This window comes from Pseudomyrmex gracilis, unplaced genomic scaffold (assembly GCF_002006095.1).
Source record: "Pseudomyrmex gracilis isolate BER0280 unplaced genomic scaffold, ASM200609v1 scaffold_77, whole genome shotgun sequence".
Taxonomy (NCBI): domain Eukaryota; kingdom Metazoa; phylum Arthropoda; class Insecta; order Hymenoptera; family Formicidae; genus Pseudomyrmex; species Pseudomyrmex gracilis.
Genome location: NW_018020661.1, coordinates 158142 through 446499, shown reverse-complemented (window position 1 = coordinate 446499; position 288358 = coordinate 158142). Strand labels below are relative to the sequence as shown.

General features: G+C 37.3%; 16 protein-coding genes across 38 annotated transcripts; 7 read left to right on the top strand and 9 right to left on the bottom strand.

Annotated features, from left to right (window-relative positions):
• Window positions 1-44017: 44017 nt before the first annotated feature.
• On the bottom strand, window positions 44018-45985 carry LOC109854978 (putative protein TPRXL). The gene is made up of 2 exons (XM_020428684.1): window positions 45799-45985; window positions 44018-45223 (listed from the first exon to the last, which is right to left on the bottom strand). Exons 1-2 carry the CDS (start codon window positions 45919-45921, stop codon window positions 44096-44098), a joined length of 1251 nt encoding a protein of 416 aa, XP_020284273.1. The 5' UTR covers window positions 45922-45985; the 3' UTR covers window positions 44018-44095.
• Window positions 45986-60687: 14702 nt separating this feature from the next.
• On the top strand, window positions 60688-104605 carry LOC109854986. Of its 3 annotated transcripts, none has more exons than XM_020428696.1 (5): window positions 60688-61103; window positions 102186-102394; window positions 103111-103224; window positions 103411-103563; window positions 104272-104588. In XM_020428696.1, exons 2-5 carry the CDS (start codon window positions 102251-102253, stop codon window positions 104383-104385), a joined length of 525 nt encoding a protein of 174 aa, XP_020284285.1. In that variant the 5' UTR covers window positions 60688-61103; window positions 102186-102250; the 3' UTR covers window positions 104386-104588. The 3 variants fall into 3 exon arrangements, with proteins under 3 accessions (XP_020284285.1, XP_020284284.1, XP_020284286.1); XM_020428695.1 differs by lacking the exon at window positions 60688-61103 and adding an exon at window positions 101908-101991; XM_020428697.1 differs by lacking the exons at window positions 60688-61103; window positions 103111-103224 and adding an exon at window positions 101908-101991 and having other exon boundaries at window positions 104272-104605.
• A 30672-nt stretch (window positions 104606-135277) lies between these two features.
• LOC109854971 (solute carrier family 22 member 5-like) lies at window positions 135278-146916 on the bottom strand. 2 transcript variants are annotated; one of them, XM_020428674.1, is made up of 11 exons: window positions 146662-146916; window positions 142121-142197; window positions 141239-141386; window positions 140898-141117; window positions 140705-140811; window positions 140036-140190; window positions 139244-139433; window positions 139031-139160; window positions 138426-138738; window positions 137649-137833; window positions 135278-137169 (listed from the first exon to the last, which is right to left on the bottom strand). In XM_020428674.1, exons 1-11 carry the CDS (start codon window positions 146673-146675, stop codon window positions 136984-136986), a joined length of 1725 nt encoding a protein of 574 aa, XP_020284263.1. In that variant the 5' UTR covers window positions 146676-146916; the 3' UTR covers window positions 135278-136983. The 2 variants fall into 2 exon arrangements, with proteins under 2 accessions (XP_020284263.1, XP_020284264.1); XM_020428675.1 differs by lacking the exon at window positions 146662-146916 and adding an exon at window positions 144123-144211.
• Window positions 144411-153381, top strand: LOC109854970. Of its 5 annotated transcripts, none has more exons than XM_020428671.1 (8): window positions 144411-144491; window positions 149615-149698; window positions 149789-149837; window positions 149919-150003; window positions 150179-150310; window positions 150410-150592; window positions 150735-150925; window positions 151030-153381. In XM_020428671.1, exons 1-8 carry the CDS (start codon window positions 144435-144437, stop codon window positions 153162-153164), a joined length of 2916 nt encoding a protein of 971 aa, XP_020284260.1. In that variant the 5' UTR covers window positions 144411-144434; the 3' UTR covers window positions 153165-153381. The 5 variants fall into 5 exon arrangements, with proteins under 5 accessions (XP_020284260.1, XP_020284259.1, XP_020284258.1 ...); XM_020428670.1 differs by lacking the exon at window positions 144411-144491 and adding an exon at window positions 146935-147006; XM_020428669.1 differs by lacking the exon at window positions 144411-144491 and adding an exon at window positions 148471-148715 and having other exon boundaries at window positions 149789-149819.
• Window positions 153382-155016: 1635 nt separating this feature from the next.
• LOC109854984 lies at window positions 155017-164205 on the bottom strand. 2 transcript variants are annotated; one of them, XM_020428690.1, is made up of 4 exons: window positions 161151-164205; window positions 159180-161044; window positions 156949-157109; window positions 155017-155147 (listed from the first exon to the last, which is right to left on the bottom strand). In XM_020428690.1, exons 2-4 carry the CDS (start codon window positions 160120-160122, stop codon window positions 155088-155090), a joined length of 1164 nt encoding a protein of 387 aa, XP_020284279.1. In that variant the 5' UTR covers window positions 160123-161044; window positions 161151-164205; the 3' UTR covers window positions 155017-155087. The 2 variants fall into 2 exon arrangements, 1 of the variants encoding a protein (XP_020284279.1); XR_002250254.1 differs by adding an exon at window positions 156183-156304 and having other exon boundaries at window positions 155064-155147; window positions 159180-164205.
• Window positions 164206-170514: 6309 nt separating this feature from the next.
• On the top strand, window positions 170515-193438 carry LOC109854991 (apolipophorins). The gene is made up of 26 exons (XM_020428704.1): window positions 170515-170701; window positions 175394-175420; window positions 175617-175801; window positions 176331-176513; window positions 176640-181211; window positions 181302-181811; window positions 182074-182260; window positions 182499-182715; window positions 183675-183967; window positions 185564-185758; window positions 185912-186138; window positions 186554-187046; window positions 187269-187453; window positions 187535-187755; window positions 188110-188683; window positions 188810-189054; window positions 189247-189487; window positions 189901-190146; window positions 190492-190631; window positions 190912-191066; window positions 191346-191529; window positions 191690-191828; window positions 191912-192094; window positions 192264-192509; window positions 192737-192943; window positions 193120-193438. Exons 1-26 carry the CDS (start codon window positions 170632-170634, stop codon window positions 193147-193149), a joined length of 10155 nt encoding a protein of 3384 aa, XP_020284293.1. The 5' UTR covers window positions 170515-170631; the 3' UTR covers window positions 193150-193438.
• A 1905-nt stretch (window positions 193439-195343) lies between these two features.
• Window positions 195344-213106, bottom strand: LOC109854995 (BTB/POZ domain-containing protein 7). 4 transcript variants are annotated; one of them, XM_020428709.1, is made up of 12 exons: window positions 212909-213106; window positions 211823-212077; window positions 211200-211582; window positions 210462-211012; window positions 210230-210393; window positions 209756-210140; window positions 209516-209668; window positions 209282-209438; window positions 208879-209057; window positions 198611-198826; window positions 197895-198181; window positions 195344-197009 (listed from the first exon to the last, which is right to left on the bottom strand). In XM_020428709.1, exons 2-12 carry the CDS (start codon window positions 212056-212058, stop codon window positions 196979-196981), a joined length of 2742 nt encoding a protein of 913 aa, XP_020284298.1. In that variant the 5' UTR covers window positions 212059-212077; window positions 212909-213106; the 3' UTR covers window positions 195344-196978. The 4 variants fall into 4 exon arrangements, with proteins under 4 accessions (XP_020284298.1, XP_020284299.1, XP_020284301.1 ...); XM_020428710.1 differs by having other exon boundaries at window positions 211200-211564; XM_020428712.1 differs by lacking the exon at window positions 212909-213106 and having other exon boundaries at window positions 211200-211564; window positions 211828-211921.
• On the top strand, window positions 202186-208538 carry LOC109854997. Of its 3 annotated transcripts, none has more exons than XM_020428714.1 (3): window positions 202186-202408; window positions 206860-206914; window positions 207069-208538. In XM_020428714.1, exon 3 carries the CDS (start codon window positions 207124-207126, stop codon window positions 208303-208305), a length of 1182 nt encoding a protein of 393 aa, XP_020284303.1. In that variant the 5' UTR covers window positions 202186-202408; window positions 206860-206914; window positions 207069-207123; the 3' UTR covers window positions 208306-208538. The 3 variants fall into 3 exon arrangements, with proteins under 3 accessions (XP_020284303.1, XP_020284302.1, XP_020284304.1); XM_020428713.1 differs by lacking the exon at window positions 202186-202408 and adding an exon at window positions 205452-205639 and having other exon boundaries at window positions 206860-206968; XM_020428715.1 differs by lacking the exon at window positions 202186-202408 and adding an exon at window positions 205453-205639.
• A 757-nt stretch (window positions 213107-213863) lies between the features above and the next one.
• On the bottom strand, window positions 213864-215632 carry LOC109854976 (dehydrogenase/reductase SDR family member 4). Its single transcript, XM_020428682.1, has 5 exons — window positions 215421-215632; window positions 215059-215236; window positions 214762-214986; window positions 214209-214343; window positions 213864-214128 (listed from the first exon to the last, which is right to left on the bottom strand). The coding sequence occupies exons 1-5, from the start codon at window positions 215528-215530 to the stop codon at window positions 213958-213960; spliced, it is 819 nt and encodes a 272-aa protein (XP_020284271.1). The 5' UTR covers window positions 215531-215632; the 3' UTR covers window positions 213864-213957.
• A 192-nt stretch (window positions 215633-215824) lies between these two features.
• On the bottom strand, window positions 215825-217366 carry LOC109854975 (peptidyl-prolyl cis-trans isomerase E). Its single transcript, XM_020428680.1, has 4 exons — window positions 217284-217366; window positions 216916-217085; window positions 216278-216631; window positions 215825-216210 (listed from the first exon to the last, which is right to left on the bottom strand). The coding sequence occupies exons 1-4, from the start codon at window positions 217315-217317 to the stop codon at window positions 215893-215895; spliced, it is 876 nt and encodes a 291-aa protein (XP_020284269.1). The 5' UTR covers window positions 217318-217366; the 3' UTR covers window positions 215825-215892.
• Window positions 217367-217551: 185 nt separating this feature from the next.
• Window positions 217552-219973, top strand: LOC109854973 (succinate-semialdehyde dehydrogenase, mitochondrial). 2 transcript variants are annotated; one of them, XM_020428677.1, is made up of 2 exons: window positions 217552-217639; window positions 218077-219973. In XM_020428677.1, the coding sequence occupies exon 2, from the start codon at window positions 218092-218094 to the stop codon at window positions 219616-219618; it is 1527 nt and encodes a 508-aa protein (XP_020284266.1). In that variant the 5' UTR covers window positions 217552-217639; window positions 218077-218091; the 3' UTR covers window positions 219619-219973. The 2 variants fall into 2 exon arrangements, with proteins under 2 accessions (XP_020284266.1, XP_020284267.1); XM_020428678.1 differs by having other exon boundaries at window positions 217553-217639; window positions 218160-219973.
• Window positions 219974-220357: 384 nt separating this feature from the next.
• On the bottom strand, window positions 220358-222399 carry LOC109854974 (ancient ubiquitous protein 1-like). Its single transcript, XM_020428679.1, has 3 exons — window positions 222155-222399; window positions 220938-221845; window positions 220358-220854 (listed from the first exon to the last, which is right to left on the bottom strand). Exons 1-3 carry the CDS (start codon window positions 222193-222195, stop codon window positions 220622-220624), a joined length of 1182 nt encoding a protein of 393 aa, XP_020284268.1. The 5' UTR covers window positions 222196-222399; the 3' UTR covers window positions 220358-220621.
• A 676-nt stretch (window positions 222400-223075) lies between these two features.
• Window positions 223076-225379, bottom strand: LOC109854987 (type 1 phosphatidylinositol 4,5-bisphosphate 4-phosphatase). Its single transcript, XM_020428698.1, has 6 exons — window positions 225067-225379; window positions 224735-224919; window positions 224429-224638; window positions 224170-224310; window positions 223945-223999; window positions 223076-223859 (listed from the first exon to the last, which is right to left on the bottom strand). Exons 1-6 carry the CDS (start codon window positions 225155-225157, stop codon window positions 223774-223776), a joined length of 768 nt encoding a protein of 255 aa, XP_020284287.1. The 5' UTR covers window positions 225158-225379; the 3' UTR covers window positions 223076-223773.
• Window positions 225380-225938: 559 nt separating this feature from the next.
• Window positions 225939-227513, top strand: LOC109854988. Of its 2 annotated transcripts, XM_020428700.1 has the most exons (3): window positions 225939-226212; window positions 226380-226578; window positions 226648-227513. In XM_020428700.1, exons 2-3 carry the CDS (start codon window positions 226490-226492, stop codon window positions 227306-227308), a joined length of 750 nt encoding a protein of 249 aa, XP_020284289.1. In that variant the 5' UTR covers window positions 225939-226212; window positions 226380-226489; the 3' UTR covers window positions 227309-227513. The 2 variants fall into 2 exon arrangements, with proteins under 2 accessions (XP_020284289.1, XP_020284288.1); XM_020428699.1 differs by lacking the exon at window positions 225939-226212 and having other exon boundaries at window positions 226257-226578.
• Window positions 227514-227663: 150 nt separating this feature from the next.
• LOC109854998 lies at window positions 227664-248516 on the bottom strand. 8 transcript variants are annotated; one of them, XM_020428723.1, is made up of 22 exons: window positions 248440-248516; window positions 246062-246151; window positions 245568-245975; window positions 244188-244382; window positions 243789-244016; window positions 242853-243313; window positions 241514-242757; window positions 240398-240666; window positions 240219-240314; window positions 239889-240053; window positions 239114-239482; window positions 238840-239023; window positions 236468-238450; window positions 232566-233815; window positions 231475-231672; window positions 230978-231256; window positions 230816-230905; window positions 230564-230720; window positions 229976-230306; window positions 229302-229427; window positions 229032-229200; window positions 227664-228106 (listed from the first exon to the last, which is right to left on the bottom strand). In XM_020428723.1, exons 1-22 carry the CDS (start codon window positions 248443-248445, stop codon window positions 228077-228079), a joined length of 8328 nt encoding a protein of 2775 aa, XP_020284312.1. In that variant the 5' UTR covers window positions 248446-248516; the 3' UTR covers window positions 227664-228076. The 8 variants fall into 8 exon arrangements, with proteins under 8 accessions (XP_020284312.1, XP_020284306.1, XP_020284307.1 ...); XM_020428717.1 differs by having other exon boundaries at window positions 232566-238450; XM_020428718.1 differs by having other exon boundaries at window positions 232566-238450; window positions 239889-240035.
• A 1506-nt stretch (window positions 248517-250022) lies between these two features.
• On the top strand, window positions 250023-268503 carry LOC109854972 (hillarin). Its single transcript, XM_020428676.1, has 12 exons — window positions 250023-250692; window positions 255549-256038; window positions 259097-259358; window positions 262902-263018; window positions 263147-263319; window positions 263975-264218; window positions 264671-264897; window positions 265206-265427; window positions 265542-265691; window positions 266074-266263; window positions 266631-266888; window positions 267180-268503. The coding sequence occupies exons 2-12, from the start codon at window positions 255695-255697 to the stop codon at window positions 267489-267491; spliced, it is 2499 nt and encodes an 832-aa protein (XP_020284265.1). The 5' UTR covers window positions 250023-250692; window positions 255549-255694; the 3' UTR covers window positions 267492-268503.
• The last annotated feature ends 19855 nt before the right edge of the window (window positions 268504-288358 follow it).

The window sequence follows — 288358 nt, the reverse complement described above, 5'->3', positions numbered from 1 at the left end:
CCCTCCTAGCTAAAAGTTGCAGTCACGTACATGAATACAAAAAGTCCTGCTCGGTTTTATGAGGCTCTGCATATATACGAGCGCGTAGATACAGTACGAGACGACGACGACGGCGGCGGCGGCAACGATAGCGATGAGAGGAAAAGGAAGTTTGCGCATCGAAACTTTTATAATACACAGTGCGGGACCATAGATTTGAATTAATTCGGCGGCGAAGTTTTTTGCCAGGCAAATAAAAATAATTTACTACATCACTTTAATATCGATTTTGTCGGTTCGTTCTCTATTAGTGGCAGATTTCAATATAGAAACGCTTTAGATTCTCATTTGACAAAAGCTGTATATGTAAATTGATAAAAAATTATTGATCAAATGACGACGTCTAACTATTCAGTGCAATAAACTTTTTTTATTCGTTAAAAACATATCTCGTATGTGTTTACTTTGCTATATTTGCAAGGGCGATATTATAAAAGAAGAGGGTCACTAGATAAGAAGTTTTAGGTTCAAAACCAAGTTCTTTCACATTATTACTTCAGTCCGTCGCTCAAGAATTGGTCAAACAGAAACGGCCGGAATTACTCGTCTCCTAAAATAGACCGAGTGAAATCGCAAGCCGACCGCGCGCAAACAGAACATTATTAAAGCTGCCTTTATTACGGTCATTGCGCAATTCAAACTTCGCGAATTACACTGCGAAATTGATAATAATCCACCTAACACTTATGAAGTATGAACTGTGCGCGGGACGCGCGGATTCCGTTATTAAAACGTTCGCTAAACTTGAAATTTAAACCATTCATTTAACGATGATTAAAACAGTCGATTAAACTTATCATATACCGCTCAAAGCACAAGTTTTGTTACATTCAATATGTGTACGCGCGTAATTTGTTTTTATTTATTTAACAAATTCTTCGTGCCGTTTCTGCTATTCGATATTCGTTACAAGCTACGGACGTCCAGGTACACACTATGTACATATTGTACGTCGAAAAAGGATCAACATCAAACGCCGGGAACAACTTAACCGGAAATGTCGGACCTAACGCAAACAACGAGACAATTTTCCCCGTGCACTCTCCACCGACGACGACATTGCGGCCGTCCGACCGTAATTCGTTTACGCTTAATTCCTCATTGAGCAGGACGAACGTATTATTTCGTCGCACCCTCGTAGACGCGAGGATTCCGCGTTTTGCCTCCGCCTTGCAACGCGTGTTTAGAACGGTGCTGCGAGCCCTGCTACATTTTACGGCTGGCTAGTCAGTAATGCGGTAATTAACGTTTCTTTCATGTACTCTTTCGCTTTCGTCGCAGCTTTAACCAGCTGTGCTCTCGCGTGCGTGTATGTGCGTCGGGCACCCCCCGCGTCGACGCCACGTAAACAGGTACGCGCGTATGACCGGCTACATATACATACACACGATCGCGTATTCACACACGTTCGCCATTCGTCCGACCAATGCGGAGATCCCTCTCGAACTACCGACCTTCTCTTTCCCCGCCACGATTAAAAAAATAATTGCCTACCATCTCCAAACAGAGAATCGGATTCTCTGGCGCAATCTTACCATCTACTTTTTCGCGTCAAATAAAGAGACGCCGCTCGAAAACAGAGCTTAGTACAATCAAGGTGTTGTTTAGTACTGTATTCAACTTTCTAAATCTATTAAATATACATATCTTTTTTTCTTTAGTATTAACTAACCAAATAATATATTTTATTTTATATTTTATTTTATATTGATTATACGTACATATATACATATATAACTGGATAGATCGGAAGTCGGTAACTTCGCTTTTCGGAATCATGGATTTTAATTTCTGCACAGCGTTTGTGCATTCGGCCGCGCGCGGCTTTGATAAACAATTTTAAAATCCATTCGGCGCGTCAGCAAAATCGATTGCCGGCGAAACGGGAATCGCGCACATGTCGACGCACAGGATATTAAAAAATCGTTTACGCGATACGGAGAGGTTTATTTCAATATCAACGAATAGCGGCTCCGACGGTCGATGTGAGACATAACGAACGCGACCCGATTACAATTCGCTTCACATTACTTTGAAATATAGATCGTATATACGCTCCGCTTATTGCGTCAGATATTAATTTCATTTCGACAGTTTTAGTCCATGACATGATGAGCTGTAACGAAATTTTATTACTCGCATTTTGCGTTCGCACAACATACAATGTATATACCTCTCTCTTGTTCTGTTGTGATAGACGATCTGTTGTAGCGACGATAATGTGTTCACTCAGTGATTAACTCATTTGTTCACAAAGTTACAATATCAAAATATTGTTAGGACATTATTGGCACTGCTACTGCAATATTGTGCTATAAACTTGATCATTTTAGCAATATTTTTCAAAACCAATTTTTATTTCAAAAAAAAATCGAGACATGACGGAGACAAGAACATTTTGCATTCACTGCTGCATTAAAAAAAAAACTGTCATCGATCTCTAAAGCTATCTGACGGGAAAAAGTATCGTAAAAACGAATAAAAATATCGCGATAGAATAAAAAAGTTTTCCTTGTTTGCATCCCAGAAGTGTACGAGATTAATATCTGTCTGTTAAGTGAAGAAGATGAAAGTCTCCGATGCGTTATTCTTTTTGCCATTCCGACATGTTTTTCACACTTTAGCGAAATTTTTAGCTCATACACGCGCATGTATTTACGTAAAATGCACACTTCCAGGCAAGATCGTACTCCCCACTTATTTCCGCGTGTGTGCCGTGTTAAACGCACGCGAAACGGCAAATTCCGGCGGATCCTGTTGCGAGTTGCCGTAACGATTATGACCCCGACCGTGTACCGAAGCATGGTTTACTTACGGCACGAATTTGCCCCGCGTATTTGCTGCGTGCGCGGCATGTGCACGTGTACACACGTATGCATTGGCCGGCTGTATATGCCCACGTACGTGCGACCGTACTGTACGAGAAGATATCGCGTATTCTAGACGCGCGGTGTAATGCACTTTCGCGATGCAGCGGCCGTTTCCGCGCGGCGATGCGCTCGGCAAACGGCGGCATGCCGAGCTTTCGTGCTCGCGTCGCGGGAAACGTGCGATCGCAAAGAAATGCGAGTGCCGCGCGTGTCCTACGCGCCACTCTACGATTACGCGTCCCCCGGAATGATCAAACGATTTCTCGAGAAACGGCGGGAGTGTGTGCGAGTACGTGTCCTCCGTTCACACACATTTCAATTATAAAATAATGGAAGTTTCGAAAGAAATCATAATTTCGCAAAGCTTTATTTTACAAAAAAAATTAAAGCTAAATGTTTTAAGTGAGCTCTGAGTATATTAATATAAATGTGTATTTAATTACTTTCTTTCGTCATTTCGCTTCTGGTTAAGAAAGCGCGTTTATTACACGAGAATAAGTCAACAAAGCCACGCTCTTCGAGCGTGAGAATTGACGCGCTTTTATGACACGTGCAAGTGAAGGTGACGTAAACCAAGTCGGCCGGACTTTATTACCACACGTTATAGTTCGTTTTACGTTTCTTCCCATAGTCAAAAGTCAGCGATATCCGGCGGTAGCAGCGGCATCCACCGGACATGTAAGCGCGCCACCGTGTTACATCCAATGGAGCAATACTTCAATCGGGCGCAATACCGGAAGGAAGGACGTTTTTATAGCATCCAATGTATCGCGATTCTGCCGGTTTCTTTTTTTTCGTGTCCCTTGGGAAATTTAAAAAATCCCGGGATACCTTATGTAGAGACGCGTACATGGCCATTCGTCTTTCTAGTCTGCCATCACTTCCGGAGCAACGACTCGCAACACATGGATCGCTAAATTTCTCGGGGGAAGACAACGCGTAGCAAGATCACCGCCTGCGCGCTTCCAAGGTAGATATGTATACATACATATATACATATATTGACATGATACCACAAGTTTACAACAAACAGCAAATGTCAGTAATAAATCTTTTATTTCGCGAATAAGAAACAATACTTCACGCGGGTTCGAAGTCAATTTTTTTACGTTGCGAGCTGATAAGAAAATCAGATGATTTTGACGTTATTATCATTAAAAACATCGAAAGAGATAATTATCTCTTCTTACGTATGTACGCTGACGTAAATAAACACAAGAGACTACATTACGACGAGAAAGGAGCTGACAACGGAACGATCGGTACGTGTGGGTGTCGTTTACACATGCTACTTTGTACCAAGCTCTCGTAAACCGTCGAAATACAAACTTCCGGTAGATAACAAATGTGCCCAGCCGTAAAACGTAAAAGGCGAGACATTGTACTACTGTGGTTTGCGGTGATAATCACCGAAAGAGACAGGAGCGAACACGCTGTCACGTAGAAGCATATATTTTGACAAGATTGAAAAAAATAGGACGCGAGAAAGTTGCGTTCAGCTAAATTTAGACTTGGTGCCAGTGTTCACAGTTTTGGCTTCCTTACAGCAAGCTAAAGCGGTGGAAGGGATGCGCACAACAGCAGCGAGTTTATGCAATTAGAACTCGCTACTGTGTTGTGCGCATCCTCTCCACCACTTTAGCATGCTGTAAGGAAGCCAAAACTGTGAACACTGCTCGGTGCATCAGTTTTGACGAAGGTTGACTGACGGAAGGTGTAACAAAGGAAAAAGAGTGTCAGAAAATAAGATAAACATCGGTCAAGTGTAAGCTCAAATAAACAGGTGCATAAACAAATTTATATTCGAAATATTAAATATGTCACTCGTCAAAATATGAATAAAATAAACATGATTACGCGAGATGTAAAACATTTTATGTATTTATTCGAATTATTAAACTATATGTGAATATCAAAATAGAATATATATAATAAGAGTAAAACGGTTATAATTGGTAGAGATTAATACCTGGGAAATTAAAATCTTTAAGCTCTCTTTCATTTTCCAATTAATATTTTAATTATTTCTTTACAATCTTTACGCGTTCTTATATCACGCTATTAAAAAGATTTATATTGAGAAAAAAAATCAAAATATTAATTAAAAAATAGATGCGCGCAATGAAGTATAAATAATGCATTCTGTTTAATGATTGTGCCGTATTTAAATTGAATATTGGAATTCATGTAGATAGTAAGACTTTCTTTTAAAGAGATCAATTTTCTTTTCACGAAAAAAACGATTAAAAAAACAAGCATTTCTTTCGATGGAACTCTATTAAATTTGTGAACATTATATTGTTCCATAATGTACATGCATGTGTTCGTTGTATGTTCGTTGTTAAAGAGGTTAATATACCTTACACAATCGTACGTCACGTACGCCACGGCGTTTAGCGGTTTTGCGTTGTAGCCGTATCGCGCAAATAAACGTGATTACGTGCGTACTTGAATATGTTACGGTAACCGAAATGGATAAATCAATTCCTATATATACGCGTGAATGCGAATACAACAATGCAACAGTCAGAAACGGATGGCAAATCAACAATTCTCAATTGCTCTCTAAATCTTTGTTAAATATTTTCTACTATAAAAATATAAAGAATCATTTGTATAATATTTGTTAAGTTTGTGATATTGTAATAGAAAAACATATCGAGACGAGACTTTTCACACACACGTACTTGCAAGAAGATGAAAAGTTCACTCACAAACCGATCAGTTCTCTCGCAATAATGTTGATTCCTTGATGCTTCTCGATTTTACACTTTTTTTAGGCACTCATACAAACACTCACATACGCGTTTTTATTACACTCGATGTAATATAAAATATAACGCGCGTATGTCATCGATAGCTCAACAAATATTATTCGACAGATGGTGATCGGTATCGATCGCTTGCAAATGACGTCGGATCACAATCGAACAGATTGACGCATCGAAATGATCGCCCGCAGATATATTTGACACTTTCAATAGTAGATCACACACCGGGGAATATGCGAAACGCGAGCATTTGCAGTCGACAAAATTTTTCGCCGACAATCTAACAAAATGCAATCAACGTCGCTTATTCACGGACATTGGAAACAGCGTTTGGTCGCGAATGGATTAACATTCCGAGCCTTCTCTCTCGTCGCAAAGTGTACATGTTTCATCGTATAATATATCTACTATTGACATGTGTAATAAGACTTTTTGGAACGCGATCCTAAAGACGCCAGCAATATGCCAACGCGTCGCCGTAGAAAACATTAACACACACGCGTACGAAGGAAACGACTGTTCCGTTTGACTGCTCGTAAAACGACATCGGGATGTATACACATTTGATAAACAACGCATTTGCACTACTAAAACGTAGAAGTCACGACGGCGGTTATGGCCGCCGTAAAGTACTGCTCGCGGAACGTAATGAGTACAAACGCGCTGTGTGTGATCTCTGCCGTGGCAAGGATTTTATCAGGAATACGTAGATTGCGATGTGTTCGCGCGTTGTAACGATCGCTCTAATGAAAATCTACGATAGCAAATCCGCGGCAGCATCGATATTCATCGTTCATTATTTTCGCGAAAGTATTCAAAATAAGCGAACTAGTCGGAGAATAAGTCATAAATAATAAGAGCGTTAAAAGCTATAAATAATATTAGTGATACGACATTAGCAACAACAAGAAACTTCGATTACATTTGAAAATCTAGTTTTCACAAAAGGAAGTTCGCGTTTTGTCTCGAAAACTTAAAGACTGTAACAATTTAAATATATTTGAAAAACTTATAAGTAGAAGAATACTAAAATATAAAGGGGAAGTTTTGTGTGATGAACACAATTATTTCTATTTTAATGACTGAGAGGTAAGGTAAAAGCAATGTAAAAAATAATTCGGGCTTACTACTTATTATTTATGTTTATGTTATGCCAACACAAAGTGGACAATCAAACGGAAAAATTCCTTGAAAAAAACAGCGTTTGTAAGTGGAACATTGTATAAATTGTAAATAATTCTAGCAGATTTTTACCTCACAAATGGCGATAAAAGCCCATTGACGTATGATCTACAACAATTCATATTACTTGAATAGACTGGCACGTTTATGGAACAATAATCATACATAAATGACGCGCTCGACAGTAAGTATCAATGTCAAACAAGAAATAAAAAAAAAAAAAAAAAATATCGTGGAAAGCATGGAAACGCGAAATAAAATGCGTATTACACGCATGTATTGGATGAAAAAGTGAGTTAGCAACGCACTCAACGGAAACATCGTAACAGCTCGTGATAACATACGCAATAGAATGATGGATGGTAATCGATAGTGTCATATAGATGGATAATCGATTGTTACCAAATACGCAATACCTAGTATCTTAACGAATGCGTCGGTAAAGTTCGCGCATATTTTGAGTTTACATTGCTTTTAAATACGTTGAAGTTTATTGTGCAATGTTTTTTTTTTTTTTTTTTGAAATCCGTAATGTTTAATTCACAAATTTAACTTCTTAAGCACATAGTACTTGTGCGTATCAAGAGGCACGGTATGCCTCGCGCCAAGTTTACGCGCAATAAAGTCGCGCTCGAACGGCGCGATCTATATATATATATATAGAATATTATATATATAATATATATAATATATATAATATTCTCTGTTTTACTCTTTTTTCTGTTACGTGACTCTAATCGCGTGTTGTTTTTTTAATCCTTCTTCTCACTGATTTTGACTTTGATTTTTATGCGTTAGTTCTGACACTTTTTATATGTGTATTATATGGATTTTTTCTCACAGTTTACGATATGACAGAGTTTAGTGGAAACCTCAAAAAACCATCTTGATTTAGATTGTGCACTACTCTCAAGTCACACATACTATTTCTTGCACGAGACAGTTTATTTAGTTAATTAGAACCTCGGAGATACATTGGTCATTACGGTATTTACAGTAAGCAGCAAATTGTCGGACGTGAGCTATTAATAAAAGTGTTTAATTGCTCGATGGGTCTCTCCTGCCAGATAGGCGGCGATTAGAAGGGCGAAGGTAAGTATATTCTCAGCGGACAACTGACGAAAATACGAGCGTGCGAAAACGCGTTGTCCATCTGTTAAGCGGACTCGCTGATAAACGCCTCCGTCCGCTTATCATCTCGCCCAGCTTCTTCCCGCTGCGACTCTCGAGTTACTTAATGCGCGAGGATATATATTTGCCGCGGACTTTTTGCTAGACGACGAAATTTATCGCGGGAGAGTATATTAAATGGCGAAACTCCAACTCGTGGACGACGCCGCGCGAGGATACGCCAGGCGGGTGATACATGTCGGCGGCGCGGCGTGCAGTTTATGTAAGCAACATCTACCGCCCCACCATCGTCGTCGTTGTCCTTGCCGAGAAGATAATTTCATTTTCGATATCGTATATTTAAAAAAAAAACAGAATTAAAAAAGGCGAGAGAAAAATATTACTCACGTAAGTAACAACAAAATTTCCGCGAAGTGCACGCACGTCTGATAACACGACGCACTTGTGGCAAACAAACAAATATGTTTGTCTAGCGATATCCAGATAATCCGCCGATTGTGCAATTATTTGCCGTGATTGCCCCACAAGGCATGTTTACTGGCAGATAATGTAGGCTTAGAAAAGAAAGGGAGAGAGTGAGAGAGAGGAGGAATCTGAGAGAAGCAACAAAGAGATCTTAAGAGACACGTAACGCGTATATCTTTTTTAATTAAAATCGAACAAAGAACAGAACGAGGACAAAGCCGATAGGGAGATTGGAAAGAAAGTTATTATTGTGCGCCACAGGAAATTGGAGGGGAAAAGTACAGATATTTGAGAGAGGAATTTTAAATAGGAATATTATGTGTATTTTTCTCTTATAAAATATCAGGACGTGTATAAAGTTTTTTATACACGTAAGATTTAAATATTTTTTAAAATTTATTACTCACGTCATTAAATGAATCAATAAAGATCGAAAGTTGATGTGATCAACGAGCACTTGTAGAAAAAGGCATTTCCGAAAGTGGCACAGTAGTCAGACTTCTCGAGAAATCTCATATATGGAGTACGTTCTATGGAGTCATTCGATTCTAAGGTTCAGGCATATCTAAGCTTCGCACGTACGTGCGATTGCACACGTGTGTAAGTCGACGAGTTCAAATGAGGTACTCGAGAACACGTGGAGCCAATCGGCCAGTTACGCCAGCACTTCTACGTTCATGCATTCTCGGCAATAATGTGCGACAGAACGGCGGTCACCAGAAGCGATCATTGCTCTTTCGATTTTTCATTGATTCGCAAAAATACCGCTCTGATTACCGTGATATTTCCAAATTCCGTACGCGTGCAAGCGCGCGAACGTTTTTAACCGGCTCCGCCAGCTGTCGCTTGCTTTTATTACCCTCCTTTCTGACATTTTTTTCCACCATCGAGCTAATTGTCGTCGATTATATACTGTGACAGGATCGACATTTTGTTGAAGAAATTTTGTAAAACGAACACACTGCGCGGGCACATACTTAAAAGTGCCGCGCTGAATGTTAAAAATGTTATTGCGGAATATAAATTAACTTTATTGTTATTCGTGCAGCGATGCTTTTTTTTCCATACGAGATGTTCAATTCGCAAATTTATTTGTATTATGTTGTCGCACGTGTGGTGAACACTAACGAGGGATTGTTGTTGCGCGTTGCGAAATTCTAAACTCTTTATTTAATTATCTCTATGTAACTTTATAAACTAGTTGGTCAATAAAGCGAGAACGTTGTTAAGCTAATATAAATACGTTTGGATTTAATATGTGCTTACGTCGTACACTAAGACGTAAATCTTGGCGCAAAATCGCCATTTCCAGCAGCAACATGACTCCAATTGCAATTTTCCTTCAGCTCAACGAATATTTTTTTTTTTACGTCGGTTATATCTACCGCGTCTCTCGCGCAAGATGAAAAGTTAAAAAATATTTGAAAGAGTTCTAAAGCCGAGAGAGAAATTCCTGCCGTAGATAGTTACAAAATCCTCCACAATAATTTCAGACTTAAGAAAGTTAAACAGGATCTACATCGGCTCGCGAAGCGTTCCGTAGGACGTGAAGGAACTTGCGAGAGAAGCGAGATCTAAGTACTCTTAAGAACCGTGCTGGTGTTTACCTTGCCGCAAAGAGCACCTGCAAAAATATCGGGAATATCGCAGGCAAGTATTGTCCTACTACGATAGACGTGTATCGGTCTTTCATCGAAATTCACAAGTGGACTAATCCGCTTAGGCGCATTTAGCGGGATATGCGTCTCGCTAAACGATAATGACATCTGTACGAGCGCACATTGCGTAGGTGCGTTTACATTGCCGTTTATTTATTTATCACGTATGAACGATGGGCAAAAAAATATTGATGTTGTTTAACACACATAAAAGAATTTAGCACAAATCTGTTTAGTTATATTTTAAAAACAAACAGTATAATGAAAGTTGCTAGTTTTATCATCTAACCATTCTACATCAATATTTTGCTATTATTTATTTTGCTTTCATTTATTTTGATTGCTTTGTGGGATTACCGCAGTTTCATATACAGGTATCTGTAAATATAAAATATCTATTGATTGCGCGCAGGTTAATAAATGTATAGACAATTTTTTTTAAAGATTGGTTGACGAATATAAAAATGGAATATAATACGTTTAATTATAGTAAAAAAGGATAAAAGAGGGAAATTGAAGTGTTGCTTAATACAAAAATAGAGAAAATTATTCCGCAAACTTCGTATTTTGCGTACACAATAGCTTATTTCCCGTTTCCTATCCCCTTTCTAATCTGAAAGCTGTAAATATCAGTAATCGCACGGTAATTATCTCCTACTCGCAAGTTGAGCCAAAACTTGCGGATAACACGCTTTAGAACTGTATGGTCTTCTGGTCTACATTCTACTAGCGCAAATTATCTAGCAAATACCGGGGTAGCCTTAAACACGGACTTTCCGGAAATCAGCCTGACTGTTATTAAATTTTCGTATGCACGCTATGGCAATATCTACGATATCTATACTGAAAAGAGACAGAGCGAAGGGAAGAAAGGGAGGGAGAGAGAGAGAGAGAGAGAGAGGGGTTAAAACGGCCAGGTGGGTAATATTGCCGAGTTGTTCATACAGTTACCAACACATGGCGCTGTTAATCACATCGAATTACAACACATGCAAGCAATGCATTTTGAGATATGCGAATCTAGTTAGTCCACCGCTGGTGTTAATGCACAGCGGTGGAAGTAGGAAAATTGGGATATATCGTTTGGTCGCGAATTGAACATTGTGCATCTCTATCGTTTACGACCGAAAGTATTACGTTTCGTTCGCATGCCACACGCAAAAACAGTGACAAATGACCACTACTGGTGGGTTTTGGAATATTTTGTATAGACCGGTATGATATATCTCCATCGAAATTTTACTAGCGGGAATGAATATCTGCGGTCAAAGTTAATCTTTTACGGTTGACCTAAATAACATCAAATTTTATGTTTTTCACATATGTGCTATAAATAAATGCGTTATCAACAAGAATATTCAAATTGTGGTTTGCGTAATTTATTACAGAAAAAAACAGAAGATTTTATTAATTCTATTACTAATTTATGTGTTTTTCAAGTCAAGTTATAATTGTGCGCAAAACAATATCTCTCTTTAAATTTGAATTTAGTAATATTTGCGCGCGTACTAATTTAAACAGAAATGTACATTTATTTTCTCTATTTGGAGAAATATCATATTACGGCATACATATATAATATTAACCTTTTCGGTACCGCAGAGACATGGAATGCGAAGTGGTTACAGCTGGTTACAGTGCGCCAATCTGCCAGAGTGTCAATAACACCCGATGGAATTTAATATATGTATAGATACCACATTTCATATTACCATATAACAATATATTATGTGGACTAAATGTTCCCAAGAGTCATGAATTTATTATACTTTTACTCACATTTTTTACATTTGTATTAAAAATTGAATTTTTCAATAATAAAAAAATTCTTTTAAGAAAAGATTCTTTTAACTTGGGACGAAAGGATTTCTTTCTAGTTGGATCTTGTCACTCTGAATACGCGCGTACAATCGTTTAAACGATTAAAGGCACAGTTCTATAAATCGGTATATTTTCTATTGTTGTTCGCACTGTTCCCAGACAATAAACATTCGCTACCTGGCCAGTTATCTTCATCGATTCGCGGACTCATGGAAACGAACGCGCGCGCGCACATCCCTTAAGCCCTCTATGTACTACTACAGGACTAATCAGATGAGATCTAATCGTTGATCCGCTCGGGCGATATTTGTGCTCCGTAAGGAGAATGTCGCCGGCAGAATTGAAAAGGGCGGTTAATAGACGACGGAACGGGAAGGCGCGGCAAGGATGAAAAAAAAAAGAGAGAGAGAAGAAAAAGATAGGGTGGAGAGGTGGGATTAGGTCTTAACTCGCCAACGTTGTCGCATCGCGCAGGGGGAACGTTTGCGGGAACGAGAGGTACGTCTCAAGATTTCCTCAGCTTGTTTAAAAGGCCGTGGGACGCTGAATCGCCATTGTTCGCGCACATACAGATCCACGTACACACACACGTGCGTGCGCGTGCGTAGCTTCGAGGAAAATACAAAAACCGCGCCGCCACGTAGATAGGTAGGTAGAATCTCTCTGTCGCGGACCCCTTTGGCAGAAGAATGCCGGAGATAAAATCGCGCAACCCCTGCACTGGCGCAACCCTTCGTTGAGGGTTGACGCAGAACCCTCATTGTACGCTCACAAAGCTGTGTCGGTGCACACGAGTGCGCGCGCGTTTTCCTTTCCGCTATAACGACCGAAAGCCGAGGTACCAACACCAAGATGCCAGCGCCAATAAGTATATGCGCTTCTAACGCTCACATGCGACGAGTCCCTTGGTATCCGAAACTGTCTTCGAGTCTCTTTTCTCTTCCTGCTTGTCGTTCCCGTTTCCTACCTCGTCTCTCCCCGTGACCCATTCCCTCCCACTCTGATCGTCCTCGTTCCCGGAGTTTTTTTCCCTATTTTGCCGGCACGGGTTAGTTCCTTGCTATTTTTGAAGCTTATCCCATACGGAAAATATGTGACAGTTTGGCTAGAAGTGGAGTGTGGTGTGAGAGAAATCCGATTCTTCGCGGCCTGCTGACACAGCCGACGCGTTCCTTCGCGCCATTGTGCGCGACACCCGCGTGGAGTTTTGAAAGTTTAATAGAGTTGTACTCTCAGCGACAGGGGAGCGTCGATGGATATGACGATCACGACCGCGTTCTACTGCACAATCTTAGGCGGAGAAGAGGAGATAGAGGATAGCTTGAAGAAATTGATAGTTTTCTTATCGAGAAGGAGTTTCCTCCGTGCGATACTTTTATGACCGAGTTAGTCCTTTCAGCACTTTCCTTAGATACAATTAATGACTTAAACTTGTTTACAATGTTTGATTTAAAAGTTGAAGGCAACTTTGAAGGCGAGAACGTTGGTTAAAATTAGTTTTTTATTGCATATCTTTGATGTGATTTCAACGTTATTTTTATTTCTTTAGTTTAAAGAGAGATTTTTATAGTTAAAACTATAAATTGTAATATTATAAATTGAAATAGATTGTATTTACTTTTGATAGTCAAAATCGTTACAATAGTTTATTAAACTGAAACTTTACTCGGTTAAGTTTTCATTAAACTTGTGTATAACAATTAGATTTTACCTATGCGCAACACAGCGACACAATTACTGCAACAATAGCATTCGAGATACTATAATTGAAAGTGAGAAAAGTTACAGTACGCTGTAACGTGAAGAACTAATTGACGAGAACTACATTTCGATTTCCTGAGAAATTACATTTTCGCGTTCGTGATTTGCCGCAGTTCTTTTAATTGTCCCGTGAACATTCCGCAAATTACACATCGCACGTTAATTGATATTTCTCGCTTGCCTCTTTACTATTTTAACGTTTAAATGATGGTGTGTATGTGTATTTATTATCCGAACGTACCTACATTTGATACAAAAACACGGATTTTGTGATTTGCATGTCTTATACGAAATGCATGTGTCATGATGGGTTGAAAATCGAGTGACCACACACTCGATGCTAAATACGGACTATCAATACGGTTTTTAGAGGAGCATGAAGTTGTACGCGATATGGGACACACACACGTGATGAAGTGCACTGACTGCATATTCCAGTATTTTTTTCCCGCGTTGCACGTATCTTTAACAATTCCAGATTTATACGATGCCTCCAAAAAAGTTTGTTGCAGCTCTGTGCAAACTTTTACTCGAAAAGCGCATAGCGTCATATAAAAAAATACTGCATCCGTGGAATATTCGTGTTTTTTTATGAAACATATGTCCGTGTAAAAGAGAGAAAAAAATTTCGTTTCGAAGGCGCATCATGCGCGTCTGCTCGCTCGCTCTCTCGCTTCCATCCACCCTCTCTCGCCTGTCAGGATACCATCATGAAAGATCCTAACAATCACGGTAAAAGTTTTCCGTGCGATAGTCTTAACGTGTAGGCGAGAGTAAAGTTTGTCTCTCCGAGGAGCGATGCGATCGAATAAAAGTGATGCTCTACCCGCAGTCACTGTCCGCAGACGGACATATATGTACGTATGTGTATATCGCGACGGATGCCGGCTCTGAACTTTCGCGTACGAAAACTTTTTTATCCACTCTAAGGGTCGTCAGACTTCAATTTTTTTTACGAGCGCGATCGTCGCGGACTATCGTAAAAGTTGCCGGGCCATCGAACTTCCACCGCGGCGACGACGACGACGAAGAAGCCACTTCGAGCATCGGCCTGCGGGCCACGACGTAAATAATTTCTGGCTTGGGAGAGCGCGGGGGACAAATCAGTGAAAACCAGCCGCACACTTTCATGACTCTTCTCACCCTTCTTCTTCTCCACTTATATTATCTGTTGAGGAAAAGAGAGAGAAATAAAGGGAAGGGGAGTTGGTGGCGACGGTAGTAAGAGGATCTGAATAATGTATGAAGTGCGTTTCATTTTTCTATACCAGCCGGCCGATACAAAGTTCTCGTCCCCGAGGATCTAAAAACAAGCTGCAATCTCCGGCAGTCGATGCTTTGTAATCCCTGTGATTTGTGGCGTGAGATTTCGACTGAAAGGAGTATCGGCGACGTGGCGGGGGACAATGTGGATAAACGTGGGGCAAGGAGTCTCACGACGATATCGCGAACGATAAGAATCGAATCCGGCGCAGCAAGCGTCCTGTTGTCGTCGTAATCGCGTCGATGTATCTGGGAAGAGACTCCTGAACGTCGCGTCGCGATTAGCATCGAAAGTTTCAGGCGGAGCGACGCCCTTCTGCAGTTGGAAGAACCGAGAAAGCCCCGACTTGGATGGACACGCGTGACTCCGCTCCGACGTTTCCAGTCCGGGACGAGTAAATCCTCTTTGGAGAAACAGCGAAACGAATTACGGTGCCGGCCGTAATAATACGGTTACAGATAAACGCTTTCAAGTTAAGCGCATTTAGAATTACGTGACTGCTCGGCCCTGCTAAGAGTGTATGTATGCACTGTCGGAGCGCAATGTGTATACGCGCTTAGACCGCGCTGTGAAATATTGCGTGCGGGGATGCGAGTATAATTTCGCGCCGTGTTAACAACCGCCCTCGCGTTTTCCCGGGGCTGTTTCGGTTTAATGTTTTGTTAGTCGAAGGGTGCCCGGCGTGACGCGAATATACACAACATTGCGACTTTGCGATGCAATCTATAAATATCAAGATTGACTGTACAAATGCACAGAGGAAAAAATCTAATTACAATTTCACTTCTCTTGCGGCGAAACAGGAATAAAGAAAGACAGTAAAATAAAAATAATGAGACGGCAAAAAAAATTGAAGTCTAATTGGAAATTGATCAATATTTACTAAGTTTTTCTTTTCATCAGTTTTATATGTGCGTGCGCGACATTTCACGAGATCGCAATTCACAACTAGTGACAATGAACGAAAGAGAAGTCAACCCGGTCATCGGCTAATTGTAAGTTGTAATAATTTCAAATTGCAATAACGCGCGCGCGCGCGCTTCCAATTACACAGTTCTCCCATCTGGCGCGCCGCACGCGAGTGCAGCGAATTGAAATTACGACGATGACGTTAATTCGGCGTTTAATAAAAGGAAAGTTTCGCTTTAATCCATCCGCGATGAAGGCCACTTTGTACAGAGTAAAGTAAAGCCGACGGTAATAAACGGATTAGAGAGTATTCGTATAATAGCGGTGGATAAACGGCAGCAATTAAGTGCATGCCGGTGGAAGCCATTAAAAACATATTATTAGAAAAGTGATATAAATGCGTCGTCGTCTGATGTAAAGAAAACATTTACGTTTTACTTATGGTTTATTTATTTATGCCATTGTATGAAGCACAGCTGGATGAGAAAAAATGGTCATTTCTATCATAATCTTGGTTATTGTCGTATGATTACATCCGTTATAAATCTGCAAGTTGCGAATATGTCGCACAGATGAAAGAAATACAGTTAATACATGATATTTTTAAAAATTTTAAAATTTTGAAAAGATATATATTTCTCATTCGCGTTTTTGTATAGTTTGGAGCGAAGATCAAAGATGTTTCATCATTTTGACAAAGATGTTTTAACATTTCAGTGATGAAAGATAAGTTCCGAACTTGTGCTTTTGTAATGAAGAAATGAAGACGTTATAATAAGAGGATCACAGAACTATACGTCATTCCGCGCAGCTTTTTTCGTCTCTCGATCTTTACTTTTTATCTTCCCGCCGAGTAATAAATTTGGCAACAAATTGCGAGAACACAGCTTGGCCTCGGAGGGTCTTCCAACAGCGGTGTGGGATGAGACGAGCCAGTGTTGCCGCGCTTTAACCGGCTCGTAACCCGGACTTCAGCTTACCCACGATTAATGGCCGAACCCGCACAGGTGACGGCATTAATGGTGGTAAGTGTTCCAAACTTGCTCGATTTTTGTGATTAAATCCCGACGAGCGATACATAACGAATATGTTCGATACATTAATTTCAGGCTTGGCACGTCGTGAAATTCTCTGACACATATTTGCGCTTGATTTCAACCCTTTGGTCGTGTGCTGCGTCAAGGGACGCGTAGGCGAACGGCTGCATTAATCATGCGCATGCATACAAACAAACGTTCAGAAGTCGAAACACTAAATGATACGTTCGCGATGCTCACAACGAGGTGCAAACTACAAAAAAAAAAAAAAAAAAATATCAATCGACCAGGGATTTTGATTTTCAATTCCGAGCGGATCAAGGAAGATTTAATTCAATATGTGCTAGGATTGTACGGGCGCTGCGGTTGACAATAAAAATATATCTGTGCTCTGTTTGGAACAAGCGAGAAAAATTTATGTGTTCTTTGGTGAGATGAAATTTGTTTTTTTTTTTGTAATAACAATATTAGATGCACAAAGTACAAAGTTGCTTAAGATATTTGAATACGTAAAGTATCACGCGACTGACAATATTAAAAAAATTATATAGTAAAAGTCCCGATTTTTTTTCCAATAAATAATCCATTACAAATATATTTTTTTAATTCCACAGAGATAACATTCGAATGTATGACGTGGCTGTATGCCGTACATCGACCCGCACTTTGAAGGTGCTCGAGATATCAAATTAAATTAAATGCATTTACCGGGACTTCTCAGCGACGCGTGCACACAGTTTGGCAGACATTAATCATCGCCACTGTCAAAGTAAACAATGAAACGTGCGGGCGAGCTGGGGGCGCAGTCGCGTCGCTAATTACAACGTAAAACGATATCCAAAAGAACAATGGGGCGGGGATGCAACGGGTAGAGTTTATTGCAATTCGGCGCACAGTCGACGTGAGCGCGCGATTTCGGTCTGTAATTGTATATCCAGTTGGAGCTGTGATGATGAATCTTGGCTTTAATGCTATTTGCGTTAAATTGATTGCCGATAATTTAATAAACTCCACGTCAATTAGACAGCAATTCGGCTCACGACAATAAGAGACTTAATTTCGAGCGTTAAAGCGTAAAAGCGTTACGCCGGTGAAATATTCACCGAATGCAGTTTCGGTTTTATCTGAAAACGCAATCGATGGGGAAAAATGAGTAGCCACGAATCGCAATCGCGATGTGCTCGCGTACCTATATGCCGTTACGCAATCGCGTTTACGTAATTCAACTCTAAATCCGAGCGGGATTAATTGGCAATGTGTAATTAATTTCTCTCTACTGCCTAAACGCGCAACTTCAACCCCGATGCTCTTACCTATCAGTATTACCGATCTATCTGTCACACAAGCGGTGCTTTATTTATTTATTGCCAATTAGATCCAACGTTGCTCCAATTTTTTTGCCGTCTTACGTAATGACCGAAACTCAATATCCATGAAGATTGGATTCTTCGCGGGCGGCGTACAAAAGAAACGAGCAAACGAGATCGATTAGGACGTAAGACAGTTCGACAAAATGGAGTATTCTTATAATCGACGATACTTTGCTTAATCGCTTAATCAATATTGCGCCCAAGTATTTTATTCTCAACCGCTCGAGATTTCTTATTAAGAATAAATCCCACTCGTGTCTGGTTTTTTCTATTTAATAATGCGAACAAGTATTACGCGCTCGAATTTCTTGAATTGATCACAAATGTATTAATCATCTCCGCAAAACTTATCCACTCGCAACTAATAAATTTCGTTCGTCGACAGTTATTTTAGCTCGCTTACGATCTCTTGCGTGTTATGAAGGGAGAAATTATATAAAGTTGAGAGAAAGTCGGGAAGTAAGAACGAGACTGTGTGCGCAAACTCTCATGTCTTCGTTCTTCTCCTTTTCCTTCTCCCTTCTTCTTTCCGCCGGGAACTTCGAAAGTCTATAAAATGAACGCCCGTAATACGAACGGGATTTACTGTACGAGGATACACAACAACGCGCGCGCGGAGTACGCGCGAGATAATGCACATTGAGCGCAAATAACGCAAACGGAAAATCGAACAAGTCTTTGGAGGACGGTGACGCTCTAATTTCACTTCTGATTGGCAGTAACTTTCTCTCGTTTCCTTGTGAAAGAGTAAATGGAACGGAAGATTGAAAGAAGTAAGTAATAAGAAAAGTGTGTCGCGCGTAACGCGTAAAATGATATCAGGACTGCGATGTAACGAGACACCGCATGATTCGGAGGAAGTAGGTATCGCTGCGCGTCGCTTCAGTAGATTTAAGGCTTCGGCAATTAGCTAAAAGAAATATTATTTAGAGATTCTATAGAGTTTTAATTAAAGTGACTTTTTCTCGTTAAACATGTAATTCAAATTGAAAAAGATTGAAATTGAAAAATCCCAATATTCCAACTTTTATGTTGGATTAATTTCCGTATTTTTCAAACTTCAAGTTTTTTTGTTTTTTACTAATCTCTCTTTCTCTCTTTTATTCTAAATTTTAATTATATTTTATAAAAGCTTCAAAATTAATATAATATTATAATTATTTTAATGAAAGTATTATTTATGTTCTGATTTTTTCTCACACATCACTCCCATCTCGTGATGATCCGTTTTTTTCCGCGCGAAGATCGCGATAAGAGATACACGTCGCTATCGGATCGCGTCTCGTCAGCAATTAGGAAGCGTAATTAATAAATCAAGAGAGCAAACCCCAAGAGGAACGGGAGGAACAGAGAAAGGGAGAACGTTAGAGTTCGTCACCCGCGCAATTTTCTCGTTAGCCGCCAGGGAAGGAACGAGGAGTTACGACGGAGTTAAGCGGACCGGGATCGATCGGCGATTACGATCGCGATCCGCAGAAGATAGCCCCGTCGGCGCAATGGCGACGGCATTATGGACGCGCGTTTTGCAGCTTTACGAGCCCGGGCACTTTGTCATCGGCCGCGCGGCATTGACGTTTCGCGAAACAAGCCCGTAATAATTTATAAAGGAAGCTACGGAGCGCGCCGTAATCTATGAGAGGAGAGAGAGCAGCAGAAACGTTTACCAATAGCATGTTTCTCGGGGCGGTAATGACACCATGAATATGTATATACGCATCGAGGTAGAGATGGGGAGACCGGAGAGACAGAGAGCAAAACGGAGCGGTTTGCCGCGCTCGTATACGGGGTGCTCCTTGCGCGCTGGCGCGCCCAAGGAGTGCAAATGAGAAGAGATACGGTCGACGTGCCTGTAACGACTAGAATACCAAAAATACCGTTGAAAATACCGAGATACGTTTCGTAACTCGGAGTCTCGCTTTTCCCGAGAAAATCGCTAGTCTAGGAGCGTAATATTGCAAAATCGGTGGTTTAATGAGCGATGCCATTAATCTCGTTACGTCACGAATATAGTTCGTGATAAACGCCGATCAATCACGATTTCTATATGCACGGAGTTGTAACCACGCGGGAGTGATGTCAGATCGAACGACGCGTTTTTATATTATCTTCGTCTTTGGTTTCACGAAGAGAACAAACGCGATCGATTAACACGTGTCGGACGAAATGGGACACCGTTTGTATGAGGAACGGCGGTGGATCAAGAGAGGGCACCGCTCAGACCTTGGCTCCGAAGGACTTAAGCGGGATGACGAGGAAATGGGCGTGTCCTTTCTACACTGTAAAACAAACAAGACCCGTTAATGATGCGAGCTGCTAGTTAGACGGGATCAACGCAGGATCTTTCCACCTTCCTTCATCCCGCCTCTTCCCCTTCCTTTCCTCGCACTTTGCATAAGAATTCGTTTCACGTCATTCACGTTGCATTCTTAATACAACGCCGCGGGCGCGGAGTTTCATCGAAGCTGCCGCCTCCGCCGTCACCGCGCCACAGCCGCCGCCATCACACGCCGCAACGCACCGCACCACAGCCTCCTCCTTCGGACCAAGACTCATTTGTTATAGGGATAGGGTTTCGAAACTAGACTAGCAAACTAATCGTCTCGTCAGAAATAGCTGCCTGTCGCGGCCACCGCCGTATGTGCTGCTGTTATCAGGCTGCGAATCGTGCTGAAAGCCCGAAGCGATGCCGCAATGATTGAAATTCTGATAGCGCCGATTAGGACGTTTGTACGATTGTCTCTTGTGAATTATAGAGATTGTCGCAAACGCCACGAGCAACAGTGTGCAATTCGGCATAAATTAGAACAAAATAATACGCACATGTAATCGGAGAGAAAAGGAAATTGCTTAAGATATTCAAATTTCATCCGAAGCTAATCTAATTCTTACTGTTTTCTATCTACTGACTCGTGCGTGCGCGAACTCTTTATTTAGATACTGCGTCAGAATTAGTTGAAAACAAAAATAACAGATATTAACAATAAGTTAGTTTTTTTTTTTTTTTCATTCGTCAAAACTCATCGACGTGCAACATAACGCGAGCAACCTACAGGCACTCTAGATCAATACAAGCTAATGAACGCGGCTTACAATTCGGAAATAATAGAAACCGAGGTTATACTAAAATAACAGAAATTGGAGTAACGAGACCGTTCGATATTACACGGTCTGGCTGTTGCATTGGAATACGCTAATCGTCTTATTTGTAACGGGCGAACGGTTGCTCCCAGACACAAATAGAAACTGTGCAGTTTCCTGTAAAATCCCGCCTAAGCGAGCTACAATTTTCCGATCGTCCGGCGCAGCAGCGGTGTAGTTGATCAAGATTTCCATAGTTCCGCGGCGTGGAAATGTAATTACCGCCGCGGCGGCGTGATGCTGAAAGCGGAGCGCGCAATTGTTGTTCAATATATGCTAAGTGGATAACTTGAAACGAGCACGAATCAAAGACTCGTTACGCGAGGCGCGAGGAAAAGAAGCTAAATTTGCGTAAATTGATCGTCACGTCTCAGAACTAGTCTGCCCGGTTAATCCTTCGATCGAACAGGGTGTGCCAGACCTGATCCTTGGGAACCATCTTGCGTCCGAGGTACGGTCGAATTTGCAGCATTAATTTGCAAACGCGATTATTCCATTAGATCCTCCTCAGTAATTACATATCTAGCGGTGAAACCGCCATGTTCTGCATTAGTAATTAGCATTTGATTCAATACATTCCAAAGGAAGACACGCAGCTGGGCGAGACAATCTTCATAAACGAAACACAGAAAATTTGTCGCGTATATATCGAATTAACATGTCGGGCAATCGCAATAGCGCAAGTATTGTACAGTGGTGGTTCTTTGATCATTTTCTCGCGTATGCAATTTTAATGTCGAGAGAGACACAGTCGCGGCGAATGTGCGCGCGGGATAATAATTATTACCGCGGATACGCGGTGGCTCTACCGACGACATTTTACGCGCGCGGACGGAAGAATTATAATTATAACGCGAATAACAATATATAAACGGGAGTATGACTCTCTCGAATCGAAACTCGTTAGTTACAGATTTGCGAAATTAGATTAGCAGACTAATTGTCTTGGCAGAAATCTCCGGTTTTGCCGCTACATCCGCCGAGAGTATGCGTGGTGTTTGACCTTCCCGGCGAATTTACGGAACAAAGGCCGTAGAGGCGATCGTAATAATCTAAACTATGCGTTTCATTGGCCCCTGTCTTGTAAATTCAGCGTTTCATGCCGGTCCCGCGTCGGTTCTAATTACGAGAACGAACGTAGACTGTATAACCGTAATAGACCCCCGCGCAAGTTGATAAGAGAAAATCGCGGAAAAATGTTTTTATATGCGTTCTGTGCATCGTTCGCCGAAATTAATTCTAAGATTCTCGACTTTAATAGACCCGGCTACAAAATTAAAATTTATAATAGAAGTTTCTTTGTTAAAAAAACACACACACAGAGGAAGCGCAAGATAATTATAATTATTTTCCGCAGAATTCTCAGTTATTTTAATTTTTATTATTTTAATAGTTCCATATTCTCGATCTTTTTCCTCACGCGTATACCTCGCTGTTCGCATATTTTTCCAAGCGAAAATCTGCGTCCGATCTATCTATAATTCAACGTATATCCGAACTACGAGAGCACACACAGCGACGGAAGTGCAGTCGGTATCGCGAGCGAATAAATAAAACAGGCGTCACAGTTGAGAAAGTAGCACAGGTGAAGCGTTAATATTTGAAACGCAGTATCAGTGCTACCAGTCTCTTCCTCGCGAATGCGGACTCATTTGTTACGGGGGCTGGAGGCTGATCGCGATAGCTACCGCCGGGTAGACTAATCGTCCTGTCGGAAATTCTAGACCGTTGGATTCCTCGACGGGCGAAAATAAAAGTGAGCCCCAACGAATTCGCGGAGATCGACTGGACGTGGAGAATTCGCCTGAGCGCGCAGTAAACCCCTTGCCTTGTAAATTTATCTTTCGGCCCGGACTTCTCCGCGACGTTTCGTGATTAGAAGCTAGGGCTTATTTAATGAGGCCTGCTGTAGGTCGAGACGAGGAGCGTCACCCTTACTTATCCCCGCTGCGCTCTATCTTGACTTCGCTGCTTTATGCGTGGCCTCTTTTATTATTATGAGAACCCGTGTCAACACTGACAAATTGCCGGACTCGAACGCGCATTCTCAGAAGCGATATCCGTGAGATACGCACGCTGTGGAGCACAGAGAAACTCACTCGATGCACGTTGAATTTTGAATCCGTTTGTCTGCCGAGTGTCCAAAGATGGAATGATCGAGATCCTGAGTTTCCTGCTATCTCTCTCTTCCTTTCCCTTTCTCCGCCTCTCTGTGACGTAATTTAACTCTCTATTAGCAAAAAGCATTCTTATAATGTTATTAACTTTTACTTATCTTCATTAATCTCGATTAATAAACAATAAACTAGTGGTTTCTCGTGATTCGAAATTGCGCGTGCGCACTCCAACGCAAGGTTCGAGGATCAATGTTGATGTGTATGTATCCCGTGACGAGAAAGCGTTCTGCGCGAGCTTGCGGATCATTGATTGTTCGAAGGATCATCGGCCGATACAAAACACGCGGTAGCTCACAACTCGATGAGTATGCGTTACATATCGGTTTAAATTGGATTTGCAAATGTTGAGAGAGATACAAGTGTGGTATCGAACAGACAGTTAATATGAATCAATATTATTTGTATTGGAAACATATAATACGTAATAAGGCCAAGTGGCAGACACTAATTAATAACTATCTTTGATTTACAGCTATGTGTTTTAATATATTGCAACGCGTTTGGAATTATTCAATGTCGCGAAATGTGCGCAAAATCATGTACGTTCGCAACGATATGAATATGCCTAAGCAAGTTTTGGTACATAACGTATTGCCGACACTGCCTGTGTGCGTATAATTCATAGCGGGCTATAATGACGCAGTCGTGGTTGAGGTTTGAAGATGTCGAAACGCCTGGCGTTGATTGAAAGGACGAAGGATGACTCGAATTTGTAATCAAACGCACTAGAGAGACGTGGGGTCGGGCGCGTACATGTCGAGCCTTGCGTGTATATTCGCCGTTGATTCGAATTCTCCGGAGGAACTGTGAGCCACCGGAATTGCCGCTGCATGTAGGCCAAAGTTAGGCGCGACACCTGATTATTTAGATCGCATTATCTCTTATCTCTTGTGCTGGATTCTGCAAAATTAACTACCGCTTTGCTCTCGTCGAGAATGAGACAGAGAAAGAGAAAGAGAGAGAGAGAGAGAGAGAGAGAAAGGGAGTTATAATGCCAGGCGCTTCGGCGCGCCTCACTTCTCGAAGTACCGATGATCACGCTGAAAATCCGCTCATTTGAAAGACATTAAGGTAATAGCTATTTCGTAATACAGCCCATTCTCGCTACTTGGCATTCATTTCAAAGTCGAGTCGTTCTCTCGGGGCGAGAGTGATAGAAATTTAAGAGAAACAAAGAAAGGGGTTTATTCGTTCCGCGTTAAGAGAGAAATATGTGATTTTTAATTTGAGTTTTTTTGTTTTATTTGCACGTATAGAACGACGAACATCGGAATTTATAATAAACTTTCGAAATACCTGGTTGTCAGTTTGAGAGAAGCCAATAATTATCCGAACGTGTAAAGAGTTAATTAATTAAAATGCCAATTTTTCAATGTGCCTCTTGTGTCACTGTTCGCATAATTACAATATTTCTCTCGTACGACGCACTGATTATTATTTCATCGCGTGATAAAACATCAGCTCACGCATGTGCATTTCAGTAGCGTCGAATATGTACCAAAATTCGTAATCAGCATGCAGCGAAGCGTAGGTATTACCGTAAATTGAATATAGCCGAATTGATTGTTGCGTGTAAAAAGTTGATTAATTAATAATTAAAATTGCTGTTACCAAATTTATACTCCTATCAAATTATTCCGCTGTATTTTTCAAGGTATTTCGCGAAACATACGTGTTAAAATCTGTATTTAAATTAAAAGAGCCGTAAAGAGTATTAGTAATTTTACACCACAATATACATCGCACATTGGTCAATGTTTTATAATCACCGTAACTTGTATAACGAGACAAGTGTCTCTCGTCCGCCATACTTTTTGCCTTTATGCCCGAGGATATCCATAATGAACCGCTAAATGGCTTGGCGCGTTGCGAAATGCGAGGTCCGATCCCTTTTATTCGAGAGAGAGATGCGTCGCGCTGAGATGCGGAGATTCGCAGTCGCGACGGAACGACTTCTAACAGGTGCCGAACGATAATTACCGTAGTGTCGGACGAGGGAGATGAGCGCGGGAGATATACGACCCAGATGTTTTGATACTCCGTGCGGACTGTTCCCTCGCGAGGACTCGCGAGAACGACGCCGTTCTCGGAACAATAGCGCGAGAGACAGAGAAACAGATATTTCCCCCCCTCCGGGCGAGAGCAGGAAAGAGAAGAGAGAAGTCAGATTGAAAAAAAAAAATAGGAAAAAAGAAAAAAGAAAGGGAGACGGAAAGGAACGGACGATGGACGACGAAGGGCCGTGCGTGGTTAGAAAGGCGAGATGATGGCGCAGGTAAAGAGAAGAAGAAAAAAGACACACCGACGATAAGGAGAGACGGTCGAGAGAGAAACGGAGAGGGAAGTGAGGGAGGTAGAGAGGAAGCGCCGCGGTTCAGTCGACCTAATGAGCTCTCCGGCTCCGGGACGAAAATAATTATAGAAATTTCCTGCCGATGAACGAAGCACCTTAAGAAAGATTGCCTCCCATTAATAAGCCACAGACGTATTTGCCTCCAGAATTATAATCAGGCTACGAGGCCGAGAGAGCACTCGAGTTTCCGTGAAATTCGTGCGCCGTTCGGAGCACTCCGGAACAGTTTGATCTATAATAGATTAATATGCTTTGCCCGCATTCACATCGAGACGATGAATCACGTCAGCCATAATCTTATTGAATTTTCCTCTTTGGGTCGCCGTGCGAGAAAGATACACACACCAAGAATTTCTTAATGTACAACGAGTAACATGTATTATACACGTCAAGAACTATGCCAACTGTACTGTGCTAAATATATTAGGAGTTTGTATCATCTTTCGATTCAGTCCTGCATAATAATCAATTACGGTAACTCGAATAGTCTACGTCACGATAGATAGTAATATTGACGATTGTAATATTTGGATAGATTATGTCACTAAAATTGATTTATTGAACGAATCTGTTATCGGAATTGATTTGCTATTACTAATGGACTGTGAATTGCTACAATATGGAGACTGATTGATGGTAACAACTCACCATTACGAATCAGATAGCGAAAACGAAAGTCTTTCGCTTTATATATACCCACACGATTTCTATGATCATTAATTACTCCGCTGTGTAGTTTCGTGGATAATTATATAGCACGAAGCAATCTTTGTTGGAAACTTTATTTCTCGATTGCACTTTGATCAAAGTTACGACAAAATGACATTTTTTTAATGCTTTCACAGCGCGATTCGCGATCAATACTTCGTCAGAGATTCCTGTTGTAATCAATTTTAAAATTATATATCGCATATTTTGTATTCGCCAGAAATCTTCCAATTACTAAACTATTTAATAATTTTGACAATCTGTGTTGACATTCTATTTTGAAAATATTTTACGAAGAATTTCATATTCCCTGTGAATTTCGTGATTCGTGTATATATTCTTTAACTGTTTATTGTCAACTATTTTCTTGTAACGTTTGAAATCTTTTACACACAGTAATTTAATTCTGTTTTTTGTTAGAATAATATGTATACCTATTCAATGCCGCGTAAGTAATTAACGAATTTTAGTTTTGACATATCACAAAGTTCTCTTCTCGCTTGTTGATTACTCACTTAAATACCGGCTGTTTTCGAGATACCTTTTTTTCTTTCCACCGGTGAGACGTTAAACCGCTAACGCAATCGCACATTCTGACTCACGGACACTTACTCAGACCAACTCACCAGACAAAGCTATCGATCGATCAAGACAAAGCGATCGATCAAGAAAGGGCGCAAATGGCGCTCTGCCTGACGCCTCGGCAAACCGCTGTATCGATTGTCAGTGAGATCATTTTTCACTCGAAACACACGACGGGGCGGGTTTTCGCGCCCGAAACGAAGACGAGCTTCGAAGAACCCGCGAGACTTACGACGCGTAAGTATTTTGCATATGAAAGGCCACCCTTGCTTTCTGCCAATACATAAGCCGCTAAGTTTGTTGTCACGCGGCAAGCGACGTGAGTGGCAGCTCGTGTTGCCGCACGAGTGCATTTCGCGTCTTTCCCTCGATATCGGGAGAGAGGAGAAAGGGAGAAATAGGGAGAGAAAGAAACCACCTCGACGCGGTGATGCATTCCGACGCTCGACGCGGGTGTACGTTTCGCGGATCGGTTTCTCGCAAGGCGCGAGAGCGAGATTCGCGATCGATTCACGTCGGTGTGTGCGCGCGTACTCACTCGCGCGGCATGCAACGTCAGAGCGTGTTATGCGAGGAGCGACACGAAACGCACTGTAATTTGATCGATCGTGAGTCTTGATCGTCGCATCGCTTGCGTCGTGCTAATTCGGGCTGTGACTGTCGTGATCGAACATTCCTCGCATCCGATTGAAGATTGACTCTAACTGGCGCGGATTAACCAAATAGAAGAGATTTTTAATTATATAGAAAGCGAACTTTTTCCGCGTTAAATTATATCAATGAATATAATTAAATATAAAAATTAATTCAAATTGATCTCAAAGCTATTCGGCAGTGATGTTTAGATGTTTAATATCACGATGATCAAAGTCACGCCTGTAGAATTATGAACGTTACGTAAATCTTGAAAATTACTTGAACAAGACCGTAAGTACGTTTAAAAGAAAACGCGATCACAAAACGCTTGGTAATAAAAAGTCACCGCGCGCGTTTCAGCTGATTTGTGGCGCACATTCTACGGCTACGTCACGTAGCCTTCGTTGCAATCAATAGCACAATAGATTCTCTTTTATCGTGCGAGTTTCCGCGAAAGAAGACGAAAAAGAAGACGGTCGGGTTAACGCGTCGCGCTTTGAATCTCGCTAAAGCGAAACCAAACTTCCTCGTTTCTTCATCGCCAACTCATTTCGTCTCCCTCGGCACGAGCGCTACTTTTATTACGCGCGTTTTGGGATTCTAATTTCAAATTTTCGTGGTGAACAAACGTTTCTCGCGGCGACGACGCGGGCGAAAACCGGGCGCCTCGGCGTCGGCAGATTCGCTGCAAAATTACTTCGTCTCGGTTTATGGAGATTAAAATCGGCGTGTTCCTTGCGTCTGCGTATGCACGCGCGCACACAGCTACAAAGCTAAGTGAGCGCACATGTACTTCCACACGCGCGTCTCTCTCCTTGAAATGTAAGACGAGGTGAGCTTCAGAGGCAAAGGACGCGACGCAACGTCGACGTGAACGTGATTTAATAGTGATATATAACACGTTTTATACGCTCGGTACCTGGAATCGCGATCGATCGTCTCCGAGGACTCCGCCGGCTCGTTTGTATCGACGTTGCAACGCCGAGTGATTTCTTGTAATAGAGTAAGGCCAGAAGCGAGGAGCGTTAAGATGCGAATCTCGTGCTTGTCAGTATGTTCCATCTCGCAAGAAGGTTTATTTGTTCGTTCGTAAAGCTGGAGTGCTCCACCATGAACTAACTTCCATACGTTAAGAACAAAGAAAATACAGGGATAAGATGTATAACAATTGTTTCAGTAAACGATAAGATCGACATTTGCGCATCTTCCTCTCAGGTTGAATTTTCTCTTATATAAAAACATAAATTTTATATAATGAAAATTATACTTATCTGTAAGATTTACAAACTTGTTTCGTACTGTTTCACATGAGAACAAGGTGAATTCTGTTATTTCAAATAAGCGAAGTGAATCTTCTGTATGTATAGAATTGAGTGCGCAGTTTGGCTCGCTTCGTAGGTACATGATGCTTTAGCTGTGGCTAATGCGGCATTCACGCCAAATTTCGCGCATTCGAGTTCTTTTGTCCCATTCAATGGCCGACTTCTCACGTGCCCGCACTTAACTCGCGCGTTCTGACGGGGGAACATTGTCTCCGTCGCGACGTTCAACGACCGGCAGTAAAAAAAAAAAAAGAGAAAACGACGGAGACTTTAATGAAGACATGAGAATATAAGAAATAGCGCAAAAGCTAATTCGTTCAATTGCTTAATCTGACAAAAGAGAGAAGAAATTTATTATAAAGCGTCACACTTGAAATGAAGCATATAAAAGATAAATGGCAAGATTTAATTCATTTTACGATAATAATTATGAAATGAAAAGTATTTCAACATATCGCTCTTCTCGCCAATATATTTGACACGAAGCGAATCGATACGGATATAACATTGATGTATCTAACGAGGTTTTATCTGTATTATTTTTAAGCACAAGTAGTCCATTACGCGAAATATATAGTACGTTACCGCGCATTATCAATATTTTATTAACCGACACCACGAAAATTTCATCGAATCGAAGGTAATGCGAATTTCGTGTCCGGCCGATTTTTTCTTATAAATTCGTAATTCACACTTCACAGACACCGCCGCTATTATTGTTCTATAATAAAGTTGCATTTCGTAAAAGTCCGCGGGCTGTCAGCGCCATGAAATCCCAACATTATCAAGGTCAAAGCGGAGAGAGCGTGACGTTTTAGCGAAGCTGTTACCCGTGTCACGCACGAGCGACTGTGATAACCGACGACAATGGATGCTTCTTCGAAGCATCAGTCTCGGTCTGGTCAGTGACTCCCGCTTCCTTTTCCAGATCGAACGATTGGCAAAAAATGATTAAGGATACCTATCGACATTCTGGAACGCGGAGCGACCTTACGGCAGATATCGTTCGATATCGTAAAATAAATCGAGCTTAAACGATATTGATGGTTCCAGTTCTAGTCTCTATAGCTAGCGGATACTTGACGTGAGATGCGAAAACTCTTTTATATATATATACGTATTGAGCGTAAGAATCGTCCTCAATGAAAAACACTGTGAAGAGAGACATTATTGAGAAATATAACCTTGGCGGAATATACTGGATAACTATTCTTGATTAACCGAGAAGCGCTGTTGGGCAGATTCGTCTGAATTTGTCAAGTTACAAATATGATGCTCGCGTATAAACAAAATATTGAATAAATTTATTACATGACTGTTTATCACACACACGTGATACTTTGTTTTTAAATATAGAAGTATAAATAACAATCAAGCAATGATAAAATCTTAGATTAATTCGAGGTACGTTATTTCATAACGTATGTTACGCGAGACTCGAAAATTAATCTATGCGCGCTGTTTGAAAGGAATGATATCACAAAGAGGACATCTACCGTTTTCACGAAAGCGTGAACGATAGCTGGTAGAGATAAACGACGCGGAGCTCCGTGTTACAAAAGACTATTTCCTGTTCCGAATGAATGGCGCGGAATGGGGGCACATAAAGCACAGATAGCGGACGTTAAACACCGATTTGCGCGCGACGACTTTCCTCTCTTCCCGCAAGTCCTGAGAAAACCGAGCAATCGGCATTAGTCCGGTCAGGAAATTGTGAAAAAGTTAAGCTGATTGTATCGGGGGCGCGTTCTACTCCGCATTTACACACAAAATATCGCACAATCGCTTTGGGGAGAGCTCTGTGTTGCGACGCCTAAAAAGAAAGTAGTTTCCGCCCGAGCGTGGTGTATGGAAACGTATTACGTGATAAAATATGTATTGCGTGCGGTCGCAAGTGAGCGGGAATTCTGAACGCATGACCTACGGAAATAAAGTAGATATTGCGTAGGTGAGGCAAATTAAAGCCGTAAATCGAGTCCGATGCGCCAAACTGTTTTGCCGGCGAGAGAAAGATAAGGTACCGGTCTCGGGTTACCGCAACGAAATCGAAGCGCGCGCGTTTGCGCTTGCACGTTGCGCTTTATTGCGCGTTCGTCAGCTTGTCGCTTGTTGGACCGACCGGCTGCGCAAAAGCATGTTAAATGCGTATCAATCCCGTTTAGAGCGTACCGGATTCGCTTCGTCATCGAATATCGAATCTCGCTGAGGAAGATAATTACGAACATGTTCTTAGGGACGGGGCGGCTCCAATTATATTCTCGCAACAACGTTAGATCTTTACCGCTCGTTTTTTTCACCCCGATAACCAATTATTTTGGGTAGTCAGGATGAAACAACGTTGGTATTTATTCTGAACCACAAAAATCAACTGATCTGACAATAATGGATTAATTATTTTATACTCAAATATCATGGTTTAAGAAGCGATTAATTATTGTCCAGTTTGTTGTGTACTATCATAATATCTACGGACCAGAAAATGTGCAATAAATCCTTATATGTGCATGATAAAGAGACTATAGTTTTGAGGAAGTGCGAACAAATTACGGTAAAAAACGCGCGAGTGAGAAATTGTTAGATGCACCGCTCTTTTTGTACCTGTAAGATATATCATAATTTCGCTATTTTCGCGGCTGTTAGCAATTTTTCCCCCCTTCGAGATTCCCGCGGAATCGTTACGATCTGTGGCTCGGATCCCTCGCAAATATGAATTATTAAATTTGGACAAAGGTTCACGCCTTGGCGATGTACTCGCGCGAATATATACTCGCCCTGCAATAAGACAACCGAATGCAGGCGGACTCCCTGTAATCAAGTGCAATCTCGGCGACTGCTTATTTACACCTCGGGACTCGTGAAAGCCGTACAACGAGGCACCACAATGAGGCCCCGTCTGCAAAAATCATAAACACCGTGTACGGGTTCTGCTCATAAGTTCTCGCCGCAGTCTCAAGTTAGCCGCCGCGAAGAAATTACTTCTATCCGCGATTTATACGCGTCGTTTGTTGTTGCAAACACGAGTCTTAAAATACAAGAATATATGAGCGCTTGATGTCGAAAACACTTTATTAACGATGCACTTGCTAATTTGATATTGCACTGTCATTCGATTGTAAGCAACTGAAAATAAGTAATGTGAGACATAGATTTTAAATATTAAATATCTCGTTATCAACACGCTTGAAATAGGGGAGAATAGATAGATATTAAATCGATTTACATATATTAATAGCTACATTACAGTATATTTCATAATTTATATATGTATATCGTTAATATATTATACATTACAATAATATATGCGAAAAGCTGTAATATAGAAGGTTTCGAGTACTTACGCAATTAACACCAATTAGTTTATTTTGAACAAAGTTTATTGTTAAACATAGTGTGATTGAAAACTATTGAAGTAGCTGACATAAAGTGTAGATTTAAACATAAGTCATAACATAACACAAATTAATGGATAATCTTTTGCGCTTATATGTTTTACATAAATTTTATTCACTCATTGCAAATTGATATAAATACAAATCAGATGCAAAACTCATACATATTACGTACAGGGGATTTCTTTTATTTATTTCTACTCTGCTTTGAAATGAAGTTGAAAGATTTTATTTATCTTCTTTTATACTTATACTCTTTCTTGCTAGCAGCAGCATTTGCTACTATAAAATACATTACGAGGAAGAGAGAAAAGTTCGTGATTTCCGTTGTATTTAAAAATTAAACTGGACGGAAGCAAGGCGAAGCAGTTGTATCTGTAAACTTTTAAATTATCAGACCGAAACGACATACAATTCGAACTTGTCCATGTAATCTGCTCGGCCTGTCGGAGGTTGGTTAGTTGTTGGATGAGAAAAGGGCAAAAAGTTCAGAAAAAGTTGCTCCGTGTGTAGGGACCAGTCAGACCAAGTACTCGGCCAATCTGTCTATCGAGAGACCAGCCTATTTTTTTCTCTCTTTAACCTACTGTTTCTTTGCTAGACTCAAGTTTCGGATCGATCGTCTCACCGCGTGTCCCACAATATTTCCGATTATCTTTCTCTTTTACGCTCTCTATCTCCGCACACAATAAATACATTAAGTTAGAAAAGTAATGTTTTATCTTTTTAACAAAATATATGTAAGCAAAAATATAAATATTACTAATTGTATTATAACTACAATCAAATAATTATTACTACATATTTCTTCGTCACTATAGAACTTCGAAAATTGAAACAATTTCACAGTTTACTTTACGTTGTTTTTGCGAAATTTTAACATTGCAATTATTTTGTACAGAAATTCGTAATTCTACTTTTACAAACTCATAATTCAGAAACAGTCGAATTGTTAACCTTGAATAAGAGTCATGTCGTAGGCCAAGAAAGTTGTATATATCTCTGGCTTTTCGAAGTTCTATCAAGTGACGTTCGTGCCTGAGTAAACCGGGAAACTTGCTCCACCTGGTAACGTGTTTGCCAAAGACGTTTACGGCATACAGTTGATCCATTTCTCTGCAAATACCGGTGCGATAAGAGGAAATCCGACGCACTTCGTACACCTAATAGCGGATTTCGAGTCTCAACGACGACGACATTCGGGAAGATTATTTTTGTTGCCGTATCTCTCCCCCAACGTTGTGCGGAATCCAATCATACGCAAACAGACGTTCGCGACCACTTTAATAAACTCCCCGTTAAACTGCCGGAAGCTATTTGCATTTCTTCTAATGTTTGTGTTTACTGACGAATAAAAAATCGTGGTTTCTACGATTGGTTTGGTCTTCAATCATATTCGTCAATAGATTTCTCGAGGGAACGGGAAATGCAGCAAACGTCAAAAGCTGCAATTATTGAGAAAATAGAAATTGTTTCAGAATACAAAAGACATTTTTTTTTTTTATAATTGTACTCCAAGCGTAGTCAATTAAAAGCAAAGAAAATAATTTGCGCAAAATCATATAATAAGTACATTTTGCTCTCTTTTTGTGATAATTCGAGATAATGGCTGACGTCCAGGTGTCCTTTTACGCAAAATCTCTCTTGAGCGCACCTGCGCGTGTCAATGTGCGTTTTCTTCGAAACGTGAAATCGGCGAGCAACTTTGAAGGCGCGTTCTCCGACCGGCGTATCGAACAAATTATAACGAAGCTTTTTTCCCAAATATCCGCTGCCAACCGATCTTGCTGTCGCGTAGGAGGGATAATGGTCGGCGTCATCGTCAAAACACGTTCCTTGTCGTGCCGCGCGTAGAAAATCGATTCCGCACAGAGAACGGCGCAGCGGCGGCGGCGCGTCGCTTCTTGTCGTCTTCGGTTCTCGACTCGGCAAACCGATTCTGGTTCGCGTCCGTGGGGAACCGTTAATCGTGTACCTACCCACGGGGGAGGATCAGATTGTCGAATGACTTCGCAACCGATGCGCCTCTGTATGCATCTATGCAATTCGCTCTTCCTCTCTTGGCGCGCCGACGTTTCTTTCGTTCCTATTACAGCCTCCCGCGAGGATAGTCACCGTTGAATGGGATATTCTCGTCAATGGCTGTGACACATGGCGCACGGATGCAACATAAAACTCGAATCGTTCGTGCGATATGCAGAGCGCGATGTATCACGCCGGAAACAATGTCGCACGCGATTAAATAGATACGCTCAACGAATGAGAAATTATATATATTCTCTCGCGTTGCAGACAATTTTTTCATGTTTTTTCGTTATTTTCTGAGACCCTGTCATTGAGTTGTTCTTCACAGGTACTTGTCTAAAACAAGTCTCGTAATTTGTCACAATAATTTGTTAACGAAGAAGAGTACGAAGAAAAAAATAATTATCGCGCGCACGGAGAAATTCAAAGTTCAAAGACCGAGATGTAAAACCGGCGTTCTTGACCTGACGCGTGGTGTGTAAAAAAGTTCACGTTATTTGATATTTCTCGTTTCTGACGTCATAATCCTATATGGCTGTAGTGACAACTCTTGGATCCAAGTGACGCGAAACTTTTCATAACGAGAAGAGACGCGGACTCGCTCTCGTGCTGCAGATATGAACATATATCCGATATAAAGACGGTGCTTAAGAAGAATATTGTATTAAAGCAGCATATGAGAGAAACGCACCAAGTGCACCGACTTTCATTGAAATTCTGAATTCCTTTCTGTGTCGCTGTGAGCAAACGATACTTGGGTGTGCACTCATATTGCGCGCAACGTAGAACTTGCAATATATGCGCATGATTTTTGGAGTGAAGTACTTGCGTAATTTTCGGTGCGAGCTTATAACCGAAAACAAACGACGAGTTGTACGGGCGCGCGAGAAAATTGTTAGTCTTCGCGTAACATTCTGGCGCTGCGCGCTATTCAGATAATATTCTAATTCAGGATATGCGATCTTGAATGCTCTAAGTTGGAAACTGCGCGAAAATTACATCCACGAGAAAGAGAGGCCGCATAAATATTAACTCTTTTATTTTAAAACTTTCTATTTTCCGAACTTCTCTCCGATTACATTTTACGAGCAACGAAGAGATCATGCTTTAGTTATAATAAAATTTCATTAAAATCTAAAAGAGTCACGTGATAAAATCCTTAAAATAACGAAATGCAACACGTTTAGATTTGCAAAATAATATTGCGAAATGTAGCGATTCATTATAAATAAATGACAACGATTCAATTTCTCACTTGTTTAACAATATTGATTGAGATTTCGATTTTTTGTCGAAAATTTTACGAAAGTTTTCACAGTTTGCTCTAGTGATAAGCCATTTAATGAAAATGGCTAGCTGTATTTTTCTACATCAAATATTAGATTTTTATATTTCTCTAGGCGACAGGAATTGTGTTACATTGAGCAAAGAATTTTGCGGGATTTAATCTGTTAAAGGTCGTGTCATAAAAAGTCGTCATGCCGTAGGTCGCGTCTGAGCAAAACATCGTAATGCTTCCGCAAACTCGAGCCAAGTTCTTCGGCAAACGAAAGATACAGGCAGCTGACAAGGATGCAGGTAAATCTGGCAACTTAAAAAGGAAAATGCCTTGCAGCCAAGAGAAAATAAGATGAAAGATGTAATAAGATATATAAAGATGTATCATAAAATTATATAAAAGAAAAAGAAAAATTACGATACGTAAAAAGTATGAGAGACATATAATTGAAAATTCTGTTTTTGGTAAGTAATACGTCAAATAAAAAATGCTATAACAGATGATAATTTTTTCTATAATTAACTTTTGAGAAAATAACGTTTGTCTATTCCAAGTTGGATGTTTCCAACGCAATCAGACAAACATGCGTGAATCTCTCGTACTACCCCGTAACCAAAAGGCATCAATTCCGTGTGTATGTAAATCATTCAGGTATGCTCGCCGCGTGGAATCATCCATCTTCGGGAACTTTCTGTTTACTCGCGATGCAAAGAACAGCAAAAGAGAAAACTTGGAGAACAACATCAATCTGAGATCAAGATTCGAAGTTCAGCGAAAAAGTTGGATGGCAATACTCGCGAAATGAATTCGAACGGAATAACGTAGGCGTAACGCATTCTCGTTCGGGAAAAGCGATCGGAAAGTATCTTTATCCGAAGAACCTTCTCGCGCCGGTTTGAAAGGAAGCTGACGAGCGAGAAAACGATGCGGCATCGGGTGGGTAGAGATTCGCAATCATGCGAACGAAATAATTGCGCTTAGGAAATTAAGGTGCGTTTAGCATAGAGTCCGTATAATTGTCGGCGCTAATTAATTAATAGCTTCGGATTCGAATGATTAAACAAACAAATGAGCAAATAGAGCCCGAGAAAGGTCGCGGACGGAAATTCGCTTTTGTCGTATATTTTTCTTTCGCATTCACCTCGACCTGATGTAAAAACATGAGATACTATGAACAAATTATTACCAACTTGACCATAAAATTTTCAACAAAACTGTGTCTGCGTGAAGAGTGCAATATTTTCGCTTTTGCTCGTTCATGCTTGATGACATCAAAAGAGTATTGTTGGCTTTGTCAGTAAGCCGAACTTCACGTATGCTTATTGCAAAAACTAAAAAATTGGCTGCTAAAAATCTAAGGTAAATTGCACGCGCAATAACCGCGCACCCGCTATTTATGCTCTTGGGATCTGACGTGGGCATCAATACTTCGCAAATTGCTTCTCACCTTGTAAAAAAAAGTGTAACTTGCAAAAGAGAGATTTAATTTGATAAGTTTGCACGGTCTGATTGAAAGCGAATTTATTTTCACGGTCAGAACGGGCGCGCGAGCACGGCGCGCGGACATTAAATTATATACGCGGGTATTAGTTAACACTAGACCTTTTATTCTTATCACAACCCGTCGTCGTTCGGATCGTTAGGCCGTCGTCTTTACAAAAGCGGACCTTCGCAATAACAGGCAGGCTCTAGCTCAGCAAATTATTAACAATCAGGCAGGTGTTTGCGCGGTTCGCGAGATTTGCTAACAAGGCGGCATTTTCGAGGTGCGGACTTGAGGCATATAATTATATCCCTGCCTCCCTATGCGTATGCATGCTTCGATACCAGTCCCGTCTATATAGGGTGTGCCAATCACTTAACGAGCGAGACGTGACGGTTTTAAATCGCAAATATTTTTATGTTATAAAACGAAATAATAAATTCAAAAATGTAGAGATAAAAATTTTGCACACAAAAAGTAATATTTTTAATTCAGATTTATACAGGCGTGATAATGAGAAGAAGGACAATTGGTGTGTATTTGTAATTTTCTTCGATTTCGAAGAGTATAGACTCGTCGATGTTATATCAATTTCAATTTATATTTACAGAAAATCGATTGAGAGTATATAAATAATAGCGATGTATGGAACATTGGCCCGAGTGCAAGAAACGCGGCAGGAAAGTGTTCATTCCAGCACGAACTGATAGAAGAAGAGTCCTCGATGCCTTCGGCAATTCCGCAAATCAATTTGCGATACGCGGAACAGACACGCTCGGTGGCTAGGCGAGCCGAGAGGCTGCGCGTGGTCCAAGGAACGTTCGTCGGCTTCATAAATTCTTACTCGTTACGATTATCATTACGGTTACCCGGGGGAGAATCTGCACGAGTGTTTCTTCAGCCCGAAGTCGTGGTTCGTGAGTCGTTACGGTCGGACTCTACTTGAATTCCGCCGGAGAGATAGGGAAGACGTGAAGAGCTCCTAAGTGCAGAAGTGAAGTGTAATATGTTTCCGAAGCGAAAAGTGACGTATTAGCGTGCATACGCGCGAAGCGCGGAAAATTGGCACAGATATGTATTCAGAACTTCTCCAATTTGGCCACCCTGTACATCGTCCGTAGCAGCACCCGGTTGGCTGCGGCGTGAAACCGGTGGATATGATTACCCACTTTAGTTAACGATCTTCGTAGCCCCATGGCGATTCCGAAAGGTCAGAAAGAAAACCGCAAGGAGAAACTTGGTATGAGTGAGAGAAAGAGAGAGCGCGGTGTCGAGTCGCGCTGCCGTCATCAGTTATATCCGCCTTTTGCTTTTGTCCCGCGCAGGTTTTTTGCGCGTCTGCGGTGCGATTAACAACAAAGAGGTAACAATAAGCGCTGAAATATTCGCTGCAACTTGCTAGTTTCACGGCGAAATTGTTTCGTGAGAAAACACGAAACTCCGGGCGATTGTTATCTTTCGTTTCGCAGTTATGAAGTCAGTCAGTTACAAAATGGAACGCTGACAACTGAAACACCCTGAATTTCCTGCAGGCATCGGTGCTGTTTCAACAAAATAATCATCCTCACGAAACAAGGCAAAACAATAAACCACCGTATCCTTCTGCGGGTCTATTATTTTCTGTAAACTCTCCCGTATGTGTAAAGTTTTCTTCTGCGTTTAAAACTGACAGTCGAGATAACTGAAATTTACGTCATCGGCTGATTGCTTAGGCTATTTATTTCATAAAAAACATTTTAAAATATAGCCTGCATTTATCAGAAGGTAACCTGAACCAATATCCAGTTCGGTATACGTTACCCGTCAAATACGTGAGGAATATATTCCATATACCGTTAACCTACTCGAGGAGCATAATCCTATCAACATGCCGGCTGCTGCTGTTTAACACCCTTGAGACCACTAGTTTCTACGGTTAACCCTTTTGCTACGGCACGCTAAATTGCATCTTTGAGGTCTGGTTAGCAGCAACTCACAAATATGTTGTGATCATGACACACCGCATGCTTTTTCTATGTCTTTTTAATAAGATGCTTTGTATCATAAGACGACGACGGTGTCAAGTTGCGAAAAAATCAGTTAAATAAAGTACACTTGAAAGTTGTGACTCTCTACAGGTAGAAAAAAACTGTAATCTCTGCAAAAAGTCATTACATTTTGTAAACATGTCTATGTGTAAGACAACTCATTCAGTGTGTCAAGAAAATTGATTTTTAAGGAGAAAAAACGTTGTATAAAGCCGTCAAGTGGATCCGGCAACGTGATCGCCATGTAAAAATAATATTTTACAACGATCTTTCCCTTCCTCTCCTCCGATGACGTATTGTGGGCAACGCGTAAACACGGAAGTTGATACAATTCGCCCCTCGGCGCGCCGCACATGCGTGTGACATAACTACAGCAATCTCGACCGTATTTCACCGGATGTGCAGCCGTGTGACAGGCAGTATGCAAAACGCGTGCGTGTTCGCGAGCGTGAAATTACACGCCGCGTTCAAGTAAACCCCGAGTTACGTATATGTGTGCGCGTGTAACGCGAGCGATCAGCGCGGAGAATCGAGCCGCGCGGAGGGCGAAAACCCTTACTTCGGGATTTCGTAAATGGACGCGCGCTCTGCGCGCAATTAGTGTAATAAAGTGCTGGATGTGCACCTGGCGGTGGAATTGCGTATTCATGTGCGCGCTAATTCACGCGCCGGGTCTGACGCCTCCGCCGTTGACGTTGGCGTATAGCTAATACTGATTCGATAAAACAGAGATTGTGCATGACAAATGGAACGTGCGTGAACGTCGACGCTATCTTGCAAGCGCGCTTATGTAGACAAGCTATGCGATATATATTTTGAAACACGACTAAGCGGACTGTTGTGTGTTTTGTTTACAATCGCAACGATATATGTCAGACAAGATCGAAAGTATAAAATGCATCTTTTATTATTTAATAGTTTTAATAATCATTTAACCGACAAATTATTATTTCAAGATTTGTTATACGTACATTAGGGCTTTCATACGATCATGTGTTACACATTGTCATTTTTTAATTTAATTTTGTATTGATCTTTTGTAAAGAGATAAATAGATGAATTTTATCACGTAATAAAAGAACGTGCACAAGTAATTTGCAGGTATGATTTTCGGTTTTATAGGTCGAGAGCAATTTCACGAATATTTTGTATTATTTATGATAATTGAATGATCGTAATACAGACAACTACGTTATTAACCGCAAGTGCGTTCAGCTTAATGGAAATGCGTATGCGGTCTGATTCGTTCAATAAATGATGATGTTGTAGCGATCTTGCGTATGTAACGAATTCACGTTTAAATGGTGAATAACGAGACCGTTTCCCTTGCGAGTGTAGAAAGGTCGTACGTGCTGTTTGTACAATCATAATTAACCGGCGCGCGCGGCCCTTTCCTCTTCTCCGACAATTTTTTCCGCGCTCTCTTCCGTCGGGGTCAGTAATTAATCGCATAGCGCGAATGACGTTTTATTTAATTTCGTCATTATATCTGGCTTCAAGCGTACGAACGTGGATGAGAGCCGACGGTAATAATTAAAATCTTTCGGTTCGGCAACTCACGCGTCGAACCGTACGTCGAGATGGGAACGTGTTGTACGAGAGTGCAAAGGTTTCAACGACGGGGTTTGGTTTCATTAATATTTTCCGGCCGAGCAAAAAGTCACGCGATGTTTTTAGTTCAAGTAATTATTGATGGACAACTCTCTTTCGTTCAGCACATATCACTTTACATGTGTGTATATCCAATATTCGCGACGTATATGATTGTTTCTCCCGAGTTGTTTTAATACACAGGAATCTTAAGGATTGCAAACACAATCGTGCAAATCCTTTCGTATTACTAGTGATGTCAAAATATATTTTTACGTATAACTTGTTTTTGTAAATTCGTCGTATGTATTATATGCAAAATGAGTAAACAGAAAAAAGTGTGACAAAAAGTACGTTTCACGTGTGCGGCTATATCACTTCGGTTGCATTTAGGCGACATGCAAATGATATCCGGTGCGATTTAATTGAAAATGTAATAATCCGCCAGCTTGTCAGCGGAGACAAGATTAAAAAAACGCCCTCTAAAGTTTTCAGAGATTCTCACGAAGGAGACTCGCGGAGAGAGTTTACGAATTTAATATACATAAAATGTAGGTAGGTATAATCCGGAGTACACGTCTGTTCGGAGATCAGTTTGTTATAAAGAAAACTTGGCATGCATATCTACATAAAAATTATATAAATTATAAATATATAATTGCGATGCAAAACATATTTGCTTAAAATTCTCGCAAATATAACGTGGATTTAACTTATCTTTCTTTAAAAATAATACAGCACAAATACTGCGAAAGAAAGTTAAGTCTCGTACACACACGTGCAACAGCACTCATTCAATTAATTTGTCCTCTTGTTCCTGCCGATGGAACGTCGAGATATTGCATCATTATTTCAGAATATACGGAAAAGATGTAGAAAAGACGATACTGAATTGAAACGAGGTAGTTCTCGTTCATGTAACGTATCTGCGAGATACGTCTCAGGTTGGATATCATCAGATCAGATAAGTACGCTTCCGCCGTACAGAAGAATTATAGACCGCACTATGCCGGGCGTGAAAAAGATGAATCAAGCCGCGCAATGCCTTCTGTTTGGCATATAATACGGTTGAAGTACATCATTTGTGAAAATAATGCCTGCCGCGCGGCATTGGTAAGAAGTATCCTGCAAGGAATATTAATACGATGAAAAGTTACTTACAATGCGCACGGCGACCATGTTACATGGTATATTCGACGAAAGAACAAGCACAGAATAATGACACAGAGATGCCGCAGACACATAATTAATATTTAAAACTAATAAATACACACAAATATCTATTGTTTATAATTGAGAATTTTAATATCAAAAAACCAATTACTTAATCCGCTGACAAATCCGGAACTTCAATTGCGCGTATCTCTCTCTCAAAACTTGTTTATTATCTTTGTTATTTTTTTCCTTTCTTTGCAGATAAAGAAAGTCGTGGTTTATCGAGAAAATGCCGTCTTATCAGAGCGGCGGATCGAAAACGTTCGGTGCACATCGCGAAAATCTCCGAGTCGGAATTAATCGCATAATCTTGTTCCGCTGCCACGAGCTCCTCTAATTAGCGCGGCATTAAGCCCGGAGATTCGCGCCCTTATCTTCGGCCACATGTAGTAATGTCGTAACGTGTATGCGTGCAAATGTTGAGATGTCATGCTTGCGCGCGCGTGTGTGTATGCGTGCGCGTACATATGCGCACCTGTTTCGATACGGTCGGAGTTTAGGGCGATTATCAGGTGCGTATTTCGAGTAATATACGCAATCCGGAGGCTTGGTAGGTAAACTCTCTACGAGCCGTCTCATATATACGCACTCTCACTCGGCACGTTACGACACTCGGTTAAACGGCCGAAATTCCTGTAGCACGGCTGCTCAGCGACCATACGACCACACTTACTTCGAACATTATATTTACACTGATTATTTAAATAATCGCAAAATGCATTCCTTAAATATTTCGAACACGGAGTTTTTCTCAAGAAGTATTTTATGCATTATTTAAGAAAGCGATTTTGCAGTAAACTGTTTAACGTTTTGTTACATCAAGATTCAAGGATCTCTCGATTATGCCTAAAGGGAATGATTTTGTTTAATATCACAGAGATAATTTTGATGAGATATTGAGAACCGCGTCATATCTTTCGTTATATCAAATGCACAAGCTACTTCTTTCTAGATCATGAGAAGTTGACCGAAGATTTCATGTATTCTAATGAGCCATGATCTTCGTGATACGTGAAGACACGAAAGATCTCCGTCGCAAGATGTTAGAAGATGCTCCGACCGATGCAAGGCAAGCACTTATCTGCTTACACGTATAAAGAGCAGAACCCGCTCGAGGCAACGACGATGTATTAATCTTTCGAAAACGCGTCAAACATGCGCGGATGCGACGGACATGTATACTAGCTATCGCAATCGACGACATCAAAATTCCGCGGCGCTCTGCACTCGATACCCAGTCTGATATCTCGGGTGCAACCATCCATACAAATCGGATCTTACTAAATTGGAGTACAATTTTCACGAGCGGAGCTCTTCTCATGAGCTCGAGTCACGAAGGTGGGGTAAGAGAAAAAAAGGAGAGGGGGAGTAAGATAAAAGTCTCTATCCCTCTCTAAGCCGACCGTGGAAGATGAAGCGAATCAAGTAACAGCGGTGGCTTACGTGCAATGCACCCCTAAACCGTCGCTGAGGGAGCATCACGTGGAAACGCGTTACCCACAGAAGGTCTGTGCTTAGAATTCTCAAGCTCGATAAATTATATTTCAAGGCACGAAGTCGATGATTTCTGAAATACATAAGTCGCGATGATAATCTCATTCCGTTAGTTGCGTTGGGCAATGTCGTAACGATTCTTTTCGCGGGAATTTGAAATAGAGGGAGAAAAGATAGGAATTGATGATTGCTTATATGAGGAAATGTGTTTTGTCAAGAGATTTTTACAAATCAAAGAATATATAATTATAATCAAATTGCTTAAATCAGAATAACGCATTGTTGAATATTTAATGCAATTTATTTATATGTATATATACATGTGATAAATTTGCTATATATATTTAAAGTAATTGTTTATAATAGTCTCATTTTCAAACAATTATCCTACAATAGCTTTTAATCGTCACTTCTAGAGTCGTCGCTGTCATCGTCGTCACTGCTTGAGTTGTTCTTGTTGTTGTTACTCTTATCGGACTTATTGTTGCTTTCACTATTAGATGAGCTGTTGCTTTTACTATTAGATGAACTGCTGCTTCCACTGTCAGGCAAACTATTACTTTTATCGAATGAGTTATTTTTATCATCATCATCGGATGAGCTTTCATTACTATTATCGGACGAGCTATTGTTTCCATCATCACCGCCAGGAGTGCTCGGATTTTCATTGGGTGTGCTTGGGTCATCACTAGGAGTACTATTGCTTTCACTGGGAGTGGTGTTACTTCCCTCATTATCACCGGAAGTGCTGGCAGGTGTGCTACTATTTCCGTCATTATTACCTGGTGTAGTACTACTTCCTTCATCACCATTGGGAGTACTGCTGCTTTCATCATCACTACTTGAAGTGCTGGAACTTCCATCATTATCTCTTCCATCAGATGTGCTAGCATTTCCATCACCATTACTTGGAGTGTTACTAGTTCCGTCACTATTTCCTGGTGTAGTGTTACTTCCTTTATCATCATCGGCAGTACTACTGCTTCCGTCATCATTACCTGGAGTGCTAGAACTTCCATCATTATCTCTTCCGTCAGATGTGCTACCACTTCCGTCACCATTACTTGGAGTGCTACCAGTTCCGTCACTATTGCCTGGTGTGGTGTTACTTCCTTCATCATCACCGGCAGTACTACTGCTTCCGTCATTACCTGGAGTGCTGGAACTTTCACCATCAGATGTGCTACTACTACTTCCGTCATCACCTGGAGTGCTGTTATTTCCGTCACCATCATCGGGTGTGCTTCTATCACCAGGTGCATCACTGCTTGCAGTAGTTGGCTTCTCCGTTGTTGTTGCAGACAACTGACTTATGGCATGCGCTGTTATGTGTACGTGTAAGCCTTCTCCGCTTTTTCGTGCAACAGCGAGTATCACTATATTATTATTGCCGATGCCACCTTTGGTTACTGTAAAATCGGCAGTTTTGTTTCCCATGTTTGTCATCTCCACTCGGTTGATAACATCTTCTAAATTTTTACCGGACGCGCCGATTCGCGCCATCATTTGTTTTCCAGGGATAGGAGGCTGTAATATATAAATAAAAGCTAACCACTTATGTATCATTTGAGTTAAGAATAACAGTGAGAGTGTAAATATCAAAAAACATTTAAAAAATAGAGTAACAAAGAATAAATGCAGCAATGCATCAAATACGTCAGAAGCTAACGAAATAAAGCAAATTAAAATAAAAATAAATAAAATAAAATAAAAACTTTTTTTATATATATATAGAGTCTACATTTAGAAAAGTAAGAGTATAATTATAAGTAGATGCTATACAGAATGTTATCTTAAAACTTATTGGAACATCGATGAAATGGAAATGTTAACAAAGCTTTAGCCATAAATTACCACAAGTGATCATAAATTATGATATAAAGCACAAATAGAGAACGTAAAACGCATGCAATAAAGCTAAACATACTAAATATAATTCTTTTACTATCTTAATGACATAATCTATGTTTATATGTTTAAAAATTAAATGACATACTAATCTAATAAAAAAGTTAATTAAACTTTAAAAAGTACTAAAACTCTTATTATTTAACACATGTACAATATTATGATGGTAAAAATTTTATAAATGCCTTATTTACCTTAAAAATGGTTCTATTAGTCGCAACATAATCTCCTTCCTGACGTTGACCTAGAAAAAGATCTTCTGCTCTTATGCAGACAGCTACAGAAAGGCACAAAACCACAAAAAGTAAAGCGCGCATATTGCGAAATTGAGATTGTAAACTCGCATGTACCACCTAATATCGTACTGTTTGTGTGGCAGTTTAGAAACGCTTTTATATACTTTGTCTTATCACTTTTCACGCGTAATTCCACTAAAAAAAGCGTAGCATGAACTCAAAGATCTTTATCTCGACATTGATAACAATTTACGTAAGATTATTTGTTTTGTTTCTTGCTGCTCCCCTGCAGATTGTAAGAACTTATCATATTTTCTAACGTGACTCAAATATATATCTTATCTTAATTAACAATGCATTAATTGCATACGTCCAACTATTATTTGTAAGAAATATACACGCACACGTATAATAAATAATAATAATATAATAACAATATCTTTATTAAAAAGACGCAAAATAATTAAATACAAAAATTTTTTAACACAAAAATATCGCAAAGTATGCTTTTTAACAGGTGAGACAGCTTAGAACAAGGCTGTCTTTACTCTTTGAAATATGCATTCTAATAATTATAAAAGTATAAATCATAATAATTATAATAACGCACAGAATTTTAGTTGCGTTAAAAAAATTACAATTAAAAAAAAATGAATATCTCTTGCGCGTGTAGTAATCTTTTTGTAGTATATTTTCTTGATATAGCTTTGTTGTGTCTTTACTTTTTCTTATTGATCGCTTGCTGGTGGTCTGATATCAGTAGATATCAGTGATAATTGTAGAAGGTGATTAATTGAATAATACTCACAAAAGAGATTGAGCGGCATTAAACATTATCTGGAAAATGCCGTATCATGAATAACGAGTGTGACTTCGATGAAATGGAATATTTCAAAATCTTTTATCAGATCACGTTCTTTCTGTTAGATTCCAAGAAATGACAGAAATAAAACGGATGACTAATTATAGAAGTGTCACAATCACTGTAATTTTTTCTTGCATCTTAATACTTTTTTCATCATACGCAATTATACAATATTGATTTCTGCTTGTAGTAAATTTCTCAATAACAAACATTATTACGTAAATATATTCATTTTAATAATCATTTACGTATATCATAATGAATAACATATTTATCTTTGTTTGACAATATTTATTTATTTTTTTTTTTAATACCATTTTTATCCACATCGGTAATGTCTTGGCTTTTTAAGATTTTCATGTCCTTGCCGACCATATCGCGCAAATTAATTCCTTTTCATAAATTCAACGCAAAAGAGCGTTTCATATTCCATGCCATAACTCGAAACGTGTTCCTCGGTACGTGTGTAATCTCGAATCTCAGACTCATCATTTTCAGCTGCGTCAGCTTATGGTACGTGAGACCGTAAGAATTAGCTAAGTGAGTAGCTACGGTAGTAGCTTTGCGGCTTTTATAGATGCAGAGAGAGATCTTGTCTACGCGATGAACGAATCGATCATACAAAATTGACGAAAATATCTTTTATTATTACCGAGAAGATATATAGAAATATTTTATTATTCTCCAATAGTCGGTTGACGTTGGAAAAGCGATACGTCCGGTCTACTCGTTATATTAATATTGAATTTCCTAAACCTGTTGAAAGAATAAAGTCCTTTTTAAAATTCAGTTCTAATACCGAACTGAAAATTCGTATTCACGACGTTAAACATGTCTGTAAAATGCTTAGACAGGTCACTAATTTTCTTACGTTTGAGCACGTAATTTAAGAGTATAGATCCCTTTTTCTGTTAACAAACTAAGCGTAATTGTTAATTTGTCATGTTATATAAATATTTTATTTTATAAGATTGTCTTATAAGATATATTCAAATTTGTTCGAAATTGAGAACACAATATTCTTATTATTTTCGATTTAAGTAAAAATCTAAAATTAACACTGAAGTGAAAAAGAGAATGAATCAGAGTAAACAAGTGAAAGACGCACTGTTCGTGACGTCACGCAAATCATACTATCTTAGTGAACAGATTACGCACATGATTTTTTCGTGTTTTAAATGTTTGCCGTGCAGACGTCACAAAAACTCGGGACAAATTGTAAATATTTTCTTGGGGTAAGCATCTCCTTTTTTAATTACTTAGTTTTTTTTGTGTTACTTTACATTGCACAACTAATCGTCACAATCACGGTCTCAATACACACAAAAAATCTTTTTATTATGTAGTTAAAAAAACAAAAAACGAAACGTATTAATATCTTTTTCAATCTCACGCATTTGAACGTGAGGAAGAATATTGTAAATTTTTTATTGAAGTTTTTTTTCAGATTAATTTTGCACGACAAGGTTGCGATCTTGCATAATAGATATCTGACGGGGTGAATGGTTAACGATCGCCTTCGAAAAGTTTTTTTACGTACAAATATGTAGACGCGCGCTGCACCATCGTATCTCGACGTTGCGTATGTGTTCACGCGGCTGCTGATAATTACTCACGTCACGTAGCGTTGGTGCTGGCCACGGATGCCATTTTTTATACCATCAAGAGGTGCCAGCACGAACGCGCAGCTCGCCGCCATACAGTGGATAATATCGGCCAGTGCTTTTTATTAGCGCGGCGAAGAAGAGAGAAAGAGAGAAACACACCGGCGTATCGATCCAATAAACGCCGTCACGTCGGCTCGAGCGAGAACAATCGCAACAGAGGATAAAATTCTCCGCTTGATCTGACCGCGAGTGGAAATGGCACGTCACGTACGGACGATCTCTTCTTTCATTAACGTTACGAACGTTTCACGCATCGCTCCTAATCACTGCCCACGAGTACAAGCGATCACGAACATCGTGAAAAGAAACTACCCCATTTACACGTGCGAGTATGCTCGTGTTTCCACAATTCCCGTTGGACTAAATCTCAACTAGGTGTGGTATCAAATCAACTCTTTATTTTTAATTTTATTTTTAATAGTAATGTGTACATATAATAATATCGACTTGTTATATACCTTTCCAAAGAGGAAAATATAACGTTTCTATTTTTTATCTAATGCGACAGATTGCAAACGAAATAAACAACATCGAAATCACTTTCGTGTAATAATTGAAACTAATTTTATCGTACGCTAATATTATTATCTCTCGCATATATTGTTGCTGCTATTGCACGCGCGATAATAGAGAATCTCTGCTTCACATTGCTTCACATATTTTCGAAAACCCGCTGTCGATCAGAGAACATCGATTCGATAAATATTGAACTGGGTGGATATCAATCACCATCAATGCGTCTTGTTTTGAGCAAACATGCAAATGGCCGAGTGCGAACATGTTCCCTCCTTGCGGTGACATCGATATCGCATACGTATCACGCATCGTTTGTCATCATTATACGTGGCGTAATTAAAACTTTCCGACTTATGATGAAGGATTATACGCGACCTGATTTCTACGAAAATAAAAATCACGCGACGTGCAGGAAGCGTGATAGAAAAATATGTAGCTGTAGATTTAAAACGAACCAGCTGACGGGCAAAAATTGAATTACATATTTTCCTGATTCTGCGAGAATCTTTGCATTTATAAGTTCAATCGGCATGAGCGCGCATTTGGCTTCTTTCTTAGAGACGTCGACCAGTGACGTCGTTGGCAATCGACACATGTGAGTTGGAGTAATACCGTAGATTATGCATCAGCGTTTCTCGCTCAATGGTTCTATGTTCAATGATTCGTGAGTCGCTATCTGGTTCACGTGACCGCCGCTCGCCCAAACTTGCTTCTCGATAATAGTAGTTCTACCCGTTTAGACTGAATATACGTTTCCACACATACATACATACACATACATTTACTCACTAATATAATCTCTTTAGTATAAGCTTCTCTTAGATAATATTATTTAATTTGCGCGAAATTCAATTTATTAATATGGACATCTAAAAATAAAATCTCTCTATAAAACTCTCGCAATATCGAGATACGGTTTTTGAATTCGGCTCGATATCTGCTCAAATCACCGCGAATATCTGACAAACGACGTAAATGAGAAATAATCAAATTCGAAACGAGCTATTTGGCTTTATTTCATTATGTCGCATAATTTGCTCGTCATCTTATCTCTAGCCTGATAGAGAAGTGTCTTGTTTGCCTATCGAGATACAAATAGTAAGATCGATCATCCGGAGCTGCACGGATCCGGAACACCACCGTTCGGATAATGGATCGGATGTATCTGTGAATCCGATCCACGTGCGCGCGGATGTAGGGTTGAAACTCTCCGCGTTCGGAGCAGCCACATTCCCTGTAGAGACAAAACAATTTTATCGGTCGCGACGTTATGTTGCCACGATATACCGAGGGCCAAGTATTTTCGTGAATTATATACGACGGGCGGCCGCTCCCTTTCCCCTCTGGGACCTCGGACGGAAAATGTTTGAGGTCGTCTCGTCGCCGTCGCCTATCTCCGCCTCTCCGTCGTGCGTCCTTCTGCAACTCTCTTTCTTCCACAATGAAATCTCACGCTCGGTGTATCGCCTGAAAATTTTGAAAGGAACTGTCGGGTAATTTCCTCGAATATGATTCACTCGCGACAGAAAGGTAACTCTCTTGTCCGACGTCGACGACGATCGGCATGAGCTTTTCAAAGAACAAGCGAAAATCAAGCACGCGTGTATCAATCGCGAGTACCAATCTTCAGTCCAACGAGGAGAGAGTGATTTTTATTTCATTGCCTCTTTGATATTTTGGATGTCCGCTCGTCGTGCAACGCCTTTGCTTCTATGGGCTTTTATGTAGACATGCGTCGATCCGAATTCTTGAACTTAATATCTACGCGATGCAATATATACAGTTTTGTCGAGAAATTCTAGTTGTTTCCGATTGCAGACAAAGTGATCAACGAATTCTTTTTCAATCTTTTTCTTGCGTTCAATCTGTTGATAAAAATCGGAAGTACTTCTTTAAATATGTTGAAGAGATAATAAGTGTAATCGATAACAATACAACTTTATTGAAGAGGAATGTTTTTAGTAACGTAACGAAGAGATGCTGCAAACTGCAGTTGCGCTTGATTGAATTGTGTATATTCTTTTATTTTATTTTAGTTTTTATACAAACAATTGCAATTAGTTTCATCAAAAAGTTTTTTTACACAAATTTATTTAAATAAATTGTAAATATATTTATGGAGACCAAAATTTCAATAAAATGTAAAAGTATATTTTAGTAATACAATTATTTTTTCTTTTATGAAGAATAAAATGCAAAATATGTACCGAAAGTAAAACTTTATATTGAAGTATCATAAAAAACATGAGATGGCGAAGGATTAAAAACTGCGCGCGGTTTTTAATCCTTTGCCATCAAACAGTTCTCTTTTTTTCTACGAGATAGATGGGAAGCTTATTTTCTAACGGCCAAAAACGACACGCCCGCTTATCGACGCAGACATCACGTACACAAGTTCGCATATACATACATACGTATTTCTTACGTCTCCGTTTCCAGTCGGCGGCTAAGCCGGAAATAAGCAATCGTGAGGATGTCTTTGCGCAGTTCCGCTGGCGAAGGCTGCGCACAGAAACCGATTCGATAGACGCATTCGCCGCGCGCGTAAACGATGCAGAAAGAGATCGGAGAGACCCGCACTTCGCCGGAAGAATAAAAAATATCGCTCTTTCTTCCACGCTCAACTGTCTCCGTCCTTGTTCTCAAGTTAGCATAAAAATTCTATGTCCCGTGCTTCATTAGGAAAAACTATCCGCCATTGCCGGCTGGACTTTGGCGTTATCGGTGCGCACTTCACGACCCGTGAAATTACGACGAGGGCGTCCGGTGTGGTGCGCCGGCGCGCACCTTGTAATTTTACGACTCGCGGGCCATCGGGCCCGTATATCTTTCATAAAGCGGCTTCCTCGGACGTTCTTCGTCAGCGGTCGCGGAACGAAGACCGCGTGTTCTCACCTGAGGTAAGTTCCGCTCTCTTCTCCCTCCATATAAAGGGTATTCGAGCCACACGATTATCCGCGGTCCCAGTCTCTCGCGCGAACAAACGAGCCCGGTGCGAAGGAAGTTCACCGCCCAGTTAGTATCGCGCCTTACGAATCTGAGTGAGATGCGTCGGCCGCTTATTACGTCACGTGACGAAATGACAGTGCTCACGGCGAACACAAAGAGGCATTCGTCCCGGCCGTGTGAGTCGTGTAATCGCGTGCAAACGGTTCCACGCCCAGAAAGAGCAGAAAATTTCACGCGCACGGATGACGAAATGGTTTTTTTAACACTTTAAGTTCGTGTACGATGTGCGAACAGGATGTGTCGCATGCGCCGTACAATATCCAACGATAGATCGGGGTGGGTTAGTCGCTCGCGCAGCCGGCGTTCTCCACGCACATCATCGTATTAACGAGGGTAATGTATTCAACATATTTTCTATGCAATTAACATATATTTTAACTTGTAAGATTAAATTTTGTGATTTTTATACGGGTAAAAAAAAATTAATCATATATTCATGTTTGGGCAAACATAAAGAAAGTATACACATGTGCAAACTTTCTCTCTTGTAATTACTGTATTTTATAATTATATAATCTTTATAGAGGTAAAAAGAAGAAAAATGATTCTTTCACGGTAGCTTTTTACGCTATAAACCAGTATAAGCGGCATAAAATTATCGGCATTGCAGCGTGCAATGTGAGCGCAAGTAGACCCTTTTTATATTTCTATTTTTTTTTTTTTACTTCACCTGGTCAAGCACAACGGCAATTTTATTTTTAAACGACGCGCCTGTACATACGTAACATCTCATTGAAAAAGTCTTAAACGGCTCACACGTTACGCGCATTACACGCACAACAGAAAACCGTTCCGACCATTAAGAGAACGTTAAGGCTGATGTTATGAGTTCGGCTACGAAACTCGTGCACTGATATTCGGGATGATGGATCGACATGGTGCCAACTGCGGTAATTTCTCTGAGGAGAAGCTAAACGAGATATGAACGACACGATTAATTCTCCCGAACGATCTTTTTCGGTGCTGTTAACGGTTATCTGATTGGCTCACGCAGCACCCGATGCTACGGTGCAACGTAACGAGCTGCGGCGATCGCCTTTTTTCATCGGCGCAGCGCGGCGTGCATTCTTTTTGCGCGATGCGCGAACCCGACCGACAGGACTGGCCGATTATTACCACGGAAGAAGCGTGTTGAGCGCGAAATAATGTTTGCACGGAGCTGCAACACGTTCGTTTAATTAATAAACAGCACTCAATACACGTATCGATATCTCTGATATCGCAAAATTAAAAGTTTTTAAACCAAACTGTTCAAATCAAGGAAAATATCGTGAAGATTTATTGCACAGGTATTTTTTTTTTTTTGCATACAGAAATAACGCATATACATAGTCGTGTTAACCTTTACAAAGAAAAATAATTATTGCGCTCGTTGCGTTTTACAGATACGCCTGTTTGTAATTACAGACGCGTGTGTGACATTTGTAGGTTGCGCGAATGAAATATCGTGCGAGCGGTTTAGCACGTATGTCGCGTTCAAACATTTTTGTGCATTCATAACGACGCAAGCAATTACCTCCCAAATCGCCAGTGATAAGTGCCGAAAACATAAATCGTAACTCGTCGTGACACGCGCCGCGCTGCCCTTCTTCCACACGGCGTGACGCGAGTCATGTGGGTATCCATATAATATCAAAGTACGCGCGTACGACCGTGACAAATCCCAGATTACCTTTCGAGGATAACAATACGGGCGACGACGGTGAGCGGAGAAAGCGGAATCGCGGTGTTAATTTCCTGTTGCGGAACCAAACAAGCCGACGAAGGGAGAAACAAAGGCTCATGGGGGATCTTTGCTACGCCTGTTTGCTCCTAACCCTCGCGTCTTCCATCGTCGAAGACGAAATGGCTACCTATCGTTCGCGTGCGAAAAGCAATTGTAGCATCAGAAATTGCCTTATCTTTTCGTCATAACGTCTTAAATTAAGTGAAGTTTTTAACACACAAAGTGATATCTGCATATTAAAAAGCAACAAAAATTGATTTATAAAAAAGATAAAAGAAATATAGATGGAATAGATATATGATAAAACCAAAGATTTTAATTTTACTCCAAAAAGAGAACACAGAGTGAAGCCGTAAACGAGTTCCGTCTTTAATTAAGAAAATGTGACGAGCCACCAAGACATCAAAAGGAACAAATCCGTAATGATAGCGCACCTTCCTACTTCTGGCAGAGCAAACGCGTTATGTAGTCAGATCTTTTGGCTCCTCTCTCTGTTCTCTTTAGCTTCGAAGTTTAATTAACTTGTGAGGATTCGTGTTACGAAAAATTACGCTATTGTGCGCGTTGCAGGAAACTGCCGTTATACCGTCCAAATATAGTTGAATTTACAGTACAGGGTTAGATTTTAATACAACTTTGTAGAGAGAGCGTACATAAGAACGTCTAGTTGTAGTCTGAACAACACTCATTACTTTTAAAATTAAATCAATTAGGTGACCATTATTTTGAATTATAAAAGAATTGTTTTTTTTATTACTATTAGCACAACACAACCGCGCGCTACGCGCACTGTTATTGTTTTTATTTTAACGCGTTGTGCTAGTAAACACAACCTGTCACCGCGATGACAGCTAGTATACCTATACGTCTTACAAACCATATAATACGCATAATGTACATATGAGAGATGTCAGAAATAACGCACGAAAATCAAACTTGAAAAATAGAAAGAGAAAAGGGTGGAAAAACAACACGTGACTAAAGTAAAGTTACGTGACAAGCAAAAGAATAAAAAAGAGAATATTATATATATCGTAATTACGTGATCGAGATCAATGACATCGCCGTAGTCACGTGACCAAGGTTAGTGACCTCATTGTAGTCACGTGATCAAGGTCAGTGATCTTATCGTAATCACTACCGTGCGTCTTGATATGTACGACATGAATCGAGAAACACATCCTAGAAACATCCAATCAGCGTCGAGGTAAAAGGGGTAATAATATTGAAAGGATCGATATTCTCGATAATCGATTGTGATTATTTACACATGCTTTTTTGGTAGAACTCTTTAAACTATTATTTTTTAAACATAATATATATTCAAAAATATATAAATTTGTTAACAATGTACGTTTTCTCTACCGTAGGGAGTGAAAGTTAGAGTAGACTCTCCAACATTTCTGTTTTAGTGTCAAGAACTTGTGCACGATAGTACAGAATAACTTCTCCCGCATGTTACTATATGCACAGCTAACATAAGAAGCTTCTTCTACAAGCTGTGAGAAACAAGTTCTCCATCAAGATAAATCGACTTTATAGAGTCGTGAAGGACTTCACGATTTGACTTCCGTGAAATTTTGGATACTCCTATCGCAGGATTAAGGAAATGGAGCGCTCGGATTTTATTGTCAAGAACGTGGTTGCACAAGATGCACGAAATAGCTCGCCAAAGTGAACATTAAACAAATATCTTCCTTCGTGCTGTGGATACGTGCGAAGTAAAGTGGCAATAAGAAACGTCGACGAGTAAACTGAACCTATCTGCAGTGTTGCAACGAGTATAGCTACCTGGTGCAACGCGAAACGAATGCAATTGCGAGCATCGCGGGGATATAAGCGCGACGACCACGTCCGCGTCGTAGAGTCCGCGTCTAAAGGTTCTGTTATTGCTCACGTCTCCACGGCATGGCTGATATAAATCGGGAAGGAAGAAGGGAACGTATAGCACACCCTCTCCCTGCCGCGGTCTTCACGCTTTAATGCCTGGGAAAGTGTTGAGAGCGAACTCGGTCCGAAAAGTGGAACGGATTCGTATGACGTTGGCAATGAAAGCGTGAAAATACGGGGAGAATTTATATCGGGACTACTATTCCGCGAGAGAAACCATTCACAAAGTGGATAGTCGCGTGGAACACGCTATGAAAGTTTTTCTACGCGTTTTACCTTTGCAACATTATAAGATAACAGAGAAGTGTCGTTGTTATAATCTTTTTAAAAGTACGTATATACATACTTTACAACGTTCATTTTCTACTAACTAAACATCTAATTTGAAAGTTAATACATTCTAAAGGAACGTAAGATTTTTTTTTACTCGAAGACTTAATATTGTTTCTCAAAGGAACAACATGAATTAAATACATTTGCAAAGAGGAAAATGTACACAGTAACCTGTTTAGACAAGAAAGAGTCCTTCAAAGGATACCCTCGCATCCAAGTCTCTTTTACTTTATTCTCCTTTCTGTGCTCCCACAAAGTGATTGTATTGAACATTTCCTAAAGGAGTTTTGTTTCCAATTTTTTAATCGGTTTTTCTTATACGTATGTGCCTTAGAGTAACCGATATTGTATTCTAGAGAATAAAGACTCAACTGCGAAATTGCACTTTTAATATCGCTACGATAGAGAACTGAATAGGGGATATATCGAAGATGTACCGTATTATTAGACGTTCGATTATTCAGAATGTTGCCTCGGTAGCGAGATGTTTTCTTGGCACGGAAGAATATCGGTCGATCGAAAATTCTTCTCGAAGTTGTATGTGTTTGAGAGAAAAGATTTACATATCGAATAGTTACGTATCTGCAACGTCTAATTAATTTTATATTTCAATACATTTTCAATAATTAATATTTTTTATTGTATCAGTTTTCCAAATCCTTTATTATCAGGTAGATATCAGGTAGATACACACAGTGATTGACAATATTTTTAAATATTTATTAACAAATGTATACAAATTATTATAATTACGTGGAAAGAATTAATAATTGTTGAGAGATATCGGAGAGATAAAAAAATAAACAATACAAAACTGACGTCGTTAACGATTAACAGTTACACTTTTTGGAAGAAAGGATTAGGATATTGGCGATTTATATAAATCCGCTTCTGTAATCTTTTTCCGATAAAACGATATTCCTAGTAATATGTTTTTTTCAAAGTTGTTTTGTAGAATTATGTTTAATAACAAGGCATTAATAAATTCTGAAAATAAGATACGTAAGCAAATAATAGATTTTTTTATTATTTATTTAATACAATACATAAAAATAAAGTAACAATATATTAGTAGTTTACATGAATTACGCACAAGATTTTATAAAGTGCAATTAAAATAGCTTTCAATTTACTTATTCATTCTTAAGAGCTTACTCTTGAAAAAGCTGACTTTTATCGGAGAAATATCTATTTTTTCTTGTGTATATCTCGCGAATCAATATTTACGTAGAATACAAATTATCTTTGTTCAAATAACTTTTTTCATAAATTGACTTGAAACACATTAACAACAATTCACAATCAGATTTGTGCAAATCATTAAAAAATATTATTCTCGCGTATCACTGACGCAAGAGTTTGTCAATAGAATGTGTTGACTTATTTCAAATGAAAAGATGAGCGTCGCTTTATCTGCGAATATATTTATCAGCAAATATATCGGACTTTAGATACATATATACATCGAATCATACATCGCAGAGAGTCGTAATACAGATTGCGAAACCGGAAAGCCAAGTACTAACGCCTGTCGCCTGCCTGTAACTATTAAATTTCATTACACTTTGTAGGACCATTAATCGCCGGGAACTCCTTTATCGAACGCTTCGCGCACGAGTGAGTTGCTGCGTGTTCGGAAATCGCCAAGAAATCCCAACTCAACTTCCATCACCAGCGAATAGAACGTACAACCGCACACCAGTTCATGTCTGGCTGTTTGCCTGTGCGCAATGAGAGCAATATTGTCACGAGGTTTTCCCCGAGAAAAACTTTTTAATCTCTCGAGCGAGCAGAGATGAGCAGATGCTTTGCGCGCGGTGACGACACGCCACGTTAAAGCACCGCGACAGACACAATAGACACTATCTTCACATTTCCGTAGAATTTTCCCCGAGATTTCGGCGGTCGTCATTTGTTCGTTTTAAGCGAAGAGAGATAGTTGCAAGAGGCCAAAACACCATTCAAAATGTCACGTTGTTTGAAATGTCAAATAAGCACGCATTTTCGTGGTTTTACGACAGCTCGTATCGTCTCGTTGTCGAAAATCGCGTTGATATAAACGCGATCGGAACGGAAGTGACAAGTTACGAGGTGCAATCACACCGCGGAAAAGGACATGAATGTGACCTTTCGACGTCGCACTCGAAAAGACACGGATGGAAAGTCACGATACGAAAGTCTAAGCAAAGTCTTAGACGTGTCAGAAAAAAAAGAAAAAAAATAATGCAAGAATATCATCTTCTTTCTTTTCTTTTTTCCTCTCTTTCTCTTACTTTCACCGCTCTTCCTATCTTTCTCTTTCGGCGTTTTGCTGTAAGCGGGCGATGTTCGCGCGCTTTTCAAGGTTGAAACGATAGGGAACTTTTTTAATCTTCGGAGCGCGAACGAGCAGATGCTTTCACGACGACGGTTTCCCGACTTGACACACTGTGTTAAGAGCCGCCGTCGCATGTCGAGGGACGGATAAGAGAAATGCTCGTCTCTCTTTCTTCTACAGAACCCAAAGTCGGTTCTCTCGCCGCACTGCCGCTCGTTCTCGCCCTTCAAGACTCCGACGGTCCGTGGATGTCGGAGAATGACGTGTCGGTAGAGATTTCGTTCCGGATGCCGGAAAGCGCTGCAGAGAGAACGTTGAATAACTGGGGGAGACCGCGCGCATTACGCTCGCCAAGTATATAGCTCGCAAGATCGTAACTAGGGGTAGGTTATTCCGGAAAGAACCTATGTCGAGCATGAAAATATCATTTTTAATGCCCCGTCGGAGCCGCGTTTACAACCTCGACGTTTATTTATTTTCTCTCTTTTTAGCAAACTTGGCTACGTATTTGGTTGTCTGTATCTTAGACTACGATTCCGACCAATGATTCCGTTACATCTTAAATTACTGAATTAATACGTTCTATCTAAATTTTGATTTTGTTTTTTACTTAATTCGTATTTAATTAATCTGTACACATAAAACATGTTCTCAAAACGCAAATAAAAATTTGATCATTCAGGAAATTATACATATATTTGTATGAAATATAGAAACACGTTTTCGGTAAATTAAATGAAACGCTTGGATGACATTTATTAAGCGGCAGATACTCGATATTGCATTACTCAACCTTAAGTGGGCGATAGAGCAAGACCGCTTGTGGTAGTAACGAGAGAAATAATGTTAGCGACGCGATGGCGGTTGTTGCGCAGGGGATCACTTTACACAGTTACTTCTCGTGGCGACCTTCCCATGCGAGATCGCGACCGCCGACGCATAGTAATTCGAGATCATGCGCGGCGACGAGCGTTGGCGTCATGGTTTTATCGCGTTAACGCGTCCTTTCGTTGGCCTTGCCGTGCGATAACGTGTTATATACGACCCCCGGAGCGCGCTCGGTCTCGAGAAAAGCCTGGTCTAAAACAGACGACGGGATCAAGAATGACAGGCCGGTTGTAACGATTTCGTTCCGGATGTTAACGGACGTTTCACTTTCTCGCGAGTCTACCTGCATCCCGTATGAGCAAAATGATTCGTCACGGTGCAGTCACTTTAATGTTCCTCTCTTCCGCCACCCTCGTCAGAACCCCTTTCGATACTCTTTCTCATCGTATGCTTTTTCCTTTGTTTTCTCTCTTCCTCCTATTCTCTCTCTGCTTTTCCTGACGTCATCCTAAAGTTCCAGAGGGATACTAACGGGCCTATCCAACCGCATTACAGAGAACGGTCAGCCTGTTACCGTGGTAACGCGATACAGAAACTAAATTTCGTATGTATTCGCGACTAAGTGCGCTTCTAACTGAAATTTCACGGCCTAAGCAAACGTTACACCGACACGTATATAAACGAGATTTCATATTAATGCCATACTGTCCGCGGTTCGACCGTTGCGCGGAACATAATCTGTGAAAATCATTTGTGTTACTGTTTCAAGTGTTTAAATATCTATTTATAAATACTTTTAGAAACAAATTTTATTAAACAAATAAGTGGTACTTGAAGCACAAAATTGAAGAAATTAAAGAAATTAAATTCCTGCCTGTTTTTTGTTTAGAAATAAATAATAGAGTACATTGTTGATGCATGACTCGAGCGCAGAGATAAATTATCGCACATCTGCAAGGTGCGTGATCAATCTTCCCGTTCGACGATCAGCGGACATAAACATTTATTTTCGCGAAGTTGCTTCAAATATGTACTTTTCATTAAATCACGAAATTACAATCAGAAAATCGGATGTTCATTACATGATTTATTTCGAAAAGCCTGCTGTTGCTATAGATATATAGATAATTCCGCGTAAAAGAACATCGCGAGAAACGTATGTACTGAAAATCATGTAAATTCCACTATTGCCAAACACACGTGCGACAGCAGAAACTCACTCGTGTTCAGGGTTAAACGAGTTATCGGAATACGTCGCGACATCCGCGCATCTTCTTTTACGCGGAGTAAAAGCGGCGCATCACGAACCATTTCTGCATTTCCTAGCGCGAGAATGTCTCATAGCCTGCAAGTTGATCCACGGATTCGCAGGAGAGCCTGCGAACTGCATAGCGACAGGCATCCTCGACACCTAAGAGCCCGTGAATGTCTTGCGCGGATATATACTTATCCGATGCGTGTACACACTTTTTGCACACATACACACGTCTCCATATTTACATTAGATATCAAATCTCGGGTTTCGTATACCGATATCAAAACCCTTCTCGAGAATATCTGATCTCGCGCGCACACGTGAGAACGCATTCGATGGATTTTGCGTATCTCTTTGATAACGCCCGTCTAACGGGAGTGCCAATAAGCTCGACAATGAGGTAAAATCGCGATACGCGACATAGGTTTTTTCCGATCTCCAATACGTACGTGTGCTACGATGCATCGTTTGAACCGTCGCAGTCTTTAACTGTCGTTTGATATTGCGAAGCAAATGTGATACGCAAAGTTTATGCGTCGCATATACGAACTTGTGTCGATTTCTGTGTAACGGCTCCTGGCAATCTCCGCTAATGAAATTGCGTCTGAAAATGGCGCCGTTAGCTACTCGAGTATCGCGAGGCCAATTAGACGAACTGGATGTTAAAACTTACCTAAATAGGTGAATCATTATATGGGTGTGCGCACAGTTAAGTGAGGACTTCTAATTTTCAGGTGGTTCGCTCGTTCTGATCCAAGAGCGATGACGGTTTTTTTTTTACAACATTATGAAGGAAAAAAATGAGACGTGCTGCGCGAAGCTGCGAAACTTTCTGCAGCCGGCTGCTCATCTTCGGGGTAAGTGGTACTTTAAAAATTAACCGAGAATATTATATAGTTTTTATACAACCACGGCATCTTGGTCGTATTACGTTTTACGCTTTACGAACCGGCAAGCGAAGAGCTTTCCCCCATCTTGCATTTACGCCACGTACATTTGACTTCCTGAGGAAAAATAATAACATGTATCTAAGCAGGATTTATACACTAATTACATTCTAATGCTCAACAAACTAATGTTAATTTCAGTTTTTAACAATTTTATGATTTGTGTACGTGTAATTAAATTTTTATAATTTAATTATATTTGTTTAATACTGATTGTAGTATTTTAAACATTATAAATGATTACAATCAAATCAAAAACTATTCCGAATAGAAACTGTTATAAATCTCTGTCTAGATGCAAAAAGAGAGAGTACTATAACTGTGTAAATTACATTAAGAAATGAAAAGGGGAGTACATGTGTACGTGGCGGACACACGATATAAAAAATGTCATTATGTATTGACACAGGCAAACAAGTTTTATGCTCGTTTTTTCTGTTTTTTAGCACTGCCTACTATTTACCTCACGTTACTTGAGTTTTGCAAAAACAAAATACGTATCCTTTAATCAGGACGCACGTCACAATGTTTTTGAGATAATGAGTTACGCGTACAGCATCCGCTAGCGGGTGTTTTTATGCAAATTTGATGTACCGCAAAAATTACATGTTATTTATATCTATTTAAATTTTTTACACTCGCGCGGTCTGTAAACATTGTCTGCATCTTTTGCGGACTTAACCTGTGTTTTTATGAAATTGCATAGGATGTAACATTTCAACGAGACTTTCAAACAGACTATTTTATATTAATGCTGACAAAAGCTTAAAGAGAGAGAAAGAGAGAGAGAGAGAGAGAGAGAGAGAGAGAGAGAAGGCAAAGGGTTTGTTTTTTCTTTATATATTTTCCTCGGTGACAGACGGTTAATTTGTTTCAAACTATTGGAGATGAACTCAATAGAAATGTGCGATCCGAAGAACGGCAAAATTTATTTATTTTGCTGCACGCTGCAAAGGCTAAGAACGGCCGACTTGTGTGAAAATTGTAATGAAATATTTATTATATTTCCAGAAGATAATACTCTCTTCGTTGCGAAAAATGCTTGCATGGCTGAACTTCCGATGAATTTGTAGGCGCGCAAGCTGCGGCCAAATTGCATTGCAACGCTTAATTAGAGCAAAATAATTTTGTGAATCGTAACCCTGCACGTAATATGCATACAATAGTAATAATAATCTTTGCAAGTAAATCCATAATCATAATAATTCTCATAGAAAATAATTTCTATAGAACTTCTGACTCGTACGTGACTGAAAAATGCTAAAATATCTCATTTTAAATCGTTATTAAGAGCACGTAGCTCCTATTAATTATCGATAAATGAAACATTCCGAGTATTGTTCGATTTAAAGTTTGTTGATAAAGATTCATTAATTATACAGTTACTATTGTTTTATACTAATTCCGAATTAATGACATAAGTTGCCACAATAACCATTAAAGCTTTCTGAAACTTATTAAACTAGAAGGTGAATTAGTTTTTCTTTTAATTTCTCGTCACTCTTTGTTAAAAATTAATAATTTTTTTACACGAGTAAATAAATAAATGAAATGTATATTTATATTTGCGAGCTGCATGTAAAATTTATTATTTGTATGAAAATTCTTGAAAAAAATATAAAAATGTGACAATTTCTAAATCAACTTTGATTAAAACAACGAGTAAAGGTTACATTGTAACCTTATTGTATAAATATATTGTGCATATATTCGTGCAGTATTTCATCACGAATAAGAGCTTGTGAATTCGAGGATGTGCATTCATCCTTTCAATGGCCTAGATATCTATCTGCAGAGACAGGACACCGAGCTCCCGAGACTACGACATCCGGCACATTACGAACTTCCGCGAGTCAACTTCCACTAGGTCGGAACAACGGCACATAATTCCTCGGCAGCGAGTAATTACTTCGGCGGGAAATTTCCGTCTCTAACGATGAATTGATGATACCCGCACAATCTAATTAGCATTACTTCTTTCCCTTGGGTTTTCGCAGTAGACTTAACGCGTTAGCTTCCGAGCAAGAAAGGAATATGCATTGCGAAAAGACAGATGAGACCTTAAAACATTATTACAATCTCAAAATCAAATCGACGCAACGCGAGTAAAGGGAAAAGATAAATAAATGTAGACATTTAAAAAGAAAAAAACAATAGAAAAAGTTATAGGTGAATATTTTTTTCTCGCTTCTATATTTACTTGAATAATTGAGTATTTTAGTGTATACAAGTTTTAAAAACTTTGATATATAAAATATCGTTTATTGAAACGCATCTCTTAATAGTGTATTTGTACTTTCTGTTATGCTTTTCAAGCCGTCGACCATTGTCACTCGATCTTTTAATTAAACAGCTATTAATCGATGTTCGTGCGGACAATGCTACTGAGATCTTCACATGACAGTATCTAATTCGGTGGCCATTAATCTATCTGGCGCACAGAGAGAACAAAGCAAACTTTGGTCTGTGATTGCGCTCCGTTTAGTGTGCTCGCTCACCTTAACGTAGGCTGCGCAAACTCGGTGTTTAGAGTGCGAGAGCTAATTTGGCATTGACCAGTTACGCTTTGGTGCCGGCAAACTTACCAATGTTTATGTTGCCGTTGGTTCCGGACTGCTTACTGACAATACTGTATACCGTCCGGAAGTAGCAACATTAATTGTCCCTGAAATACTTTGTGTGTCTGTAAATTCCGTAACTTCACCTGACCTGCTTCTCTTGTATACAAGGGACGAGAAAGCCAACGCGCGCTGACATGTCTGCTTAAAAATCGTGTTTAAAATAGTAATAATAGTATAAAATAGTAATAGCAATAAAAGTACATTTTTGACTTTATTGATGTGTATTTTAAGTAGGATATAAACAATTATTTTAAAAGTAAATTTATTTTTATTACTTAATTATTTAATATGAAAATGGATATATCGTTTTTCTTTTTAAATGCTTGCGTCTTCTCTTTAAACAATATGTAATATTCACTTTCTTTTGGCAACTACAAAAAAAAATGTAAATTTAATGAAAAACTCTAAAAAGCACACATATCTCATAAAATGTAATAACTTGTAATTAAATTATTAAAGTAATGCGCAGCACCTCTTGAATCACAACCGTTTAATGTAGAAATATATGTTCGTGTTTTACACACAGAGTGAGATTATCATCAATTTGCGCATCTTCTAATGGAAAGAGAAATATAGTTATGTGATTCGAAATACGTGCCTCTAAATCTCGAATTTTGTACTAAATCGTGCGTCATTAATTATGAAAAGGTAATAATGAGTGGTCTAATAATTTCAATCATCAGGCAATATTACACAACAGTTAACATCCACAAGTTTCGTATATATATTATTCTGTTATTAATTACATTCCATCAATCAAATATATATGTCATTAATTAATGGATTTGAAACACATGTCTTCACTCCCAAATGTGAAATCCGCGAGAATAAAAATTGATCAAAGATGATTAATGGATGTACCGACAATCAAGACATGCCTATCTGCAATTAGTAAATAGCTTGCACATTAGTCTCATACGACTAAAGTCACGTGACAGGAAGGAGTGGAAAAACGTTTTTCTACTTTTCCCTGTCACGTGTCTTTATTTGTATACACCACCAGATCGTCTGTACTCAATTTACGCAAGGTCATCTTTTTTTTTAAACACACATTTATTTTATCAGACAATATAAAAAAGCTGTTGCACGCACGGTGCTACTTAAAATCGAGGTTTGCTCTTCTCTTATCTCGTAAGAGTACGTTGCTTTGTGACATGTCACATAATCATCTCCATCTTTGACACGGAGAAACCTTTTACACGGCACTCTCTTTTCCTCGTTACAACGATCTACATGTTAACTCGTTCGCGCGCTCTTTGTTTCGTTGAGTTATCTCGCTATTTTGTTCTTACGTTGTAAAAACTAAAATACAGCAGAGAGACGACGAAGGAAGAGATGTAATAGATAGAGAAAATACGCGCGCGCTACATGTCATTTCAGAGAGGAGGTGAAAGAGGATGTGCACGACTTTTGATGTTTTACAAGCAACTTGCTAATTCAGTAGTACGCTACCCATTTTTATAACGCGTTGTCGCCGATTCCCGCGCTTTTCACCTCCTGCCTCCCGAGGCGCGTGTAGTAATTAAACGGCGTACAGTCGACAAAGGAGCTCGGGAAAAGGGCTGGGGACCGTGATCCGTGCGACGGGCAAACCTACAAAGAGACCAGAAGCCGTTTGTCGGATCGTCCCGTTGTCCTTCGGCAATGGAGTCAGCCGACCTCAGAAGCAAGCACAAAAGAATGCGTTCGCGACCGTCCGGTTAACTTATCTTGTCTGTGTCGTTTCAACCCCGCCCGGTCTCACATGCCCATGACGATCAACCCGACCGAGTTTGATATGGAACCGGGACTGCCGCCGTGTGCGCACGCTACGTGTCATTCCCGTTCGCCCTATTGTTCCCGTCGATCGACAACGGCCGAATCCGTCCGTATCGCTACGGATCTGTCCCCTGACGCTGTTTTAACAGCCTTGTTCGAACACTACGCGCGGTTTCCCAGCCGCATCTGTCGGAGATCGATCTGTATGTGAATTTCGAGAAACAGTTGTGCACGGCTGATTTTTTTTGTCGAAATCCGATGTAGATCTGTTTTTCCAGGCGTTATCTGAACTTCGACATTTATGCTATCGACTGCAAAATCATATACGCGATCTACAGCTAAAACTAAAAATAACATTTATTGTTAAAGGCAATATTTTTTTTCTACCAAAAAAAAGTGAAACACACAAAGACCAGACAATCACGTTTACTATTAAATTCAAAGTAAAACTACAAATGACTTGAGATGTGAACTGCTATAACCTTCACTTTTCTCATAAATGCGATGTTCGAGTCTCTAATGGGAACCATAAACTCAACCACTCAGACGTCTAGTACGGTTTTGAATGGATATTACCTTGAGCAAACGATCTTCGTTCTCTTTTATCCTTCGAAAATTATCTTGTTATCTCTCTCAATGTCTCACGTTTGTCGAAATCAACTTCAAGATACATGTTCAGACAAATAAATCGATTTCCTTTAATAATTTCTATTTCCTAGCTTTCGTCATCGAGCAAGAAACAAGATCGAGCTGTATATATCTTGAAGGATTTACTTTCTGCTCTACTAAACTTCTTTCCTTAAAGTATAAAGTTTAGGACAAGGATTAACTTGAACGTAATTTTTAAAATGACTTTCGTCCTGATCTTTATGACGAGCTTAAAACACAAACTTGGAAGATGCTTTTGATTCGTCTCTGTATGTTTCCAATTTAAACTTACAACATCCTCTTCCAATTGAGATTCAAATGATGTTAGAAGAAGCTGCAGGTTAGTTAAAAGTTGTATGTCATATTGTAATTAACTTGCGATGAGTATTTAGAGCATTTGTCATTACATTCAAAGTACTTGATAAAACACTCGATATGTTTTAATAACATAAATAAGAGAGGTGCACAATTAAATATTTTTGTGTAATATCTAGATGCACTTAAAAAACTGCATTTTTCAAAATTAAAAAACACTCGTTTGCCTTGTAAAAACAATACGTAGTAAAATTTGCCAATTAATTAAAGTGCATAAGCATCGGTGAATTTTCCGACGACGACTTTTTAACAAAGTTTTAACAAGATCATAAATGTGTATTAGGTAAATAGCAGAACGGAGTTTATACGTCAGTTTTCAGTCCGGAATAAGTGGCATATTCTGTTTATCGTATCTCGGCTCTATTGTCTTTCGCGCCAAATCGGCAGGCTAAATCTGCACTGTCTACTCGGCGAGTTTCTCGCTGATATTGTTTGTCCTCGCATTATTTTCCGCGCACCGTCCCCGGGAGACAAAAAAGTTTATTATCGCGGCTAACTCCAGCAAATTCGTTCATTTGGCAGAGATAGGGAGCGCGGCCGCGCAGGTCCACTTCCTAACTTTGCGCGTTAAGGACGCCGATAGCGATGCGATGGTCGCTTGGCTTTGACGCGGTAATTCTTTGGCGAACGATATGACGCTCGCAGAAGAATAAACGAGATAAAAAACTTACGCAGAATTTCTCGATCAGAGGTTTTTCTAAAAGAACAATGCGAGAGCACGTTCCAAGAGAACGTACGCGCCTTTGTGTTACTATTGTTATCTCTGTTACTCGAAATGACATTATTGCTCCGCATTCACGTGTGAATATGTATCTTCAGATTATCAAAATTAAATGAGACTAAAATCTATAATGCGAATATGTAAGTTTTAATATTTCTGCTTTTTTCAAGTAACATAAAAGTGTCGTGTTAAATAAATCAATATAACGAAGTGACTGTGAAGTGGCACACTTCTATGGCACACATAAAGTTCAGTAGTTATATAATAATGTGGTAATCGTGATCATTCCACATGGATGACATTTAGGAGTTAAGAAGTTATGCATCTATGGCCGTAGAAACAATGACTTACTTCCGAGTTTCCGGGTCTCTGTGTCGAATTCATAAATCGATATCATCTATAGTTAAGTGGCGAAATTCTCACGAGAATGTTGGAAAATATCGATTGTGAGTTATTCAACAATAGGTTTAACGAGTAATAAGTCCTTTGATTTTTTATATTTTTATTATTATTATTTTTTTTTTTTTTTTAACGTAGAACGAATCACTCCGTTGCTTTCGTATAAGTGTAATCAATGTTGCTGTAATTTTTTTTATTCTTATTGTTGGATGTAACAGCTGTGTTAAACGTGACAGCAGTCCATTACCAAAAATGTAACTTCGCCGCTCGTAAATATAATATTTGCAATAACCACCTCGCGTGGTGCGCGCGCGTCACATATATCGACGAACCAAAAGTCGCAACAATTTCTCTCTAATTTTGGCGACAAACAACGTTGCAATAACAAACGGCAGTACGTGCGAATGCAGTTTGCGTTCTTATATATTGCATACGTGCTTTGCCAATCGAAAATACGGCGCGATGCCGATAAGCTGGCGAATAATGCGAAATAATCGCGATAAAGTTAACGGTCTCCGTGTCTAATTCATTGCCGCGCCGGCTGAATTTCTCGCTGAAACTTGGCTAATTCGATTAATACACCGACCGTGGAGACCAAGAATGTGAAACAATTTACAGACGCGACTTTCCCGGATGTTCGAAATAAATTTTTCCATTTAATAATGTGTGCGCTCTAATTGCAAAGTGTATATAGCATTTCGTATTGCTGGCAGACTTGGACTAGCAATGGCCAGTGCAAGCCTGCAGAAGGTATTTGCACGAAAAATAATGCTCCGCATTTATTGCAGCAATACGGACGCGGCAAATACCTTTTAACGTGTAAATGTATGACACAGCTTTAATTATGATTATTACCGTGACGGCAAGTTTAAATGTAAAGCACGCGATTCTGCACATTCAAATATCAATTTGTTCACTATCATTTCTATATATTCCCGAAAATAAATATTGCTTTTCTACATTAGTAATCATGATATTGTACGATAAAGTTTATCACTGCTGAAAATTATACAAATATATAAATTTTTAATAGAAATTTTTGATGTCACCCGAATGCGAAAACATATCTGCGGCAGAAAATGTATCTGCTAATTTACAAACGTGCTCGGAGGCGTGCCGACTTGCTAATTAATTAAATTCTCTTTCTCTTTCCCTCTTTTTCTTCTCGTTAAAACAAAATATATATATAAAGAATAAAATAGTATTACATACTGTGTGAATATATATTGTACTGCTGGCTATGAATTGAATAGGTACACAAAAGAAAATGACGATCGAATATGCGCTCTGTCGTCATCGACATTTGCTAATTACGTAGATGCGGCATTGATTGAGAGGCGGCATTAATTATTCTAATTTTACTCTCGCCAGATAGAACCTAATAGCAGATGCAGAAGAATGCTCGCGCATCGTACAAAAGAAGAATTGTCGCCCACCTGAGAATTTTTGGAATAAATTCAGTCTGTTATCGGATCATTAGGTTGTGTTCTTACAGCTGCTTTCGCAAACAAAAAAAATGAGATAATAATAATAAAACTATCATTTCACACATCAATGTATCGAATGTATTATTTACACACAAAACAAATTTGTCTTTATCTCTTTCTCTGATATGTAATTTCTTATATTCTGTGCACGTCTTCATTTGCGCCGAGAAAAAAGTATATATCTACGTTCTCGTTTTTTCGACTTTTTTGTATATGCGTTTAATTTTTTGGAGAAAAAATCCAATTGACCTGAGGCAAAGTGCTGAAAAAACTTCACCACCCCGAGAAGGGTCGCGCGTCCGTATTTCGCAAGGACAGTATAAACATTTGCTTTTTCCCGAGCGCGTGTTCATCACTCTCTCTATCGCAAAAATCTATATACATGCTAAAGTTTTATTCGTCAAAAAACTTTGTGTCGTGTTATTAATACTTTGAAAACACGAGCACGCATCTCGCGCGTGTTCGAATCGATATCCGCCGATACGGCGCTTACAGAACCGTGCCGAGGAAACAAATGACGTATCATTTCTCGTTGGTGTGCCGCGTTGCGAATAGAGGTAGTCTGCGAATGTATTCGAAGAGACGATCGGAATTGTTTTCTTAGCACAGGTCAGGGTCCTCTCGGTACGAAGCGATTCCATCGAATCCTTTTTGGATTTTTCTCTCTTTCCGAGCTAACGGGGAAAGCCGAGAAAGCGAACCAATAAGGAAAATGCCTGGTCGATACTGCCGCTCTGCTACGTGTACCATATAAGTGTCTGTCCCAGGGGTAAGAGACGGTCAGGGTACATCAGATAAGAAAACCCGGTTCTGGAATAGAGCGCTATTATGCTTCCTATGAGTGGGCAACCTTGGAAAAACTCGCGGGGTTATATACACACACATACATTATATAACGAGTATATATACAGCAAGATAAGAAAAATATCAGGCTGCACATAAGTTATAATTATACAGCAATGTTATTACTAAAGGAAGACTGCGGCGAGCTCTCTTCGGACGTGTCTGTCTCGAATTGCTCGCTCAACATACTTCTAAATCTGGTGGAGACTTATCTCTCGACAGAGAGATAAGACAGTAGCGCGTCCGCCGAAGCAAATGTTTATCGTTACCTTCAATTCATGGAAGTGACTTTTTACAAGGTCTTAATTAACTAGGACGTTCGTCCCGGTTTTTCTTTCCCTTCGGTAATGACAACTGGTACAGTCCGCACATATCTCGGGAGGAAAAAAGCGCCTTTGCCGAACGACAGTTCCAACACGGCAGTGCTTCGGGAAAGCTACGGTACTGTAGAAAAGACAGAGGCATGTAAGAAGAACTCGGCAATGAACACTTTCTCGTACTCAAAGCTCTCTACGTGAAATATTTGACGTACGCTTCTCTCTCCTTCTCCTTCCTACCCCGGCAAAACGTTTTCCCGGCGTTTTAATTAACAAAGAGTTGATAGCCTTGATCCTCATCTACGTTCCTGCCCGTCTTTTCGCGGCATTCTACCGTCAGGCATTTCGCAGTAATTGGAGTAATCCGCTTCCGAATTCTAAGCACGAGCCACGCGGGAAGAAAGAAGGCAGAAGACAGGGAAGAAGAGAAATAAATAAATGTCGAGTTAAATGATGCCGGAGAAGCGAGGTGGTAGCCGCCGAGTGTAGCAATTATACGGTGTACCGAAATGAACAGAGAAGCACGAAGAAGAAGTGCATTTGGTCAAAACAGTTTTCTCCGCCTGACCTCCGCTAAATCAGATTTGAAGATAACGTCGAGCGAGATAAGTAAGCAGTCACGAGACCGAGTATTTATTGCTATCTATGGCGCTCGGGAGGACACGCTCTGTGTTTTAATGAACAAACGTTTAATCAGCAGTTCCGCAAACAACCGGGCCCTTTATCAGCCGGTCAATCCCTCGGCCCTTTGGTCAACTACCTGCCGTCACTTCGCCTAATCGATTTCCCGATGTCTCGCAATTGCGCGTTTACTTACTCGCGCTTGAAAACGCGCGCAACGGATACGAACGAGATGTTTGACAGTCAATTTAACGTGACGCATTGGCAAATTGTTAAAACACAGTTAAACGTGTCTGATTACCAATAAAATAGTAACTACAGCGTTACGAATAGCGTTTGTAAGCCGTAACAATTGGAACAAAAGTTAATAGACCTGACTATTTTCATCAAACGTATAACGCAATCAAACACATTACCGCGTGCAATTCCGTGATGTTTAATCAACTACACGTGTAAACGTTGGTTCTATTTTAATTAGCAAAGTTACACCCCTCCGACGGCATATCGACAAAGTTCATCCCTAATATGCAGAGCGCCTTTGTGTAATACTAATTGGCAGAGTGGATCCCGCTGTTAACGGTTACGCGGCGCTTTGCGTAATCGCCTTGCAAATGCCGGTCACGAGTTCGGCTGTATAGATACACAATGCGCAACGCCGAACACGTGTACGTATGCACGTTGCTATATCAGCTATGAACGCATCGTCGTCGAGTGGAACGAACGCGCGGGACTTTAGTCAGGAAATGTGTCATTCCCCGCGGAGAGAGTCTTGCAAACACCGTCGTCGGACGTTGCTGCAGTTACCCCGCGGAGAGCCACACTTGCGGTGAATAGAACTCGTTCTATAAAACTATCTCGGACGTCCTGTAGCGTGTCCCGGAGCGTGTCGCCGTTGGACGTATCGGGGCATTCTCGGCTCGGACGAAATCGTATGCAGGAATTGTTTGCATCCCACTAGGGCTCAATGAAGCGTAGCCCACGACCGTGCCAAATTCACTTCTTTTTCTCTCGTGTCGTGAAAATTTTTCAATTTTTTAACTCTCTTTTCATCCTTCAACATGTTTCGTGCATGTAACGTTATTTCCGCGCTTTTGTTGAATCTAAAATCTCAGCAGCTTATTTTTCAAAGTTTATTTTCTATTTATTGGAGACACCGAATTGTTTTATAAGTCGATTTCGAACGTATATATAAATAATTCTGTGAATGTGATATTTTACTTTGATTAATTAGAAATTAATTTACACGAATATTTCTTTACACATAAAAAAAAAAGTGATTTTATTCGCATTCTAGTTGATTACAGATTGAGTCGAGCACGATTTTTGACAGATATAACAGCTACTTCGCATGACAACTTGTAGTTTTTTACATTTCGTATCCGTGAGAAAATAATTGCATTTGCTCGCGTCGCGACGCAATCAGTACTTCTTTTACTCCCGGATGTATTCTGTTGCGCTGGAATTCACTAAGTTGCGTCGGGCGCGAGGCGTCTCGTATAATGCATTTTGTATGCAACTTTCGTAGTATTCGTAGTGCGACACACTTCATCATTTTGCAGACACTACATGTAACTTCAGAGGCAACTGGAAGGACACATGGGCTAGGGAAGCACGCGGTATTAACATGAACGTAAGGCGAAGTGTGTGTCCGAGAGAGAGCGAAATAAAGCAAACTTCGTACAATATTCATTCGGTTAATCTCTTTGACAAGTTATTTAAATTGCGCCATTAACATATTGTTATATATTATTGTTATTTTTTATACTCACAAAAAACATTTTATATAATGTTTTTTGTTTATGCTTTAGTTGACTTATGAGAATATTTAAAACACCATTGACTTTTTTATGTGCGGTCATTAAAGATTCTAAAATACATCGTATTTTCCACACGCACAATCAAGCTTCTAATACCCTCTATCGTAATCATGACATCTAATTAAAGCCTCTCGACATTTACCCGCGTACACCCGAGGCATAATTTTATCGTAAATTAGTACCTTAAATATCTCGCAGATGCGTCATATATAACTCACGGCCGCCTCGTCGTATCTAATGGACTGTAGAAAATAACCCGTCTAGAATAAATTTACAGCGGGCACCTATTCGGGACGCGGCGGTGTAAATTCAACACAGTCCTCCCATTTAGGGCATAAAGTAAATTCGGCCCACACAGCCGATCTATAAATTTCACGGATGGTCCCGGCGATTACTCGTATATTTTCTCAACTAGCACGGAAGTAAGAACGATGGATCTTCAGTCGACACGTTCCATCGCTAAACTGTCGATCGTAAGACTTACAGTTCAACCAGCAGCACCCCGCGATGTTTTACCGACTATAAAATATTTTACGTCCTTGCGGCTCTCGTCCGCGCAGCTTGTGGCGGAACAACCTCGATATACCTGGTTAAAGCCTGGGGCTCGAAGAGAACAACAACGTGGCGCGCTTTGATTTAACGTCGGCGAATGCCACGATTTTCCTCATTACCACGCCTCGCCGGTCTCGTCAGTGACCTCAGAGAGCCCTCATCGGCCCTTGTCTAGCTTAGTTGACGGATAAGGATCTGGCTGAAAGAAGTCCCGATGTCCTCTCCGTAGAATCCTTCTCCGCGGGACACTCCGTCGCCGGGTCCAGAAATAAGATCTGTCCGAGTGATTATTAACCTTACAAAGGAGCACGAAAAGATGAGTTTCTTGCTCGATATACCTGTCGCTCAGGAATGTGTATCACACCGAAGTGAGCCACAAAATTCATCCAAAATAAGATCAAAATTTCCGACAACCCGGTCCACACCCAAAACATTCCCGCGGGACCGTGTCGCCGGCTTTATCGTCGCATCTACGCATAGTTAAACGTTTCTCGTCGTGTTTCGTTTCCAATCCAATTTTTGAAGATCCTTTCTCTTTCTGTCGACGAATATCGTACATATTGGCGTTGAAAAATATCGAGATAGCGAAAGTATCGATGAACACGTTGAGACACGAGGAAACATCGGTAAAAAAAATTACCTACTTTTTGAGCATCACCGTGTCAGGTGTATAGGACGACGCTTTCGATTGTATCCACCTGTACATGCAGAACGATCGAAACAGATTGGAGAAAGGAGAGTCGTGAAACGCGGGCGGCCAAAAATCGGCATCTCTCGGTCCCCGAAAGGCCACGAAGCCGCTTAAGACCGGCTAAGCTGCTTACTGAGCGAACTGCTGCGCGCTGCGACTCGATATATGTATGTATGTATATATGAAGCATTTGGAATACTAAAGCAAGCCGATGCTACTCTCACTGGCTAGTCCTATCCCGGCATCGTTAACACCGTGGCTTACTCCGAAAGCCACTTTACACTCGCGTGCGCGTTAACCCACCGCACAAGAGTCCACAAATTCGCGGCCTTGAGACCGGTGGATACTCCGTCGAACACCGCCGGCGAATTTATTCGAGATTATGCGGGAACGGGAGGAGCCATTAAAGCCGCGTTGCACCCCATCATTTTTCGCTACGTTCCCTCTTTGATCCCATGCGACTGCGCGACGTGGGAAAGGAGAATTTATACGAATCCACTTTTTGTTTCAGGCGGAATACATTTGGCAGAATATCTCTTTGGTGATATTGTGCAAACGTAGTATTTCTCAATTTAACAAATTCTTTTTTGCAAAAACAAAAAGCAAAATTATCGCGTCGAGAATTTTATGCGACTTGTAAGCGCATAATTTGCGCATTTGCTACATGTGTATTTGATTTTTATTCAAACTTTTATTCATATGCTTTTATTTACCATACACAAATCAATTGTTTATTTATCATGTTTAATTAATAAGAAACATCTTTTTAATGATGTGATAAAAAGCGATGTAATACTTTTCCGCGACGTCATTTATCGCACGGTAGATCAAGTTTAGTTAGGGTCATAAAAGCCGACACTTCCGCTTGCTCCGTTCGCTCACGAACTGGAGATGTCGACTTTTTCCTCCGGCGGTTGCTTGAAAGATATGAAAAGAGCAAGCATCAGTCATCCCCGGAGTCGCGCGAGGCCAAATTGTCGCATCTTTGGTTTTTCTGAGGGAAGCGCGCGGCGCGCATAATGGAAACGAAGGGGAGCTTGAGTGGCCACGAAAAAAAGGGCTCTCGCGGTTGTATCTCTTTAGCTTGGTCACCCCTCAACTGTCACTCAGAGTTACAGTCGGCCTCTCCACTCCATCGGAGCTCTTCTCTTTAGTTTTCTCTCTCTCTTTCTCCGGACCGCGTCGCGATACCAATCTGGCATGAAAAGATACGCTGGTCTCCGCTGACAATAACGTCCCTTAATCTCCGCGAACGGATTTAGTCACACTCGGGGATGCAGGTTCACGGAAAGAACTGAGTATGATTCATCTCGAGGCACCATCATACCGATGCGGATTGATCGTGATCCCGTGGCCGGGAATCCGTTACGACTAATCGAAGGTGACGCCTTCGACGTCGGCTAACACGATCACGTCATTACTCGCTTTATGCAACGTCCGCATCGTTCGCCCTAAAGCCACTCCTTACGATCGATATCGGAACATCGCTATAATATTATAACTGCGGCGAGAATAATCATGGGAGTCGAGGCTTCAGAATCAATCATTGGATTAATCTCAGGGATGAAGTAAATTTATTTGTATTTGTAAGAACGGGATTTTTTTCTTCGTAATAAAAGCGTGTAATGTTAGAAACTTCGCGAGTTTGAATGTATGTGTTTATCATAGCTTGTTTTATTTTTAAGATAAAATATCATATAAAAACTTACGTATTTTCCGATCACTCTAAAAGATCTATAATTTCTTAAACTTAGAGCATTTTTATAATTCTTTACGAATAAGATGCACGTAGCAACGTCAATTTACCAAGCAATTTGCAAAGTTTGCAAACCAATTATTCAGAACGATAAAGAACTCGAAATTTAAAGAAACTCGAGCTGGCTCACGTGCTCGCGAATTCGGCTGGAAATAAATTGCGCTGCGTCGTAAGCTAGAGACGATCGAAATTCCCATGAAGAAACGAATCGGAAATGGGAATGACGTATAAAGGAGCCCGAGCACGTAGGGTCAGTTTGCCAGGCAAGGCATATCCTGTACCGTGAAGAATCTCCGGCAAATCTTGTGTATGTCCAGCTCGTCACATGACCCTGCAGTCTCCACCTGAATACTGATCGTCGTTCTCCGGAGACTCGGGAACGCTTTGCGTCCCTTTGTAAAATCAGTAGCAAGCCTTTCAGACTCCTTTTACTCCGGACGCAAGAGCTCGTTCTCCGGGACCCTTTACAGTCGCATACCTTTCTGTCGTCTTACGGCCCACCATTCTATCCTCAAGTACGAACGCGGGGCTCGTTACGTTTTGCCGTTTCCGAGCGCTCGTTGTCGGCAGAAATAAGAAACACGCTTTTTGAATTAGCGCCTCGCGGGAGCAGCCGCGAACTTTTTGCGCGTAGACGCAGTAATAATAACGTCGCGTGTACTTACCCTTCTTCCATCTTGCTCGCGCCACCACTTTACGCAACCAGCAAAGATGGAGAGACATGAACTGCGAAAAGGATTCGATTATAACACGTTAAAAAAAAAAAAATTAAAGGCGGTTCTCCGTGTAATTCTACTATTTTGAAAGTAAAAGGAGTAAAAGTAAAAATATTTTAAGTCGCGATTTTTTGCAAGAGAGATTTCCTTTAATGCCATTAAAACAATGTACACGCGATTTTCAATTAAACATTTAATTTTATATATCACTTCTCGACGATACGGGCAAGAGAATGTTCTAAATTTGCCACATAAATTCAATTTACGAATCGCCATGATATCGCTGCATTTAAAAGCAGATCGAGAGTCTTGCGGTCCGCGCTGCAAGTTTTATCGTGGTAATGCACCAACCAATCGTTACACTTAAGAATTAAATCTAGTGGCGTCGTTAAACCCGAGGAGGATCGACGCTAGTCTCCGGCGATATAGCCGGCTTAATATCCTTGACGTAAATAGATTACCGTAGCAACCGTAGGTCGGGTTAGATGCGAGCTCTCTACTTGCGAGAGGACACGGAAATGCGAGAGAGCTAGTGAGCCTCGTGGGAGAATCTATGTGGCGAAGAGAGAAAACGACAGAGAGAAGGAAAGAGAGTGAGAGAGAGAGAGAGAGAGATGAAGAACGCTGTTCTCTTTCGGGAGAAAATGCAGAAAATTTGCCAGACTGTACGACGACGGCTAAGAGGGTAGCAGCACCATAGGGGTGAGCTGCTGATAAGAGAGCACTGTAGGAACTGGCATGCTTTGACAGCTAGTAAATTAAAGTATATTTCCACGACGCTGAAAGGCAGATGCAGTGTACGCGGTAATCTGAGAGACTCCCCGAGCATGAGATGAAAGGTAGACACGAAAAGAGAGAATTTTTTATGAACGGAATCGGCATGCCGTCGAGGCTCGGTATAGCCGAGGGGGAACTGAAAATCATGTCCACCTGGGCGTAGGAGCTATCAGCCGGGAGAAATGGAAGAGTAAAAGGAGTTGTCAGAATCAGATGAGAAGGGAAAGACGAGAGAGCCTTTTCTCACCTCTTGGCGCAGGTATCTGATGCGTCCGACTGCGCGAAGGAAAGAACGAAAGAAGGAGAACGATAAAGACGATGGAAGCTTTAAAAATATGAAATTCCGGCAGTCGACGAATGAGTCGATTGAGCGAAGGTGATTGGTTCAAGAGGGAAAAGTCTTATCCTAGTTTGTAATTAGGTAATTACGATGATACGAGCGTCGCGCAAATGCGCGGACGCCGATATCGATTGACGATTAAATATCTGTACCGTTCTTATCTTCCGAACTGTAGGTTTACGCGAATCTCGGCAAATAAGTTCGCACAATTATTTCTCCAATACGCAATACGCTCTTCCGCAAACTTCCGCAACTCGTCCCCGCGCATGTGAAATCGCTACCTTTGTTATAAATTAATTGGCGAATTCGAAGAGAACGATGCATTTTTCCGTAATAGCTCTCGCGAGCGGTTTATTCCTGCGCTCGTTGCTACAGTCACTTCTCTCGTTACTGTATTATATTTCGCATAATAAAGCGCGCGGTTAAGGAGTCAATCAAACGTTGTGCGCTACATTACAGTAATATATATAAGAATTCCGCGAGAGTGGGAACTTCTTACGTTCGTTTCCCACTCAAACTATATTCGACGTTGTTAGGAATTCTCGAACAACCGCTCTACGTTCCGCTCTCATCGAGAGTGGGCGACATTTCTCTCTCCAAAACACGTACTCACGTATATACCCGTCCCACCGCGTTTTCTCCCCTCATCATCGGAAGAATAGACGGGACGCATTCACGTGCGGCAACTGTGCACAGCCCTCTTACGATATGCACGTTCTCTCACCGCCGTCCCCGCCCGAGTTTCTCGCAGTTTGATACTTCCTTTTTCCCTCGAGTTTCACGCTTATTGCTGGAACGAACTAGCGCGACGGCTACATCGCCATCGTCGTCGTCGTCGACGGCGGCTGCAGTGGTGGCGGTTCGGGCCTCGGGCAATTTCTGAACTACGAATCTAGGATATTCCTCCGGCTATGCGCGCGCAAAATGGGAGGGTTTGTCTTATCTGTGCCTCTCACATTTCTCATCTTTACTGTGTCTTCTCGCGCGCTCATTCTATACCTTACTCTATATATTTTTCTCTCTGTCTATTTTTCCCGATGTGCGACTCCCACTCGCTTTCAGCGGTCTCTCTTTCTCACCTTTTTCGTTCTCTCGAACACTTCAAAGATTTCTGCCGGGCCATTGGCGCGAATAAACACTCGCTATAAACTGCTATTCGCGGCTTTGCGCGGAGAAAAGGAAAACGTCCATTGATGTGACGGCCGTGAGATTATCTCTTCGCGGTAAGATTCGTCGAAACGAGCCGCGAATGGTGTAAATAAAAGCACTTGCGGAATTGCGCGTTTACGCGGCGCGATAAAGTCGCGATTGCGATATATGAAAGTGGTTGCGCATTGTTTGCTTCTGACTCGGTAACGATTCTTAGAAGCAGAGATTAAGATCAGTCGTTGTGCTTATGTGCATTTTTGCTCATCGATTAACGCGACGCAATTAATGATTTCTTTTAATAGAATTATGAGAGAACATTTTGTTATATTTAACTATTGAGAAGCACTACAACATTATATTGCTCAGCAACTAATATTCAACGTTATTAATTATTTCTGATGTATACAGTTCACATGATTGTTCTGCATACATGTTCCCGTATATGTTAGATTTTGTAATGTTTATTACACTAAATGGGCAACACAATTATGCAATTTGTGTAGAGGAATGACCATTGTATCTATGTACGTACGTTTAAGGTATCTATATAATTTGAATTTCCTATACAACACAACTGCATATATGTAAACATTATTAATTAGCCCCCTGAAACTCTAGCCCGCAATTGCCCTGTAGTCCGGAACGAATAATACGCGATTAAATTATCTGATAATAAACGGTATCATAACGCTTTTAAAGCGACGAGTTCAACGCGGACCAAGCTTGGGATCCAGATGTAAATGGTACCTTATCGACCTAATTGCGATTCCAGGATTTATACCGAATGGAAATGAGTCCAGACTACTTGAGTCTCCTCGGGGGTATACTATCAGAAGTCTATAATTCGTTGTTCTTATCTGGCCGATGGTAATGAATGAACTTTTAGCATTATTTCTCGACGAGAATCGAACAAGGTCCGTTCGCTTCTCTCCCGGGAGGGAGAGGAAGGAGAGAATGCTGCAGCGATAACTGCACAAGCGAAATGATTTATTAGCCACTGCCCGTTTCGTATCGGATATCTCATACAGCGAGTCCATCTATATACAGCGCGAAATACACGCTAGATTATTACGGCTGGAAGTCATACGATCTATCAGACATAATTCTATTTATATTTTCCAGTTATTTTTGCGTTACTTTAATCTCTTATCTGTTCCATACAAAAAATGATGAAGTTTCATTCTATATAGGACACTGTACGTAAAATAAGATTAGTATCAGTGTAAAATTTTGACTTTACGTCACTATTAAACAAAAAATCGTTAAGCGCGAGTATCGGTGTGTGTGATATCCATATTTTTATTTTTATGAAATATTGGAAAGAATTATTGAGAAAAACTAAAATAAAAACTAATTACTTCACTACAATATTTGCACGAGAGCAAAACCTTAACGATAATTATTAGAATATACACATTTCGAATATATTGCTGTTGCAACGCTATAGTCCGGATTAACGCCTACTCCCGCGTACGCTATTTAACTTCGGTGCTGCATATTTCCCACAGGGCTCAGCACAGAACATTCCGCGGCGTGAGAAAATCGATAATGCCATACATAACGTATAAATCTGTCCGGTTGATACATAATCACGACCTGCCATAAAAGTATAATGTCGCGTGTTGTCACAGCGCGTATACCCGCGCTACCGCATATTTTTGCCGTTATCCTGCCGTCGACGCGCTTAACGAAAGCGGATGGCAGACGTAGCCTGCTGGATTTAGCGAACTCCATCACTTCTTCGCATGCAACTAATTATATGGGAAAAAATTGAGATCGCGCCATCTTGACGAGAAAATCGGAAATCGGACAAACCACAATATTATGAGAAAATGGTAGGATTTTTAAAATATACTTTACCTCGTTGTTTTAATAAAACCATAAATCTAGAGTTTGAATGTCAAAAAAATGAATATTAATTATCAGAAAATTTTTCCACATTTTAACAAGATGTGCAGTCAATTAAAATAAAGTGATATAATTGTGGAATTTTAAAATGTAGTTTTTTTCATATGTGTTATATTTTTTCATAGGTATAAAAAAACTTTTAATTAAAATGTTAAAAACCTGATTATAACAGATTAAAAATTAATAATAACGTTTTTCTTGAAATTGAAGACTGCATTATAATGAGAATCTTTACAAGAGATATTTTTAGATATTTTTAATTTTTGTAAAAAACAAAAAGAGTGAAAAGATAGGTATTCCTCTCTAATAAGCAGCGACTTAATAAGAACCTTTAGGTAAGAAACGCTTTCAATGAATTTAATAAAGCGGTGTCTATGGCAAAATAAATATAATGAGGCGCGGCGCGGTTCTATTAGCCGTCGATATTAGAGAGACTGAAATTTTATAATACAACGTGAATAAAATATGATTGGCGTTTTTTTTCCGCGCCTAAAACCGTCCCTTGTGATCTCGTAAGCAAAGTAATGAAGACAAGATGCAAAGTGGAATGCTCTAGCATGCGGGAAACTGTTCAATGACAAGTGATCCTCGAAGAAGCGAGTGAGAGGAAAACATTGTTAATTTCCTTTGCAGATTCGAGTGTTTCTCGTATTCGCCTCATCCCTTCTTTTTCGCTTCCCTCAACTCGTCACGCAACTACTCGTTTCAGAATGCCGATTAAATTAACGTCTCTCCGTCAGGAGGAAATGATTGCTCGGGCCGAGACAAATCGAATTCGAGCGCCACGTAATACGTTGTAAAGTATGACGCGGCTGGCATATTTCGGATATTTTCCAGGAGCCTTTGATAGTAAAACTTTCAGGAATATAAAACTTGCATACAAGAAACAAGCCGACTTACAGCCGTAGAATTTGGTTTTTTATTTGTTTTCTGTTATAACACGGAATACATTTGTTGCTCGTGTTTAATACCATTTGAATAGTCATGCGATTCGTTTCGCCACAGCTTACCGTTTACAGCTTCACCGACTACCCGTTAAGAATTTTAACTTTTATATTTGCATTACCACTCGAAAGTTCGCTTTATAACTGCTTTTAGTAGCTCTTAATACTTAGAATTATAAATCCAATTATGACGGTAATAAAATGAAGTTTTGTGAAAGCAATGATCCGGGTTATTGCCCTGATAATAAATTAAAACTTTCTATGAACGAAGTTGAAAGTTTTATAACGACTGTTGCGCGATCATATGTATAATGCACTCTTTTACAGAATTGTTCTTTCAGTTGCTCTGATCAAATTAATAACAAAATACATTTACATGCGGAAGTTAAATATAAAAATTGAAATAATTTTGTATAGAAAAATTTTTTCACTTTCCTTTTTTCGATAATTATCTCGCGTTTTTAAGACCACTTTTATTGGCCACGATTTATCGCAACTAAGCTTATAATTATATTCCGCGATATTGCACGAACGAGCGCACTGCGCGCAATCGCGCATAATGCGCGCGTGCAATGTGCCATTCGCATGGCTGCACTTGCGAACGAACGCAACAGCTCAGCAGCCACTGGACCAGGGTGTTAAAGCATTAGGGGATTCCCCCGATGTGTCTGATGATCATTTTATATTAGCCAAGGGGAATCTGCATGACAATGAGTAGCTCCATTGTGTGATAAGCGCTTCACACTGCGCAACCCCATCCATATGTTAATATCCTCCCGTGCTTACAGCCACGGCTAACTCATGAAAGTGAATTATGTGTACGCGAAAGTGCGTGATGGTACTTCTCTGTGTCTGCCGTCTCCGTCTGGGCCTCCCGGAACTTATAACCAAACGCGTTATATCTGGAACCTTTCTTTCAGTTCTCGAGTTTGTCTTGAAATGTACAAAGCTAGAAATTACAAGGGATTTTGAGACATTTTTCATTAATAATACAATCTAATAAAATTATCCTCTATCTGATGCATTGAATTTTCTGATATTATATTGTTTCTTAAAAGATATAGATTGCTTTACATTTTTCTTATTATTTTGTTTGTTTTGTGGACCTTACATTTATCGCGACTGAAAAGTCAGAATCTTGTTGCGTGTGACTTCTTATTATTAGCAATTATTCACGAGAATCGAGTAAGAGACAAAGTACGGTTTCGTACGCGCATCAGTTCTCGAAATTAACGTTTGTCCTTTGACTGCTCGATTGTGGTAACACGCCTGCCATAGCAAAAGCCTGTTGGTGCGGTTGTATGCGCGACGTAGCGCGATACTCTCACATGCCTTTCGCAATCGTGACATTGAAACAAGGGCCCGAGAGAGTTATCACCGACTGTCAAAGGAAGTGATAGCAAGTGCTGGCACGTTAGGGTGTCGACAAACAACGTCGTGGCTCTTTTATAACGGTGCTTGAGTAATTCAAGGAGCGACAGGAAAAAAAGGACCTGGCAACGAAAATTAAGAGTGCACGCGGCGAGAAAGAATCTCCACCGAGGTGTGACGTAATCGTTTGATCGTCATTAAATCGACCTTCGATTTGTACGACGCGACTCTTGGCCTCACACAAAACACATCGACGCTCTCGATTACCTTAATTAAACACGTAAACGTGAAGTCGAATGAGCGTACGCTTGCCTTTTGATGTCGAGTTACTTCCGCATTTTTGTAACGTATAATATGTAAAATAGTAATTTAATTTAATATTTATTTAACATATTTTTTCTAAGTAATTTGTAACACAGTCGTATATTAGATGCATGGATTTTGCGAGCAATGTTATTTCCATTTGTAAAGCCTTAAGATGGAATACATGCAATGAAACGGATCCGGCACGACATGTGACATGATCGTTTGCAAGAATCATTTGCAAGCATTATGCACCTGCACTGTGTGGTGAAACACAGACGGACTACATGGGTGACAAGCAAGATTTGTGGCTGGGTATATTATACGGGTCGCAGCAATGACGTTATGACATAATATCTGCATTTCACTGAGAATAATGCTCTCGTGTAATATGTGACAGCATAAGAATTGCACCAATGAATTGTATATCTATTTTAGTATTCAAGTTTTTAAATTGCAACTGTACTTTTGCGGTATCTGTATAAATTTTACATTTCCCTTAACTGAATAACCAAACACATATACATCTCTCTTTTTTATCTGATAATTAATTTTTTATTTACGTGATTGATATTCTTTATTTGTGTCACACGTATATGAAAATGTGGCTAATGTATGACATACATGCGTTTAGATATATTGTTGTATGAGTATCTCTATTGAGAGTCATTTATTGTATGTCACACAAAAAAGACGCGAACAATTTCACCCCGGCTTCGAATTGATCTTATATAAGCGTCGTTTATATATATAGCGCAAAACCATTAGATAATTGAAATAAGAAGAAAAAAATCTCTTAATCCTTTTGAAAGGAGTATCTGGCTGGACTGACGGGTTTCCTTCGACGCAGAAAAGAAACGAAATCTCGCATAAAAACAAAATGCGCAAAACGGAAAAATAACTTGCTTTAATTGGCCAACTAGTAATCATCGTAAACATTGCGTTATATAAATCATTTGTGTTCGAAACTAAACAGTAACACAATAATATACGCCCGATATAAATCATAAACAATTAAACACTAATTATGAGTTAATTACAATTAATTAATGAAGTGTATATACGCGCTTTTCTATATAAAATTTTATACAACAATGTTGCTTTACGCAAGCTGTAAACTTATATTAGGCCAAGCGGGCCATGAAGAAATACGTTGCAAATATCCGACACGGCCAACATACTACAATGGAATGCAATATACGTAAAGTGAAGTATATGTACATATAAAGCACATCGTGCTACACGTGGAAGTGTGGCTCGCTATTCTATTATCCACACATCCACACGGTCGCGTGTTATTTAAGCCAGTAAATTTTACTTTAGATCGTAAGTACACTTCCGGACTCATTGTCAGATAAATTTTGCAAATAGCGCGCTTCCGTGTTTTCTAGCGATTATATGTGATTATCCGAAAATCCTCGCTTCCGAACGCGATTAAATACATCGTAAGGCAAATATATACGGAGTAATTGTTAACGGCATAAAGTTAAATCGCCCGTGTAAACTTAATGTTCTATTTAATTGCGTTCTATTTAATTGTGTGTATTTTGACTATGCAGTATGTAGCAATCTTTTAACTGACGTGAGATATAAAATTTATATATTTTATTAGACACAATATAGACACGAGCACTACGCGTGCGCTATTAATTTAAAACTTTGAACGATATACTCAATATTCATTCAAAAATGTATTCTTATATCAAAAAACACGTAACTAAAACTTTGATATCTCTCATGTGCACCCATTACGTAGAGTGCGAAGATAACAGCATCAATAGTATGATAGAATTACATAGCGTGAATACATCCTATCTTGCGCAAAATTCTAGCCCACGTGTTTTCCGCACACAAAGAGGAGAATTACAAAAATAGTCCTTTTCTACGCTACGCACGCGCTATTGGTTTCTCACATATATAGATATGTGTATGTATAACATCGAACTGTCAAAAAACTATATATTTGACAACAGCTTACACTATAGTGTAAAAGAACCATTCAGCTTTTTTTTGCAAAAAAGTGGCAACAATGATAGATAGATTCGAGTTTCAATGTTAACACACGCTTTTTATTAGAGAAGCATCGAAAGGCTCTTTGCGCATAAACGATCAAACACGGAAAATAGAAAATTCTTTTTATTATTAAAGTATAACAGAATAAAACATCAAGTTACAATAATATATAGACACATTATTTTTATGTCTTTCGTTCGTATCGGAAAACATACTCACGAGATAAACGAGTAAAAATAAACATGGAAATGCGTTGCTTTATCGACAAATCCTGATATGTATCGATTGGATCTTGTGTAATTTTGTATCTTTTTAAGAGAGAAACTCGGAGAGAATAAAAACTTTGCAAAAGGAGATTTCCGCAAGAATTAAAAGAAATTCAGAGAGAATCGAGAAATCGAATGGCTTTCATTCCGTGACATCTTCGCAAACCCTTTCTTTCATCTTTAGCTTTCTCCCTTTGCGGACGTACTTCTCCTTTGCACTTTCGTCGAACAGGTCGTAAAACGTTTTCCCATAAAACGTCCTTCCTGTTGCCGGTGGCACGTCGCCGAGAATCGTTACAAAGAACGTCGTGCGGAAAAAGAGGTCAAGTAGGTGACAAAGAACCAACGACCATTCATCTGTATTCCTACGATCATTTCGATCGATGACTGGAATCGTACGCAGGTTTTCCAAGTACGTCAACCAGTACTTTACCGTCTTCGGAAGCAGCTGCTCAAAATCGTATGTCTTCTTCATTTATCTGCATATATATAAGGATGCGCGTCTTGATCTCCAAAAGAAATCGTATTATGTTTTGGACAAAAGTCTGACAAAGTCATCAGCAATGTTTTTGTTTCGCACACGTTGTTGAGAAAGTGGTTTTTTTTTAGTAAAAAGAGATCATTACAGCATGAAAATACCGACTAACAGTCCATGGTTAAATAATCAAAGGTTTTCTCACTTTATTCAAAAAGCGCCAGACAGTGAGATTGTTCTTGGCATTGTCATTGTCGTTATCCGCGCTCGCAAACGTCTCCGTTTTAACGTTTCTCGCCACCCTCCGCACACATTTTCTCTCATTCTGCGCCACCCGGGTGTGCAAACCTCCAATTTTATCCCTTTCCATACTTCCGAGATATTAAACCGTAGTTCCGACTCTGATCCGCGCTCGCGATGAATAATGGTGGCTTTTGAGCCATTTGCCTTTGCGACAAGATACGGCGACGGAGATTATATACGAGCCCGCAATCTTTTCCCCTCGCTATACGCGCATCGATGAAATATCATTTGCTCGATATAGGGTGCAATTACATAAATTGCAAATTCATCAAAGGTGCAATCTCAGCGCGACTCGAAAAATGTAATCTCACTATTTTCCTTTGTACAGCTAATTATTATCGAAATGTCTAGCTAAATCCTGTACGTGCAGAAATTTGCATTTGTTTTCTGTCACTACGTCATTAGTTTTTTTATGAATCACATCTTATGATTATTTTACAAAATTTTGCTATTAAAAAAAAATAGTCTCGGTATCACGTAGAAAAAAAAGTGATGAAGCAATAACTCAGGTTAAATCAGTAAAAAAATCTGCACATGAAAAGAAATGCAGTGATTCTGCGTATATGTATCGTTTGTATATGTATTTTTTAAAGCCACGTATATACGACCGGTATATTCATGGAGTTGCTATCACATTCTATATAAAATTCAAATTTTGTGTGTGTATGTGTGCAAAATATTTTACAATTTTTATTTTCGGAATTGGATATAAAAAAAAAAAGATCGTAACGGCGCGTACCTATATGCATTGTTGTGCGAATTATTTGTGTGCATATATCTACAATTCAATATCCGTTGGCGTCTCGCGCTATTGCGTAAAACGCGGGTTCCTGTAAACTTGACATACATATATAAAAGTCTGGGAAAACATCTCTCTCTCGCGCGATTATAATTGTATGACTCTAAAAATTTTCATGGCAGAAGGAGAAAAAGACAGAGAGAGAGAGAGAGAGAAAGGAATGTGCAATGCATCAAAGTGTAAGCGTTGCCTTCCAAATGTAGCGCGAAGCACAATATATTCCACGTTAGTCACCTGAACGGTCCAAAGATGGATGGTTCCGCCAGAAATATAGATCCTCGAGATGTCAGGAACAGCCAGCAGAAGAGAATAGTCTTTATACGAATGCTGGGCATTCAATGAGGGATGATAACAGTGCTCTGTGACCTGACATCGTCCTAGCTCAGTGGAAAAAGCTTTCTCCATTGGAAAGCATATTTTCCATTCTTTTATACACGTTATTTCGGCAGTTATTTTTACACTGTTATGTAGTTTTCTAACAGTGCATATATATTTATATAATACTTGAAAATACTTATTTACATTAGTAGCAGTTGCATTTGCGCTTCAGCTAATTGCAACTTGCTTGCGCTTCTATCTCGTTGTATGAAATACATAATATATCACAAATATTAGCTAAGAGAGAGTACTTACATGTGAGAGACTGTAGAGAAGTACAATACCAACAGATTAGTTAAAGAAGTATAAAGGTATTATTTTATATGAGCTTGGCCCACATCTACAGAATTAGCCTCTCAGTAATTATACTTACTCTCTCGACAGTAACTTTCTGCAGCGTGAAGTGCATGTATACAATATATCACACAGAGCTTTAGGTGTATTAGAGGTATAGAGAGACAGGTATAGAGAGAAAGAGAGAGGGAGGGAGAGAGAGAGAGTTTATACCTCGAAACAGCGCGGAGCGCAGCGAATTACCAGCGCGACCGCAAATGTTAGCAATGAAATCCGGAGCATTACATTCTCGACTATATCCGTGAATCCGCGTGACGCGACAGAGATACGAGAGTGAGATAGAAGAGGAAAAAGAGAACGCCGCACCACCCTCGCGCGTTAGTCTGGACGTCCGAGCATAATTTTCTACTCACGAAAAATAATTAGAAAGGCTGCCCCGGAGAGCGCGCGGTCGTGTATAGATGGCCCTTTCCGTCTGAGCCGACCAGAGCTTGATTACTCCTAGGAATACTTGAGAGCGAAACGGCAATTTAAATTAGTAGATGTGCGCAGCTGCTCCTCGCACGCATGTACGCGCACACGTACACACTCACACACGTGGAAATAGAGACCCCTCTTTCGCTAACTCCGCTCGTTTTATCACTCATCCTCGAAGTCTCGTTTCTTCCCTATCGCGACTCGAACGAACCAGTTGCGCGGCAAGATATGCGAGCGCGTAGCAACAAAAAATGAATTAATTAATCCTGCCCGTTTTTGCCGTATTTTGCATAACTAGTGACTTGGCACGAAACATGCGTTCACTTTCGCGCAGCGTCCGACGTTAATTTTCAACGCCGTTTCGCGTACAGGTACATAATATATTTGAGTGCCAAGCCCGCGGTCTCTTTAAAATTAATATGACGTCGTATGAAAATATCAAGTCGGGAAAAAAGCAGCTTTTTCTATATTTACGCACCGCCGAGAACGTTCGCGGCCATCGTGATTCGATCGAACGTGCTCAAAGGCACTCGAGACGCGAATATATGCTAATTCCGAAAAATTCTTTTTTCTCGATATCGCCGGAATTGGAAGCGCGCTCTCGTTTCGAACCCGTTGTCTATCGATCTAGGGGATGTCGTGTCTCGCACGCAGCTGCATATAAATGTACTGTCGAAATTGACACGCTAATGAAACCGATGTCGAAAGCAACTCGCGAGAGTATCACAATTTCGAGAAGCGTTAATTTGGCGCGATCAAACAATATCGGTGAAAGTTACGAATGTTGGAGGCCATATCAGAGCTGATGGTGTTCATCGGGAGGACTTGTCGAAATTGCTACGAGGGACACGGAAACATTCGGTTCTTCGAAAGGGGTAGTTTCGCAGATCGTGTCTACCGGCGTAGAAGCTGTAAATTCGATCAACCCAATCGTCACGCACTCCCTTCGACAAATGACCCGTGCTATTACGCGCAACGGCGCGCATTGCGTAGACGCGCGCCGTTCTGTTGTAATAAAAGAGAGGAACGTTTTCGCTTCGTTCATTCGCTTGTAGGGGAGTGAATTCCGCGCGTACTTTTGCCTGATCGAACGCTCTCGCAGAAACACGCTCGTCTCAACTTGCGTACGGAAAACTCGCGCGCTCGGCTTGCTCGAGCATAGATGTTAGAAGGATGCGCGCGAGAATGCGGCGCGAAAAAGTAGCCGATAAAAAAGGAGTGCGTTGCGGGAAATTGTAGGTACCGAGAGGAAGAGGAGGAAGCAAGGAGGAGGATGCTATAAAAGCGCTTTCGCAGTGTTGGGTAGCACTGAATGCGTCTAGACAGTTCCACTTCACGCAATGAAAACACCGCAAGCATCTCCGCGCTGATGTAAAGTTTCATTATTTACAGCCACGCGGCGCATATCTCCTACGTATATCTTACGTTTTTTTTCTTTCGCCAGTATGGCTTGAATCTCTTCTCGCTCGACCACTGTCGCTCGTCTTCTTTGTGAACGCGTCAACTCTCGACGCTTTTGCTATCGCCGCGTTCTTTCACCAGCTTGTCTAGCAAAGAACGGAACTTAATGTCTATCTTCCACCTTCCGTGCAAAGCGGCGTGTATATTTATGTCCTTTAAAATACATCGGAGTTAAAGAAAAATCGATTAGAGAGAGATTTAAACAGTCTCTCTTCACTTTTTAACTTTAGATTTTTGTGTCAAGATGAATATCGAAGGTGTTCGGAAAGAATTGCACTTCCTCGCGATATCTTTTCTGAGAGAAAGTTACTGCACATTTATCAAACAATCATTAAAACCAAAGTCTCCGAAGTTTTTGGAAAATGCCGCGTGTAACTTTATATTGACGAGAAAGCGAAATTTACCGGCGCGCGAGCGAATTCAGTTATGGCCCCGGTCGGAAAACTTCCCGGAAATCCCATCGCGCGGCTAAGAACGATGGCGCAGCATCTCGCGCACGATTCGTCCTGACGAAAATCCTTCCGTAAGGATGAGTCGTCTCCTAAGTGCCGCGGATTCGAAGGCGCGCGTTCGCGCGGACATTCATGAAAATACGTGTAATTTGCAGGTCGGAGAAAAGTTCGACTATTTGTCACCGTCCCGCTTGATGCATTTTTGTAATCTAAGTTTTTTACATCCTCGCGTTTCTCGTTGTTCCCCATCGTGTCACATTGTGATCCGCGGTAATAATTCGAAGTGAAACGCGAGGTGACTGAACGTTTTGCGCATTGTGAGAATTCTACGCGCGAGACGGTGTCGACGTGCTTGTGATGTAATCGATCAAATTCCTTCTGTGCAGCACGCGCACATTTAAAGATATTGCGTACTCTGATAAATCAACTTACCTTCGTCACCGGATTTTCTTTGAATAAGTAACGTATAAAACTATGCGGTTACAACCGTGCACACAAGTATAATACTCCAAAAATATGCGAAAACGATCAGATTATTTTCTACCGCCGTAAATTTTTATTATTTTCCCGCAGAGATGCGCTGTACATTTTCGCAATATGACTCCTTTTCCTCTTTCTCCGCTTCATTCTTCCGGCTTTACTTACTCGCTATTGCCGTTCTGTCAGTTCCTTTTCAAATGCGAAAGCTTGTATTGCGGATTCCTTATGCGCTGCGGAAACTGCAATGTCGCAGTTCACGAAAAGAGTTCAGAAAATCCGCTGAGAATGAATATTCTTCAGGCAATGGACATTTTTCTCGACCCCTGCGCGAGTATTCAAGCAATTTACTGAGAACGTACGAGTTTGCTCTTTATTGATAACAATGTGTATATATATACACATATATGTGATAAAATTTAAAATTTGTTTGGTTTAATATCAGTGATATTAACGCGTTTAAAAGATATTAATTTCTATTAAAGAAGAATAAATAAAATAAATTATTTCAATCGAAATGTTTTAAATCACTCAACTGCGTGGGTGCAGAAAGGTCGAAATTTCAGCGGAAGAAGAGCAATTTTCCGGCCGAGTCATGCAAGGCGCTTCCAACCAAATGTACTCATCAATTATGTACATCTGAGGTGCACTTTGGTCAGACCGCCCTGCTCGCAAAAATCGCGAGGGTGCATGTGATCCTCATGAAAACAGTACGTGTATTTCGTGTAGACGCGACTTTTTATTATTCACCATAACAGCACGAGGTATGCTATTGCACGTATATCTCCCTTTTCGTCTTTGCAATCTCTTCCATGGTTTTGCGACCGCATCCCTGCAACCTAGAGGTTTAGTTTATTTCTTTTAATCCATTTTATTAAATATTTTTGGCCATTTAATTATAATATAACATTTTAACTACATATGTACAAATGTGCATCTCGGAATGAAAGTTTAAAAAACAGTAATTTATTTTTACATATTATCGTGTCAATTGCTTACATCATCATTATGCAGAGAACAACCGTGTCAACGTAATTTTCTCGTTCTCCCCTTGATGGCAAAGAACAAGAGAATACTTCTCTTTTTTACTCTCTCTTTCTCTCTCACTCTCTTTACATTCTACCACGTTCCCTCGTTCGTGCGCAGGTGTAATCTAGCATCCGTTTTACAACGTGGAGACAAGGCTACCGTGTTAAGGTAAAAAACGTATGTAAAGTAGGGTTCGCTCGCCGCGCCGGGAAAACCTATTCGCAGCTACACAACGCGCGGTCGGGCGAACAAAACGATCTCTGTTTAGACCCGTGTCGGTGATCTTCAAAGCTGGGGGGATAAACGACGTCTCCGCGGAAACGACGGATATTACGTCGAAATTACGTGCGAAATGTAAAATGCATGAGATTCGAACCGAACGCAAAAAGCAGAGTCGCTCTCGCGACGACGGACGGAAGTAATTAAATTCGAGTGTAAACGCTTTAAGTATCCGCGTTTACGTAATTGTTTCCAAGAATAACAGACAAACTTCTTGCCGGAGCCGTCATATAACGCGTCTCGCGCCGTCGAGTTTTCGCGATGATTTCTCGTCTCTCGCGGAGAGAGAAAGCGAGTTAAAGGGAGAGATCCGGAAAATTATTGGACGAAGAAATTTCGAGTCGTAGTTATCGGCGCAAATAAACTTCGCTTCGCGAAGATCGCCGTAAATCGGACTGAGCCGCGATATCTCGCGCTGTTAATACGTGTGCGTCGCGTTGTAATAAAAAAGACAAAAAAAAACGCCAAGAGAGTACAGGGCGAACGTGACTTCCGTCGACAAAACCCAGATAATTTTTCAACCTTTGTAAGCCTCGGATCGTTAAAACGAGAAAGCGAAATAAGATATACGTGTTTTATCAGGATACAAATGTTACCATCGACGCGCGCTGAATTATGAAGGAAATATAATGGTAGAGATAATCTGCTGAACGATGCGCCGAGATATTAACGATGATTTATACGGTAGGATACCAACAATAATGCAAACAGATAATGCAAACGGGAATAAATGCATAGTAGGTACATCGGGCATGTTATAACTACGAGAAATGGAGAAAGATGGTGCAACATATGCGCTAATCTTCGAAGTTGTAGGAATCTGAAGTGTTTCTCAAGCATATGTAAGCTAAATACACAATTTTACTGTGATGTTATCGCGCACTGACAACACGTACTATATTCACTTAGTTGGAATAATCAGGATATGCTCGTGCATTAATTAGATCGAGTTAAAGAGCTTGCACAGCAAATTAATTTCTGCGAACGTCTCACGATAAAACGGAATATTCTGTTGTCTCAGAACGAACGTAAATCAGTTTGATATCAACAAGGGGTTGAACCGCGTAACGTATACGTATATATCGTTACAGAGAAGATATGTCGGCGTCTCGAACCTTTTCTCAAGGGAGAGGACAGAAAAGAAGAAAGCGCAAGAGAGGTAAGCGCAGTGCGCGTGGCGAACAAGAAAATGCAAAGATGTCAAGGCTTCGAGACGAAGTGCGAAGGCGTGACATCGGAACGAGACCTGGGCGCGGTAAGTCACCGGTGACAGGCCGAGAACAGCGTCAGCATCCGGAACGGCGAGAGATAAAGAGAATACCGCGTTAAACGAGACGCGGGAGCGAGAAAGCGGTGGGAGGACACGCGCAAGAAACACGATAAGAAGAAGACGAAGCAGAAGAAGGAAACGAAAAAGAAGAAGAGGCAAAGGAGCGGTTAAGCCACTGACTGGATATTGCGCAGTGGCGCAAACAAAAACCACCCAACAGGCACCACCACCAGCACCGTCGTCGTAGTCGTCGTCGTCGTCGTCGCGAGGAAGTCCTTCCTGCTTCACTTCCTTCCTGCTTTCCCCACGCTTCGCCGTAACCATCACCATCCTCCAGACCCCCAGCTTGACGTCGACCGGGATGAGCGGCGCTATCTCTCCGCAAAACATATAAACTTGGGCAACAGAAGGCAAGAAACTTAATTCACTGGAAAATACACAACAGATAAAGCTGCTTTCAGACGTGCTGCTGAAAGGAGCGAACGTCGTTGCTCGCGATGGCTGCTTTCAGCGGCGACGCGCGCTAAATGAAGCCGACCGCCAAAGGGCCGTCCCGGCCACTTTCCGCGCTCGTCGTTGGCCACTCCGCTTTAATGCCCGGGAAATAATCGTAAATATTTTCCATGTCAACTCTGCCGACGTGCTCCTCGTTTTTCAGCTTCGAGCTGCTGTCTGGCGCCCCGACGAGGCAGCGCGAGGAGGCTCTCTCTGAAAAATTTACCGAAATTACGGACGACGCGGCGGCCGCGCATACGTCAATGTTTGTAATCCATTCGAACGGCGCTGTCGGTGGCGTAACATATGTCGGCGTGCAACTCGGCGTCCGCGGATATGTCCGGACGTGGTGTGATGAAGAGCTACTTTTGCCGACGGAAATGTGGCTTAAAAGACAAAAAGAAACCTATAGTCAGTATAATTGTAGCCAGTGATATTTAAAATAAAATGCGGAAAACTCGCACTTTTCACCACACGATATTCTGCAATATATTTCGAAAACAAAGTTGGCAAAAATATCTACATATATATTCGATTTTTTTACACTACTCTTTTTCCCTCTAAAAGAAATTTAACCCTTTTGGACGGATAAACTGCATGAGAGCGAAAACGCTGTCTAGTATTAGTAAGCCAATTCTTTGCGTTGCCAAGCTACATTTTTTAATGATAAAACTATATCAAATGATATGAACAGTCTTTAGTTGTAATTAAGTTTTACCAAAAATTTATTCCCTCTGTGTAAGACGTACGCTTGTATTCTTTCTTTTATACTTTGTACACTCAAAAACTTTATCAAGGTTTGAGCTCTCACGTTCTATTTTTCGAAATATCAAAGGTTTCAAAAACTTTGTTCCAACAACATATCATAAGATCTTACATGTTGTTCCACTTAAGAGGTGAAGTTTTAAATCTGTTATTATTGTTATCCTCGGAGATCTCTACGTCATGATAAATTTTCTAGACGCTGCGTGGCTGCAAAATTACCTCTTATCTTAGAGCGCGAAGTTTTCCTTCAACGGATGCAATCTAACTTCATCATACGGTGTTCCTAAAATCGATCGAATTCACCGAGAGTGTCCCTTCGAAGGGATGCGTACGTCGCACCCTTGATGCTCGACGATGAATTCTATTTACGGTCTGATTCGTTCATTCAGTCTTATTGGCGTTAGCACGAGAACTCTACGGTGTAAGGCAGGCAGGAAGGTAATAGTGCGGCGCTTTCGCAAAGAGGGAGTTCGCGAAGCGTGCAGGGAAAATATGAAATGTTTCATTTATCTCGGGCCGGTCTCGTCGCGCGTTCCGGCATACCGGCTCGCTTATAATGTTAAACTCAACGCGGTTAAACTCACGCAAAATTACGTCCAGAATTCATGCGAGGCGTGGGCACGAGAACCAGGCATACAACCGGCACCTTGTTACCCCACAGATATTGTTACTCATGTGAATGCACTAAATAAATTAAAGTGCCTCAGAAACAGCGGCGGGCCGTAATAAGTTAATCACTTCGCTCGGAGTTTATAGTGCGCGCCGACTAATGTAATTAAACGATCGAGATTGCGTTTCTCCTTGAGAAGAACTTGTGGACGAACACACGGGGAAGTATTCACACGGAAGCTCGACCGAAACGACGCGATGCGAAAACGTGCGGGTGGGAGCGCCGATGCCCGTAATTGCGATCGGCGGGAACGACAAGAGCGTGAAAAGGCACAACAATTCTCCGGCCCGTCAATAAGAGAATATCATCGTGAAACACATACCGATCACTCCAATATATTTCCGACCCTTCCGTCAGAGACTTCAAAGCTTTCGCGTTTTACGTTACGCACCGTACCACATCGTATTACGTCTCGTATTATGGTGCGTTCACATTGATTTAGGAAAAGCCGTATCGCTAGTTTAAAACTATAAATAGTAGAAACAATAATATATTTTCTAAGAACATAATTTTTACGATTATTTTTATTTTTTGTTCCATTTGTTTCAGGTTATTTGAATTTGTGTACTTTTCTTTATCTTTTTTGTATAATTATGTAATCCAAACGTACCTGTAAGTATATATACATATATATTTACGTTTGCAAGGCGATATGTAAATAATTATAACGCATAAAGTACACAAGAAACGGTAATGTTTACTGTACAGTGAAATCTCTGATTAATGTGAACGCACCATTATGATTTTCCGGCGACGTTGAAACGTGCTTTCCTCTTACACAAGCGTACACATTTATTCGTACAAAGGACGTGGCCGGGATATACACAGACGCATCCACGAGATCAAAGTCGAGACAGAATTTTGCTTCAGGGGTCTTTAACTCGACGTTATGCGGAGATCGAAGAGTCCGCATTGTACATGCAAAACACGTATAGCTGAACAGTAAAATGCAGGCGAAAGTTGGAGAAGTAAAATCTACACATCGCCTTTGTGCAGTCTTGGTTACATAAATGTCAAACTTTGTTCGCATTCATATCTCTTTGTATAGAAAAATGTATCGGAGTACCAATAACGTGCGCACTCGCGTATCGACCATTAATAACCCGCCAATTTAATAATAATAAATTTTTACGCATTCTCTTTTCTTGTGTATGCGCAGATGATGCTATTTATAATAAATAATTTCATTTATCAAAAAAAAAAGAAGACTCTCTTACAAAGAAGATGTCTATAATTTTCTGTGTACAGTATATTTCAAATAATACAAAAATAAATTTTAAGAGTCACGTATATACTGAAAAAACTGTGTTTGATTTGGGAAATCAGAATATTTTGATAATAAAATCAATCTCGTGTTGCGCTTAAAATGCAGATGGAAATTACTGTTACGATTTATTTTCTAACACGTATATGCGCATTCATATTTAAAATTGTTTCCGACGAGAAATGCAACGTACGATAAAATAACAAAAAATTTTTCCGAGAATGAAGATTATTTTTTTACGAGGTAATGCGCGGGAAGTTTTTAATGGAGACAAAATGACAATAAAAATTATTCCGCTTGCGTTTGCGCCCATTAACATTGACGCGACGTTTACGATGCACCATCAAGGAAGTTCAAGCTGACTATGCTCGTCCGCGCGCTTACAGAACTAAAGTTTGTTCCACGGAAAGCTCGTTCCGCGCCAAGGAAATCTTTATCGTCGCTATTGCTGTCGATAATGAGTTTCTACGTCAATCCAACATTACTTAACGTGTTCGTGATAAACTGCCAAGTCATATTGACTGTTGTATTAACTAAATAGCTACAACTTAGCATCGTAACATGAACGTTGAGTATTCACTTTCCTTTACTTTGTTTCGATAAAGAAGAGTGACAGGTCGGTGAGAAAATGAAATCACGTTCTATATCAGCGCGATATGGCGAATTTTTCACGTTCCCTTAGTTTTGCGTCATCACGTTATCTCACGAAATGCCATTAAAAAGTTTGTTTCAAATACGTTGCATTTATGATTTAAAAACTTTTCTTTTAACAGAAGCCATTAATATGATAAAAAAACTTCAAGTGAGAATAAGATTCTAGAATGGGGAATTATTTATCAAATCAATTATATATTGTTTTTTATTAGGTTTCTTTAATAATTTAACAATTTTGTTCTAATTTTGGGTTTGATGGATTTTTGTCACATAACTGTGAACATAAAATATAAAAGTACATAAGCGTTACAGTAAAAGTTTTGTTTACGTTTTTATTGTTATTGGCGGTCTGACAATCAATGTATAGATGACGTATGATTGACATATGTGTTGTTGTAAATGTCGATGGCCCCAATAAATTACACTACTGCGAACGTTACATTGACGTGTCAATCAACATTTAAATTTATTTACGAATAAATGTACTCTTTAAATAACATTGTTCCTTCTTCCTTCAGAGATATGTTTATACTACACTTATAGAGAGATAAATAATAGAGAGATAAATATTTATAGCATTATATAATTTCTTTTTAAATATTTATATTAGAGTTTTTAATTACTATAATATATATGAATATATTATTATTTCATACTTTACATAATTGCATTCACTCTGCATTCTAAAATAATATATTTACGTACATTGTTGGTCTACTGGTAAGAAACTTTTTAATTAAAAAAAATCTATATTTTCTTTGCGCATTGTCTACACATAGTTGGTGAAGACTTGTTTTCGAGACTTCTTTCCGCAAACATAGACAGCGCAAAAAGAGCACGCCATGAATATCTACTGCTTGTGATTATTTAAAAGTACACCTTTCAACAGAGAGACAGAGAGAAAACCAACAAGGCAAAGAATGTACACACGCCGCTCTCATTTCCGTTAATTAAGAAGGAGTTTATCGCGAACAAAAGTACATGTTCAAGTTTTTTTTGTATTACTAATTATGTGCAGAAGCATGGTGAAAGTTTAATCATTCCGATTCAATGAAAAAATGAGATGATAAGAAACCGGAATCGCCACTCTACAAAAAATTATATCTGTAAACAATATTTTTTTATTATAAAAAAAACAAAAACCTTTGCAGATTTATTTACATTTTATTTCTAAACGAAGAAACTGTCTTTTAAAAAAACTACATAGTATTTTTGGGAAACTTAATAACTTTTTCCAACTGTGTAATTTGTTGCATTGACCATAGTTTGTTATAATATGCTATAATAACATTTTATTTCACGCCATTAAAAAAATCACATTTATTAGATCTGTAATGATATGTTACGTACAACTTTCTCTGTTATTATCTGGAATTACATAGTCGTAATTGTAACTTATGATTGTAATATTAATATTATTATATCATCGATAATGTAATGTTTGCGGTACTCATAACAGATCGTGTAATACAGCTAGTTGGAACTTATTGTTAGATTAATGATAGAATAATTAATATAGTATTACCTTAATCGTGATATATTAATATGGTTATGTACAGCTGTATTATTAAACTATTACATTACATTACTGCTTCACAACTAGTTGCTCGGGCGTAGTGTACATCATTATTAGTTAAACAATCTTGATACATTAAATGACCTAACTCTGAAACGCAAATAAGAATAATGAAGTTTGATTAAAACTTGTCTTCTTTTCAAATAAGCTACAAATAAATATGAAAACTTTATTTTTTTCGGTAATATAAAGTAACATACTTTTATTTATTTTTTCTTTTATACATTAATATTTTTTAATATTTTAATTTAAAATAATATGTCCCTTTCTGTAAAGCTTTAACAACAGATATAAATTTAAAACACACGTCTGTTAAAATTTAGAGTTTGTGAAATAAATATAATATTTTTATACATTTTCCATACGAGAAAAGTAAATTATATAACAACACTCTCATTCTTCAGTTTTTACATTGATAAATTTCAATCTTATATGAGTGAAAGGTATTTAAGGAATAAACGAGAGACGTAATCTCGCGCGAAAAGTCCGTCCCGATTATTTCTGGCCTTCTTGAAATCTGCCCGAGGTTGTTTTAAAATTCTGCGCTAGTGCAAAGGCCTCTCTGCACACACTAACCCCTCCGGAAAGACGGTCCTGCGTGGGTGGTGCGTGTACACGTCGCCACTGTGCGACGCCCGAGGCAGGCCATTAGACGGCGACAATGCGCACCCTTTTCCCGACTTTTATACGTATTTCCGCCATTACTGCGCATTCTATGTCGCAATAAATTCTTTCTCCGTCGCATTAAAATTCTTGAAGGGCATTCTGAATACTTGGTGCGGCGCGGCAGCGATATTGATGTCCCTTACCCTGAACAAAACTCATACCCGACCTTTCCGACTCTCAAACTCTTGTTTCGAAGAACCATGCGCCAGTCATAGCCGAAGAAGAAAAAGTATCCAAAAAAGTACGTGCAAACTGAGTAACGTCATTAACAAGTGCCCGCTCATTGTTTATAAGAAAACTTTGGGAAAAAATAAAAACAAAAAGATAAAACAAAACAAAAAAACTATGTTTTTATTTTAGTTTTTTTTATATAAACAATAAAAACTCTTTTATTTGTATTAAATCAAGAATTTGTCAACGAAGAGATGAAGGATTTCTTTATATTTTTATGAAAAGCAAATATATAAGCTATGACGAGAAATATTGAGCAAACATTGACTGTTGTTGGTCGGAAACTGAATCGACGAGCTGAGGGATTTTCCGTAAGAAAGAATACTCCGCTTGATTAAGCAAGACGCTTTTTCTTCGCGTCAGCTCTAATTAACTGTGTAGATCTCGAGTTTAGAAGATAAATGAAAAAGGATTGCGCTCGCTTATATCTCCCCTTGTGCACGGTTTTGACATCATTTCTCCCTTAAGTAAGCATTAGCTCGACTGTGCTGCTCTCGAATTACTCCATAGTTGCAGCGAAATATGTAATCAAATTAAGCCACCTCACCTCCGACGTCCTACTTTGGCTAGTTTACGTATATGCGCTCAAGACGTTATATTGCTAATTTTCGCCATAATGTTGTAGAAACACGGGCGAATAGTAGAGAAAATGTTTGCCGGCACTGAAAGGCCGACAAAATTAATTGATCGAAGGTAAGCCCACAACATTTTCGTGTGATGAGTAATTGGACGGGAGAAGACGATGAGAGAGAAGTAGAGCCCTTTAGGGTCTCCACCGTAGAAGAGGTTATTCTGGGATAGATTGAGGGATGCTTTCATCTCATAATTACTGGTTCGCTTGTAAACTCCTGACCCGAAAATGTGAATGATCTAACGTCTAACGTGGCCGGGTACTCTTGTATTTTATACGCAATTATACTGATTGCTTCTGTTATCACGAAGTATTGAGTGCGTGCTATTGTTCACTGCACTGCGATTCATATAAATTCGCCCTAAACTTCACTTAATTTATGATTATAAAACACACCGTGATAAAATTAATTAACTTTCGCACAAACTCTATTTATTTTCACGAACATCAATGAGAAACAATAAGCCTATGTACATATGCGCTTTCGGCGCTTAATTAAGTTTCGATATTGTGATAAAATATTATATATTTTATGAATTGATATTGTTTTTTGCGTGAATTGTAATAATATATAAAAAATATGAAATATATTAGATACTTTCCTTGTAATTTAATATACATGTACTTATTAGTACAAAAAAGTTTACTTGTTCTCATCGCTTTTAAAAGTTTCGACATTTAGTGTTAGATAGTCGTAATTATGTCTGCGAGAAATCTCGCACGAAATAGAGAACGTAATTAATTATTGTTATTTTGCAGGCAATATTTTACACATTGCTTAAACAACTATTCAAGCGAACCATTGACTACCTTTCAAGATACTTCGATCTGAATATTTTATAAATCAAGCGCTGCGTTTTTTACACTTCGTGTGTGCTGCGCCATATAACGAGGCTCGTAAAACGTATTTCGACAAACCACATATCTCTTCTTAATCGATTGATTTACACGTATGAACGATCGACAAATCGTACTAACGCGACTAACACGAATAAACGATCAGCGTAGATTTTTCGGAATGAGTTATGAGACAGCTAACTCGCATTTGCGGACACGAGCTATTTTTTTCCAATACACGACATACGGTCGTCATCACATGATGCCTGCGCGCGCGCGGGATTCAATCTAGCCGTGGTCGCGTATGTTCCCACATCTCATATTGGATTAATTTACATCGAGCGAGCTCGTTAATCGGCGAGAAAAAAATAATCCGCCGCGAAATAGAATAAAAAAGCAATCTTCGCTTGGGAACAGCGCGGCTTAGTCTCTTGATTGTTCGTTGACTTGGAAAATCAACTACACAAATTGGCACGCCATATACGCGAATAAGCAAATACATACGCGTACATACACACGCGTGCGCATACATGTATATGTCTTTTTATATCACTTGCAGATATATACATTTAAATAATATAACGTGCGTTAACGTACAAAATAGAAAAGAAGAAAGGGAATACATCAATTTGATTTAAAATTATTATTTGTCAACTCATATATTCGTAAAACTTGTTAAAAAATAAAAGAAAGCAAACGCTTTACATTTTGTTAAATGCGTTAGGTCATCCACGAAGAACGATTTCTTTTATTCATTACAAAATTACAATACATGTTGATATCAGTATTAGTCACAGTAAATGTTTTTCCATTTGTCTGCAAGTTATATAAGCGCACTGCAGTTGCAATACTTTAGTTACATACACAGGTGGTTGACTATGTAGTAGGTTTTTTGCGCTTTTCGCGTGGACACATACGATAGGTAAAGTGTTATCATTTTGCGTGTTTATAAGTAATTTTTTTATCTATATACTGCAAGATAGACATACATGGTTTTGATCTAAAAGAAAATAAACAAAATGATAAGCTCTCATTTTGTTGTAAAAGTTACATAATCTATGTCTCTATACAAAGTAAGTTATGCAGTCAGTTTTTTAAATAAAGTTTTTTTTACAGATCTCTTCAGTGACGAACTTATATTGTGATACGTCATACTGTAATAATTCAGATTTTACTTTAAAATGAAGTCCTGGGTGATACTAGCACTTCCTTGGTTAATTATGTCATTGACGTGGACATGGACATTGGCACAAATCATAGAAATAGCAGAAACAAGGATGTCTGAAGATATCGTACCAGGAACCGATCAAATGAAAGGACAATTGGTAAGAAAAACACCAAGTTACTTTGCAATATTTTAATTCAAGATTTTTGTATATTCATGTTTGTACTTTTTTTATTGCAAAAATAACATAAAGAATCTTGTAAATCAGTAAAATTCTTCAAACTTTGCTACAAATATTTTTTATTTGTGTAATAAAAATAAATTATATAAAATAACTATTAAATTGCAAAGAAAGAGAAAGGATTTGCTTATAGAAACCTAGTAAGAATGTGTACTGTATTATGCTCTAGTCTATTTTAACTTTCTGAACGTTTTACTAGCATGCTAAAGTCTAAGTTCATGCAAGATAAAAGATAAATGTAGTTAAACATTTTAATATAAACATTAAAATATCTAAAACCTTGAAATTTTAAATATTGTGCACTCGTATATATACATTTCTGTTTTGTATGCTACATATATATATATTCTTTAGTATTATTCTAATGTAGAAATACATACTTATAAATATTAAATATGTAAATTGTTTGAAAACAAAGGTTTTTGTAACAGGAAAAGCACTGTAAATATACGTCACAAATCTTGTTTTAAAGTAATTATATATTTATCTACGTTTTACTTTTGTCGTATATTTTTTCTTCAAGGCTTTCTTGAATTACTGCTTTATACTTAATTCTCTATTTAATTCACGCAATAAACATTTATGTCGGTAACGTTACTGATTTTTACTCATAAAGTCACTAACTTTTTTTTTAGAGTGACACGAATTTAAAAAAAAACTGCAAATCAAATGAGTGGGTGTTAACAAATACAACACTACAATGGAATAATAGAACCACATATCTTAATTCTAGTATTACATATAACAAGGTATCATAATTTTATAATATGCATATATAAATTTGAGATATAATTAACATAAATTTCATACTTTGAGGTAGAGAAAAAAAAAAGAAAGAGACAGAGACAGCGCGTGTAATTAATAATTTTGCGTATAGTAAATACGCTGTATTTAAATTGCAGATATATGGATTTTGAATTAAATTATTTTTTTAGCCAGGACAACCAATGTACACAATTCATATTACAACAAGTGACTGTGAGAACCTCATTTCTTGTTCTGGAATACCACATGTATGGGTTGAAGGAGTTGATTGCAATGCCAGAAATGTATCAAAAACTTATTCTGGTATTTGTAATGATGCAAAGGTAAAATTTTATTTCAACAATTATTAGCGAACATTGAACAAAATCAAATATACGTATTTTCTTGGAAATATAATTGCAATCAGAAAAATATAATTTTTTAAAGATTATAGATTTTTTAGAACAAATCACGCGTGCACAATTTACTTTTTCGACTGCTACATAATTATGGCGTTATGACTTCCGACATATATACTAACGTTACATAGAACGGACTGCAACTGACTGTCAGCGGCGCATTTATATGCATACATTCTGGTCCTGTCCTCACGTTGCATATGCCATGTGTTAACACGCGAACAATCGGGTGTACACGAAATTTACGCGCGTGCGCTTAATACGTTTGACTGAGAGGAAACTAGCGTGAAAAGCTGTTTGCTGAGTCCTATTGTTGGAGACACACGGAACCGTACACGTATTAAATATTATGTATGCATACAATAGCACAGGTGTAACGTGTACTAATCAGAAGCATATTAGTAGATAGTACATATCGTACACTCACAGACAATGCGTTCTCAATACCGTACACCGTTCTGTGTTTAGTAGTTTTAAAAGTTATGAGTAAAATGATACACACATACATACTGTTTGTCTACAAATGTGTTTAAATAATTTAAAATTAATGTTTTTAAGAAATTGTTGAAGTTTATATATAATTTTAGAAATAAGAAGAGTAAATTTTAACATTGTGTTCTTTACATTTAACAGGTAGCAGGAAATCGGGAACTACAAAAAAAATGGTTAATTTCTCGATATGGAATGCTAATTGGAAATATATATTTTATTTTGATAACTTGTCTTAATCCAGATGACAATTATTAAAGAAGATGACAGTTCTGAAAGTAATAAAACATAATAAAAAATAAATAAATAATAAATAAATAAAAATAAAGAGAATATATAAGATATTAATCTCGCAATAAGTGGATTGCTATACATATTATACAGATGATATTGTAATCTAATTAAACAATATGTACAAGTATGTATATTAAATATTTTAAACACATGATACAGAGATAATATATCAGATAATATATCGCATATTAAAATAAATATTGCACTTACACTGTAAGCTTACAAAAGTATATTTTTTCTAAAAGACTAAAGCGTATTTAATTTTAAGATATAGACAATTACGAGACTTACTCTCAAAGCTTGAGTGTTTTAAGAGTGCTAACCACGGTGGCTCAAGAATCTCTTCACAGAACGTAAAATCCTTTCTACGAGACCTATATTGATTCATAAACATAAAATATCGTTTATATATATTTAATCAATTCCTTTGTAATGTCTTTTACACTATAATAACGCTAAAATAATTATAACATCTCAAATAAAATTGAGAAATCACACATGATCTGTCGCTGCTAAAAAAAAATGTTTTCATTAAGAGTATTATAAAAATGCATATCAATATACGCGTAAACGAAAATTTATTTAATATTTCAAATAATACACTACAACGTGTGTGTAAACACACGTATATGTTTGTCGGTGCAATTTGCACAGCAGTTTCTGCGCTGAGTCGTTGGATTCAAAGCACCGCAATGCGACCGTAAGGTTAATTCACGGTTAACAACCGTGCCGCAACGTTGCTCAGTGTTCGACTCGAGGCAATACGGGTACCTGGTGGCGTCATTAATTAATCGCGAATGTATCGAAATATCCTGAACCGCCGTCGGATATAGTTTGCGCGCCTCGAGCCACCTGCCGTGACGAGACAGCGTCTGTCAACAGTAGGAAACTTCAAGGGTTTCGGCAAGTCGAAGGAGAGAAGAGGCGGAGAAGCGGAACGGTGGATGCTGGTTACAGACCCCGTGCACGCGCTTAAATATTAACAGTGTACTCAGCGGATACATTAGTAACGCCGGAACGACTTGTACACACATGGTAGGAAATCTCTTGGTTTTACCTACCGAAATGGGTGCCTGCAAATCGGCCGCCGTGCCACCGAAGCACACAACGTCAAAGAGATGCCGATTAACGTCGTTAATGAGCGCGAAAACCACTTCGCGTTACGCTTCGAAGCGAATAATTACATCTGATAAATTACCCAGGTTTAATACTTAAGAAATTTATTCTCTATATTGAGATTGCATATTCAAATTACACACTGTGCGATAGTTTTGCAAATATAATTTACGGAAATTTAAAAAATTTTAAAGTAAATTGTTAAAAAATTACATCGTGAAATTATTGACATTTTTATAATTATAGTTAAGACACATACATATGTATGTACGTACAATACAAATTGCATTAAACTCTTTCATATATTCATTTCTTTCTGTCATATATATAAGCCGGCCTCTATATCGTATATTACATTAATATCGAGTACTCATCAAAGCACTCTTTGAATAAGCAAAATGCGGACGAGTTGAAGTTAACTTAACGCCATTACACGTAATTCAAAATGTATGCGCTGTGCACACGATGTATCACGTATTGCGGGTTTCTTTTTCAAAGGCAGCCAGTGGCAATACATTCGTGAATCTGTGAAAAGCGCGCAACGGTCATAACGTGTCATTCAAGTATCTCGGTAAAAAGGCTGACGTAAAAAGCCGAGTCCACGCAGTCGCGCAGCGTGTGTTTCACGATCCCCGCAATGAGCTCGCGCCGGATGAGATTAAAGCCGTCGCGGACTACTGTATGTAACTCGGGTAGACGCGTCGTCCTTGCCAATAGCATCCACCGCCCTTCCGCCACCCGAGAGCCGGGAGCGGAAATAGGATGAAAGTGGAAAGATTAAAAGGGGCGGCGGGTTTAATGAGACAGCCGGTTGTTTCGAAGCGCGCGCTCCGGCTATACGGATACTCTCTCTTTCTCTCTCTATCTCTCTCACTTTTTCTGGGTTCAAGTATTAATGAAATCGATACCGACGCTGGATAATGATCAGCTAACGATTTCAACGGCTGGCGTCTGAAAAATGTGCACCCCGCCGCTTTTGTTATAAACGCGAATAAAAGCGCGAGCACGTTAATTGCTCGATGACGAGGCGATACAGTCTTTCCGTGATCGATGAACGGGTTCGAGAATTTCGTCGTGGGTTGGGCCGCATGTGTCCATTACCAATTTATTGCTTTAATGGCCGACGCGAGATAAACACTACAGAGAGAAACGCAAGAACGCAGCTGAATTGATCTAGTATTGATGAATCTAGATAAGCGCACCGGTATAGTATAACTGAAGTATCAACAAATTGATATAAGAAACATTTTTTACAATAATTTTCCAACAATTTCTAGTTTTTTTCGTTAGCCATCTTATTTTTAGTCTCATATTCTTTATATATCTCGCGCGTTCGTTATTTTATTGATCATAAATATTTCCAAGCGCATTTTATAATACGCACTGGATATCTATCTATATCCGAGCTCTCAGCAGTGATTTAATGACACCAGTATTTGTCGTTTGCTTTCGATCATGTTGAAAGGCATGTGAACCGATTTGCGAGTGATGCATGTGGTCGCAAATACCGAATTAGATCTGGAAATGAGGTCGTTGCCAATGCAACTGACATTCTCGTTATGTGTGACGCTGAGCAGCAACATTACGTCGCGCGTACATACATATATATTAATCGGATTTACAATACTTTGTATAACATGCGGATTAGTCCAAACATTTGCAGTCGCACGCAAAACTCCCACTGCTGTGAACGCCGCAAATTACACGCCATTCCATTACCGTGTGTAACGTTGATTTAGAAAAGTCTGTCTCGCGTTTATCGAGGTGCCAATAACATACGCCGTATCGTATACGTGTCGAATAAAAATAAAAATACAACTGATTGCTATTTTTCGACGGCGAGCAATGTCGCGTACAGCTCGTGTCTATGAGTGATTGAAGCAGCGATAATCTTCCGCATCGTTGAATTTTCAATTTACAATCAAAATCCATTATACCAGCCGTGTGTAATGTTTGCCGCGAATGTGAAACACGACTATGTGTCGCGATAAAAAAAAAAATGCTCTTGTTCGCTGGAAGAGTACGAAGAGAAAAAAACGCGCTAAAATAAAGCGGGCTCATCGTACAACTGAAGATATCTATCCGTGCTCCGCTGACAATTATTGACTTGGAGTGGAAGAGAAGAAAGATAAAGCCAATATCGTCGATACAGTCGAATGGAGAGTCATGCGGTCCAGTGAACATCCGACGATCTGTAACTTGCGGCCGGAAAAACCAACAGTTTAAACGGCGCCGATAGACACTGGCGCGCCCGTACAACCGGCGGGCCAAATTATTCGAAAAATAACAATTGCAAAAACTAACAACCGAACCAAAACAAACGAGCGCGTCTGTTCTAACAATGTTTCTCCATCCCGTTCGCGGTTATTTTCTGAAAGAGTCGCGATTGGACTTGAAACTTCTCGGCGGCAAACTCGGAATCTCTCTCGACGCGATAAAATTCCGATTCTTCGAAATTTGTTATCACGTCCCAAAAGAGATGAAACTTCGATTTTTGTTATTGTCGCTAAGATAAGTGTTTTTTTGTCGATGTATCGAGATTGATACATATGTGCCCGGCAAACGACGCTGTTTCTACGTTCGTCTAATCGAATCCGGCTAAGGCTTTCCACGAGCGCGATGGTACGGACGATAGAAGACGGAAAATAGCGATATCGTGTCCGCAACGTGTGTCGTCGTGCGGATGCAAACAGATGCGGAGGCAGGACCGAACGAGCGTTCGTGACCCCTCTCAAAACGAGGGTTGGTAAAACGGACGCTCACCCGAAAATATTCGCGAATGAACACGTATGACGGTGCCGCAGCTTTCGTAGGGACGAAAGTTGAGTTGGATTTTCGAACTCGGTCGTTATCTACATCGGACCTCTCGAACGTGTTTGCCGAGCACGCGTATGTGCGCGTACGACCGCACCACTCCACCATCTACGCACACACGTCATCCGCTCTAACATACGTGCTTGCGAAATGCGCACATGCAGGCGGGGTAGGATACGGAGGATGCAAATATTAATGATCGGTCCCCAATGAACTAGGAATACATAATACCTATTTGCATGACACCCCCGCTCGCGCGCGCGCGCATGCTATGCCGAGCTTAGTTAATCATTCGCACGCTCTGATGTTTGCCGAAATCGCATTGCGCGTACATACTCGTCCACAAATCAACCGGATGACAAATCGATAATAGTTTGACAATCTATAAAATGGATAAGAAGAATCACTGGTTTGATAAGACTTGATTAAATTAATTGATTAATGGAAATTTTCTCTTTTGTTTTATATAGTTGATATGTTATAGTTGATATGTTTTAAGTGACCGAATTACATATACTTATGTATGAGAGTAGTATTTTTTCTCATAAAGGAATTTATCTGTATAATAAAAATTCAAGAACGCTAGAAACCGCAAAGCAATTCAAAGCTAAATTCAACTTTGTTTAGGCATTTAATGGGGTTTCAGAATCGATGGAAATATTTCAATGAAATATTTGACTATTTGAATGTTTGAATGTTTGGAATATTTAAAGCCTTGAATATTTTATTGCGAAATGCGTAAAAAAATAAAGATTGACAGCGCGACCATTGGCGCAACGATGGCCCTAAATTTAAAAATTCGTGGTACATGTAGGAGCAAAGTGCATGTATAAAAAGTGCATTTACAAAAAGTTGTCGGCGTATTTTATGACGCTTTACATAACAATTATTTTATAATTCAAAAGTGGCATTTTGATATCCCCGTTAAATGCTCTTTATTTATATGCTATCGTTCAAAGATTTGACGCGGCAGACGTACATATATTGTGCGCATATATGTAGAATTTTAATTGGTCTGCCGCCATCCAATTAATTCTGTTTCAATATTTCTGCTTGAGAGGGCAACATTGCGTAACATTGGGCGTAATTATCGAAAGACTTTTCGATATAACCTGAACAAATTCTTTGATTCATTAACCGATAGAAAAGTGTTTTATATCTTTATATGTATTATGTTTTAGAGTGATTGATATATATATATATAAATGTTATTTATATATAAATATTAATACATAACCTTGAAACCCTAGATTTTACATCAAGGTTTTATTATCTGCTTTATACAATGCTGCAAAAATAATAAAAACGAAAAAAAATTAAAAACCTTTTCAAGCTCTTGATTGCGAAGATAGAAAAATTCTTACGATGTAGTCGAAGAACGAGCAGTGGATATTTTCTCAACAGGCTGAACGAAAAGAGCGCAGCGAGGTCGTCGGCGTTGTCATAGTCGTCGTATCTGAAGAACTCCGCGAACGGCTGCCAGGCAGCACGTGACTTTTCCACGTGCAGAGAGAGCGACGACGATCTACGATGACAATTTTCGCGTCGGTCGGCAGTAACAGCGGGAAAAGGTGGAAGCCGAGGGAAGAAGATTACCCCGGTAGAAAGTTGCGTAAAACGAGCTTCGGTAATGGCCGACATTGCCGCTAAAGCTCGAGTGTGCGCTTTTGATGTGGTCGCTTCAATGGGACTCCACACACGTCGTTCATAGTATCCCGTGTACCTCGTGTTGGGATGATGAGAGAGAGAGAGAGAGAGAGAGAAAGAGAGAGACAGAGAGGGCATCTCACACGACGAGGGAAGAGAAGCTTGCCTCGTCTGAGTACTTTGATGCTATCCGGAAGGGTTTGTTAGGACGAGCCACTCGTTTGATGTGGCTAACCATATTTGCCGTGAGATTGAGCATGCGAGGTGAGAAGAACGTGGCGACGTTACCTCGTCCTCTCATTCCCGTAGCATCTTAAAGATTTTCTCTCCGAGTGTTGGGTGGATACATAGGAAAGGGTAGAGCAAAACGTTTAACGCTAATGCTCGTCGCCGGAATTACCGCCGGATAACGATGGTAACCGCGCAACACAACCGTAAAAGTCTGTCCTTATACCGCACGCATTTTCCGCTATAATGGCGAGGTTACACAATCGGGAACGTAAATAGGAATGCGGTCGACACAGTGAATGAGATATACAAAATATCATACTAACGTAGATATATACACGAGTCGCGAAAGAATAAATCGCGAAATTGCGTTCTCGATATTCCCGTGATATGTTCGCACGATGTTTATACGATGATGTAATTATACAGACGCGAGAATGGTAAGGTATCCGCCCGTTTTCGTTCTCGTGCTCTCTCCGCGCAAATAAATTCTCGCGATAAAAGCGCGGAAAATATCCTGTAGAACCGGACTGCCGATGTTGAAGTAGTTTCTGTCGCGTGCACACACTACCGCCAGGTGGTACGATCATAGAGAGAAAAAGAAATGGCGGTCGTAGAATGAATTTAAAAAGTACTTGCAAACTGGTGGCGCACTCCGTGCGCACGGTTCACTCCCAAAATTTTATTCAAATATCTATGTCAGCACATATACTTATCTACGCTAGCATCGTGCTCTCTCGCCGCGATTTTCTCTCGCCTGACCTTTTATCCGCGGATCTGAGCACGCACACCAAATATTTTTTCGCATTATATTATTTTTCATATTGCCCTTTATATATTTTTTAATGTCGTTTAATTCCGCTAAAAAGAAATGTTAAAAGTCAATAATTTAACACTTTCAAAAGAAAATATTACGATTTAGATCTTTCTGTGGCAGCTGTTTTTGTTTTATAAAAATTTATTTATTATTGTGACAAATAAAAGTGCGTAAATTACATGAAATTTATAATGTTATTTGTGATATGTACATATATAAAATATGCAATAAGGTATAATTGATAAAATATTTAACGTGTCAACATCTTATCAATATAAATTATTGTAAATACCTTTGCATTTTATAACAAATAATATTTTGTAAATGCTATTGAGACGCATATAATAATAAAATAACATATATCTTTCGTTTTAACAAACTTTCATAAATAATTTGTGTGAAAATACGCGTTATTATTTTCATTTTCGTTCTAACGTTATCAATAGCGGAATGCAGCACAGAATTCGCTGTACAATTCGCTGTGAACGTATACGTGCACACGGGAAGGGCGTGAAGACGGCAAATAAAGAGAGAAAACGGGGTTGGAAATATCGAGAGAAAAATACGGCACGGAAATAAGGGAGAGCATCGAGCGGAAAGAACGGAGCGCGCTTCGTATACGCGCGTCGTGACTGGTTCTGGATTATTAGCCATCGGGAGATGAGGGGGACGCATGTATACGTATAATAAAAAGCCATAAAGCATGGTGGTCGCGAGCGGCGTAGTCGGGACGAGGCGGAAGCCAACCTGTCGTGGGGGGTCTCGTGAACGCCGCACACAATGGCTCGTAAGCGCCGGCGATTCTGACCCCCGCTGCCATGCGAAACGACAGTGCAGGTATAATAATCCGGAATCAGTTGGTTACCCCCGTTGGTTCATACATGCGTACTCGTCGCGCCGGTCGGTTAAGTGGCCACAGATGGTTAAACGTTACATCCGATACATCGCCGCATTTACAGGCCAAATGATTCACGCTTTCGAAGGATCGGCAAACTTAATTAAGCGGAACCACTTGCGCTCGGAGCCGCTGGGACTGGCACGTGACCACCGTGACAGTCGCGGCCGTTGCGTGACGATTAAAACGTAAGCCGATTATTTCTCGTCAACGAAACCCTGCACTTTCAAAAAAGACGCGAATTTCATGGTAGGAATTTTTCAACTTGACACGATAAAAAAATAAAAAACACGTTCGCAAATACAATTATTTATATTTTATCATTTTTGTCATATATTCTCTTCTCATTGCAAATTTGTATTTATAATATAATCTTTTTTTCTATTAAATTTAAAAACAATACTTTAAAATTATTACATTTAAAAGCAATGCTTTATCTAATTTTCAAGAGTGAGACTTTACTGATATATTGTGTTTATACGCCATGGATTACAGTGTGATGTCTGAACAAACGAAAATCAATCAATTAAAGCACTGAGTAATGTTTGAATATTTAAATTGTAATTGTACTGCGGCAAGATCCATTTCTCGTAATGCCGATTTGATAACCAGAAATATAAACGTGTGCATTATAGTGCGATTTGATAATAAACCATTGATTGATTGCAAAGTAGACTTAAATTTGAATAATAAATGCAAACAACTGTGTTCACATACAATATGTTTAAATACTATACATTATTAACATCGTTACATAATAATGTTGACTCTGTTCAAGCTTTCATTATTAATTTTAGTTTTTTAACAAACTCAATTATTAAGAAAACCTTTTTATACAAATATATAAAACTTTAACAACGATGATGCTTTTATGTTATAATGTCTAAACATTTTTGTCTTGAAATAATCAAGAACGTGGTTTAATATTGCCAACTATAATCATAATCCAAGATGTGCACATGGACGCGTTATCTCTTATTTCTACTTACCACATAATGCGTTTGCTCATTTTCCGTTATTTTCGCTTGACTGTATTGTTATTGTTATTGCTTCCTTCTAGTACATTTTAACTCGCTCAGTCGATAGGATGATCTCGTTTCCATAGTGTCCATATATTTGATCCCATAAATTTTTCTCATTAATATGTGTTCTCTATTGATATTAAACACATTTCGCGCACTGTATATATATTTTCTATTAATAAATTTTATAGGAATAATAAATTTTTAAATTTAGAAAAATTATAATTTTGAAACATCAAAAATTTACACTTATAGAACTATTGTTTTAATCTTTTTTTTTTCAATCAAAACCCAATCATCAATATATTTTTTAACAATATTAAATATCTGGTTTTTAGGAGCGAGTATATATAACAAATTAATACACGTGGATAACAAAACTTGGTTTTCGCTCGATTTTAATTAGCTCTCTCTCTAAGTTTTTAGCGGAGTTTTAATTTGACAGATCAAAGCATCTACTGTTGCACATTGGAAAAGAGCGTGAAATTATTAAATAGCTCTCTCAGAGAGACTGTTTCAAAAATCCACCATCCAATTCTCGACTTTTACCTCTCATCCTGCTCACTCTTTCCATTTTTTTTACGGTCCTCGCGCGGAAGCTGTCTCTTTAATAATTCAGAAACCTATTAAAACGGCATTAAATGTACGCGGAACATAATTCTACAAATGTACGTAACGAAAGGGACATTTCGTTCCCCAACGTTTTTTTCGTGCGTACGCTTAATTAGCCTTCGTTAACTGCCTATCCGTTGAATCTCATAATAAACGCGTTTGAACGAGCGTATATTTTTTTTTTTTTTTTTTTTTTTTGTTTTACTTTGATTCCTATCTAAACTTTGTAAACTGTAACGTTATTATAATCAAGACATATAGCCGGTGAATGTTTAATCAGACGTTCCATGATAAATTATGCCATCGAACTGAAAAATCATTCTCGCTGCCGATTTCATCTCGTGAATGAATCCGCGCATTTCCGCACGCGCATTTACTATAGTCTGATAGTGAGCAAATCTAGACAGGTCATGGTATTATGCCAAGTGCAGCAGCACTCTTAGCCGGCATAAGCACAATGCCATAAATCCTTTGTTAACGGCACGCCGTGATGCGGATTGTGCGCAACCACAAACGCTGTATGAGCATCTGCAATATCAAACGCGAACTAACTAATGAATACCGCCTAATAGCGCAATGAGCGAGTAAACTATCGTTATACCGTATATCGCTATTATGTGCGGGCCTTTGTACAAGTTACGTTTATCATATTTTCAACGAGAGAGATTTCGGAAGTTATTTGCAATTCCGCACTGATTATGCAGGCAAACATTCGTTCCATGCAGTATATGATTTTGACAGTTCCATATATTATCACGATATTAGATAGGCGGAACGAATAAATCAGGAAAAGAGCGCGTGTCCTGTTGACAAAGAACTTGCACTCCCTCATTGTCCGGCTAACTTCTATTGATACCCCTACAAGTGTCTTCCCCCGTTCTAATATCACTGATTCGCATCACTAAACTGCGGTGATTCGCTACGCACATGTGTCCAAATCTAATGGCCGTTCTACCGTGAAAAGCTACTTAATATCGTGATCGATATCCTCCTAATCCGTTAAAAGCAATGCATCACAGCACGAGTTTAATGCGCGAGATATACGTACAAAAATTAATGGCGCAAAAGAATATCGAGTTGAGCAGACTTGAATTTATAGCCGCGCTTGTACAATTCTGCAATTAATGACATTCCTTTTATCATAACATTACGTGTTATTTAGATAGCAAAGCAAATGTCGAAGTTAGCAATAAACTTTATAACATGTGAAATAGGACGTAGTCATATAATGCATTTACAAGTATTTTACAAATAAACTTTCTGCCCTTTGCTTCTTATTTTGTATCAATATGTACATATTACATACAATGAAAAATGTATAATGCACGCGTATAGACCGTATACTTACTTACTCTGGAGTAACCAGCGACGTAGCTGAAAATAATTCATATCCCATGGGCCACCTTTACTAAAATTACTGCGCTAGCCAAAGTATTAAAGTTGTTAAGATATTTAGAGCTCTACAGAGATTCGTCGTGACTTATGGCAGCGAAACCACGAAAGCGTTATGCGTGTAAAAGTTTAAGATGTCGTGCGAACTCGATAGAACTTCTTACACTATATGTTGTTATTATAGAACACGATAATGTGGATAAGACAAAGAAAGTTGTTGCGTATACATTTCGTATCTAAATTTGTGGATATGTTTGAATTATTATTTACGCTGCAATCACAACTTTCACGAAATATGATTGTAAATTATGCTAAATATCCAGCGTTCAACTAAAGTTTTATTAGAACTATTTTGATTTCAAATTGATCGTAAAATCCGCAAATGTAACTATGAGCGAATGTGAGATCATGCATAGATAATAGAACAATTTAATTTGTTTAAGTTCACTTTTCATCCGATATGGAATATTTTTAATCTTTTATTCTATAACACAGAGAACGCTAAAAAATTCATTTATTTTAAATCATCACAACTATATTTTTCTATTACAAAAAATTTTGTTTTCCTTTCTATGATACATGTAATTTTATCCATTTGTTATATATCTCAGAATTATTCAAAACCGAGTATTATTTTTTGTATCATAGTTAAATAATAATGCTTGTTTCTGTCGATAGAACCTTAAGCGGTAAAAGATTTTCATCGAGAAAACGGAACATTTGCGCACGCGGTTTAACGATCGCGCCCCTTTAAGGGCGCCGTGGAAAATGCATCATCCACGCATGGTGTGCACCGGCACTCGGCGAGCCGGAAACATTTTTCAGACGCATTCCATAGGCGCCGTTATCACCTTGTCCGCCTATCCACCGCGGCGTACACGTGTATACATCTGACGAATGGGACACCGGCTGCTGCAGTCGAGCGCGCGAGCCGCATGTAATCAATTCCGCTCGCGCGACGAACGCATTCGCGAACTTAAATCTCGCGAATAACACGCCATTCGCCGCACGGAGTCCGCAATCGGGAGGATTTGAGAGATATCTGTGAATCGAGCGATATATATATATATATTCCGACCTTATAAGCTGATCGTCACATCGTGAAGATGCAAATGCGACTCTGCACGCGAGTTTTTGTCACATCGAAACGACGCTCGTCGCAGCGTCGCTTTAGGTATCGTTGCGCTCAAACGAGTAACTGGATAGATTAAATTTATTGAACATTGGCATCATTACCGAATAAAACAGACGTTTCTCTGCAATTTAACGAAGCAGTGTGGCACTGACATTTTTTGACATGACACGTGATATCGAATTCTCCGTGTTGTGCGTCAATCTGTTGTGTATCAATCTTCCTTATATTTACAAACATTTGTACGAGAATAATAGTAATAGTAATGGTACAATTTTAATTAGTACACTACTTACAGTATGATTTAATTGAAAATTACAATTAGGTCATGTCTCAAGGATCACTACTGCTGTTGATTCACCACCATTCATGGCCATTCGTCGAGATTCGCGTTTCTTATGCCGAGATTTATTAGACCAACTACGCGACGACAAATGCAGCAAACAGAGAGAAAGTCGGTTAAGCTGCCAAAATATTATTCCGCGGTATCTCCTGCACCGGTTCTCTCGAGTTTACGACGTCTATGTTTGAGTGGCTTCACTTATCTAAAGCCAGAGCCAGACTACGGTGTGCACTACGGTCTGCTTTTACTACTGTTCGCGCTCATTTTTATAGCCGTGTCCATAATGTAAACTTTACTTTCAGTGATATAATTTTGTACGAACACTCTCTCCGATGTGTAAAAACACGCGAGAGAAACGAATGCACGAGAATTTCACTTCATCTTTCTTAATCGATCAGCGCCTCGCGCTTCATTGTAACGCGCTAAATCACTTTTCCACAATAACTGATGATGAAATATCATGACAGAAGCTTATACATTTCTGGTTGAATACTAGAATATTCCAGTAATCTTACTTCGGTTCTTACAAAAATAAGATTAATTGTAAGATTTGACACATTGAAGAATTGCGTGAAGCGGACATTGAAGCGTCAGCGGGAAGCACGCAAAAGAAGCAATCCATCAAGCAACCATAGTCGACTTTGACGGCACAAGAATTAAGCGTCTCTCTTCTTGATAAGTCTCGAAACTGTCGACTAATTCACCTTTTCTTAAGTTTCTGGCGTATCTATTCGCTTATCCTCGCGAATCCTCGAATACGATCGTTGATCAACATATTGAATTTCCAAATTTAGTTACTTTTACGTATTTCATACGTAATAATAATAATAATATTAATCGTGTTTTCACAGTGATTATTACCACACTACTAAATAACACAAATTAGAGATAGTTATCAGCTAATTTATAAGAATTACGAATTTATACATGCAATTTTTAACATTTAAAGTAAAGATCTTTAGGCAACGAGGATAGATTTCACAAACAAGCTAAAGTACAGGATCAATGCGGGGGAGAGTGGAGTCCTGTGTTCGGGTCGCTTCTCCCGGAAACACAGCGGATGTAACCGAGGCGACGGACGACGGCTCGGGCGTCGTGCGCGCGAAGGTTAATCAATTCCAGTCGCGGCGGTGTTTCCGCAGACTTAATTCGTGCTTCGGGTGCAGCGGCGCGGGGCCTCTCTAGGCTGACTTTCCCATTATTATCCGGCATACGGAGGGTAGACGCGCGTACCACAGGGGAGTCTGGTGCCGCGAGGAATCTTCCAAGGATGAGAGAGGGTATAGCGACCGCGTCTCCCTTTCCTCATTCTCTCTCTTCCTTCCCTTCTCCACGTCCTTCCAGGGTTTCTACCCCGCGTACCACCTTCTCTCCGTCTTCTCCGTCCTACCGCCGCAGCCTTCGTTGTAGCAACTTTGTTCTCCGGAGAAATTCCCCGAAGCGCTATCTACATATTTGATGTCGCCTCGTCCACTCCGCTAATGCTTCTCGTTAGAAACTTACCGCTTACCTGCGTCCTGCGCTGCTCATTCTCTCTCTCCCCGTTTTCTTGGCTTCTCGCAACCCTCTTCTCTTGCCACCATCCGGCAGCTCCTTTGCGCTTCTCTCGCAACGTGACTGTGTCACACGTCTCGAGTACGACGATACCGCTACGACGAGAGTAATCATCGAAATAATGCGACATTGGAACTGTAAAGTTGCGAAAATCCAAGTAAACGCGATCATCGGGAGCATCGGATACAATTTGAATAAAAAAGTTCGAAGAAAATTAAGTTTTTGATCAGTGCTATTTGCATGTGAATTTGTTTTTTTTGTTTTTGCATAAAAAGCATCGGGTAAAATAAGTAATATTTTTTTATTTAAAAAAATGAAAACAAATTTGTGCAATATCTTTGCACGATTATCTTTACGATCGTAAAATGACATTTTTCTTTATTTTACGTTAATCTTTGTGTGATATCGATCGTAAATATCGCATTACGATATTACGGAATTCACTCTTCGCGTCATTATTGAGTTTGCTAATTGGCTGCCTTCGTTAATTAAAAGACATAAATGAACGAAAGCACGGCTCACGGTAAAAAAAATATATTTTGCTGAAGATTATTTCTGTTTGAATTGCAATACACACAGCTGATTAGCGAGACATCATTTAATTACTGACACATTCCCCGTCACCCTTCATAATCAGTCTCGTATCGCACGCCGCACCGCATTACGCGATATTACTAACTGGGGAATGGTCTAATTCAAACTTCCTACCGAATGGTGGAATTAGTTAATATGTAAAGCAGTCGCAGCCCAAATCCCGGGAATTCTCTGTCGCAGAGAGATCTTACGTTTACATCTTACTTATACTTCTAACTTTCCGGAGATCTCGCGCCGCGTTGTGACATATAACTCCTATGCATATTACTTACGTCTGCTAAAGAATAATAAATACACTTTCTCGGCAAGTCACAGAAACGGAAATTGCGCTTTAATTCTTTCGCGCACAGAAGTCTCCGGTATGATGAATATGCTTTTCTCTTATTCTGTTCAAACATTTAGATGTAGAATCGCTTACTGTCGTAATAATGTGTGTGAATACAGAAAGATATTTTACTTCTCGTATTTAAGTAGTCACACTCCGTACAATATTTTATGCGTTTTTAAATAATATACATTTTTCTCCAATACATTGCTTAAAAGCGTCTATTTCAAAGATTGAAAGCGCAATCATGAGCAATTGCCATTATATAACGAGCACATAGTTAACGGTGATCGCAGTTGTTTCGGAACATTCTGTGAAAGAATGTCACGCAAAGGAAACGTTGTTTGCCAACGTAACGACGATATGTCTCCGGGTAAAATCAGTCGATCGATGAAACTAGAACACACGAAGAATGCCAGTCTCCGGTAATGCGCAAGTCGAAATTAGCGCAAATTCACACAAGCGAACGTGAAAAGTGTTCGTCGGGGTGGGAGAGAGAAGAGGAAGCTGGGGATGGTGGCGGCAAAATGGGGACTAGTAAAGCGTTTCGCAGGCTGGGCTGGTACCACGTGCTGAATCAAACTAAGCGTAACACGTTGGGTCGAGTACGAAGGGGCGAAGTGTAACGAGAGTAAAGACTATGGAGCAAAAGGATGAGGAAGGAGGGTGACGACGGCAAGACGAGTAAGGTGAAAGGGATGAAAAGGGATAGAATGGCAGATAGCGAACTAAGCAGAGCGGATGGTTGGAATCGGTGAAGTATGGGAGTCAGAAAAGGGATGTTCCTCTCAGCAGCTTCTCGTAAGACGAAGCGGAGCCTCCGGCGGGTGGAAAGGAATGGGAAAGGGGTTGCGCGCGGACACAGACAGAAGAGAGAAAGCAAAAGGTGACGACAGAGACGTAGCCAGCTCGTCGTCGTTGCCGTCGTCGTGGCACAGGCGACGGAGAACTTTGGTATACCTCACCACGTCGTCAGCTCCTCCCTGCCGAATGGAACGGCGTCTCGGAACGAGCGAGCGAAACCCGACACGTCAGCCGCGCCTCCACTTAACGGAATGGAATTTGTCAACGGATCTTCTGGCCGTCAAATAAAATTCAAATAAGACGAGGGTCAGCTTGCATCACCAACTACACTTTGCTTTTACTCGACCAATTTGAGCCGTTCTGAGTGTGTACTTGTGTTTTCTGCAAAAGAAATGCATATCATACATATATATGTATGTGTACATATATAACATATATTTATAACAACATGCGTATCATTTGGCCGATATCAGCAATGTAATAATACCATTGTGTGTTTCTATAAAGGAAAACTTCTACGTTTATTATCACGACGAGACATGATGTTTGCAAATAGTATACGTAACATGTTCCGCGGCTCAGGTATGTTTTCTATGAGATTCCCCGGAGCTATAGATGCACGTTATTTCGAGTAATTAAACGGCGCATCGTGACGGCAACCCGTCTCGTGTGAAGCCTTTCTCTTCTTCGTAGGATAATCACTTTGGGGTATAGTTCTCGTCGTTATCCGTCAGCGGCGCGTAGCTTCCAAGGAGTAGAAATTTTAATTAGCAGGTAGACGTCTTTACATCGAAGCAGGCGGGCTATTAATTTCCTTCTCGTCGTCTATAGATGTTTAACCTTCGCTGCTCGACAAACAACCTCGACGCTTTCCTACAGATTTCCCCCGTTTCATTCTCCGCCGCCTAACTTGCCGGACTCACTTCAATGAACGTAAATGAAAATGACCGTTTGATTATACATCAGCCGTTTCTGTGAAGCGCCAACAACACGATTATGCTGTATAGGAGTTTACTTGCAAAACAATGAAATTCGGGTACGATGCAAATTTCACAAGCTCGAGAATATACAATTACTCAATTTGTACCATGATACACTCTTTTCTTTTTCTTTGTATATTATTCACATTCTTTACGCCAAAAATTATTTTATCATGTTTCGCTTGAATTATAAAAGCCTTATTGTCAAACGACAGAGGGATGGTTGACCCGAGAGTGCGTTTACGTTTAATATTGGGCGATTTCACTCGAGAGAAAATTTGATCCCTCCTCACGGAGAAGATTAAAAAGATAAAAGGAGAGCGAGACGGTCCTTTATATCGTAAAGAATTCCTCGTTGGTACGGAGATACACAGCATAATCATTAAGTTAAATATTCTCAGCGCACTTTTAATAAAGAAACCAATATATATATATATATATATATATATGTCTGTGTGTGCGCGCGCGCGCACGCCCGGTGAGATTCATTAAAAATCCATCGGGAGGAATTAAGAAACTCGACCGGTGAGGGTAACGGCGTGCGCGATATTTTTCAAGTCGATCCCTGCGTTCTTTGTCGCCATCTGCGCTTTCCCGAGAAGAAGAGTCTGCAATATTCCGCCGTATCGCCCCTACACTCGTGGATAGCCAACGTCTTTCTTCTTGCGACGCTGAAAGAAACGGGGAGAAATCGGGACTTCCGTCGAGAAAGAGGATCGTATTCAGATTCTCAGGAGTCTGTATATTCCGCGGCTTTGGATCAGGAAAACTAACGAGAAGGCATTTCGTGAGCCTCGAATTGAGGAAGTTTATTTTCTTAATGCCAACCGGACATCAGTCTTCCGGACTCGCAAATTCAGAGCCTTCATCAGAACGACCGCAGTCGGACGCCATTTGATTTCTATACGACGAGCCTCTTTCATGAATGCAACTTTCAAGACTGAAGAATAGAATATGTTTCCAAGACCTCGAATGCAGTTCATGTACCGTAATAGAGAATATTTTTTTCGTGATAATTTATTTTTATATACTTTTTTTAATAATGCAATTAATAATATAATTGTTTTAATTAAATAATCTTAATCTATATTTAATAATGCACCGAGTAATAGATGTATTGTGATTACGCGGTTTTTGTACAGTAATTTATGGTAATTTTAAGTAAAAATCTTATAAAATAATGGATGTTAAATCACGAGAAATGAATCTTTATTGGAGAGAATAAAACAACATTGGCTAACGATTCCGCATAGTCGCTGCTGGAAATGAGGAAAGAAGTGCCTGAAAGAAGTAAGACGAAAGAAATGAAGTAAGAAATGAGAAAGAGGAAAGAGAAAATGACAAAAGGAAGTACGACCACACACAGTGTCTCTTAAACACAATGTGCTCCTTTATTTTGTGCATTTTTTACATAACAGATACGTATAAAAATTATGATATATCGATCAAGATACTATTATCTTTATTATAGAAATGAGAGATTATTATTATTTAGATTATAATTTGAAATTAAAATTTCAAATTATCCTATTTATTATAGTCACATAATCTTTGTTAATTTGGAGCTCAACGTCTATTCCAGACACCACGTATGTGCAATTACACACGTCGACAATAAAGACAAATAGAGGCGTCCTAGGCCGTTAACATCCTCATTTGCACCGCTTTGATCTAACCCTACTTTCCAGCCAGGCAGTGGCAGCAACAGCCGACGGTTGTTCCCCTCGGCGTCTGCTCATCATCTCCCGACGATCCAATCGATTCCAAAACACCCCTCCATACTTGATGCTAACTAATGTCTCCCCGCCTCTCCGCCTCGCAACGTGATACAAAACGGATCTGACGATAACTGGATTGGTTTGCATAAATGATTGCGTACATATTACCAAGAACGCGCGCGTGTAAAACGCGCGCTAATCAGTACGCGCAAGGCGTAAACGCGGATAATGCATACACAAGCTGATAATTACGTGATAGTATAAAATTGTTTTGCAGGAAATTAAATATACTCGGGCGTGCATATTTAAATTCCCTCAAATTTGTCGCGACAAATATTTGTGTTTGCGGAATATTTCTTCATAGCCGCATCCATCAAGGATTCAGATACGTCCATGTTTATACAAAAACATGTACATTATGTATTGTTCATATTTTTCCCCATTTTTTTTATTACTGACGAATATGTAAGAATCTTTTTTGACAGAAAAAGATCTTATTTTGATAGAGAGAGAAAGAGAAGCAACTGTTAAACAAACGCTCGTATTAAAAATTTTGACGCGGTTGGTCTCTCGCGTACCTTTTCAATATTTATACAGAATAAAAAATTAATTCGCGCGAGTATGTAAAGCAACCGCCGCGCAGCCGAGAGCAATTAACATTAATGCAGAAATAACCGCTTAAAAAGTATACGTGAAGTAAAGTAACGGGGAGGAGAGGGGGCTCTTGTGAGTGGCAGCGCTATTATTTCCCTGCCTGTGGAAGGCACTCTCCATGGGCATAACACCAGTAAATAGACGATTATCCAAATTTGCACCCTACAATTACGTTATAGCTCCCCCGTACAATTTTCGTTAAAACACATTCTTAAGATAAAAGAATAAGCTTCATGAAGAACAGCACATATCTAGGATAATATTTTTAAAGCTTTTTTCCTGTGAAACGTACTGTATTACATTTAAAAACAAGATTGATTAAACGTCGAAGATAATTTAATTAGCAGTACAAACGCGCTTGTGCATAGCACCAAATGTAGGATGTGACAGAGATACAAAAATACGGACGTGCGTGTTCGGAAAGCGTGAAAGAGCTGGGATAGATGAAAAAAAGGAAAAGGGGAAAATAGGAAGACTCGTTTATTGTTCGAGTGAGTGCGTCGACGCTGAGACTACCGCGGTATCGCGAGAGAAAGAAAGCACAAATTGGCCGGGCGGAATTGCGAGGGCGCGCCACGATTCATTTTAACGATCGTTAACGCGAGGAATGGCGAGCGCGATGTTACACTTGACGATCGTTAAAACTTAACGAAATCCTACCGTCTCTTTTTCGCCGTGTGCGTTGCATTACGGGGCAGTATGTTACATGTCGGTCGAGTGTTCCCCGCGTGCACGCCTCCAGATCTCTCCCGGAAGAGATCGACGACACGAGGGAGAGACGAGCGCGACGTTGGTAATTGCGTTCTCACTTAACGCAACTGCCGCACAGCTGGTCGAATCGAACCCTCCCATGTTTTCCAATTTTCGCGCGAGCTATATAACGGACGCCGAGCTTGACTGGCCACGTCAATCATGAGAAGGTCGCGGCTACACGCGAGGGGGATATATCGAAATCGCACGACGCGTTTCGAGAACGCATTTTGCATTCATACAAATTCTGGTATTGTGTTCGATTATCGAGAACGATTTTGATAATTTCAGTCTGCGCGTGGGTTTCGAAGGCACGATTTTGCGTGTAACTCTAGAAAATGTGTAATAATAATTGCTCAAATCGGCCACGAAGCTACTGCGCTTTTAATAAACGACGAGTAAATAATGATATCAGAATTATCTTGCATAATTATTCAATGTTGTATTAACTCTGGATGCTATTATATGTGACATGTTTGTTTAAACGAATTATTCACTGTTTGCAACAGTCTCGGTAGAGTGATTATCACTGATAATACTGTTTGCATGAACATCTTCGATGTTTACGATGCATTTAATTATTAACTTGAAGTAAATTGAATTGTTAATTTTATCGCTGATTTATTTAAGATTTGACAAGGAACTAATTTTGATAAATTTTATATAAAGAGAGAACATAGACTTAACACTAACATTTGCTCTTACATCAAACTATTATCATAGGTAAATTCAAGTTGGTCGAATTTTTAGAAAAGCACCTGAAATCCAATCGAATTTCTGAATATCTACAAAATTTTAGGTTGAATGTAGTCACGGAAATTTAGTTACGGAATTATTTCTGTAACTAAGTCTCAATTATTTCTACCTGAAGAATTCGCGTTTTCTATCACAGCTTTGTCACTTTTTGCGTGATCACGAAAGTCGGTCATTATTTTAATTTTGATTTTAATTTAAAAATTTGTAGTCACCGGAAGTATTTGCGTTTTATTTGTTGCCTTTATTTTCTTCTCATAAAAATAGTTCAAAACAATCATTGCGGCTTCAGAGTTATCTAAAACGAGTAACTTGTAGTGTGTGAAGTTTACAAAGCAAATGCGGCATATGTAAAACGCATAATTTTTGCGATTTCAATGCGATGTATGTGACGTTCGCGTGACTAGCTACTACACATTCTCGTTCGCGATGGAAAAGAAATTCGAAGATAGGAATTCGAAGATACTCAATGATATATACAACATTTCGGACGAATGAAGTCTCGTGAGCATGAAAAGCACCAAAGCGAAAATACGGAGGCAAAATCTGCTTATCAGAAATTGACAAACTACATTCAGGAAGCAGACAAATCGATATCTCTCCCGTCGAGAAAATTAATACACGCTTGTTGTACGCTACAGTAACGATAGTAATGATCACGGCGAGCGTACAATGGGCTCTCGGTAGCCCTCGTAAATTAGTTCAAAGTGCTATGCATAATTAAGCGACGGGCATAAATGACTAACGCGTTACGATCGGACAAATTAGGTACGATATAACAAAGTCATGCGTGAATCATTACGAAATTCGCATCTTGATGTCGCGTGATAATAACGATTCAGTTTCGCTAAACGACGTTTTGAATCATTTCCCAACCAATAAAACGCTATTTCATTCCGTACATGAAATATGTATAATTTGCTCATATATGTGTAAACATAAAAATATATTACACACAATCACAAATCAAGAGTTTTTATACATTTAGTTTCACGTCCTTCTCGTATTTTACATCAAATACTTTTTCAAATTCTGAATTTATATAAAACTTGCAAATTAATTCGAAGGCTAATAATTTATTTTCCTTATATATTCTCATGACTCCTTGGGGAGATGAGCCCTATGATTTGGGGCCAATGACCTAAACTAGAGACGGGTCGCGAGGGTCAATCAGGGTAATCATGACTCTGGGGTAAAAGTGTCATGAGAAATAGTTCCCGATAAATAATAGTTAATCATCTACAGTAGCTTATTGAACACGCATTCAAAATCAATTTGTATTATTTTTTTATCTCGTCAAAATTATATTATTTGTATTATTTAACATAAAACGTTTTTGTTTTATATAAACATGAGTTCAAACGTTTAAACAACAAAATGTTTATAAATTATTGACAGTAACACACTATCTTATTTTAATATAAGACAACTGCATTTTGTTGTATAATTAAACAATAAGATTGCAGCAAAACTGCATTAAAACGTCGTGCCGCAGAAAGAAACTAAAGGCGGCTCATTTTCATGTAACGAGTGGGGTCGGGATGAGAGGACGCGATGAAAAGAGTATCCGAGTGCGTCGTGTACCTCTCGAAACTCGCAATGTGAACGCGGAAATTCAAGGAAAAACAACATTTTTCCCGTCGCGTTCGTCATCCGACGCGGCGTTTTAACGTTGCGCGCGCGAAATTAATAACAGGCGAGCAAGCGTAACATAAAAAATGTGCGCAACGCTAAGACTACCATTTAATTATCCCAACAGCCGGCAACCAAGAGAGTAATACACGCGCACACATACACACAAACATGTGAATATGTATGCTACAAGCGCGAAGGGACTCGCATAAAACCCCAAACCGTCTACGCACCGCATATTTACGCTCTATTTACAGGCAAGCGAGAGGAAATTCTTGCAGAAGCACCGTTGCGCGTCGGTAGAGTTTCCTTCCATTTGAAGGTCCGTTACTGAGCAAGGAGATACGCAGGGATTCGCGATAAATCCCGTAATCCACCGTGTCACGTTAGGAATACGAATCTGTCATAGTGGCAGCGGCGACGCCATGCACCACAATGCGAGGAAGCTGGACGAGCGCGACGTAACGTTGGAAGAGAAAGATTGCATTTTTTTTTATTAGAGCGCGGGCAAGAGAGAACGGTGGGTTGCAAGAGAGGATAAGAACCCAATGGGAGAGCGCCTCGATCTTCCACGCAACGTAACGCGGACAAATTACACATCCTGCGAACTCCCAGAGCGCTCGTGGACACGTGTGCGTACGCATGCACGTATACGTGGGGATGATATCCGCACATTTATAACTGTATGAGTATATATTCACGAACACGATGGCAAATGCACGCTTCGATCGTTTTCCCTTCTTTAGTCGCCACGCGTAATACACTTTTATGTTGCGCGTGCGAGGGGACCTCTAATCCCGTCCTGTCACCCCCTTCGCCGCTTGCTCTTCAGCTTCGAGCGAGATGATTTCGTCGATTTGATACGGCGACCTTCGAATCGTCCGATTCGCTCCTTCGGTACCGAGACACGGGATGTCTTCCCCCCCCTCCCATGCACGACCCGCACCGTTTGACTTCTTCGCGAGGATTCCTTTTCACGGTTAGGTTTGCGAAGACCGGCGCGATGAGGAATTTACGATTGTGATTCAAGGGGTGCATTTTACCCTTGTGACCCTCAGCGTGCGACTCGACCGGGCGAATAAATCACCAAAGCTCTTTTAAATATAAACCGATCCTTTTTTTTCTTTTCAAGTCGTGCTTTTACGCGGAGTAAAAGCACGTTTCGTTTTGACGAAATGTAAAGTTGCTGTAACAACAAAAAGTATTTAAACAAGCGAATTTGCTAATAATAATCCTCTTTGAAAAAGTGTTTGTTTATAATATTATCTCTTTTTTTTAAAGCTATGTATTGATTGAGAAGTTTCGTATTTTCGACACTACATAAAATTTATTCCACAAGACATGATTTCTCGAATTTATGCGATTTTGCGCGAATGAGAGCTCTATTTAGATCAGCCGACAGTAGAAAATCAGGAACATTGCTTATTTATGCAAACCGCTCATTCGATTAGCGAAATTATCATAGTCGATGCGACGGATAATGATGCAATGGGGAAAAACAAAACAGATATACGAACAGCAATTTATGAGCACTTATTTAATATACAATGGCAAATGGCAATTCATCCCGCTGTTTATTAAATCCATCCCTTCAGGGTCATACATAAAAATTGAATATTACCGAGTTGCATAAAACAGTATGTTAATTGTTTGTGATTATTTGGAGAAATCAACTTAGACCATTATTACCAAATAAATACAAAAAAACTGCCAGAGAGAAAGTTAAACTTATCGTAAAATAATGGATAATTTTATCTCTATCGCATATTTTTAAACTAATTTTTATTACGTACACTGAATGATTTATCACATATTTATGAAATGATCACGTATTATGAAATATCAAATTAACCTTTCGAATATTTGCATGTTATGCATGTTACTCTACGTACGAACAAAATTATCTGTTTCCTGACCTGCAAATCCAATTAGAATCACAAGCGTTCGAACGCGATCAGATTTCGCTGCGAGATATTCGCGATCCAAATTGACATAAACAAATCTGCTTTTCAGCAGCGTTTACGTTTCTACAAGAAACCTCGCGATTTTAACGTACTACAAGGGTACGATCCGATGGTACCGTCACGATGACCCAATTACTCGTAAAGTGTAACAGCGGAAGACGTGAACCACATGAAAGCCGAGCGTAAACTCGAAAACTTTGTTCCCGTCGTCTTTCGACGCTTGTTGAAGTCCCGGGTGCAGGTAATTACTTGAGCTCTTCTAATGCTCTGATACCTGAAATATCTATTAACAAAATAATCGAATTAAAGTGGAAGATATATATACGCACATATAGTGAGCGGCATGCGTGTCGCCAAGGCTGAGCGTAACGAACCGCGACTTCCAACAGCATCTATGTAGTCAGAGACGCGTTCTTCGACAGTTATTAGTCACACCGTCAATAGCGCAATTTCTATAATACGTAGATTCTTTATCAAAGAATGTTGGTTTTTAGGCGTCCAGAAGCATCACATTTTTCTTTATAGCTCGATATATGATTTTAAAAAATGCAGCGCTTTCATGAAAAACGTAGCCGTTTCGAGTTAGCTTTTGTCAAATAAAAAATGAAAAATTATTTAATCTTTTTTATACGCAAAGAAAAGCGATACGATTACACCAATTAACTTAGAAAGTTTCAAAAAAACTTTTCTGAGTTATCTGTGTGTGTGTGTGTGTGTGCAGTGACGTAAACACAATCTATATGAAAAATGTCCATATCAGAAAGATTACGTATTTTGTGTTACGCAAGCAACAGTATCTTGACAGTATCACGGCGGCAACGTTTCCGCCGATGTAACTTCGGACGTCGGTATATTTAATTAGGCAGCAAGTATGTATTCAGCGACCCTAGCTTCCGCAAAAGTGGAATTGCAATTGAATTAATAATATCAATATCACGTTGAATAATGCATGAGATGATATTCCCTCCGCTATAACGAACGATGCGCATACTGTATCGTTATATACAATTTTGGTGTACTGCCGACCGGTGTCGGTTTTAAATAAAACACGTCCCTTTTTATGTTCCCGGGTCCCGCATGCGCTGTGCTTCGCGTGTTCATCCACCCCGTTGCTCTGCTTGCACCCTCTTCGGCCGTCTCTTTCACACACACACACACACACTTTCTCTCACTCGCTCTTACTGCGGCTTCTGTAATCAAATTCGAGTCGACGTATCTGCCGCGGATACGAGCGCGAACGCGTTCACGTGATCCTCCACGCATCGGCCTCCCGGATTACTTTCGGAAATTTATGTCCTCCGTCTAATGTGGGCGGTTGGTAGTGACGATAAATGTGCTCCGAAGCGTCCGCACGCACCGACTGCACCACCGCAAGCCAGACTTTGTAAACAGGCTTACGCACCGGAGCTTTTTATTGCGTTCGTTCATTGGCTCGAACACCCCTTGAACGCAGCTAACCGCTAAGCTTGATAAACGACAACTTTGGACTACCGCGTTATTAGATTTTGCGCACAGTCTCTAGATAGTTTCCTTAATATTAGCATAGTTTCAATGGACTGCAGAAATCATTTTTATTGTTTTATAGATAAACTAAATATGTACTTTTTTATCATTATGTTTTAAAACGCATTATATAAAAGAGATAGAAAAAAATATTTAATGTCAGCTAGTGTATTAAAACTATTTTTTCTTAAAATATTTTTTCTTTCTAATCCGCTATTAATCTTCTCTAGAGTTTGAAAAGTGTCATACATTTTATTACTTTCAGCAGATTATCATGGTAGGACCCTGAGCTTGTTTGCTGTGCCTATGAATATATAATATCACGTAATATTCGCACAAGAATCTTGGAAGATGGAAGAGGTAAGAAGGGGAAGCAGAAAAGCATGCTGAATTAGACAACCTTAGATATAATCCTAAAATACGAATCCAGTGAAATGAACACTCATTAACGTACATCACATGTAATCATGTTATTAACGGAATTATCCAATTTTACTGTCACATCGTGTCTTTTGCATAATTATGGAGATTTGGTTATATAATCGGTATAATAGTTACGTCTTTTTATTACAATGTTACTAGCTGTTTCTCTCTCTCTCTCTCTTTCTCACAGAAAATATTTTACAAATATCTTTCATAAACTCTTAATTAGCGCAATCTTGTCATAACAGCATTTTATTTTTAATTAAAGTTATGATATCAAAATTCAATGTCTCAATTGAATTTATATGTCGCAGATATAACTAAAAATTTTATCTACTAAGAAATAAATTTTTTTTTTTATATATAAAGACTTGGGATTGACTTCAATGTGTAAAGAGAATTTACATTTGATTAAAAGAGAATTAAATACGATATTTGATATGAAAATCACGTAATTTTCGAGCCGCAATTGCTGGAATATTTTTACGACACGCGATGGCACGAATTTAATTGCTAATTGGACTTGGAAAGACGTCAAAGAGTGGATCTGCTCAAAATTCAGTTTTTTCACGATAGTTTATGACTCATTACATGTGTAGTAATGTCGAAAGAAATGCATATCGCGTAATGAAAAGTTGCAACACTTCTTTTCCACCGCGGCGTATCGAGAGTTACGTAATTAAGCGTCTCCCCACTGTTGCCTTATCCAATTTATCGATCCGTTGATGCGGTAAAGCCCGTGCCGATGCCTGCGCTAATTGCAGCAGAACAAGGTACTAAATTATTTAGCTTACACGTGCTGGAACCGAGAGCAATACGAACGTCTAATAGCGTCCGAGAGCGCACTTGGCACGAGGCAAAATAGATACTGATTGCACGCGAAAAATTCAATGTAATCGCACAACCTTGTCGATACACGCTGTTTACGAACTATTTATAGGATTTACTTGAAACATTGAAAAATAATTCAAGAAATATCAAGCGTTCATGTAATGCAAGTCTAGATAGAATTGTTTTTCATATTTTTTGCTGATATTGAAATGAAAATAATTTATATGTATCTTAGAAGTAATACTTTGATGACAATAAGATATCTCTTTCTAAGTGTGTGAGCATAAATTAACGTTTTTGCGCATGCTTGTGATTTTCCTGCTTCTTCTCCTAAATGAGTCAATAAATGCAGAGATGACGTTTACGCAATATTGTTTTAACTGATTTAAACTTCGTCTCTTTTATCTGATCGTGAAGATAATCAAACGTTAACGAAATGTCCGCCTACAACTAAAAGGAACTACTTGCTTGTCGGACAACGATATCCAGCGACGCACGTAATATAGAGACATCTGTCGAAACTCACCACGCCGAAATTAACTACTTTCAGTCGGCTTTTTTTCTAGATAAATAACGACACCTAAGAAGTCTGACCGGCGTCTTAATACAGTTTTATACAAACTCTCTGACAAAAAGAAGAAAATAGGAATGAAAACACAAGCGAAGCTTGTCTAATGAAAACTGAAAACGCTTTAAAAATCCTTGATTTGATTAATTTATTTGTTGAGATCACTTATCGGTGATCTTTTCGTGTCCGTTTTAGAACGACGATAGTCAAGATACTGTCGCGTCGCGCCGTCTTGCTTGCTTTTGGAAAAGCGCGATCTTACGACTCGAGCTATTCCCTTGGAGACCGTTTATCTCTAGAGGTCACGGAAAAATCGATGATCCATTACTGTAGTTACGATTGGTCCCCTACGGACTCGGCACGCCAATCATATCGTTCGATGCGCCCACCGCACCGTCATATTCATCCCACATCCATTCTGACAGTACCTGATTTACCCGGGCGTACCCCAGAGAGCAACGTCGGGTACGGATCGGAGTCCCTTAGTGCGCGCGGTCGACCGGAATTCTTCCTCTGTGCGCGAATCGCGCTGCAGTGTATGCGCGATATAATCACACAAACCGCCGCAACCGTATCTGCCAGAGGGATCATTCCCCGACAACGTGATCGGCGACCGATGATAAACCACCGTGTAGCTGAATAATTATCATCGAAAACACGTGCGCAAAATTTTCTTTTCCGCGTGTTACGTCACAGCGGCAACAAGCCTCGAAAGTCTTGATGAGTATTTTTTTTGTTATCGCGCGACGTCCAACTTTTTCGAAATTGTTTTGATTTATCTAAAAAAATTCGTGCCTTTAATCTCTTTCTCTCTCTCTCTCTCTCTCTCCTCTTTCTATCTTGTACAAGATTTTTATATTAAACTTACAATTTTGTTCAGAGAAAGATGATTATTATCTTTTCTAACTATTCCTAGCTTTTTTACTTTTATTTGGAAGCTTGTATTTGCAGTTTTGATCAAAACAAGATTCAGCCGAGTGTATTAACGGTATTAGCAAAAACAGTAAAGTAAAAATGCGAGAGGTTATTGATATATTAGCTTTTTTTACAGATTGCAGCCTCGGTTGCGTGATAGGAAAAGAGATTGATCGCGGTGCTTGCGCCATTTTATTCAGACGAACGATAATCAATATGCATACAACGACAGGATTACCGTCGATTTTGAATAAAAATGCATCGATAGCTTTGTACGGTACGTGTGCAGTGACAGCTTCGATTTCAACCCGACAGTTCTAATCCACTGCGGAGGCTCCGGTGATTCGGTCGATACGTAGGTAGGATGCATTCACCCGATCGGAATTCTTTTACGGCCCAGTTTGCATTTCACAATCTACTCTGAGTGAAGCATCGGCTACGAAAGCATTTTTATCAAAGTCTCTTCTCTGGACAGTGCGCGCGCTGTCATCTATATGCATTATAGCTAGGGAAAAAAGCAGCAGCATTGTTTCTGCATAACATTTTCAAGAAACATGTCGCTCATTATTAGACTTTTTTATGCAAAACTCAAACAAACTGTGACTCTTGAGATTTTTTAGAATACCTTGTGGTATCTTACGATGCTATGATAAGCAAAATAATATTCCTCTTTCTTACTGTATAAATATTAATTTAATATTAATTCATTCACAAATGTTAAGTATTATAATACTTACATATAATGCTTACAAATGTTAAGTATTATATGTTAACTACATCTGTTAAACAAAATAAGTTATTTTCGTTAAATAAGTATATATTTTGAAAATTTGGAGAGAATTAAATGTTTAACACATCCCGATTTGCATCGCGTAAACTTTAATAGAACAATATATGTTGCCGGCAATTTCTTTTTGTTTAATACACGTTATAACTCTCACTTACGTAATATCGGTTCAATTGTTCACACTCGTGGTGCGTGGCGTGTGTTTGACAGGTGACGGTGCAATTGTTTGTCGTTAAAGGTTTGGCGAAAAAAATTCGACGCCGTTTCCATTAAAAGCGGCTACCCGCCGAACAAAAATTGCGCTTTTCCGCCAGCTGGTCGCCTGATATTAACAACGTAACAATGCGCACTCGTGAGATCCCCCTCGAAAAAAAAGTGGACCACGATGGACGCGACGCGAACTACGAAATTGTTTCCATTTCGGCCGCTCGTGTTAACGTGTGCACTTGCACCTCGCTTTTTACGCGGATCGAGCAGATTATTTCCCATAATCTAGGCATGAGAAGTATGATAACAACAAGAAGCGATTTAAAATCCGATAACGGAGAGCCAACTATCTCGCACGTTCTTCTGAGAATCAAATTCTTGTAATTACCTTCGAAACAAACATTCATTACACGAGTTTTATTCGTTTCATTAATTAAGATTCGCTCCAATTATCTCGGTCAGATGCAAATGAGTGAAGATACGGAGAAGACGAAGTTCGCTAATAACGTCATCCATCGACGTTTGAACTGGGATTCCCCTACTGGTGTCGATTTACATGAGATATTGCTGACTCTGCGGCAGGAGCATGCAATTATTGATATTTTTCAAACATGATACGGTCGAGTTTGGCTTGATCACGATGCCGGAGCATCTTTTTCACGGATGGAAACTCGTGTGCTGAATGGAGTACACGTATGCAACGAATCGAAACCAAGCTGAACGCGGTGTGGTTAATCCTGGATAAAGGTTGTACATAAGTGCACATGCGTGATACGCTAAAGATCCGTCCGATACATAAACGCGATATCTACGGATTTATAGAGCATCGGTTGAATCGAGAAACCCGTGCGGCTGATCGTAAACAGTCGACTTCTCGAGCCAGCAAAATGCAAAACGAACTGATTAGATCCGTTATGATCTCGGTAATTATGACAACAAGTAGGCATTAGCTGATGATATCTCGTTGCCTTGATAGATATCAGACTGTGTTTACAAATTTGACTATATAACTAGACTGTCAAGTATTCGAGGTACTTTTCCTATCTTAATCTCCATTTTATCTATCCGTCGTTTCGATAATGATTTTTTCGTAAAAAAAGTGTTTTTTTTTCATTTAAAAGTTAAAAAATAATTACATTATTGAATATGATGACTTCTCTTCAGGTCCTTGGACCTCTGAGAATTATTTTTTAACACGAAAATATCAATATTTAATAGAGAATGCGAATACAAGTGAGTTTCTCGTCCATGTAATTATTGATAAGATAAGGGCCGTCGCGTAACGTGAAGCTCCGCGTGTTCGGCGAACTAGCGAAAAGGTAGGAAAACAGAGGCGTGTGTGTTCTCCTCAAGATTTGTGGCTCTCAGGACGAAATTTATTACGGTGCGCGGGATGTTATCCGTATACATAAAATAACAACGCATCGCGTGCTACCATATGCCCTGTTGCACATCGCCGCCGCCGCACGTTCTGCGAGCTTCAATTTCAGGAAGGTCCGTGAAGAGAGCGACGAAAATTTGTTTCGCCGAAATATGCGCGTTTGTATGCCCTCGCGTTAAAAATTGAAAAGCAAAAGTACTCCGATAATATCTTTCGCCGTTCTGCAGAAAACAAGTTACGCGCCATACGTGCGCGCTGCGAGTTTGCGAGGCTATATACGCGCAGCCCGTCCTCCGTTTTTCCCGGACGTAGCAAACACAGAAAAGACGAAAATATGCAAATTGTGTTTTCATTTACTTGCTTTGCACAAAGAGAAACTCGTCTGAGTGAGATAATCTAAAACTGTGCACCCTTTTCGCGCGCTTGGAGCAAAAACACTCGAAATTTATATATTTCAAACGTTTCATTGACAATGAAAGTGTGAGAATAAAATCACACTCTTTCGTAACAGTAATATATTTAAATGTTTTTACATTTTGTAAGTGCATGTTTTTACATGTACAATTCTTGTGAAGTATACATTCTGAAAATGTTAAATTTTATACACTAAAAAAGAGTTTTGAGATAACAAAAATATGGTAAATCAAACCAAATAAAGTGTTCTGGAAACCAAATTTTGGTCGAGATTACCAAACTTTGGTAATCTCAACAGAACTGTTTTTTTGTAGTATATGAAACAATGTCATGTTTACGTTAAATATAGTGCAATATCTATGTATTTTCTGTAATAATTCTATAATACTTGTCTTACTTAGTTTTTAATATTGTTCGCCAAGATTTTGTGTGATCACACTACCAAAGACCAATGCTTAATTAATGCATGGAATATTTCACATACAACTACCTGTAATACTTTGCACTTAGACAGAGTAAAACACTCAATGATTGGCACTTTAAAAACCTGTAAAAATCTCTAAAATAATTTTGCCATAAAAACTCTACATTAATTTACTACAATATCAAGTAATTATAGACAGAACTGTTAACTAAAAAAACCAATAGATGCCAATTATTGAAGGAGTTAACTATAGATTTGATTGTCTGTATATTGTTTCGTACATTCGCAACAGGATTAGGTATGTACATATCTAAATAATTACAATTAAATAATATTATCGCTAATGAATGATTATGTCGGATTTTATACTACGTCACAGAATAAACGTGAACACTAGATATAAATGTTTGTGCAATCGGTGCGACATATTGAGTGGTCAAGCTACGCTATATATAATACACATATACACACGGTATCGCATTCTTTTTCACATTGACGTGTGTGCGACGACAGTCCACGTACAAGCAAATCGTCCGCACGTCGCTACGTAAAACAAGCTCCGACGAGAGAAACGTACACGAATGTGACATTTGCATTTCTCTTTCTACCCATCTTTACCGTATTCATCCTACGTACACGGTAACTACATCTTCATGAGATAATTGGACGGAGCAAAGCGTGTGATACGAATTTGCTGTTAAGAACGGCATATTAACACGCGGAAACATTATATAAATGTTACCTCAAGAATACGCAGTACGAAAGAGAATGCGATTACAAAGGAAAATGTAATTAGATACAGTTTTCTTACAAGTAGTTTTAGCATATGTTGTATGTAACAAGAGATTAGAGGATATAGACCGGGGCAGAAAGTCACACAAATAGTTGCTACAATACTTACATCTTAATAAATATAAGGGAAAATTCTCAATGCATGTATTTGCACTAAAGTAAACCAAGTTTTAAGTGCGTTACGTAAGCAGTAATTTAATAACAAAATAATATTCCAATATTATTTTGTAATGAGAATTATTATATTGAGTGGTTTTTTCATAATATATATGACAAACGAAACGATTTTAGAAAACTTGGAAATATCATGGAAAAAGGTGGTGCACTTTACCGGAAAAAATATTATTATAATCCTTTTCCTGTACGGATAAACGCGGCGAGTAAGACAAATGACAGCGGAGCAATGGCGGTTTGTGGAATGTAAACACTTGCGTGTGGCGAGGAATATGCCGTGCTTATTCAAATTGCCGACAGATAAAATCTGCAAGAACATTACGAGCCACACGCTTCTCCCCACGAATAAAATCAGTCGCTGCGATTATAGTGCGCGTGTGTTAAACATCAAATTGCATTAAACCACTCTTTGCGTTGAATTTCGCGTTTTCTGCTTGACTGGCATTTTACCGATGTTTTCTGCCTCACACACGGTATCCGGAAGCTTCGTTCCCAAGGTTTCCGGAAAAATCAAAGACAGAACACCCGCGGCCACACCCATGGATCCAAACAGAATGAGCGGCAGCGAAGGCATTATTTGCGCCTACGAATATGTTAGAGCAATTGTTGCATATGTAATAATGTTTTACGAAACAATTTCTCGACAATAAATATTTATTCTATATTTTCTTTGTAAAAATTTCACTCAGAAGATTGACTGTAATATATCTTTGCTAAATTGTTTATTTTCTGCTTGAAAAGAGTTATATAAGATTGCAGAAGATGAAAAATAATAATTTATAAGAATCGACATACTTATATAAAGTATAAAATTTAAAATGTAGAGAGTCCTCTAAAAACCCAAAGCGCGCTATTTACATAAGAAAATGACACTTATTAAAGTGATTAATGCTATTCCTATTTTGTGGCCTTTATCATATCCGGTTAGCAATTATAGAGGAATGCTGATTGATGTATAATTTCAAGGATATTCGCGCGCGTTATCGAAGTACAGTTCAAAATAAACGTGAGTGCGTATATATCGAAATATATGCTTGCTGCAACACGAGTCTGTTGACTCACCAAAAGAGGCGTTTGTGGTGATAAGATTGATCCAATACGACCAGTCATACTGCAAATCCCGAGCAGACGATGCCTGAGCGTCGTCGGAAAGAGTTCCGTCGTGTAGATGTACACGGTGGCGAATGCTATCGTGATGCACAATTTTCCGCCCATATATAAAAGTAAAGGCCCGTAACTCCAAGCTCCTGAAACACATGGCGATAAATCATCAGAGGGATCGTGCCCATATAGCGCGGCTATTATAAACCGACATAATTACAGCGTGAGCACGCGCGTACTCGGTCACGACTAAGCCAAACCACGTATAACCGGCACGTAGCGTGTTATTTCAGTACGTTCTTTGCATTTGGACTGCCTAAGATTATATAATGTAATATATAACGTAACGTGATATATTTTATCGTAATGTAGCTTATTGCTTTTTTTAATTAATTTTTCAATTATTCAATTATATCGGACGCCGTTTCCGCGTCCGATTAAGTACTACAATTTCGATACAGAGCAAGCACTTGCAAAGTAGAGCTAATTATATAAAAAAATAAAAGTAGAAGATGAAAAGCAGGTCATTAACTCAGAGGTCGCACTTTTAAATATTACCAAATTTTATTGATTTTAGATGAAGTGTTGTAGAAAAAAAAACAGTTTTTCTCTGTAAAATCGTGCTATTTCAAAACAATTCCGAGAGATAAATTTTTCAACGAAGCGTTATAACTGTTTTTCGCAAACAATCTGCAATAAAATGGGGGTCTGTGTTTCTATGAGAAACTTTTTTTTTACCTGCTGGTATGAACTCGGTTGCGAGACAGAAAGCTCCGCTCAGTATGAACGCGCCAGAAAGAGTTGTTTTACGACCGATATGATCAGTCAGCAGCCAAGTGAGGAAGTACGCTGGTACCTCGACCACGGCGACAAGCATAAAATTGGCGTACTTATCCCCGGCGAATGCCACGGAGTTCAGTGACAATCCGTAATAAACAAAAGTGTTTGTAAGCCAGCAGAACGAGCAAATTAGCAACCGAATGAGTATCACTGAGCTATGAAGAACTTGCACGATCGGTTTCCTGTTATCCGATATCACTAACTCGCTTTTCTAAAAAATTACGTAAGTAGTTTTTCATGGTCGCAAATAGTAAATAATTTTTTTCTGTGATACCAATATGAGCTAAAATCCAATATATTGTATTTAATTCATCAATAACTTCCGTTTTTATAATTGAACAGTAACGTAAGTATTTGACAGATAAGAGCAAATAAATATATATGTGTACTTAACACACTTGTTCTGATATCAGTAGATTGAGAGTTTTAACTGTTTTGCAGATAAGACACTCTTTTAATATTATGATGACAAGTGTATATGAGAAAATAAATTAAATGTGTACCGTCTCAGTTTCAACGTTTATCTTCTTAAACATATCAATAGCTTCGTCCGTTACTTGCAAACGGTTAAGTCGGGCCATCGTGCGATATATTTTCTCTACTTCGTCGTCTTTGCCCTTTGACAATAGCCATCTGGAAAATAATACCGCATGCTCAGTTCGCGAACAGAGAAGTATAAAAACTTTTCCTTGCGCATTAAATTTAAGAAGCATTACTTGATCGATTCTGGAACTATTAGGGGTAAGAAAACGGCCAATAATCCCGGCCCGTACACCACCCTAAGAAGTATTCGCCAAGATCTCAACTGGCTCGCAATCAATCCTAACAAAATTTCACCGAAGGCAAACATACAGCAAGCGACAGTACTGCCAAAAACTCTGTTTTTTCCTACCGCTAATTCCATTCCTACAAATGAGAACGCGTAAGTATACACAGTGATACGATGATACACGCGATTTAAAAATCTTGATAATATCAAATTATATGATAAAATCCAATAAATCTTTCCACATTATCTATAATCACTCGATTTACTGTCAATTTTTGATAAAAGATATTAAATGTTGATTAAAAAAATATGTTGTTAAAAGAATTGCACAAAAAATAGTATGTTTATATTTTTTTTTCTTTCATTTCCTAAAATTACTGTAAAAGATTTTAGCAAAAGCTTATTATCTCGACATAATTGATCAGTTTTTTATTCAGTTTTTTTCAACATGATGTATTTTTGCGAAAATTATAAATTACACATCTTAATATGTGTATATTGCTTGAAAACTATAATTTTAATAAACACAACTAAATAAACACGTAATAAAATCAGTATAAATAACTCCGAAATACTCGTGCGTTACTTGTGTCACGTATTTGCTTTTCAAATACGCGTAAAGAGCATCGCATCAGGAATTTACTCTGCCATCCGGTACATGTAATGGAACAGGAACGAGATATAACGCTTACAGATGTCGCATATTTTTCCTCGAGTTATTGTTCTGTTATTAGCGCACCTAAAATAAATCCCGCGCTGTAAATTCCAGAGGCGGCGGTAGCGTCGAAGAACTCGAATGCGAGAAACATCCAATAATTCACGGAGAAGGAATGTATCAAGCCACTGACTCCCGCCAGAGACGTTGCTAGCGTCAAAAACGTTCGTCTTCCGTATCTGGAAATACATAGGCGAAAAGAATGAACGCGCCATCGTTGTTCTCTCGGCAAAGCGCATTTTTACCATGCCGCAACGAAATTCCACGTGATATCGTGACGCCGCATGCTTTCTTATCGGGGAGAATGCGCGAAATCGACGAGCTGCGGAAACTTTGCTGCACATTGCACATATATACCAACCCCGCGTGTTACGTAAAATCACATATATTCCCTGACCGAGAATTCAATCTCGTAACCGTCCGTGATTTATTGCCGGTCGCGTGAAGAAACGCGCAATAAGAGAAACATTTCGCGATGTAGCTGATTATCCGTTCAATTGAATCTAACGCGCACGAAAAAAAGATGTAAAACAATGACAAAGATTGGCTAACTTTGCAACTGCGTTGCTTTGACATTACGCAAGGACGAAAAAATATAGAAAAATTTTAATATTCTTTTTTTTTATTTAGAAGTATATAAAACATTTAGGTCTTGAAAATAATCAAGATTCAATAAACGTGCACTGATCTCACCTGTCAGACACATATCCGGCGAATATCAGGCCAAAGAACTGACCGATGTTCTGTATCGTACCTACCAATGTGAGTTTCCAGCGATTTTCTTCGCAAGTTAAGTTCCACTGCGTAAGGATAAACAAGGGAAAAAAATAAATCTAAAGCTAGTTTCGCGACTCGCCACAAAAAATACATGCTGTTTAAGCTTTACCTCGTTGAGTATTGTACATTCATCCGGATCGTAAATCCAAGAATCGCAGTCGCGGGTCCAGTTTGTGAACGACTCTATTGAACATGTGTCCGAATGATCGTCTCGCACCACGTATCGTTTGCAACTCGAAATGGTCCCGTCCATTTTTGGAGCGGAAGCGTTGATCCATAGTGGATCAAACGTCGTGTTTTCCGGATGTTCACATTCTGGCACTAAACATCTGCACTCGAACAATTGTTTTATTTTAACGGAGCGCAAAAAGTATAATTCAAAATTATAGTACGTGTTACGATTTTATCCAGATTGTATGAAAATTAATTATTACGTACGTATTTGCATACCTGTATTTAATTTCGCCTGCCGTAAATACGTAAGACAACGTGAACCCTGCTGCTAAAGATAATGGCATACTTATAATAAGAAACATAATTATCTGGTAGGGTCCAATTTTTTCTAAACTGTTACTGACTGGCAGGCTTTTTGCAACTCCTAGGAAAGAAGAAAACATGAAAAGATAAAAGATTTCGATATTATGTGTAAAGATTGTTGTAAGATTCCCCATTAGTATTTAATTTACACACTTTCTCTTATTCTATTTAATAAAAAATTGTTCAAGTACAGAAAGATTATTTTAGAAAACGGCAAGTTATGTAATATTGAATGAACAGCTCCGATGTTGAGTCCATACGTAAATTATAGTATGATCTCCAGAGTCTGCTTAACGAGCTAGTGTTCATCGTACGTGTATATTCAGTGATTTAATACTACGCTGATCAGTGATATTTAAACTATGTTAACTAGAAAAGTAATATCCGATAGATAAGCTCATCTTGTGATCTTCTCTCTAAATATTTGGCTATGTAACGCTTCGTAAAATTTGTTTGTGTGTGTATCATACAATATGTGGCATTATATTTAAATATTTATATCGCACACGTGTTTGTGTGCACAAATATTTTGCACATTTAAATAACGAAAAATATGATTTTATGTGTTTCATATTTTGTACATGTTTTTTGATTTATGAAGAAAATGATTTATTAGCAGCATAATTTATGCTATCACCAAGTTTTTCTTCATAAATAAGTAAACTTTAATAATTTTTTCATGCTACCAAAGTTTTTATAATGCAACTTTATTATTAAGATTAAAAGATATATTCTTATACAATACTTTTGCACACACAATACACAACTGCATCGATACGCGAATATTATTCATACCATTTCTGGGCTGCAGCGAGTCAGCCTCGTCCTTCCTCGAGCATAGCCTCATGCTGTCGTCTTTTATGTCTCGTAAGCTGCAATCATATTCGGAATTTATATTTTCTTGCTTATCGCGAATCGCCGTGCCGCAGCAAGCCGATCGAAAGTTCAACCTGACGCTTTATGTTTCAAGTTTCTTGGAAGCATCTCGAATGAAAAATGATGCCGGTCGCGCGTCGGACTTGGGTGAGCATTAAAGAAACGGGATCAGTTTCTTCTCGAAAAGGGGGGAGCAAGATACAAAAAGCTTTTCCCCATAAAAAGTGCCGTGGGAGAGAGGAACTGCCCTCGGAAACGACTTCTTCGTCGGCTACCCCGGCAGTATATAACCACGTACATATGCATATAACGGCGATGCAGGTGCGGCAAATAACGTAAAAAGTATGTACTATGTGTGCATGTACATAGCGCATTAGAGATAGAATTATCAGAGCGTGATAATTGTTAGAGACAAAAAGGGAGAATGTAAGATGTAAATTGCACGATGCGGAACTCGGTACCTGGCCTGCACTCTATTGTGTGGTGATACAAGTATCTAAATAAGACATGAACTAAATAATCGATTTGCGTATAAAATCTAACAGTGTGTCTTTAGCTGTTTAGTATGCAAGCTACTACAAAAGAGCATGATTTTGTTATCTGAAATTTACTTTTGTGGATTTGCGCGTAGTTCGCACGTTATCGCGCAAAAAGCACGCGCAAATATGCAAAAAATTTGTTTTGCATTTATTAAAAAACAGGTATTAGATAATAATATGTACATATTTATATACATTTTTTTACATTTTGCGCAAGTTGTTGCGTAACAATAATTAAATATTTATATTGTGTTTCTCTTTTTGTCTTGAGCGCACACAAAACTGCAGTGTTTTTTTTTTAAAAAAAGACGTATCAATAAACGTACTGTCTAAACAGATAATTATAAAATCTTTTAGAGAATGTATGTGTTATATATGAAATATTTCTCTCGCATTGAAGACTACGTGCTGACCTCTCTCAAGTACACGGGTAACTCCTACGTGGCACGTTGGAGTTATTGATTTCCAAATAGTTCTAACGGGAACGAAAAACAATCACGTTTGAAAGAAGGCACTGAAAAGAAAATCAAAACGTACCGCACGAAATCAAGTAATCTTCTATTTGTGCCAAATCGTTGCTCGAAACGATCGTGGAGTTTATCCTATTGCGTCATGTGATATTGTTTTAACTGTGTCGAAACGGTAAAATGCACAAAGAGTAACGGCCCGTATTCGGTTTTACGATACCATTCCGATATCGCGTGGATGCACGCGAATTGTCGTCATCCTGCAAAGTTTATCCATTTTCGCAATTTACGCGCGCGACGAAAACAACGTTTTCGTGAAAGCGACGTTTACAAAGAACACTACGCGTATAAATAACGTTAATAAATTAATAAAGCGTTACTTAATATATTCTCGGATCATTAGGTATTCGTAGAAAATGATCCGAAAAAAAAATTTCCGCACATTGAAATAATACAAATTGATTCTTCAAACAGTTCTTAATTCTGCAATCATACGTCGTATATTGTGTTATACGTTATATCTAATTGGATTTCACTGAACGTTTCTCACTGCGCTACTCGTCATTTTCTCGCTTTTTGCACAAAAATTGACGAGCAGATGTTAAAGAATCATAAAGAAATGAATACACACTTTTCCAATCATATAATTTCAAATTTTTGACTGCACTGTGGTCACAACGGTATGCCAACAAGATTATACACGTACTTGATTGCTATTTTGTGTGACAGATAACGACGGTAAGTAGTGGCAATCGTATGTTTTTCTCTCGTATTGCACTCGGCGTTTTTCGAAAAATACGCGAACGAAGAGAGAGAGACTTTACGTTTACGATCTCACTTTTATCGTTCCGCCTGAATCGCGGAAACGTTTCCGCGCGTTATCCTCGTCGGAGGCAAATCTACATATTCTATTACCTTAAAACGAAGCGCACATGTCTGACGTCTATCACGAGAAAACGAGATGTCCAGTCGTGCGCGAGACACTACATTATATATGCTTTTTATACATTGCTCTCTCAAAAGATTACGAACAATCACCGATAAGAATGAAGTGGTAGTCCCCGTGACAAGTATTCGCTGGACATCGCGCGCGCCTGTCCAGTCTTACGAAGACAGCTGCTACTGTCTTTGAAGGTAAACGTATTTCTCGTTGATAGTCACACGGCGAGTGGGGAGGAAAGGTAAAACAATCGGAGAGGGAAACGATTCATCTTGAAATTACAACAAATGGAAACCGCTGTTTCAATTGACAGATATATGTCTTCGATCGAACAAACGCTTTGGGTGAGAAATGGTTGAAATACATCTTTGAAGCACGTGATTAGTAACCGTAGTCCAGCAGTTAGTAAAAATATAGCTATATATTCTACAGTTGATGAGTACGCAGTATGTTTTAAGCCATTATATTCCATTGTGATTCGTCACGAGCTTTTTTGTCCGGAATATCATTGCAAGTCATGCAAATTACGATGCATTATACCAATGTGCATTTCATAAATACTGAAAGCGGTTATTACAACCGCAATTTTATCGCAAGTGTAATCGGCACTTCTGCTGCTCGACATGCGGCGGCAATATGATTCCTACTTCTATGAAACACGAAATACATATTTCCATATTCAGTAAATCGTATTGAAGTCAATTCGTGTACGGAGATTTTCATACTCGCGCTGCGTATAATATTCCCTACTTTTTGCCGCTAATTTTTGCGAGGATAATTTCATGTCAATTTAAGCTATACAGATATATATTAATAACAAAATTGAAAGAGAGATCCTTTTTTAGCGTTACCCAGTATATATTGAAAGGGTCAAAAGAACTCGTATCGTATGTAACTGGTTTCAACCAGCAAGTTCCAGCTGCGTTGTAGCTGCCTCGTGTCTTTTACATGACTGCGAGATAGAAGTATTACATATCGTGTGGAAGCAAACGTAAAAAATCCTCATAAACATCTGTAAGCCGTAATCATTTGCACTTTTGTAAATTGTATTGCATTTAATTTGTGAAAATGACCATCGTATGTTGCAGACATTTTATTTTAACACATCTGGAGATAACATTCCTATAGAATTAATGCAAATGTGTCTATTTTATTAAATCAAATTATGTTAATTTATATAAAACGATAAAAGCACGTTGAAACTAAAATAAACAACGTGCGTGTGCATAAATGTATTCATCTGTTAACAATATCTGTAACCCACATTCTATTTAGATAATTTTATTTTATATCGCGATACACGTATTTGTGTGATAATTATTTTCAGGTCGATAATCGAGTTGTTTTAAGTTGTGTACAATATGTCTAAGTGACAGAAATATTTGTAGAAGAAATGTTTTTTACTGTTTGCACATATCAAACCAAAGATCTGAGTTTTATCGTATCTCTCGTTAATAAAGGATATAAATTCAAAAATAATGACATGTTACGTAAGCTATTCGTTACTTAACTATGATTGCGTTTACAAAAAGAAAAAAATATTAAAAGATCTTCTGCTTTAAAAATTTCTTTGAAAAATAAGAAGATGAATAAATAATCCTCACGTGTCGTCAACAAAAAACACAATGATCGAGACTTAAGCATAACTCATGTTATGTACGTTTTAAAATCAATGTTCACTTTGCAAAACTCGACGGTTACCGAACCTTGATCGCTATTGACATAGCGTGGCAATGAACTGCGAAGAAAACATACGTGAGGATTTTAATGAAAAGGCGGCACGAGGTAAATGCCACGCACAACATAGAGTTTACGTGACAAAAATATATATAAACTAATGTACAATTATATTTTAATAGATTTATGATTTAAGTTTTTTACCTCTTTACTTTTCCTACTTTTTAAAAGTAATCTCTAAATAAAATTATATAAAAATATTAAATTTAAGAAATAGTTGAAAAAAGTGATAATTTTATTTTCTATCTGCATTTTAAAGAAACTATTTTAAATTTTCAATATATATACATAGGAAAATATAAGTGACACAACTCGGTTAATGTATTTATTCGTTTACATTTTGATATGTATACAGTGCAATGTCCTTTTCTCTATTTTTATACAAGCTTCACTCTGCATGGCAACGTTATAGCTTTGTTAAATATGTTAAATTTAGAAGTCAACCAAAATACCCGTGAAACACTTTCTTTACAGACATATATTCATTGATAGAAAAAATCTTAATAAAATATTTACGTCAATTTATGTACATATATAATTTTTTTCTTTAAGAAACTTTTACACGTCTTTCATGTGTTCAATGCAATCTATATAATTTTTTTATGTGAACATGTAATTATTAATTAATTTTACTTTTACTCTAATAACAAATTTTACAAAGTTTTACAAATATCAGAAATATTCTCAGTTTTCTGTTATTTAAACGGGTGTTCTAAAAATAATTGTATGAGAGCAACAATACAAAAGATTATATGTAATCTCGCGAAGAAGACTTACCTTCCAAAAGCCATGATGGATCCGTACCAAGATATACACGTGTTAATAATGTCTCACTATGTACACTCTCGACTATCCGCGTGCGGAAATCGGAAAAATTTGCGATAAAAGAAAACCGCGAGCGCGTATGTACTCTTGTTAAAGAACAAGAAGATGATTCGTCGATATTGCACTGCGCTTTGTTCTGTATACTTGTATTGCGAGCGTTCAAGTACTCGGAAACTTTACTGAAGCCGTGCTTAATCACACGACGCGAGGCGGTAGAGCTTGCACTGTGTAGGAATGAATCAAAGAAGGAGAACGACCGTCATGATGATAGAAGTTGAAGCGCTAGAGATATATCGTGTGAGTGAAACGTTTTTTCATGCCATCTCTGTTATCTTGGCTTACTGTGAAAGTTAGGTCAACAAACCACACGCACGGAATACAGATGTGCGCACACTAGATTAATCAACCGAAACGTATCGTACATGCTCTTCGAGGATATAATATGCGTGCGTTCTCGTAACGCATGTCATCTTCCCGTGTCTATTAGACAATTGTGCGCCACGAGATAGTACATGTATCTCGGTCGAAACTCAATCGAGATATCATATTTTTTGTGTCATACATCATGCACGTGATGAATGAATTATCAGAAATTTAACCTTCAATCAAAGCAAACATTTAATTTATGCGTCACGCACGTCTACGTATTTTTTCCGGTTTGAAATCCTTTCTTTGTTCTCTTAATACAAAATAAAGAATTTTATTCGAGAATACTTTCAACAATTATTATTACTTAATTATGTGATACTTGATGTATACTTGATTCCATTACACAATGCTTTTATAATTATAGTGTATGTTTAATATAACATTGGTGAGTTATACTATGTAATTATATAATTAATTATATCTTAAAAAATATTTTGATAAGGTCATTGCACGTGAAAATGTTAATCCTAATCATAAGGTTATAAGCAAAAATCAACACGGAAAAAAAAGATTTGCTAAAATAGCAAGAAATTAGTTACTATATGGCCAGCAAAAAAACATTTGTTAAGTTTAGTAAAATTTTTGTTTTGCCAACAAAATATTTTGTTGATGAAACAAAAAATTTCGTAGGATCAACCATTTTTTTTTGCTGACTATATAATAGCAAAACTTTTTTTTCCGTGAAGCAATCACAATATTCTAACTAATGCAAGATAATATTGATCTGCAATTTATTGAATTACTTACGATGTTAGGAATAAAACTTTTTTATGTATCCATAAACAGATGTTTATTTTTATATATTTTTTATTGCCACATATACATGTAGTATCGCATATTTTATATGCATACTTTTGTCTTCAACTTTATAATACGCCCGTATCTGCGTTCAAATAGTTTAACCTCAATTCACTCTCAGCCAATTAAGTTGATGTACTCGAAGCATATTAATGTAATGTAACATATATATACTTCTACGTTGACAAATCTAAAAGTTTAATAAAAACACGTGTGTGAATATTGTGGTGTGTTTTAAGGATCGTATTTTTTATATTTTATATACTAGGTAAAGTGTAGGTAAAGTGATATACATATATATATATTCAATCTTTTCCCTTCTCTTATAAAGTACAATATGACGAATTATGTAACAGTTTACATGTTCTTTGTTTTCTTTCAGGAAAACACTTCTTTATGTTAAAATAATAAAATTTTTTATTTTTGTTTGTTTTTTTCGATTTTCATTTTGTGTTGTAAATTTACTAACTTTACTATCTATATATAAGTATTGTGTATAGATAGATCTATGCACAAATTATATCAATGTAATGTAAACAGATATGAAGTTAGTCGTCAAACACGGACGCACCGATATATTTGCGTTCGTTACCAGACATTTTGATCATTTTCACAATGTGCAATAATCTGTGAGAGTTCATGAGTTGCATGAAAATATAATGGGCAAAGTAACAAAAACATTTTCCACCAAAAAAGTATCGCCAAAATTGAAAAACAAGCGACGAAAAAGAGAACTCGATAAAATACACTCAAAAATCTTAAAGGCTAAAAGCAAGTTGGTAAGTTTTTCAAACATTTTTGACTGATACAAGAAAAATTTAATCTTAATTTATATCAAATAATATTTATAGATAATGAGTTTTAAAAGCAATTAGACAGATGCTAGAACATATTGAAAACAGTGCGTAGGCGTAGTGTTACTGTGTTGCGTGTTTTTTGTGTGTGTGTGTGTATGTGTGCGTGCGTGCGTGCGCGTGCGCGTATGTGCGTATGTGTGTGTGTATACACACGTAGTGGATCTTCTTATATTCGACGTACGATATCGTATATGTGATCGTGCTGTAATTCTTTACTTATTTATAACTAAAAGATATTATTTTAATAAAATTAGTAAAAATTTGAGTCATATTTATTTGTTAATGTAAAAAAACATTACTGTATTAAGACATTGATAAGTTTTTGTAACATGTTAGGTTAAGTTAGGTTAAGTCGAGTGTTTACTGATATTTACTAACCTTTATAAATAAGTCTCATTAATTTGTATTTATTTGTATTTATCAGAAAGTATTAGCATGTATGTAATTTTTATCTTGTTAGAAAATTTCAGCTAAGACAATTTATGTTTTTGGAGAATATGGAAGGAATAACCTTATTTTTTTTAAAGAGGATTTCTTTTCAGAAAATAAAATTAAACTTTTTAAAATTTTTTAAAATCCTTGAATTATAAAAGAATTGTACCCGAACATCTGGTGTTAGCTTGTTATTGCCATTTCCTAATTTCTTTTTATTAAAATATTCAACGAGCTAAAAACATAATTAAAATTAAACTTAACATATAAACAAAGCTCTTTTGTAAGAAATTAAATGAATTATTGTGTAAAAAAACAAACATCTGTGTAGTTATTTTTAACAATACTATTTGATGGAATTCAAATATATAATACAATTTATGTCACAGGACAACATAGAAAAACATGGTAACAAAAGTCGACAAAAGATACAAAACCAAGCAAAAATATGCAGTAGGCTACTGCCAAAGCCAGTATGTGATTTTTGTAATTGTAACTATTTAGTGTTTTACTTTTTAGTGTTTTAATTCAGATAGAAGTTATTTTGTATACTTATATTGTAGGTTGCTGGCATATACAGAAATGGTGCAAAAGGTAAAGACATTCAAAAAGGTATGGATATATAATTTATATATTTATTACAATGAAATAATAAAGATACAAGTCTTTATATTTGTAATATATCTTCTGTAGCAGAGACATCAGAAAATAAAATCAACAATGCCCGGCTAAAAGCAGATGCTTTGCAATTGTTCAATGGTGACACATCAGAATCTATGCAAGTATATTACTGTAATTAAATTGTAGTCCTGAAGGGAATCAATAAATTTATCTATCTATCTATCTATATTACTGTAATTTTAGATTAAACTGATATATTGTAATTAAATACACACACACAGACACTCACACGCACATATATATATATATATAATATATAATTCTACTTACAGAGAAGATGACGTAGAAATAGCCCTATTTGATGAACCTACTATACAATCTCTAAATAAAAGTTTTGTAGAAAACAGTTTGGAACGGGCAGCATGTGAATCAGAGCAAAGTCCTGTTTTAGGAAAACGACATGAGTATGTGTGTGATATCTAATATTATTAATCTAAGTATTTGTTTTTTTTTTAATGTATATGCAAACAGATAAAGATTGCTTATTTATTAATATATTACAGTCACAATCAGAATGTATATGTTGTTAAAAATAAAACTAAGAATACATTTTCCAAAAACTTGAATTTAAATAGAAATAGAAAGAAAAATGTGAATAAATCAAAGAACATTATGCAGAAAGACGTTATATGTAAGCAAAGATTATTTCAAAATGATAAACAATTGGAAAATACTGGTAATTTACAGTGAGTATAATAACAAGTTCTATTTACAAAATTAAATCAGATATGTATGATATTTTTATACAAGGTGCAATTATTCAAACTGACACAGGTAGCGACAATAGTATTATGTTGTAAAGTAGAGAATAAAGTTTATTAATTTCAGAATATTTAATACTATCGATCTTACACAAGAGGATACGATAAATGAAGAAAAAAGAGAAGAGATATTAGATAACAAATTTTGCGATCAATTTAACAAAAATAAATTTTGGAATCCATTAAATCGTTTTGAGGAATTTTGCAGAAAAATGGCTACAGGAATTTCTGATGGCTTTTCCCAAAATTATCGACCAGGTATATTATATAGACACAGAATATTACTTTGATAATATATTCGATTTATTATCATATATTTTGTTATTTACATTGTTAATTATTATTATTTATAATGCTTGTAGATCCTGTTAAAACAACTCTTAAAATATTGAGAGTTAGTTATGCTGAATGTTTTCGTCAACAACTTTTGCGTGAAAAGAAAACACAATCGAACACAGAATCACCCGTGGAATATCAAGCTTGTACTTATTCAAATTCGCAAGTATCGTCTGTCGAATTTGAAGTTCTTAAATGTGACGATAAAAACGATACAATCGTCGCAAATCCATCGGAAAGCACTCAGAAAATCAATAACTTGCATAGAATACCACATTTTATGTGCGAAAAAGGCAATGACATAACGCAGTACGATTCTACATCTCGTTCGTCACAGAATAGTTTTGCAGCATATAAAAATAGTGAGAATAATGGTGGTAACCAGTTTGTAAATCAATTTTCAGATGTTTCTCAATTTCCTAAATCAGTGAATTTATATTTTGTAAACGAAAACCATTCTGTAGATTCTCAGAAGAATTCCAATCACGTTAGTTTTGCTTCAAAACAGAATCGATGTAGAAAGAATAATTGTTATTATAAACATTCTCGAGATGTTGATAAGACAGGACGCTCGGCGACTTTGATCTTTTCGAACGAATCTGTGTTATCAGCAGAAAAACTGTTGAGGAAATCAAAGTTATCGACTGTTACCGCTAATACTTGTGCGCCAAACGACATATTTCAAAAATGCAATAGAACAGCGAATGAGCATAACAACAAAAATATTAAACAAATACCTAATATTATTCGTCGATATAATGATATTAAAGTTACCAAAAGCACTTATTCTACACAATTAAATGACATTTGTCCCGAAAGTTTGTACAAGAAATTTGAAACCACTGTATTTAACGATCCAGATAGCAATGTTGCAAAGGAATCTCGTGTAGAATATCCATATATGTTAGGCAGTGTTCCTACACCTAGTATATTAAATATGCCACTTGATCGATCACAATCGTTGGAACGTCCGAATAAGTTCAGCTATGTTTCTGCGCCTAATATATCGATTGTACCACTCGATAGATCGAAATTGTTAGAGCCTCAGATCGAATCAATGAAAATACAGGATTTTCGAGAGTCCCAAATCGATAATGTGAATATAAACGTGCGTTCCAAAGTGAAAAAAATGACCGGAAATAACAGACTTTCTCGATTTAGCAATACATCGCACTCACAAACTTTTGAAAATTTATACAATTCAAACACATATGTTAAAACTCCAGTTCAAGAAATTGCTTCGAATGCGAGACAAGTTTTTTGTACGAATAGTTGTCACCCAGTCACTTATTTACAAACTGCCAACATTCCCGGGTTGAACGTAGAACAAGCAAAACAAGTTTCTTCACAAACTAAATTACATGTATATGAAGCCAACAATGCTAAGCAACAGTTTATCGGAAACACTACACGCGATCAGAATTCAAATATTCTTTTCAATAGTGTTAGCAACAAAATAGCAACATTAAATTTCCCCCAAAATATTCAATTCGACAAGAGATGCGGAAAATCCACATGCAAGAAATTGTTCAGTAAAACAGATGCAGAATGCGTTAAAAATCTAACTAGTCAAAATGTATGTCGTTGCAATAAACGATGTATTTGTCACGATTCTGCCGATTGTCCGCCTAAACATAGTGTTGCGCAGATGCATTATTGTGACAAAGATACCGTACAAGCAATGACACAACCCAATATGTCGTACGACATAAACATCTACAGTAGTAACACAGATAAGTCGGTTGATTCTTCCAATGGTCTGCAAAATGCATCGTTTTTACCACTGGAACAAAAATATAATCCATATACTTACTTACAAACAGTCGATGGCCAGCATCACGCGGTGTTGCTCCAAGATGCCACTCAACCTGTAAAATATTTTGCTGTAAAAAATGATAGAGGTATCCAAAGAATACCCGTATACATAAATAATAGCAGTGCTAATATAACGGAAAATTTCCCGCTAAAATTAGCTCTAATGAAACCGAATAGCCGAACAAAAATATATCCGCAAGAAGTCACGAATCGAGTGATACCGTTGCAAGCGAACAGTCTGCCTGTTGACGAGGTTGCGATGCACAAAACAAGCGCTCAACCCGTGAATGCCGTATTGTTTAATTCAGATTTACAATCTAATACTTGGTATACTTCGAATTTGTAATAGGGAGATTTAATATGTACTGATACATATATATGTTGGATGACGGTTGAAGAATACATCAATGTTCAGCAGAACATAATCGTTGCGTAACGGTTTTTTCACCCGTTGAAAGTCTCTGCTAAACATGGTCAGTGTGATAGCATAGATAACTTGGTATTTGGATAATATATTTTCAAGGATATAATTGCAAAACGCGCATAATATTTATTACTATTATTATTATTAGTGTTATTATGATAAAATAATAGTAGTGTTTATTTATAATTTTTTAGGAAGATCTGTTGCAAAAGTTAATAATTTTTGTAAATGCTTTGTGAGAGACAAATATTTGGTGATATTTAACCATAAGAATATTCCTTCTACTTGTGAAACACAAGAATGTATTTCTACAGCATCACGTATTTTGTTAATTATTATTATAACGCATATATACTTTATTTGTGGTATGGTAAAAATAAAAATACAAAACACATTACCTGTGATAGTTGGAACATATATGTATTATTTTATGTTACTGTTAAGGTCAATTGGATTGGACATCAAATATATTGATATAACACAGAAGAAATAATTTTCGTCAATTTCACAGCGATATATCGATACATATGTATTTGTGAATTTTCAGAATATAAGTGTGACAAATCAGCTTTTAAATAAATGTTTCGCAGAACGCAAAATATTTACGGGCAACAAATGGTTTCCTATAAGTTTCTACCATCCCTCGACAATACTGGAGCAGGTTTGGTGAAGCGCAATTAATCTTCACAAAGTTTCTTTTGTTGAAAGCATTTGTTTCGTTTTATTCGAACAATTTTTTCCATAAATTCGAAATAATTTATATCTAGAGATGTCGACAACAACATAGAGCGTGCACAAAGGCGAAAGGAAATTTATCTCTTCGTGACGGTACGCGATACCGGATCGACGTTGATTTTATTACGCTTGCTTTATGTTTGCGTCAACGTCACGCGGAGCGGTTTGATTAAATGCGAGTACATATTTTTTACAATCTTCTTAGGAAGTACTCTAGGAGGAAGTCTCTAGGTACACATGTGTAATCCTTGTCAAACGATACGATCGTTCGTGTTTCTATCGGCGCGACGGCAAAGCCGCATCGAAGTTTAACTCTCTGGGAATGAAGTAAATAGTTCTCAGTCTTCAAAATTACTTTATTGTACCAAAATAAAGTCGTTAAAGAGTTAAATACGATCTCGCGGAAATCGCTCATTATGAAATCGCAATATATCATCTGTGGTATAGCTCGGTAGATGCTTAGAATTCTGAAATCTGGGTAATCTTGTGCGCTGTACACACAGCGGCACTAAAATGCCATAACTCTTACGAACTTTATTTAACATCCTAAAGTTCGACTCTTGTAATTTGTACTTTATGTGATGAGGATATTTTGGTTTACGATAGACCTTGCTAACCGATTTTTTAGTGTAGTAGTTAGAACCACGCCGTGTCTCCTCGGAGATTAAGTCGAGTGGCTGTAATCGCTCTTTGGGAAAGAGAGAGGAAGAAAAGGACGGAAAGAGAAGAAAGAAGAGAGGGAGGGAACAGGAGATAGAGAAAAAGAGAATATAAGAGGGAGAGACGGTTCATCTTAACGTTCCCCTGAGTTTGATTTTAATATGAACGTCTCTATGCGCCAAACATATAGAAAAAACAGTTCCCGGAAAATATAGATTATAATGTAGAGAGAAAGATATCGATGAATATATAAAGAAGTAGACATATGTGTAGATACATACATACATACATACATACATATATATACACATATATATATATATATGTGTGTATATATATATATATATATATATATATATATATATACACACACACACATATATATATATACATATATATCAGACTTGTGATTTTATATACAGATTTGGAGGGTCATCAACAAAGAGAGAATTAGCGTCCTCTTGCCCAACGGAGTATGGCGTCTGCTAATATGTTCAAATGCGTTTTTGTCTGAAACACATTAGAATGTAATTATATTATTTGCCGACTCACGGTGTTTACAGAAGAAGGAAACGATACGTATGGACATTAAATCCACACGTAATGGCTTATATATTCCTCTTCTTCTTCTATGTTATTTCTATTTAATGACTTTAAACAGTTTATATGATGAATGAGTATTCGAATCTTATTTAAGATTGTCGTAACTTTATTCTCAGATGTTCCAATGAAACGCCATATAAAGCATCTTATGATAAATTTAAGATGATATTAAATATAAGATCGGACTATGAATATCGACCTAAGTCTTGATTAGACAAAGACATTCTGTGCGTAGGACTAAATAAGTCAAAACTTTATGTGTGAAAGAAGAGAAACAGAGAGAGAGATACTTTAAGAAAGAATTGCAAATTACTTTTTAGCAAGAATATCGGGAAAACTCGTAATTTATCGCAACTTTGTAACTCTTTCACCTATGGCATTTTGCATTCTTGTAATCACAAAATTCAAATTGCAATTCTTTTATTTAAAATTAATTGAAACATGCGCGCACAATTTTGTTTTTCTCTGTGTACTTTTATCAAATTTTGCTCGTAGAAAGTTTGTTATCCATAAATTGATACTTTAATTACTGGATGCTTTAACATTGTGAATAATGAAAGGTCGATTTTGAGTTGGCGAAAAATCACAGTCATTTCTGTTAAGTTCAGATTATTTTGCACTGAAAAATATACGATTTCTCTCTCTTTCTCTCTCTCACTCTTTCTCTCTCTCTCTCTCTTTTTCTTTCTTTCTTTTCACATAAAATTTATCTTTGCACAGTTTATCTGATGCACAAATTACAATTTGGTATTCAATATTTAGTTAATATTTTCTCCATTTAATCTGTTTATTCCGATACTTTACTCGAAATAATTTTAAAATATTGTGTAGTGTATATAGAGCACGCACATTTTTCCCCTATAAAAGTAAACATCGTATATCTTCCTTTCATTTTGTATATCTGATATGATGTCAACAATATTAGTTTACTGTGGCCTCTACCTTTATTCTGTCGCTGATAGCATATATTCTCTTGACGAGGAAGCATGGATAAAAGAAAGCTGGAATAATGTAAATTTACCGCCACACGTCTCTTCTCACTTGTACGTAAGAGCAGATGGAGTCTAAATTATGAAAAAAATTGTACGTATGTATTTTTTCCCTATTTTCTGTGTTTAATAGTCCCGAAAAATACTACTCGGCAGTTAAGTAGAAAACTGACTTTCGATATTACACCCACGTTTGACACAAATATACGCTTCCATTTTCTTTTGAACTTTATAACGAAAGTCGACTCAAAAGTTCAGCGCAAAGTTTTACATGGAGCAGAAAATGTTACATATATAGTATCTTAGCATTAATCAGCACATAAAACTGTAAAAGTTTTTCTCAAAACGTTTTGTCTAAGTTAATTTACTACGGAACGCAACTTGTATATGTGACTATCCAAAAGGTTAATTATTTATTTTTGTTTTATTTAGTTTTTATTACTTATTTATAGATACAAATATTCGTATTGTAATTGCAATTTGAAGTAGAGATTTGTGAAAGTACTAACTTTAAAATTATATTCTGACCAAACACATGTATATACACACAAAGAGAGAAAGAGAGAGAGAGAAAGAAATGATAAATAATATACTTTGAAACAATTAACAAGTATATATTTTCGTCTCTTTGTTCAGTAATATTTAGCAACATTTTATCAAACATGTATTGAAACTTATTCTACACGAAGCGTAAATAAGAAATATAATTTTATACTTACGGTTTTGTAGAACATACAGTGTTGTCTGTCTTCATCCTCGCCCATGGGACAGTCTATAAATCCGTCACACAGAACATGATCATCAATACAATGATATCTGCCCATTCTATCTGCAGTTGGACAAGCGAATCTGTCCATCCCATCGTCGGAGACTGGACATTCTATAAATAAGATTACTAGAATTTGTTTCTGGAAAGACTATAGAAAGAATCGTGCAAATATAAAGAAAATATTTTAAAAATAGAAAAAGCAAAACAAAATATTTACAAAATATACGCGCCAGATGTAAAATTGAAGAAGAAAAACGTAAATAACCGTTATCCTATATCTCGACTAAGTTGGAAGTATTATTCGATAAAAACATGTTGGTTGTGCGATAAGATATAACGAATATTATCTCTCCACATCTAAGATTATTTAGATCTTAATGAAATCGTGTATCACTAGTATTCTCCGGTTGTTATTGATATGTTATCTCTTGTTTCTCTCATTAAAGAAATATTTTTCTAGTTTCTCTGATACACACATCACACACACACACACACACAAGTGTATTAAAAAAAAACAAACACTAAACAAGTGTTTTTATACTATTACATGTGTGTGCGCGCAAAATGTTTATTCGAATATTCCACTTGATGATAATGTATATTGAGATAAATTAATGTAAATTTAATCAATGTCAATTGACAGTTGTACTATATTAAATCTGAGTACCGCCTCGTTCTCTCAATGGCACGTATTTTTGCACATACAACAGTATATCAGGACACGTTAAAATCTAGTTGCCGGAATCTTTGTGTTGTTTATCCAGCATGGTGATGCATTTCAAAAGCCTGTACATGCGCTCATTGCGCATTTGGTGCTAAATGTGATTACTCTAATTCTTCGTGTTACAGCACTTAATGTAAAGATCTATTCAAAGCGTGGGACAAAACTTAAACAAGTAAACTCAATGTATACGCAATATCAAGATACGGGTCAGCGCGGATGAATTTTGAAAGCAACTTACTGCGATTGTTTGATGTGATACTAGACCACACTTGACATCATTTTCTATAACAGAACTAACCTACCGAGTTGTATATCATAATCAGATCAGTGCGTAATGATACAACGCTTTGTTGATTTTTATTACGTTTTTATGATCTTTCTTGTCATTCTCTTGTTGCGGAGATAAAGAGAAATTTGCCGTCGACGTTCTCTTAGATCAATAAATTTGGGAGGGACAACGGCCACTCTTTCTCTTTCTCTCGTGCGACGACGTTGCTTTTCTTTATTTGCAGAAGCTCTTTGTCTATATTTTTGCACATGACGTTTTTATTAGGGTTTTATATATCTTTTTATTTGAATAACTCATAACATTGTATTCACATTATAGCACAGTTGGGTGGCTAAAATTTCATTTAATAGCATTATGATTTTTCCATGAATAAAAATAAATTGAGTAATGTGAAAAATGCGTTTATATGGAAACTTTGATTATATTGAGATATTAAAATTTAAATACCACGATAAAATTAATTTTTCTAAACAATTATATATTTCTTAAAACGCAATTAAAAAGCAAGTTTAATTTATTTTTTAAATTGTATCCTTATATGTATACATGTATATTCAGATCTTTTAATATTAATTAAAAAATATCAATAAATAATAAGAAAAAATAAATAGAAATTTAAAAAGATTAAATCCTTTTGTAACACTTATTCTTTTTACTGTTTTTATCCTTTATTTGATATATTAAATATTTAGTTATTTATCTAAAAAATAAAATTTATATTGTGCCTAATGTTTTGCAAGAAAATTGCGTAAAAAATCAGGTTTATCTCATTAAAGTTAAAATGTATCCATATGTGAATAAAATATGTTCATGTACACGTCAGAGATCAGATACCCTACTTATAGATATTACAATATTTCAAGCTAATTATAACGTATCGACACTCTCAAAATAAAATTATAGGAGCTTATTTTAACTTGTTTAACTCATCTAAGTTTGTGCAATCAACTCTTTATATATCTTTTTTGCGAATATTCGCGAAATAGGACAAACATGTAAACAAGTCTATGTACTTATAATTTCTAAATATAGCGAAAGAGAAGGAGATCAGAAAATATAAATGTTTAAAGAGTATACTGAATTTTGTGAGTCAATATGTTTATACAAATATTTTGAAAGCATGCAAGACAAGATCGTAGGGTGTAAAGAAAAATGTTATTAATTTTACCAATTTGCGGTATGTCGTATTGAATGCTTCCCCGGGTGTTCCTCTTCGTCATGATTTGTGAGGCGAAGCTCGAATCGGCCGACGGTATCGAGGACGGTTGAGTCTGTTGTCCTGGAGATTCTCCCTGGCCATCGATCGAACGCCGTCCGATTACTATCTGACTCCGCTTGTTTCCAGGTAGCTTGACAGTCTCGTAAATGAAAGCCCAAGGGGCGAAGCCACTGTTTGGAGGCAAATTAAAGGGAGAAATGCCGCTGTCGGCGCGCGCGATTTCAGTCTTCATGTTGACCGCGGTGTTATATCTTGGCTCCGCGTAGAGATCGTGATTAGATTGTCTGGGTTCTTGAAGGCCGATGGCAGTTCTCCTGCTGGCCTCGTCGCACACCGGTATCGGCAGGCTGAGCGGACCCCGCGGATGTTTACAGCCCAGACGCCGTTTCTTCACGAGAGGCTCGCGATCGTGATAATAGAGATGCCGCTGGTAAATATCGTCCTCGTCCTCGCGCGCAAAAGGATCAGCGATCGTCAGCGATTTCTGCGACGTCATGTGCTCGGAATAGAGCATGGCGGTATTCACAGCGGGGTTCAGCACGGCGGGAGACACGGTCGGCTGCGTGAGAGAGAAGAATGCTTTCTGAAGCGCTTGCCCTTCTTGGATAATATCCTCGATCAACATGTCCGTGATATGCGGCGACCACGTATCTGAGTCGTCGTTCAAGACTAGCCAGCTGGACAGATCCTTCCGATGAGGACCGTCGGTAGGAGTTATTCCGCCGTGCAACAGGTCGTCTACTTCCAAACTTCTCTTTTTGATGCCGCTACTTCCGTAGCGATAGTCCAGTCCCTGTGCGACTGGCACCTGTACGATCGTAGGTCGATTGCCTACTGCCACATCTAGACCTTGTCCCACATAAGTTAGAAGCCAGAACACGCAAATCGCCATTTTGCTGATTATTTAATGCTCCGTTTTTCAAATCGGTATCTCCTCCGTTTTTTTTTTCTTTCTAGTCTTTCTTTATATATATATGTATATGTATATGTATATTTATATTTCTTCTCTCTCTCTCTCTCTCTCTCTCTCTCTCTCTCTTCTGTTTTTTCTACAATCACTTTTTTATCGCGTACGATTGTACAACTGGGCGTTATAATTGACTTACATGAAGAGCAACAACAAAGTTTTTTGTTTCTTTTTTATTTGTTCACCTTCTTCAACTCTGCGTTCTACTCACTGCCAGTCTGAAGGCACGTCAGTAGCGATTCTGAGTTTAGGCCGACTTTTTATTTGAACTCGCGATACAATAGGAAACTGAGGATAGCGCGTGTGTATGCATGTGTCAATTGTGTATAGGCAGATATGTATGTATGTATGTATGTTCAAAGTGAGTAAATATTTCAGGGCAGTTGATTGATACCGATGAAAGGGAGATCGAAGGTAAACCTGATGAGAAATCACAAGCGGCGATTTGTTTTTAACACAGTGATGAATTATTGCATAGAAAATGCAATACCGATGTAATCATTTATTGACAGTGACGTCTCTAATAAATGGCAACCGGGAGACTTGTTTATGTTGACAATTTTTCAAGTTGCAAAATTCGACAACAGATCTTGTTTTCTCTCTCGCTCTCTCTCTCTCTCTTTCTCTTTCTCTCTGTCTTTTATTAATTTTTCTTTTTCTTCTTCTGTCTCTATTAAGGATAAGTCGTTGACTTGAATGCACGGTGTATCAGATTTGACATTTGATTGCGTTATGCGCTCGCCCCCTTCTAATCAATACGCCTCACTTTCGGCAGTCCATGTTAGCATAGTCGCGACCTTGGCTTTCCCTTCGTGATAAAGTGCACACCTGTCCTGTACCGACTGTCCTGAAAGCAGGTTGTTAGTAGAAAATAAACGTGCGATACAGCCTACAACCGTAAGTGCCAGGAACACAAAAAGATTTGTGGTGGTTTTTACTTTTCTTTTATTTACTTTTTTCTCAGGGTATTCAACAGTGCTGCGACGTGGTATCGGAGGTGCTGGAGATGGTATCAGAGGTGCTCATCGTGGTGTGGTGCTCAGGTGCTCATAGATGCGAAAGGTGCTCGGTGTGTGGACAACATTTAAACCAATCGATGTGGTGCCACCCATGTGAAACGCTCGCGATCATTTTTCGTGCGCCGAGAAAGCTATCACAATCGCTCTCTCAATGAGAGAGACCCTCTCCTCGTTCTTTCGGCGTCGTTTCCTTATCCGCTTACCTTAACATCTTCATCTCTCTTTCTCTTTCTGTTCTCCCTCTCTGCTCTGCCTAACCCCTTTCTTTCTATTCTTCTTCTCCGTCCCATCCCTATCTCTTAAGTCTGCTCACGTATCGATTATGTACATACATATCGTTCGTTTCTCCACAAAGATAGAGTAAAACCACGACGCGAGCAACGGATCGCGATTAATAATCATAACGCTAATGATCATAAACAATTCTCTTTTTTCTCTGCGGCGCGTGATGTGTGTCCGTTCGCTTGTAAATAACCGCGCCCCTGAGCGTTGTCCGAGTTATATGATCCAAGGTAATGTCGCAACGAGATAAGAACGGCACGTGACAATGAGAAGTAATTTTCGCGTGCCACGCTGCAGAATGACTTAAGACTACTATTCTGCTGAATGTTTTGTATCAATAAAAGACCATTGCATCGCGAAATTTGCAAACGGTGCGTGGGATTTAGATTTTCTTGTTATATATATACCATTATGTTTTTATATAATATCTAATCTCAATATAGACTTATAAATCCGATTTATTAGCGGTAATTTTCACAAATGCGACCTAGTAAAATTATCAAAAATTATCGTATAAAATTAAAAAATGCACTGTTTTATAAAAAACATCATCCGCGCGATATAATCAAATGATTTCTAATCATCATCATCACGTATAATTTTGCGCTGTTTATCTGTGACAATTGAGAAATAGTCGAACAGGAAAGAAGATAAAGAAATACTTAGTAACTTTATCTCGATATGATTCAAGAAGAATTCGTTCAGAATGTCGTTCTGAAAGCTGCGTAATCGCGCGCGTACAATACACAAAAAAAACAGGTTTGCTATTATATGACCAGCAAGAAAAATTTGCTAAGTCTACTGAATGTTTTGTTGTCAAAACAAAAAATTCAATAGGCTTAGCAAATTCTCCTTATTGGCCATGTGGTAATATTGTTACAATTAATTTTGTTATTCCAGTAAAAATGGTTTTTTTGTGTAGATGTTCCGAAACGTCGAACGAGATACGATGTTACTCGCGCGAACAGCATCGACACGCCAAGCGTGACAATAATTGTGTATCGAATCCGCGCGCCGTATCCGATGACTCGATCGTATGACGATGCTGGGGTGACATAATAATGTGGATAGCAGTGTAGTATGTAGGTCGGTCATATCAACAGGTGCCCCGAAAAACGTTCAAAAAGCAAAGGCTTGCCGTGGCAGAGAGCGGTGCGCGATTGTTTGTCGGTGCGAGACGCGGGAAGGCAATACACGAGCGAGTGTTTTGCGACAAAGGTACAACAGAGTATAGAACAAAGGCAGAGAAAAAGGTACATACCGACATATACTATATATAGTGAGGATGTCGGCGTGAGAGACGCCCAAAATACAGATAATACAAAAAATTACGCGAGGTTTATCGATATAGGAGGTGCAGTGAAATACACGCGGGGCATTACGTGATAATACTTGCTTCTCGATTTCTCTCGCTGTCTTTCTGCCGTGCCTGCGTTTTTCCCCCGAGCTTTCCTTCGATCTCCCGCCTCGACCTTTCTTCTTTCCAAAGAAACCCTCCGCTCGTCGTTCCCTGATGTTGCTCCGCGCTCTCCTTTCCTTATTTTATCTCCTTTCTCTTCTTTCTCACTTTCTTTTCTTTGATTTTGATCTTTTCTTTCTTCTTTCCGCTTCTTTCTCTTTTATATTTGCTTTTGTTTCTCGTTCTTTCCAGCTTCTGTTTCTCTATTGTTTTCTTGATCCGGGAAGAGAAGACGTATCTTTCCGATGTTTTTGTCTTTATCAGTAAGTGTCCAGCTGTCAGACTGACGCTACTTTCGACTATGATTGTTGTGCATTTCCTCTTCTGTTTTCTCTTTCCAATTGTCGATGTTGCAAGAGTGAGTAAAGACTATGTAATCGTCCCGATGTACAGCACCCCGTGCAATCATACCACGTATAACGTTGTCTGGTCACACACGGCGGGACGCGATTCATTCACTGACATTTTCGCACGGAGCGCTCCGCTTCCGTACAGCCGCTCATATGGGCGTGTGATACCTGGCGCGCGCGCGCCCGCTTGCTCGCCCGTGGGTGTGCGTGTGTGTATCTGGGATTACACCGAAGGTATACGGGAGTCGTGATATCAGAGGCACTCGAGAGAGAAGTTCTCCAGGTGGTTGTAATGATTCCGTATGTTTTTCTCTCTTACAGCGTCTCTCTGTCTCTCTTTCCTCCCTCTTCTCTCACTTCTTTTACCCTCTCTTTCTGTTCGTCTCTAACTCCACGATGATGTCCGGTCTTCGGCTATAATCGCGCGCGGCGCTATTTCAAAGGTTAAAGGCTGTTTCCCGCGTCTGCCCGACTTCTCGTGCTGACGTCGCCGACGACGATCTCGACCGGCCGTGCCGGTGTTGTTCTATTGAGCGACAAGTCCGTCGTTCTTTTGTACTGTCTAGGTTTCTCTCGCTCGCTCGATCGTCTCCCGCGATGCGTACTCTCTCCGTTCGCCCGCTCTCTACCCTCAGCTGGTTGCACCGCTGTTTGCACCCTCGCGAACGTTGTCGTCGACGCGGTACTACTAGCGATGTTTGATAAAATTTTCTCGTAAAAATTTATTGCGGTCGTCCGGCCACCTTTCTTTCACCAGGTTGGACTTTCGACTGACGGGAAAAGCACGACGACGGAATGGTGAGGAGGTTGCGGCCGTGGATGGTTGCTTTGTTGGTCGAAGGTCGGGGGATGTGGAGGATCGAAGGGTTGGGACGGTGGGTTACTTGGGCGAGTGAGCTGCCTGGCGCCCTCACCAGAACTAACTCCCACGCGCGCTGCGCGACGAGGACCCGCGCTTCAATACAACGCGCATTCTCCCGGTGCAACCCCTCTCTTCACGACTCCCTCAGAGATGGGGTAGCTCTCACCCTATCTGCCGCCCGGCTGGCGTCTCTCCGCACTTCGCCAAGCGTCGCCTCCACTTCGGCCGTGCGACGCGCCCATGAACGGATTAAAGCTGCCGCCAGTCCTAAGCATCCCCGGATTACACACCCCGCGACTTCGTATGACGTTTTGTATGGCGATAGAGAGTGGTAAGAGGTGGTGTGCTACCGGATGTAGAGTATCACCATCCTCGTTTGCGCGATCACTATTCTTCATCCGATAATTTGCACGCATACGTATTACATATGTGACGCCATTCGCGCTGATATCGTCGTGTCGGCGCATATTCTCAGCCTCTGCAATTCGGCGGAGAACACAAAATATGTAATGTAGAACATTTCGCGTTTGAAAAAGATGATAATATTTTCTCAGCGCGAGATTCTGAATTATCCGTTTTCACAAACACAAATTCATCATTGACGACAGCTTCACTCCTTTATTAAGCAGAGATTCTGCAAAATTAAGCAGAAAGGATTCTGAATCCGACATTCGCAATCCCTGTAAAATCTAGCCCTACCTGTTTTAGCCTCAAGGTCGGATGTCTGAACGTGCTTGCCTAATCGTAACTACTTCATTTCTATCTCTTCCACGTAGTCATCAACTGACGCACGTTCGTTCTTTTGATCACTGTTCGGCCACGCACGTTCTAGGATCCTGCCTACGTTCGCTAGGGATCGTTCGGGCTCTCGTAAATGTAACTGCGACTTTCGTGGGAGTATTTGCGGATGACGTTAACCGACCTGAATTTTCCCCGAAAGACATGTACAAAATTGGCCACCCCAAATTGCCTTGACTCCGCGTCCGCGATGTCAGCGCCTCAGTTTTCATTAATTGTCAGTTTCACTCAATTAATATCTCTTTTATTTTGATAGATAATGGATATTAGTAGTTACACTATGTAACTTAGCTACACTGTTTGTCATTGTAGATTAAAGCGTAAACGTATAGGTATGTACGTAAAAAATTACGTTTTCTATTAAACTTTGGATTTTTATAATTTATCAACTATATTTATGATCCTTATTTTAATATCACCTTCGTAATAACGTTTGAATGAATGAATACACAAACTTGACCCTTACTATTAAAAAAACGCAAAAGGCAATAATTAATTTTCCTTATTTTTTCTTTAAAATTGACTTGATTAAATAGTAAAATAGTTGATAAGATTAAAAATGTATTAAGAATTATTATATTTTTTGTAAAGTTATATTATTTTCTCCGCAATTCTCTTCGAAGCTAAAAATAGAAAAAAGACATTTAATTGTCAGAAATCAGTAATACAAAAGATCGTTAATATAAACAATTCTCATGCTTCTAACGAGTTTTGTGTGTGAAAAATGAAGAGAAAATATTTTTTTAACATATCGCTGTCAATGTCTCTTATTTTCATTATTTATATATCTTGTTTTATTTCCGACGCATCGATTCTAAGTTTATGTATTTATAACCAGGTTTCGTTAAATGTTAACGGTGGTTTGTCGTACGTCAAATAAATAATTATTGAGTTTGATATTCGTTGCCGAGAAAATGATAGATTGCACAATAAGGCTGAAAAACTATCATAATTTTTCACTGATTATACTAATTACTTTTTCTGCATTGTAACAAATTATTATGTAATGCGTGTCATTTTTTATGCCAAAAAAAACAAAAAAAAACAGAAAATATATCTTTTGTTATAAATAAATATATATACATGTAACAAAAACATACTTTAAACTACTAACATACTAAACTATATTTGCTTGACACTTTTTTATTGTCACAAGTGATGAAAAGATAAGAGAGAATTTTTTTTTTTGGAGATATAAAATAAATAATAGATAGTAGGATGCTACTAATGACGTGAAACGTAAATGTTGCTCAGAAACGTAACCTTTTAATTGCACAGACACAGAAAAACTTATACTTCTCGATAACTTTTAATGAGATATCCGTCTACCGAATCTCTAGAGACTCGGATATTGCAAATAGCTAGCCTTGAGTACGACAGAATATTACGCGGCTGAGTTATACACAATCTTGTTTAGCAAATATTTTAACAATAAATATGCATAGATTTTTTCTATTTTGCACACATGAAATTCAAGAGGAGAAGGTCAAAGATCAATTTACATATGCGTTGATGTGCGGTGAAAGATACGTTATTTGTTCGACACATGTTACTGAATCAAATGGTACTATTAATAAAATAACAAAGCATCTACGATATGTATCTGACACGTAACAACAAATGCAAATATTGATAGCAATATAATATGGAATAACAATTAAAATTTGCTCTCTCGGAGATATTTTCACAAAGAGCAAACAATGGAATATCGACTACTATTAACATTTAGCTTATATTTATTTGCGCGGTACTCTTTAGTAATAATCAAGACAAAAACGTATTCTCTTTTTTGTATAAAGATGCGTGTATGTTTTCATATTGCAATAATCCAACTCGGCGATTCAGAGCGCAAGTAATTACGTGTCGGTGCAATTTTTCAAGCAAACGTAACTTGTCAATCGAAAGGTGACGATCGAAGCGGAACTGCTATATGAATGTTTTACGTCAACTGAAGCTCTTTTTGCAGATCGCGCATTCGCGATGCGTTCGAGCATATTCAGGCGCACACATGGTTGCGTATCAATAGGAGTCGTAAACTTTGCCGTTAAAGCCAAGAATAATGAAGAAAACAGTACATTGCATCGTGTTCGTTAGCCTGTGATTACTCCTGTATATCAATATTGTTTTAAAGTTTTTATAATCAAAAGCAAGCGTTCATATTTTGTTAAGAAAATTTGATATTTTCAGAGTTCCAAATTCATTCAGTTGTACAACAATATGGTACTATAAACAAAAGATGTGAGAACGAGAGAAAAAGAAAGAGAAAAGCTTATTTTCACATTTGTCAAACTTTCATCTTATTTTTAATTATGTACAAAGATGTAAATATAATTTTAGAATTTTACAGTAACGCAAATTCTAAATTATTAGGTATACATTAAAAATTATCTTGTTGGTAGTAAACTTAAATGATTAGTTTCTCTTTAAAAAAATAGTGGTAGACATTTACAATTCGCTTTTGCACATAACGTCGACGAATTATTAACTCTCTATAAGTGCTGATCTCGCAGCCGCAACTATATATGTGTACATATATAAGACTTGTAAGTAATCCCACAATGAATATATATATACATATAACATTCGGTCTGTCATATTAAAAAAATCAACAACAGGAATCCAAGTTACGATCCGTCGTTGTATTTATTATAATTTATGCGAGTCCTACCGTCACGAGAGAAGGAGCGGCCGTGTCGTAATTTCTGAAAAACGTAATCCTCAAACTAGTGGGAAGGGCGAGCAGATTAATGGTACACGAGAGATTTGGGGAATTTGCGTTAAAGAAACATTTTTTTTTTATACCATTGTTCGTATTGTCGTTTTAAATGTAAAATACACACAAGCAAGGCATGAATATGTACGAAGACAAATATAAAAGTAAGATAAAGAGAAGAGAAATTTATTTTTTTTAATGTGTAGAATAATTCTTTAGTGTGTCCAATGTTATTCACTCTCTTTTAAATTATGGCCTCGATTTTATGCTTTTCGTCATTGATTCAGCAAAGCACCAGCTGCCAGTGTTAGTCGGATAATTTAAGCCCGATAACACGATGACCGTTGCTCCGTCAGAACAAAAATGAAAAAGAAAACTTTTTTTATTAGAGTCGATAGTCCGTCTATCGTGGATATGTGCACTTGTGCTATCTCGTATGTGCACTAAAGAAAATATTACTAACATAACATATAGTTGTGTGTGAACTAACGACCGCATCGTGACGATGTCTATTCAGTTGCGGCTGCACAAAAAAATTGACATCAGTCGATAAAGATCGGCGAAGTGCAGCAGAGTTCACTGTCAGCGATTAAATTTATCGAAAAACTGGAAAGTCGTTACAAATATAAAGTCAAAGCTTTTCAAAAATATTTATTTTGTCTCCAACATACTCTTTTTGGCTTTTCTACTATATCTTATTTTTATCACATGATTAAATTTTACTTATACAATGTTGTACATGTTTGTCTTTAAGATACTCTTCAACTTTTTGCACTTTCCGTATCAATGAAAAATCCGACAAAAGAAATTATAGCGTTTTTTATGATATATTTAAATATACAAATATAAAAATGTACAATATAATTTCCAGTTACATAAATTGATTACTTTAATTTAATACCTACTATATACAAGATGTATGAAATTGTCAAACACATTAGTTAAGCTACATAGAGAATAAATAAATACAATGAAAATATATCGGCTTTTCATTACCGTTAATTAATCGGAGACAATTACTGAGCGTCAAGTCCTAGTTATTACGATTGAATACTTCGATAATTCAATTTTCATTAAAGCAAAATTGTATTATTACCTATTTGAAAAACACAAGGTTCTATTGGAAAATTTTATTACACTTACTGTTTGAGAAAAAAAAAGTTCTAACATTTATAATGTTAAATGTAGATATAACATAAAAGTTTCTTTAAAATATAATATATAATAAATGTATACATTAAAAGTTTCTTTTAATATAACATATTATTCTTTTCTAATTTATATTCTAAAATAAGGCTACGTGACGGGATGTTTGTGAGAAAGCATATCTCGCTCGGTATCTTTTTCTTTCTACTTCTTTCTTTCTCTATTCGATCGCTTGCTATTCGCTCGCATGACGTCAAGAGTCAGATAGCTCCGTTCTAGAAGTAACCAAATAATATCTATAATCTATGTATGTGTTTTTTGAAAAACATCTTGTATAATTCTCGAACTAAATATATCATATACTTATAGCTATAATATATTTAATAAATATTTATCTTTTGGAATTCTGAGAATTATTTGCAAAGCTCGAAAATTGTTGTGAAAAACACACTTGCATGTGTGTACGCGATAACTACTTTGAACTTTCACATTTTCTACTATCATCATCCTAAGTTAATCCTAACTTTGCTCTTGAATGATTGGTTCACGCGATAGCAATGAATGCACTATATCACTGATGTATATATACATATGAGAAAGCATGCAATATCGAGTGATTCTTTGTATTATAAACGATTATGATCGAGAGAAAGCATTTAAAAACGAATTCTGTATTTTCCGCGACTACGTAAGTAATTAATCGACGATAAAAGTAGCAATAATTAATATCAAAATATTGAGATAATTTCGACACAAATATCAACTTTATATATGCGTTACCTTAATATTTAAATTGTTTTGACAAAAGATGTAAGATATCTTATAAAAATTTCAATTCGATAACGTTTAAAATTAGATATTTAACTTAATGTTTAAAATCAGATATAATTATAGCTTTATTATATCTTACTTATTGATTGAAGCAGTAATATGAGTAACATTAGAAGCTCGTGAATCATAGTATCTCCAATTACCGTGTCATATCACTTCAACATACAGTATGAGTGAAAACGAATAATAGTATCAGTACCTGATATGACGTATTGTTAAAATCACATACAATGCCTTGAATATTAAGTGTACGTGTAAGATCCACATGATCAGATACAACAAAGGAAAATTGTATATTTATTTTATATCAAATTTTTTTTCAGAGAACTACGCGTAAATTATGCAATTAATTACTCTTGTTACATGTAATAATATTGGTTTTAAAACTATTGTTGATATATTATGTGTTTCTCGAAAACTCGAAATCTCTATTTTTTAATCCCGGAGAACTTATGTATTTTATTTTTTCACAAGAAAAAACAAAATCAAGAGAAATTATTTTAATCTCTGATATATGATATATGATAATATGAGAGACAAATGTTAACAGAAAACGGATGAAAGCGGGTCGCAGCCTTTCCGCGATAAAGTGTATCCTTTTCAGGGGTGGTGACAGCGTCCGTTTTAGAAGCTTATTTACTACAGATACCGGCTACCGACGGAAAATTATATGATAACGCGATTCTTCTTTCTCACTTCTTGTGCGGGAGAAATCGCTTTATCTCTAGCATAACAGCCGATGACGAGCCTTGTTTCATGCGGACGAACATATGTACAAGCGGGATACGCACAACACGCATAGGAAAGATTTTTGTGCGTGGGTGGGGAGCGAGAGCATAAAAGCACGCGTAAAGAAAAGCGCGGACGCTTTTGTCGTGTTTGCCCGTGGCCCGCCGATCGTATACCACCACTGATTGTGCAAAAGAGTAGTAGTGATAAGTAGTTAGTTTTACCGCACTCGGGAAAAAGAAGCCATGGGGCTTACGAGAGCGGCCGTCTACGCCGGCTGTCTCCTTCTGTTCCTAGCAGCCGAAGCCTCGGGCAGTAAGTAAAGCAGAGAAAATGCATCTCGTCGCTCGGAGCTCGTTTCTTTCCGCGAAAGTATCTTTGGTACTTCCGGTTCTACCCTCTACAGAAACTGTATGACGTTACACGTGCACGTTCATTTATTCCGGTTTTTATACGTATGCAAGTGTAAAAGTTATTAGACTGAAGCAATGCTTCGTGTTTCCATAAACACGAAGTTCTCTTCAAAAACATACAATAATATTTGTACGACACGAAGCGTCGTACTCTTGAGTAGTACTCGAAACAATCTAGAAATATATTTTCTACAATCATCCTACGTTAAAACACTTATACTTCAACAATCAACTAGCTCTACAAGAAATAACATTATTTTAATTATACATATACATAGTTTTTTTAAAAAGTTATTAAAAGTAATGTAAAATTAGTAAAACTAAAGCTAAAAAACTTTTAGATTCAACTGACAAAAGATGCGAAATTGTTTTCGAAGTTATTCTTTGAAGTCGAAACAAGAATTATTGATATCGCAATGGACACATTTCGTATGTAAAAGTTGTAGCGTAAACTCTTATCTTTTATTTTTTTTCTTTACAAATACCAGTTGTATTTTCTGAACTAAAACTTAGTAGTTTTCTTTCTCATTCAATTTTACTTGAATTAATCTATGTATATTTATATAATACTTACATAAGTTTTATATATATTCAAAAACGCGCTATATATATATATATATATAATGGTATCTAGTTGCGTTTTAAATCAAATATAAAGATACACACCGCGTGTTCTTCTTGAGCACAGCTTTTGAGAAGACCGGATGACTTCGATGAGTCTTAATTTTTCTATCAAATTAAAGATTATTGCGCGAGTTGATAGAAAGGGTCAACGCGCTCAATGCGGTCAGGATTGAATATCATAAGGTTACTTGCGGTGTCAAGGATAGAAATTATCATCACGAATGAATGTCGAAATAGGTGATATTTTCGTAAGTGTTTAAATAGAATTTCGAGAGAAATGTGATTACAGAATATCCGCTATCACACACATTTATCCGCTCTCTTACCTCTTGAGACACAAAAATATTTAACTGTTTTGCAATGTCGTAATTCTGTTGCAATAAGAGAAAATTGACTGACAGCTAGCATTAGATGCATTTTAATCTGATTCGTAGTAGAGGGGAAATGTTAATTTTCTGAATGGCCGTTTGCTCTTTTTGCCGCTTTTGCCCCTGCTGCTGTTGCTACTATGATTCATTCATTAATATGCTTTTATTTGTTTTTCCTGTAGTTAATTTGTTATTTTCCATGCTGTATCTTAAGTTCTTCCGACTGTTCCTAGATTGTATTTCAGAAACATTCAGTAAATCAAAATTATAATTTTTTTTATATTATCTCTTATTTGTTTGTTTTTGTTTTTATAAATAAAGCGTATAGAAGTTCTCTTATCAGCAATTAAAACTTTGTGATATCTGTTTGTTAAACTAGAAGAAATGTGATGAGAGAAATTAGTTTCCGATTAAATTATATAAGAGAGAGTTAAAAGAGACGCGATAGCGGATACGCGAATTAGATTTTCATTAACAACTATATATAATAGAATTTCAAAAAAGTGTTTAAGTTAAAAAGCTTAAAATATTTTCTGTCCGATATAAACACGTTCGTATAAACATGTTTTATTAATAATCGATATTATGTTTATATTCTCGACAATATAAAAAATTTTGTTCAAAGCTGTTCTGCTTATAGGACTTTATTACGCATGTCTTTATATTTTCCTTCAATGTTTTTAAAAAATCGATAAGCAACTTGTACTTTTTACATTGAATATAAAATCATGAAAACATAAATAATTCATTTCAGTATTTTGTGCGAATAAATCATAATAAGAGAAAATAGAGTCAAAATTACGAGACACGATATTCAATATCGATAGAATCGATAAAGTACACGCTCTTGAGTATAAAATATGTAAATAAGAGAAATACGCGAAACTAAGTTTATGCGACAAACGCAAAGATATCTTGTATATTCTAGAAGTAACAAGTAGTAGTTCGTCCATAACTTATTGGTGCTCTCTTGGAACGAGGTCCGTATCATTGAAACGATTACAGGTCCCCCGTGTTTGACCGGACATTTGGTGAATTGATCCGACGTCCCTACATCCCAGTAAAATAGATCCGATCTGGTTGTTGCGCCGTAATAAACGTTCTTTCATCGCCGCGTTTTTAAAGTAAAGGGAACGTAAACCGACGACTTTTCTCTTGTCTATTGTGGCTCGTTTAAAATGGCATTAAACAGTGAATCCGATTGCAATCGTTGCTTTCTGTCGGCGATATGTTTTTTTTTCGAATTGCTTGGACTCGTCGACGAGAAACACAACCGCGCGAAACACAATAGAAACAATGCTGAGAGAGATGAACTTTTTCACATGAATCCCTTTTCTCTTTTTTTTTTAAGCGTATCTCTCCTTGCGTTGCGTCGCTCAACAGCTATTGACAGTGCATTAAATTCCGTGATAAATAATTACAATGGTCGGCTTGTATTCGAGAAATGAAGAGACGCGATTGTCGGGTTAAAAATACGAACAGAAAGAATACGGGATCATCGAGGAGAAAAATCGACGTTTAAACGCGACGTCAAATATAATGCGTGAAAGATATACACGCACACATAAAGAGCGTCTCTAAGCAGATGACACATGAAAGTGAATATGCACTTGATCGCTTACAGTAAATTAGCGTAATGCATACCTTTAAACAATACAATGAGAGCAAAGCACTTCTAATCGCGTCACGCACATTAGGGGACGATCATTGTGAAGAGTTAAAGGTTGCAATTGTTAAATTATAACAAAATTCCGAGACTTTCTAAATAAGTTTTCAAGTTTGAAATAAAAATGTAAATATATAAATATTGATTTGCATACTATTTACGAAATAACAAAAATTAACGACAATTAAAAAATAATTGGTATAATCATAAACTCCATCTCAACGAGTTACATTGTTAATAATGTATATTTTTTAAAAAATAAAAACGATATTTTGCATTTGATTTTAAAAGAAAAATATTATATTTTTTACTTTTTCTTGATTCGTTTATTATCCTCTTTTTCCCTATTGAAGAAACGCTTCTCTTTACTTTTGTCACATCTCATCTCTTTTCTTTATATTCTTTCTTTATTTCTTCGAATCGCTTTACTATTTCATCCTTCCTGTCTTTTTTATGTCGACGGCGTTTATATAAAGTGCAATCTATAATTATACGTGATTATGTACCACTTATAATAAATTGTAATAGTCTTGTTTACTTAACGCGTAAGCGATATGTTAGATTTGCAAAAAAGTTTAAAACAAACTCGATTGCGATCAATTTGTTTAGTAAGAACGTCTTAAGAAATACAATTTTAATGTAAAATTGTTAAAACAAGTAAGACTGTACACAGATATAAAGATAGATCTGTTTTCAGTTTGTGAACTTTAAACATCCGTTATTTCTTCATATTATTGATATTAGTAAGTGATATTTTTTCTCAAAAATAATAATAGACAACTAATATCACTAATAAGATGATTTTTCGATTGTACAATTCTTATTATTTAACATTTAATAACATTACATAATCACTATAGAAATAAAACGATATGCAATAATACTTATCTGCGGTCTTCTGTATGTTTTCGCTCAGTTTATACTATACAATTTTTATCACTAGTATTTTTTTCTTTAATATAAATGCGAGATAAATTTACGGTCAAAGATTAAAGCTCCTATAATAAATATCAAATATTAATCAAATATTTGGTAATAAGTTTACTGATTTCTTTAACATATACATATATTTAATTAAAATTAATTTAAAAATTATATAATTAATTTAAATAATAATAATTTTTTAGCTTTTAAATATTTTTTGTGCACACACACACTTATGTTTATACAAACTCTGTGATGTCAAACATACAAGAAAATATACTGTTAAATTACTAAAAATATACGATTGATTAACGAAGTCGCGTCTATTACGCGAAAGTCATCGGCTTTGTTCGAAGCAATTTAAATATCAGAAGGTGACACTATTGTGGCGTACTATTAAATTGGTATGCGGGTACTTGGCAAGCTGTATCGAATAAAAATGGAAGTTCCATGGTCCAGGGTTAAGAAAGTCACGATTAACGTGCGTTATCACAGAGCTCGACCTCGAGTTCACTCTCGATGCATAAATATATTTTTTTCCGAATTAATCTGCGTCAAAGCATAATAGATTATGACCGGTCGTTTCTGTTTTTGCCCATATTATCAATACAATTCGAAAGTTGCATTAATGTAAATTTTCATATAAAGCAAACTTTTTTAAGTAATAAAAAAATTGCCAATTTATATATATAATAAAATACTAAATTTATATCTCAAATACTCTTACTTCAATTTTATATTTTCTCGTTTTGTGATTTCATGTAGTATAAAATTCTACAATTTTACAATTTGCATAAGAGTATGTTAATATGTAAAATTAAAATTATTATTTTCTTTAATTTAATTATATTTATCGTTATTACGTGTATTTTTTAATGATTATAATAGAATAATAAATCTAAAACATGTCGTAATCTTTACAATTAAAAGTATTTAAAAATATATATATACATATATATATATATAGCTAAAATAACACATAAACGTCATAATGATTCTACTTTTGTTACAGATAAATGTATAGCTGGCTGCCATGGAAGTAAGTATATTTGTATTTAAATTTTTTATATATAAATATTAAGTTTATTATAATGATTAAAAATTTATATATATAGTCAAATTGAGAGAGAATATAAGCATATAATATTTTTTATGTCTAAGCAGAGAAAATTTTACTGTAAACTTAAGTGTTTAAGTTTAATTTTATAAGTATTTTCTCGTATGTTTCTTTCAAGTGAATGGAGGAAAAGCCTATCAAGAAGGACAGACATATGTATACGATTTGGAAGGAACGTCTGTAACATCAGTTCCTGATACTGCAGATGAAGCTACTCTCAAACTGAAGGGTACCGTAGAATTGTCAGTGAAGCCGGACTGCATTCGACAGATCCGATTAAAAGGCGTACAAATTAATGGAGCTGTACGTACGCTATATCTATCTTTTCTATATCGCGCATGGATTTTCCAAATCTATACTCTTAAAAAACTTTGTAAAAGATAAATAGTAGAAATGTGAACTATAGAGTAATATGCGACGAGAGAACTATAATTTCAATATTTTTCACAAACTTAAAATATAAAAAACTTTTTAATTTAAAAGTTCTTCTGTTCTAAATGGTGTTTCGTAAAATATAATATAAACTTATTATATATTATATATATTAATATAATATAAACTTATATATATTAATATAATATAAACTTTTGATTAATCTTTTTTCTCAATTAAAATTAACGTGCAGTGGTTTAAAACTCGTGTCGTCATAAAATGTACATATGTTGAAATGTACGTAAAACTTTCTGTTACACTTGTATAAAAACATTTTCTATATTTAATAATAAACAACTATTGTCTATTTAATTATAAATATTTGTTTTGCAATATCAAAAAGGTCAAAACTATAAATATATAATGCTTACATTTATTTAGCCGATACTTACTTTTTTAGCCAATATCATTGTCAGATGTTGAGAAGCATGCGCTGCAATTCAACTATCACGATGGTCATATCGATACGGAGGTGTGTGCCGAACCTGGCGATTCGCAGGAATCTCTTAATATTAAGAGAGCTGTTGCCTCCTTGTTCCAGTCAGCTGTCATTCAAGATTCTGGAACGACATCTCATCACGAGGTAGAAATTAAATTTTTCTAAGCTAGCTGGCCACTATATAAACTTGATCTTAAATTGAGAGTCATATTTATTAGCATAAAGATATGTATAACGCGCGTTATACATGCGTCGTTTGTCAATTTCCAGGTCGATGTGTTTGGTGGTTGCAAGACTGACTTTACATTCAAGAAGAACGGCGATTCGCTGATTGTCCATAAGGAGAGAAATCTGGCTCGTTGTTCTCATCGCGAAAACATCAGAGAAGGCCCGGTGTCCGCGATCTACGATCAAACATCTGACATTCAATCGGCTCCATTGGTATCGTCGCACCAAAAGATTGAGCAACGTTTCGACAATGGTGTACTGGCCAAAGCAGTCTCGGTCGAGACTTACAAACTGAATCCATGGAGCAACGGGGAGAACGGTGCTAAGACAATCGTGCAGACCATTTTGACGCTCAAGAACAAAAAAGGCGACAGTCCAAACGCTCCTGTTTCCCAGCCGAAATCCATCATCTTTGAAGCGCCGCATCCTGTCACCAAGTCGTCAGCTGATAGAATTGTTGCGGCTGTAAAGGCAGCAAGTGCCGAAGAGCACGACGGTGTGAAAGAAGACGCAGCGGAAAAATTTGCCGAACTCGTCAGAATTCTTCGTCTCAGCAGCAAAACCGACATACTCGCGGTCTATCAAAAAGTGAGAAGCAACGCTTTGGAAAAAAAAATTTTCCTTGACGGTCTGTTCCGTACCGGAAGTGGCGAGGCCGCGGAAGTAATCGTGGACTTGCTGAAGAATCGTGAGCTCAGCGGCGTGCAGGCTCTTTTGTTCTATGCCAGTCTGAGTTTCGTCAATCATGTGAACCTTCCCTCGGTAGTCGCTGTTACTTCTCTCCTCGATCAGCCGAACTTATCGCGTCTCGGCTATCTCGGAATCGGTCAGATAATCGGTAAGTTTTGCCAAGAACATCCCTGCGATAACGTAGCCGAGGTTAAGCAAGCCGTGCATAAAATTCGCGAGAAAGTTGGCAATGGAAAGGCAAAGACCAGAGACCAAGAAAACGTTATAGTCTCAGCTTTGAAGGCATTAGGCAACGCTCGCTATCTCGATGACGGCACGTTACAAAAACTGGCCGGCATTGCGGAAGACAAGAACGTGCGCAATCGCGTCAGAGTAGCTGCTATCGAAGCATTACCTACCCGCTGCTCTATGAAATGGAAAAACATTCTTCTGAAGATTTTGGATGATCAGAGCGAGGACAGCGAGATCAGAATCAAGAGTTATCTGTCTTTGGTTGCCTGTCCCTGCCCTCATGTTGCCAGCAATATCAAGAAAACATTGGACAAGGAAACAGTCAATCAAGTTGGATCTTTCATTCAGAGTCACTTACGTAACTTGCGAGCTTCTGCTGATCCAAATAAAGCTGAAGCGAAGAAGCAACTTGGCCTGATCAAACCACGAAAGTTTCCCGAAGATATCCGCAAATTCTCTTTCAACAACGAACTGTCGTACAATGTAGGTGGCCTCGGCGTTGGCTCTTCTACGGAGAGTAATGTTATCTATAGTCAGAATAGTTTCGTACCGCGATCTATGCATCTGAATCTAACTACCGAGATATTCGGAAGATCCTTCAATTTCTTAGAGCTCAACACGCGCGTAGAAAATCTCGATAGATTGATCGAACACTACTTCGGACCCAAAGGACTATTGAGTGAATTGGATGACGCGGATGACTTGGTCGACGAAGGAGTGAACAAGGTTATTGACATCTCAGAGTATGTCAGTAAAAAAACTAATAAACTACGTAGCAAGCGCGAAGTTAAGCCGGGAGAAATTGACAAATTTGCTAAAGGCGTGAAGCTGAGAAACACCGAGGTAGATCAGCAGCTCGACCTGGACCTATCAATCAAGTTCTTTGGTGTCGAACTGGCTTATCTAACTTACGACGGAAATCCCGAGCAATTAACACCAAAAAGTATGATTGACAAGATATACGAACACATTGAAAAAGGATTTGAAAAGATAAAGAAATTTGATTACAATTTGCAGAATCGCATACAGTTCCTCGATGCAGAGCTCATTTATCCGACAAATCTTGGTACGGCGCTGTCTGTCGGCGTGCTTGGAACCAGCGTGATTCACATAAAAACATACGGCAAGCTTGATATTCCGGCTATCTTAAAAGATCCGAAAAATACCGACATAAGCATCGGTTTGGAACCCAGTGCAGCCATTCGAGTAAGCGGCAACATGGTCGTTAAGGGATTCGATGTAGAGTCCGGGCTGAAAGTTGTCAGCACATTGCATCACGACACGGCAACCGATGTGTCAGTAAAATTCATGAACGGTAACGGTGTTCACATAACGGTCTCCGCACCGAAGAGGAAAGAGAAGATCATTAGTGTAAGCAGCGAGGTGCTGATGAGTTCCGGACCGAAAGGTGACACATATAAAGCTCCTAAGTTTAATAGCAAAGGCAGAGTATTCAAAGACTGCTTCGAGCAATTAAATGCAATATTGGGTATAACTGTTTGCGGTCACTTGGAGTTCCCTTACAACGGTATCGAATCGGTGCAGAAGAGAGCATTATTCCCCTTAAATGGACCAACAAAGTTCAGTATTAGGAATGATAACACAGACTTCTATAGCATTTATCTGAAAATCTTCCATGAAAAAACGGACAATTCTCGATCGCTCGAGATACTGTTGGATACGCCAAATAGCAAAACTAATAGACACGTGTCTTTAAGTGCCCAAATCGGTACCAAGCCTGACAAATTTGCTAAAATATCTCTCAATACACCCATCAAAAAAGCGTCCGCTGAGGCAGTACTCAAATCCAATCCTGAGGAAAATACGCTTACGATAACGGTACTGCACGACAACCAGGAATATTACGCGCGCGCTGGTCTCTTAGCTAATGGTCCCAAGTTCAAGCCAGTTTTGGAATACAAAATCCCGGAGCATATCGAAAAACTGGCAGATACGAAAAGCGGAGTGAAGACATCCCACGGTGGTGGCCAGCAATACAACATGCAAGGTGCTGTAGAAGTAGTCGATCAAGACGGCGGTAAGAAGTACGTGTTCGATAAGGTAGCTTTGGTTGGCAACGGCAACAAGATCGTTGGTTTAGATGGTTATGTTTTGCACACGAGCAACGCCGCCGACTTAGACATGAAGTTGAATTACGGAGAAGATTTCGTTGATCTGAAGTTAAATGCTAAAAAACTGGGTGACGAGCATTATTCGATCGGCGTTTCGGCGTTGCCATCGAGAGATCCCAACATGGGCTTTGAAGTCACGTATGAGGTCCGTAAGAATGAGCACGAATTCGAGAATAATCTGGTTTTTGTTCACGGTCCGGATTTGAAATCTACGATTAATCGATTTACTCTCAAACAATACCTTATCGCTAAACCTAATCAAAAAGGAGTAAACTTTATCTTAGGCGGACATAACAAGATCTCATATCCAACTTTAAAATTAAAGGCGGACTTAGAAGGTAAGATCACACCCAACTCCGTTAACAGCGATATCGAAATTACCTACGACAAATTCAAATTCGGCTCGGAGTTGAATGCCAAGCGACACACAGACAAGCAGGGCGATTACGAGCTTGAATTCGAGGTCGAACTCTTGCAGAATAAAATCAAAGTGGAATGCAAGCATCTTGTTGTCGATCCGCATAAGAGCAAATACAAATACAATTTAGAGTTGACTCCTGGTGGCAAGTATGAGGGTGAAGTCGCGATCACATGCAACCGCGATAAAAATATAGAATATGAAGTGGATAGTGACTTGAACTTGAACGGCAAAAAAGTTAAGGCTTTCGGCAACGTGATCATCGAACGTCCCCTAAAAAACGTTCAATCTCGAGCATACGTTAACGTTAATGACGTCAAGTACATCGACTTTCTGCTCAAAGCACAGCGACAAGGCGCGAATCCTTACGGCAGTTTAATGTTGAACGTAAAGAATTATTTAAATGTCGCGGGAGAAATCTTGAAGCAGAATGACAAGAGTAATGCTCATCTCGACATTGATTTGCCAAAGATCAATCGAAAAATCAAAGGAACTGGCGACTTGGTGGTAACCGGTTCGCAGCATAACGCTAACTTCGAGCTGCTTTATGATGCAGAGAAAGATCCAAGCAAGCGTATCAAAGTGTCTACCATAACCGACATCAAGAAAAACGCCATCGACTCGAAGAACGTCATTGAGGTGCTAAATCATAAGCTTGAACTGAACGGCAAAGGTTCATTAGAGGGCACATTAAAAGAGGGAAAACAAATCATAGAATGGGACATCACTCTACCAAATGGCCGTTATTTAGTTTACAAGCACCAACACTCCTCGGTCAAAAATAAGAACAACAAATATGATACCAAGTTCGTTGCTGAGGTAGTAGATCACGAAACTAAAAACGGTCCACAAGAAAAAGGCACGGTCGCCATAGAATATGTAAACTTTGATCCAAAGTCGTTCACGTTCGATCTTGACAACACTGAATATACGGCTGTTTTATCTAGCGGAAAAGTCATCAATTATAATCATAAAATCAAATATCTCCGCGACACTGACGGTCATAAGAAATTAATTGACGTTGACATGAACTTATCAGGATTGACTCGACCTTTCAGTCTGCAATACAAAGTCGACGAACTCGATAATAAGCATATATCTAGCCAACTTGCTTCTTCCTTGGGCGAGAACCTTCAAGTAAAGGTATGTGGAATAGATACTTTCATTTTTTGAGAATTTAAATGTGTTGAATTTCTATCAGATGAATGCGTAAGTCTACGTTATTGTTCACAGAGTTTCGCAAATTACGTTCCTGGGAACGAAGTCGACAAGCCTTGCAAGGTGAGCGGCAACGTAGAGTTGTTATTGCCATCCGAAAAGCTGCGTAACGTCAAATTTGACTTCAAAAACAGTCTGTTAGACCAGGACGCGGAAGACGGTCTTTTCGATTTTCAAGGTTCAACAACGCTCACCTACAACGATGATAGAACAATTAAGGTTGAAGGTAGCTTAAAAGGCTCCGGAGATCCCGATAGCGGCAAGCCTTTCGACAGCGATGCAAAGCTTGCTTTGACAATCCTCCAGATCCCGACCATCAAATTCAGTACCAACGTCAAATATGATCCTCGAGACAACAAGATGAAAGTTGTACGTAATACGGCTGTAAGTTACGGTGACAAAGAGGTGACTCTTACCATCGACCCGCTCACGTTTGATTACGATATGACGCATATTGACCTAAAGGCCAAAATTACCACTCCGTACGAGAAGCTGCGTAATATCGACTTAGAGTTCAAGCATGAGGTAACGCTTTTTCTTATACAACCGATATAATTTATTATTCAACCGCGTAAATTTCATCTTTTGCATCTGACCGATCTTTGTCAAATATCGGCTAACCAAATTCGATGAAAATCCCGATTACTTTTATTGCTCTTTTCATCACTTATTTGTTTTTTAATATTTTACTTATGTTTCAAAAACGAAATAATGCTTATATACCCGACCGAGTGTTCGTAGAATATAGCATTATGTATTATCGGAGATTTTCTTTTTATTTTTAAAGAAAAGTATCGACGGAAGCTCAAGAAAATTCGACGGGACTGCCACAGTGGACGGTGTAAAATACACAGCCATGAGTGAAATCCAGCAGAGTAACATCTCTCCGAAGATTCACATACTTATAAATTGCCCGAATGGAAAGACCGAATTGCTCTGGAAAATCGAGAAAACCGGTGATAAAGAATATGTTGGTAAGTTGAATCAATTTGAATAAAACATCTTTAATTATTGATCATTTTCTACGCTCAAAACTATGTTTTTATATTTACCTTCTTTGCAATTTTTCTTTTCTTTTTATTTAAGCGAACGTTGTATGTATTTTCGTTTGAAAAAGAATGAACTTCAAATTATTTTACTCTTTCACTTTTTTGTTTGCAATTGAATTTTTTGGGGTAATGAGCAATTTTTTGACAAATTAATTAATTTTAGGTGAGTGGAAAGTTGAGACACCGTACAGCTTCGCCAATGCCGATGCACACATCAATCTGGAGAGCATCGACAATTTCGTAATCATCGTGAATTTGGACAGCGACAAGCTGAAGCATCGTAAGATTCAGGCCGAAATCGCAAACAAACCTACCGCCAAGACGGGCAAGCGAATAATCATCAATGTCACCAGCGACGGCAAGAACATTGTGACCGGAAGGTACGTTGTAAAAAATGATAAAACGAAATTATCCTCACACAACAATTTGAAACGAGATATTCGTACACACGCTATTTTAACTTTAATGGACGTAATGGATGATAGCTACATTAGCTACTAAGAGGAAAAACAATTTACGAGCGCGAGGAAAATAAAGCTCGCAGTCGGAGAATAGAAAGTTTACGATTCTTTGATATCTCCCGGTTTCCATTAACGACCTCGTACATTCCGCCGCTTCTGTTAAGGTCGGTATTCGCATCGTTGTAATTCTATAGACGATGTTTTTTGACGAATGCGATATGGATATATACTTCTTGCGTATCCATAAAAGAAGTAAAAGATCGATCGCCTACACGATAACAAAACAAAGAATGAAGATGTCTTTTCGTAATTAGCGAAAGGACACGAAGTCGTTTTCAAGCGAGATCGAAGATATGTTTGTGAAAATTCTTTCTCTATCCGTTTCACCTCGTTGTATAATTTCATCATTGATTTGCTCGATAAAATTAATTCAAGCGGTTTCCGAGAATACATTTCAACTGTCAGTTCTTTTTATTCGTCTCATCGAGATTGTCCTGACCGATTGCAAAAAGTAACATACAGAAAGAGATTAAAACTCGTTCCGTACGAATGTATGTATGGCATTTTTGTCGGAAATGTAGAATATCATCGATCTAAAGTCTTCATAAAAATTTGCTACCATCTGATAAAAATGGCATTTGAATATCAACGATTAAAAGATGCAATTCTTGATTACAATACTTTTAATTTAAAGTGATTTCTTTCAATTATAGCAAGTGGATTAATTGAAAAAAGAATAGATACCAAAAAAATTGCAAATTCCTAAAGGTAATGTGTAAAAACAGCTACCACAACAAAATAACAAAAACATAATATGACATATAACAGACAAAAGAGGAAAAAGCTCATTTGAAGTAAAGATTGCATTCTTTTTGCAGTACAAACTATAAGAGACGCGAAGAGGATGGCAAAATCACGGTCGAAGGAAACGGCAATCTGAAGATCGGTGAGAATACAAGAAGCTCCTCTTTCAAGTATACTCGCCAGCAATTGAGTCACGACAAGGACGGCGAAGTCGGCGTCATAATCGTCGTGAACGCTAAGTTCGATCCGGCGGCTATCGTGGGCGAGATGAAACTCTCGAACAAGGAGATTCTCTTTTCCAACAGCTACTGCGAGCAGAGCAAGGACTGCGCTCACGTCAAGTTCCAATCGAGTTCCGATACCGATAGTGAGTCAAATTTCACGATAAATAGCTCTCAGCTGTATTTCTCTCGAAGAGAATTGTAACCGTCGCAACGGAAATAGCTTGTGTGTACGATCGGTTTTACAGCTCTTATCAAATAATGTCGACACGCTCTGGGGACGTCTTTTGCGGCAGCTCTGAAATATCTCAACCTTTCAACCTTTTATACAGTTTTACATTTTGTCTTTTGTTGTTTTTATGTTTTATTTTCCTGAAATCATAATTTAAAGTTAAACGACAATCTTTATTTAAATTTTACCATATAAACGTGCATATGTTTTGATCATGATTTAGATTGTCTCTAATATCAGTCAGAAACAATCATTCAAGCTAGCTACAAAATCAGCATCCTTGTGTGTTTGATCTAATACAATTGATAAAATATCAATTTTTGTCCGTATACGCGAATCCACTCTTATTGAATAATATACATTCCTTCTCAGCCTAACTTGCCACCATGATACGTCGCCTATTGTATTGTTCCCTGCGTTTATCTACCGCGTATGTATTTCGTATAAATACGCAATACGACGTAACCGCCACGTATGCACGAAGCACATCAGATTTTGCAAAGGGATGAGGTCTTCCTTTTTAGCTCGCTTCGTGGGCCTAACTAGATCTCGGTCGATAGTATTCTATTCTCGCGTGATCTGCGCCTAATTCGTTGCCTCGCCTTAGTTATTAATAGAGCCTTAGAACTGCATCCCTGCGTCGCGTGGGTCTTGCCGTAGGTTCGTAACGGCATACCGTCGCATAAAACTCGCGGCTGCACTACTTTCTTTTCTTTGTTCTCTCTCTTTCTCTTTTTTAGCCATCGATGAGAAAAAGATCACTGCCAAGATCGCAAAGATCGCGATGCAGAAAGACAGGCGTGACCGCCACTGACAACGAGTGAGATTGTAGGAGGGTATGTGCAAGGCGATACAAGAAAAAAATAAGTTGCGCTGGTGCGGAATGACGTCACGCGCCGCAAGGGCGTGCTCCGCTGACGTACGCGCGTCTTAATCCTTTCTAGCCTTCTCACGATGACGTATAGCGCGATAAAGTTTACTTCACTCTTTTTTTTTCTTTTCTTCAGAATCAATTTGACAGCCGAAGCCTATTGAGCCTTGAGAATTAACGGAAATAAAATTTTTGCGATTAAGGTCAAGCGGATATGCTTGAAACGCCCGCATATAAATGAGACAGAATAACGAGTTTCCGATTGTACCGTTAATAGTTAAGATCACTCTATGATTTTTCGTTAACCGTCGTGTATTCATTCCGTTTTTTCCACTATTGCACAACAATTTTGATCTCTCTTTTGATTCATAATGATCTAAGTAAAAACTTGATAATGATTTTTATAATCTGCAGCATTTGTAAAACAAATAGTTTTACAAATTAATAGTTTTACTACTGCTCATTATGTTTTCACGATATACTTTGAATAAAATTTGTATATTATTAGATCATTAAGTATAAAACTTGACAGATATATACACACACACTATGATAAAATTGTTATTAAAAAAATTTTTCTTATCTTTTTTTCCTTATTTGTTTTGAACGGATTTTGTATAACTTACTTTTCTGTTACAGAGAAAACTTATCTGAATCATCAAACAATAGTAGAAGTAGACTTAAAGAAATTCTATGTACCAGCTGAATTCGGATTGAAGACAAGCACCGAAATGAGAAACTCTAAATTTGATCATTCTGCCAACTTATATCTTCATTCGTCGAAGGACAAATCACAATATGCTTACCAGATTTACGCTCATCCTAAGGAAAGCGGTAGGAAAGCTTTGTTAATAAATTTAATTAATGCCAATAATATTGTCATATTCTCTTGTGGGTGTACTCTAATTAAAAAAAAAAAAAAACTTTCTAATATTTTTTATGAGAAAAAAACAAAAAGTTAAAAATTTTATATTTTTCTTTTTGTAGGTGCTATTTTGACTCTGCCCAACCGTGAACTCGCAGTTATCAGCACATTTGATTTACCGAAGACAAAGCAAACTGGAGCATTCAAGCTCGATGTTTCCCTTTATTTAGACAGGAAGAACAAACCGTCCGACAAGAGTGGTCTAGTTGCCAATGGTGACATTAATATTGAAAAAGAAAGCGGATCTATCAACGGAGAAGTCAAATTCATATATCCATCTCAATCAAAGGTATTTTGCAAAGCTGCATTTTTATTTTTAAATTTATACACAAGGTGAAAGGACATCGTGTACGCGTAGGAAGGACATCAAACTAAGTTCGAGCAAAATGAAATTCAGCTAAAGCAGCATCTCAATTTTGCTTGCAATTTCTGCGCAAATAAGCTTGAAGTTTTGAAATAAAACTAGAGAATAAAATGCCTCGACGAAGCCTGTAGCTTACCTTCAATTTTCTCACAATATAAAGAACAACGAGAGTTCGACCGAGAGCTGTTTGCTGTAAGAAAAGCAACGCATCCTCTGTCAATTTACTGCCGTGTGTTCAGTTCATATTTCATTTTTAGCGTTCGAAATGTTTTGTTAACTGTCAAATTATCAATTGATGGTTCGCGTCATAATTAATAACATAAATATACTTCTTATACAGGATATGGCAGTGAAAGGCAGACTTCATTACGGTGGCGAGCACTTGCTGGACGCGAACGTCGACATCGACGTGTTCGCGAAGAAGACACAGAAGATTAGCATGCTGGCGAAAATACATCAACTAGATATCAAAAAAGGTAGAAACTTGACCAGCGTGATCGAAATAAACAGCCGTGGACAACAACTCAAAGTCGATCTGAAATCACACGTGGCCATTTCGGAATATACAGTCGGTTTCGGCAGTTTCCTGTCCTATACAGACGTGAATCAGAAGTTAAAAAGTGTAGGCGCCTTATTCTCTTTAGATACCAAAAAATTGCTTCTTCTTGCAACCGGTCCGAATAAGGATCTCCTCCGAGTAGATGCACAATTGCAATTGGAGAAAAATCTGCAAAAAGTTGATGCTGAAGTCTCGGTTGTTAACAACAAACCCATTAAAATTAATTTCGAAGCTCAGGATATGAATAGTTTCAAGTTCGCAAAATACCAGCAAGGTAAGATTTAATCTTGAATTTATTAAGTATATTTAATAGTTTATTTTAAATTGAGTCTGTTGAAAATATTTAAAATGTTTAAAAAAATTACAAAGAATTATTTTACAACATTTTATTAAGACATAATTTTTTAACTACAAAAAAGTATAAAAATTGTGAAACATTGATTTGTTATATTTTAAGCGTTTTTCTTTATATTATTAACGCGCGTAACATTCTCAGATGATCCCGATTCGAAAATCACCGCTAACGGACGCATTCTGCTCGGACAATTAGCTGATATTCACGCAGACGCTTACAAAAATAAAGCAAAGAAAAATCTATTCCACGCTTCAATCCATCTTGATGACGAGAAGTTCCTGAAACCTAACTTCGGTTACAACAAGGACAATATTATCTACGCGATCGTGAGTATACACTATAGTCGAGTGCGATATACGATGTTTATATAGCGTTGCTTTATTAACTTTATTTACGGCATAACTTAGGAACGTCATCGCAAATTAGCTGTCGAACTGTTGAAGCAAATGAAAGAAGTTTCTGGAGAAATAGCTAACGAGATAGATAAAGAACTGAAAGATCTCTTAGATCATTTAAAGAAAGCACAACCGAATATCAAGCCGCTTTTGGACTATTACGAGGGAGAATTGAACAAATTAAAGGACGAACTCCACGCTGATCAAACTATCAAGGACATTCAAGCTACTTTGTAAGAATTTAACCATTTTTATTGTTTGATATTATATTATAAATTAATTATATAACTATTATGCAAATTTACAAAAGAGACAATAACATTTGATATATATACATATAATAAAATTTGACGTCAAAGTTTTGCGCGTGAATAATAATTAATATAATAATTAACATTTATTACATTACTCGATATGCCGCTTTAATAAATTAATAGATTAATAAGTTAATTAATAAACATTTATTAATAAGTTAAAGTAGTAATATCTAAGCTCTCTCTCTTTCTCTCTCTAAATTGATTACAACTGTAGATAGATTTTCTCTTTTAGTTATCGTGCGCGATATCGATAGTATTTGTTTCTTTCAGAAACAAGCACTTCGGAACTATCATCAAAGCCGTGTCGGAGACTCTGAAGAAAATAAACGCACGACTAACTGAATTGCAGAAAGAATACGCCGAGATAGTTTCTCAGATTCAACATGCGTGGGAAAATGTTTACCCACAACTGAAAGAATCCTACGAAAAACTAGTTCAAGCGGGTATTAACATTCTCGACACTATCGTTAATGTTGCCGTAGCTTACGTCCACGCGCTGCTTGATCTAATTAACGAACATCAGAAAGAGTTGAAGGAAATAGCAATCATGGCTTCCGAGATTGTGCAGGACATCGCTAAGATCCTGGTCAATAATATCGCGCAAATCAGGAAAGACATTGAGGAGTTCGTCATTCAGCTAAAAAATCAACTGAAAGCGTTGCCGATCTACGAGTACGCGAAGGAACATTATAAAGAAATCATAAATTTGCAAATCCCGGAAGGTATGCTAGCCTCCTTTGAAGAACTCAGCAAGATTGTAGAGAGCACGCTGCCGACTGAAGAACTGAAACGGCTGTACAATGCTATACACGACTACATCATAAAACACGTAAAACATGAGAAAGTAGGTTTTCCGTCGTAATTACATCATTTTTAATCAATCGCCATTCACTTGATGATTGAGTATCTTTCAAACAAATCAAATAACTTGAAAGTTTTTATCAAAATGACAAAATGTGCTCTCACGCAGGTCGACAACGCGAGCGAGTTGAAGAAGATTTACGAGTGCGCGACTGATGCTCTTGCGTCTTTCATCAAATCTCTAGAAGCCAGCGGCACTCTGGACGAACTTATAGATGAGTTGTTCGATGCTGATCTTCCAGAGTTCGAGGCGTTGACAACACTCCCAACAATCACTTCGGTGAAAATATCTCTTATCAACCTGATTCGTAATAATGAACTTCCGTCACTTCTGGATCTCTATTACACATACAGGTATTCTTATCTTTCTGTTTTTATTTTATCGCGTTTTGTTACGTGTAACACAGATTTTTTGTATTACATTTTAATTTAAATTAAAATTTGTGTAAAATTATTGAATTATTAAATATATTAAAGTCAAAGTAGGAATAAGAAAAAATTGCACAACTATTGTACAAATATCAAAACGCTTTCTATTTTAAACAGGCCTAATTTTGATCCTCTCGACATCATACCTCCCTTCAGCAAAATCGGCTTTGTCGTCGATGGAGGACATATCTTCACGTTCGACGGGAAGCACTTCGGCATACCCGGCGACTGTACCTATGTCTTGGCTCAAGACGTGCAGGATGGCAATTTCTCCGTTCTCGCCAACTTCAACAAAGGCAAGCTCGTCGATATAACCGTGACAGAGCCTAAAGAGAGCATCACGCTGAAGAGCACAGGCGTAAGTTCATTTCTCTTATCTCTTAACCAGTTTTCCTTAACGCGGACAAGTTGCGTCGTTGAGTGTGTGACGTGAATCGAGAAAGGATCGTAACGGGAATGAAGAAGACAGAGAGAAACCGCGGATTGAGCTCATACAGTATTCTGAATACGAGTCTTATAATGCAATTCAATGTATTGAACTGTAACTTTGTTAATTTATCAAGGGTCTCCAAACTTTGTTGACAAGTCAAACTCTATTATTCCCGTGTCGCTTCTCTTATAAACGGATCCCGAGCGAGAGAAGAATAAAAATTATCATCGCAAGCACAAATTTTTTTATCTCATTTTCGTTATTCGGTTTTCCGTTTTTTTTTTGTCCGTTGATGCTTAGCTTCCTTTTTGCAACTATATATTTGTTTGCCTTCTTTCCAGATTTTAGTGAATAATAAACCAACCGAGTTCCCAGCCAGCACAAACAATCTGCACGCCACTGTGTCGCCTCCGCTTGCGCAAATCGAATCGGACTACGGTGTGTTGGTTAGATGCGGTCTCAACAATCTCAAACAATCACCGATTTGCGTGGTATACGTGTCCGGCTTTTATCATGGAAAATTACGGGGTTTGCTCGGTGACGGCAATAATGAGCAATACGACGATTATACGTTGCCATCCGGAAAGGTGGGTGAGGTTGTTTTACTGTTCAAAATAAGCAACTTCTCTTTCGCGCAGAGGTACTATTTGAAAAATTAATTCTATTCAGTCAGATATGTAGTATATACAGTTCTTAATATTCTTTGTGATTTGCGTTTTAGAAATAAAACTAAGATATAAAGTTTTCAATTTGCTAACAAAACACTAAATTCTGTTCTTACAATGTACGTACGCTGGGAATGAAAAATATTTCACTTTTAGAAATAACATATGAGTTACGCGGAATATTTTTGCAATGAGATCTCACACGATACGATTTGATAATGTGTTTGTGTTGATCTCTAATGTCTGTCTTTTTTACAATTGAAACAGATTACCGAGAGTGAGACTGAATTTGCCAACGGATACAAACTGAAACCCGATTGCCCGACAGTGAACGCGATCGATCACAAGAAACAGCAACGTAATCCAGCCTGTACTGAGTTATTCTCTGGCGAGAAGTCTCCACTGAAGTAAATACAGTTATTATTAATATATAATCCAAATGTTTCTCTCTCAGATATAATTTAAGATTTAACGCTACCGGAATAATAGGTACTTACAAACTACTTACTTACAAACAAACGCGGTGTGTTTTACAAAAAATGAGACACACACGCTATATTATCTATATGTATCAGTAAAATTATATAGATATTTTTAAATTTTTATAAATACACAGAAAATAACACAATCGTCGTATCTCTCACTTTGCCTTAAAGCTAAAAATAAAAATTCTGCGTGATATTTTAGAAACTGCTTCAACTACGTTAATCCAGCTCATTACCGGGATGCTTGCGATGCTGCTGCCAGTGAAAATCCGGAAGCCACCTGTTTGTTCGCCATTACTTACCGCTCCGCCTGCCATTATAAGAGTGTTACGGGAATAAGCATTCCACCGGCTTGCAGTAAGTTTAATTGTTGACTTTTACTACTTTACAAAGTATCCGCTCTGCATGAAATCAGTTACCGTTAAAACGCAAGAGAAAAGCAGCTATTACAATAAAATTTATTCAATTTTCTTCAATAACAATGTTAATAAAAATAATAGAAAAACACTTGCTAATATTATAGAATCAGAAAAATTTATATAAAACATTTAGTACATCTAACACACACACATATAAGTACAAAATTCCAATGCTTATTTTGATAGAAAGATTTGATAATGTCATTATATATTTCAGCGAGTTGCAAGGTCGGTGAGAACTCGATTGCTGTTGATGATACTTTTAGTGTTAAAACCCCGAAGAATCAAGCGGACATTCTACTGGTGGTCGAAGAATCTAAGCAAAACGAGAAAGTATTTAAAGACTTAATTCCGACACTGATAACTGACCTGAGAGAGGAATTTAAACAACAAGACATCACGTATGTAAACCACATACTTACCACATCTTATAATCAGAAAAATACTTCTAAAAGAGTATCTCTTGTAAATTGTGTTACACACAGACGTATATTGCAATCAATATCATACTTTATGATATTTTTATGTATCGTATTTCTGACGCGCGTCTCACTTTAACAGGGATGTTCACATCAGCTTACTTGGCTTCGGTGATCACTTGGATAAGCCACAATACTACACTAATAATGGTCATCTTAACATTGTCGGAGACGTAAAGAATATTAAATTTGAGGAACAAGAACCAAGTGTTACTCTCGAAGTAATGTATTGTTTAGCACATGATAAACTGGCTTAATGCTTAATTGTTTTTATCACATAAACTAACTGCTTATGTGATTATAGGAAGCTAAAACTACCGAGAAGAAAGTGGATTATCTCGTGCAAAGACTGAAATTGGAATTAGGTATTTTGTCACTAACAGGAAGCTACGAGGAAGCCGTAAAGTATCCATACAGACCTGGTGCAGTCAAAGCTGTTGTTTCAATCTTGTCCACTCCGTGCGAGAAAAGTCCACTTCCTCTATCGGTGAGAGCTTTTCTCCTCTATTAAAACTTATGCCTAAAATATTCTTAAATTATATTTTGCATGTTATCGGTTTGCAATTTTTCATTAATCGTTGCTGAAGTTAATGATGTAGTTAAGCACACAATAATTCCTCAATTACGACAAAAACGAATGGCTCTAATATTTTCAGTTGCAACAGTTGAGGCTTCTACTTGGACAAAAAATATACCGAGATTTAGGTTTGACCTATTACGTTGTATACCAACCCGGCGACATTCAAGCTTCCGGTAAAGTTCAAAAAAACATTGTTGGGTACGACAGCGACAGCGTATACGTATTAGCCGACAGCAAGAAAAAACCACTGAACAGAAACGCTGAGCTTAGAAGCAACTTAGTTCTTCCTAATTCCGATGTTTGTGCTGAATTTGCTATAGCGGTAAGACCATTATAAAGACAATTTTATTTAGATAAAATATTGAAACAAACATTCCCTGATGTAATGTTTTAGCATAAAATACAAAATATCAATAATAATAATCTAATTATATTGTTAGTCCTGTTTTACAAATTATTAATATAACTTTTTATGTTATTATTCTAAATACGTAATAAAAGGTGACACGAACATTTTGTTGTTATTATGCGATATAACGTTGTTTGCAGAATGGAGGTGCAGCGTTCGTTTCTAGCAACTTGCTGGATGCTAAGCCGAATCAGAAGAGACAATTCGCGCAAGTTACTGCTAGAAGAATTGTCGAAGGTCTTACAAGCGTTGAAATCGAACAGGATTGCACGTGCACGCTAGAACACGGCGTTATTGCACGCTCTCATTGCAAGATTGTTGGACAAAGAGAGAAGGAACCACTTGCGGTGAGTTTCATTATTTCAACTATAATAAGATATTAATAAAATATATGTTGGAATTTATAAAATATGCCATTTAATATTGTGTTGATATTTATTTTTTTTTAAAACACATTGTTTTGTAACAACATCTTAATTATATAAAAATAATTTGACATAATAATTTGTTTATTATATTGCAGAGAAGCACGAAGGGAGGAGTAAAGGGCTGAATAAAATCACAGTACTGCGCAACATTATTACTGCTAATTAATTTTAGATAAAACGTATTTGTTATTTTGTTACAATAGATACATAAAAGATATTAAAATAAAAGATACTTGATAGTCGTAAGTAATATATCCGAAATTGCGTTATCTACAGTGTACGACTAACTTTTCGCAGCAAAAAGAATGCAAATAAGACTCAATTTATATACCATGACAATATTCTTTCGTTTTTCAGGCTAAACATAAACATATACATATGTAAATTAATGCAAATAAATTGGTATACTATTTATCAATGTTTTATAATTACCACCGGTTATTTTTTAAAAAACTAAACAGAACATATAAATTATGGTCTGTTTTTTTTTTTTGCGTCGACAGTTTTCTGTTTGTACCGTTAAAGAAATTTGTATTTATAATATGTTTTCTATTTTGCGCGTAGCATTCCGAAAAAAACTTGTAGTTATCTATCAAGAAAGTTATATTTTTATGTTATTATCTGAGCATATTTTATCCTCAATAAATTGAAAACGCAACAAATCCAACGTTAACCCAAGATAAGATTGTAATTTCTTAAACGTTTGTATTTTTCTAGTTCGAAAAATTACTTATTATCGTCATATATGATCTTATTTCTCTAAGCGTTTGCCATGAAGTTTTAACTCGTCGAGTTTGCTCTCGCAATATTCTAGAATTGTGGCTTAAGATTTTGATGACTTGAAAAAATTGTAATAACTTTAATGACGTATATAACAAACACTACGTAAAATTTGATGAGTTACTTAGTAACCGTGTAGCTTCAACAGTTTTGCTAAGGAAATTTCAATTCCTAATTCAAAAAAAAAGTTAAAATTAAGATCGCAAGACAAAGAACCGTCTTTCGTAAGTTGTTGCATTCGAATGAAGTAAACCTCGAATCAAATTAGTTATATCTTTAATAAGGTGCTAATTTCCTAAAAGCGATAAATGTGTAAAAATAACTCTAAAAAACAAAATGTTACTCTATAGTTATAAAATGCAGTAAAAGGTGTATTTTAAGAAAAAAGATAATCTTAAATTGAGCGAAAAAAAGATTAAAATCACACCCTATTTATTTTCCAGCTACTTACTATTCACAGCAAATTTGTTTACTTAGATTATGTGATAAGCTTTGTGGAGTAAGTTGCTATTTTTACGCTGCGGTGAAAATGTACACATGGGCGACAAGAATTTTTACTTGAACGACACAAGCATCGACGACTTTGTATGTTGAATTACAGCTGTACAGCTGTCTGTCTACTCTATACATGCAAGTGTAGTAGTATTGTGACGTCAAAAGCTGAAGGATTTTGTTGTGCAATATTCTTTGCTTCTCGGCGTATGTGTAGCAGTTTTACGTAAATTTGATATAAGCAACGGCGCGGCGCAAGAAATTTCTTTACATAAGCATTCGCTTTGAGATATGCTTTGTATACGTAAGTATTTTCCTTAGAATATTTCACTAAAACCGATGAAGCTTGCTTATGTAATACGTTATGATCCACAATGATAAGATCTAGATAATATCGTGTCAACTAAACCATAAAAAAATAAAATAAAAATACGAGGAACAAGATTCTCTTGTATTTCAGAATTTATTTTGTTTTAATAAATCCTTTGTAGATAACAAAGAATGATTAATTAGAATACTACAATTTTTATGCAGAAGAAAGTGAGAAATTACAAATTAAGTGTTAACTTAACACTAATAACATGTGCGATAATAAAGATAATTATATAAGGATGTGCGGGATAAAAATACCAGGAATAGAGATAATATAGCGGTCTCTTTTTTCCATTCTGAAATATTTATTAAACTTTATGTTTAAATATATATATATATATATATACAGGGTGTCCCAGAATAGCCGTACAATCTCTCGTAGGCAGATAGAAGGAATAAAACTGAGTCGAAAAGTCCTGAACCATTTTTTTGTATTATTTATAATAAAGGAGTAATTATTGAGTAAATCAGGCCAATCAGCGCCGATCTTTAGCCAGGCGCACGTCACTGAGCGCTCACAAACACCAGGCGCGCGGCTCACTGACGTGCGCGTGACTAAAGGTCTGCGCTGATTGGCCCGCTTTACTCAATAATTACTCCTTTATTATAAATAATAGAAAAAAATGGTTCAAGACTTTTCGACTCAGTTTTATTCCTTCTATCTGCCTACGAGAGATTGTACGGCTATTCTGGGACACCCTGTATATATATATATATATATCTAGCGAGCCACCTATCATGTGAGTCATAAAATAGATGAACTATTCGAAAATTTTATTTTTCAGCAAACATAGTCAACATGTTCTGATCAGACAGATAGTTTAAAAACTAGTAATTTCAAAAAAAGAAAAAGACAAAATCGCAAATGTTCAAATGGAAGTATCTTAATTATCTTTTCTCTTTCTTTTGTGAAATGCAGAAACTATATAAATGTCAAAATACTATTCTCACGATGTATTTTCTCACAGTCTATACAGTATTAATCTATCTACTGATAACTATTTCACTATTCTTTTATTCTGGTCTTAAAAGTTGGTCTATTTGCTTTAAATTATAACTTCGCCAATCGATCGTGAATTCGTGAATTGCCGTCGCTCGATGATATTACATTTGTTCACTCAAGTAATCCGCGGACTCACGATTTATTATCGCTCGGCAAAATTTACGATTCGCAAGATAGTAAACGCGAGTGACACACTTTACAAAGCAGACAATTGGTACTTATAGCTCGTATAAATCGCGTATAGTTAACGATATCTTACATAAATGTGTTCTTCTAATACAAGAAGAAAAATTTATTATATAAATAACAATTATCAAACCAATAATTTTATCAAATATCACAATTTATGTCAGCAGCTATAGCGCTGACAATGCCAAATTTTATTTTTGTTTAGGAGAAAATGCGAAAAATATAACAAAATGCATATAATACAATTCAAATTAATTAAACAATTGATTTTTATGCGAGCGTGTCTATATATCTACGTAGAAAATAATGAGTTTCCGTAACCTAATATATATATAAGGACGGGTATAAACAAATTCTTCGAATACATATATTTAAACGAGTTTTATAGCGCGTATCTTAATGATAATTACATCTCATGTCGATACAGAGAAGGCGTATTAAATGAAGAATAGTCACTATCTGTCAATATTAATAGTCTTACATCTGTATATTTAAGATGATTATTTCCTGCCTGATCGTTGTTGTTTCGATGAAAGTGAAAGTAGCACGTTTCTCACAGTCTATATTATTTATAATATTGCGGCAGGATTGAAATCAAGCCTGACGTTTTCTAACTTCGCTTCACATAAAATAAATACACAAAAAAAATTTCTAGTAACTCAGAAATCCAACCTTAAAAAACTAATTATACATTTTTTTATTTAAAGAATGAGTTTTAAATTTATTTATTTTATCAGAGACTTCCAAACCTAATTTGTAAAACTAATATGACTTGAACCTAAAATTATTTTTCATGATATCGTTCAGAGAAAGATTTTTGCGCGACTTTTCAGTCACTATATGTATAGCACACATGCGATACCCTGTTTCTGTAAATGTACTAATCCAGCTGCAGCGGCGGCAAGGCCGGTAAAGGCATTACATACATTGTAAATTCATGGAAAATTTTTTCTTAGAATATTCTCGAGCACCCGGGCACTTAGCGGATAATTAATTAACCCATTAAATATCGTGGACGTCACGCATGCTTTTTACGACCCGAGGCGCCCTGGACGTCATCTCTAAGCGCGCGATATATGTTTTATCGATTGGATTCCTCTTGTGTACTTACAGTCTTACTATAGTCCGTCATACATTGAAACGGTTGCCCTAGAAGAGAGAAAAAATTAAAAAGTTTAGCGTGGCAAAATGTCATCAAGCGCTTTTCTCGCACGCAAGTTGCCGCCGCGTCGCCTTCCTTCACGGGAAACAAACGCACGAAAAATACATGACACTTTCACTTTCCTTCGTATAATTTATGTGGAGTAAAAAGATGTGATGATGTGACAAGGCGCCATTTATTCAATATATCTCGTAACATTGTTCCTCTTTCTTCTACAAACTTTCTCGCTAACAATCTGACACCTCGGGAGCATCGTACATACATATTTATTTTCCGGATACATTCGCACACGCAGACATACACATAAGTACACTCACATACATCGTATCACGATTACATATTTATATATATTTGTGTGTGTGTATATATGTATGTGTATATATATATATATATATATATATACATATATATATATATATATATGTTTGTGTGTGTGTGTGTGTCACAATCGCATTTTTTGTCCCACATATACGATTGCACTTTTTTATAATCGTTACATTCTACATATATTTATATATTTATAAGATTGTACAGTGAACTTCTCTTTGTATACTCTGTATACATTTATGAAGTCGCACTGTACTTGATAAGCATGGATTGAACTTTTTACGTTTTTTTGCAGAATATACAACTTCCACACGGAGTCCACTTACGAGCAAATTACTCACTTAAATTGAGTGTTTTCTACTTTCAGAAGTTTGCTTCAAACGAAATATAAATTATCCTTATAATTTTTTGTACCGGCAATAATAAGGTTCGATCAATAGCTACGATAGACTATACGAGAGAGAAGGAAATAAGATAAAAACGGAGTAGGAAAACAGTTGCTATGTTATTAATTTCTGCATAATGTGTGTAAATTTCAAATAAACCTCGGTAAGGCAGTGCCAGCGCGATGATACACATACGGCGTGTCGTACGGGGGCGTGAAATTCCTCAGGTGTGGATGAGGAAGCGATGAACGGTGCTGCGCCGTCTCGATGGTACCGCCGTTTGACGGGGAGACGTGCGGCAAAAGGTGCGACGCCCCGTCACCGAGATCCAATTCCAGTTCCTGCTCCTCGATTAAATGCAAAGCGCCGAAGGAGGCCGTCGCCATCGCTACGTCCGGCATTACGCCCGACAATTGGCCGTCGCTACAGGAATTGCCTTCTTGTTGCTGCGAACGAGAGACCAAATACACCCCTTGCATAATCCAGAGTTTCGCGGGGAAAGCGCGGCTTCTAATCGTCACGAGATTTCGCTCCGCGATCAATGTGGAGCAACATTTTATGATGCAAAAACAAAACGAGAGTTTCGCTCTGCCGTGAAACTCCGAGAAAACGATCTCGCGATCAGTCGGGCAAGAGACTCGGTTGCACCAACCAACCACTTTGGATTGAGTAAGACCAACTAAGGAATTCGCTGTTGCTATTCGAAATAATCGAGTCCTACTCTGTTCGTGTAGTGAGAGCTGACAAAGAGAATTTAATTAAGAAAGTTGGGCCTCCGCGAGACGTTGGCGTAACCGGGACCTAAACGCGAGATTAAAGCCGCTCTAGGGTATCTAATGTGCACGTAACGCGCACATTATCGTCCGTCCCCTTACCTCGGCAAGAAGTCTGCAGCTCTCTCCCTCAGTCACTATAGCTGGAAGTTCGTGTCTATGTGCGTAAGACGAAGTCGGCCGAGGAAATGTCATGTTCCTCCCGTAACACACCGGGGCGGTAGTTCTCACACGAATACCCATGCCCGGCGAGTCAATGTCCTCTATATCTGTCATCCTCTGCTCGTTTTGCTCTTTCATACTGTAAGACGCTGTGTTCTGAAATCGATACGCCAGCAATTTATCGCGTACTCTGTCTGCCAAATGAAAGATGCATTAAAAGCCGCGGAATAACGCAGCAAAGAGAAGGAAAGGAAGGAAGGAAGAAGAGAGAGAGAGAGAAACCATTGGTCTGACAGCTGATGCTGTCGCAATGCGCGGAACATTAATTGGTGATCATGGTGATTTCGAGTACGAAATAAAGAGGGAACTAATAACGGAAATAGGCCGATATACAGCGAGAATTGATTGGAGTCGATTGAACGGGGTGAGCGCGTGTTACAGGACGGAAAACTCGCGGAAACGTATTGATAGAAATAAATCTCCGTTGTGAAATGGGGAGAGGGTTCTTCCCTGCCTCTTTCCCGAAATAGAACGCGACCTGAATTGACATGTGTCGGACGTGACGGAAACACGTACGTGCGGACGTGATTGAAAAACGACATCTTGCATACGTTATGCATCGCTGCAAATTAGCAAACTTGACGGCAGCGATATATTGCAATTATTTTACGCGCAGTAACTCGCATCTGTTCTCAAGCGTTCTTTTTCCTATTAAGATCTTCCCGCGCAAGTGATTGCTTTACGGAATTGTGTACGAAATTATGTTCAATTAGAAAATATATGTATCTCTTTCTTTAACACATACATCTTAAAACGCGATCTGATATTTTTTTTTTCATTACATATTTATATATAATGATTGCAAATGTTTCTCTCTTCTTTGTAAATCTGTGAATATTTTTCAGAGAGTTAATTATCGAGATGTTTTGTATTATAAGCTTTTTTAGAGTGAGAAATAATATTACATCATATTTTATCCCGTAATAAATCAAAATGTAAATAACGATATCAATGTTATATTGAGAAAGTCTTGCAAACGCTTGATATTATCTAAGACAACATTTACATGTGTTAAATAGTTTTACTGCGAGATAATAACAGATTGTGTTGAACTACATAAAATAACGGTTTAAATAAAATTTTATGAGCATCATTTATATACGCATATTGGTAATAAATTTTTAAATGTAAAACACAACTTTTAAATGCTAATACTAATAAAGATATATAATATTTATACATTAATTACGTTCCCCATATTATCTTTTTGATAATATTATATATTATTTGTGCTAAACTTTTGCCGAGGATTTGTTATAAAAAGTAACATTTTAGAGTTGTTCGGGAGAGAGACATGTATTATAATCAAATACATTCATTTATATCTATATTTTACTTAATTATAATCAACTATTCAAGATTAAAGAAAACAATTTCTTGAATCAGTCAATAAACAAATAAACATTAAAGATTTTCTAGGTGAAATTTTAAGTTACATTTTTCTTGTGAATCGATTTACTGAGTGTCTGAGTCATTTAGAAAAACGATAAATAATTCAAGAACTTGCTTTAAACGATGATGAGATCTTTTTTCAATTTCGCATCATCTAGATGATTCGCTGAAATATAAGAAGTATAGCACATAATTACCAAAGTTCTTCATGCACATACATATTGTTGTTTTAACATGCTAGAAACGTTATGTCATCGCATGCGAATGACGATAACACGTTGTATATACACTAGATAAATACAACTGCAATGTTTAAAGCTTACGACCTTAAGTCGAATATAAATGTTTCGCATTTGCATATATGTACATGTAACACTCGATATATATTGTATAAACATCTAATTAGTTCTTTACCATTTTCTGTAAAATAAAAATATACAAATATACAAATGTAAATATTACAAATATATAAAAATTATTTAAAGTAATATCATCTTCATGATTCTTCTCCTCTAATATTATATAAAACAAATAATTATCTTTTGTATTGTTCAAAAATCTGTTTAATTTCTTTTTAAAGATATAAAAAAGTTTCAATATTTTCACACTTTTAAATTTCTATATATCACGCGACGTTCGTTATTTTGAATGAACAGGAGAAAATAATTTCGAGCTTTTTCGAATTTGTAATGTTGTTTTACACATCTTTTTGTACATATCTAGTATTGCACCCAATCGCAGTGATGCAACAAGCCGCATGTATTTAATAATCCATATCTGCATTTATTCATGCATAGTGCACTATATACAATGTACTGCAGATTGCACACATCTCATTCGATTGACAGTACGAGTGTCGTTTTATGATTCACTTGCTTGTCACCCTGACGCGATACCACGTGCATTATTATCACGTATAACCTCGTTTCAAAGTAAACTAACACGACTTATTTTTGGTAAACAGAAGTTTTTAAAATATTACTAACCTTTCACATACAACTTTAAACAATCAGCTGTAAAACTGCGAAATTATGCGTTTTATTACTAACCTTTCACATACAACTTTAAACAATCAGCTGTAAAACTGCGAAATTATGCGTTTTATTACGTAAGCATAAAGATAAGAATTCAGTATGTAACATATATATTAATAATATGTATTTCAATAAAAAAGAGAAAATTTCTACTATTCTATTACTATCCTATTATTCTTTAAGATATTAAAATAAAAACTTTTATATTATAATTATTTTGTAAAAAAATGTTTATATACAATATATGTAAGATATAATATGCTCATCTTTAATGTAATGTTTTAGCCAAATAAAATTCTTATCCAAGTCCAGCTTAACTTTTAATTTTTAACAGTTTGCTCGACATTCACATTACATATACGTGGCATTTGCATTGCGTAAACGTGACCAAGCACAATAGCTACTGCAATCCCTACCATTACCGCGAAATAGTATGGCACTTTAGTAGCAGAAAAAGAAATATTGGAATTTTCGTGCGTTATGCAACTGTTCTAAATGCCAGCGCACTTTATTTTCAATAACAGCCAAGTTGACTATTTCAAAATAACTTTAAATTTTCAGAAAAAAATAAATTTAAAAAAGGGAAAGAAATTGAGAGAGAAAATGTTCTCTCTAATAAAGTTATATTTAGATTAAAAAAAAAAAAACATCTAAATTTGTTAAAATAAACACATTTATATCTTTTTATTAAGTTAAGACCAATTTTTTATTTTATTACTTCATAAGTTCAAAGAAACGAATTACTGATTTATTTATTTTTTGTTAAGCACTACCAATGAGCATCGTGATGAGACAGTAAACGTAACACGTTCGTTTGACATTGAGAAATCTTGACGCTACTTCAAAATTGTGAATTCACGGAGAGGAATACTTCCGAGGATTCGTTTGCATCGAAACAAAGCGCGCATCTCGCGACACTCGCGCTACACAATATCGTCACAATATTTTATTGAAAGAAGCTTGTTCTCTCTCCCTCTCTAATTCGATGTCGTATTAGAGAAGATAATACGCGCTGAAAAAGGGGAAGGATAGATGGCAAAGTCAAAGAGCGATGAGAGTTTCCTGGCATTAGTCGTGCGAATTACGCGCTACGTTAAAGTGTGCAAAACCCACGCAAGCGATGTACGAAGCGAACGTTACAAAAACAGTTTAACGACGTTATTTCGCGCGCACGATTATTTCACTCATGTAATTTCACATCATAATCTTCTTAAATGTGATTCTAATCACTGTCAAGGCTGTTTTGCAAAAGGTAAACACATTCTTTTTTTTAATAAAATAAGATATAGATAATCACAAAATTGTTTTGGAAAATCAAACAATGAACAAAAATAGATATACTATACGTACTATCTTGAGTGATGTGTTTTTTTGCGAATATATATAGAGCTGATTGCAAAATTTGAGATAAAAGAGACATCAAGGTTTGCCAAAAGATCTGATATCGACTAGTTTTGGCAACCTACAGTATTCATATGACGCTGATCTTACACTGATACGTGTGCAAGAATTTGTCAGTAGTTTGCATTTGTAGCTTGTTTTAACATTAATATTTATTCTAGATCTAAAAGTCTGATGTTATTTTTAATTTATATAAACAAAACGTAAAGATAATCTTTTTTAGAACACATATAGAAACAAAGAATATTAGTAGTATATTAGAAAATGATATTATTATTATATCTATATTAGAAAAATATTTTAGAAATCACTTCTTAAAAATATAAATCAATGACAAAAAACTTGTTGAAAACTAAAAAACAACTATGATTAATTTAAGACTTTTGTTTATATTTATAGTACACTTTGTAAAACGTATGTAACTTTGTTAAAATAACGTTGCAGCTATGTATATTGTCGTGTAAAAGTGCAAATATAGTGATAATAATTATATATACATATATGTGTATATATACAATATAATTCCGTTCTAACAAAAGAAGCTTATTTTTTCAAATTCTTTCGATTATATTTTAGACAAGATAAATACTTGATTACGTGTCATTCAAAATAAACGCTCGTACATGCTCTCAAAATAGTATTTGCGTAACATGCAAAAACTCCTAATCTTTTGTTAACAATGCATTATTTCACAATAATACTGCATCGTTACTCGGGTTTCATGTTTCTACAACGCTAATAATATCTGAATATCGATATCGAGCCTGTTAGCGAAAATCAAGGGCGAAACTGTACTCAGATAAGAGTAGATAGCATACGTTCAGCAGTGTATATGAGTAGTAAATAGAGATATGATTTTAATATATGTGTGTGTATGTGAAAAATACACGATTCAAACGTCATAAGCACACTCAACTCTCGCTTGACTCTCTCTCTCTCTCTCTCTCACACACACACACACACACTACTGTTTTAATCATTTTAAGCTGATGAAAGGATTATTTGTAGCGTGTAAATCTAGGTATAACAGTAGTATTCGTTGTAACTTTCAATGTATATATTTATTACGTAAATGTACGCAAAATGATGAAAATATAATATAATCATCCGACATAGAAATATTAAATAATACGTGGTAAATGAATTTTGTAAAGGAGTATTTTATTCATGTAATGAATATATATTGTGAATACTGTGATAAATGCTATTTTTTACTTTGAGCACTTGTTCTAATTGATGGAACGTGTAACGTTGGCGCGTTTCTTAATAGAACTTAATAACTTAATATTTTTTAAACTATTAGTTTAATTGTATACGATATAAATCCATTTTTCCTTATGAAATTATTATCTTGAAATGTATGCAAACTAAATTAGTATATTATCAATTGTAGAAGATATATGTGTGTGTTTTGAATACCAAATACGTTTCTGAGTTCTCAACTTTACGGTAAGGCTACATGCTGAACGTGCATAGCTACAACGATCGTGTTTCGCATGCAAGTTCTTTTTAGATACAATTTGAATTACACATCTGTTCATTGTTTCGATTGCGATTGTGTCACTTTGATCGCGTGTACACATATACGTGACGATGATGCAATAATCAAATCGATTAATAGCAGAAGGTAAGTGATCGCGGAAAAACACCGGCTGCGCGACGTTTCGTCCCTTTTTTGTAAATATTTTGCAAAAATCTGACAAATTTTGTTCAGGAAAAATCACGAACTTTTCATCTAATAAAAAAAAATAATAGTCTTAGTGCCTCCAATTATATCGAAAAGAAATATTGTACACATAAATATACATTAGATCTATAATTGAGTCAAACATTTACTTTTAAAGAACATATCTCATTCTTTTGTTCAAGATTAGAATTATAGAATCATAATTTAAAGAGTGCATGCTGCCATCGTATAAAATAATTAAATACAAAAAATGTGAAAAACATCGCATGCAATGAAATATTTGCAAAAGATAAATTGATTACAACTTTATCAGAGAGTTCACATAAATGAAAGAAAGTGTGAGAAATCTGGGGCATTCTATGAAGTTAAGTAATCATATACTAAACAAAAGTTCATCATCAATGCGATTTTCGTGGGATGAGAATTTGAAACATAACACAGAACAGCTTCTTCATAGGAAAATATATTTTTATACGCATCGAATGTAGATACGAATAAATAAATTTATTAGCAATATAATCACTCCAAACATGCTACGTGTAATTATGTGATTATTGACCGAATACATGTGTGGAATGTATGTAAAATAAAACAGAAACATGTTACGCTTCGAAACTTATTTTCCTCATATTTTTTGTTGTCTCATTCAACTTCTTTGTAAGCTATAATTACTTTTCCGCTAAGTTATTAATTAAGTCAATCAAATCAATTAAATTATAATCACTTCAATCTTAAGAAAAATTTATTTTAACAGGAGACAATTCTTTAGAAAATTCTCTGTATGTTTATAAAAAAGGCATACAATGTATGACAATTATTTGGAAACTATTAAATAATTCATACAAAGAAGTTTGTTTGAATCATTACATAAATGAACACTACACGACGTATTGACAGTACCTAAATACTTCTAATCTCAACAATATCCAAAAATAAATTTGCGCTAGAAACAGAAATAAAACATTGCGCGTAATATTGGTGACTGTGTGTCGCAGTCATGAAATTACTCGAGTGATTATACAAGACATCGGAGTTAATTAAATGAGTGTCTAAGAATACGACAAATTTTAAGCGATTATCTTTATTGTTTTACTATTTATCGTTTAAATATGAAAAAAATTGGATTGTTATTTTTACTTACTCGATTTATAATCTTAAATAAATACGTATGACTTTATCGAAGAGTTATTTTATAAAAGAGAGAGAAAGAGAGAGAGAAAGTACGCGTTTTAGAGATTAGATTTCAGTCACATAAACTCCTTTACGTTGTCTCTTTTATCTTAAAGCTCAAAGTTTCTTATTAGTCGAGCGCGTTATGAGTAGGTTTGTGCATTCTTTGACCGTGACACTCGATTAATAAACTGTGTTTTTATTGATGCACACCGTTGCATCCATGTAAGTGCAGATAATGACATTTATGTTTCTCTCGGCTACGCTAAGTTATTTCTTCAACGAAATCGAGATCGTTATACCTTGGTTTTTGCTAGGTCTTTTACAGTTGCACTTTGAAATTTATTTTAACGCGTAATATGCAACACGATAAGGAAAACAACTAACTTAACTGAATGAGTCTTTCCATATGCATGACCAAGTCATAGTCGCGAGTAGCATACCGAGTGTGTAGTTTAGTGGATATCTCTCTCTTTCTCTCTCTGTCTCTCTCTTTCTCTCTACAATATAAGAGACGTTTCTCATAGCATAATGACAGTTAACGCTGGATGTGATACGCGAGCGAACGTTAGCAAGAAAAATACATACACGTCTTGTATCGAGAATAGTTAAGATCGTTAAAATCAATTAAAACGATAAAGTGCGAGATAAAGCTTCAGTTTTATTTTATCAAAAAATTAATGTCAACTGCCTATTTTTAAGAACAATATTAAAAAGTATACCAGCTCTAAAAATCGATATCTATAATTTATTGATAAAAAGTGTAAGTTTTGATAAATGTTTAGAAACTAATAATTTTATAAATAATCAAGTTTTTAATTTATAAATCAACAGTTCTTCGTAGAATTCCACACAACGCGTTTTTCGTAATCTAATTTAAATTTGAAATTAGTCACAAAATTACAGCTGTTTGTTCAATTAAGTAGACACTTTTCTTCAACTTCTGCTATTGTTTCATTTAATTAAAAGAATATAAATGAAGTAATATATGAAGATAAAAAGTAAGATGAACTACAGTTTCAACAGAAAATTAATTTACGACTTAAATTACGAACAGAAACAAAGCAAATTTATGAAATTCATACCAAGTATCGACTCGTAATAACAACACATTTTGTTCCATGATTTCTGTTAGTTATTGAAATGCGAATCTCACGCAGATTTCACGTGAAAATATCAATATTAATACTTATTCTCTATATAATGTGTAAATAAATCAAAATATTGAATATGTAATTTTTCCGAATAAACATTTATCAAAACTTTGTTCGTTTGTTTTGATAAATTCTTATAGTCTGTTTACATTCTACACGTAATATTTTTTTTGTTATACTTTGAATTATATAATTAAAATTAACTTTATTAAATGTATTATATTAATAAAATTTTTTTTAAAAGTTTGTAATTTTGAACAAGTAATAGTTTAAAGAAATTTTGTTTTACAGCTTGAGGATTCCATAATATTGAAAGCTAAAGAATATTTAATTGAAGCTAGATAAGGTGACTATTATTTTAAAAAAATTGTATAACAAATAACATTTCACGAAGCACAATGTAAGTTATCTGGGATTCTATTTAACCTATATCATTATAATTAATTATACACTTATGATTGTTAATACTATAATTACATAACAAAATCTGTCTCTTTTAGGACAAAAACACAATCACTCAAGTCGTTTCCCGTTCAAGATCTAAGCGGACTATTGATGCAGACATATGGTTCCGATTTTCAAATACATGACGTGCAATGGAAACCATTAACTGATCCGGGCGAAAACTTCGGCAGTGAGATATTAGCTATCACTATTCATGCTGAACAAAATAATAAAAAGAAGACGTTAAACGCGGTTATCAAGCTACCACCGAAATCAGATTACTTGCTGGATTTGTTTGACAGTCCGATAACTTTTAAAAAAGAATTAGATTTCTACCGTAATGTCACACCTCATTTTATAAAGTTGCAAACCGAATGCGGAATTTCTCGGGAAAATCTGAGTATCATCACGCCGCAATTTTTGGGCGGTAGATTGGGTCTACGAGATCCACAATGCTTCGATTCGCAGGCAACTATCGTTTTAGAAAATTTAAAAGATCACAATTATATGACGCAAGATCGCATTCTTGGTCTTGACAAAGTGCACATGAATTTTGCGATCAGTCATTTAGCTAAAATGCACGCCATAATAATCGGTCTAAAGTTGAAGAAACCCGAAGTTTTTGAAAAAGAGATACTACCTGCTCTAGAATACGCCGTAAATGAAAATGCAAAAGATTGCGTGAAGGAAATGATAAAGAAAGCACACGACGATTATAAAAATATGAAAGAAGCAGAACCTTATCTGGAAAAGATCAATAAGACGATTGAATATGGATTGCACACCACCGTAATGCCAGAAGAACCCTGGGCGACGTTGGTGCATAACGATTTCTGGGTAAATAATATGCTATTCAAATACGATGAATCGGGCAAACCAATCAATATGAAAATTGTGGACTTTCAATTGACGATCTATGATTACGGCGTAAACGATCTCATATTTTTCCTCATATCGAGTTCCCGGAAAGAAGTACTGAATAATCATCTCGACGACATGATCGACTTGTACTACAATTCTTTCATCGAATGCTTAAAGTCTCTAAGTGTAGATACAAATATGTTCCCCAAGAGTCAATTTATAGAACAATTAAGTCAGTGCGCTCCTCTTAAATTTAAACAATGCGTTATGATGGTACAAGTGATTCAAGCGGCACGTGGCTCCGTCACGGAAACGACCGAGACAGCGGAAAAGGACGTTTTCAAGGGCAGCGTTAATGATGAAAATTACAAGCAGAAAATGCTACACGTGTTATATATATTCGATCGGAAGGGATGGCTTGTGAGTAATTAAGAAATTTCAAAAACGATAAAGATTGATACGTTAAATATCTCTAGAGAATTGTCTTATTTCCGTATAAGATAGCGCTACTGTAAACGTACCAAACTTTTCATATAGTTCAACAAGTTAAAACGCAAGTACAATTTAATACAATAACAAATTAGCAGATTGTAAAGATACACGGTCTCTCATGTTTATGTAAATTTATGTAAATTTATGTATATATAAACACATAACAAAAACTTCTCAAATGTTAGATATAATAATAGATAAAAAAAAGACACTAGTTTAAGTCAATAGCTGCTAAATATTTTGCAATACAAATTCGTAACATAAAAAATGCACTTTATTTATTACAACATGAAAAATATGATCAATAATAGTTGTATTTTTAACGTAGTTTTTTGTTGTAAACAAATAATTTTATCAAATGTACACATGACGCACGTAAATAATTTATAGATTCAAATTACTTTTGTAAGCGTTAAAAAAATGTTATATAACTAAAATATTTAAATACATGACTTTTATTAGGAAAACAATTTTTAAACAAACGATAAAAAATATCGTTTAAAACATACTTACCTCTAGCAGATCGGCTACGGTATCAGGTAAATTGAACTCCCTGACTACGCGGAGTCGCACTTGCCGATTAATTTCATGTCGTGAGGAAAGCGGCAAGCTTATAGCCCGTTGACAACTGGCAGATTGCTTCAACTTTTGTTCCCGTTTCAACATTGCAGCCATCGTAGCAGAATCTGGTACTGCAATAAAATAAAAAAATTGTCTCTATTAGAAATTGTTACTAAATCATAGAGGTTGTTACTAGTTCTAAATCCTACTGTATTATGTCTCTTATTTTTCTACTACTATAATTTTTACCACTACATACACAATGTTTACACACATTTTTATCAAAATTAGATGTAATAATAGGTAAGTCGATAAAATCAGTTTCCGAAATATAATTCAACATATAATTTCATACCTGGAAATGCTGCTGCAAGAACGTCAACACCAGCGGTGCCCATGACTCTTGGTTTATCCTCAACCATATATAGTGCGTCCGGTATGTCCGCTATGTATCGTGGTCTTCGTAATCTGACTAATTCAGCTTCTTGAATTATCTGTTCCTCCACCAAGGCCTAATATACAAAATAAATACATTTCGTCAGATATTCAAAACAAAAGTAATTCTAGCTTCGAAAAGTATAATTATTACCTTAATTTCTTCGTAATACGGCATAAATAACCTTGGTCTCACGAAAATTCCATTCTTCTTCCCACCTCTTATCCACGCGTTTACCCGCAAATTATCTCTTTCGTCTCCTATCATGTGACTTGGCGGTGTGGAAACCAGTCCTCTTCTAATGGCCTAAATTTTCAACGTGACACATTAATTGCGTAATTTTGAATAATGTCACAAATAATTTTTATAACAATTTTAATTTTATATGCATACTTGTGTTAACGCTTCGCTATTCGACGGCAATATATGATCTATTCTGACAAGCGGCAGAAGTTCACTCAATATTTCTCGGAGCTCAATGTCGCTGAGATCTCTCTTTTTGATACCTTTCCTTGTCACTGAATGCACGGTATGGCTAAGCAAGTTGGGTTCTCGATCCTCCATACGTCGTACTAATTCGTGTTCACCCCACTTGAGCACTGCCTGCAGTACTTCAAGTTCGCTCGCTTGTAAAAAATGGCTCTGTAAAACATTCACTAAGTGGGCGTGATCTAATTGATGAAGGATCGAGGACGAAGCAATTTGTTGAAATTCTTCCCTCAAGAAATTCAACGCTTGTCTGTGGACCCACGCCGATCCGTGAGGTTGACTGCCCCATCTATACATAATGCAATGTTCAATAATAAGACTTACTTTCTTTTATTTGTAAGATTTATTGATATTCAAATTAAGAATTAAACAATTTACTTGAGTACGGTTGGCAGTGAGTCCAAGGTAAGGTATTCTAAAATAAGATCTTCGCAACCTTGTGATAATATATCAAGCTCAAGAAACCGTCCAATCTGATATAATTCCATAGCTTCTTCCAAAGGACTCGGTCGCATTCGGCCCGTGTGTGTTAGAGCTTGAACCTGTTTAACAAAAAAATTAGCATTAAAGATAAATTAGTTTTGGTGCTTAGTGTTATAAGATTTTTTACCTCTCCTAAACTACCAGCGCTGTTTCCACAACCACTCCCTCTTAGTATCAGCGACAAATCAACGGTATCTAGATACACAGTATGTAGCAAGACTCTAGCGTATCTTTTAGGTATCACACTTTCATCCAACACTATTCTAGTAGGTATGTGAAGTGCCCTTTCTGTGTGATCCTCGCCCGATCTAGTCCGTCTTTGTATTAAATTTCTGAAGAAAGGAGATCGCGCGGAAAGTATCGCTTTGTGACATGGCAGCTCTAATTTCGGACGAAATCCATACTCGGAACTTCCACTGTCCGGTCTTTGATAATCACTGTCCGAAGTAAATACGAGAGCGGCGTCCGCGTAATCACCGGTATCCAGTAAATATCTGAGATCATGCTCCAGCGTATTTGGAGTCCCAAATTCTTCGCCGAGCCGACGCAGCAGGTTCGCTTCCAACGTTGCATCGTGCGAACAAATATCACCAGTATAGAGATACCGTAACAACGCTGAAAACATCTGCACCTCGAGATGCGGGGTTCTTAAGTCCAAACGTATTCTAGCTCCATATCCTGCAATTTTTAATTCAACATATTGTCTTGTAAACAATGCAACAATAAAAAATTATAAATAACTATCTTAAATTTATCTCGAATTTCTTTCACATTAAGTTTTCTATTGAAAATATATTTTTATACAATATAGGAGATGCTTCATTGAATAAAAATTTTGAACAGTTAACAACTAATAGGTATATACCAGGATAGCCGGCTAATAGATCCCTGAAATATGGACATCTGGCAGAAAGTACAGCTCTATGAACAGGGAAGCAAGCTCCTCTATATACAAGATCCACATCGGAGCAATGTTTATAATCATATAACATAGATAAGTCTTGTTTAAAGGTAGCAGCTGGTGGTCTAGCTAATTCGGCTTGAACATGAAGGTCTTTTAATGCAGCTAAGGCTTCATATTCTTCAAGCAGAGCTGTTGCCTCTAAGTGACTCCATGTGGATACCAGATCTCTAATAATTCTACCATGATCACATGCTTTCGAGGAGCGACGTCTCCTAATAAATTTTTTTCGCAGCGTCGCAAACCCTGTCATCTTCTTCTTCTTCTCTCTATACATGAATAAACAACTAGAGAAAGTTTGATATACAATCAATATAAAAATTCTCTGAATAACGTATGTTGTTTAATAACATTTTGAAATATACACACAACATTGTATATTAATATTTCATATATACACAAAACATCGTATATTAATATTTATTTGAGAAAATTTGTTTAAAAAGTTATTGCTTAAAAAGTTTTATACTAATTTGTATAATTGTTTTAAAAAACAAATTGCTTTATAATTGTTTTATATCATATACCTAACTGCAATGCCATGTTGTTGTTCTGGACTACTTGATCCTGAAAGTCTGGCTGCTTGAACCGAATCTCCACCTACGTTGGTAATGCTTGATGCAGAAGCACCCATTCTATGTGTCATGTGAGAGGCATCTCGCTGTCTTCTCATAAACCAGGAATCTCTTTTATCAGCACTATCTATACCTCTAACGCGTCTGCGTTGTAACACACACGGTGTCAAAATACGAAGTACATTCATTGCTTACCCAGACAACAGCCTAAAATGAATTGACATAATAGAATACACATGAGTAATATATTTATCAGCAATTCCATATATTACAGTGTACAATAAAGTTTATATATATATATATATATATATAATATATGCACAAGATTTACTACAAAAGTAACTTTTATGTACTAAATGTTTAATAGTTTTAGCACTTTTCATATATATGTAAAGTTTTTAAATATACAATTATTTATTTACATACACATATATTTACTCTTTTAATAAACTTTATCTGATTTATACTTAATCACCTATTCTGACAAACTTAGAATCATCTATCATTACATTTATCTTAATTCCAAAACTTTGAGATTTGTTTGATAATAGATTACAAATTGACTTATTAATAATACATTGCATAGCAACAAATTTCCCTAAATTCTCTGAAAAATATCACTCCAAGCATAGTAAAAAGAAGTAAAGTTGGCAAAAATTTTCAACGTTTGTGAAATTAATGCCGTAGATATACGGTCCTCCATCGGGTATACAATGACAATGTCAAAGGGGTGAGCAAAGTGGCAAATAACGCATGACAGGTGCGCTACATGTCAACGCCAGGTGACGTATGAACAGCAGCAGGTTCACTCACCTTCGCGTTCGCGAAGGGAGAAAGAGAAGCGAAATTAGAAAATAGCGATATAAACGAAGATTGCGAGCGAACACGAAGCGATAACAAAGTCGAGATTCGTACAAACAACAACGTCGTTGTCGTCTCCGCCGCGCAAAGCACAATCATCCGCTTCGCGAAACACAATAATCGGGAGGCAAGCGAGGGTACACGCTCTCAAAAGAGAGCAAGCGTTCGTTCATTTACCTGGGTTCCCGGGGCTAGCGTCCCACATCCATATTATTCGTAATCGTGCACGACACTCGGCTGTAGAAACCGACACGGATGACCATCATTACAAAGCACGACGGCCATGTTTATACACGAGCGAGCGTATTCCCCGTTTGTGCGTGTGTGGTAAATAAAAGCGAAGAGATCGCAGTCGCAGCGCCTAACGGTGCCGCGCCGAGGGCGGCTCGAGAGCTCGAATCGAACGAATCGATCCGCCGCGATCACGTCAGACACGACGTCAGTGGAACGGACGGACATTCGTGGTGCGTAATACGTACGTACATACAAGGTGGTTTGTCATCTTTGGGGAAATAATTTATTTAGTGGTAGTTGATAATTGGGCAAAAATATATAACGATAAGTTTAATATATCATTATATATATGTATAACATTTATCGATGAAGTTCTTATATATATATATATATATATATAAAGTTATGACAATTCTAAGATATTTGTTTGGAAGTTATAATAGCACGTCTCGGGGAGAGAGATAAATTGTTTTTTATTTGATTGTTGCATAGCAAAAAGCTATGCATATTTGCATCGACCAATAAAACAATAATTTGTAGAGAAAAATTTCCAAGGAAAAGGATGTGTCCAATCAGTGATTTCTATTTTATTAATAATTGTTTTATGTTAACTGTTACATTGTCTGCTTTAGAAAGTAAATATATACATAATTATGTGAAGAACAAAGAAATCTAATCAAAAACTATTTATTATACATAGAAAATATAATTTTGTTATAATTTCATATTTATGATTTTCTTATGTAAAATATCAAAAAAATATTTGTATAGATCTATACAAATGTAGTATATATATATAGGTAGTATATATAGTATGTAGTATGTAGTAGAGTATGTAGTATATATATAAATGTGTAGTATATATATACAAATATTTATACAAATATATATACAAATATTCCAAATATACTAACATTTATTTAAAAAAGATCATTAGTTTATAGTATTGTACACACACCTCATGTTAGAACATAGAAAACATTGTGTTAAGCTTAGAGTCTTGATGGCATTCCACCAGATGCCACTATAATCTCGCCAGTAATATAAGAAGCATCATCACTTGCTAGAAATGCAGCTACGCTTCCAATCTCATCTGTTGTTCCAAATCTCTTCATAGGAATAAGTGCAAGAGAAAGTTCTTGCGCTTCTTTTGACTTGTGTAACTAAAAACAACTCTTTGTATATAAAATGTTATTAGATAAAAAATGGAAAAATAACAAAAAACTAATTTATAAAAACATACAGGAGCTGAAAATTTAGTTTTTATTACTCCTGGTGCAATACCGTTTACACGTATCCCTTCTTTTGCAAGATCTTCTGCAGTAGCTTTAATTAGTCCCATTAAAGCAGTTTTGCTGATTGAATATATACCCAGTAACTAAAACAAATATTTCACCAGCATAAAAAAGTAATATTCCAATATTAAAATATTGGCATCTCATTAAGGACCAGTTGTTCCACCTTTCGATAAATCTCAGTTTACTCAACAAGTTATTATCTATAGGATAAGAATCTGACTAGCGCATCTCACTGTTTTTTATTTCTACATATTTATCTGTTAGATACGACTTACATAGTACCGAGAATACCATGTAATTTATCTTTTGGTTTCTGGTCATTTATTAGATATATAAATTTTACTGACACGTGGAACAATGCATATCAGAGTTTTACCCATTAGATAGATTACCCAATACTTTATCTGAAGGTGGAACAACCAGCCCGAAATTTCTTTTAATTGATAAAGAATATTAAATATTCAAAGCTATAATATATTGCTTTAATTAAACACTTACATTAAAAGGTTGATACCCCGCAATTGAAGATATAATAATGATAGAAGATGATTTACTGGTTTTGAGAAGAGGCAGAGATTCTTTCATAAGTAAAAATGTGGCTTTGACATTAATGTCAAAAATTTTGTCCCAAACTTCTTCTGCACTGTCCAATACTGCACCAATTGCTGGATTAGCAGCTGCATTAGATACCAAAATATCTAAGCCTCCAAAACTTAGTTTGGTCTACAATTGTTTATAAAGTTTATATAAAATATATTTACATAAAAATACAAACTTATATACCTTACAGCTTACTTGTTCAATTAGATTTTTCCTATCCTCTGCTTTTCCCACATGGCAGACAGTACCTGCAACTTGTAATCCTTCTGATTGAAGTTCCTCTACAGCCTTCTTCACATTATTTTCTTTGCGGCTGCTGATCATCACTTTAGCACCTTCTTGTGCCAAACGTCTCGCTATAGAAAATCCTATTCTGTGGAAATTCGAATTATAACCTGTATATGCCGAACTTTATCTAACTAAAATAGTAAAATAGCGTGTATACAGAAGTTTTTCTACTTAAATATAATTTATATATATTTTTTAAATCGTATATGTTATCTGAAATACATATTTATGAAAAAATCTGCATTAATTAACAATATAATATTTTTTACCCATCTGTTGATGCTGTCACAATCGCAACTTTCCCTTGTAGTCGATTGCATGTTATTGACGCGTTAGTACCGAATTTTCGGATACTTTGATTAATTGAAGCACGCAGCATTGCAAGAATTAATTTTTTTGCGACTTGATGTAGATAGTATGTTTTAAGCAGTACGTGCGACGACTTTGAACTTTGATACCGCTTTATAATTCTTCAATCTTATATTATCACTCTATATATGTATATGTATACATGTATGTGTGTATGCAGATAAACTATACAGCAGATAAATTATATTTTTGTTAAAGTTTTCTTATATTCACAAACAGGAAAGGTAGGTCGATATAAACAAAATGATTATATAATTTTTGGTAATTTCTTTAATGTAAAACTGATTGTGAAAAATATAAACATTTTACTAATTTTTACTTACAAACCATGTAATTATATCTTATATACGTATATACAAATATGTTGATAATTTATACTAATTCTCCACAAGCAGTTATGACAACTTTTTGTGTCGGTGTACCTCCTTTTGTTCCACATTTTTCGATCTTTTTAAGCACATCTAATCCACTAAGAACATGACCGAAGACAACGTGTTTTCCATCCAACCAGTCTGTTCGGGCTGTACACAAGAAAAATTGCGATCCATTTGTATTTGGACCAGAATTGGCCATTGATAAGGTTCCTGGACCTGTGTGTTTGAGCTCAAAATTTTCGTCTTCAAATTTGTTGCCATAAATTGATTTACCACCTGTACCATTGTGGTTAGTAAAATCACCTCCTTGACACATCTATATCATATTAATTAAGGAGATCTTAATTTGAAAGAAATGCAGTTTTTAAACAATAAAAGGATACAAAATCTGGAATAATCCTGTGTAAGATACTACCCTGGTATCCATAGCCTTTCTCATGTGTACAAAGAGCTCGAAAGTTCTCTGCAGTCTTTGGTACAACATCAGCTCGTAGCATCATGATAATTCTACCTATTTCTTGCCTTCCTATACTTATGTCAAAGTAAACTTGAGGATTCTGTTTTGCTTTTTTTGGTTGCACAACATCGTTTGCTTTAACGTCATTTTTTAGTGTCTCGCCTGCGTGCTCTTGTAACCAAGCATCATCTGCCCATACTGGTTTGGATGAACCTTCCTTTATCTTTTGTGGCTTAGCAATATTTACTCTTATTGTCCGACCAAACAACTCTGAATCATTCTGTTAAAGAACAAAGATTATTTTTGATAAAATTATCACAATTTAAACAAAAACTCATTTTGTTCAAAATTCTTTATAAGATGAAAAGATTAGATAAGAATAAAACAGATTTTAATCAAGAGAATATTAATACACATTTTTTATCCAATTTTTAAAGAATTTTTAGGCGTTTAAAATGTGTAATCTTTGATAACATTTATATCAATAGTTTAATAATTCATATCAACACTGATATTATTGAGCTATTAAATGCACTTGATACATATGTTGTTTTATATATGTACCATATTATCTATAGCTGCAGCCGCATCCTCTGCTGTCTCAAATTCAATAAACGCAAATCCCCTGTGCTTTTCAGACTCATAGTCTAATGGTATTTGAACATCAACAATTTCTCCAAAAGGTATAAATGCTGCATGCAGTACTTTCTCATCAACCTCTTCTGCCAAACCACCTGTAAAGGCAACATTTGTTGATGCAAATAGTCTAAGATGTATGTAATATATACTTTTGTTTTATTTATATAAAATACACACATAAACAATAAATTTTGCATATATGTAATCTAAGACAGATTTTATCTATTTTAATGTGAATTAAGAGGTTATAACGATTAAAATAAATTTAGTAATTTATATATTTATATACGTGCCCACGTAAATGGTTCGTTTGGTATTGACGCTCATAATGTGTGAAAATCTTGTATGTTTCTTATGTTTTTAAATGTAAATATATATCAGACAATCTAGTCCGATAACATGTACATATGTCGACTGAAAGACGCCAACGTGCCGGCGACGAAGCCACTGTCACTATATGTATATAACACCGAGGATTTATAAGTCGCGTACGCGTATGAACAGCAATCAACAGCAAAGTCACGACAAAGTCATTTATAAGCTCGTTCTATCAATCGCTGTCCTCTCAATTGATAACGACACTCGAATAACCTGTCGCACATTAAACTTGCAACGCGCCGAACGTCGTCAGATTAATCATTTGTAGAAGGTAAGTGTTAAAAATTATAAAGTATTATTTTCAAGTAAAATATTTTTGGGTTATAAATAAATAAAGCAATATTTAATTTTCTATTTTACAATTCTATATGTAAAATAGAAAACCGATTATCATTTAATATTCCACTACGTTTGTCGTAAAAGAAATTGACATGTGTATTGATTTATGTATTTTGTGTAAGAAAAAAATATTAATAATTGTTTTATTTGAATTGCTCGGATTGTTAGAATTGAAGTTCCTTTATTCCTATTCCAAATTATTCGAATTTAATCAAACTTTTGGTTTCTATATTTTATTTATTTATATAAAAAATATTGGAAAAATGATATTTATATAATCTGCATTTATTTATATATATTTCTGTCGTATATTATTGGTATTGACGCTATGTATATTATTAATTCCGTTTTTTTTTTTTTTTTTTTCAGGACATATCTAATCATATGCAAAACATGTTTGTTAGAACAAGATTGTTACAGAAATTATCCCATCAAGTGCCTTTGAATTGTAGGTTGATGCACCTTTTAAGAAACAACGCATATGTTAATGGAAAATGGATAAGCGCTGGTAGCAAGCAAACATTTTCTATTTGCAATCCAGTTGACAATACTGTTATTACTGATGTTCCTGATATGAATGTTGCTGATGCTCAATTAGCTATTGATGCTGCTGCCAAGGCTTTCGAATCGTTCAGTAAGACCACAGCCAAAGAAAGAAGTGATTTACTCAGAAATTGGTACAACCTAATGGTCAAACATTCCGAGGATCTTGCCTATATATTGACAAAGGAGAATGGAAAATCTCTTGCTGAGTCCAGAGCAGAAATTAAATATGGAAATTCTTTTGTAGAATGGTTCGCGGAAGAAGCTAGAAGAATAGACGGAGAAATTTTACAAGCTCTACCTAACAGAGAATTGTTTCTGTTAAGACAACCAGTTGGAGTAGCTGCCTTAATCACACCATGGAACTTTCCACACGCTATGATCACAAGAAAAGCTGGCGCTGCTCTTGCTGCTGGCTGCACATGTGTTGTGAAACCATCCGAAGAAACTCCGTTAACAGCATTAGCGTTAGCAGATCTTGCAGAACAAGCAGGATTTCCATCAGGAATTCTAAATATACTCACGACTAGTATAACGAATTCTGTTGGTGTAGGTAAAGAATTGTGCGAAAATCCTAAAGTGAGAGTACTCTCGTTTACCGGCTCCACAGCTGTAGGAAAGGTTTTGTACAAGCAATGCGCTTCAACCATAAAACGACTTGGCCTCGAGTTAGGTGGTAACGCGCCATACATTGTATTCAAATCTGCAGACATAGATTTGGCTGTAAACAGCGCAATGGCCAGCAAATTTCGCAACAGTGGTCAAACGTGTGTCTCGGCAAACAGATTCTTTGTAGAGGCTGATATTTTTGACAAGTTTGTCCAGAAATTTGTGGCAAAGATTCAAAAAGATATCAAAATGGGAGATGGTAGTAAAGAAGACGTTACTCACGGGCCACTTATCAAGAAAAGTCAATTGGACATAGTGAGTAACTTAGTACAGGATGCGATTCAGAAAGGTGCAAAGGTGCATTGCGGCGGCAACCCATTACCGGATCTTGGACCACTATTCTATGCGCCTACTTTATTAACTAACATAACTAAAGACATGGAGATTTACAATAAAGAAATTTTCGGTCCTGTAGCTGTAATCAATAAATTTAGCAACGAGGAAGACGTGTTGAAGCAAGCCAATAATACACCGGTTGGTTTGGCAGGCTACTTTTTTTCGCAGGATATTTCTCAGATATTTAGAGTCGCTCGCAAATTAGAGGTTGGTATGGTAGGTGTTAATGAGGGATTGATTTCATGTGCGGAAGCTGCCTTTGGTGGTGTGAAAGAATCTGGCTTGGGAAGGGAAGGTTCTAAGCACGGGGTTGAAGATTTTCTTGATATCAAATATGTATGTATTGGCAATCTTAAACAATAATTATACAAGCCTGATTACTGCAATATGTAATTTTAAAATAACAATCACTATTATTTGACGGCAGCATTTATGACTCTCAATGATAGACAATAATAGACTAATTCAATACACTTTTTAAGTATCACACATACAAGCGTACAATAGTATACTTAAAGATCCTTATGTTCTAAACATCTGTAGAGAAAAAAATTATTTTTTTATTGCAATATATATAATTGCACATATTTTAAATTATTTATATATATATATTAAATGTTTCTCTGCTGTAGTTTATTGCAAGCTTTTATACATATATGTAGTGAGATACTTATCGTTAATTTTAATTAAATTCTTAAATTTAAACAGCTTTATTAGTTTGTATATATGTTTATTATTATTCAGTATTATTCAGTAGTATATAATTAATAAAATAATTCTTATACACAATAAGTAGTATCTGTTAAGTTTTTCTAAATTGTAGTGTTAATTATAATTAATATAATTTAATTGCACAATTCATTATATATAATTAGATAATTATATGTAATTGATCATATTAATTATATATATTATAAAAAGTATTAGATTTTTTATTTTATAATTTTTCTATGTTTCAGAGATTTTCTATATGATATATATTATGTGTGTGTGTGAGTATGTATGTATATATATAAATACTATATATATAGTACAAAACAAGTCTTCCAAATTTGACAAAAATAGAGTACAATATAAAAGATATGTAAATCATACATATGAGTTTTTTCTTTGTTCTTGCCGTTTAAATGTGTATTATTGCAAATATGATACACTGATAATTATATTAGTCACTTATTTGCAAAATGCCACTTCCGATTGTAAAAAATTGGATAGGAATTTTATATAAGTACATATAATAATTTTTTAGAAATAAAGATATATTCACATGATTTTAATAGTAAATATAATACATATACAGTAAAACAAGTTGTAACCATGTTATCAATGATAGCGTTATAACCAGAATAAAACAGTAGCAAGAACGTCAGCACTTTATGTTCAAACAATGTTTTTTAATATACCTTTCTCTAGCTTCTTGTATCATTTTAGTCTTTTTTTCCTGGAAGGAAACCGTACCCAAGATTTTGTCCTTTCCAGTACTTGGAGATCCGCTGGATGACGTTACAGATGTTTGAGCTGCTGGATTCGATTCTGGCGTATAAGTAACTATGCCATCAAGAATATTGGCGATTGTTACATCAACATTTCGAGTTTTCACTACAATAAAAACCAATAAATTTATTATTGTATTGTATTCAGATAAAATTACGAAAATGACTACTCTTTTAAACAATACGCACAAAGATCTCGAAAAATCACATTATGTGGAACCAATGGAAGTACTTCGCTGACTTGACGAATCATTCTTTGCATTTCCATGCTATATTGTGAGTTAGCTGTGCTTCTAGTAGAACGTGCGCTATTGAGTATCCTCTCCATACGCTCGTAACGTTTTTCATATTCCGTTTTATCCGATACAGTATAAGAACTTATCTGAAGTCCCAGATCATCCGCAATGACTTTCTCTACTTCTCGAGCGAGAGTCTCATGATCAGGATTTTGCCTGATTTTCAGGTACTTGAGTGTGAACATCGTGTAAGGAACATACATAAACCAAAATATTTCTGTCCACCACGTTGAAGCCAATGAAGTAACATGAATAGGCACAAGATCTGGCCTTGATACCTTTATGGTAACTGGCTGTACAGACGTTTCTATGCTAAACGGCCAGGAATTGAATTTTAATAAAGCAACTCTGCTATTAGTTGTGCCAAATTCAGGTTGTATTGTGATGCTATACTTAGAGGTGGAAAGAAATTGTTTTATGTTGGCAATCAGTGCATCTTTGCTAGTCATATCCATCTTTTGTACTCCTAACACATTGTTCAATACACCAGGTACTTCCCAAATACTGGGAACTAGTGTGTCCGTTGTTCGACGAAGAGCGAAATGATCCAGAACAGACACATTATTGGCAATTATTATTCTTGATTGTTTGTGTCTAGGTTCACTTTCAGTATCAATTTTCACTATAATGCCAAAAGCAAAGCTGCAACCATAACTTAAAAATGTTCGAACAGGATTACAGTCAGGCAGTAGCAATGTGCAAAGCCATAGATGTAATACTACTAATATTCGTAATAATGCTAAAAGAACTCCCACTGGTGTATATAAAAGTATAGGAAGAAGAAGCCATCCGCTAGGAAACCTATGTTTATAAAACATGTTTTAAAATTAATGTGTTAATCATATTGCTTATGAACTATATGTGTTAAGCTACATATAATAATAAACAATAACTTTGAAATTTGTTTCAATGTATATACTTAATATATAAAGTGCAAAAATTAATAGCTCTTTTTATAAGTAAAATAAGATAAACCCATAATTTTATGCTTTTGTTGTTTTTGATCAAAATATTCATCAATTTGTTAGCTGCATAAATGGTACAACAATTTACGAGTAATAGCAACGCTCAAAATTTTTTTATATCTAATATTTATAGATTATTTCTTACCTGCTTTTGTTAAACAAATCCTGAATGTCAATTTGTGACATTTCTTACAACAAACATCTGTCACATTTAAAAGCACACAGTTCTTTTTGTTTGTGTTTTCTGAAGCAATTTAGAATCAGTTAAATGTGCTGACCAAGGCAATGATGCAGTTATTTATTTGATCCTTCTTCACATATTCCTCGTAGTAAATTCTTCGCAGTTATGATGAGAATTTTCCTCTTCGTCACTTTCCACAATCAGCTGTTCCGCATGATACTAGGGATTTTCTCTCTATATTTTAGCGGGAATTTCAAACGCTGTGTTCACAATTACTTTTTTTTTTCTTTTTCTCTTTCTCTCAGAAAACAAATTTGCTATTTCACATACGGTTATTCATAAATTTGTTTTGACATCTCTATTACAATTTATATATATATATATATATATATATCTATTACAATTTACATTATATACATACATATATATATATATATATATATATAATATAAATTATAAAAAATACATTACATTTTCTAAATAAAATTTATTTAAGAGTATGACATTGTTTTATTATAAAGAATTTATAAAAGATTTTGAATTTTAGAAGAAAAAGCGATTTCTATAGACGAATAAGTTTATAGTGAAAAACCTAAATTTTTTATGTGCGAAAAGCGTCAATTACAGCAAATAGTATATATTATTTTACTTTTATGATCATTGAGACCAAGAGTATAAAGTCACAGTTATATTGTACCATAAATATAGATACTGTGACAACTAGAAATTTGACAATTTCACATTCTTTGCATAATCATATTTGGATTATCTAATCGCATTATCTAATATTGTGTAGTATAACTAATATATATATATACATTTTTTCATATACAATCATAATCGTATATATCATAATCTGCTTCACATGTTCGCACAAGATCCAAATAAATTTAGAATTTTATTTTAAACAAAGTGATGATTTCATTTCAATTTTAGTACAGATGCTTGTATATAGAACAAAAACACAATAAGAACAAATTTAATAAAACCATAATTTACATCTAGATTTACATATATCATGTTTACATATTTGGAATTATATGAGCACACTTGAGTCTATCTATGTGCACTTGATATTCATAAACGTAATGTAGAAATAATGAGATGTATAGATATATATATATAGAACGTTCTAGTCAGTAAGATGAAAATAAAAATTGGAACCCATTGGTTATTGGTCCTATAATGATATTATATATAAAAGAAAAGTGCAAAGGAACAATTGTCTGTAAAATACTAATTTCTGAGAGTTTTCCTACGTACATTATTTGACCTTATCTGAGGGAAAGCGCCACAAACGTTTGCTTTCTTCCCGATTCTTCACGAAACACACTCATATGTGTATGCGTATTATATAAGAATGTATACATGCATTATTATCATAAACAATACAGGTCTGCATACGCACATATGGCCATGTGTATACACACATATATATATATATATATATATGATCTATCATTTTTGTCTTAAAAAGACTTGAAATGTCATATTGCTATAAACATTTGATCTAAATATTATATGACATTTATCTTAGTGGGATCGGTTTTAAAATCATTGGTTGTTCATCATGGTTTGGGAGACTACATCGGGCCTTCTATCAAACTGATCTTCATTGTGCAGTAATAAATGCTGCGTCCCAAACACAAGAAGGCCAATAAAAATGCACCTACAAACAATACAACATATATATATTCTGAAAAAACTAATAATCTTTGTGAAATTTGAGATGTTATTAGTAGTTTTGCACTTACCAACGTAAGCCACATAAATTCCACCGCTTGTTTTTACGTATTTGTATGTCCCAACCTGTATGTATAGTATAAAAGTAATAGAATCAAAGTTGAATTGGAATTTAACTAGCTACAGATCAGAATTGTGTCTATATTGGAATTTAATCAAAATAATATATTTTGTTTAAATAAATTCCAATATAATTTCAATTTTAGTAACTAAAGAAAGAATAATAAATTATTTACCGTTACAGCTATAGCAATTATTAAAGCTATAATTCCAACAACAATGAATACAATCCCTCGTCCTCTGGCAAAATCAGGACCGACAGAAGATATCTTACGACAATGTGGACATCGAGCCAGAGCATTGTTTAATGTATTAAACTAAAAGAACCAAAATTTTCAACAGCAAATTAATGTACACACATGTACACACACACACACACACATATAGATAATATATTTATTTCAATATTTTTTAATTCATCTTTTATCAACTTACTAAGAATGTATCATGACAATGGGCACAGCCTACTCTGCACATGCCAGGCATAGATAGAACTGGTGGTGTGATAGGACTGGGAGCCAGATTAATTATACGTTTACAATTTGGCCTTGGACAGGCAATACGTTGTGAAGAACTCTTACATATGAGCAGACAATTGCAAGGACATCGTACATACTTCTTTCCAGGTGGAGCATTTCTTATGGGCTGCATAATAAACAAAAAAAAAGAATAATAACCAATTTTCTTTTTTGACATTCTAACACAAATTAATAAACAACAAAAATAAGTTTTGAACTTTACAGTAGCTTCATTGCACTGACAGCACTTGACGACATGTTGATCCCTCTTGCCGGAAATGTCTATCATTGCCTGACAAACTCTGCAAGTGACCATGGGCATGCCACCCTGGGTGGCGGATTGGTACGGCGGTGGCAGCTCATCCGGCCCGATTGGTGAAACAGTATTGACTGTGGAATGAGGTTCATCTGGAATGTCATCAATGACACGCGATCAGCAACGCGTACAGACCTGCGTTATACGCTCGCTCTTTCTTTATTTTTTTCTCTCTCTCGCGCACTCTCTCTCTCTCTCTCTCTCTCTCTTTCGTTGCGAACATTTGTATATTTTCATACCGATCACATCGCTAACGTGCGAGCTGTATCCAGACGTAGTGTCGTTCTTTAGCAGCGGCTGCCGTTCGCCCTCCTTGTTGTAATCACCCATGTCGTAACACGACGGTGGGCCTTAATAATACACCGACACGCTTCAACAACGGTTCGTACTTGTTTGACAGATTAGCTCCCGGTGCATCGAATGATGACAAGTATGACAAACTACAAATTCCCGTCGTATCGACCACGATGTACGCATGAACGTAGCGTGGAAAGCTTCAATTTCGCACTCTATCGCGAACTTGTTTCTATTAGCAGAATGTGTAATCACTTTACCGCCCTGTAAGCCAGCGCTATGTTCATGGTGGTGCACATTGGTAACTACGTAACTATAGTTACAAGCAGTTTGTCGGTGAGTATACTATAGGTCTGTTCTTTTTCCATACTTTGACTGCACTAGTTCACAGTCTATCTTTTTCCTTTTAATATAGATAAAAAAAGATAGACTGTGAACTAGTGCAGCCAAAGTATGGAAAAAGAACAGACCTAATGTATACGCATGCTATGGATCTTTTCGGTGCTATTGTCCACAGTATGTGGTTCACATTCCATCCCGGGGGAGTTTGTCCCCACGAGAAACATTAACTGGAAAATAAAAAATTAACCGACGTAAGCTTACTTATCGACAAATCTTGTGAACATGGTTACGTAGTTGCCAATCTGCACCACCGTAAACTTTGCGCAACTATGCTAGATGCTCATTGGTTGAGATAATCTTATGTGCTGTGCATATGCAATGTCATTTTTGTATAATAGCCCTAAATTCCACTTAAAAAAAGGTACCTTTTTATACAGCAGCACGCTGCGGCAGCAAAACGTCAAGTGACTCAAATTTTCTAGGACTGCTTCCGCTAGGTATATTTGCTGCTCTTACCTAACCCTTACTCGATGCCATTCTCTGCGAAGTTTAAACAAAAAGAAGCAGCAAAACCGGGAAAATTTTATTGTTGATACTTATGCAATAACTATATAATTCCATCAACAACAAATAATAGTATCAAATAAGGGTTAGATAAAAGCAGTAAATATACATACCTAGCGGAAGCAGTCCTAGAAAATTTGAGTTACGTGACGTTTTGCTGCCGCAGCGTGCTGCTGTATGAAAAGGTACCTTAAGTCGGGTTTACGATGTTCTGTCGCATTGGTCGATTTGCCGGATATATAACGATTGAAAAATGTAAACGCGACCAAAGATCGAGCGTCAAGTAGAACTTAATAGACTTTTTTATGCATTCATGTTGGCTACTCTATACTCATTTGCGTGATGTTTAAAGGTTTAAAGGTTATACGACACAAAGCTTATCATACTGACCTACTTTGAATAGACTGTGGATTAATTATCGGTTCGTAGAAACATTTCTGGTGATTCTTCATATCAATTATCATGGAGACTGTTAAACACTTGTGGAATGTTAATCAGTTTATGACAAAATTGAGGAGTCCATTGATCACGAAGCTACAAACGTTTTATATGTAAGTAGTTGCAAAAGTTGTTACAAGTTATTTATTGATGTGTATAGTTTAGAGATTTTTAATTTGCAGATACAAATGTAAAAAAAAGTTCAGCAATGAAGTTGAATTATCAAAAGCAAATTTTGGACCATCAACAATGTGTTCGTATTGCGGATCATTGTGGAACACTGTTGATCATCAAATCCGGATATCATGCAGTAGAAAAATGTCTAAATCAGTAAGAAAAATTGTGCGGCACATGAATGAGTTTCCAAATCAGAAAATACCAAAAGTTCGTGCTACATTGGTAAAGAAAGCTATAGAAAATGAAATGAATAAATTGATTATTAAATGTTCTGTTTGTTTTAAAAACACAATGCTGTCTTTCAAAAAAGAAAGTCGACTGAACCCAATACTTGAAGCAAGCAAGTCACAAATAGAAATAGTACAAACTAACCATAAGAAGAAAAAGAAGAGATCTAAAGATAAAACTGCTGGTTTAAAACTTTCAGGTGGTATAGCTGAATCACCATTAATTAAGAAAGATAATAATAAAACATTTTCACATTTAGCTATTGTAACATCTAAAATAAACAATAACAAGATATTACCTACTTCTAATACAAAAATCAGAAAATTTAATATAGAACGATTAAGAACTATCATAGAAAGTAGCGAAAAGCACAGGAACCAACTAGCAACAAATAGCAAAAAGAGAAACAGTTTACATGATTTTCTAATAGAATTATGAAAAAATAAATAAAAATATAAATTTATAAATTTGGTCCAGATAAATACTTATACAGTTATACACATACATTTTTTTAAATCAAATTAAAATGTACAAAATTTATTTTACTGAAGATAAAAATGTCTTCTAGCACATCAAAAATTCAAAGAAAAAGTTTAAATAGATGAGATGACATTTAGATTCTTTGATTACATTTCTTTTTCTATTTCTTTTATTACATTCTGATTATTTGCTTATATATTTGAATTTCTGTTTGTGGGATTTAAAAATTAAGAAAGAATTTGATACAAAAGTTTATTTGTTAAATTATTAAATCATCTATTTCTTGGAAAAAGAATTTAAATAAAGCCGAAATAAATACATACAAGTGCATATATTATTTTTAATATATAATTTATAACTTTTTCTTGTTGATTTATTAAAGAAACACGTACGTGATTTTATGTATAGATCTTTGTTAAAAACGAGTAAAATATAGTGACAAACGGTATTTCTTTTTGAAATTTGTTACGAATACGACGTTTACTCAATATATAGGCATTACATCACGTTTTTATGTCAAAAATATATATGAGATTTTGATATTATAACATAATAACGCATATGTGTTACATTTATTTGTTCTACGGTCATCTATTATTATGTATTATATTTTCACTTAAAGTTTATAGTTCATACAAGTAAAAATAAATAATTTATACTATCCACTTTATCACTTTTGACTTCAGATGTACGCGTTTTCTTTTTCTGAAATGTTTTTCTCTGCAGTCACTCCAGTGGAATCTCTCGCTTTACGACCTGCAACATCAGAGTATATTTTATGCATGGTAAAGTTGTAGAATTTTAATGTATTCCTGCGGCACATATACTTTTCATACAATACCTTATTTATTTCAATATCCGCGCAAAAAACAACTTGCAGAAAATAAGAGAATTGTTATTTACGCAAAGGAAGAAGATTGTAAACAGCCATGCGAATCGACGGGATACAATATTAAGTTTTTGTTTCGATATTTATTTCGCTCTCAAAAGCGTTTTTACGTAAACAATACATGTTTATGTGATTAGAATTCTTTTCTAATTTTGAAAATTAGTGTTAGTGAAGATTTATACATGTTTTTGTGTAACACAAATTTAATTATGTCTACTGAATACAAAAATGTAACAAACATCTAATTCGAATATGAAATAAAAGATTGATTTAGTATATTTTATCATTTTCACTATAAATTATTAAAGTATCTTACGAAAGAAAAGATGGCAAAACTTTAAAAGTATGGAAAATAAAGTAAATTGAATGTCATCTCACACACAGAATACAAAAATTTCATTAGATGCGATCTACCGGATGTCTATTGAGATTTCAGTGGATTTTGTTTTGTGTGGTTATATGTATGTAAAATATATATGTGTGTGTAAAATAAAACTTTCTTAAAGAAAATGTAAATTTCTTTTCTAATTCATCTATTTTTGACAGATTAATTCGACTTTGTAAACTTGTAAGTGCAATACCTCGAACAACGGCGCACGACGTAGGTGCGGCTACACAACGGCGTTATTCGCGACAGTCTTCACTTTTTCAGCCCGAAAAGCTCCCGTAGCACGCAAGAATTCTACTTTCACGCAATCGCTGTTGTTCGGTCAGTAGGTCACAGCGAGAGAGCAAGAGGAGCGAGAGGAACCGAAAGAGAAAAAGGAGAAGGAAAAAGATCGTGTTAGTCACCTGAATGCACGCCTCAAGATAATCCCGCTCGGACATTTCTTGGCCCTTCGCAGGAGGAACTTTTCCCCGTCGGCGCAACTCTTGTTTAGCGTCGTTCAAATCAAATATCGCCACAGGGTCCAGCCGGCTCTTGAGCACCAGACCCGCCAAGTACTCAATGTAGTGCTGCCTGCGGGGAAAAGTACCCAAGATTTTAGTTAGGCTTCATGCAGGCTTCACCTGTTTACCTCAATTAAGTCGTGCTTGTAATGCTCCGGGTCGCGGCCGTACCAGTTCGCGGGCAGTTTTCGCCCGGCGCGTCGCACGCACGTTTCAAGATCATCCACGTTTAGCAAGGGCAGCGTTTCCAGCTGCGTCAAATGGATCTTTCGCACGAGATATTCGACGTAATGAATCCTAACAGATAGACGGAAGATATATCTCGTTAGCGATCAGCTTCGTTCCGCGGGAGAATCGTTCGAGAATCACCTCGAAATTGCGATCTCCGCCAATAGTCGCGCGTGAGCGAAATTCTAACACCGATCGAAATGCGTCGCGAATATACTAACTGCTCGGAATTCCCAACGGCGAGTTCTGATTTTGAAGAATTACGGAAATAACTTACTTGATACATGATATACGGCATAATATTTCTTGATTGTTGATTTTGTTAATCCAGGCTAATAATTTGTAAGAATATTGTGATAAAATGCAGATTTTTTATATTTGTGTCAAAAGAATAGTTATCTCATCTGAGTAATAATAAATCATCAGATAATGCAACTTTTAGTTTGACAAGTAAACATTTTCATATTTAAATAAAAAGATAGGGAGAAGGCAATCATTTTCATATTAATTAGAATTTATAAAGTTTTTATAAATGTAAGAGTGTTTACTCTTTTTTTACTACATTATGTTTTAGTGGAACTTTTTTGTTAATGAATTTGTCACTTGAAAAATGTTACCTGCACAGACCAGCGTGACCTTCGACGACATCGGAATTGCACACGGCGTCGACAACCCCTGTCGGCGTTTCTTTCTGCAGTTGCATCTTGCACTTGCGTTCTCCAACCGGACCTTTGGTGTCGTATTCGATGCCATTCTCTCGGAGTAATTGCTGCAGCTGCGCCGGTTCCTTGTCACGAAGATAGAAAAGACAATTGCGCGGATGATGGGCGTGGAGGCCTAGTTTGGCGCAATATGGACTGACCGTGCATTTCGCTCCCATCATGAAGGCTTTGCCGCAACCGCAACAAAACTCATATTTACACTGGCTGCATGTGAAATGCATGCAACCTAAAAAAATTCACAAGTTGTTTTTTCCAGTGAACATCCAGAAAAAATGCAATTCGAATAATTAACCTAAATAGACTTATATTTTGATCTAATATTACAAAGTAAAAATACGATAATTAATTTAATATAAAATTTCTCTTGTTCTCACACGCATATTATTTTTCGGAGGTTTTACATGTTTTGATAATTTTATATGAATACGCGCAAATAAATTATATATATTAACACAAAATCATTAAATTATATTATGGAATTACCTCCTCGAGACAATGAATAACGGAACTTGCACTTAGGACAATCTATGCCATTATCGGCCAAATGTTTGGCTAAACCCGCGGCTTGATTGTCCGGGTCGTTTTCATCCTTCCAAGCAGCGAACTTCTCACATGAGATTCCTTCGTGTTGTTTTTCCCACTATAAAAGAATGTTTCTCACGTTAAATACAAATTATTGTTATTATTGTAGTATTTAACACTAATTCGATTATAATTACAAGAAGTCGCGCGTACCGGTTTTCGGCAAAAAGCACAAGTAATAGATCGACAATCGGGGCAAATTAAACGCTTTTGATCAGGATCAGCGTAAAATCCGCTTGAACACTGAAATAAGCAAAACAATACATTAGTCTTTCTACAATGACGAGTTAAAAAGTAAAGCAATTAAATAATTACTTGAATGCACCACTTGAAGTTCGGATCTTGCATCAAAGTCCGATCTCTGAGCTTTCTTTGGAAGAGTTCGTGGATCGGTGGATCCAATAGGGTTTTAAGTTGTATGTCCAAGTTGCTGAAATATTCGAGAATTTCGTCTTCATCCGCGTCCTTTAAATTAGGCTCCTTACAATACGGACAAACAGCATCTGTGATGTTTCTATCGCTGATCTGGATAGTGAAATAATTCTTCGCGCATTCGTTGCAGCAGCGATGTACGCACTTCAACATGGATACCATCTAAAATTGGAGAAATACTTATTATCAAATAAAAACCAAAACGTTAATTATAATTTAGTTTTCGATTTGGTTTTTTTTTTGTTTAAGATTAAAAATAAAATAAAAATTATAAAAAAAGAAAGACTGACATCAACAACGGCGAGATTTTCTTCTCAAAATTGGTTTTTTTTTCACGCATTTTTCGACATCTCTCGTATCGACAAGAGCTGGAAACTCACTTGACTCATTGCAAAACGACCGGTGCATAGCTCGCACTCCTGTTGCAGAAAAGCTAACGCTGATTCCACATTGGAACATTCTTTCGCGGCTTGAAGTGCCTCGGCGTCTCCAAACTTAAGGGCCAGCAAACTAGCGGCTACCTCAGCCTCATCGTAATTCGCTGCTCGACCCTCTGCTAAGAGACGACGTGCGATTCTCTGCACACGTGACAAACATAATGTTGTTCTAAAATCAGCACGTACAATTTTCACACATCGTACAGAAAGAGAATCTCAGGATTGTCCACAAATCTCGGCGTAACATGAAAAATCTTGAATTGTCTATCAATATGTAAACTTACAAACCTATATGAAAATATGTTAGAATTAAAAAAGAACACTTTTTTACATGTAACACTATACAATTGATATAATTAAATCTATAATCGGCTACATAAGAAAATAAAATATTCTATTTGCTATATTTTATTTAAAACTGAAAGAAAACAAGTATCATGCAAGCAAATAAACAATGAACAGCGCCAACGTCTAGAAACGAGCTCTTTTTTTGGACAAATGTAAAAGAATTTTACAATTATATATATATATATATGATGAATATTTTACTGAAATGTAAAATATTAATCATATATAAGTATATAGTATTATAAGTACATAGATATATATTATAAAGTGGTTTTAATTGTTTACACCTAAAAACAAAGAATATATTTAATACGTAATACATATCTCATACTTCTTATAATAACTACACTATCATATTTTATGCAAGACATATAGGTATGTAACTTTGTCTCTCTTGGCAGACAATGAGAGTTAGTCTCAATGAGAGTACTTACCTTCGCGTTAGCTACACATTTTAACACGTGACAGTTAAATTAACAATTAACGCAGTTAAAATATTAAGGGACATTTGTTCGTCGTGTTTGATTTCGTTTTCCACTCGGTTTGACGTTTCGAGCTGTTTGTAGACATTGGCCTGTCAACAGTTGGAAAAGTCGGTTCCTGGCAACTGTTCGTCTGGGAGGACTCTATGTCAACTGACGCGGTTACAAGGGGTCATGTCACTTCGGCAATTCTCGTTTACTGACCTCCCGTTCCGTTTTGGGAGATGATCGTCTCTTGATGCTTTTCACGTGCGCTCTTTCGGTGTTCTCTTCGCCCTCGAACCGACGAATGCAACTGGCTACGAGGGAAAATCGTTTTTTAAGCGACCGGTCCATTCCCTTTAACGTGTCATTCTTCTCGATTTTGATCTCTTTGCTTCCCGTACTAGCTCTTCGATCTATTTTTATGTGTTTTGCAGCGGTTGTGACTTTTGGTAACTTTACCTTCTCGTTCTGTATCGATTGATCTTCTTCCGTGATTCTATTTGCATTTTTTATTTTTGATTTATTCTCCATTAAATTCTTTTCTTTTGACTGAGTGCTTTCTTTAGATTCTGAACTTTCCTCAATCTTTGCTGAAGATACTATTAAATCTGTTACGACAATACTAGAATCTGAAGTTTTAAGACTCGAAGAAACTTCTAACGTTTCTTCATTGATATTTGCGATCATTTCGGGTTGATTTAATTCTGTGACTGCAGTACTAGTCTCACTTAATAGCTTCAGGTTAGTTTCTTCATTTTTATGTATATTTTCCGTTGTCTTTAAATTGTTGACCTTAGTATTATTAATTTCTCTACGTGTCGCGTCATCAATTCTTTCATCTGTCACTTCAGATTGTTTTTTCATTTCACGTTCAGACTGATTATTTTCTTCTTCTTCTTCTTCTTCTTCCTTTTCTTTTTCAAATGGTAGTTCTTCGTACATATCCTCTTCCGCTGTATCTTCGAACTCGCTTGACTTAATCTCTCGTTTATCGATCGAACTCTCGGATAACACGGAATCGCGATCATGACTCTCTGTTTCGTACGAATAAGTGACATCCTCGCTTTCTTCGGAATCGCTTGTCTGTTCTTCTTCGGATTCCGATATCTCAGACCGTATCTCATTTAACGTTTTCTCTAACAACAATTCCGCGTCTGTGAATTCCTCCTCGACGGAATTGTATTCCGAGTTATGATCAGAAATGTACTTTGCCGTGTCTTCGTCCTCTTCGGAATATTCGGAATCAGAGCTGAAAGCATCGGAACTCTTCTTCTCGACTGCGTCTTCGACTTTCAATTGTTCGCTAAGATCTGCGGACGAATCGTTACGCGTCGAGTTCGACGCTCGCGAATTCTCGCTTAATATCGATTCCATTGACTTGACTTTCGGGATCTCTTCGGTCTTCACCCGCTCTGCCGTAGTCTCTTTAGCATGACACTCCTCCGAGATTTGCTTGTCTTCCACATTTTCTGTAATTTCAATGATCCCTGCATTACTAGATTTAATTTCGGTCGCCTTCCAATTATTCTTCGATTCGATTTTCCGCGCAATTGGTAGATTCGATATGTCGGCGCTTTTTTGGATTTTTAAGGTTGATTTTGAAACTCTCTGCGACGCTATTGGCAATTTGGTCGATGTACCTTTCAACAGTGATGTGATATTTAAAATTTTTCTAGAAAAGTTTGATGGAACAGTACTCGATTGCACGTGTTTTCTGTGTATTAAAACGGGTATTTTTGACGGTGAAAGGACTTTAGAAACTTTTAAATTATTCTTTAGATTTCCAATTAAAAATGTTTTTTTAAGCATTTTATCGTCTTTTGAGCTTTCAGTTTTGCAACTTTTAATTCTTTTTATTTCTCGATTTTCAGAATTCTTTATTTCACCGAATTTCGAACACTTTTCGTTTTGTACGTCTATAAGCTTTGTGGTTTTAATTTTTTTGTTTTTAGAATCTTCCGATATAATTTGTACTTTACCAATTATTGTTACTTTTTCTGTACCGGATGTAAACGCATTGTTAGAATTATTTTCCTTAATATTTTCTGTAAAGTTTTGCACAGTGCTTTTATTCACATGTGATTTGACAGTCATTTCTTGTGTAAATGATTTATTTTTACCGTTTATCTTATTATTTGCAACAGATCTTAAGGATTCTCGAATCTGCGATTTGTTTTCTTGCGTTATTACGCGATTCGAGTAGTTGATAGTTTCGCAAGCAATTGGTTTTGCTTTTGTGAAAGTCGTACTTTTTGAATTTACAATTTTCTTTGGCGCGCTGATTGATTTTTTTACTGTCTTAACGGGAGACTTTCTTCGAACGACTTTTTTAACGGGCGATTTTGATCTGTATTGTACGACAGGTTTGGCGATTACGCTTTTAAAAGGTTGATTCGCTTGTTTTGTGTCGTTTTCCATCGACTCGTTATTCGGTAATTCTGACGGTGGTTTTACCGGTTCGTTACGCGCGACAACTGATGCCTCGTTTCTCGATAAGTCAACATCTTTTGCTATTTCCGTACCGATTGTATCAGTATCTGTGATTTTGCTCGTTTCGCTTTTGACGATATTTGCGATGTTCTTTATCGGCGCGCAATCATTTACCGTTATCACCGGCGATTCCGATATCTTTATTTCGAAAGTATCAGCCATTCCGGTAGTCGCGTCGCTCGTTGTAATAGGATCCGAAATGGAGTCTTCGTTGATTGTTAAAGCGATATTCTTCTTCTCGGTATGCGACGTGAAAAATACATTGAGATTTTTAAGCGCTTGTAAAATACTTGTTGCCGCGGAATTGGATGTTTGCGCGTCTTGTTCACTGTCATCGTTCTCATGTTCGAATTCTTTGTCGCGATCGGTGGCATGCAAAATAACTTGGTTCGAATTTGAGACAAGAATACTTTCGACGGATAATTCAGAGGGTACATTATTCAATGCGTCATTATACGTATTCGTTAACTCGTATGATTGATTGTGTATATTTCTGTCGAGAAGAATGTTAATGTTTGCATCCGACTCATTATCGACAATGGAATTAAAAATATTAGAAACATTGACAGACTCTGTTTTGCTACTTTCCATGTCTGTTGCAATTTTAATTTTGTCTGAAACACTTGATAATCCATCAGTTGAAATGGGTGAGTTACTTTCAGAAGAAATATCGACTTCAACGTTATCCGGAGTTATTACTTTCTTATTTAAGTTTGAAAGTATTTCTTTATTATCACTTAAGATTAATACTTTATTCTTATTCACATCTTTTAGATTCGTGAGCAAAGACTGCTCATTTGATATTTGTTCGTTCATAATCCTGTCAACATTCGCTAATATAATTGCTTTTTCCTGGTCATACAGATGATCTAAATTTATTGCTGGTAAAACGCGCGAGCCTGTTAATGGCGATGAAATGCTTTCATTGGCTTGTGATACAGTAATGGATAAATCATTGATCGTATTTTGTTCAACGGGCACGTTTTCTTTCAACGTGCTTTCATTTTTATCGTCGCTCGCGGGCGTATGATATGTGATCGAAATTGTCTGTTCTACTTTTTCCGAAACGTGCACCGCATTTTTTGGAACAATCGGTTTTGTATCATTTTCATCATGACGCAACAACGTTTCGAGATTATCGAATACTTCGATAGGCAATTTAACATCGGGAAAATGATCGGAAACTTTTGCGAATGATGAAGTGGACGTAACATGTACATGAGATGATTCATTTAATTGTTGTTTATTTTGTTGGTTAATATCTGTGTTTGTAGATTGCATATCATACGAATCAGATAAATGATCGATATTTAAAATTGGATTTGTTTGAGAAATGTTTGCGTCGGTTATTAACAATTGAGAAACAGATCTTTCCGCGTTAGAGTTATTTATTAAAGCGGATAAATTTTTATTTTGCAACAAATCATTTTTTAAAGATATATTAATGACTGCGGAAATATTGTCAGCGGAAAGCTTGTCATTAGATGCGATGGAAGAGTTCTTCGCTTCCTTTAAGGATGATGATGCGTCAACCAATGTGTCGGTGTGCGTAAGCTCGAGATGTTCTTGAATGACGGTCTGATTATGCGTTAAAGATGCTAACGATTGCACATAAGAACTTAATGATTCACCTGAAGACTTTTCTTCGTCTGATCTTCTCTTTGATAAAATTTCGTCTTCGGTAGATTTTTCTTCATTTTCATTCTCCGTAATTATTTCTAGAGAATTCTTACGTGAATATATTTCCTTTGCGAAAGTAGTTTGCGGCAGTTCGATCGTCAATTCCGCTACTTCGATACTTAACGTTGCCGCTTTATTTGTAGTCGCTGTTATTTCGGGAATGTCATCATTTGCTATCTTTAAGTCTACCGAATTCGAGAACGTTTCGGATGTCAGATCATCCGCTGCTATGTTAGTCTGTGAAATATTAGATTCGCTCGTATCTGTACGTACCGATCTGACATCCTGATGCTGTTGTTTAATATCTGGAACGCTCGACCGGGACTTTGCCATCCGAGAGTCCGGAAGTTTAGTTTTGACAATGTCCTTATCGATTATTTTGCCATCTCTCGTCTTTTCCGGGGTTTTCTCACGTTTCTCATGAATCTCCTGCGGAAATAACTGCGATCCGACTTGTTTATCTTCAGTCACAGGTCTTTCTTCAACAACTTCGTTCTTCGGTGTAACATCCGTTGCCGCAAATTTCTGAACGTCTGTTTCGTTCGTCTTCTCGATTATTTCAGCCTCAGGGATCCTTTTTGGATCTACAGTCTGCATACTGTGTAAAGTATTCAACCGATTCATAAGTTGAACGTCGGAATTCACGTTGGTGTTATCTTCTCTCGACTGTTTGGGCGACAGCATTTGCATTGCCGTGATGAAAGGCGTCAAAAACTGCTCCGGCAACGATTTCACAGCTGACAACAGAGCTTGCACCGTTACGGACTCGTCTTCTTGCTTAGGAATTTCTCTCGAAGCATGCTGATAAGATCGATCCTCGACAGAAAGATCGTTTTCGAATGTTTCCTCGTAAACTGTCATCGTGCGCGAGGATTCGTCCTGCAATGACAATTGCTGCCCCATATCGGCTTGTCCGGGAGCACTCGAATTCTGGAAAGAGATCCGAAGTGCTTCGCTCAATTCTGTAGACTTCCCAACTTCAACGAGCTCGTTGCTCCTCGCGCTCTGTCCCGCTATATTAGGTGATTCAGGAGTGCTCCAAGTTTCCTGGCGCGGAGGAGAGGACTGACCTGGTTCCTCTTCCGTATGGTTCGTTGTGTCGAGCGCAGAAGTTCCTGCGGACAAGGATGCTTCAACTCCGGTGTCACTCGACAATAATCTTTTCCGTTCTTCCGATAGTGATAAATTCGCAACTTCTTTTTTCGTCATTGCAGTATCGTTAATCAATATTGCCGCAACGTCTGTGTGCGTTTCTTTTTTTTCTACTTGTGTAATTTCTTTTATTTCGACTTTATCACTTTCACTTTTCTGTCCATCACATTTCAATAGATCGGATTCGGTGTCTCGTACAATAATAGCTTTGTCCTCGTCAGTTATGGACGTTTGGTAAATGTTTGCTATCAAATGGTCGTCAGTTTTTGAAAAGTTTTCTAATACGAGCAATTCCGTCGCGTTTTTTCTCACGAGATCATCGGCCGTAGCTGTCGCGGAAATATTGATAAGCAACGTATCTACTCCGTCCGGATGTTCTTCAGACGATTTCGCAGTGTTCAATGAGCGCTTCGTGTCTTCTTGCGAGTTTACGATCGCCTGTCTTTGCCGCGTAACAAGATCGCCCGACTCCGCTACGCCGAGCGCTTGTTGTACGGCCCTTGGGACCAGATTTTCATCGATTAAAACAGTGCTACCATCATCAGAGTGCACAGACAGATTATCAGACTTATTATTACCCAATTTGTTCGAGGGATCTTTCTCGTGTTGCCAGTTACCGGTCAGTTCTCTGAGGGCCGCCAGTTGCTTTTGAAAGTCGGCCTGCAACGCCACAAAATGATCTACAATTGGTGACATTACCTGCTTCCGAGCCTCTGTATTGGACACATTTGTGGCTTGCCCCGCGATAACCCCCGTCCCACCGCCGACCGCATCCGATGTATCTGCAGCAAAAAACAATCTGATGTTTGATCGATGATCTTCACACTTCTTTTCGAAGATGGGAATTTCACGTAAATTACACAATTACTTTATGCTATAGAAACAATTAAAATTACATAATATAATTGAACACGTAAATAATATATCTTTGTAGAATTATATTTTATATCATCTCAAGAAAAAAAATAATTGTTTTATCCGAAATTCTCACAATTATAGCAAACTTTTTTTAAAGAATCCATAAAAATATAATACGAAATAGATAGAAAAGAAAACATTTATATTGTTTTTTTTCTAAAACAAAACGATCTATAAAATATTGAAAAAATCAGAATCATATGTATGTACAACAAAAAATGTTGATGTAAAATAACTGAAAGCATTTACTGACCATCGTCATGCGGTACAGCCTCGTTCTCCACCCCGACCGGAGGACCCCATATTCTCATTAAAAACGGCTTGAGCTGATTTTTCTGCAGCTCGAGAAGAGCGGCGTCCTCGACGCCGGTGTTATTATCGAGAGCTCTGACAACGTCCGCGAGAGTGAAATTCCCTTTTGCCATGATTTGCTTGCACTGTCAATCGAAAGGACAACAAATCAATAATGATTGAAGCGCCATTATTCTCTATATCGGGATTATTAAGTTTTTCCTCTTCACACGCACTTTCTGCTGTCTGCGTCGAATGGCCGCTGCGACAGCGTTCCACATGTCACCTTTAACCGACCGTAAAGCCTCTTTTGCTTCGGCCAACGAGAGGATGCCAATATTGTTCTCCTTCTGTTCTTTGCCCTGCGCCGTCGCCAGAACCTGCACCGTCTCCACTAAATGCGGCCACTGCGTCTGTAGCCACTCGATCGGATTCGACGAGCCTTGCGCCAATGCGACTTGAACGTCGTCTGTCGTGAATCCTTGTTTCTCGGCTTCTCGCAGCAGCTCCACTATTTCCAATCCTTGACGCGTCAACGTAGAAAGTCCTTGCTGTATTGGGCCGGTATTGGGACCTGGATCTACGTATCTCGATTGGCTGGGCTCCTGAAATACAAAAGTAATACAGTTGACGTTTGCCATTGTTATTTCTTTCATCTATGTAAATTGACAGAAAGGACAAAATCATAGTGGACAATGTTACTTGTGATAATTCACAGCTAGTCACAATCGTGGGGAGTTCCAACGTAGATTATTTTTATTCATGTGCTGTTAAAAGCGTGTTGAGATTAATATTAGAGCTGGTTGTAGCTGTAAACGTATCATGTAAATAAGCATAATAAATATAAAAATACAAATAAATAATAAACTATCAAAGCTGATGAAAAATGCTAAAAAAAAATTAAAATGTGACAAAATCCTGCATATGTTCACACCGAGGCTAATTATCAACTAGATTAAGGATAATGAGGTACAACAAAAAACCCGTGAGACAGTTCGTAAATAAGTTTACCCTGGAACGATAATAGAGATGTGATGAATCAAGAGAATTTCTTCTTATTCGCTCTCTGCTTCGCTGTCCGGTTATCAGTTGCTGAAGATACTGCTCTTGGAGCGTTCGCGGATATAAATCTGGACTATTCGTGAATCTGGTTGGTTCCTGCAACAGATACTCCGCCTCATCTCTTTACTAGAACGCGTGAAAAGCGCGGATAGATTGTGACAACGCGTAAATAAAACACAGTTTTTATAGAATAACTTTTTAAATTATATACTTTCTTTTTAAAATTAAATTGTATACGCGAAAACGCGCGTATTAATATAATTATGATCTTTTGCTCACCTCTTCGTCGCTATTGTCGTAATACAAGTAACTCTTTGACGTTGACAGCGATGTGGATCTTCCGAGAGTTCCTTTTGCAGGAAGATAATCGTAGGTCTAAAATATATTTAAATTTTATATAACATTATCTACATCACAGAATATTCAGTTGTCTCTTATTTTAACTAGACAACTCTCACTTGAGTTGAAATACTCTGTGGTGGTGGGGACGTTCCTGTAGAAATCGAATGACTTTTTGAAAATTTTCCACGAGTCTTTGATGTGGCATTTGTGACTTGAATAGTATTCGTTGGAGAAGACGTTGAAGATGATGCTTCCGTCAAGGTCTTATTAACCGGTGATGACGTGTTCGTCGATTCTGATAAGGCTTCTTGTGTTTGCGATGCTACAGCCATAATAATATTTTTAGAACTCTTTAGAAGAAGATCATCATCTGCAGCAATCGCATCTGAAAATCAAAAAGTTTTCCATGATTAAATAAAATTAAAATTTGCATTTTCTATCATTTTAATTTTATATGCAAAATAGTACAATTCATATAGTACAATTTTTAAGGTCATTAAAAACTTATGCATACTTATAATATTTGTAGAAAAAATATCAAGATTAACAATAATGCGTTGTGTAAAACCATGCTTACTTTAAATTACAATCTGATAATTTGATTTGTTTCGTTGATTTTTTTATAATATGATTTGACGTACATTAATGTATTAATATTTAAATAGTAGTATACGTAATTAATGTAAATTAAAAAAACTTTTTGAACAATGTGAGAAGTTAAAAATAATATCTCGTACATTTTATTGTGTTAGGTAATTTTTCAATTTATCAAACCAAATAAATCTTTTGTTGCTGACACGGTTGTCGAGCCAAATACTTTGGTACTAACTTCCATCGACAGTTTGCCTCGGAATAAAAGAACATATGCCAAATGCACGCTCGTGCTTGAAAACGTCGCATCACTTGAATGAATAATATAGTGCCTTAGACATGTGAACAAAAAGAAGATGGCCGAATTTCAAATACGACTATGCATTTGGTTCCGTTTGGTAGCGTGAGTACGAAAAAACAGTTTCCATGTCTCTTTATTATTCATTCAAGAGAATACATCGAAAATGGAAAACAACCAGGTGTACGACTCGTAACTACCGTTTTACGTAAAAAAGAAGAAATCGTACAAATATAAATGGTTTAGGCCATTTGCATTTCTGAACGGGAATATGCGGAAAACAGTTGACGTCACTTGGACAATTTGGTACCGAAGGAAAAACTGATTTTACGCTTCGGTCTACCTTTGTTCTTGACGGATCCGCTGTCGCCGCTCTCTTCACTGTTCGAGATCTTTAGCAGATTCGTCCGTTTCTCGGCATCGGGACTGGGATCATTTTTTGGCGCTTCATTTTTTGAGGCTTGCGTGTCGGCTTGATTTTCAAAATTGTCATCCAAGGTACTGGGCGGTAACGCGCTGCTCCTTGTTTTGCAACAAACTACGCAGACGCGATCATTGATCTTGTTGATAAAAGTGCAGTGCTCGCATGCCCATTCTTCTTTCGGGATTTCCATTGAGCTTACTCTCTCATTCAACGCAGTTTTTTTGGACGATATACTTGTGCTTGGATTCACTTTCGCTCTCTCAGTTTCATCTTGAGCCTGAGCTCTTTGCTCAACCTGTTGCTGCTTTGTATCAACATCTTGTCTTTTCTGTAGAACTTCAGCTTTTGAATCCTTGACTTGTTGATTTTTCTCGATAGATTGCTGACGATCGTTAACTTGAAGATCATTGACTCTTCGACGTAGATCCCAATCTTCATTGTCCTCGTGCTGTTTTGGTATTTCTTTGGCAGATATCTTTCTAACATTTTGATTGTCAGATTCGAATGAGGATCTGCCAGAACTTCGTTTGCCGGTAGTATTTTTGTCGTAATCGTCATTTCTTCTCTGAGACAATTCTCTTCTTGAAAGAAGCTCACGATCTCGCGAAATGTCACGGATAACCTGTTCTTTCCTTGACAAATGTGTTTCGACTTCATCTTTATTTGTATGTTCTCTATCAGATTGTCCTCCCTGAGAAGATTGTCTTTCTAGAAGGCGTGCTCGCTCTCCAACTGTTTTCCTTGGAGATGATACGTCTCGAGAGGAAGTTTTCCTGGATTGACTATCGCTCTCGTAAGACGATCTGCGAGAATCGTGGCGAGTAGAAGATCGTTCTGGATCATCTAACACGTCTCTGCGAAGAGATGACACTCTTTTCAAGGTATTCTCTACCTTTTCGAAATGATCTTCGGATGAGCTCGTTACTCGTGTTCGACTTGACGCGTTAAATTTCCTATCGGAGGACTCGTCGTCGGTGCTTCGTCTTTGAACGCGTTCTAGCTGAGATTCCATTCTAGAACGGTCGTTTTGACTGTAATGTCGGCCGAGAGTGTTGCTCTTCTGAAATTCATCATAACTTCTTGAAGGTGTCGAGTATCGTTTAGTGGACGAAGTCTCGCACAACTGATCTTCGCTCACCATTCTTTCCTCAGATATTAATCTTCTAAAAAATCAATCATCAAGAACATAATAGATTAGACATAAAATGTCAGATAAATTATTTTTATTTCTCTTTTATTTCTTTTTTTTTTCACTTACTCTCGTCGACTTCTGGATAAGAGGCTTCTGTTATCATCCTCATGATAGTTTCGTTGCCGTATACTTCTAGGTACGCTACCACGTCTGCTTCTAGATCCTCGGGACAGCCTGTCCATATCGGACTCACCGGAGTCTTCCGAACTCGCGTCCGACGGTGATCCGGGTGATATTCTCGATCGTGATCTCGAAACGTAAGATTTTTTGGATTTCAAACTGGGAGATGGAGAAGCTGGTCTTGATCTTCTGGACTTTATACTCCTAGCAGGACTGTGAGCTCTGGAGAATGATCCCGGATAGTGCGGAGGTAGCACTTGAGCCGACGGATAGCCCATAGGATATCCCCACATGCCTGGATGATGCAAACTCATAGTGGAACCTCCCATCGACATATCCCAGGAATTAGCCGAAGGATACCACATCATCGGCACGCCACCGGGTCCTAAATGAGCTATTGATTGAGCCTAAAACAATTTTTCACATTTAGTACAAAGTCTACAAAGTTTAAGATGTGTTTAAAAATTGTTCTTTAAATTTAATATATTGCTATCTTTTATTTACAATTGAAAATAAAAGGTAAAAGTAAGTAAACAAGTTTTGATAGATTTTGTAAAAAGATAAAAAAATGGACCATGTAATTTTATTAAATAACAATTTATTTATTTTTATCAAGTAAGTTCTATTGTTTTCTATTATCTCTTGCTGTTGTACTTGATAAAATAAAAATAAACCGTTTTTAATATATTTCTATATTGATCTTTTTTTTTTATCACAAAATCCGTCAAAACTTTTGCACTTACTCAATAAAATGAAGATTGAGAGAGAGAGAGAGAGAGAGAGAGAGAGAGAGAGAGAGAGAGAGAGAAATATAAGAGAAAGAAATATCAATGATAATAATTGACAAAAAAAGTAAACTTAATATAAGACTATAAAAAGTACTTGATGCATTCCCGGATTCCACATGTGAGCAGCGGACAAGTCGCAAACGCTGGCTGATTGTATTATGGCTCGAGGTGGTGGCGGAGGTGGAAGTGGTGGTGCAGGTTTTGAATTGCCTAAGTTGAGTGGTCTTCCACTCAAAGTATCCCTCGAGGTGTCAGAAGATGAGTGTCGTCGTCTGTTCGCATCTTGAGCTCTCATTGCCTCTTGATATTTTCTGTATCTTTCCTAGACATATAAGTTTTTGTTTCAAAGTGCAATATATTATTAATATTATTGCAGTACAAGTAGAAATAAAGACTAAAGCAAGCGTCTTCTTTCTTAAAAATATCTTAAAGTTCACACAAGTTTTGGTATTGTAAAAGGTTTAGCTATTACTTGTACAACGTAATTTCTCACCTGTAGAGTGGACATTTTGTCTGTTCCTGTTCCTGAAGCATCATTGGAAGACGTGTTTAATATATTCGTAGATTTCGACACTTTCGAATTCATCTCGGAAGACAGTGACTTTGGATTGGAAAAGTTGCGCTTCAAGCTCTCGACCTTGTCGAGCGAGGGAAGATGCGCAGATCCTTTGGCTAGCGTTGACTTAGCCTAAGCGCGAAACTTTGACTTAATTATATATCGTAAATGAAACAATAGCACTCAGAGTGTTGTCGAAGACTGTAAATGTTTGTTTAAAAGATGATGCTGTCATGAGAAAAAAATAAAATATAGGTGGTCATGATCATGATGGATCACTAAAGCGTTTTTAAAACGCTTCCAAAACTTTTCTTCTAACAAAATATGTACACAAATAAGAATAAACCTGCAGGTAATTGGAGTGTATCAAATCTATAAATAAAAAGCTTAAAAAAAACATTTTTAATTTTTATCAGTTTTATAAGTGTGGCAGATTCAAGCAGCTCGTGGATGACACCGTTCGTCTAAAAAAAAAAATAAATAAAATGCTGAAAAAAAAGCAATATACCGAGTATAAAAAATAAATCAAGAAATGATATCTATAAGGATACTGAAAGTGCGGAGTGGCACGTGATGTCGACAAAAGGTAATGATTGTGTGCGAAAGAACGATCGTGTTCACCGTGTTTACCGTAACCTGCCATATTCACCACTCCGCGCAGAAATCATCTGCTATAAACGATCCAAACGCGATACGACAAATTCCTGACATTATAACGACGGCTGTGTTCGTCTTTTCCGTGTCATTACTCGCATAACAAAACTGGAAGAGAGAACAGGTTTAGTGAATACGGCATCAGTGTTTTGCGGTAACATGGTGTATTACAAAACAACGATAATGCATACAATAAGATCTGTAAAATAAATAAGTAAAGTAAATCTCTAACACGTAAGACAACATTGAAACGACCAGTTAAAGTTTTGTAAAAACAGAGTTAGGAACGCTCTCAGCTACCTCGGTGTGACGCTTCGAGTTTTAAACCTATACATATATATATATATATATATATATATATACATATTAATTCTTTTATATATTATTTGTTTGAACGGAAGTTGTTCGTTCAATCGGACCTTGTCTCCGTCGAATCGAATCAAATGCCCAACAATGTTGACTTTTTGCGACATTTGTTGGGCATTTGACTCGATTCGACGGAGACAAGGTCCGATTGAGCAAACAACTTCCGTGACCTAAATTAGTCATTGATCTGGAGTGCAGACGTTGAAAAACAGCTCGAGGGTTTATTTGACGATTGGCGTCGGTGCCTGGAAGAAGATTCACAAGCAATCGCAAGTTTCAGGCCAGGATGCAGCCTACCTGAGTGGTCTTGCGATTTCTTCGTGGTGGCGGCACTGGAGGATTTGCCAGATTTTCGCCTTTCGGCGGCAGCGGCGGTCTGCTTTTACTCGCGTTGTCGGTTATGATTCTTCGGCGCACGTGGCTCCTGCGCTTTGGATGCTTGTGATTCATGGTGTCGCAGGCCTCGCAGTAATTCTCATTGCACATGTCGCATCGTGAGAAGACGTTCTCGGTGCCGCACAAAGCGCACTTACCAACGTTCGTATGAGGTGTCAAGGTGGATTTCTGAGTTGGCGATCGAGTCGGAAACTCGATGATTTCGTAGTCAGGGTCACCACAATCCCCGGAGAGCGACGGCGGTGGAATTTTTGGAGGTGTAGGAGGACGACGTTGCTGTAGCTGCTCAGCTTCCCGCTGATGTTGTTGCTGAAGAGAAATACATATGTGTGTGTTTAATGATATTAATAAACATTAAAAAATAAAATATTTAATAAACAGTTAAAAAGACTTACCATAACCCAATGAGGCATAGATCTCGCCATCCTCAATTTGGTGGACGGATTTGATATGGCCATTGGTCGCCATTTTTCAGCTCCCGGGTTCTATAAAGAATTAGTATCATTATCTCGTTTACAAAATAAAAATTTATTCCACATACGAGAAAAACATTAGTGTATTTTCCTTTATTTGTTATATATAGATATATATAACATAAAGCAAAGTTAAACTTAAGCACATAATATTGAAAAACAAATCTCTAATTAATAAAAATGTGTGATATATTATTGTAGGTATATATAAGTATTATACTTGAAAGAAACTTTGCTGAAAACTGATTAGACAGAGAAAAACGACACAATGAAGCTGATGATTTGTCGGTTAAGTTTCAAAGCCTGAGCAATTTAAAAGTACTTTGGCAGCGCTTTATAGCCATAACAGTGCGTGAATTGATGTCATCGCACTTTGGGCTCTCACGTATACGAGATTCACTTAATTTCGGCGTTGTTAAAGCATAATCGAGATTTTTCGACGCGGGCGTTGTCGCGAGGTAAGTGTTACGTCAGATCGGCCATTTACTGCCGGAAGTTGAAGCCGGTTTGATCTATTTCTGCGGCGGAGAAAAAGCGATGTTCCGCGTCTAGAAATAAAGTCGAGCCGCGACACTATTTTTCTACAGCGTGGGTGACATCGCCGACGATGTCATTCTTTCCATATGAAATATCGAACGCGCTGTAACAGATTTAAATCCGATACTTAGATATTTCACAAGTTACACATCGTTCTGTGTGAATGTGGAATATAATTAATAGTAGGCGGACGACTTAAATACGACAGCTTTCAAAAATGTCTTTGTAATAACTTCTTATAAACTATTTAACTTTCTTGCCACTCTTCTTGTGTGTTTCTTTTTATTATCGCGCGAACGAACCAAAGCCGATTAATCAAAGATATCGCATGACGTTATTCAAACAAAACAACGAAATAAATTGCACTCGTGGCTGCGTTGTTTCTCTTGACAGACACGATGAGCAGCGATGAGACTTGGTTTCTTGAATTAGAACCGTTCGTATCTTTAGAACATTCACACTTCTGTTCTTCTTGTGCAACTGTTTTGTTTTTATTTTTACTTCTATTTAGCGCAATTTATAGTAAATCCACAAAACTTCAAACAAAAAAATATGTTCCTATCAGTTAAATATATTTTATAATTTTGTAATACGATTTCTATAACACATTATCATGACAGAAAATAAAAAAAATAATTCTATTTGTTATATTTGTTATTACATATATAAACTTTTGTTATTAAGAGTTTTTCTTTTTGTTTTTATATAATTTTTGCATAAAGTCGTACGATATAATTAAAGAAAAGTGCAGAATGCAAATTGAGCATACATCGCACAACCACTTCGTTGAGATACGTCTGCGCGCAAGTTGGAAATCATCCAACTTCGAGTTTATCCAAGAGAATTTCTGTCCGCAAACTTCTTTCACGCACAGATGTGTTTCGCGCATTTTATTAGTATTTAGAACGCTTTTGAAACTAGATCGCAATGCAATTTGCAGATGTTTTTGCTTTTGTCACACTTACCACAATAATATGACAAGATATCGCACGAGTTACAAAATAATTAGATAATGTAGTATGTAGGGCACGATCCGATAAAGAAGCTTAAAGCCGGAAGCAACTGTCACATTCGGTGCACGAGTTACAAGTCGCAGATATAACGTATTTACGTTAATTTTCTAGCGCAAGTTTTAGTGAGAAACAAGTTCTGCTTTATCTTTCGTTACGTTATTTCATTAGTCGCTGGTACCCGCATAGGGAAGATAACACTGCACACTGCAAGACTGGTAATTGCGAAACAAAGGCATAAACAAAACTATTTTTAATTTTAACGTTATCCTCTTTACAGGTTTTAGCTATTTGTTAGAAAAATGTAATTCAATTAAATTAATATATTAAATTAAATTTCTTTTCGAATGTAAAGGTTATTTCTATGTCAAAATCAGATAAATATAATATTAGCAATATTGCCACCCACGTGCGCGATCGCGTCAGTGGTTCTCTTTGCGTGATATTAAATATTAAATTAAGTATCAAGGTAGAGTATATAAATGCGATATCTCACAAGTTAAAAAAAGCGCACTCATTAATTATTGCAATTCCCATCATGTGTGTTCTAAGAAACATTTTATTGTCTTTGTCACCACAAGTAACGTGTCTTTTCTTAAAGAATTTAAAAAAAAAAAACGTTAAGACGGTACTAAGTAATATCTAGTATTTGCAAAAAACCGCCCATATCGTTGCGATTAATTGCATTGTATGATGCAGTCGAAGCGGAAGTGGCACTGAGAATTACACTCGTGAGACGGAAATTGCACTCACGCTCATGTGGGACACCTCGACCGGAATGACTTTTCCGGTTTTCCTCGAGAACTGGTCGACACAATACTGGGTTCGTCTCTTTCGATGCTGGCTTAGCAGTGCTGCTCAGCCGTTGCATCGCCCCGCCGAAATCTATTTCCGTAACATCGCGACTGCTGGACCGCTGCCACCATCAGAGAATCTCCCCGTTCGCGTAAATATATCGCGATGCTGCTGCTTGTGTGTGAGCTTAGACATTAGAACTAGCATTGCTTTGGGAACTGCTTACAGCTGCATCTCATCTCTACATTCTGGATATAAATCATTTATTTATTTATTTATTTATTTTTTTTTTTTCAACTTTTTGAACACGAGAATTATCGAAAAACAAAATAGTGGCTTATTTTGTGCTTTTCAAATTACAATACTTTTAATCATTATTCAAAACTCAATTCTTTTTTTTCCTCAAATTAAGACATTATTTACGAGTCACAAAATATCCAGGAACAAGTAAAACGCCCGCAAGATGAAAAAGTTATTGAGAAGTTAATTTAAGAGAATGGAGTTATAAATTAAAGGTTAAGGTTAAATAATTCAGAAGGAAAGAAGAAAATCATGCAGATGTATGATACTGAGAAATCTATAATTATGTAAATTGCGTGGGCATTAACAGAATATCGCAGCGTTTGTTGAAGATGACCGGCCGGTTGACTTATGTCCAGTCTTCAAATTTACACGGTAAATTTGTTGGCACGCCTCACTGTTATCGTAGACATTCACATTTAACATAATCATATGTGAAAATATTATTACATTCCAAAAAGAAGATACTGCACAATTTTATTAAGAAAGTTTACCAAGTTACGTAATTCCATCAATCGTAAATGATATTAAATGTTTTAGTGTTAATAGAGCATTACAGTGTACAAACTTCTGATAATATTCGAGGAATATGTAATCTGTCTTGCTTTGGTTATTGCGTCATTGATTGTAAATCGCTTCCCACATACGAGAAACGTTCACGTGCGTACGTAGGCGTGCACACGAACCGATCTTGTACTTTCTACCTAGAAATGGTCACTTGCGGAAGAAAAGTGAGTATGCGCAAGTCGATGTATATAAAACATATAGTTACACTGTTTTATATATTACACAATAATTTATATTAAAAACAATAGAGAAAACTGACTCTTGAAGTCGAGATGCACAATTCGTAAGTCGTGATCGTCAGTGTTGGGAAATAGCTTGCTTTATTGAACTTCATTAAATATGCGTGTAATGTGCTTCTATATATATATATTTATGTCTTACTTCCTACACATGTTAAATCATTATGCTGCATCAGTATATTAAGCAATATATTAATGATATTAAGATATAATAAATGTACATTCATTGTTATTTGAAATCTATCCGTTAAGAGAGAAGCGTAGATTCGTGTATTGAAAATTTCGAGATCGACAGAATCAGATGTTTGCTAAATGAAGATGCGCGAGAGAGTGACCGTTACGCAGGTAGAACGCAGGTAAGACACAAATCGGTTCTCCAACCGTAGCGCCACCTGCGCAACCATCAACGATGTCTCAAAATGGCCGTTCCTCTCATCTCAGACCTTCCTGGAACGTCGACGGAAGCAGGTGGCGATATTCAGGTTTGAACTGACTCGCGAGGCCGTCTTGCTTAGTGTCGAGACCTCATTCCAGGTGGCAGACAGCCGAAAGCGTGTCACATACGTTCGTGCGCGCCGCGCTGGAAGGTCGAAAGTGGTCGTTGTGCATTATAATACGCGAAAGCATCAAAAAAGATACCTGAAATTGCGCTACGTATTTGTGAAAGAACAGATTGGCGTGATTCGCAAAATCTGTCTCAAGCGTTCTTGATTGAGGCAATCGATATCGCTAAGACAGGTGAAGTCATTGTTCCATTCAAACGTTCTGCTTCTCTTTCCCACACACAATTTTGTGTTCCTCTCCATCTGCGTCGCGTGGCTCGCGAAACAGAATGAGGCACTCGCGCTGGTGATTTCGATGCACGGTAGCGAAAACAACTGGAAAATCGAAGAGAAGATCGCGAGAATATCACGGGTGCGGTTGTTACGCAGTGACTCGACGTTCGCCATCGCTTGCGATCTCTCATTTGGCTGAAGAATAATTATAAATGCCAGGACGAAAAGACGAAAAGACTAGAAGTAAAAACAGAGAGACATGTCTGACAGACGTGAAACCAGTCATTAAGACTGTTCAAGGACAATGTTGAAGCGAGGATTATGAAAACGTATGTATTTACGCGATATTGCTCGAATAGAATAAATCGACGTATTAGCATTTTTGAGACACGATATCGATCTACTTTTATTAGAACGAATAATTGCTTATTCGCGATTCTGTTTTCGATTTTTAGTAATTGCTCATGTAAGTAAAGAGATTTTGCAAATAAAGAATATCAGTATTTGTAGCTGTCTAAACCTGTGATTAATTTGATGATTGCCTGATGGTGATATTGATCGATTCTGAAACTTTCCACAGCGTCTCGTTCAAGTCTCGCATTTAATTTCACAAATTAAGAAAGCGTGATCTATCCTCACGCATGTTTCGGATCACTGAGAAAATTTTCTAAATACTACTAACATTTTAATGATTATTTATTGATAGTTTCATCTCTCTGACAGCACTCGAAAATATCGTAGGATTAAAATTAGGATACATGGAAAATAGATGTATCATGACGGTTTTATGCACCATATAATCTAATTTATTATTCAGGAATTTTTATTATTTTGCAAAATAGTATTATTAGAGATCAAACTCGATTACAAGAAGACTTTAGAAATTATCTTTAACATGGATCAAATTTTATATAATCCACTCAAGCTTATATTCAATCTATACGTGACATTGATTAGTATTAATCGAATACTTAATGTTCCGATTACCAAAAATGCTGAATTGATACAGTATTTTAGTATAATTAGTTTAAAATTAATATAAATACTAATATATGTTTTTTATAAATGTAACAAAAAGATTCATTTTTCTGTTATTACATAAATACATCATACATCTGATATTTGATGCTTTCACGTTGTGTTGTATTAACATTCAAAAATGTTTTTCGGCTTTGAACCGCGTTAGTGGTTAGTCGGTATCATTTTTATACCGAAGTTTCATGAACATTTCAGCTCAGTTAATCAAGGTTTCACGAGCAGCCTGATACTGCTGATTACGCACTGCTGACTGATGTTCTTTTAGTCGTGTCTTATCATCCTACTAGTTTCTTCTAGGTATCAGATTGCTCTTGAAACTCTGATAAAGTGAGCTGAAATGTTCACGAAACATCGATATAAAAATGACATTAACACGGTTCAAATCCGAAAAACATTTTTGAATGTTAATACATCATATATATCATTTATATAGATATGATACAAGCTATATCTAGGAGATATTCGGAAATTCTGCCTGCTATTACAAGATTTTTGTACCAAACATTGTTAGAACAAAATATCAAAAGAATCGCAAAGCTACTGCATGCTACTGCTGCTGCATCAATAATTAATAACGATGCTGCGCAATGCTTCTCTAATTTACAATGTCCCGTTACCTTGTTGTTATCGCGAAGCAACGTTCGCAAGCGCACATCTGAATTGAGAGTCGCGACCGCATTCTCTGCGATTTGTGTACCTCATAATAAAGTTTCTTGTGTCTTGCGCGCGCACAGCGTGCGTAGCGGGACGCGTTCATACGTGGTAAGCCCGCACGTGTAGCGCGGCACAGCGGGCATAAATACCTAGAAAAAGGTGGGCCAGAATGAGGACACGGATGCTTGAATGAGCTTCATCGCGCGACAAACGATGCGAAGAATGTCATAAATAATTTTCACGTTCGCGAATCTTTTCAAAAGATGTGCTTCCTTTCTCGTCGTTCCGGCACTGCCGTAACCACTTTCTTATTGTCCGCTCGAGACTCGTCTTATGCGATTTATGCTCATCTCTTTCAATTCAGAGTGCAGTTATTGTATCAAGGCAGATTTATATATATATATATATATATATATATATTGGTGATTTGACCAAAACTGCGTGGGTGCGATTATGCCATCGGATTTTTTGTGTATAAACGAACGACGCGATAAATGACGCGCTCTTTCTTTCTCATCGAATCGCCGGAAGACGGCGCGATTTATAAAGCAACGCACTATTACGCGACCATTGCATATCGGCAGGCGACCCGCTTCTCGTCCCGCAGTTATGCAATTCGCCATAATCGTACTGCCCCGATCGCATTCCACAGTGGAGTCGCCGTTCTCGGCATAGAGCGTTGATTCTCATGAGTCGTTGATCAGAAGTAATTTAACAACAAATATAGAAATTATAACAATTCAACATGCATAGCTTGTGCATTTTGAATCTTCTAATTACATCGATAGATTTCGCAAAATAATTTTGATCAGTACTATCTGTCCATTTTCACTAAGCACGTGTATAGTTTAATATCTTTTTGTTTGATTACGCTAGTATAAACAATATCTTTCTGTTTACGAGTTCTCCTATATTATCACCTTGAAAAGCCTGTTCTGTTTTTTGCTGATGCTTGCAAAAGTCGCTCGCTACGGTAAAATTTACAAAGATTTTACCATTTCACACTTCGCTAACGAACTAAAACGTGCGGTTTAATGGGATGTGTTAAGGATTTCCGTTATAACGTGCGCTTGGCTAAGCAGATACACATTAATCGCTAAGGCACTTAAAAAATATTATTACGTCTGATTGAAATATAGCTCTTGCGCGATGACATATCAAAACTTATAGCGAATAGTCTTGCTGTATATAAATTGGTTCATCACATTCTATTAGCAGATATAACAAAACTTACACCTGTGAGCAATCTAGTATCACCTATATACAATCAGGCACCTATCTCGATGCAAGACATTAACACTATCGGGCGCACAGTTACGTCATAATCTGTATTACGTATTATTAGTTCTATCGCCGGCAATTACCAACATAAACAGGATTATATACAATACGCTGATAGCGAGTATAAACATTAGCTCGTTGATAAAGCGATGCAAGCAAAGCTGAGCGCAATACAGCGGCTGTATCTATTTATGCATTGAGGAACGCAAAATAGATGGGAAAGAAATTCAATGTTCATAAAAGTACATACAAAAAATACAAGTGAAATCAGCTAATAATTTACCAAGGTCTTGCAAAGAGAACATCTAAATTACTATTGATCTTAATAATTTTATTTTATTGCATTTCTCACACTTTTTTATTTAGTAATAGAAAAATGATATTTATTTATGAAGCGTGAAGATACATATCTATTTTGACTATATTCTTTGATGCATCTCTAAATTTGTGAAAAGTCTGTTGTGCGGGAGCAACAAACTATCCCGTAGCGAGAACAGGTCGTGCACTGTGGCCTCATTTACAAAGAATTAGCTCATTCTCCAACGATGTGAGGCTCGCGATACGCGCATACAACGCTACGTGTAAAATGTTTTCTCCAGAGATATGACGGTGTGTGCACCTTAAGTTCGTTCTTTGGAAAAGAAATTTTCTGATACGTCGTCATCGGCATAGTGTCGTGGAATGACGATTACCTAAGTATTGATTCGGTTTTAATAAAAACCTTGCGTTACAGAAAAATGTTACTTTGAAAGAAAAAATACGCGCGTAAGAGAAAACAATCTCAATAGATTGAGAAAATTTTGACGAGGAAAGAGCAAAACCGGCGAATCAGGATCTATATATTTTACGAATGTATTGCTAATGGCGTGTAGCAAATGCTATTGTACTCAGATATCTTACGAAGAATTTGTTATAAGTAGACGATGCGCATTTTCGTAAAGTCAATTATGTGAAAACACATAGATTTTTCATTTTAACATTCAAATATAAAATAAAACTTCTTAAATTTTATTTTGTCTATTTAAATTATATTTTTCTTTACTTGAAATGGAAAAATATAATTAGACATTTATAGATTTCAGTTTTAATAGATGTTTAGCCTTGTGGCTAGTAGCCACAATACTATTGTAAGAATTTAGAAAGCATTGCGGAGACAAATAAAGATGCAAGAAGTAGTGCATTCAGCTAATTTATGTAGCTAGATTGTTCTTCTACGATTCAGTTTCTCAAAGAATTGACAATTAAGAATGTTTTACAAAATACAAATCACTCTAAGTTTCTCTATACTATTGCAAAATTACTGTTTTTCTTAAAAAAAAAATTTTTTTCTAGCGTTAACTTGTAATTTTTTTAATTGTTATTGTATTAACAGCTTTTTATTTTTACTACATCTGATACTATATAATCATCTAAACGAATAAAAAAAAAAAAATAGGATCGTAATGATACAGAGACGTATTGACAGGTACCAAGAATCGCAGTAGAAATTCTATCAAGTGTTCGCAGCGCTGAACGATACGTGGGAAAATCTTGCCAACATTATCGTAGGCATATCGAAGTTATTAAAGATGTTGCAATTGACTCTTTAGTCGCCTACAAGAACTATTGGCAATAATTTGTTGCAAAATTTCGCAGGAAAGTGTCGGCGATACAGACTTGCCTCGTATATCTCTATTTTTGGATCAGAATGGATCTTATCTACACCAGAATCTTCTTAAAAAAAAAGGATCGTCGATAGAATTATAAATTTTGTGATAAACTCAATTTGCACGCGATAATAATGTGCAATTCTAGCTTTTCTCTAGGAAAGAAACTTGCTACATTGTCGAATTGGAGCGTAAAACAAATGCGAATACTACGCTCGCATGTTGTAGCCGAACTGCTGGCATAATTAACAGTTGCAACTAATTATTACGTATAATTTCTTCATGTGTGTTTGATTCCCACCTTCGGCATCTCACGCGTCATATCCGGTCTTTGAAAAGAGGTTATTAAGTGCATACGAGCGAGATATAAAACCATCTCTGGGTATAGTAGTAAGTAGCAGGTTCGAAGTAGATTATACAAAATGTAGAGTTTTAAATTTTTACGAGACTTCTCTTCTCTAAACAGCCTTTAATGCTTGGTTGTTCATTTTGCCGGTATCGCCTTGTATTTATCCTGGCAGAGAGATAATTTCTCTATTCTCTGATCGAGGTCTTTAATTTCCAAGGTCGCGCGTATCAAGAGCGAAACACTGCGTTGAGCGAGACTGCAGCAAGCGACGACTCGGGACAACGAGCCAGAGAATCTAGTGCTAGAAAAGAAAACGTCGGTGATACACGTGAACGAGGACGGTCTTTCTAGTCCTTTCTCATCATGTATCGGCCGAACTTTTACGAAAGCACGTGTCTGAGATGCGCTCAGACTGTCTACCAAGTCGATAGAGTGGGTCCTTTGAAGGACTTCACATTCTTCCACGCGGGCTGCTTCAAATGCGCAATATGCGGCACTAAACTCACTCTCAAGACCTACTACAACAATCAGCACACAATCAATGACAAAGAAGTGTACTGTAGCAGTCATGTGCCCAAACCCGGACCCGGGACCCTGGACGGATCCAGCGTGGGTATCAGGAGTGCCCTTAATGTGCCCAGAAGCGGTTACGTTAACGAGCAGATCAGAGCTGGAGGCGCGTCGCCTCGTGGCGTCTATCCACCTTGGTGAGTCATCTTGTTTTGTTTTTTTATTTTTCATTACATTCGACTTATTTTTAACAGTTTGCATGAGTCTGGAAAACTTCGTATTATCTGTTTGTAATTTTTCTTACGATAAAACGCGCGCGCGCGTGCGCAATGTAGAAAATCCGCAATATTATATATACAATAGCTATAAACGCTTACACAGTTACAACAGTAATACCAAATATTAAAAATTCATGAGAGCCTGATATACCGTAATCTTGAAAAGTTTGCCGACTTCTGTCGCACGCCTAGCACGCACAGCTGCGTGCAAAGTATGCCTCAAGCTCGTTATCTCATTTCTCCATTTAAGTCTTGAGTAATTAGAGATTTATCGTAACAGCAACGAAAATTTAATGCATTTTTATAGAATCGCCTTTTTATGCTTTGTGTCTTAGTTTGTATCTTTGTTATGAATATAATATCTGTCTTTTTGTTTCTGGCTTATGCCGCGAACAAAAGAAATCAATGAAACGACGAAAAAATAAAAATATATACATCTGTTGTGATACAATAAAACTGTCGCGATAAAATATTGTAAATTATTCATTTCAACAAGTTCAAAGACAATCGCGCGTGTATGTGGTTAATAAATCATTAGCATCATCTAAAAGTTCAAAATAAAATGTAACTGTACACATACAAGAGCTATTGTAGAACAAAGCAATTTCGAAGACGCTTTACGATAATGAATGTCAGTCTATAATAGCTCTTTAAATATCTCTTGTGTTTTCTTTTAGCAAATAACACTCGCAAGCCATTCACGCGCGTTTGTAGAACGCTGCATAGATTTAAATAACGTAACGCTTTTAGGTGAGCTCATTTGAATAAATCTTAAATATGCGTGATTGACTCTTCACCCCAATTTTCTGCATTAACAAACAACGAGATATTTTACAACGCGTGCCACATTATCGCGTCGTTGTATTTCTAACTTTATTATTCGGAGAACAATCTCGGCCAGCGCTTTCAGCGTTTCTTTGAATCTTTTATGATTTCTTGATAAACTGTTTTTTTCTTTTGCCTGTAAAATATATCTATAATACACATATATATATATATTTAGTATCAGAAAGATTTTGACGCTATGAGAAATATACTTCTCAAAGTGTACGCTTCACAGAATTTACGTCTAATTTCTCTACTTTCCCTTTGCTGACGATCGAGATCAAACGCTGCTGGAAATAATTGCTTGACGTCTCGAAATCGAATTTCACGGGAAATCGTACAGGTGCAACTAAACGTCTCGTGCAAATAACTTCTTCATATAACCTTGGTCGTAACTTGAGAAACTTTTGTACAAACTTAGAGTTTCTATCTTGTATTAAACTGCATATTTTCATAAAATTTTCTGTTATAATTATTTAAATTTTTATAGTTTTACAATAATCTATTTATTTTGTCCGTAGAGATGTTTTACTAGCTAGTACAAGACTCACAGTTCCGCGAAAATTATTAGTCATGTACAAACATTCTTTGGCTTTGTATCATCTCGCGGACTTTTGTAGATACTTTACTTGTTACTTAATAAGACTACGTTGACCTTAATCCGACGAAGTCTGAGATAAAGTCCGAGCAGTTTTGTGTACAAATGCTACACTTGGTCTTTAACCTGAATGCCAATGAGTGCTTGAACTTTTTACCATGTTAAATGAGATCGCATTAAATTACACCGCATTAAGATTTTATACTTCCGTAGAAATATATGTGCGTACACAATATTTTTTTACCACAGAATTAAATAGAATTAATAAAAAAAAGTTCAAACTTTACACTTTTCTACTTTTCATTTTTAAAAATGCGGTTTCTCACAGATCTTGGAAGATTGATCAGCTTGGCGTTTATTAACCTAGTGATTTGGCCAATCCGTTACTGTTTCTTGTATACTTGCCTTTTGTGAATCCTATATCTCGATGATCACGCGCGATGAGGTGAGAGAATATATGCGGCAGAAAAGGGATCGAGGAAAAAAAAAAAAGAAATATATATATATATATATATATAGAGAGAGAGAGAGAGAGAGAGAGAGAAGAGCGTAGGCTTCAACGCGCGAGTGAATGAACTCGGCAGAACGAGCAAGCGATGTAACACATTTAAACGATACGCAAAATTTTCTCTCACAAAAGAGAGAGAGAAAAGCGAGAAAAGACGCTCGGTCAATCGCGCCTGCGGTGAGATTTTTATTGCAACTCGTTGAACTTAAACCGCGACGCTAATTGCAATTCCGCGACTCGTTTATTACTCCTACTATCCGGAATTATGGGTCAAGCTTGTACGTGGGAGAGAAGGGAGAAGTGTTGCGATTGTGTTGGAAATATGTAGGTTAACGTAATCCACTGCATCGACCCGGATTCTTTTTCAGCATCGTTGTCGTATAACGACGCTCGCGCTATATCAAGAACAACAAGTTATCGCCAAGTTACTCGCTTTTATTTCGTTGTTATCGAAGTAATATCGCTTCCCAAGGGCAATTCTTAATCTTTGAGATCTGCGAGACAAACGCGAACATGTTAAGTTTGACTTGACGAGTGTATAATAATTTTTCGGGATTTGACTTTGGAAGTTTTTAGAACGGCAAATGCAATATCGCGGATTACGCGCTGTAAAAGCTCCTCCGCTTTGCATGAAAATTGCTATCTGTAGATACTTTCCGCTCTCGCTAATTTATAATTAGAACATCTTTATTCTATAAAACCCATAAACACACTAACAAATTCATTATAAACAGCCTTTTTGCCACCTAGAAGTATCTTTATTACTTCAGAGATTAGTCTCTTCATTAATCTCAAGCAATAGTCCTTTCATTGTCTTTTCATCACTTCGTGTACGAGGAAACGGCAGTGAAAGTTACGTGGCTGAGAGATTAAAGTGCAACAGTGAGAGAAGAGGCTGTTCCGAAGCTAATCTCGTTATTCTCAGCGGAGTTAAGGTGCGTTATCGCTTCTCGATCCCGGCAATGGAGACCTCACTGAGCAGCGGTTACTGCTCGGTGAACCCTCGCAGGTCCCTCAAGAGACCCGTGTGCATGCTTCTGTTGCAGTTACGATAATGTAGACTCGCCTAATTATGCCAGGCACCTGAACGGGCACAGCTCGCCGCCGGCGGCCAACTCGTCCCAGCGCGACGGCATCCACGGCGGCACCGGCGCTTCCTTACCGTACAATCACAATTATTCAGGTGACGGCAGCTATCAGTATGGCAGGTTCGACGCGAGCGCCCTTCACATCGCCCATGCGCTCAAGCAAACCGAGCTGCAGAAGGGCTACAGCAAGGCCCGCGAGAAGCCCATTGACTATTATTTGGTGAGTCACTTCGCGGCCTCGCGATCATTGATGTAATCGGTTCCCTCGTCACGCTCGTCGCCGTATAAGGAAGAGAGCGTTACTATTACGACGCGTTTGGCGACCGACACGTTTGGCGGTGTTATCTCTTGCGGATGTATTACGGACGTACGCAATTTCCTCAAAAACCGGAAAATGTTTTCCCTTTTAAAAATCGCGACTTCACATGTGTGCTATAGATATCGCTGCAACCTCCCTTCCCTTTCCTCAAGCAGGTGTAACAGTCATTTTCGTGTTCGGAAACAACCTGTTACAAAGGCAGCAGTGGCACCAATAGGGGGGCCTGTGAAAATAATCGTTAATTAATAACGCGAATTAGCAATGATAATTTCTAAGTACGTTGAAGGCGAACAATGGCGATGTGGTAATTGACTTTTTATGCGCGTATACAGACCGCTGATTACTGACTTCTTTCTGAAATGGGAGGAAAAGAGGAACAAGAGAAACGTATTGTGTGCATGAGCGAAAACACGCACAATAGCCCGCACTAGCTACTTCTATAGTAATAAAATCCGGATCAATAGCGTGTTCTTCTTTTGTTTTCGCGCAAAATTGCGTTCTTGTTAAAATTGAGTGTTTTTTTTTTTGTTCAATTATGTAATCCATATTAATATTAATTAAACTTCAGTAGCATTACCCATTAAATCGCGGTCCACCGAAACCATGGTATCTCAGATCGCAGATTTCCGAATTTCCGAACGCGGGAATGCGGTCCGACATACATTCCGCGCCGACGCGTGACTTCCATACGCGTCCGAATAATCGTCCGACTGGTGCGATGCAGGAATGCGGCGAGAGAACCGTCGTCGCGAGGGACGGACTTTACATGAAAATGAGATTACCGCTTTTCCCATCCGCGCGCGGACCGAGTAATAAGGCCGAGCCGCTAGTCGCTCTACTATCGACCGCGTTTTCTCTCAATGCGCTTTTGCACGTTCGCACTGTCGGTGATCGCTAATCACCGTCACAACGGCCGCCGCGATCGATTAATTTATAGTCATTCGACGAGACATCGATCGGTTTATGTATGACGTTACGTTACAATCGAGATCGGCAGCGTGGGCATCAACGAGACAAGAGAAATTTTCTGTTTGTTTTGTCTTACAAAACTTTATACGAGGCCGAATAAATACCAAACGGATAATCCGCGCAATTCAAGTCATTATCTTTGTTAAACTATGACACAATCGCGATTTTTCTTCTGCCGCATCAAGGAATTAATCATCGTAATTCATTTGATATCACGTATGCTTCCTTCCGCCTTCTTTCGCATACTATTGACAACGCCACAGTCAAACAAACTCTCGAGGCGCTCTGTCTGTGCGCACGCAGTGACAATGATCAGATAATCGCTACATAGAATAAATACTCTCTTTCTCACGCCGGTATTAAGCGACAATCACCAGTATTATCTGTAATTGGCGGAACTGCAAATCCCGGGAATCCCGTGAACGAGATGCATATAACAAACCACGTTGCACGTGACTGTGATCGAGTGACTGGAATTATTCCGATATGTCGTAAGTCTCTTTCGAGCAAATATCAACTGCAGTCACGAACAAGAGTCACGTGATGTGAGGGACAAAATGAGCGGTAACTGCTAATACATTTGTTTAATTTTTTTAAATTTAAATTGAGTTTTCTCTCTTGAAGAGAATATAATTCAAAGTAATTATATTTCACGGTTTTTAGTAATTATATTTCATATAAACAAGTATATATAATTGTTTACTCAAGTATATAATTGTTTTACTCAAAACGCGGAGAAACAATGCGTGCCAGCGGACTGCTGCTGCACTTTGCCGTTCGTGGTTATTCAAATCGTTATCGCGGAAGAACGCATATACAACGTCGTCTTATTTCCCTCGTACGCAAAATCGCCGGGCAGGATGTGTGCACGCGAAGGAAAGCTTTATGTTTGCAACGAGGGACGAAGGGCGGAAAAGAGAGATACGGGCGAGGAGGAAGAAGCAGAATTATTTCCGCTTGCGGTACTTCTGCACTTGATGGCTAATTAGAGAATCGTTGCCGGGCTGCGGAAAGTGCGGCGGAGATAGCGCAAACGCGCGCGCGCATCTCTCACGCGCCTTCGTGCGTAAACGTGCGCTTAGGGAAAATTAATCCATTAAAAGCCCGTTGTCCCACTTCCAGGCATAAACTAGAAGCGGCTCAACAGATCTTGCAACAGATCACAACGCATCTCCATGTGGGAAAATTTACCTCTTTACTTTGCGCGCGTAATTTATCTCAAAATAATATCGTGCGCGCGTGCTTCCGTTTGTGTTTCTAGCATAACTTGATCCGGTAAAAAATACGATAAAAGTAGCTTTAAATTACGTTAGACTGCACTCTCGTTGGTCATTTTGAAAGTTGTCACAAGCACATTTTCTCATGAAGTGCAATTTCTACGCAAAAATCTTGTGCGCAGTATCCTCGTTGGCTTTATTCTCTAACTTTTCTATATAATTAGCACTGTTGTTGAGAAAACTACGTGTGTATTTTAAGATTACATAAAAACTTTTCTTAACATAAGTATAACAAGATTTATCTTTTTCTGCATGAAACCTAAGTCAGTCTATTCAAATCAGACGACATTTCATTACGTTGACTAACTACAGTATAGATCTTGCCAATATTCTTACAACAGCATAAGTGTGAAAAAAATTATGAAATGCATTGCCTCTCTATATAATTCATGCAGATATGAATTTTACAAAAACGTTGTATGTAAAGTTTCTTTTATTTTCTCATTATCTATATGTGATACGCAATGAGTATTGGTATTCAAGAGTAAATAATTCAAAGAAATTGCTTTAAACACAACTTTTTACATGATTCCGAGAGAGCGTTCCTGTTTCTTTTATTAATAACGCGTTTCTTCTGCTTATTTTCATTGCATCAATATTTCTGGTCAACATCATAGCGGAAAAGAATCGTGTAACGTATCATTTTTTTAAAAACACTGAAAGAGGATTAGTTTACTTTTGTCGGCGAGCGATGAGTTGTCTCCGAGAAGATTCTCCTGGAAGCGAATGAAAGCAGAAACGCGACGTGAAAGTAAATTATACAAAAAGTAGAGTACCTTACCTCTAAGGCCAGCGCTGCAGGCGTTTTAAGAAATAGAAACGTTTTATTGCGTCCAACTGTATCCGCAAACTCCGCCTTCTTACGATTAGTGGAATACTTCTTGGCACGTAACGATAGTTTAATCCTCAAATTGGCAACATAGTGCTCGCATGTTTGCTTGTTGATATTACGTATTGCGTAATAAATATTGTAATATTATTGTATCTATACTTTTATCAAAAATTAATCTATCGTCTTCATAAAATTATACATTAGAATTACTATGTGTACGTTTGCGGCAATATTTTCAGTACTTCCGCAATTTTAATATTTTTCTAAAAAACAAGTACGATTAGAGTTAAGATTTAACTCAACTTGTTTGAATAAAAATTAATACAAAGTTGAGCTTTTAACTTAGTTTTTTACCTGCTGAATTAGGATCGCGATGAGCAGACGCGTCTCGAGATGAAACATCGAAAAGAAGAGGATGATTTATATCGAAAGTTCGCACATCATCGCGAAGAAGAGGACAGACGAATTCGCGAGGAATTCCGAGTATGTAATTAAACGGAAATTCTGATTTAAAAAATGATGTGATATATTAACATTTTGCGAATAATCAAGTTTTTTCTAATATTGATTATATAAATTAAATTTGAACACATTATGTACTGTTTAAAAAGGACGAGTGGGAGAAGGAGCTGGAGCAATTGTCGGCGAGATGGGAACGAGAAAAAGGCGGAAGAACTCGAACCCAACAATTTCAGCAGGAGAAGGAAGACTTGGAGAAAAACATGACTCTACGCAGGGACAAAAAGAAAGAAAGTCTCACGCGCAAGATGCTGGAGCACGAACGGTATTTATTGTATAATTAACGTGATAATAATCTATTTTAGATCGGATGTAAGCAATACTTACATCATGATGCAAACATAGTTTATTGCATTAAGCAATATGTAATTTTTTTTGCCGTATTAGAAAGAATGATAAAAATTTTTCGTTTTCTCGCGAGAGCGAAGCAGATAATTGACTTTGTTATAATTAAAGTAAGATGAAATAATACTAAAGTCAAAATAAAAATAAATATTTAAAATTTATGAAAGATTTTTGAATATGACAATTGATTAAAATTAAAAAAAAAAGAACACTTATTTTATTAACTTCGTAATGCAATATATGTTTCTATATTTTTTTAGTTCTGAAAAGATATTTTATATGCGTATACTTCATCTCAAATTTATTACGTCTAATCTAATTTATAATCAACAATCTCAAATTAAACTAATACTTTTTATGTGTGCACACGCGCGGAATTACGCTAATATCAATTGCCAGCATAATTCTCGCTATAGATATAAATTTATAAAAAAGTTAAAACGTTACCATGATACGGAATTTATGGAGATTTTTTGTCGAGCGATATAAAACAAGTTCGCGTATGTTCGCGAAGCAGAAATCCGGGATTTTCGCGCGCACAACGAAGTTTCTCGTTACTCCTAATCAATTTATAGGGCGGCAACCGCTGCGCTGGTAGAGAAACAAAGCTCGGAAATGCTGGAGCTGATCAATGAGGCGAGAAGCGAGTACATGCTCCAGGAGAGCTTATACCTTGACGAAGGAGACGGTTATACTCAGGAAGCGCCGCCTCCGCCGTATCCATCGCGCGCGCCACCTCCACAACCTCCCGCTCTCGCCAAGTATCATATCTATAATGATCCTCTAGAGTTCGCTGACATGGATCAGATAGCTATTTCGGTAAGTCTTCACTACAGAATTTTTTCGGCGCTGCCTTTTTCTTACAAGTCAATTTGTTTGTCTCTGAAATAAGATTTTGCCGTATGTTGTTGATTTTATAGTCCACATTGCAAATATTATATTTTACAGTCATTATATTGTATCTTATATTATGATTCTATCTATTACTTTTCTTCAATCTTAAAATGGTTTGCGATAAATAATTGTATTACACACGAGATTAAACTTAAGCAAATTTATTTTAGTCAGTTCTATTTGATTTCAGCTAAAATGTTTGCCTTTCTTTCTATATTGTACATCTTCCTTTGTATTTTTGCACCTATAATTTCTGATAGAGTTTTGTCGAGTCAGAAAATTACATCAAATATTCTAAAAAAACAATATTGATATTTTATCGCTCTCGTAAGATACGCTTCTCTGATACTCACTGAAATATCGATATTATTCTTTAGGTAGCTCAAGAAGATCAAAAAACGTTCACGGACTTAGTTCGACAGTTGGTGAGCAGATGCGGATCGGATATAGAAAAGGCAAGAACAATATTTCGATGGATCACCGTGAAAAATCTCAACACTATGCAGTTTGATGAAAACTTACGAGGTGACACTCCCATGGGATTGTTACGGGGCATCAAACACGGCACGGAAAGTTATCACGTTCTGTTCAAACGATTGTGCAGGTAAAAATATCAAAGATAACGTTTTATGTGTAAATAGAATAAAAATAACACCTAAGTATTAAGGTCAAATTTGAATTTTCACGTGTGTTAATTATCGCATGTAAAAGCTGATACATGCGATCATTTTACTTTTACTTACTGAATTATTGCGCCGAGCATGGTTCGCGCAACGCTTATAAAAACGTCAAAAGCGTATAAAAGCGCTCGGTTCTTATAGAAAAAAATCTTATAGAAAAATTGATGATGTATCGATGTATATTTATACCTTTGATTTTATATCGACGATCTTGTAACGTGTTCAAACGTAGTTACGCCGGCCTGCACTGCGTAGTCATCAAAGGTTACAGCAAGTCAGCGGGCTATCAGCCGGGCGTTTGTTTCGAAGACAACCGATTCCGAAATAGTTGGAACGCTGTATATGTAGCAGGTGCGTGGCGATTTGTCCAGTGTAATTGGGGAGCGCGACACCTTGTCAATGCCAAAGAGGTACCCCGTCCCGGTCAAGCAAAGGCCAAAAATGATAGCCTCAGGTACGGATAGCCCGAAATTTACCGTGATTTCGACGGTTATGACATGCTATGTGTGTTTTATCACGCGATAAATAAAACAATCATGCGATCATGGAAAACATTTTTTTTATTTAGGTACGAGTATGATGATCATTACTTCCTAACGGATCCTCGGGAATTCATATACGAGTTCTTTCCTTTGCAAGAAGAGTGGCAGTTGCTCAAACAACCGATTTCACTTAAAGACTTTGAGGAATTGCCTTTTGTGCGCTCTCTATTCTTCAGGTGAGACGACTATGCTTTTCAAAATGTATAGAAAACTTTAAAGAGATCTTTGCATCTATTGTGTGAAGTAAAAGCTTCAATATTTATATAGCTTGATTTTTATGTGACAAACTGGTTTCACATCTAAGTTATGTCAGGATGTTCTGGTTCAGTTATATAACTTTGAGTTTATTAGATGTAGTAAACAAATATTTATAGTAACTTAACAGATAGAATATATAGCTTAACAATATTAGATCTATACAATGAAGTGCGTATAAAAGTCGTTAGAACGTAAACGGATGATCTTGCAAGCGTAACTCTTCTCATGCGCACGTTGATCTATTAAAAATGACTATATATAAATTGCATGCGGAAAATACCGTTTGGATAAATTCTGTAGGTACGGCCTTTACTTTCCGGATACGAATACAAATGCCGTTATGTACACGGATTCCACCGGTGCTGCGACCGTGAGGATAGCAATGCCGGCACATATGCAATCATCTCTTATCTTTCATTACAATCTCAAGTTTTACGACAATGACGGCGATGGCTACGACGGCGTGTCGCTCAAGCGTTTTGTCATGCAGGTAAATTGATAGTCTGCGCCTTCCGTATTCGCACGGCGCTTTATCTTATGATGATTTAAATGGCATCGCCTCAATCTCACAGTGCCATAAAAACTTCAATTCTGTGTTATGTGTAAATGTACAAAATGAAATGTTTTATAAACAACATAAAAAACAAAGTCATTGTTTTGAGTATCAACAACAATTACTTAAAAACATTATATTATTTTGATTTTTTGTTACGTATAGAATACACTATTCTTTTTTAACATTATTGCGTGTTTAAAGATACAATTGAAAAATTGTTGTTTCCATGTTTTCATAAATTTTCCGAAAAAATTAAAAAAGCGATTTTGGCTTGAAGTGCCGCAAAGTAAAATTTTTACAGTCGGTCGTAGGGAATATAGTTGCATTTCGAGTTCACGCTCCGTGCTCCGGTGCCTTTCTGTTGGACATATTTGCCAACGCTGTGACACCGAAGGAATACTTGACCGGTGAGCCAATGAAGTTCAAGAGCGTCTGCAAATTCAAAATCGCATGTGAAGAATTGCAGACGGTGATGGTACCATTGCCGGATTGCGCCAGTGGTGAATGGGGCCCCACCAAAGCTACCAGATTATTCGGACTCATACCCATCACTCATCAGGTAGGTTAATCGGATGTAAATCGGTTATATCTATATATTTTTATTGATTACAATTTACATATATTTTACGCAGAATCCAAAAACTGAATCTGGTTTCAGTTCGTGATCAATTTTACAAACATTTTTATTTCACTTTCGCACGCTTTTTCCTTTAAAAGTTTAAGTTTAAAAAAAGATAAAATAGTTTGTCAGAAAGATCAGCAAAAGAAAGGAATCTTTTGATCTTATCACGCCAGGAATGATAAGATCATCGGGCGTTGGGTTTACAATCGTGTGATCTATCGATTTCAGGAGGCTCTTGTGTTTGCCGGACGCGAGCTGGAAATTCAATTTCGCATGTCAAGGCCGTTGACGGACTTTATGGCGACTCTGCACAAAAACGGGATCGAAGAGAAACGTCTGTCCAAGTACGTGACGCATTCCATCGCCGACGACGACGTGGTCACCTTCTCTATAAGCTTTCCCGAGGAAGGCCAATATGGCCTAGATATTTACACTAGGGAGTCCACAGTTTCGCCTGCTACACAGCATGACGTCACTGGCGAGAAGCATCTGCTCACGCATTGCTGCAAATATCTCATCAACTCCAGCAAGAGGAATTGAGAGAGAGCTTGCGCTTCTTTGAATTTTTATTTTATTTGAAAATTTTTGCCAGTTACGGATAATTCATATGCTAGTTACGGACAGCTTCTTCAATGTTTGTTAAAACGACAAAGTATGTTCCTTTTATGTGGTGCTTATGAAACGTTTTCTACGATAAAACAACATCGGAGTTTTTTTCTCCAAAAGCTTGTCTTATTCTAAGAAAAAAACGACGTCGATATTTTTGCCGCAAGATTGTTTCAAAAAGTGCAATTGCTCACTCTTCATCAGTGAATCCGTGCTGTGCAAGTAAATAACGAATCGAAGAAAGAGGCCGAGAAGTGGAGACAAGGAAGACAATTGTGAAAGCCGTGACGGTTTGCGTCATTCTTTAAGGACTACTTTTAGGTTGCGCAGATTGGACGACACGGCATGCAATTCCGAGCTGACACGCTACCTCGAGAGTCTAACAATAGGCTTACGACTTGAAAATAATGATTAATGTAGAACTAAACTATCCGGTCCCCGTAGGGCCTCAAGTCGCGTCTTCGTACTTTAAGCAAGCGGTGTAATCTTAATTATCATCTGAACATTCAATACTTTTGGTACACGCTTGAAAAGATCGTGTGTATTTGTGTTATTTATATCGAGTTATAATAATTCTCTTCCGTCATGCTTTTTACGTAATGTGTTAAATAAATTATTGCGATCCTTGATTCTTCTTTGTAAGGATTTCACATAATAGCTTTACTTTCACTAAGAGATTTATATTTATCGCTAATACTATGCGCGCGCACGATATATTTTAGTACTGTTGTGTGTATTTCCTCGGTCAATTTATATTAGGATAAATTTATATTAAGATAATACGTGACGCGCATGTATTGAATTGAGTATAATATATATTAAGAAAACATACATAATATATTTTAAAATAAATAGAAAAAAGGAAGTGACGCGCTTCCGTACATGTACGTATACGATTATTACGGTTTGAAAATATTTGAAAATATATCATCAACAAACATCAATATTTAAAATATCATATAATTTCGCACATATTTAAAAGTTGCTTTTTTCTCGTAAAATATATATATTTGCTTTCTATAAGAATTTTTACTGTTCATTTTGACAATGACAAAAATGTTTTCAAAATTGTCACATTTTCAAGTCGTAATTTTCGAAATGCACAGGTGCTATATATTTTATATCATTTTTTATTACTATTTGCACAATTAAATAAAAGTCACACAATTATCTAGCAATACTACAAATCATAAACTTTGCAAGCAAAAATATTACTTATAACAATTAAAAAAACAATAATACATATTTGTTAATCCCGTAATATTATTAATCTCACTTCTTCTTAAGTAAAAGTTAAGTAAAAGTTTAACCACGTTTATACACACACACACACACACACAAAGAGTTCCCATATGGCTTATGTACTAAGTAAAACTCGAGCTTATGATTATTTTATTATATATTAACGGTTCATAAGTATGTACATTAATTTTTTATATTATGTGGCTCTACTCTTAATAAAAAATGAATATATTCTTGTATAAAGATTTAATAAACTCATCTTTTTCATAAAATAATATCAATGTTTGGTTTACTTTTTTTTTATGTTTGTATCATTTATTATAAATAATTTAGAATAGAGAAAACTAGCAGAAGAGTAATATAGTTTAACAATTAATTAACCGAGTAACTAAGACAATTTCATAGATTTCCTAAAAAAGAGCAACCCGTTAAACTATTTTATCGAGCATAGTAAATGTGACGGTACGTCTATCTAGCGGTAAAAGCAAAAAATATAAAGTAAGATTTTTCGATATATCAATTCATTTATTAAATTAAACCCAAGTAGTACTTGAGTGCGACCACAGCGGAACTATATTCATAAGTTATAAAGTTATGACGGTTAAAAGTATAGACGGTCTTCTTGCTTATCGTTTATACTTTCTTTTCAGATAGATTTTTTCTCTCGTTCCGTCTACTTATTATAAAAACTAATTATCGGGATTCGTCTTGTGCATTAGTTCACAGATGAATCGTCATTTGCGGCGGAGATTCTTTATTTGCGTTGCGACGAATCGTCGGTTCGTCGCTAATTAAATAGCGCTAGTTTCTGAGTTGCAGCCAACGACGCCGTTAACTTCCGGAATAGAAGGATGACATCCGGAATTGCCGGAACGGGAAAGAACTTTCCTTATCCCGAGCGCTCGCGCGATGCTACGTGCGGAAAGAAAGATTTCATTGCAGGCGGACCACTTTGTGATTTATAGCCCGCTAACTGCTTATTGTAATTGCAGATGAGGGCATTCATTATTATTATTATCAGCGTCGACTGCGGAGACAGGACGCGGGATTTAGAAAGTATTCTTGTCTTATCGTCGTGCAAAAATGGGAATTTCTGTTCGCAGTTGTAGCGCGGCTAGAATTTTTAATGACGCTTGCAATAAAACTTGCCGCGCTTTTTGTTCTATTTTTGTTTAATAATCGCTTTTTATTTAATATTTATTAAGTATTTGACTTTACATTCGCTACAGAAATATAGACTCGAACTAAAATATAAACTTGACTGTTTAACAATCCTCTTCCTCTATTTTGTTTTCTTTGTTTTTCTTTCCGTTAGAGATGTTGAACCTTTATATAATTGCTTATAGCATAAATGATTATTAATGTCTCTATTTGCTGTTTCCAGCAGCAACATCTTAATCATCGCAAAGTAAAAATATCTACTTATTTCTTTTGATAAACTCTCGTACTAATTCTTTTTTTTATACTTTTATTTAGTAATATATATTTCAAAATTTTCTTATCTTCTGACAAATATCTACATATTTGTTTTAAATACTAACAAATAATTTCAGTAATCGCGTATAGAAAAATTATAATAATGCAAATATATATATAAATATATGTGTATAATATGTGTGTAAATATATATAAATATAATGTATATATATATATATATATTATTATATATAAATTAAGGTAAGTGTTTTTTTACACAACACATTAGTATCTACTATTATATAATGTGTATAATATACACTCTATATATTATATTTTATAAAAACTAAATTACAAACTATAATATTTGTCAAATAATATATAATGTATGTATTTTTATAATATGTAGTTTAAAAATATAGAAAGATTTCTAACAGATTTTACAGTGTTTTAATTAATATGCATTATGCGTTTATATATTTATTACATAAACCATGTAATATGTGTGAAACAAATTTTTTTGTTTACTTTTTCACGTTTCGAACAAAGCGTCACTATCCAGTGCGTGCATCGTATCGGCCTATTTAAAATACACGAACATGGTACGTAAAAGGTATTGCCTTTACGAGTGGGCTATTTTTGCAGGGCGCTACACGCCTCCGCCCACCGCCTATTCTAATCTAAGGCGCGCGAGCATCTATAATATATGCCGGAATCGTGAGGGTATTTCTAATCCCACGCAACCCTCTTATAGTGCGCAGATAGAGAGCCAAAATATCGGGCGTAGAAACAGCGTGCGCTCTGTTTTTCAGGAGGGTGGAAAATGGGAGGGAAGGGTGACAGCTGTACAACCCTCGCTGCCTCGTCGAGGCGTGAGTCACGCGAGAAACGGTCGCGCAATCGTCAATGATCTCTCGACGACGAGACGGAAATGGCAAAGGGATAAGATAGCTCGGAAACTCAATCCTCTTGCGTGTGAATTTCCGTGCACGCGGTTCGGGCAAATATCGTTAAAACCACTCTTCACGATAAAAGCGTATATGTGTAAAACGAGAAAAGAAAAATTCAAGAATTATTATTTATAATATTACAAAAACTGTTGGTTACAAAAAAACAGAAAAAAATCAAACAGAGCGTAGAAACGCGATAAGAAAAATAAATTTTCTGCGCTAGCAAACTGATATAAAACTACTATTTCAAACGTTTTATCGTTTGGCCATTATAATTAAATATTGAAAAATAATAATATTCCGCGAAGCGTTTGAGCATGTCGAGCTCTTCGACATTGCAACTGTGGAAAGCGTTATTTATTTGTAATGGCAGTATTCTGTGGTGTGAGTCTTATTCTCGTATCTTTCAAGATAAAGCAACAGCTACATCGACTCTTCACTCTCGTCATTTCGATGATATGTTCATGTGCGCAGTCCTCCATTTTCATGTCGGGTAACGCAATGGGAGACGATCTTCACCGAATCTCCAAATCGAACGATGCATTATTTATCCAGAATCAGAGACGAGAATAATCGACCTAGGGGCGTGCGAGATGAAATCAGGGGAAAATAATGATTTCCACAAATCTGATGTGTGATCTTACAAGACGAGAATCGATGTAAACGGAGAATACAATTTTTCCGGTTAAATTATAACTCACTGTCGTCATATATTATAATTTAATTAAGAAATATGTGTACGAAATATGGTTTAGATTTGAAAAAAATAATAATTATTGGGTACTATTAATTTTAAGTTAGAAGTGATATACTTTGCTTTGTATAACTTAAAAATAATATTTTAATAATTTTTTTTTGGAAACTCCGCAGAACGTCATCTTATTTTATTTGTTTTACTAGCACAACACAGGCGCGCGCTACGCGCACGCTATTGTTATTTTTATTTAACGTGTTGTCAGTGAACACAACCTGTCACCGCGATGACAGATAGTATATACTTCTTCTTCTTTGCTAATATGGCACCTGGGGGGGGGGGGCCCTGCACGATTTAGGCATTGGCCAGTCTTTGATAGGACAGATAGTATATACGTCTTATAAACCATATAATACACATATGAGAAATGTCAGAAATAACGCATAAAAATCAAACTCAAAAAATAGTGAGAGAGAGAAGTGGAAAAACAACACGTGACAGGGAAAAGAGTAAACAAGAGAATATTATATATATTATATGTAATATTCTATATCTATATATAATACACACACATACGCATATATATATATATATACCGTAATCACGTGACCGAAGTCAGTAATACCGCCGCGGTCGCGCGGCCGAGGTCAGTGACTCCACCGCAGTCGCGCGACCGAGGTCATTGACCCCGCCAAGGCCGCGTGGCCGAGGTCAGTGACTCCGCCAAGGCCGCGCGGCCGAGGTCAGTGACATTACTCTGTAGTATGTATATAATACATATAATACAATATAAAGTATAATATTATAAATATATAATAAATTATATGTATAATATGTATTATTTAATGTTATATATAATATAAATTACAGTCACGTTATTTTTACGTTGTTTTTCTTTACGTGTTGTTTTTCTACTCTTTCCTGTCACGTGACTTTAGTTACGTTTTTAATTTTCCCTACATATACGACGAAAAGACTGTCTCAAAATCGCTTTTATTATTTACTCTCTCGATCTTACCGATTTGATTCGATCAACCAACCAACCAATCGGCAACGCGGAAAAAAGCCAACAATAGGTGCGATATATTCGACTCCAAACGTGCAATTCTTGGTACACACATGCATTTTTTAATATAGGATAGGACACATCACAGACGCGCGCTACGCGCACGCTATTATTTTTATTTTAACATATTCCGTCAGTAGACACAACATGTCACTGCGATGACTGCTAGTACACGTACGACAGTATGACATGAATCGAGAAACACATTATCCGAGAAACGTCACCGAGACGTCCAATCACCGTCGCGGAAAAGAGGCAACAATCAAGATCGATAGAATCGATTCTGATTATTTGCACACGTTTATTCTGGTAGAAACATATTAGAAACATATTGAATGAAACAAAGGAAAGTAATTTAGATATTTGTTTGTTTCTCGATAATGTATTTTATGCATCAAAAGGATGTCAAAAGGACATCAAAAGTCTTTATTAATTATCAAAAGGATGTGTTTCAAGCTTTCCAAAGAAACACCAATAATTGAACAATACTACGGTCCTGTCATTCTCGAGAAAACCTTATCGAACGATAAATCAAATCGACATAATTCGATGCAAACTATGAGTATTCTCTAACGACTGAATACCTATCCATGTTGTCTTATAGATCTAGGACATGGATCCAAGACATAAACAAATCATAGTTTAAAATTTCTTCAGTTTTCTTTTCTATATTAATTATACATATTTTTTAACTAAATATTCATATTAAAAAAAAATATTTAAAAAGTTTTCTAATAATAATAATATATATATATATAATTATAGAGTAAACAAAAGAAAAAAAGGTAAACTTACCGTAATTACTTAAGTATAAAATCCCAATTACTTTTTACGTTTGTTTTGTTTAAAAAAAATTAAAATAACTTTTGTTTTTGCATAAAAAACATAATAGCACATTGTACGTATTGTGTTGATTTGCAAAAAGCGCGCAAGAGCAAAGAAACTTAAAAATATCAACAGAAACGTTACACTTTCTCAGCTCTCTTTCTTCTTTAAGAAAAAAAATGGAACAAAACATTCTGCATTGTTTGCTTAGGGAAATCTTCACAAATTTCGTTGAACGAAGAGAAATGTGTGTTTTTCATAAACATGTTATAATGTGAAATTTATAACAACATCTATGGGTCTCATAAACACAATTTTTACAAAGTTTCGTGAAACATTAAAATTTGCTTTTATTTCTTTCAGAAAAAAGTAAACTTCATGCGTTGATCGCAACTATACGCTGAGAGCTACTTTGAGCTTTCGCAAGCCAGTAGAAGATATCAGCGTCGCCTCTTTCCCGAGGTGGATATAAATTCATACAGATGACGAAGTGGAGGCCCATTAGTCGCAAAGCCTAACGCGAGATCTAAACCCGAAAGCCGGCGCGAATCTTTTCATTTGCATATTTACAGTGGCTCGGTATTTATTGTCCGACAAAAGTTGGACGCTACGCCGACCACCCAGACGAGCGGCGGCGCCGAAGAGCGGACAGGGAGGATAAAGGACAACATTTATTATCGTCTGACACGAGATAAACGAGTAGTTGATTACAGCTATATTGTTAGCGGTGTCCTACGGACCAAGAGAATTTCACAGAAAGTGAGACATTCAGTTGCAATTTGCTCGTTTAAATATTTTGTCGTAATCTACGCGGACAAATTAGGACGCATGCAAATGTCACAGACCAAATAATGATTCATGATCAAAGTTTTTTTAACAATATAGAATCGAGATATGTAAAAAAATTAATACAATTTATTTATTTAAAAAATTTAATGAAATTTAATAAAAAATATGCCAATCAAATTTGAAATTTATTTTTAAAAATTGATATTGGATCTAACAAGTTCTTTATAAGAAAATCTTATTACAAAATATATCTTAAATTTGTCGTAATCGTTTCTGTTTCGATTAATTGATAGTAATAGATATGTTTTTGTTTTTATTTTCTGTTTGTCATTTTATTTTTAATATTATACATATTATTAATATTAATATATATAATACAAGTTTTTCATATTTATAAATAAGATATAACATCTTTTTCAATATTTTTCGGAGGAATATACGAAGAGAATCTGTAAGCCACGTTAAACGCTCATGTAATTGCTTGTCAATACTGTAACGTCACAGGAGCACAATGACGTGTCTACCGACACATAGAACTGACATAGTCATGCAAAAGATTAAAATGTTTCACTATACATAGCATAAATTTCTGTAGATATTATAAAAATGCCCGAGTCTTGTCCAAAAAAAATCTAATAAAAACGTTATACCTACAGAGAAGATATTACATTTACATTTCGTAGAAAACGCATATTATACATTAGGATGCATTTTAATCAATGTATTTGATTTACTTTAAACACTGATAGAATAAAACAGACTAAAATAATATATTTATTGATTTTCCTAAAGTTACATTTTTCCGTAAAAACACTTAATCTAACTTATAAACTATTTTACAAACTGACTTACATTCTATCTTTTATTCACTAACTTAACCGCTAACTTAATCGCTGAATTACACACACGTTCTAATACCTTAAGCACTGATATTAATTGTAGATACACGATATAGTTTCTATATATTATGGAGCTGCAGCAAAAACAGAAAATCATCGAGCAGTCGGCTAATTATAAAATTTAGCAGTCTCACAAAAACGGATTATTTTTCATTTTCCTTATTATCTTATCAACTATGATCTAGAAAATCCGGCGGTGCATCTGCTCCCGAAAAAAAAAACATCAACGCTTATCACAGACAATAGAGAAGCGGCAGAGGTTTACGCGATCCAAGGCACGCACGATTCATTTAGGAGGGTGCAATCTAGTGGATCAATCGCGCTCAGTGACTCTTCTCTCTTGTTTTCTCTCTCTATTCTATATATATAATCATTTGAAAAAAATAGTGTGTCTATGTAGAGAAATCTGTGAAAGAAAAAAGTAGCAGAATAACTCTCTTCCCTCACCCCTAGATCAGTTATCGAGCGGTTCGATCTTCCAAATGCCGGCTATTGATCGGATCAAATTGTGCGATTGTTGCGGGAGAAGTCGATATGCTTCGACCCTCCAAGATAAAATAAGCTCTACTTTTGTGTACGGCGAGTGTAGAAGCGCGGTCGTACTATATATTACTACTTCCCTTCGTGTTACTGCCTGTCCGATTATCGATACATCTTTCGCGCGAATTAAACAACCTTCTGAATGAACAGTTTTCATGCCGCGATCGTACACTCTATTTTCCGTTCTTCTTAGTTTATTTAACATTTTCCGATAAATTGACAAGAAGTTATAAAATAGTGGTATTTTATCCAAAAAATAACATTTTACCTTGATAGTACAAAAATGATTGCAAAAGTTCAGAAAAACAATACTCTGTAAATTGTTTTACTTTGTAAATTAGTTATATCTATTGTAAATTATTTTATAGGTGACTAAAAGCATTTGAATAAAATAATAAAATTTATGTTTGCCATTTCAATTTTTATTTTTAATTAGTCACAATATTATATGTATCGTGTATAAAACATCCTACATCAGGAAAAATCCTACATAAAAAAAAAAGAAGGAGAATTTACTTTGTTATTACGTAAGACTATATTAAAGCAGCCTTGACGATGAAACTAGCCACGACGTCATACACGTGTAATTAGCTAAACTTTTGTCGTGCTAAAATTATCACGGTCTTTACCCTACCTGTATGCACTTAATCAAATATTTGCGTTCTCGTACACATACGTGAAACTTGGCGAGCGTGCTCGCCTTATTATTCTAGCATCTTTCATGAATTTCGGTCGATACGCTCTTGTGCTGTGACGAGAGAAATTTATTTATTATTGTTGAACCGAACGTTGATTCGGGATCGTCGCTACGGTGAGCAAGAACAGGGCCATGTCGACCAGAGTCATGTGACAAAAATTAGGATTGCAATAGCAAGAAAACAAAAAAAACCCGAGTATTATTTACTCGTCCGATCCGTCGCGATATAAAAATCGCGCCGTCGTTTCGTTTTATGTGTGTGTACATATATGTACACACACACACACACACACACACATTGAGAACAAGATGAATCTTATTTTCCGTCTAATAGCGGAGACAAGGACAGAAAAGTGAGCACGTCTGCCCGGTCACCGTTATGGCGATATAATGCACAGAGGCTGCCGTGGACTTTTTATGACAAAGCGTGCAAAATTTATGTGCAATATGTGGCGCATCGCCTTTTTTGCAGACAAGAGAAGAGAAAAAATCGCGCGTTTGCGCGAGCACGAGGGAGAAATTATGGAGTTCGTAACGCCGCCGTCGACAGAAACATTCAGGGAGAGAAAAAAAGATGATGCAGAACCGAAATATTACGACTGTCCAAGATTTATAATCGGGTAAATAAATCCGCGCGTGATCGCGCGCCGCACACTTAATTGGATAGCCGCCGTTGGATAGCCGTCAAATAACTTCGATTTTTGCCGATAACTCGCGCGTAACGAGCTTATCTCTATGGCAAGCCTCAGACGTATCACTATAATGTTTCTTTCTTATCTTCGTCTCTGATTTGGACACTGCTCGCGTTTAACGTTTCTCGAAAATTGCAAAGAACAAGAGAAGGTGAGACTGAGATTAATGCTGCAGTCACAACAATTTGCTATAACCTGTGAATTATGTAGTGTTCATATTAGAGAAAAATCAATTATATTTAGTATTCATTCTTTTTCTGAGAGAATGTAATATAATAAAGTAGAAAAACCATCTAAATCTTTTAAAATACAATCACTCTATAATGTGATAATATATAAGACGCATATTCCATATCTTGCACCAAAGAATTTTGAAATATGCTGATAGAGTAAAAAATCTGTAGTCCAAAGTCAAAGCCTAAGAGCTTTTTGCATGACCTCGCAACACCGTCTGCATGTAGAAACGTCTATTTGCACAACGTACGGTGTTACGTTCAACGTCGGCACTTCTGTACGGAGCTGTGGTAGAAAAATACCGCTAACGTTTTTATTCTTTCCATAGAAAATTTTCAGAAACGTCAGCAACTTATAATTTTATTTCGAAATCTTTAATTTTACAGAATGTACGTCAAATCGCCACGCTGGTCTAACGATAAGTATTGTAGAGAAGGAGAAAGCACAAATATTAATTTTTTCCTATACAAGAAAGTGTGCGAACTATATCAGAAAACGTTTTTTAAAATCAACGGCGGGATAGAACAACAATTTTTATAATCTTTAAAGCATCTAGTTCTCTAGAAACCCTACGTAGAAAATCGTTCCTTTGTTGAGCGAAAACGCGAGTCATTCTTTGCAACTAGATATACACGAAAGAAACTCCACGTTGCTGTATATTGACTTGATAGAAAAGGCTGTCTCTCGTCCTCTTACTTTCCGCCTATCTCTCCTGCCTCGAGCGGCTCTGAAGACTGGGATTGCGGGTCAGCTGTCATTTCCCAAGCAGAACAAACAGCCGTAGCGACCATCATGACCTCCCCTAAACTCATCTACCGATAGTTAATTCCTGGGGTGCAGAATATTTACTCGGCTACCGACTTACTTTCGCGATCTTTTTTCGTAATACAGACGGACAATATATCGAACAAACGACGATCCGTTCGTAAATTAGTCAGCCAAAGCTGCTTTTGAATATAAGTTGAAGAAGCAAAATGATTATACAGAAGCATTGAAATATACGCGAAAAAATAGATTTTGTTTTAAATTAGAGCCGACTTGATTAATCAAGGTGATATGACAGTTTGTTTTTATTAATCTTAAAACGTGCTGTTTGATCTAAATGAAGTATTTATTTCTCGCTTTTGCAATAATTTTGTTTTAAGAATTGAAAAGCAATCGAACTTTTTGTTTGAGAATGTTTGACGAGATATCATTTAAAGGCAATACGTGCAGATAGAAGTAGATATGTAAAGCAAGCTGTGAACAAGAGTGTCGAATGTTTACGGAGTGCATAACGAGAGACCTGACATCACCCCGGTTAAGGCATTGGTGAAAAAAATGCAAAACAGGAAAGAAAAAAATATACGCTTAATATAACTCAAAATTGCGCGGGTGAATATATACATATTCTATATGTGCAATTTGAAGCGCGTACACGTCATACATTACTTGAATATATGCGAGCTTTGAACAGGGTTTCTCTCACACGTTATATATGCATATTCGACATTTCTGCGGTTACACGGCACATGTACGCCGCGACTATTATACATGTAGCTTATACGTAACATTTTCCGTTACCGGAACCGTAGAAAAATACATTCGGCGTCTCGTTTAACGGCGTAGATTTGTCGAAATGGTATGTTTTATTTCAAGCTTCGGCGTTTATACGCCGATCCGATGTTTATCGAGCAAAAAGGTGCATTACGAAATAACGTGCCGCGAATAAATTGCTGTGGAAATATTTTCGTACCGTGTTCGTGCCCTCGTTTACTCTGATATGTGTGTGCGAATTTACTTCAAATTCCTTTTACGTGGATACTTTTGCGATCAAACGCGGTTTTTAAATCGCGTTTTGGATCTGTATTTGCCCTATGTGTGCCCTAACTGGTGTCTGGTTCATATTCTACAATATTATTGAGTCGAAAGAATCTGCCGATCGATAGATGATTCATAGAGACTGTCTTAATAGTCACGCGAAATTTGCAAATTTAATATTTATAGTGCTTCACATTTTATATAGCAATATAAATAATAGATAATTATCGATAAATACCTGACAAATAAATTTAGCAAATATAGAAACAGCTGAATTTAAACAAATGTTATTGAGAGAACCAAATTAATAAAAATATTACATTTGATTTATTCAAGTCAAACGTGCGCATATTTATTTATAAATAAAGATGTTAATGTCGTTGATGTAGTCCCCGTCGCTACTCCTCTTAATTATGTTATTAAAATAAAAAAGGCGCGTTGTATAAATTGATACTGGCATTAAGAACCCAATAGAAGATAATTTACGTTTACGAGTGAGTTTTTTATTTCACGTGCCGCGCGGCTCGTCGACGAAAACGGGTGCGGAATAAATTAGACGCTTTAAAATTACCAAGAGCCAGCGATAACCTTCGGCTTCTTGGGAAAACGAAAAATTTACGTTTGCGCGGAGAACGCGTGGCGCAAAGCTCTTACGCCAAAATTCGACATCCTAAACGGGTTTGAGAAACGTCAGATCAGACGCCAGATAAAACATCGCGTCGGTCAGCATCTAGCAGGTAAACCGAATCGGCGAGTAATACGGCGAGTCACGCTGCGCTCGGTCCCTCGCGGCAGGAATATATAGCTAGATTCTTGCGATTCGAGAACCGGTTTTTATCGAGGCTTAACGGCATCCCTTAACAATCCATTCGTATGAAAATGCTTTATCCAGCCAGATTTGGGAAGATATCGATATTGACGACGGTTCCACTGACGGCAGACATCCTCTTCCTCGACGCTTACTTGTCGGGTAATTAACCCTAGTAACCTGACGTGCCTTCTGTCATGGGTGTATCGATCAAAACGTATCCGACTAAACTTTTTTCCTGCGATATTGAAAAAGAACAAAAACTTAATTAAAAGATTTTAGCATCGACGCGTGTGATATTTTTGCCACCGATCGCATAACTCATCTCTCTTGTATAAAAGGTGCAACTAAACTTAACTAAAGTTCATAAGTCATTGCTATTATTGTTCACTTCGATCGAAAATCAACCTTGTTAGCGAGACTGACGAAGAGAATTTGTTAGCTGTCTTCGGACAAGTGTTCTCCTGCTTTGTTTACTTTGCGGTTGTCTGATTTTAAGTAACAGCCCAGCAATAATCGTATTACGCTGTCACAGAAACGACTTTAGTCCTTTTCGTACCGCTTCTGAGTTCCTTAGGTAAAGACCATAGATACGTAGCAGTTAAAACGGAATAGGAAATATATTGTGCATCGTGAATGTCTGCCATCATGTGTCTGTTGCGACACAATCTTTTACAAACCGAGTTTGTAACGTCGGACAAACGTTTCTTTTTGTCAATTCTTTCTCGTAATTAAAAAGAAAAATTAAATTCAAATCAAAAGGTATTTAATTACAGTACAACTTGTTTCAGAAGTAATTACGAAGACTTTGTGATAAATGAATTTAGATTTGAACTGCTTTTGCGTGCGTGCGTGCGTGCGTGCGTGCGTGCGTATGCGTGTATATGAGTTTCTAAATGCTGTTGCAAGCCATCTTCACTTTTTCTGTATCTGATCTGTAATCATATCTCCCGCGATGTTTCTTTATTATATAACTTATAAGGAATGTAGCTATAAATAGATGTTTCTCTGACTGTAACTCAATAAGACGTGATGTAACTACTGTTTCCTACTCTAACCGATGACCGATTCGTCGCAGTCACGCCGGTTCAAGACAACGACGCATTGAAAAGCGGAAGAGTTTCTCCTCTTTATTCCCCTTTTTTAAGCCGTAGGTGTTGTGTTCCTCCTGTTTTTACGCGGTTTTTTTTTTCACTGCGAGTACTCTCAACGCAGTGAGGATATTCAGTTCCGCAGCCGTTCACAATGAACGCTAAATTCAACATGGTTTCCCTTTGCCGCGCGATATCTTCAGCGAAGGACTATGCCACGAAGAAGATAGTCAGATACGAGTGCATAAAAGAGAAGAAATCGCCAACAATGAGCTAACAATGAAGCATCGTGCACCCTGCTGCCTGTCAACCGCCAGACTTCTCCGTTTTGTGAAGAACCTATTTATATATTTTCCTAACATACCTGACTCCACTGAAGTCAGAGTTTCTCAAGCTTGCGTTTTCACTCGATCGATGAGAAATCCATAGCTCTTACTACGTGTACATATTTCATGTGCAAAATGGTACATATACTTATTTTCAAAGAAACCGCGTGACAAAAGATTGTACCAAATACTGCGATTTTATTGCGCCTCATTGAAGCCCATAAATTTTGAATTGACAAAATTATTTTAAAGCTAGAAATTAAAAGTTCAGAGGTGTTTCCTCAATTATTATTAATACATTATATTACGTTATATTTAAAATACTAGAATTATTTAAAACAAATGTTCACGCAGATAAAAGTATGAGTTTTACATGAAAACAACTCTCTGAATTGTTTAAAATTATCTGTAAATAAATCTTACTATTTAAAAAATGTTTTTGTTCTTACAAACTAAATTCTATTTTTGAAAAGATATTAATTGTATAAGTATATACGCAAACGTATTAGCGGAGGCAGATAGCTGCTTGTCCCCGACGGAATGAGCATCCCTGGGAATGTTTCTTGAACGGCACAATACGGAATAATAGGATTACATAAACAACGGCAACAAGGTATTGTGGCCAGGTAGGTAGGTAGAAAGATAGGTAGGTAGGTAGAGAGATATAGGAATATATAGTAAAGAAGGTAGGGAGAGAGAAGACGGTCGCCTTAGGTGCCAGAGGTGCAGTTGGCCGGGAGACATTTGCCAGATTGCATTCCGCATTGAACTGATACTTTGTGGATTTCGGACAATAAAACCGCTACCACACCATCACTACTGCCACCAACACACAGCGTTGTCGTGGCTGCTTCGACCCTCTGCCGTGCGGTTAGTTTCATTCAAGCGACGCGACGTTCCCCTTCAACAAGACACCACGAAACACCATTACGGGACGGGTAATATCACCACCACCCTTCGAGAAGATTCCACGGTGGCTGCGTCTCTCGCACCCCAGTCAATAGCCGGTGCATTGTCAAAATATTGGCGGCGATCGAATCGTGCGTTTCATTGTGCTCGTCTCGGACTGACTTTTTCCAAAGGCGAGGCGCCTTTGGCGGGAACGAGCTGTAATTTTCCAAAGGCTTTTCTACGAGGCATCACAACTGCTCTTCTCCGGCTACACACGCAGTTGCTTTTCGCGGTCTGCGGTCTGTGGTCGTCCGCTATCTCCTACTGCATTTGCATAGCCAAGAGCATGTGACTTTTTCTGTATCTTTTTAGCAAACTCTTCTCTCTCGTCTGGTAAGAAGATCGTCGATGCGTAAGCTTACAGCATTGGTAACTCGAGATACTGTTTGTTCGCTTGTGATAAACACGATAATTGCAAACTTCCTGCTCGCGCCAAATGTTATGGCCAACATGAAAGCACTTGAATACTGTCTATAGAGAACAATTGAGATATTGTGTGTGTATTGTACAATTATATATATATTGAAGCACTTTGATAGACTTAAAAATATTTATTTTCTAAATATAACAAATATAAATATATATATTATTTTTTATAAAGTAAATATCCATTTTCTCTAATTTTCATACATGTAATTCTAATATAAAAAAAAAAACTACAAGAATATTTTCCTGGTTGTTAACATGTAATGAAAGTTTCTTTTTAGCGTTCCGTTGTAATCAGTAAATATGTGCAATAAAGACAAAACCCATTTTTCAATAAATACTGTGTACGGAGTTTCAGTGGAAAAAAAGTACCTTGCATTTACCCCGAATTTATCTAATCGTACCAAAACTGGATATATACTCGCGACAAATCTCAACGCAAGGCAATTCATTCTAAATCAACGTGTGCAATATATATGGAGCAGTATTTACGAAGCGTCAACGATGTCGTCGCTTTTTTTGATCAAGATAATCATCAATATGCGCTCTGAAAAGCTTTGATACGTACTGCAAATATTTCTATTTTATTGATCAGTGGCTTGTATCTCGTACCACAGAAGAGTGAGCGCGGTTTGTCAATCAAACATACGTTATATTTAACGTTCGTATATATTTTTGCACACGCCATTGCAAACGTAACTTTCGTTTAATTTAAAAACCAAATAGAAATATCAAAAAGCAAATCCGTTCTGAGAGAAATCATGTTATATTTTGAAATATTCTTGTAGGATGTATATCTCGTAACTAGATTTAAAAAGAGTATAAAATCCTCTATTTCAAATAATATACATAATTAATCATTTGATAATAGAGAGTACGCGCGAGACATCTCCCGGACATTTAAAGATAATTCGAAGATTAAAAATACAATGCGCTACTTTTCTTGAACGATTGAAAAACTGCCGAAGCATTGATTTTCCGTCATCACTTCCGTCTTGGCTTCGTCATACCGCGATTTCGCAATCATGAGAATTCAAAGTGACGAGAACGAGCGGCGCTTCGCGCGACGTGAAAAAGAAGCACAAGATCGCTTATATCGTCGATCGTCGAGCGACGTCCTCCGGCAAACCGCAAACTACCGGCCATATAACCGCGACGCGGTAGGAACACTTTTGAAAAATGCGCGAGCCAGTAAGGTTGAGTACTCTATCTGAAATAGGCATTCCACGAGCGTACGCCGAGGTCTTCGGATAATCACGCGCATCAATTACTCCGCGAATTATGATGCGCATCTGCGACGGCAAACGATTTATGACGAAAATTGGATGTTCGCTTTATCCCGCCAACTATCTCATTTTTTACGCGCGGACCTAACTCGCTTTTAACGGTTATCTATTGAAAAAAATATTCGCATATGCGCGTCTTCCTGCGGGACCGACAAATTATCTCGTATCTTTTCCTCATGTGCGGAGTACATGTCATCTTACAATCGCCTGTAAGTAGTAATTCGTGTAGAAAATTGTGCATATGTAGATTTGCGTCAAGTGTGTGTAACAACAATTAAGGTAGAATTAAGAAATTAAGTGTGTAAACAATGTACTAAAAGATATTTATTTTAAAGCATATTAAACACCCGTTATCTTCATATTTTATTCAAGTATTTACTTCTTCACACGCGTGATATGAGTTTTTTTCTTACTTAGAGCTGGGTCAGAATATATGCATCACCCTATTTACATCATATATTCCACGAACTATCCCTACAAAGCACCGTAATCCTATATTATGGTATGTCATATAGGATTCACGACGCCAAGTCTCAAGGGAAAGTGAACCCGAGTTGGGTGCGAATCTCGAGTTACGCACATATCTCCCTCCAGAAATTTCGGAAGCTGCTGATGGCGTCTCGAAGGCGTCGAGGCTTCGTCTGCGAGTGCAAAATGTCTTAATTATGAAATGTAATCTCGCTTGGACCTCTCGGCGTTCCTTCGGTAATCATGAAATTATTTTTAACGGAGCGATTTTGTCGATTGCTCGCCGCTCGTGCATGATCACGATCTTGGATGCCTTTCAGTTTTCACGTACGGTGCTTCTGTTTCGATAAACCAGCAATAAACGCTTTCTCAAGATGTGCAACGTCCGAGATATTGATCAGTGACAGACCATTATTTAATTAGTCTATATACTACGATATTATAGATTTCATCGTGTCTAAAAACAACTTCTCCGAGATGAAATTCATAAGTTGCCCGAAAGATGACTTAGTTAAAATTAAATTATGCAAGCAACGGCAAATAATTTAATTAAAAAACTTGTTTTCCTTTCTTTTAAAATAAACATTAAATTTCGAGCCAAAAAATTTGGATTATTTATTTGTACATTTAATATTTGCCGAGAATATTAGCCGCATTGAGAGTGATCTGCATGAGCATCTGACATACGGCGCGTATGCAAGCAATGTCCCATCTGCCGCCTTTTATCCTATTTCTGCCTTTCAATACATTTTCGAGCATTGCACGACGGACCAACATGAAAGTTTTTAGCGTGCTTCTGCCGAATGTAGAAATTCTACAAATATTCAGTGCTGTGTCGTTCGTGTCGGTTACTATTTTAATTTATGCGCAAAATATATGAAAATACGTAAATAAATGTATTTAGAATTCTAGTACGCAGTCGAGAAATACAAAACGTCGCCCCCATATCGAAAACTCGCAGAGTCGACCAGAAAATCGGTCTAGAATAAACTCAGTCTTTCTAATGAGATTTTTTCCTTTATTTAAGCATTTGTCTGAGCATGCGATGTATGTGTGTGTGTGTGTGTGTATTATAAAAGTCGCCACACGCGGATGGCGACATATTCTGCGTGCTTTACCTCGTATTCTTTGTTAGCGATCGAGAGATACGCGCGTATAAAGCGTGACAAAACGCGCGGACTTAAGAAAGTCTACGTTTTGTCAAGCGGCAACATTTGGACGACATTCGTGGCAAACGAGTCGTGACGACGGCCGGGCCCAATTCAAAAGAATATTCACAATAAGCATTCCGCGGAACGATCCTTTATTTTTCAGGTGTTCTCACCGTGTGTGATCGTGTGATGTGTCATCGCATCGAATCACTCGGTCTACTAGCTAAAGACATACGCACAGCAAAAATGAATTATAGCGGCGGTCGAGCGTAACACAATTTTGTCTCCGGTCCGGAACCGCGTCCTTTGTGTTCCGAAAAGATACATTCCGGTGATGATGTAACACAGTGACCGGTCCGTTGAGCGGTGTTGCAGTTAATCTTCGCGTAACGAAAGAGTAATGACCTCGGCGATATGATATCCCGGCCTCTATGTGATATCCCAGCCTGAATCCCACGGGCTAGTCCGCAGGATATTTGCATTATGCAACGCGTACGACATTCTTGGAAATTCACGGAATATGTAACATAATGCTAATGAGCGCCCGACATTGTCATAATGAAGTTGTAATAGTGAAATAATAAATAATAAATGTTTACAGAATTACAGCACGCATGGCGCGTGTGAACAACATTACGCGAACAGTATTTGGTTATTTGAATTACGTGATTTAATCGTGCTAATCATACAGAACGGAAATTTGCAAATATTTTAGAAATTATACAATGCGCCAATAATTGGAATAATTTTGCAACGAGCTACCGTGTGGCACAAATTGATCGTCGATTAGATATTTTAATAACACACGTAATGCACCTAAATACATGAATAGACATGAAGGGCTGACAAATGTTCGGCTAATTTTCCTTCCGTGATGACATAAGGTCGATGATGCGATCCTAGTAGCACGCTGCGCGCACAAACAAGTAACAACCCTTCATAGCTCAACCACACCCTGTCGCAGTATGGCTCTCTTTTTCCTCCCCCTGACCCTTCAATTTAATCAGCTTCATTCAGTTCACCAAAAAACAACCTGCCACATGGTGACTATTGTGGTGCGCTGGATGTTATTAACGACACACACAGCGCTCGCGAGTGTGGGTTTCGTTGTCGTCGTCCCGTTCGTTTCTTGTAGCAATACGGCTCGCTATCACCACCGTGAATGAACACCGGAATCCGCCATATGCAATCACGTACTTCTTTTGTCGTTATTGTCATTTGTTACACAAGACCCGTTTTTGCGCTCGTCGATGCAGAAATTCTGCGATAGTAAACGACGCATATCGATAGTGAGATCGTAATGTAAATTACTCGACTCTGGCATTAGAGAGAAGTACGAAAAACTTGCGCAATCCTTGCCAATATGAGAAAATTTGATCGTTTTCTTGGCGTAAATATATCCCAAGCGCTTCCTCTCTCTTCGTCTCGTCGTCTCTGAACCGCCTTCATCACTACCATCTTGGCGACCGTCCAAAGATGCGGATTCTCGCCCTTCGCGCAAAGTGGAACAGAGAACTCGGCGAAGTACTTCGATAAAACTTGCTTTACTTCGATAATGGATTTTCGCTGTGTTCCAAAAATTTCTGGGAAATAAATGCACTGTATATTTAAATTACCCGTCTTCCGCATTCCATCATTTAAACTTGAGAGACGTGTCCTTTTTAAGTAATTAAAGCACGATAGATAAACCGCGTTGTTACAGGTTACAAATGATCGATTATGTAAATTTATGAAATCTCAATTGAAGACATTTCGTGTTACCATGTTCCTCAATAGCAGAAAACAGTTAAAAAATTAATAAAACTTGTAAGTACAGTTTTTATTATTTTAAAGATTAAAAAAACATTATAATAACACATAGAAAGAGAAACGTACTTTATTGAACACACTTTATTAGATAGATTTAGGTGAGTGCGTACAGTCAGTAGAGATTGGTTTCACATTTCATTTAGCAGATCACTGAATAGTAAAAATCCTGATGATTACGAATGCTAACTCATTAAATGAAACGCATAATGACGATCGGAGTTTTGAAAAGTGCCTTTGTCGGTTTGATTGAACTCACAGTCAAATATTGAATTTGACAATTTTCAAAATCAACGAGTCTATTGAAGTTTATTCGAGGCGGATAGCGTCCGGTGATAATGACAAAGATGATTGTAGCAGTTTCAATGATTAACGACTATCGAGCGTCGGTCGATTGAATTCGATTTGTCTTCCCGGACGCCTTGGGTAAAGCTATACCTACTTTAATCATTCTGGCGTTTCCGATCGGAATAATGAGTTTACACGGCAATCGACGGACTTTACGTGACAGAGTGATCTGCCTAACTTGATCGTGATCGATGAATTACAGACGTCTATGAAGATGTTACTACGTTGCGCTTGGAAAAAAGCGAGAACATCGGTGAGACTAATCATTTGTTCATGATTTGATATGATTCCGTTGT

Coding starts and splice junctions, on each gene's coding strand:
- LOC109854970 (XM_020428668.1), top strand. CDS start 148,596: ATGGGCAAAGTAACAAAAACATTTTCCACCAAAAAAGTATCGCCAAAA. Junction 149,838..149,918: donor AGGTAAAGACATTCAAAAAG/GTATGGATATAT, acceptor TATCTTCTGTAG/CAGAGACATCAGAAAATAAA. Junction 150,004..150,178: donor GGTGACACATCAGAATCTAT/GCAAGTATATTA, acceptor TTCTACTTACAG/AGAAGATGACGTAGAAATAG.
- LOC109854986 (XM_020428696.1), top strand. CDS start 102,251: ATGAAGTCCTGGGTGATACTAGCACTTCCTTGGTTAATTATGTCATTG. Junction 102,395..103,110: donor ATCAAATGAAAGGACAATTG/GTAAGAAAAACA, acceptor CTTTTTTTTTAG/AGTGACACGAATTTAAAAAA. Junction 103,225..103,410: donor CTAGTATTACATATAACAAG/GTATCATAATTT, acceptor TTATTTTTTTAG/CCAGGACAACCAATGTACAC.
- LOC109854972 (XM_020428676.1), top strand. CDS start 255,695: ATGTATCGGCCGAACTTTTACGAAAGCACGTGTCTGAGATGCGCTCAG. Junction 259,359..262,901: donor AGCCCATTGACTATTATTTG/GTGAGTCACTTC, acceptor CTGCTGAATTAG/GATCGCGATGAGCAGACGCG. Junction 263,320..263,974: donor AAGATGCTGGAGCACGAACG/GTATTTATTGTA, acceptor ATCAATTTATAG/GGCGGCAACCGCTGCGCTGG.
- LOC109854991 (XM_020428704.1), top strand. CDS start 170,632: ATGGGGCTTACGAGAGCGGCCGTCTACGCCGGCTGTCTCCTTCTGTTC. Junction 190,632..190,911: donor GGCGAGAAGTCTCCACTGAA/GTAAATACAGTT, acceptor GTGATATTTTAG/AAACTGCTTCAACTACGTTA. Junction 191,829..191,911: donor AACCAAGTGTTACTCTCGAA/GTAATGTATTGT, acceptor ATGTGATTATAG/GAAGCTAAAACTACCGAGAA.
- LOC109854975 (XM_020428680.1), bottom strand. CDS start 217,317: ATGAGCGTCAATACCAAACGAACCATTTACGTGG. Junction 217,086..217,283: donor CAAACGAACCATTTACGTGG/GCACGTATATAA, acceptor TTGCCTTTACAG/GTGGTTTGGCAGAAGAGGTT. Junction 216,632..216,915: donor CTGCAGCTATAGATAATATG/GTACATATATAA, acceptor GTTCTTTAACAG/AATGATTCAGAGTTGTTTGG.
- LOC109854998 (XM_020428717.1), bottom strand. Junction 240,054..240,218: donor ACGACAATAGCGACGAAGAG/GTGAGCAAAAGA, acceptor TAAAGAGATGAG/GCGGAGTATCTGTTGCAGGA. Junction 230,307..230,563: donor TTATTCATTGTCTCGAGGAG/GTAATTCCATAA, acceptor GAATTTTTTTAG/GTTGCATGCATTTCACATGC.
- LOC109854995 (XM_020428709.1), bottom strand. CDS start 212,058: ATGAATGTACTTCGTATTTTGACACCGTGTGTGTTACAACGCAGACGC. Junction 209,439..209,515: donor CGTATTACGAAGAAATTAAG/GTAATAATTATA, acceptor TTTGTATATTAG/GCCTTGGTGGAGGAACAGAT. Junction 198,827..208,878: donor CCGTAGCCGATCTGCTAGAG/GTAAGTATGTTT, acceptor TATCGATTTCAG/AACACAGCGTCTTACAGTAT.
- LOC109854974 (XM_020428679.1), bottom strand. CDS start 222,195: ATGTCACAAATTGACATTCAGGATTTGTTTAACAAAAGCAG. Junction 221,846..222,154: donor GATTTGTTTAACAAAAGCAG/GTAAGAAATAAT, acceptor TTATAAACATAG/GTTTCCTAGCGGATGGCTTC. Junction 220,855..220,937: donor TGTGATTTTTCGAGATCTTT/GTGCGTATTGTT, acceptor TTTTTATTGTAG/TGAAAACTCGAAATGTTGAT.
- LOC109854973 (XM_020428677.1), top strand. CDS start 218,092: ATGCAAAACATGTTTGTTAGAACAAGATTGTTACAGAAATTATCCCAT.
- LOC109854971 (XM_020428674.1), bottom strand. Junction 141,118..141,238: donor GCAGGCGAAATTAAATACAG/GTATGCAAATAC, acceptor GTTCGAGTGCAG/ATGTTTAGTGCCAGAATGTG. Junction 139,161..139,243: donor ATAGTTCCAGAATCGATCAA/GTAATGCTTCTT, acceptor ATTATTTTCCAG/ATGGCTATTGTCAAAGGGCA.
- LOC109854978 (XM_020428684.1), bottom strand. CDS start 45,921: ATGCGCGCTTTACTTTTTGTGGTTTTGTGCCTTTCTGTAGCTGTCTGC. Junction 45,224..45,798: donor CTAATAGAACCATTTTTAAG/GTAAATAAGGCA, acceptor TATATATTACAG/CCTCCTATCCCTGGAAAACA.
- LOC109854987 (XM_020428698.1), bottom strand. CDS start 225,157: ATGGGTGATTACAACAAGGAGGGCGAACGGCAGCCGCTGCTAAAGAAC. Junction 224,920..225,066: donor GCACGTTAGCGATGTGATCG/GTATGAAAATAT, acceptor ATGACATTCCAG/ATGAACCTCATTCCACAGTC. Junction 223,860..223,944: donor AATTTATGTGGCTTACGTTG/GTAAGTGCAAAA, acceptor TATTGTTTGTAG/GTGCATTTTTATTGGCCTTC.
- LOC109854976 (XM_020428682.1), bottom strand. CDS start 215,530: ATGCTGCGTGCTTCAATTAATCAAAGTATCCGAAAATTCGGTACTAAC. Junction 215,237..215,420: donor GTGACAGCATCAACAGATGG/GTAAAAAATATT, acceptor GAATTTCCACAG/AATAGGATTTTCTATAGCGA. Junction 214,344..214,761: donor CGGGGTATCAACCTTTTAAT/GTAAGTGTTTAA, acceptor TATTTGTTTTAG/TTACTGGGTATATATTCAAT.
- LOC109854988 (XM_020428700.1), top strand. CDS start 226,490: ATGGAGACTGTTAAACACTTGTGGAATGTTAATCAGTTTATGACAAAA. Junction 226,579..226,647: donor AAGCTACAAACGTTTTATAT/GTAAGTAGTTGC, acceptor TTTAATTTGCAG/ATACAAATGTAAAAAAAAGT.
- LOC109854984 (XM_020428690.1), bottom strand. CDS start 160,122: ATGGCGATTTGCGTGTTCTGGCTTCTAACTTATGTGGGACAAGGTCTA. Junction 157,110..159,179: donor ATACGACATACCGCAAATTG/GTAAAATTAATA, acceptor TCTTATTTATAG/AATGTCCAGTCTCCGACGAT. Junction 155,148..156,948: donor ACTGTATGTTCTACAAAACC/GTAAGTATAAAA, acceptor AATGTGTTTCAG/ACAAAAACGCATTTGAACAT.